Source organism: Strix uralensis, chromosome 13 (genome assembly GCF_047716275.1).
Source record: "Strix uralensis isolate ZFMK-TIS-50842 chromosome 13, bStrUra1, whole genome shotgun sequence".
In the NCBI taxonomy this organism is placed as follows: domain Eukaryota; kingdom Metazoa; phylum Chordata; class Aves; order Strigiformes; family Strigidae; genus Strix; species Strix uralensis.
In genome coordinates, this window is record NC_133984.1 from 413,692 (window position 1) to 694,727 (window position 281,036).

Below are 281,036 nucleotides of genomic sequence, written 5' to 3' on the forward strand. Positions count from 1 at the left end.
TGCCTCTGACTGAAACCTGATGTTGGCCTCAAATTGCAGCAGAGTCTCTGGGTGAAGTTCACTTTCATCCTTCTTCTGACCCAAGACCTGGAAGTGTGGCCTCCTCCTCCTCCTCCTTGGAGTCTATCAGCCTATGCCGTATATTTTCAGATGTGCCTGTGTGGCAGTTTCCTCAGCCATGGGGAAATTCAGAAGCAAAACTTGCTGGGGAGATCTCTTCTGTGACTCATCTGTGCTAGGGAGGGGAGAGTTTCTTTTTCATTTCTGCAGCTTGGAGACGTACCTCCTCTAGTGCCTCAGCAGGCCAAGTTTCTGACTTGTGTCTGGGCTGCTGTGCTAACACGGTGTGTGTGGGGCCAGGGGCGGGGGGGAGATTGTGCTCTGTGTGAGTGATACGAGGGGAATCATCCTCTTAAAATATGCCTTTCTCTCTCCCTCCCCCACTTTCCTTTTTCCTCTGTCAGTGTTGTCACCTTGTAGTATTTTAATCAGAGGAAGCAGATATATCAAGGAAGTCAATGGCAGGGGTGAGGTGGGCAGGGGGGTGGAGAGGAAGAGGAGGAAAATCACATCACAGCCCAGTCTGCCAGTGTAAACACTTGATGATTTCCTGTTATTGTAGCCTAAAATGTACCATGACATCATTTGTGGGCCTCCCAGAATCACCCAGGAGGAGGAAAAGCCAGCATTCCCAGCCCGCCCTCAGTGTGAATCCAGGGGATTCAGACCCTATAAGGCAGTGAAGCTCTGCAAGCAGCAAAGACAGAGTTTCGAAAGCTTTCTTGTTCTTGGCAACGCAGAGATTTCACAAACAGGAAAAACTGCTTTTTCTTTTCCTAAAGGGGAACCGTTTATGCCTCATGAAATATTGATGCCTTGAACCATGGTTACTTTAGGAGCAGAGCTGAAATACAAGAAATGCTCTTAGCTGAGGACAAGCATAGGGGAGCCCCTCACCAAGATCACGTCAGTTCATCATTCCCAGACATCCACTTTTTTATAGTACCCACTTTTATTCCTAATCACTCTACAAACAAGGTAGTTAAGCCAAAAGCTGTGGATTATATAAAACAGTCCAATATGGAATTCATTTGATAATTTTGAAAGGTGAAGCTAGCCCTCAATATCGCAGAGATTGTGAGTGAAATGTTCTTCCTCCTTTCCTGAGCATTAAGTCAATGGACACATTTACCCAGAAAGTTTAGAGCCGAGCTCTTCTGAGCCTGGATACACGAACTATCCTGGAATTTGACCCAACGGGTCAGATTAGTGTCTCAGTTACAGTTAATCCTGAATCACTGCACACAGTCTGTGCCACCACCTCTCTGTTCACAGAGATGGGCTCTCATAACTTTTCTGAGAGGGATAATAACTAGGCTGATTCCACACCAAACCCTTCAGCTACGATCTCTTTGGGCAGCCTTTCAGATAGACCACAGTGGGGTATCTGCAATTTTTTTTTTCCCAAAGCAAGGAAAGAAACTTCATAAATACAGTGCTGCATTTGTAATAATATGGACTCATACCCTCCCTTGCACACCTACCAACTGCTTGGCAAACATCAGTAATTATAGTGTAAATTTTTGTTCTTGAAACAGGAGAAATTAGTGTTTTCATGTCATATGTAAGGAAACTGAGGCACTGAGATTAAATGAACTACCACCTTACAGAATAGAATGTATTCTCTTAATGTGGGTTTAAACCAATTCTGTACCTCCAAATAGTATCAGAAAATTAGATTTGTCTTACCATAAAGTAGACTTGAAATGTCTGAAGAAAGTCAGCCTAGAGAAGGCAAGTCTAGTAAATAAAGCACGCTTGGGATTGACATTAAAAAGAAACTGAATGGTCTTGCAGTTTACTGGACAAAAAATAACAATCATGTTTAGGCTTTGCTGTTACTACTCCCACTTGGACTTACTGGAATATGAAAGTGGGTTGTTCCCTGTGAGCTATTTTTGGATAGGAGAACCGAGCCATTCAATTCTTCATCATGCTGAGCTCTTTTCAAAGCTAATATACAAGATGACTATCACCCATTAAGCAGTTTGCTCTTCATTCCCAATTCTGCAGGGTGCAGCACTGGGAACTGAAGTGAACTCAAATTTATGCACAACTATGTCAGGACCCTGCATCCAATGAAACCAGGGGCCAGGTTCTGATGACAGCATCAGGAACCTGCATATTTATGCCCAGCTCTGCTGTGAGCAAGGCACCAGGAGAGCGATAGCTGTGAGGTGTCGAGGCCTTGAATTAATTTCTATGATTTTGTGTCTCACCAGAGTGCTGAGGTTATCACGTGGGCTTGGCAATGGAGCGGAGGAGTTCCTCTTTCTAAGCACTGAATTTGCCAGATCTAGGTGCAGTTACTCTGTCTCTGGGATTTCTGCTGAGTCATACGGGAACACATGTGCTCCTCAGTGATGGGGAGCCGGCAGCAGGACTGGGCCCCTGGCCATAGGTGGGTGGTTGACGTTCGGGGGGGGGTAACTGCAGAGTTTTGTGTGCTGTGAATGCCCAGCTAAGAGGCTGTCTTGCATGTTTCTAGGATATTGATCCTTGTCTGTGCAGGAGAAGGTTTGGGTCGTGTGCTGAGTCTCTCCCATCGCATTCCCACAGCGCAGGAATCACCCGCCTCCACAAGACGGCTCGTCACTTCACGCTTACGCACGGCAGGCCGCTCCAACTCTGCAAAGGGCAGGTGAGTGTCACATGATTTTTTGACATAGCTAGCCTTTGGTGGCAAGTATTTCCCATTCTGCTTTTATGGTATGACATGATTCCGTGTTTCCTGGATATGACAAAGATAAAAACAGCGCAGGACTGTGATGTAGTATGATTGAGGTTTATGAGAATCTCTATGACTAATATGAAGTGGTGTAGCAAGAAGATTAGTAAAGATGACAAAGTAGAAATGATAGCAGTTTAAGTTATGATGATGAGTTTGGGAGAACATCAAAGTGTGCTTGACTCCCACTGATTTGTACAGGATTATCTCTGCTTATAGCCAGGGTGAATCATCCTGGAAAGTTTGACTCCATTTATTGTGAAAAGCTAGGCAAAAGCAAAATGGAAGAGAATCTGGAAAAGCACTCATTCATCGGGGCAGTAAACCCAGGTTTAAGACTCCAAGTATCAGACCAGAAACACATTGGTCTGGTGATACAAGGAGACAGTCCAGAGGTGGCTCTTTCTTCTGGTTCAAATTTATTAAAAAAAATTGCTGAACTTGTTTGTCCCAGGAAGATGGATCAAACATCGCCTGTCCATGCCCCTATAGATTTATGCCAGATCAAATCTCATCTCTGCTGAAGTGTGCTAGCATTAAAGCATGAGGTCAGCAAAACTCAAAATGACCTAGCTAATCAGACTGAAATGTCCTTGCCTGCTCCAGATGAAAAGTTTACTGTCAGCGATCCAGAACTGTGTGGATCCAGTATTAGTGTTCACAGAAACACAGCCTGTGTGAAAGGAAATATCTAAAAAGAAATAAATACCTTATTTGTGTTTTGTTGGTCTACTTCCTCTGAAGAATGTAAAATGGAAAATGCAAGAAAATGCAACTGGAGGAAAACTGATATGCTTTACATACGTGGTTTGGCAAACTGGAAAGTACTAGACAGTATTTAATGTACTTTTTTCCCCAAAGGGTTAAGGCTCCTGGTGAAAGACATTACCCCGGTGTTGCAGATGTAGTGACGGAGACATGGAAAGGACGGATGGCTTCTTCGGCTTGGGGCAGAGTTTGGCTCAATACCCTGAGTGATGCTCAGCGCCTGGAATATGCTACCATTCAGGGAGGGCCACGTAGCTAACAATGAGGAAAGGGAATGTGGCTCTGAAAATGATGACTAAAAATCTGTTCGACTGAACGTCACACAAACCAGAGGATTTAGACAGTGTTTAAGAAGCTAGCCAAGATTGCTTGGGTTCAACTTCTCCAGACATCATCATTAACGCTGGATTGACCTTATTAAAGGCCACAATAGGGAACTACAAAACATTCCTAAGCTCTTTCATCATCTATCTGCCAACTCAGAAGGAGAAAAAAATTGCCAAAGGAGCATCCCACCTAAGCCTGTTCCATAATTTTATAGCTCTCTATTGTATATTCACTAAGAGAGTCCACTAGGCTGGGTTCTTGAGTCTCTGTTTTTCACATTTGTTAGCAGGTAATAGGAATGATAGAAAACATGAACGGACTCTCAAGATGCCACCTAGTACACAATCCTGTCTTTAAAGCAAAGTTCTTCATCCTTGCCAACAGTGCTGATCACGCTGCAGGAAATGAAATACTGAAGTCAGCCAGTGCACAGCGGAAGCCCTTGGAGCTCCATGGCAAAGCGAGTTCCGTTTCTAATGCTGTCCTCTACTGTCTTTGGTGGTAGTGACAGCATCTGCATGCCAAGTCCAGGACAGGGGCATGCCCGATGTTCATTCAGTAGGGCTGAAAACCTCTCCGGAGCAGATTGGCTGTGTTCGCACACTGTGCTGAGGCCTTACCTTCAGGTGTGGTGCATTCCCTGCACTTCCCTCCTCTCTCCTCATGTCCAGCTTTCCTCACTAAACAGAATGGTGCATTTGGATATATTCCAGTGCACGTCTGAGAGAGAGAGAGAGACCGTGTCTAAGGCCAAATGTGGAGTGCTCTAGCACCTCCTCAGTGACCAGCCTACCTTTGACTGCAGAATGGCCCTTCTCACTATGCTTCACTTTCCTCTCCTTGAACTGAAACTATTCAAACCCAAAATCCTTTATAACTTTCCTGCATGCTCAGAGCTTTCTGCAAGATGAATGCAGAACTGGCTCTGTTGCCTGTGTGTCAAGCAATGTGTGCATGTATGTTCTGCAGCCTACCAGTAGTCCACACAATGTGGATTAGATGATGCTGCATGATATCTGGAGGCCCCTCATAAACCTACTTTCTCTGTTCCCATGACTCTGCAAGAGGGAACAAGAAAGCTACTTCCTGCAGGTAGGGAAAGGAAATAAGGTTATTTACTTCTGTAATATACGGCTCTTCTATGCAACAGAGCAGGTAAATTTGTACGTCTGTGCGGTGCTGTGGAGCAGCCCACTGTGCACCCACCTGTACTGTCAGCAGTTCCCGCTGCAGAATAATCTATGGCAAACACACCCGTGTGGGGGAATGCCAGTAAACAAAGAAAAATCTAATGAGTTGTGCTTTCTGTTCTCCTTACTATTGATTTTTCCTAACTACAGCCAAGTGAAAAGGAAAAAATGGTTCTTGTATGGTTCAGCTGTGCAATTTTAACCTTGCTGCTGTGAATCCCCTGAGGAAACAGGCAGGATGGGTGTGAACTGAGGGAAACCCTATAATTACAGCGGCATTAGGGTTTTGCTGTGGCCAAAGGCAATAAGGCCTAGGAAAGTTTCTTAGCTCTTCATGTTTCAACTCAAGCAGAAGATGGAAATTTGTCACAGAGGAGGATCAACCCAACAAGCTTCTATTATTCATTATTCAACTCCTAGAGAACACAGTGGAAAACTTATGATTAACATCTTGGAGAGGTGAAGGTAAATTGCTCACTTTTCCGCTTTTATTATCTGAAATAAAAACCTTAAACACCCACCTGATGGACTCCCATGACCAGATCAGAATCTCAGCCTCAGTTTTGAAAAAACATAGCTTTTCATCTTTGTAGTGCTGATACACGTCTCATACTAAGGTGAAAGAGCCACCTAGCAAATGACAGAATGATGAAACAAGCCAAACCTCATGATTTATGAAACGCATAATGGTTGACTGGAGAGGCTTGTAGTTTTGGAGTACTAAATACAGCCAATAGTGTGGACCAGTCCTTCAGGGAGTATATCTAATATAGCATGAAGCTTAAAACTAAATCTTCTTCCAAAGGAGTGGTAGTTTAATCACATTCAGAGATATGGAGCCAAAATTTCTGTTACTGTAACTCTGGAGCTGTATCAGGAGACAATTTGGCATCCATTGGGTTAAAGTGAAGCAATATTGCCAGCTTTCATGATTTAATCTTGAGTTTTTAATATCCTTAGCATTTTTTACGAACCTGAGCACCTGGAATTGGATGTGAGCGGGTATCTCTTTTTTTTTTTAAAGTAAATTCTCTAATAATAACAATAATCATGCAAACATACTCATTAAGCATGAAAATGGATGCAGCTAGGAAACAATGAAGCTCAAATTCCGCTCTAGTTCTCAGTCCACTTCAAAACAGGTAGACTGTTCCCTGACTTTGGAGGTCCCGTCATGAGCAACATGACGAGAAAGAAGGGAATGCAGCAAGAAGCAGATGAAACTCCTCCGAGAGCAGCAAGTGCCTGCTGCCTGACTGAGGTGAGGCGCTCATCTCATGGGGCCTGGCCGCAGGCAGCAGAGGACAGCCAGCCAGTCTCCACAGTCCTCCTGGGAGCTCTGTGAGGGGCAGGTCGCTCCTGCCTAGAGAGGGACAGACACTCAGAGCCACGGACCCTGGGGCTTCACCGACATGGCCAGTAACTGGTGCAGCGGGGAACTGCTGCGCTCCGTTACCCCACGCCCCTTGGACGGGACGGGGCGCGCTAGGCCCAGGGGACCTGCGGACCCATTTGGGGACCCTGGCCCTGGCCCTGCGGCTTCTTCCCAGACCATCGCAGAAAGCCAGAAGGCACATGCACAAACACACACGCTCAGGGTGCTGCAGCTTGGCCCTGGGACTCTTGGAAGGACACTTTTCTCCTTGGCTTCAGTGAGGACTTCTGATACCTCCTGTGCTCTTGAGGAGCCATACTTTTTCCTTAACGATTATTTTAAGCTGTACACTAGCCTTTCACTGAGAGGGACTTTGGTATCTTGATGGCTATGTGGTTTCTAAAAGAGAACCACCCAGACACCTTTTGTGTTTTCAAAGCAGTGTATAAACATCCCTAAGCTAATCCTCCCTGCCTCCAGGATTGCTTAGGATGGAGGTTTCTGGTGGGGAAGGGGAAAGGCTCCTGGTCTTGGGGATCTTCTCAAAATGTGTGTTTGGGCTTGAAAATCTAGTTTTGACATTGGGGGCTTTTTTCCTTGTCATTTTAACTCAGGGGATTTTCTTTTCTTAAACAAACAAACAGAACAGGTTGAGTGAGAGAAAGAGATTGTAAAACAAAGGAAAAAAGTTGTGGCTGTGTTTTAAAAGCGGAAGTCTGTGTTCCCTATGAAGATAGAAAAATTCTCCTGAAACAGAACAGGCATAATTGGGACTGAGTGTCTGCTTCTCTGCGTCTGTTGCTGAAGGCTGCCATTTCTGGGACAGAAAACAGCAAAGAAGACAGTATGTATGTATATATCTACCTACCTATCTACCTGTTATCTATCTATCTATCTATCTGTCTACCCACCTATCCATTCCTTTTTTATAACATACTCGCTCTGCTGGTACAAATATCCTAAATGCCTGAATTCTCTGCATTTTAGGATCAGAGATGCCATGTGTTTAGTAAAAACCTAGGAAAAATAAATTATGCCATCTGTCATGCCTGTGTCTAACTGGGCAGGGGGACGGTGTGTGCTGTGTGGTGCATCATCATGTTTTGCTGTGGGGAAAAGAAGAATTGGATGCAGAGTGTGTGGGGGAGTTAGGGTTGCCCTGGGGTTCTTGTCTCTCCCAGTCATGCAACCCTGACGGCAGATCACGCTGTGTAGTGTTAACAGTGTGGGAGGGAATCCCCTTCTCCTGTGAGTGAATCAGCTGGGTGGGAGAGGTGACATGAACATTCCCAGATTAGACTCCAGCTGTAGGCATCTCCCATACAGTAACGTTCTGGGGTTTTTTTGAGTCTACTTCATGTTCTAGCCCAAAACCAGCTGCAATACTTACCTAGACAACATTGTCATGGGTCAGGGTTTGGTGTGCACCTGGAAAAAAACTGCCATCTGAGCAGGAGCCAAGAGTAGTGTCTTCAGTATATAATGTTCCCGCATTGGACTAAAAATGAGTGGCAACTCCCTGTATATTTTTAAGGTTTCCAAAAATAGGTCTAAGTCTCAGGCAAAATGAATGGAGCCAAGACTTAGATGGAAAGAACTGGTAAAGTTTGTCTGTAACGGTTAGTGCTGAGATCATTGTACGCCACTACCTGGAAACAGGGGCCAGTTTTCTTTTCCCTCCTCGTGGCTGTTTGAGCCCTTTGTGCCAGTGCATTGACTGACCTGACCAAGGTTCAGAGCAGTGGGGAGAACTGACTTAATGTTAGTGCGAGACTGAGAGTGTTCTCCCTGCTCTGGTCCTGCTCTGTAGGAGCTGGAATGCCTGGAGCCCAGAGGCAGCCTTGGAGCCCCAGAGAAGGGGCAGAGCGAAGTTAGATTATAAGCAGCTGCTCTGTGTAGGAGGGAGAGGAGGCTTTCTAATCACACTGGCAGGTGAGAGAGGTGGTCAGGGAGAGGTGAGTGGGAGTAGGGGCTAACCGGAGGGTAAAACCTCTGGGGAGGTGCACACTTATGTTCCAGGAGGAATTTGATGTCAATCAGTGAATCCTTGCTTCAAAGTCAATTGCAAGTAACTTTTAATAACCACTCTGTAGCCAAAACAGTGAGAGTCTGAACTATGCTGAGTCCGTAGATCTTCCCTGCCTTAGACCAGCATCAACTATGGCATGTAGACGACTGGGCACTTGAATTCAATTCGAACCTTTTTGACTTCTCCAGGAGCCGTTTGTGAGGAAGGCACCTGGCGATTCGCTCATCTATGTGTATCAGGTCCCTGGCTGGTGTTAGAGCTAGATCCAGTTTAACCTCATCAACTACTCATACAGCAAAAGGTGCATGTGTATACATGTGTCTGTGAAGAGGGGATAGGCAGAAAAAGGAATTTATAAAAGGTGAAGAGAAACATGAGATGTCTTTCCAGAGGCTTCTCTAAATCTAAGTCTACAGCCCTTGTAACCAACACAGACGACACATCACTGTTTCACCCATCACTAAAAGGGAAGTTCATGCAGGATTTCCTTAAGCCCTTGAAAAAGTTAAGAAATTGGTCACTACTTGGTGAAGATCTGGTCTTGATCTGCATGTCCTGTGAGGAGTAGCTGAGGACTCCGAGTCTGCCTCGTTCGGAGAAAAGGAAGCTGAGGGGCGACCTCATCGCTCTCTGCGGCTTCCTGAGGAGGGGATGGGGAGAGGGAGGTGCTGAGCTCTGCTCCCTGGGATACAGGGGCAGGATGCCTGGGAATGGCTCAGAGCTTCGTCAGGGGAGGTTCAGACTTGGCATGAGGAGACATTTCTTTACCCAGAGGGTGGTCAAACCCTGGAACAGGCTTCCCGGAGAGGTGGTCGGTGCCCCCAGCCTGTCAGGGTTTAAGAGGCATTTGGACAATGCCCTTAATAACACGCTTCAACTTTTGGTCAGCCCTGAAGTGGTCAGGCAGTGGGACTAGATGGTTGTTGTAGGTCCCATCCAACTGAAATGAAATATTGTATTGTACTGTATTGTATTGTATTGTATTGTATTGTATTGTATTGTATTTATCTGCTCGAGGGTAGGGAGGCTCTGCAGAGAGATCTGGACAGGCTGGAGCGATGGGCCAAGGCCAACTGTATGAAGTTCAATAAGGCCAAATGCCGGGTGCTGCACTTGGGTCACAACAACCCCCAGCAGCGCTACAGGCTTGGGGAGGAGTGGCTGGAGAGCTGCCAGTCAGAGAGGGACCTGGGGGTGTTGACTGACAGCCGGCTGAACATGAGCCAGCAGTGTGCCCAGGTGGCCAAGAAGGCCAATGGCATCCTGGCCTGTATCAGAAATAGTGTGGCCAGCAGGGACAGGGAAGTGATCTTACCCCTGGACTCGGCACTGGTGAGGCCACACCTCGATTACATCAGTTTTGGGCCCCTCACTACAAAAAGGACATTGAATTACTCGAGCGTGTCCAGAGAAGGGCAACGAAGCTGGTGAAGGGTCTGGAGCACAGGTGTGATGGGGAGCGGCTGAGGGAACTGGGGGGGTTTAGTCTGGAGAAGAGGAGGCTGAGGGGAGACCTCATCGCCCTCTACAACTACCTGCAAGGAGGTTGCAGAGAGCTGGGGATGAGTCTCTTTAACCAAGTAACAAGCGATAGGACAAGAGGGAATGGCCTCAAGTTGCGCCAGGGAAGGTTTAGACTAGATGTCAGGAAGTATTTCTTTACAGAACAGGTTATTAGGCAGTGGAATGGATTGCCCAGGGAGGTGGTGGAGTCCCCATCCCTGGAGGTGTTTAAGAGTAGGGTCGACATGGCGCTGAGAGATATGGTGTAGATGGGAACTGGCAGTGCTAGGTTAATGGTTGGACTAGATGATCTTCAAGGTCCTTTCCAACCTAATTGATTCTGTGATTCTGTATTGTATTGTATTGTATTCATTTCATGCACAGGCAAGCTGTACAGCTCTGGAGGACTGGACTCCTGTTGTGAAGTCTGAGGACTGCAAACACAGCAGCCCAAGAATATGTTCTGAATGATCACCCAGAAGATAAAGCCTGAGGCATGAAGAACTGAAGGGGGCAGGATGTACATAGGGAGAATGAAATACTTCACTGAATACTGCTGCTTTGAGATCCCTCAGCTGATGATGACAAATTTGAAGTTAAACAGACTCGCTTTAATTATAGATCAGCAGAATGGTGGGATAAACATTGAGCAAATACCTGTGACAGCTTCCCTTGGTGACAAGTAGTGAATTGTTTACAGCTAGAAAGATCATTGACATACTGTCACAGAAATTCTTGTGCCCCTAATGAAAGCTCAGCAAAGACTATCAGTTTCTGGTTGTAATCAGTAAGTTTCTTCCCCTGAAGCAGGGCTGGCGAACTACTGGCACTTGTGCAAAGAACTGGTATTTCTAATAAATTTGGAACCAGCTGCCAGAATAATTTGCTGTAATTTCATTATTCTCAGTGGGTTAAATTCAGCCCTAGTACAATTCTGCTGATTCCACTGAAGATACAAGATAAAGGATGAATGTATTTTGCAAGGTCTTCTTCCTCCCTGATTGCAGAGATCCTCCTTTGTCACCCCATGAATGAAACACAAAGCCCTGCCAGTGGACTAGAACCTTTGTGAGTGAACAGTAAAACCCACCATGCTCTGCCCAGTGTGTCACAGCACCACTGGCCTGCCCCCACGACCTCTTGTCATGACCGGGCTCTGTTTGCAGCTACAGACTCCTGCTGTGACATTTCATTGTGGGTGTTGGTGATACACATGCCTTTGGGAGGTATTTCATTTTAAACAGCCAAACCATATTGACCTAAAAATCCCTTTCAGAACTGGCTTCTCCCTGGTTCCTGTTCAGTGATGCTCAGTTTGGTCCTTCTATGGCCCTTTTTCACTGTCTCGGACTGACCCTGTATACAATTACTCCTGGTTATTACACGTTTAAGCGTTCAGAAAACCCCAGTGTAAGTAAATGCCTTCCCGATGGACTCCTCTCTAGTGGTTAACTCTATCAGAGCCACCTGGAGCCCTGTGGTAACAATTTCATTTTGTGCCTCCTTTTGCCTATGTGAATCAAACTAAATTTCTTTCAGCCCTCTGAAATACACCTTCTAGTATGGGACACCTTTGCTTTGCTTGTTTTTTTTTTTTTAATTACATTGAGGCAGGCTGGATGGAATAAGGACTCTATCTTTTATCAAAGCTACACGAAGGGCTGTTCAAGTCACCCAGCATTAGTCCAAAACAACTATATGCTGACAAAATGGCCCCTTGTTTAAGTGCTCATGCTAAATAATTCTGGTATTTCAGACCAAATAATTTATGTGCTTTTTCTGCTTAAAAGGTACTCCAAAAGCTTTGATGTAAATGAAACCAAGACAATAAATCCCCACTGAAATACCAGACCTCCTCCCAGGAGAACGTTTAATGTCATCCTGGTCTAATCTAATTCTGAAATACTTTAATGTTATTTGGGCTCTGAGCAGTCTGGAAAAAACAGCATTTTTGAGGCCCGGGTAATGTTACTCATCTCTACAGACTCCTGCAGGGAGGATCTGCAGTCAGCTGACACTTTTCCCCTTGGAATCTCATCCTGCAGTTGGGGAAGAGAGATAACCCCTGCCTGCGGCTCTCCAGGAATCCACGGCTGTGCTTGTTCTCACACAGGGCCAGGCAGGGAGGGCTCAGTGAAGCGGCTGCTTGGCACCATCTCTCCTCAGCAGCTGGCAAAGGAGAGTCTGTGGAGGAGGTGAGATCTTGGTGCAGCACCTCCGCAGCAGGAATTCTGCTGGAGCACCATGTTCAAATGCTTCAGATGTCTCATCCTTCTCCTCAACAGGGAAGGGGAAGAGGGAAGGAAGAAGGAGGAAAGGAAGTAAAGTGTAGAGCCTTATGTGTCTGTCACAGGAACCCTTGTCTTTCAAAGTGGCATGAATGGTATTTTGTTTGGCTGTTGCTACCCGTAATAGAGAAGAAGGACAAGAGAAGTGGCTGGGGTGAGAAAGAAGTGTCTGTCACGCTGTAGAATTCACTTCGCTTTGCCTCAGCCCTTCAGAATGTTCGCAGACTGTTTGCTAGGCGTTTGTGACTCTCTGTGCGCAGGCCCATGCCTGGCACGCTGTGGGTGTGAATGCAGTCGCTTTGGACCTGATCATTTCACTAGCACCGGGCTTCGCTTGCGTCACAGCTCCTGTCCTCAGCACTAGGGAGAAAACAGTTCCCTGGATGCTAAACTACGGCTCCTTAGATTTGGCAAAGAAACAGCTAAACTTTTATCATCTGAAGTTTCATCATCTTTGTGAAGAAGAATGATTGAATCCTCCAAACAGATACCTCAGTGTTAGAAGTCCCAACAGAAGCAGAATCAGGCTGTCCCCATCATGTACAGTAATGAAGAACTCCCTACAGAGCCACTTGGATTCAGTGAGAAAGCTCACACCTAACATTCCTGGATCCAAACCTGGCAAAAATCATGAGCACGTGCCTTTATTATTCTGAATCTCTTCTGTCAATATTGATTTCTGTGGGAAACAAGTGGAACTCTTTCATGGAGCAGTCTTATTTGACCTAGTCTAAGAAAGTCTCAATGTAAAAATGGGTCAGAAAAGGAAGAAAACTTGTAAAATAGGCTCTTAGGGACCCTGTGACTTTTTGTGTAGAAAAGTTACACCAATTTACATCGATCCAGTTACACTGATGTTTCTTCCTGTGTAGACACAGCACAGAGATTCTAGTTTAGGTGAAACCTGCATATTCAGATGAAGCAAACAAAGCTTATGGAAACAAACGTTTCCACCTCCTGCCAGGTGGGCACAGGAATAATTTTATTACTCGCTGTAGTATTACTCCTGGTTTACTCTGGGGTGAGGCAAGGCCTTGTCTCTTACAAACTTCACTTTTCTTTTTTATAGGGCAAGAACTATTCTGGATTTTCTCTTCCTCACATAATGCTGCATGGTGAGGAAACATCACATTGAAAAGCAAATCAACCCACTTTATAAGCCTCTAGTTTAAAAATTATTTGTGTTATATTACATATACATTTACAACAGTATTATTCCTTGGGGAAAAAAAGAGAAACTTCCTTTCTGCAGACCCTGAGGATTTAATTATGGGTATTTATAAGGCACTTTGAGATCTTTTGAATGAACTGCAATTTTTAAAGACATACAAAGTGTTATTATGAATCTGATGTCAATTCCCAACAAGCCTCAGTTTGCTATTAATCCCAGCAGAATCCTGTAATCAAATTAAAGAAAACAGTTTACTCACCAGGAGTCTGTGCTGAACTGCCTAGTAGAGCTTGGCTTGCTCGCTTCCTATTTTATATCTGAATTTATGTGTTCTCATATTAATACAATCTTCATTTAGTCAATATACTGGGAAAAAAGTAGGTATGAAGTACAGCTAGTCTGCATGGTCCTTCCATCGACCAATATGTCTTAAAGATCGACAATGTTTAGCAGATTTGACAGGGCAACACAAATTCAAGAAGAACAGGAAGACAGGTTTCTACTTTCCTTAGAAAATAAGACATTAGATTTACTGAGAACATTTCATTTTCTTCTTCCGGACACAAGTTGTTAACTTTAAAATGAATGACTTTTTTTTTTTTTTTTCTTGGAGGAAACAGGACTTGGGCCGCCATTTGACAGTCCTGTTCAAGGTCCCAAAGGAGATGAGGTGGCTTCTTTTCACTCCCCATGACAATGCTGGGCCTTGGTTCCCTCACACCATGGCACGGGAAGCTTTGGCGAGCGGCCTGCAGCCGGCCCTCGCGCCATTTCCACCAGCAAGTCTGCTCACTGACACGCGCGGCTGTGGCGTGCCCCGCGAAGGCCTGAGGGCCAGCGGCGCTCTGGGTTGCCAGCCCAGCTCCGTGGACCGCCGCCTGGCCGGGATCTGTGCTCGGCAGAGACGTGACGAACCCCTGGGCCGAGGCGGCCGCGGCCGAGCACCGTCCCCGAGCTGGGCCCGGGCATGGCCAGAGCCCCCTCACGTCAGCGCTGCTCTCAACAGGGCAATCGCCCATCAAACAGCACGGTTTATTCAAAATAATGCTTTCAGCAAGGACCAGAAGTTCCAGTGACACCTGATACACAAATAAAGGCCGGCGTTCAGGGCTTTCACGGAGTTTCGGGGGCCGGCAGCCCCCCCCCCGGCGCTGGGCCTTCGCCGCTGCCCCAAGGCCGCCCCTTCCCAGGCCGCCGGGCAGGGCCGGGCCGCGCCGCTTGGCGGCCGCGAACGCTTCGCCCTCCCCCGCGCCGAGCCCTCCCGGAGTCTTGGCGGCGACACGGGCGCGGGTTCCCCGCGCCAGGCCCGGGCCGCGCCGGGCCGGGCCGGGCCGGGCCCCTCCGCACGGCCGGGGCGGAGTCGCCGCAGCTCCAGCCCCGGGCGGAGGCGGCCGGGGGCGGGCCCGGAGGCGGGCCCGGGGCTTGCGGCGGGGCGGGCGGGCCGAGGGCGCGGCGCCGCGTCCCGTTAGAAGCAGCGCGGAGCCCGCCAGAGCAGCGACCTGCCGTGTCCAGTCCGCCGGGAAGATGCCGAAAACGGTGGGTGCCGCCGCGGGCGGGCGGGCAGCTCTGGGGGTGGCGGCGCCCTGGGGGGTTCTTCCCGCCGGCGACCCCGCCTGGGAGCGGCTGCGGCCGGCGGTGGGGCCCGTGAGGCGGGCGAGCGAGCGGAGGAAGGGGGGAGCCGTGGGGGGCGCGGCGGGCGGGAGCGGCGCCGCCCGCCCCTCCATCTTGTGCTCCCCCGCCCGGGGCCGGGCCCCGCCTGGGCCGCGGCTGGTAACGGCGCGACGGGCAGCGCCCTGCACCCCCCCCCCGGGACTGATCCGCGCTGGGCGAAGCCTCCTGGAGCCTGGTGGGAAATTAATTAATTCTGTGGCCGCCCCTCATGTGCCGTGCAAAGAGGAGAAGTTGGGGTTTTCGCAACTTGTAATTAGTCAGCATGAGTTGCCGGGGAGCCTTGTCCCGGCTTGACTCGAAGTATTTCTTGGCTGGAGAGATCTCGGTACTTCAGAAAGTCTGGTCAAGTCCCGGCTTGACTCTCCTTCTCACAGCAGGAGTTCGGTGGCTAATGAGCAGCGCGGGGTTTTTCCATTTCATTTCTCCTGGTTGGGGTAAGAGAATTGGTCCTAGTTCATTGATAGAACAGGAAGGAGCTGGCTGGAAGGCTCTGGATGTTTCCTCACTGGGAGTGATCTGAAGGCCTAAGAACATCTGATGTTTAAGCTAAGAGCCTGTGGTTTACGTAAAGGAGAGACAAAAAAAAACCCCAAACCCTAAATAAAAAGCCACCCCCATGCAAGTGGACGTTGAAAGGGAATCCACCCTGATTTTTTTTTTTTTACAGATAACTTTATTACTTTAAAATAGGTATTAAATGCTTGTTGACTGACTTGTGCTTTTCCTGCTGTCTTAAATGCCAGCTCTCTTGAGACAATAGCTGGATTATTTTTTTTCTAAACAGCAACATCTGAAAGGGTACCAAACTCAAGCCACTTAAAGGTTAAGACAGTATTTTCTGAAGCTTTTGAAAGGCCTTTCTTCAAACATCAGCAATGATTAGTGAAGTTTTACTTCAAAAAAAAACCGGCAACAAGTTCAGTCAGATTAACAGAAGTAGTTCAGGTTAGGGAACTTGTGTGTAAAATGCAGTTGAGACCTTCTAGGCAGAGATATTACAGTTGTGATGAGTGACTTCTTTTAGTGTGAATCAGCCCAGAAATCCTGGACGTGTCGCAGAGGCGCTTGCGAGGCTGAGTTGCCACTAATAGGCCGAATCTAGATGTGCGGACACAGTGCTCACTGCAAGGTGCTCACCGCAGCCTGTCTCTGCAGACACGCCCTGGGCTGGATTCATGTTCTCAGCCTGCTGCTTTCTGGTTCTGACAGAGCAGTTCTGCTTTCGGAGCTTTTAAAAACTGGAAGAGATAAAGAAATGCAAGTGCTTTGCTGTGACACTGTGTATTGCACACCGCAGATTCTGCAGAAAGTGGTTCAGATGTCTGTGCCTGTTGAGGTACAGAGCTGCTGGCCGCCTGCTCTATCAGCCTTTGGTTTCCTGCCCCATCTGCCCTAGTTGCAGACCCAACTGAAATAATATTTTAAACATTATTTCTTGAGCTGTGGTTTGCAGGAACAGGATATGCTGGCATAACTGTGTAATTAGTTCTTCATGTTAAAGAAACATGACTACTAGTGTGCTAGTTTAAGATTTGTTAATAGCCACTTAATTAACAAAACGTTAAAATGCAAGTGACTCTTCAATGAAGGTCAAACGTGGGTGAAACTTGAGCAGTTAGGTGTAGCTATATGTGGGCTTCATCACAAAAATAAATCCATTGTGAAGAAGACAGATGGAGGAAATGTTCCTGGGAACAGTTCTGGCTGGGCAGGAAAAACACTTGTGCCTAGAGTGTTTGGTAGCTCTTATCATTCATCTCACCAGGCTTACAGAACATGCTGCTGCGTGGTTTGAGCAGCAGAACCTGTTGAGTTCGGAGTCCCTACTCCTCCTTAAGCTAGGCTAAATGTTAACACATCTAGCTAGAGATTGCCATTTTGTTACACAAGGTTTGCTACAAGTGGCACTGTGCTTTGGTGCACTGTTAATAGGAATCCAAGATTAACTCCAGTAACCTTTGAACTACTGGCACGTGATTTGCCATTGTGAAGTGAAATGTCTGCACAATTGTGGGGTTTGGTTGCTGGAAGCCTTGTAGGCTGCCTAGAAAGTCTATCCTGGGCCGGCCTGCTGATCCTGCCATGCTTGCCACAGGAAAGCTTCACTGTTTTTTCTAGAGTGATTTTTATAGTTAAGCGACCAACTCTGGTTTGTAAATTTTTTTTTTTTTTGCTCTGAAAGGCTTGCAAGATGTAAACAGTTAAAGATACACACACCAAAGAGGGCATATAATTCCCCTCACACTTTGTATGGCAGAGGAGTGGAAGTCGTTGAGTGCCAAAAGGCCTCTTGCAAGCCATTGTCAGGCTCTGAAAAGTCTCTCCCCTGGTTTCAGTTTATTGGCCATGAGTAGGCTCTGATCTCATGCTAACTGAGTCTGCTCTGGTCTCTCGCTGAGTCATTTCAGGCTGGGCAGAGCTGGAAGTCACAGTTCCAAATCCTGGTAGAAGTGACTGAACTGTCATGGTGATGGCTATTCCAAGCCCCATAGTTAATCACTTGAACTTTAGTATTACAAAAACCATCCTAGTTGGGGGAGTGGGAGGGAAAGAGACCTTTTTTGTACTGTCTTTACTCATCGGGGAGAAATGCGTTTAATCAGAACTAATCTCATGAATACAGAAAGCTTCAAACTAAGGTATAATAAAGTTTGGACTCCCCTTATTGTATTAGCAGAACTAAGTGTTTCCCTCTGTTCAGAACATAAGTGTCCAGGTTTCTAGGGCAAAGTGTTACTACAGGGAAAATCAATTTGGACAAGCATGAAGTCTTCAGCACAAAAGAATAGTAAGATTCCTAAGTCTCAGCTCTATGATGCTATTTAAGATTTTTAAAATGTCTTTTCTGCTGTTGCCTTTTCCCCTAATACTTTCTAAAACTCAGTTTAGCAATAGCCATTGAGGCCTTCAGTGAATCTGTCTGTAGGTTAAATTGATGGTCTTAATTCTCAGCTGGACTCCAAAGGTCCTTGAAGCATATATCCCATTGTTCTTTGGAACAGCAGAGGTCTGATTAGAAAGGTAACTGAGAAACTGAGGTAGGTATCAGGAGGTTCCTCTAGATGTTTCTGGATGTGTAGCTACTTCCTACCAAGTGCTGCAACAAGATGGCAGCTATGAGCAGAGTGCTACACTTGTTTGGATGATACTTTTTTTTTTTCCCCTGGGGAATTTGCTAGGGGTCTTGAAAGCTGAGGGGTAAGGGTAGGCAGTGATAAAAACCATGACTTGTAATGGATGGACACTTTTCTCTTGATGCCCTGGGTTTGGATCCTGCTGTGCTATGAAGGAACACCAGAAGCATTCCAGATGCCTTCTGTCATATCTGAGGACCAACCCTTTGGTGTTCTATCTCCTCCTCTCCCTCGCTCAGTATAGCTTGGGAAGCACTGATCAAAGTTAGACAGGCTTTGGTGTGATGTGAGTGCTAGCTTCTTAGGCAGACTCAATCCATTGTACCTTTCTTCTAGCAGTATAAGATGCATGGAGTTGCTGTAAAAAGGTGAGAGCTCCCAAAGACCTTGCTGTACACAGACGTCTCTGTTGTCCCTGTTGATGAATTTCAGATGACTTTGTACTTAAGAAGCAATGACAGCTAAAACATGTTGAGTGTACAGTGGGACCAGGTAAACTATTGGACTGGTGTACAATGAGTTAGCTGTAGCTTTATACCTACCATGGGATTTTACAAATCAGGAAAGGCCTTTACATCCTGGCTTGTATTGTATTCATCAGCTTGGTTCCTAGATTCTGCAGGAATAGCAAGGTTCTAGCTCTTGTGCAGATGAAGCAGTGAAGCCTGGTGGTGAGCAAAAGCTTCTATCTGGTACTTCTGGGTCTTCTATGTTAAAGTTAAACAGAATTAAAGAATACCATTGATAAACTAGCGTTCACTTTGTTTTTACATACTGGTAAAATCTTGCTTCCTCTTCTTACGGCAAGCCTTGCACCTAACTGGCAGTGTTGTGCAGAAAACATGAGTTATAGCAGCTTCAGACTGTAGTGAGCAAGAACTATTCTGAGTGCCTGGTCTGAATTGGTAGTCATGATCCAGTTATTAAAACTTTAACGTGACAGTGTTAGGCCTAAGAGTGCTTATCATACCAGAGGGTCTAGAAGATTAAAAGTGGTAGTTGAGTCCTTCTGTTTTTGACCTCTTGATTTCTTGCTTGAGGCAGATAAGCAAGAAGTGGGTTGGTGAGGTGCACACAGTAAAAGGAGCCTGAGGAAAGCTTTAGATCTGCTGCCTCTGCTGTAAGAATCCTGTGGGGAGAAGAGTGCCTAATGCCAGGGGCTGGTCATCGCTCACTTCTTGCAAACATCCTGTCCTCTTAACATCTACAGGCAGCCCCTTTTTTGGATCTGCAGGGGGTTGCAGCACTTTCCTTGGGGTGACTCTGCCTCTTCTGATTAATCACCCATGAAGGTTAATTACAATTCTTGCTTTTCTTGTGACAATAGTTCGTAAGATGTCTTAATATGGACTCCTTTTTTTGACAGGAAATGGCATCACTGCCTCTAGAGGAAACTGGTTTCAGTTGTTTTATGTGTAGTGTCTGGTCTGAAGTGAAATCCTCCTGCACAGAGCTCCCTGAAGTCCCTCGGTGGCTGCATGAAAGACCGCTGATGAACTGAAACTGGGGGCGTTGGAAGACCTTCTGCCCTTGCTCCTTGTGCCGCTGGGTGTGCGGGGGGCAGGACCCTTCCCGAGCCACTGGGCTGGGTAGGTCCCTGTGGACAGACCGAGGGTGTTCCCAGAGGCTCCCCTGGAAGAGGTGGCCCAGGCCCTGGCCCTGGCCCTGCTCCAGGTTAGGGGAGGAAGCTGACTAAAAGCTTCCTCCAGCTACGTCACCTCCTGGACGCTTTCCTGGCCTCTGCAGCTCAAACAGCCTTATTTGGCTGACTTATTTTTTGCTTTTTTTTTTCCCCTTCTGCGCAGCGAGAGGGCCTCCCTGAATTTGCACAATAAAGCTGTTATCTGTGCTTAATCGCTGTTCTGAGGGCTACAATGGGGTCTGCTTGAAAAAGAGTTCCAAGATCTCAGCAGAACTCCTCGGCCTCCCTCCCTCCCGGTATCTTGTTTGTCTGTCTGCTAAATGATTGTACTAGAAATCAACATCACCCTGTGAGGAGTCTCTCTGCTGTTGCAGACACTCTGTTGGAAAAGAGGAAATACCTCCCTGTGCAGGAATAATCCAGGGCAATTAACTGATGTAAATTAAGAGCACTAGTAAGCAGCCAGTTAATTGCTTGCTCTTCCCTAGGGGTGTTTGGGAACAGCAGGAATTCGCATAGTGCAGCCAATAAACTGCATCAAAGGGGGTTGTCTTTTATCCCATCTGAAACTTCTAAATCAGGCTGAAGTATTTAGATTCATGGAAGGCTACTCTTTTGGGCAGATGTCTTTGTAACGCTTCTGTAGCTGTTTCTAGGTGGAGTATTCAAGTGTTTTGGAAGTTGAGGGCATAAAACCCACCCTTCTGACTCCAGTAGCTAATGCTGACTTGCTGTAATGTTTAAAAGATTGTGCAGCCAATACTTGGCAGTGTTGTAGGAAGAGACAGTTACTGGCAAGCTTGGTGGTTATAAAGCCACAGGATCCGCCACAGCTGTTTGGAGGTTTAAAACCTGAATTTGCAAAGGGCTGGGCCTTATGTTGGCAAGAGACAGTTATGGCTGCTGTGGATAGGGTAAGCAGGTGGTCTAGTGCCGCTCCCCTCCTGTGCAGCTATGAAAGGGTGTCTTCACTTGTGCAAATATGTGATCCTCCAGTGGAGTACCCGGGCGGTCAGAAACTCCTGGCCTTTGTATAGCAGCTTGTTGAACTTGTATTAAATGGGGAGAAAACACTCTTTGAAGAGGTTTTTAATGGTATGACTCCTAAAAAATGCTTTTTCCTAGTTCTTCCAACATCTCTGAAGCTGTAGTTGTTCTGAGGAACCTATTCAAAAATACAGACTTGGGATGAAGGAATGATGTTGGGTTCTTATCCCATTCCCAGGGTAAGAAATGGGAGTGTTTGGCCATGCTAGGCTTTTCCCTTTGGCTGTTGCTGGTTGACCAATAGCTACAGACACAGGCACGGGGGGGTTGCTCCTAAAGGAGGAATGAATGAAAAAGCTCGAAATATGATCCACTCTGTAGAGAAATGTGCAATTGGGCACAAATGAGACTAGGCGGGGAAGAGACAGACTCCTTTCTCTGCCAGCAGTGATTCTGTGTAGAGAAAAATAAAATCTCAGATCAGAAAGAGGATAACTGAAGTAATGAGTAAGAATGGCATGATACACATGGTCCAGACTAAGCTATAATCTCTTGCAAGTTTCTAGCTCTGTTGGTGAACTCATTTGTTTTGTAGAGGGAGGCTACTCAGGAGAACAGGCTTCACTGCACTTGAGTGTAAATACTGTAAAACCTGGGTATTTTTTTCTTTTTTTGGCGGGGGAGGAGGGGATTAAGTTGATGTCGGAGAACCTTGCATGCAGCATATTGGAGAACTGCTATTCTGCGATTGTATACCTTCCTGTGTTCTCCAGGTATTTTCTTTTTAAAGCAAAACTGATGGCTTACTGCAGCCATGAGCCATTCTTGCCTGTCTGTATATCACTGATTTGGCCTCTTCTCCCCGGTAAGTTCTAATGACTCACAGTTTTTTTTGTCTCTGGATTGGGAGACCTAGTTATGGTGGGGAAGTGACTAAGTACAGGAAAAATCTGCCATTGCAGTCTGATCAATCACTTAGTCACACCACTTAATAAATGTATTTGGTTTTATGTAACACAGGGTAATAAATCATGGAATTCTGGGCTAAATCTTTCCTTGCCATAGTGTTTAAACTGTACTGAACTTAACTCTCTGATACTAATTCTATGCTTGTTTACAGTGCAAAAAATGAGTTGCTGGACAAATAATTAGGGTGAAGTTTCAGGGCTCTCAAATTCCCCACCCCCTGGAGGTGTGGCTTTTGGTTCATAATGTCACTAAGAATAACAAGGTATTTTTTTTTCTCTTTACCTTCTGAATAGGCTATTCTGGAATAGTGAATTAAAAAGAATATATATCTATTTCCTCAATACACTGAATGTCTTTTCAAGCTGACTGCTGGATGGACAAGAGGGTTGTCATTGTGTGTGTTTTTCTCTATTAAAATCCAGAACTTGATATCATCCTAAAATTATCATAATCCACAGGACTTGCAGAATTGCAGCAAATGGTTTGGAAGGCACTCTGTGAGGAAGTAAGGCCGTTCTACTCATGACAAAGTCAAGTGGAATCAAGTTGACCAATAAAAAACCGGTGATACAAAACCCACACAATACTTTGTGGTCCAATATATCCTTTTACATGAAAACAATCCTATTAATGCTATTAGTATGACAATTTACTGGCAACCTTGGAGTTTCAGTTAGAAATGGTAGAGAAGGATGGACTTGTACGTATGTATTAAAAGTAAGGGTTTACTTTCTGATCCATTAAGCAGACACTTTAATGAATGGTTGACCTGTTCATTTGCAAGTTAGCAAGAAGCATATGGCATAGAAGTCTTTGTATAGACATCTTCAGAAATGCTTCCTCCCTGCGTGCAAGAGATGGTTCTTGCAGAAGTTGGCCAATGGTGTATATGTGCAGGAAAACTAAGAACTGTTGCTCTAGATACCTTCTTTTTTTTCTAGCATTATCAAAGTCATGCTGACCATTGGTCAAGAAAGGGTCAGTAGATGAAAATTTTTTATAAAAGGGTAATAATAAATATACTTGTATGAAGATGTTCAAAATTGAACTTAAGCTAAGAGAAAACTTCCACTCTCATCCTTCTCCTCCCTTTGTTTTAGCAAGAACTTTAATCTGCCAGCATGTTGGATATGGGAGGCATGGATATCATTTCAGATATGCTCACTTTCTTGGTGAGTTTCTTGCTTTCATCTTGTATCTTGAACATACAACTTCAAGGTTGTTAGAGTAGCTTTCTAACAGTGGAAACTGAAAAGTTAAAGGTTCTAGTGAACTTGGTTTCTGTAGCTTCATCCAAAGTAGATAGTGTTTTTCTGTCTTAGGATGGGTAAGAGCTTTTAACTTTTGAGGGATTTTGTCCTGTAATGAAACCACTGTCTGTTCAACATGCCTGCAATATAGAAATAGCATTTTTTATCTTTTTGTTGGGCTATAAAAGAAGTAGATGGGACTGTCCATCACAACCTATACTTAGAATAGTATATTTCAGTTGGATGGGACCTACAACAACCATCTAGTCTCACTGCCTGACCACTTCAGGGCTGACCAAAAGTTGAAATGTGTTAAGGGCATTGTCCAAATGCCTCTTAAACCCTGACAGGCTGGGGGCACCGACCACCTCTCCGGGAAGCTGTTCCAGGGTTTGACCACCCTCTGGGTAAAGAAATGTCTCCTCATGCCAAGTCTGAACCTCCCCTGACACAGCTCTGAGCCATTCCCAGGCATCCTGCCCCTGTATCCCAGGGAGCAGAGCTCAGCACCTCCCTCTCCCCATCCCCTCCTCAGGAAGCTGCAGAGAGCGATGAGGTCGCCCCTCACCCTCCTTTTCTCCAAACGAGCCAAACCCTCTGGAGTCCTCAGCTGCTCCTCACAGGACCTGCCTTCCAGCCCTCCACCAGCTGCTCTGCCCTCCCCTGAACGCCTTCAAGCACCTTCACATCTTTGAATGGTGGGGCCCGGAACCGCACTCAGTGCTTGAGGTGAGGCTGCACCATTGCTGGATGCAGTGGGACAGTCCCCACTCTTGGCCACTGCGGGATTGGATGCCCCTGGGTTGCCCTCCTGGAGCCAGGGCACACTGCTAGCTCCTGTGGAGTTGCTGCCCACCAGCACCCCCAGACCTGATTGCATTGTCCTTTCAATAGTGCCCAATTTCTTGGTTAATGCAGTTAATATCTGACCACTGAAACAGATCTTCTAGTAACTACATGTCAAGAAAGCAAAATTACCTGAAAAGTTGGATGGATTGAAAGAAACTTGCTTGTGTTGTACCTTATAGTGCAGCTGAGACAATAGAATACTCGGTGTCTAAGCAATAACAACATGTGAAATCGTGACAGGGTTTGGTGTTTGTGCCTTGTTTGTGTGTGCATTCTTAGTTTTTTTAAAACCAAAGTTGTCATTTAGGGATGATATTAGATTATATTACTCATTATATTCTTATGTTCCACTAAGTTCTGTTTGGCAGCATTCATTCATGGAGATGCTGCACAGCACGTGTAAGCAAGGTGTTGCTTTTTTAGTTTGCTGTTTGTAACTACTAGATACTACATACCAAATGTTAAGATAACTGCTCTGTGAGATGAGATCAAAAGCTTAACCATCAGTAACTATTTTACCAACATCTGGTTATTTCATTTGCCCTTACATGTAGCTATGTATTAAGGAAACTTAAAATCACTTTTGGAAAAATGGACTTGTTCACTTTATTTGTTTTATTGGGTAGATAATGAGAACTTTAGCTGAAATGTATTGAATTCAGTGTCTGGCTGTATTCAGCACTCTGTGTCTACAGTTATCCTCAGTGGAAAGTCCAAATCTGAGCTCACCTCAAGCTGAGAAACCTTTCTTCTATTTCTGAAAATGTCTTGTTTGAGCAGTTGGATTTTTGTTGCCGTATCTGTATTTCTCACCAAGGAGCATTCAACATGTGAATTTGTTTGCATTGGTGAAACACAGGAAGCAGAGAGCAGTAAAATGATTATGTTCTAGGCAATATCCACAATCTCCTAGAGAGCCAGAAGCTGCTGTATGAATGAACTGTTTGTTACATGTGACTGCTCATTTTGTGAGCAGCCTCAAAAACGTTAAGGTTACTAGTAGCTTGAATAATGGGGTCAGGACAGGCTAGTATTACCTATAATACCTGAAAGTTCTGAGTCCATAGTTGGGAAGGTGTTAGACTTTGTGAGTGTTCTTATTCAGCACCATAAAACACTTTATCACTAAACCAAGAAAATACTTGAATAAGCAAATGTGTTTTAGTCCTCCAGCCTGCAGCTCCGTTGTGCTGCCTTTGTGATGGGAGCTGGACTGTAACTTATTCCTTCCTGGAGTATTGAGATGACATGCTTTCCTTGCTGCTATAATCACAGAATCACAGACTGGTTTGGGTTGGACGGAACCTTAAAGCCCATCCAGTCCCACCCCCTGCCCTGGGCAGGGACACCTTCCACTAGCCCAGGTTGCCCAAAGCCCCGTCCAACCTGGCCTTGAACCCTTCCAGGGAGGGGGCAGCCACAGCTTCTCTGGGCAACCTGTGCCAGGGCCTCACCCCCCTCACAGGGAGGAATTTCTTCCTTAGATCTCATCTAAATCTCCCCTCTTTCAGTTTAAAACTGCTACCCCTCATCCTATCCCTACCTCCCTGATGCAGAGTCCCTCCCTCCTTTCCTGTAGCCCCTTTCAGTCCTGAGAGGCCACTCTAAGGTCTCCCTGGAGCCTTCTCCTCTCCATCTGAACCCCCCCCAACTCTCTCAGCCTGTCCTCACAGGGGGGTGCTCCAGCCTCCTGAGCATCTTCATGGCCTCCTCTTCTGCACTGATGGGCACAGTGTATGCTTAGGGTGTTGTGGTGACAGCTATACATGCAGAAGTGAGTTAAAGCTCAAAACCCCCCAAGCTGATGGTGTTTTTTGCTTTATCTTGCTCTATGGTTTGTTACTAACTTCTGAAGTTGAAGGTTGACAGCAAGCTGCAATGCAGCGTATTGTGCTCAGTCTGAATACCCCTTTGCACATCCAACAGAATAGAGATGTTTTTTGAATGAGGATATGTGTCAGCATCTTCAGCTGTAAGAACGTATTGCTGTAGTGTCTGTCTTGAATCTCCTGTGAAAAGATAGAGCAAATAGAACTAAAACTTACAAATTTCTGAAAGATCAGAGCAACCAACTGAAGATGAGATGTCTGGAACAATACTTGCTTCAGCATCATACACAGGAAATACACTATCTTAGCATTTTTTCTGACAAATGCTAAATAATCAAGTAGAAATCTGTCAAAGACTGTCCTGCTTCTCCTTTGCTGCTTCACTTCTTACAAATTTAATACACAGGCTTTGTTGCTTGCTCCATACTTGATTCACCTCTGTGCAGTCTCTTCTGCCACTAAGCACCAAGTGTAGCTTAGTCAGAGGAGGTGACCAGCCACTTCTCCCATGGCGAAGCTTTGAAAGTGTCTTTCTTTCATACTGCAAAAAAGGATGGTTGGTGGGTGTCTCTTCTTTTTATATAGAACCCCTCAAATTCCTATAAGGTATTTTAAATTTAAGATTGACTGCATCGTAAGCTTGCTTCTCAGTAAGCTGCTTCCCTCGGTTTAGAGGAGGGGTGCTCGTCATGTGACTCTTTGTATCTTGGGACTGCATTACTCTGTCCTTCCAAGATTTTCCTCATGTCTCTGCAAATGCTTTGGTTCTTGAAAAGTTTGGCAGAGAGGACTTTCCAGTGAAATGCTTTTACAATATTCTAATGGTTTTGATTTGGCAGTGTTTGGAAGGATTTGAAAATAATTTGGATCTGAGGGGATTCAGACAGTCTTGTAAACAAAGTGATTTCGTTGGTCTGCCATTCCCTTAGAGAAAGATGGGTTATTAGATGCGTTAGCGTGGATCTGTCTGTCTCACAACAAGCCTGAGTGAGAGCAGTTAGCTGCTCTTGCTGCTCCCGGTGTTCTGGAGATGTGCAGTTGGGGGTGAGGTATCTGCATGCAGGAATGTTGAGGGAGCCTCAGGCTTTGATCAAAGTTGAATTAATGCCTGCAAATCCTATGCTGCTGCTCTTCCTTAATGTATGGAAAAAACCTGAAAACATAAAAAAAGCGCAACCATATGCAGCAGGTCTGAATAAGAGCTAAGCTCTCAAGCTGACTTATGAACGCTCCTTGCAGAGAGTTGCTTTGCAGACTCCCTGCCTCTGGTTAGTCTAGTAAGTTTTACTGTTTGCTTTTGTATGTTATATTTGCCTGAATATTGACTTACACAGGAGATGTACTCAGCATCTGACTACTTCTCTTCTTGCTACTCAGTTGTGTTTCTCAGTTTTGACCTTCAGCTTCCAGAAGATCACTAACAGTTTAGCTTATCTGGATGCTTGGCTGCATGAAGGTAGTTCATAACATCTCTGTTTGCAGAGGAGTTTTAAAGGATCTAAATATCGAAACTGCAGATCATGTAAGGAAATCGCTCCTGCCTTCTTGATACAAGAAGTCAGTTTCCGCCATATTATAAATGTTTAAGCTAATGTAGGGTAGCTTCCCAACAGCCTTTGCAGTCTTGTAGAATTATTGAAAAAGTTAAGCTGAGAGAGAAACCTAGAAATCATCTGGTCCAACCCCATGCTCAGAGCAAGGCCAATTTCAAAGTTGGATCACTTTCTAAGTTAAATTGGATTGTTCAAGGTCTTGCTTTTGTTACAGTGGGACAGTAGTTCTTGACAAAGACAACTTGGAAAGTACTGGAACTTGCAGAGTATTGTGTAGGTTCCTGGAAGTTCTTAAGCTCATCCTCTGGAGCGTAGAAGCATGGAAAAAGTAAGATCTAGTTGAGTATAATGATTAAAACCGATCAAAAGTGAACCCTTTAAGGAATACTTAATATAAGCCCAGTTACTTGCGAGTACAGTTATCTTAATCCGCTGTGTTTGCTGGTACAGTTGAGCTATGCAGGGTGTCTCTGGTTATGGCCAGGCAGTATTCTAAAAACACTTCCCCCCACGAAGCTGGTGCAGGCCAGAAGATGATATTAAGCTGTGAGAGTCCTGAGGCAGTGTGTTACTGATGCATTTGATAGTTGCTTCTTAGCAGTGCTTACAGCTGTGTTTCAGAACAGGCAGCCCTGTAGCAAACTGGGAATAGCTTGACTCTGTAGCAGTCACTGGAAGTCTAAGGTTTTTATTCTGTTCTTTAAATTGTGAGTTTGTCTTTCTGTAAAACTGTAGACAGCTATAGCCTTTAACTCAAGTCTGCCGCATATGAATTATGATTAGGTAGCTATAACATCTTTTTAGTAGACTTTGAGAACACCCTGAAAGATCAAAGCAGCAGTACTCTGGAGTTGAAGGGATAATTGTTTTCTTATATTTTAAAAAAATATATATCTGTGCCTTTTTTTCAGTTTAGTCAGGCCTTCTGTGAAAGGCTACACGATGCAGAATGTTTATTTTTGCATCTGAAACGGTCTAAGTGATACCCTCTACTATGGCTGGGTTTTGACTACTTGGTCCCATGGTGTCTGCCTGATCTATAGGATGTCCAACTATCATCTACCCTTAATTTCATGGGCAGTAAGGGTGGTATGTACTGGACCTGTATTTAAAAGGAAGACATGTTAATAAATCTTCCTCGACCACTGTGGTTCCTGGGCATTTAGCAATGTCTTTGTGCATGCATCCAGGTCTCAAGTGGTAACTGAAGTTTATCAAGCATTCTTTTCAAATAGCCCAATTTCAAACAATGTATTTCAAGAGGTGTATGAGTGTGAACTTGAGACTATGCATTTAATTGCAGCCTTTAGTGGGCTAGATCAAATTGGTTGCATGTTTGTGAGCTTTGATGGTTTGCTGCCACTGTAAAGTCTTGCTCCCACCTGTGTGTTCCTGCGTTGCACTGCTTTGGATAGTCCAACTTGACAGTGCCTCAGCTCTGTTCTGCTGGCTCAGCAGCACACTGGGTTAACGGCATGTGCACGTGTGGCTCGAGGGATAAATCTCACCGAGGGGTTGTGTCTCAGAGCTACTGCAAAAGATAAAGCAGGAGTGCCTGGGAGCAAGGAATAAGTGGTTTGGTAGCTTGACCCATCTTGTCCAATTGTACCCAAAAAGCCATCTTGGCCTTCCCACTTCCCGTAACCTGTAGCAGTGCCTCTCTAAATGTAGTGAACAGGACCAGTGGAATGGTTCTGCTGGAAAAAATAGCAGATGAGTTATTCTCAGCCTGATTCACTCTTTGGTCCTGCTTGTGGGGTGGCTGTGGAGTGCTGATGTGAACCTGGGGAAGGCGGTGGGATCACACCCTGCCTGTGCTGGCACTGCTGCCTGCGGCTCCCCGCACAGCTCTGGGCCTCTTTGGGAGCCTGTGGGGACACAGGTGTAGATACTGGTGATGTAGATACTCCTCTGTGTTAGGAAAGCTCAAGTGCTTGAACTAGATAGAGCTTAAAATAACAAAAGGTACTTCAGCAATCACAAGCTGGTCTCTTATAAATTATGTACAGTCCCCACAGAGCTCTTTAAAGCCTTAAAGAAGTTGGTGGTGAGGGAAGTAAATGTGGGTGGGGAAGCTGAATATTAAAAAGAAGTGTAGAACTGAGCCATTTCAGGGAAATCCTGCATTTCAGGGAGCCGTGACCTAAACAGATATGAAAAGGCAGCCAGCCAGCCTAAATGAGACCCTGTACTGAAAGGAAGTTGCAGGATTTGTTTAGCATGCTGGAAATGATAAAATTGAAAATCACAGGATGATGAAACATCTTTACCTCACACTTGACTGTGCCTGCAGTTAAATTTGGAGGGATGGCTCACAGTCTGGGCAGTCAGATCCCACAGTAAGGCTGTGTTCTAACTCCTGCAAGTCTGGCTATTGTTCAGATATTCAGTGAGTGCTGTGAGCTGGCCAAGAACTTGATGTGCCACACCCAGGCAGTGCTCTGGATGTCTGAAACAGGCAGCCCTGTGTTCAGCTGCCCCTCTCGTTACCAGTGAGCTGAAGTGCTGGGTGACTCTTGGTTGAAGAACATAGGAGCATGTGAAACAGATAAGCACGCTTCTGACTTGCTCGTCCAAACACAAAAATCCTTTGGAAGGAAGAGCTCAGAGCGGTCATCTTCATGCTGTCTTCCCTGTGGAAGGTCTCTGGAATGATAAGCAGAGTATCTCAGCATAGCTTTTTTAATTTGCCCTCCATTCCAAGTTATGTCTAAAACAATTCTTAACTGCAGGTGAATTTAGAGACCTTTACCTGGGGAATGCGTATTTAGTCTATTAACCTCAAGTACTTACTGTATGTGTGGTGCCTTTACGCAGCTCACACTTGTCTTTAGCATCCTGTCTTGATCTTGTTTTGAGTCCCTTCCAGCAAAATAGCTGCTTGTAATTTTGGCAGACATCCACTGGATGCTAGGTTTGGAAAGCTTATTGGCTGTCTGCAAATGCGTCTTGGCTACCGGGTTTGTCTGCTTAACCCCTTGAACTGGGTCTTTGCAGCTGTTAAACGGTACTGGGAAATCCCCAGACTTTAGAATGAGGCTTGGGAGGGAAGAACTAGACTAAGGCTAGTTTAGGGGTGGGGTAAAAGCTGCCCTCTAAGCATCTTCTCAGAAAAGCTGAAATGCTTCTGGTGGTGGTGGGGAGTGCTGGAATTGTTTTGCTGATAAAGTTACTGCAGTAGCAGCCAGGATGGTAACACCAGTGCACGGTGTACAATTTGGGGAGGGGGGGGTGTACAAAATACTTGTTTGTAACCTATGAATAGGATTGCCTAGGAGGGGCATACAATAGCTGTGAGGAATGTCACCCGTACCACTGCTGGCATTTCAAACACACCCACGGCCCTGCTGACTGCCTTTAGGTTGAAGAGCTTTAGCTAGGGATGTGGTTAAGCTCAGACATGTGAAGTACAACTGCCAACCCTGCTATTAGTGTGCAGAGGCCATAAGAGGCATATACTATTTCTCCAGAGAATAGCACCTTCTAACAGGCACAAGACAGATGGGTGTTTACAAAACAAAACCTAAAGCTACCCAGAGTGTAGAAGTTGAATGATGGCAACTGCATATGGTTAGATTTTGCTTCGAGTTTTACCTCCTGATCCAGATATTGTGGAAAAAGGGGTCAGAGTTTTTCCCCATGATTTTTTTTAATCTTCTGGGTTTTGACTAGTAAAGGATGTTCTCTCCAAATAGCTCAAACAGGTACAAAAACAGTTATTCTATGGACCTCTTCAAACTAGCTCGAAAGAAATAGCAAATGGCAACATTAATGGCTTGGAACAGCTACAGGAAAGCAAAGGGAGGTGTGCGAGGAATCTATTTATGAGAAAGGAAATGGCAAAAATAGAGGAATTAATCCATTGCACAAGGTTGTGACTAAGTTGTGTAATAAGTGGCATACAAGTATCTGGACTTGTCTGTAAATGTGCGGATCCACCCATGGCTTCATTTACTAGCTTAGTACTCTCATCTTGCAACTCCTTTTGTCAAACTGAAACTTGTTTGCCCGTTGGACAGGGTGGCAAGCTGCTAGCAGCCATGGTGTTGAAGCACCACTGGTAGGATGTGGCTTACTATCTGCTGGTTGAAAAGGAGGGAATTATGTTACATGAATTATGTTACATGAAACATGTCCTTAGTGATTTTGGAAGCCATGCTGTGTAGGGGGTAGGAGAATTCCCTGGGGTTTTTTGTGTTTTTTTTATAATTTTGAATTAATAATTTTGTAGTAATCTTATAAAGTAGAACTTTTATTTCTGGAAAAGTTGCCTGCCCAAATCAGATCACTCATTAAATTGGGTGAATGATGCCTCCAGAGTTCTAAAATGCTGAGTTCTCCAACCTATGAGGAAGCTTTGGGATAGCCCTGGCTTTGCGAGGCTCTGTGTTCTTGCATTACTACCATGTGCTCACTAGTACTTATTGAGGACAGGGCTGAACCTCTGGAGTGTTGATGATGAGAACTGAAGCTGGGACAGGGTGGGTGAGTGAAGACCTCTAAGGCAAACATCAGCCGCTTTGCTGAAGCCTCTGGTGATCTCTGTGAATGGTTTGAAAGAGACTTTATTACTGAGAGAGGCTGTCCTTGGGGGTAATAAATCTGATTCTCCACTACTTGAAAAAAAAAAAGCCCTGGTTTATATAAGGATGGTGAAAGTAGACTCCCTGACTAGATATGAGTAACTGATCTCTGGACTGGTGGACATGTCCTGTGAGGAGGATCCCCTCATTCCTCTTGGTTACCGGTACTCAGGCCCCTCTCAATACTGTGTATTGATCAGTTGCAAGGGGGAACTTGAACATGAGGGTAGTTGTGGCTTCTCACACTTGATCTTGAGAACCAGAAAAGCAACAAAATATTGCTGTGTTGCTCTGTTCTGCAGGCATTACCTTTTCAATGGCAGAAGTGTCTTCAAGGAAACGGATTTTTTTTTTCTCATGAGAACATTCCTGTTTACTACAGGCTGTATGGAAGAATTTTATTTTCTTTATCACTGGGAGATGATCAGTCCAAATTCATCTCAATAGTCTTGTGTTAACAGCCAAACAAATACATATTTGGAGCTCTGACACTGTAGTATGACAGGGTTTATATTAGGATAAATCTGTTGGTTTACTCTTTGAAACTGACTGCTTTAGCATTGTATTTTGTACACGATTTTTAGAGGCACCTCAGTCACTTCTCTTTACCCTTTCCAAGAATAGGGATTGGCTCTTTCAACCACTGGTTACAATGCCTTGCTATAAACCCTGTCAGAAAACTTGTCTAGAAAATGCTGTTGGAGTGGACACAGAATCAGCTTATGTTGAACCCCTTTCTTAAAGCAGAAATCTTCTGCTCTTCCAAGATCTGTGTGAGGCAGAGGTACTTCTGAAAACCTCCGTGTTAGTCACCAAGTGCTACAAGAGTGGGTGACCTGCAGCGTAGCTTTTTAATGGCCAGTGTGCTGTAACTAGCTTCCCCCCTGCCCTGTGCTAGTAAACCAGTGCCATAAAGGTGAGTTTTGCTGGAAGCTGTGGCCAGAGTGCTTTCTGCCCTGGCAGCCCCCTCGGTGTCTCTGCCGTCAGTGTCAGATGTAGGTTTGTGTCGCAGGGCATGTCTGGCTTCCTGCAGCCCCGGTGCTCCCTCCTCCACCCTTTCTCACTTCAGTTTCTGCAGGCAGGCTCTTCAAAGCTGTGAACCTTCTCAGTCTTGCCTGCTGTTGCTGTGGCTCGCTTCCTGTGGCAGCGTTTTCCTCTTGCTGTCCTCAGCAGCTTGGCTCCTGAGCTGTGCGAAAGCCGCAGCTCGCTGCCTGCGCACTGTCCCGCCGAGCTGGCACTGAGGCTGGTGGTGGAGGGGACGCAGCTCCAGCGTGGCCACGTTAAGGTGTGGCTCTGCAGTGGTTTCTGACTCTAAGCTGGCTTGTTGCTGTGCTTCTTCACAGGGAAGGCATAAGACCCCATGAGCACAAATCTAGTTAGATGTAGCCTGATGGCTTCCCAGGGCCCCAGTGAGAGCAGGGCTGAGCGGTGGGGTGGTGCTGCAGAAGCTGCCTCTTCCCACATGCAGCGGCGTGGGCACAGCTCAGCACCTTCTGCGGCTTCAGAGGGCACTGGCGCCCACAGAACGGTCTGTCCTTCTGTGGTGTCAGCCAGCGTGCCATCTCCCAGCTCCTCCTCAATTTACCATTTACAGTTTACCATTGAGCCAACTGGCTCATATATGATAATCATGCTGCAATTCAAGTGATTTGCTCTTTTATCATTTTTAGTTCAAAGGCTGACCTGAGGTTTTATTGATGGGGCGCTGCTCAGCCCTATCTGCCACTTGATTTTAAACAAAGGAAGTTTGTTGGGTTTGGGTTTTTTGAAATGAATTTATTAATACATGTGGTATACTTAAGGTAAAGCAATATACTGCATATGTGACTACAGGGCTCTGCACATAAACCCAGTGGTTATGGACTCTCCTTGAGGACTCGGATCACGTTTGTGATCTCTAGGTCAGCCAGCAGCAATATGCACTTTCCAGTGGAATCTGGAGGATGCTACCAGTTCCTTGTGGTTTTGGTCTAGAGCCTGGTGATGTGTGTTTCATAGCACACTAGATGTATGATCTCCTCCATCCTTCTGCAAGAGGGGTGGTGGTGGGGATAAGAAAACAGGCCAGAAAAAGTATTTGTTGCTGAAGCTAGTAAGTGGAGCTTCTTTCTGTGCTTCCAGACTATAGTTCTTGATGTCTCTGCCAAGCTGAACTCCGTGGTTGAGCCCATTAATTGAGATTAGGGTATCCAGTTCCTTGTTCGTCACCAGCAGCTTACAGAGAAGTCTGTCCACAATCTATAGCTGACTGTCCTGTGTTATGTCTTAATACACAGCAGGTGCAATCGATTGGGATATGTTTATAAGTAGTGTGTTGCTGAAAGGTGCAGTCAATTCCCTGTCTGGCTTTGTCGGAAGTGACATTAAGAATAGCCCCAACTGAATAACTGGCAGCTACTTCTGCAAAACGAGTTGAGATGCTGTTCTGTCAAATGTGCAAAGAGAACAGGGGATAGGTGGGGAAAGTGCAATTTTTTTTTCCCCTCTTAGAGCAATCATGGGGGTGTCTTATATCTGGTGAAATGTTTTCAGATAATGATCTTGTGTCCATTTTTAGTCAGCATAAGATACTAAAAGATGTATGTGCAAAAAAGCTCAATTTTTCTCTAACATCAGCTCTTTGTCTTTAGGCTCTGCACTAAGATCGTTAGGGATTCTTTAAAGGGTGAGTTCCTGCTACAGGCTGTAGTTAGGTACCAGAACAAAGCCAAGGCACAATCAGTGCCTGTAAGGGTGATGTTAGAACCACATGCATGTAAGTCGTACTTGTGGCTCACTGGTACTGAGCCCATCAAAGGTGGGCAAGCTTCCTCCTCCACTGTATTATGGTGACTTTCTTCCTGTTATCATAGCAGGTGGAATGGGATGCCTTCCCTGGCCCTGCTGGCCCTGCTATGGCTCCAGCCAAAGGAGGAGTGTCATGTCCGTGTTGGTGGGGAGGGCTGGGGAGCTTCAGGGAGCCATGGGGAGGGTTAAGGCACTCGGGGGGGGGGGGGGGGGGGCTGCAGTGTGGCAGGGCCAGGGCTGGTGCCTGGGCTGTGCTGCTGCTGTTCTGTTCTCTGATAGGCTTAGGGGTATGAAAAGGCCCTTTAAGATGGCTGGAAGGGGGCTTGGTTTAATTAAGAGTAATCCCTTTAGAAATTGCAAGCGCTTTCACATGACCCGATTGGAGCCTCATCCTGACACAGGAGCCAGGGCTGTTTCGGCAGGGTGCTGGCATTCGGGAAGGAGACAGATGTCTGTGAGTATTGCTGGTGCTGCAGGGGGGGCATTTCTGATGACGCTGTCCAAGGCAGCGTGAAGCGTGATGCCCTGGTAGGCTCTGCGGGTCGGCGTGTGGCTCCTGTCCTTGCAGCCGGGCTGGCCAGCACGGCCCTGGACAGCATATGTCCTCCAGAAAACAGCTGTGCATTTTAAGGGACAGGGAACAATTCTTGTTATACTTATTGTATTGTTGCTAATCTTGCTGAAAGCCAAAACTGGGAAGGTTTTTAGATTATTAGGGTGCCTTATGAGATCTTGAGTTCAGAGTTCATGCAACTCTAGCTGCATTGGATGTGCTGCTCTGGTCAGAGCTCTTGGAACTGATGCATGGTGTTAGGCTGGTATCATGAACTGCTGCCCCATAGCAGTGTCCATAAAGGATGCCCTGGAATTTCTTTTTAACTGAACTTACTTCTGTAACTGTCAAATGAGCAATAAAATAGGACTTTTCCCTATGCCATTTTCTCCAGAAATAGTCCACTTGATAGCTTGAGCCTGGGAACGCATGAATATCTGAAGCTTGAAGCCTACAGACCAGCGGGGTATAACGGCTTCCTTGCATTCAGGAAATCCAGGGAGGAAAGAAGCTTTAGCTCAGGGTCAGGGTTTTGTAGAGGTTGATATTCTGTTGTGCTGACTCTATCTGTTGTTCTGACATGAATTTCCTAGTACTCTGTTCCTGTCTCAACTTACAACAAACAGAATTGTCTCTTCTACCTCTTGCACCGCTCAACGCGCTGGGGCATTAGTACAAGTAATACATCCGTTACTCAGTGTGACAGTATCAGTCTTTCCTGTTTGTCCTGCCACATGCAGCTACAAATTTTCATCTTAGGAAGTAGTTAGAGCAGGTTATTAGTAGGGCTCACTCGGAGACCTGGAAGATAACTGATAATCATTGCTGCTACTAACACTTAGTGGGAATCTCAATGGGGCAGAAAATAAGACTTGAAGGTATATGGGCAATGTTAAAATTTTTGAAAAGATGTTGCAGATAGACAGTTGTACCAGGCACCTATTACGTTTGTCTCCTGCTAAACACCACGGGAGGAGGGTGGTGGTATCCTGTAGCCTGTGAAAGCTTTTGCCTGTCAAAAGGAGCTTTCTTTGTCTGGAGCTGCTCTGGGGGCTGGAACATGCAAGAGGTTCTGTCTGTGCAGGAGGTCTCGTCCTCACCACAACACTGCCCTTGGCATCCCGAAGCTCTTTGATGTGCTCTGGTAGTGGCAGTCTTTAGCTGTGCTTAAACTGGTAGAACAATGGTCGTTCCTCAAGCAGAAGAGGAAGACTTGCTAGGTTTCTAGTGCTTTCCTGTAGGTGTTACGAAATGAATCAGTTAAATGTGGGCTTTTTTTCTTGAGTATTTACTAGCTTGGTAAGTGTAAATTTGCCTGTTGAAATGTAATACTTGAATTTTCTTGTAATGTGCAAGATGGCCTCTGGAAGCTTTTCATATAATGTTGTTAGCTGTTTGTATGCAAAATATTATACTAAATTATGATGGAAAGACAGAAGAAGGCTATTTAGAGGCCACCTACTGGGGAAAGACTTCTGCTAGTTTAAGATTTAAGCACTGTTGAGAGGGTTGCAGACACTTGGATGCAGCAGTTGAGTGCATTGTAAATGCTATGATGAAAAAATTCAGTTGCTTTAAATAGAATTTCAGTATAAATTACTGCCTTAGGATAGTATGTTTGGTAAATCTGTTGATGATGAAATCCAGTAAATCCTCTTAAAACACCTCCTGAGTGTTGAAAGTTTTAAGACAAAAGTTTACTAGCAATAAATTTTGGAAAAGGGGTGTAGTGTACTTGCATGAGTGCTGCCACTGTGGACCTTGTGATCTGATCGCTGGTGGACAACGTCTTTTTCTTACTGTATTTACTCATATTCCTTGCATCTCAGCAGCGTGCACCTTGCCTGTCTGGACTGACAGAGCTAGATTTGTATATCCTCTGCAGTCCAAGTTGGTTATTTTATTGAGGAGCATTTTATTCTGTTTGCAACCCAAATGGTAAGCATGCTGATGATTATGCTAGCCCTGAAACCTAGGAAGTCCTCATTAGATGGTTTAGAAATACAAAGTATAAAAGCTTAATGCTGATGAATCTTGAGGCTTTTCTTAGAATAAGTGTTGATGGTAAACTAGATAAATGGTGTAAAAGTGCTTTGGCAGGGTAATTCTCAAGGGACAAGGCAAATGAGTCTAAATTATGATGGGACTTGATCATGCTGGCTTTCTTCTCCTATAGCACTTCTGTGTAACCCTTGTGTAACATCTGTGCTGGGCAGCACTCGCCTGTGAATGCCTCGGTAAAGTGGCTTTACTAAAAGTAAGACTTCACCTGAATGAGGAGGATGAGGGTAAACGTGCAGTGACTGGCACTTGTCAGGTAGAGATTATAGCAGTCGGTAGATCTCTTGTAGCTTATCTGAGCTGCAGGCAGAGCACACTAAGGTCAGTGAAACTCCCTTGCCAGTTGTGAGGTGGCCCCCGGCTATCTTTCAGAATGGACCTCCCTTGTGCTTGGTTTTTCAGCCTTTTTACATGCTAGGAGAAACAATTTGTATTTCTGTGCCAGTATGCAGACTCTCAAAATGAAACAAAACACTTGGTAAAGCTGCATCTGCTCTTATCTATGGTTGGCCTCTTATCTGCTAACTGGGCAGGGACAGCAGTGCCTCCCACCACCTGAAATGGTAGAAGCCTTGCTTTGTTTTTCCAGGTCACAACAACTGGCTCAAAAAAACCTGGCATGGTAGCATATGGGAAAAAGTTCTTTGTGTGTTGTTTCCACACCAGTGAGGTTTAACAAAGCTCAATTTCACAGCAAACTAACTTCTCAGACAAGTATTAAATTACTATGAAACTAGTTGTTAAAATGTCCCTGGTACAGCCCAGGACATGGTTTCCCCAGCTCAGCCCGCTGACAGTTAACAGCAGTGGGCTGTCGCATGTGTTAAAACTTTGTTCAGATCAGGGAAGCTAAGCGTTACCGGGGTGTGGTTCTCTAAAGCACAAGTCTGTTTCCTGTGGTATCTTAGCTTACGCTGTCTTCTAAAATAGCATAGACTGAAGAGGCAAGTGCAGACCCCATTCAGAGCTTTGCTACTACCAAGCCTTAGGTTGCTACTCATCTTGAGCACAGGGGGCTTCTGTGAGGGAGGGGAAAAAAGTATATCTGTTCCTGTGGAACATACTAATTGAAGGATGCTAACTGGTCAGATAGTTTAGGTGTGTTTGAGTGACAGTGAAGGGGTTTTGGTTCCAGCTTGGGACCTTACTTTACTGTGCTAACAAAGATGTGACTTACAACTAAGTCTTCTGCATGAACTATGAGGATGCTTACTGAAGCAGCTTTATTTTAAATTTTAAGTCTGATTTGCTCCAAATAGCTTAAATTAGTTGGGCACAGGTGGCAAAGAGCTGCTGCAAATGTTTTGGTTCTGTTTTCTGGTGCTTCTCTGCTCAGATACTTCAGTGTTCAATCACCTATGCAGATGATACCAGATAAGAGTAGGTACTGTGTTTTATCCATAAACTGGAGGAAAAAGACGTTTTCTTTCATGGTAGCTGGCACACTTTGTGTGTTAGTTGAACAGGAAAGTCTTTAAAACAAACAAAAAGCAACCTGTTGCTTAATAGCTCATTTAATGTAACCCCTCTTATACTTAAATGTGGCTTATGGACATCTTTGCCCTCGCTGGTAGGTGTGCTGGGCAGGTCAGGCTTACAAGCCAGCACTCCTCCTGGTAGAAGAGACTGCTTCCAAATATAAGTAGCAAAGCTGTTTTAGGGAGTGTTCAGCCCTTCCAGCAAGCAACTGGATTCCTGGTTCACCAAAGCACCATGAAATTAGCCACTCATCAACATCTAGGATCTGAGGAGAATAATTTTGTGAAGGTATAACAAGAGGACTTAAAACAACTCCATGCTCTTGAAAGGTGCTAATTTTAAACAATGCATGATTGCTTATGAGTTTAGGTCATTTGCTCTTTCCGTGTTACTTCTATGGGATGTTTCTTCCTCAGTTTGACTTCACTGTGTCAGAAGATTCAGAGGGTTTCAAACCCAACTTATTCCTGGTCTGCTTGTTCATGATCTCTTTGCTTCAGTAATGTTTAAATGGCATTTCTTAAGCACGCAGCAATTAGAACTGCAACTCCTCTTGACTTGAGCTTTACTGTGCTAAGCCTGCCTTTAACCTCTTACAGAATACACTTTAATTTTAACTAAATTTAAAACAAGAAAACCTTCAGGTTCATCATGAGGGGATATCAGGTACAAAATAGTGGTGTGCCTAGGCTTAAGTGGGCTTTTTGAGAAACTTCAAAATGTATTTGGCTGTAATGGTCTCTCCCAGCACTTGACTTAAACTTAACAGGCAGAATGCTTCTTGCTTATGGGAAAAAAACCTGTCTGTAGCTCTTGCAGTCTGCTACTGCTTTCTTAGTGAACAAGATGTGAAATATATCCATATAGTTGTTAGAAATACAGGGGTCAGAACTGACTACGATCATATCGGCATTGGTTCCTCAAACCTTCTCTGCTTACTCTGGCTTTTTTGGTCTCTGGTCTCATGTGGTTAGCTTACAGTCTAAATGTGAGTTTGAGTTATTCTTACTAAAACTGTTTGCAGCACAATTCTCCTCATCCCAGAAGGCTGATGGAGTATGCTAAGAGGATCGATTGCACTGAAGAGCAAATAAATTAGGGTTTGCTGATGCCAACATCCATCTACCCCGCAAGGAGAACTATGAATGTGAGACCTGTATGCTGAGGTTTGCACTGTGAATATCTTATTTGTACAACTTAGGTTTTGAACCTTTGCTTTGATGGAAAAGCATTAAAATGGTTTGATATCAAATATTTGCAGCTTGTGTTCATAAATTGTGAAATATCTTCACCACCTTTTTCAGCTGATACGTATGCAAATAGAAATGAATTCTCAGACAGCTTGGTGTACCTGCAGGCCTTACCTTGCCTGGTCAAAAGTTAAGGTGTCTGTCCTGGTTTAACCAGGATAGGGTTAAGTTTCCCCAGCAGTAGGGGGGGAGCTCTAGCCGGGTTATTCAGATACCATGCGAACCTGGCCGGTCACACTTTTTCCTGTAGCGGGAGCTTGGTGCACTCGTGGTTTTGTACATCGTGCTTCTCACTGCTGTATTTGGTAGCTATTTTGCTCTGTTCATTGCTATCACTATTACTGTTATTGTTGTTGTTTGTTGTGTTGCTATTGCACTGTTGTATTAAACCTTTCCTTATTTCAGTCTTGGGGCTTTGTATTTCACTCCCTCTGTGGGGGAGGGGTAGCGGCCGCGTGGTCTCAGACCCTGGCAGGGGCTAAACCACCACAGTGTCTATGCTCAGGCATGAGCATTCCTCTCTACCTTTGAGAATCTATGTGAAGTTTTCCAGTAATGATCAGGAGTTGTGAATGGAATTGGCTATGTTTTACACTAATCTTTGAGGAGAAATGCCTCTGCTGTTTAACTTGCTTCATGAGAACTATTGGTGAAAGATATACAGATGTCTTCCTGCTTCTGTGGGATGGAACTGCTGTAATCCCTTGCTGCTTTCATTTCACGTGTGAAAACGTGGTGGTGAGACTTTTCTGTCAAGATAAGAGTATGTCACACAGTGTTTCTTCTGGAAGACCATTCATGATCTTACTACTTGCATCTAAGGCTAATATTGTCATGAAAACTTGACTGTAATATTAAATTACACCTACACCACTTCTGCAGTGTTTAGAGATCTTTCACTTCCCCAAAAGAATTAGAAAGCCGTAGGCAAGCAAATAGAGGTAATTCTACCGCTTTTTGAAGTATCTGCACATACTAGTGCCTGTGTTAGTTCAGCATGCATCTTTTTTTGCCTTAGCACATGAGATCCTTCTTGTATCCAGTCTGCTTTGTACCCACAGCCCTTGGAGCATGTCAGGGATTGTGTCTTAATTTCTCCAAATACCCATGGAGACTGGAACACTATTGTTAGTATCGACCAGTCTTCTGTAGCAGGCTGAGTTGTTAATGCTTCCAGGGACCTGCTTGACATTCGTCCTTCAGGAGGAAGGGGTGGATGTCTGGTGGTGTGTGCTGAGGCTTGGAACATCTCCGCTTTTGTGAAAGATGCCAGAGCATTCTACACTAGAAATTCAGTTTCGTAAGTGTAAATGGCTCTCAAGCGTGTCAGTATATAGATGGGAATATTAGTAGGAACAGAGAGGATAAACTCTTACACTGTGAAACAAGGAAGTTCTATTCTATGGGGAAACTGGGAACACTGTGCTAGCAGGGCAAATGACTTTGTAACTGCTGGTAGTGAAGTTCCTGGAGGCCTAGGAGCTGGTCCTGGCTCTAGGCAGATGTTGGTTTTCATTATTGGGTATCACTTAGAGCATGGGTCGTAATGATGGATTTTCTGTCTTGCAGATCAGTGTGCGTGTTACCACCATGGATGCTGAGCTGGAGTTTGCCATCCAGCCCAACACTACAGGGAAGCAACTCTTTGATCAAGTAAGTGATGGACCTGCAGAAGATCTGAAGTTGATACAGATGTTGTGATTCTATTAAGGCAACAGCAAACAATTTCTAAAGGACTTCAAAGATTAAGTGGCAGTATGTATAATAACTCCAGGAGAACTCAGCAGAGTAAGAAATTACACTTTTCAAAGCTACTGCATTTTTTTATCTCCAAGAATGTGTTAGGAGCTATTATTACCTCTAATGAACTGAATTGGTGCTATAGCTAATAATAATAATGATTGCCAAGCAGTAGATGTCTGCAGTCATAATTCATGAAGTCTTATGAGGGAGCTAGTAAGCTACCTTTGGTTGGCTTACTTGCAAGCATTGTGTAATTAATTTCAAAGAGTAGTTGGTCTCTAAAATGGGAGAGGCTTAGCTGGGTTTCAAATGTTGCTACAACCCTTAAGTGCAGGGGAAGTGATATTCTATACTCTCATCGTGCCCTGAGGGAAATCTTAAGAGAAGTTACGAACTGCACTATATTGCACTGTCTTCCTCTGGGTGCTTCAGCCTTCCTCTGAGTTCACTGGCTTGGCGAATTTCCTCCTACTTTGGTCCAAACAGAAGCAGGGAGGCATGTACAGCCTGAAGTTGGAGCAGCTGAAGACAGACATTTTCAATTGCAGCAGCTGAAACTCTGACAGGCTCCACTGTGTTTCTGTGCTGTAATCCTGAAGGCCATCATTTGCTACTTGGAGGAAAATCTGAACAGTGAATTCATAGTTTAAAAGTAAAATAAATCCTGGATTAATGACAAGATGAAGCAACTGCCAGACCAGATATGGGTGTGGTTCAGTAGTGCTAAGTGTTCTGGGGCCAGCTCTGCATAGTACCTATCTTAATGAAGAGAGAAACGTAAGGGCTGACCCACCCATAGAAGTCAGCCATTTCATTTGGGGGTAGCAAACATAATTTAAATTTTTTTTTAGATGTTTAACCACAAAGTACTACTTCCTCTCATACTCAACTGGATGATTCAACACTAGATATTATATTGCTCTTTGCAGCCCAGCCCTGAAATGGAGGGAATGGAGTGAGATCCGAAGCTTTACTGAACGAGCATCCTTTCATAATGGGAAAAGCAGGAAGGCTTTCAGGAAAGCTCTGAGTTGCAGTGTAGTTCTCAGCTGCCTGTGTGTTACTACATAGTAGGTCCTACTACATAGTAGGCCCTGTGTGGTCTCAGATATGACCGGTTTTGATTCATAGAAGTGAGAGCTGGATTCTGTCCAGAATGTGTGCAACATGGAACTCTACCACAGTTAGTTCCTGGGAGCATATGCCGATGAAGCTGAGGTGACATACCCGCAAATTCATCAAAAGGTGAACTGTTTTCATGGAGAGGATGTTCTTCACATGGATACTTCCCATCATTATTTTTCAATATCTAGTTTCTGACATTATCCAATCAAAGCACCAGGTGCAAAGAATTTGTGCATGATTTTTTTAGTCATCTCTAGACCATCTGCAGCTTCTGCTGCAAACTGTCATTGTGGTGGCAGACTTGGGCTTCAACAAGTTGTCTCTGAGAAGCATCTGATCATGTTTCCAGTATGTGAACTCATCATGTCTTAGTAATTGATTTCACTCCTTTGTGTCATGTTCTCCAACAGCTGCATGTTCTCCTCCCTGCAGTGTTTCACACAGCACCTGTCTAAACAGTTTTGTTTTTTCCATAGTAAACACTTTTTGAAGGCAGAAAACAAATGCTGTTGCAGAACTAAGTTTCTAAGTTGTTAATGTAAATGAGACAGTGTTTACTTCAGCTAAATTGGATTGTAGGTGGAGTTGGAAGAGGAAATACAGTGGGGAAGAAAGTGTCTGAAGCTCATATGTTAACAGCTTAAAATCTTAAGCATTTGCTATTTTGAAAAGGCCTGGTGGACACCATGTCTTTACACTGTCCATATATCACACTTGCTGGAATAAGAATTAAACTTTTCTAGTGCACACAAGATTTCCTTGTGGAGGTAGTGATATTGATTCCAGACAGGGCTGATACTGCAATGAATGTCCTAGACCCTCACCAGTGGCAGATGTCCAGGCTTTGGCTGACTTTGACAGGCCAAAGACCTAGCACAGCAGTGCTGGGTGGTGTTAGTGTGGTGGTAGAAAGACTGACCCTCTGCCAGGGCTTGGGGATGTTGTGAGCAGTAAGGTGGGGAGTTGGCAGTAGATGTGGGGCTGTCAAAAGTCTTCCACCTCTGGCTTTAATAAGGAGTTTTGGAGGCTACTGATATGTGAGCGGTTGAGGAGCCTAATCCCAGCTTCTGTTGCTGCCCTGCAATCTAATAATTTGCCCTTCACAGTTAAGGAATCTAATTGCAAAGAAGGTAGCTATTCAGCTCCTGCCACAATGGGAAATGTTTCATCTTGGTCTCTTAATGCAGGTACACAACAGACTGTTGTCTGTCCAGCTTTTTTTTTTTAATTGAAAAATCCGAGGCTCTCTTGTATTGTGAAAGAGACTTTATGGTCAGACAAGCAAAGTGAAGGAAAGCAAGTACTTCTTGTACATGGACATGCTCAAACAGATTATTGATCTTTGCATAAAGAACTAACTGAACACCAAACCAAAACATGAGAGTCTCTAGTGAGCTGATAGTGAATACTTAACTTACTCCCTTTAGTATGGGGATGGGGCTTTGAATGTGTTGTCAGCTGGCATACATCCAGTATGTTTCAAATGGCTGAGCTGTTTGTCTGGATTAGTTCCTGTAAAGGGATGGTCCGGAGCTGTTCTCCCCACTGATACTGCTAACAGGACTATCAGGGGCTGCTGTCTGACTGATCAGTTCACTCCATCGCAGTTTCTATCCTGAGGTGGTCTTGGGTCCCATGATGGGGTGTGTAAGAACAAAGTTACGGCTGTTCATTTTCTAGATCCCTTAAACTATGTTGTGCTCTTGGAATTGTTAATCTAGTATTTTCTGCATGATGCTGGTTCTGAAGAAAGCTGCTTTCATCGACGCTTTTTTGAGGGAAGGGAGAGTTTCCCTACAAAGCAAATTTATGGCTTTGCTGTTGCAGCACATTGACCTTCTGGTGTGAAACCTGACTTTTGACTGTTTTGCAGAAAAATTTCAAGATATCCTGCATGTTTTTGCCCTAGAGTGCCCTTTCACTTTGAGCTGTTGGTTCTGAGTTAAGCAAAAAGGAAGCTGCTGAGCATTACCAAGGTTTCTTGGTAATTAATAATAATTTCTCAGCTACCTTGGTGCATGCTGCTGGCTTTGCTCAGTAACATTTAGGCAGTATTTGTTTCCACCTGTTGTGTATATCAGTAGATAAATATACTCATTATGCCACACATAATTCTGACCTACTCTGAATAGGATTCAGAAGACTTTTGGAAAGCTTGTATCTGGGTAGTAACTTCATGAGGAGGAACAGTTTGAGTCTAAAGTTCTATAGTAATAATAGGTGAATGGGTTTGAGGTAGAAGTGTTCCTGTCTCCCTCTTTTTTTTTTTTCCTGCTTGGTTAAATTCCAAAGTGAATTTTTGTAGTGATAGAATAATGCCTGCTTCACTGCTTTGTTGGAAATTGTATTGTGCCCCAAAGTAGCTGGCTGTAGAAATAGCATTGAGCTGATACACTGTGCAGTAACATCATGATCTTCTTACAACACCCCATCCCATGGCTTGTAGCTGTACAGCTTAAGTTTAAGTAGTTTAAGCTTGTGTGCATGGACAAAACCTGGATTAACTGAGACAGGAGGATTGTACTGTCTGTCTTGTGCAGCTTTGCTTATGTACTGCTTAGCATCAGCTGCTGAACTCCAGTGCTTACTGACTCAGAAGCAAAACCAGTAACTCTGCTCCCTTTCCTCAGCTGCTAGTGATGGATTGAAAGAGCAGCTGAGGCTGGGCTGTGCCTGTCAGGTGCTGCTTATCCCACAGGCCTGGTCACTTCGGAGGTACCTTGAAATTCTGCTTTCCTGGGGATGCAGGGCACAGGCTGCAACAGTGATAGCTGCTTGTCTTCCTCCTTTGACCTGCTCCTGTATCAGGCTGAAGTGCCATTGGACTGGAGACTAGTGTGTAAAACAAAGTGTTGCTTTGCATATCTCCTACATGTCAAAGATGAACCGTTTCTCTGGTAAAACTGCTTAGCTGCTTATTGAGGTGGATAGCTTTGAAGTTGTGTCCCTCCAATCTTTTTTTCTGCTCAAACTTCCTTTTTTTGGGTAAATTGAATCTAACTTGAATTAGTGAGATTTTGGGCTGTTGGGGAGGCAAGGGGGCCTAGCCTATACCTTGGGCAGGGAGAGAGGAAACTACCCCTCCTAAGTGCTCCCCAGCTGGCTGGCAAGCTGTCGCGGAAGTGCCGCAGTGTGGTGGACGCTGCATCTTCCAGGCTTCTCAGGCAGCCTGCGTACAGCTAGTCACAAAATCCTCGGCAGCTCTGACTCCTGCAATAGGAAAACATACTCCCTTCCTCTGTGTCCCCCATGTGCTGTATGAGGCAGCTTCTCAAATGCTGTTTATGATTGCTTCTGACCTTGGATCCTGCTGGCACCTTGTTCTTTCATTCCCCTCCAGAGCCCCTTGTTCCTCCTGGTCTCTGGTGGAGCAGGTGCAGCTCCCTGCTAGGCTAGGTCTGGTGGTGCATGGTGCAGTTGATGGGTGGGGATCTCCACCCATTTGATGATAGCCTTACATCAGGATCTCTTGAACAATGCGTTGTGGTTACTAAACTGTTCAGTCAGTACTTCCTTCCCCAACCAAAAATGAACTTTATTTCTCCAACTTCAGGACAGATTTGCTTCTCAGTGATGTGCTTAGTGCTTTCTGAGCCTATAGCTGACCATGTAAACTTCAGTCCTCCCAGTGTCAGCTTTTGGACATTGCAAAAGGAATGAGGAAGGCTTTCCTCAGTTTCCTGAGCTTTTGGGGTCAAAACTAAGCTTGTAAACATCTCTCTACTCACTCTAAACCTAGTCACTGATGCTGTATTTTATGTTCAGCATGGATCCTAATATGTAGTGGAGTGTAGGAGTATCTCTTTTTTTTCTTTTTTAAGTATTGTACAGGTTTCATTAAGAGCCAGAGCTCCTAAGATTCTGAGTTCATGTACCTTGCCCTGGCTTGCTTTTCTGCTGCCGCGATGTTAATGGTTTTGTAGAGTACCAGTTTGAGTCTCTTCTTTCATGGTTGCTAAAGCTTACAACACAGGCTGCCCAAATCCCTCTTGACTTTTGAGTAACTCCAGCTGAGTTGAGCTGTACTTGGAATAAAAGTGGCTCGTCTCTCATGGACTGTAAACTAAACTCTGAGGAGGGAGACTGTAGAGAAGACTTCAGCCTTGGTAAGGTCCTACCTACTAGTGTTTAAATACATAGGAAACTGGTCTGGAGCACTTGATCCAGTAGATGAAAGCACTGAACTGAAAACTTACTATGGCAGTTTCAGTGGTGGAAAGCAGTGAGTCTCAGGACAGTGGCTGGTTCCTCCAGCAAACCCCAGAACTCTTGTTTGTGTGATGAGGGCTTGTGGTTGGGTGGTATGGAAATGCGTCTCGGATTTCACAGGAACATGTGGAAACTTACTGGCTTTTTATAAAAGCAGTAGTCCAAACAAAAATGGGCTGCTTGTTGCTAAGGAGGTCAATGGCAAACTGTAAGCTTGAAAACTCAAAGATCTGTCATTTAGCACTTTGGCATTTTAGCACTTTGGAAGGGAAAGTTAGAAATATATCCATCAACCAAATGGAAAGGGAACAGTCGAGTATTTATGGCTGTAGAGGGAGCCCATCTTGGGTGTTAAGTTAGGGTACCTGGAAGACCATGTTCTAAGTCATTTTTGGCTATGGCATATGAAACTGCAGGTGTGGCACCAGTTCAGAGCTCCTCCAGCACGAAGGTTTGCTAGCAGTTTTCTCTCAGAAGTACTTGACGTGCTTGTCATAGAAAGGGAGAGAGGCCCACTTCATCTTTAACTAGGACAGCAGGTGAGATTCAAGACAGATTTGTGCTGCAGTATAGCCTCGGATGCTTTGACCTTTGTCACAGGACCTTGGTCTGAGTGGAATGTCTTCTCTGCTTTCAGGCTTTGGTCTTGCCCATAGGTAGATAGTGCTTTCATGCAGGATCTGCACTTGTTTGCCAGTGGGGTGATGTATTTCCCCGGGCTGAGAATGAAGGCAATCTTCAATAATCATCTTGATGCTAAAATCTACATTTAAGAGGCTGCTTATGGCTCTCCTGCAGTGGGGCAGCACTCAGTGACAAGAATGTAGTTTGGAGAGGGATGTGTGAGTGCTTGAGGGGAAGGATGGGAGTTGTCATGCAGGCCTGGAAAGTGTGGAGTAAGGAGAAATGAGAGAAAAGGTTACCTGGAAAACCTCGTGTTTCTTCTCCGAACATAAGTAAAAAAATGTACTACTGTGTGCTTGGACTGTCTTCAGAAAGTGAAGTGAGAGTCACCAGAAATGCACCTTTTCCCCCGAGGCAGTAGTGCTTTACGAAGTGGGATTTTAAGCAACTGTACTTGAAGAGCTTTGTCGTGGCTGGTCACAGCACTGTGGGACAGCTGGATTCTAAGGCTGCCAGTTGTAGACGAAGCCTTGTACTTCAGGCTAAACAAAACCCAGGGACTGGCTTAATGTTCTCCCTGGCATGAAGAAAAGATGTCACTCTCCAGCTGAGAGTGTAAACTTTAGGTATTTAAATATAGTGGTCTGTGTTAAACAGTAGTCTGTATTCCCCTGTCCTGCCTGCCAGCCCTCTTCCATCCTCGGCCGCTGCCAGTAACCACTCGCTTTTTGGAACATCTTGCAGTTCATCAGGGCTCTGAGTGCTGTACACCCCCAAACACAACTGAGCTGCCAACTGCCAGCCAGACTCCTTGCAGCTTCTACAGCTTTCTACAAGCTGTTTCTTCTTCGTGCTTTTTCCCTTGCTAGAGGAACTAAATAGCTTGCTAAAGCTGAGGTGGGAGGGAGGAGGACTATCTGCCCCCCAGTTCAGTAGCAGCTTGGGGCTGTGATGTGTGCTGTGCTGTCTCCCCTCTCTTCTGTCCAGTCCCGTTGTCACTGCTATTGCTGTGCAGGCTTCTGCTGTGGAATAAAAGCCCTTTTGTGCAGGGCCTCAGTGTGAGGCCTTTCAGTTCCTCACTGGCAGTCCAGCTTGTTGCATTGCCAGGCCTAAGCTGCTGACAAATGGAAGGGAGGCAGGCAGACACATGCAGCAGAGTGGGAGCTTCCATCCCATTCAGATGCTAATGCTGCTGAGAACTGAGCTTTCCTTAGGCTCAGCCTTTCTCCCTCCCCTCATACCACGGGCTTTCAGTGCTTGCAGCAAACTCTGATTAGCGGTGTGCATCCTACTGTGTGACAAGCACAAGGGGAGGCTTCTGCCCCACATTCCCCTGTGTTTACAGGGGCTTTAGGCAATCTCTCAAGCTCATATTCACGCAAGAACAGGCTGAATAATTTCATGGACTCCAGTGGGATGAAGTATATAGACTATGTGACCTTGTGTAGGTTCTGCCTCTGTGTGTGCTGCTAATAGCATGCCTCTGCTGAACGCTCCCTTTGGTTTTTGGGCCTGAAAGGAACTAGGGCCCTAATGCTGCTTTTGTAAGGCCAGAAATGGCTGACCCAAGCCCTAAAGAATCTAACTAGTAATGTGTTTGCAGGGAACCTACATCCTTGGTGTTGTATCTTGCCAAAGCTAGAGACCACATCAGAAGGGGACAGTGCATCCTTAGGATTCATCAAGGAAGTAATTTAAAAGGAATCAGGCATTTAGGGAGAAATCATGAAACATGAGACAAGGCAATACAGAATTACCTCAGCTTACTTGGCAGGGGAGACACCATGATCCGGGCAGCTGGTTTTCCCAGGGCAAGGCTCATCCCTGCTGTCTGGCTGTCAGCCTGGCTGAGGGAGGGGAGCTGTGAGCCAGCCTGAGGGGCCGGTGGTGTGTGAAGGCAGCTGCTGTGTCCTCCTTCGGGTACAGTGTTGACATAAAGACAAGTGTCCTCTTCCTTGTCTAGTAGTGGAGGTGAAGGTAGGTGCCTCGTTTGCTGATAGGAGAACAGCTCCTGGGCATTCAGGAACGATGTGGGGGAACTTCAGTTTCCAGGCTTGCTGTGCCCTGTCATGTGTCTCAGACTTGCCAGGGCACAAAGCTGTGGCCTCGTGCTAGTGAACAGGCTTTACCAAGAAACTTCCCCCTCCTTTTTACCGGCAGTAGCGTGATACTGCAGTAGTTTTGCCTCTCCATGAGGCTCTTGTCTCTTGTTACAGTATGTTTGTAAAGCCTTCTTAACTCTTATTTACATAGCACCCGTGGCATGCTGGGGAAATGACTAATGGGAGAGCTTACATAGCAGTGTAGTTAACTTCTGCGGTGTCTCTTTGTCCTGGCACAAGGGATAGCATATCGATTTACCCACTGCAGTACCTCTTAATGCTGCCACTCAGATGTGTGAAAGGCCTGTCCACAGCTATGGGTGGAATAGAATACAATCTTAAAATAGCACAGCCCAGCAGGACACGACCTAGCAGGGTGATTCGTAGCTTGCCCAGGAGTAAGTACATTTGCATGATAAGCGAGGGGTGCTTATGGAGCTGTGTTGTTGATTTCTGGCAGCTATTCCATCTGTCAGACCTGTTGCATTGTATTTTGTCTCTACATGTTGGCTTATAAGTAGCTAAAGAAAAGTGTCCTAGCTGTTGCTTATAAATAGCAACAAGCCTTAAAGATGAGGGAGAAGGAAGAATACCTCTCTCACTTAAGACCCTTGGACACCCTATCACCGTAGCAGGGGAGGCAGAAGGCTAGGGCACTGGCTGTCTTTGTGTTAGTCTGAACTTACCACTCACACATTCTCCGCCACCAGTGAGATCACCCCATCTGGCTGGGGCTCTTGCTAATTGTCTTTTTTTCAGGTCGTCAAGACAATTGGTCTAAGAGAGGTCTGGTTTTTTGGACTTCAGTATCAAGACACCAAGGGCTTCTCAACATGGCTGAAATTGAACAAAAAGGTATGTTTGCTCCAAGCTTTCACTTGTCCTGGGTTCCCTTCTCTTGGCGGGTAGGGGCAAATTCAGTCTCTGTACTTCTGTTGGGGATCTGTCCTTGCCTCTACACACACCCGAAGTACCACAAGATTACCAAGTTGGTGTTGCTTTCCTTCAGTCCACACACACCCTCCCTAAGGTACAAGGAGTCCTGGTGTCTGACCTGGGCCTCCTGCATCTAGTACTGTTTGTTTGTTACCCTTCCTGGTAACACACTAGTGTGGTGCTCATGTGAGCATCTCAGTTGGAGAGAAACCTGGAAAGTAACTTACCTGCCACTGATTGTAACTAGCGGCTTAAGTCCTGTGGGGAGAGGTGGTGAGGTATTTAGCAGCAAGGAATTGAAAATCCTCGCTTTTCTGCACACTCCGCCTGCATTGGAAAGGAGAATTTTTTGTTTTCTAATGTGTGCTCATCTTCCTGTTTGTAAACCTGCTCCCCTTCACTTGGTCTGTAGGCTGTGAGATCTGATGCCTCTGTTCCAGGTAACTGCACAGGATGTACGCAAGGAAAGCCCCCTGCTTTTCAAATTCCGTGCCAAGTTCTACCCAGAGGATGTGGCTGAAGAGCTGATCCAGGACATCACGCAGCGCCTCTTCTTCCTCCAAGTGAAGGAGGCAATTCTGAATGATGACATTTATTGCCCTCCAGAAACAGCTGTCCTTCTGGCTTCTTATGCTGTCCAGTCAAAATATGGAGACTTCAATAAAGAGGTGCACAAGTCTGGCTACCTCGCTAGTGACAAACTGCTCCCACAGAGGTGAGTGAACCTGGCTAGTCTTAGACCTTCTTTGCCTCAAAGGGCTTGGGATTTTTTTTTGAGGGGTGGGGGGGTATGTGTGTGTGTCTTGATTGGAATCTTCAGAATAAAATACAGCTTGGTGCCTCTCCGAGGATTGGGGTTAGTATTCATTTAATTAAGAGCTTTGATCTTAAACATCCTATTGCTACTGAAGAAACTCTGATCAGAATTAGTGAGAGAAGCTCTGAACAAAAAAAAATGTAATGGTACAAGAAGCACAACTGAATACAACTTGTTATTTGTCAGAAGTCTGAATGCTGACCAATGCGTCTGTAGTTAGCCTTATAATAAAACTGTATTTCCTGGAATATTTTCTGGGGGGTAACTGTGATGCCAGTGGAGTATTTAATGAAGCGTTATTCAAGAGTTACGTGACTGTGTGCGCATAAATGCGGTGGCTGGTCTCAAACATCCCATGTTCTCTTTCCAGAGTTCTGGAGCAGCACAAGCTTAACAAGGACCAGTGGGAGGAGAGGATCCAGGTGTGGCATGAGGAACATCGAGGAATGATTAGGTAACTGATGCAGTGTGAAACTGCTGTATTTAAAGTAGTGTGATATATGCTAGTTCTGTAATGCATACAGAATTCTGTAGCTTGCTTCAGAATAAGTTAACATTTTTCAGCTTATTCTGCTCAGAGTAACTAGGCTCATGTGCCTCTGTTGTTTCTAGTTGCCATCAGCTGTCTGTTCTTAGTAAAACAAAACTGAGTTTGCAGAGTTTGTTGTTGTCTACTAGGGTGATGCTTGGAATCTTTGCCAGTTTGTTACTCCTTTGCCCATGTAGGAAGAGAGCACCTTCTTGCTCTAATGGCTTATGGACTCAAAAAGGAATATCTGCTTTCTTTTTGCACTCTGCAGAGAAGATGCTGTCTTGGAGTACCTGAAAATTGCACAAGATCTGGAAATGTATGGTGTGAACTACTTCAGCATTAAGAACAAGAAGGGCTCTGAACTCTGGCTGGGTGTAGATGCTCTTGGACTCAATATTTATGAGCAGAATGACAGGTAATAAACCCCCTCTCCTCATCATTGCCTTCAGCTTCTTTCTAGTATGAAAGCATTCAAAACTAATCTTTTCTGGAGTTCAACTTTTTAACTAAATGCTGCAGTCTCTATATCATTCTTGGCTGTGTTTTTGACACTGCTAGAATGATCCATAAAATGTACTGCTTTGGACCCAACAATACAAGAAATTGGCAGATCTTATCAAGCTATTTTTACTGTATCCCTACTCTTCCTGCCACAGATACATTCCTATTTTCCATTTTAAAAAAGTGGGATTGAAAAACTGCTTCTTATGTTTGTAGTTCATTGCATGACTAACTTTGTTTGCTGGTTCCAGTCACCATAAGAGTACTGAAATATGAGGGCAGATTTGGTAGAATTTACAGCTTTATATTGTTAGTCAAGAATTTGGAATGACTTGGGGCTCTTATTTCCTTTTGCTTTCCATTTCTGCAGGTTAACACCGAAAATTGGATTCCCTTGGAGTGAGATCAGAAATATCTCATTCAATGACAAGAAATTTGTTATCAAGCCTATTGACAAGAAAGCACCAGTAAGAAGCAACATTCAGATTATACTTTTGACTTCTTAGCTCAATTCTTTTTAATTGCACACAGTCTTTTCATCAATAATGTCAATGCTGACTTAAGCAGTAGAAATTTGTTCAGTATAACCTTGAGCTGTTCAAAGGCAGTGGCAGGGAGAAGCTCCTTGCTTAGGGTTTCTGATTCTCCTAAGGCTGTTCAGATTCTCTGATAATACAATTAGGGATCTGAGGCACCTGTGTTAACTGAATGCTGCCTTTGCAGCCTGTTGGCTTTAGTGGTGTGTGGGATGGTCTTTTGCAGTTTTTCACCTTACTTGAAGCTGAAGCTTCAGCTCATTTTGTAGGGTATGCTGGGAGGCTTTTTTCTTGCAAATTTATAATGAATGTAATTGGTTTCATCTTGTAAGGTTTATTGACTTTCTGTGTCAGCTGACACCTTCTGTTCTTCATGTAATTCTTGTTGTGTTGTTCCTTGGAAGCATTTCACTGCTGTTGCTCCTTTTTAACAGAACAAAGTTATTTACCCATTGAACATACTGTTTATCACCCTTTCTGGCATACGACAAAACGTGACACTTGCTGTGGCTGGCCACACTATTGCATTAAATAACTGAGTGGGAAGACAGGGGGGAGAAGTCACAGTCTCGGTGTGCCTAGTAAACCAGCCCCTGATGGTGTTCCTGATGAAACAGCAAAGCGTAGTGGCTGTGCACTCTGTGCTCGGGATGCTCTGCAGTGAAACCCAGCACGCTGTAACGATGAGTTGGGGCACTTCTGCCCTGTGCCTATTTGTCAGGTTGAAGTTCATTCCTGAAAGGCAGGTGTCTGACTACCACCACCAATGAATTAGACACCGATAAGAAAAGCTAGCTAGCAGTTCTAGAAAGTTTAGGGTCTTGAGCGTGTTGCATATGGAGGGGGCTGCTTATGCTGAAAGAATGAGTCTAATTCTGCCTTCTTTTTGTCCCAAGGACTTTGTATTCTATGCCCCTCGGTTACGGATTAACAAACGGATCTTGGCACTTTGCATGGGGAACCATGAGCTCTACATGCGCAGACGTAAACCAGACACCATTGAGGTGCAGCAGATGAAAGCACAGGCTCGGGAAGAGAAGCATCAGAAACAGATGGAGAGGTTGGTAGGGTTCTGAGGAACCTGGACTTTGTCAGTCACTGTGCAGTAGCATCAGGTGCTGGATAAATTGCTGGCAGCACCGTAATCTGCTTGAGCAAAAAACACAGCAGATTGCTTTTCTGCTTCAGTAGATCTAATGGGATGATGGAAATGGCACTCATCACAAATGTGACCCGCCATTACTTTCTTAGAGTTAAAAATTTGTCTGTCTCTTTGATGGGACTAGTATGGATCTTGATAAAAGGAGACTTCCCTTAAACATTCCTGTTATGAACTCACCATTGAGATGAATGCCAGCAGAGCTTTTTCCTTCTGCACTTCTAAAAAGGGGCATGTCTGGGCTAAAACTCATCAGCTGAGTGCTGTAGTGCACATCTCTCGTGTGCTCATGGCTTCACCAAGAAGCGCTCCAATCAGAGTAGTTGTTAATTTGAAATTGCATTATGACTTCCCCCTCATCAGAGCCCTGCTGGAGAATGAGAAGAAGAAGAGGGAGCTGGCAGAAAAGGAGAAGGAGAAGATTGAACGTGAGAAGGAGGAGCTAATGGAGAGACTCAAGCAAATTGAGGAGCAAACCAAGAAAGCTCAGCAAGGTAATATGAAGTGTACGAGTATTTCCTTAAATGCTTAGTCTGAGTGAGAAGGGCTCAAGCAGTAAAGCTGTGAGCACCTCTGAGCCGTTTGGCTCTCCTGTATTCTGTGCTAACTGGTGTTAGGGCCCTGGTTTAGCCTTCTGAAACTGGATGTTGAACCCCCTATGTCAGCAGCTGCCTATGGGACTCACATAAAGAGATGGGTGGCAGCCAAGATGCCTCTCTGCAGCAGGAGGACCTTGCAGTTGCTCGTGTGCTGGCTGGAAGCTTTATCCCAGCACGTCTGTAGAGGAAGGAGTTGAAGTGTAGCAGGGGTCATGTAGCCAGTACTCTGGTGTGATTACTCATTGGTTGGCCAGTCTTACAGTGTGCTGTTGCCCAAGCAAAATGCTGTAAGGATGCCTCTGCCTTTAAGGATGTCACTTTGGGATAAGTGCTTCCCCACAAATCAATCAGGCAAGTAGTCTGTTGGCTTGGAACAGGCCTGGCTCTGTCTTCCAGCTCCAGTTACAATGTGAAAGAGAGGAAAGGGGACAGTGGCTTGCATCTCTCCTTTACCTGTCCCTCTGAAGGAAAACCCTCATCCGGGATATAGGTGTAAGGGCACCTTCCTCCTCTACTGCTGTTCTTTACTTGATCTCTCTTCAAATGCACTCCCCTATTCTTTCAGAACTGGAAGAACAGACCCGCAGAGCTATGGAGCTGGAACAGGAGAGAAAACGAGCTCAGGAGGAGGCAGAGAAACTGGCTAAAGAACGTAGAGAAGCAGAAGAGGCAAAGGAAGCCCTATTGAAAGCATCCCACGATCAACAAAAGACCCAGGAACAGCTGGTAAGTGGGTGGCTGAAAACTGGGTAGGAAAATAGTGACAGGGTAGGCATGTAAGCTCTTGAAGCAAACAAGGTTATGAATATAGTGAGGAAGTATAGTTTGGTTCTTTAATTTTTAGCCTTTTATACCTGAATACAAGTGTATTTGTACAGTAGATCTGGATTGTTGTGCTTTCTGCTCTTTCTTTTTGGTATGTGATACTGAGAACAGTGTAGAGCTCACTAATTGCTTTCCCTGGTTTGGATTCAAGAATTGAGTTCTGTAGCTTGCTTTGGAGGAGAAGGAAAAAAAAAAAAAAACCACAAAAAAACCCAAACCAACACCACACAAAGCTCCAAACTCTTTTGGCTTCCTTTTCCCTTGCATCATGGAGATATCAGTGGGACTGAAGTTTACAGGAAAGCCTTCTCCTTACCAAAAAGATGTTAAACATACCGTGTTTGTTCAGGACTTGGACTAAATGCTTCATTTAGCAAGTACTTTGGTTTTGTCCCCACTAAAAGCCTTTCTTTTGCAGGCTGTTGAGATGGCAGAACTCACAGCTAGGATCACGCAGCTGGAGCTGGCCAGGCAGAAGAAAGAGAGCGAGGCCCAGGAGTGGCAACAGAAGGTAAAGCAGAATCTGAGCAAACAGCAGTACTTTCTGTGAAGTTGTTCTTCATTCTGTGTTGTGATCTAAACTACTGCACTAGATACCTCACTAGATTTGAGTGTCTGCGAGCTTGAGGCTGTTGTAAATACCCAGCTTAGTTTTCTTGCTGGAATGAGTGCCGTATTCTAACTCCATGTAGAAATATTTTTGACTTACTAGGCCTATAGCCCATTTTCTGCGAATTACAACCATTCTTCAAATCTCTGAAGTGTTATCCAGCAGAAAGTTTTGCAAATGATTGTGGAGGAGTAGCTTTGGAATGTACCACTTCAGCATGCAATAGGTGCAATGTTTCCTGTAATAAGCATTGAGTAGTGCTTCTGCCAGAAGTCTCACACACTCAGGTTTACACTGACTTACTGTGGCATGCCCTACTACAGGCACAGATGGTGCAGGAGGATCTGGAAAAGACCAAAGAGGAGCTGAAGACAGCCATGAGCACCCCTCACGTCACTGAGCCCATGCACTCTGAGAATGAGCACGATGACGAGCAGGACGAGAACGCAGCAGAAGCCAGTGCTGACCTACGATCAGAGGCCACCATCAAGGACCGCAGTGAGGAGCAGCGCACCACTGAGGCAGAGAAGAATGAACGGGTCCAGAAACACTTGAAGGTAAGAGCTTGGCAGCAGAGAAGGTACTGCTTCTATTCTTCTCACCATTAATTGCAGCTGGGAGGTATTACTGGTATTTAAAAGAAAAAGGCAGGGGGGAAGAGGGGGGCGTCATGATCTTGCCAGATAGCTGCTTAACCACTGAGCAGAGGGGCAGATCTTGTCTCCTGGCACTTCCATTTTGCTGGAAGTAGTGAAGTATTTTCTAGCAGTGCCAAAAAGCAGCATCTGTCAGACGTAGTGTGCTTTTGTGAGTCTGGCTGTCTGTCTGACAGCTGTCCATAGCCCTGGCTGCAGTGAATCAGAGAGCTTGGTGAGCTCCTATCAAGCAGCTGTCTTGTCTGACTGCGTTGCGTGGCAAAACCCTGAGAGCAGCACACCAGGGCTCAGCGTGGAGGGAGCAGTGCTGCACCACCACCTCACAAGGAATGACAGTGTCCTGGTGTTGACTCTTTCCAAGCATTTTGTTATGCTGCCTGCTAGCTGACTGACTCGCATCGTCCTGTGGTGGTTGTGCACAGGCAGAGTGACAGAGGTGCACTTTATCTTCTGCAGCAAGTTTCTTTTGTGGTAGAAGGCTAGTAATTGCTCAAATTCTGCAAGATGCTCCTGTTTTCCTTAGGGATCCCTCCACTTGATTCTTCATAAGTACATTGGAGATGGTCTCTCTTAGTGTGCTAGACAAAGGTAAATAGGGTGACAGACTGCCTGATGTTTTCTACCTTCAAATGTTAGGGGAAAACATTAACAACTTCTACAGAATCACAGAATTGTTTAGGTTGGAAGGGACCTCTTAAGATCATCTAGTCCCACTTCCTTGCTCAAGTAGGGTCAGCTAGAGCAGGTTGCCCAGAACTGTAAACATTTGGGCTTATCTGTTTCCTGTCTCAGTGATACTGAATCTTTGGGAGGATCAGCAAGGAACCTCCTTGTCCAGCTTTGAGTCTGGCATGTGCTAACCCACTGCTGTCTGTTTCCCCTTCTCTGAAGGCTCTTTCCTCAGAGCTGGCAAATGCTCGGGATGAAACCAAGAAGACAACCAATGATATGATCCACGCTGAGAACATGCGTCTAGGCCGAGACAAGTACAAGACCCTCCGTCAGATTCGGCAGGGCAACACCAAGCAGCGCATTGACGAGTTTGAGTCCATGTAAACTCTCCCCTGCACCTGCTGCCCTGCACTCTCTTCTCCCCTCTTTCCCATCCTCTCCCGTCATTCACTCGTAATCATGCTATGCTGGAACCACTACAGAAGAGTGACCATGGTCTTATTTATCAAGTTTTGGGCAAATGCTGGAGTTAAGCGACAGAAGAAGGAATAGTAGTCATCTTCCTAGGGTGGCTTGGGAAAACAAACATTTACTGGGGCAAATCTGAGATTGTTTGGCTTTGGGTAAAGTCTCACTGCATTTAGTTTTGTGTTGCTTACTGAAGTGGCTGTGTTGCTGTCCTCCCCCATTGGGTGGGGAGGCCAGCAGATACTTTTATTGAATTACATAAAGCGCTAACAGTTTGACACTGTGCCTTCCTACTAACTTGTGCAAGCTTCAGTATTAAGCTTAGTAGCCAGGGTCTGAATTTCTGATTTAAATACAGGGTCTGAACCATGTAGTTGAGAAGGGGAGGCTGGAGCTTAGGAAGAGGTGTTGGAAGTAGAATGTGAACTTCCTAAAAGACCAAAGCTTTTGTCCTTCAAACATAAACAGACCAAACAGATTCTGTGGTGTTCCTGCTGGTGTTACCTTTTGTTGTTTAATGATGGAACTTTGAATTTCCTAATCATGAGGAGGTCTTTGAAATATGTCCACTGATGCAGTGTAGTTTGGAGCCTTGACTTCCCTGCTTTCCAGAAGTGTTGTCTCTGGTAAATGGCTTTGTTCACTGTCATTTGTTTGACTTGAGTGGTAACCAGTGAGGCAGAGATAGCTAAAGAATGCTGCCTTCCTTTTTGGGTTTGCCAATGGAGACCTAAAGGGGTGAGTAGAAATGTAAAAGACTAAAAATTCTTGTAGCTGTGTATTCCCTTGCTGAACCAATACATTTCTAGTCATGTGAATAGGATTTCAGGGTTTTTTCCATAAGAGGCCTTTTTAGCACATAGTCATTGGTGCCTTATGACTGTGTATAGATCTACTGTAACTGTCTTTAGTTTAAACTAGATGCAATCATAAAAAGTGATCAGCAGCTGGGGACCAAAAACTATTCTTGTATCTGGGACATGTACAAGACTGCATCTGTCTTCCTGGCTTCAAGCAGCATTTGAGGGGAGAGGATCCTGAGATATTTGTCCAATTGCTGCCTTAATCCTCACTGATGTTCTGCCAGATCCCTGGCTGAAGTGCTTTTCCTTCCCCAGAAGGATGCTTTGCCCCTCTGTGTCTTTGAGAACAGAAGGCTCTGTCTCAGCAGTGGGACACGAGTGGTTGGGAGGCTGGTCCCGAGAGCTGTTGTACCAGCTGTTGTAATACCCATCACCTCCTGTCTTCCAAGCTATCCATGCTGTAGCTGCCCAGAATCCTTCCTGCCATTTCTGGGGAGGAATCAGCTATGTATGCTCAGGGTTGACTTGGATTTTGCCTTGATCCTTTGTAGAAGGACATGTTAACCTTCAGAAGAGGCCTCTTAAAAATGTATTCCACCTGCAATGGAGTCCTCCTTTGCTTTGCCCTCCTTGGATTGGCCTGTCCCTGTAGGAAGGCATCAGGCTAGCCTGGGATTTATTTTCTTGCCTAGCATGATGCTAAATCTTGTGACTTTCTCAGCTTTGTGGATTCCCCCTTCGTATGGTATCACTGCTAGTGGTGATAGAAGGAGAACATCTAAATGCTAGAGCATTTTCAGCTCCCTGATCTACAGGAAAGGTAAAGGGGGACTGTGCCAAAAAGAAATGTTCATGATAGTGTTAATAAACTGCAGTATTTCCCCAAGAATTTCTTGGGCTTCTAGAAACAACCGTACCAGTGCTGTATTATATTTTTTTTGGAAGCAATAGAAGTCTGTGTGGAGATCCACACAAATACCAACTGACCAACCTCCGTTAGGAGCACGAGCTTAGCATGCTGCTTCTAAACATCCAGGTGGATCACGTGGGAGGCCCCTTCTCTCCCCTGGATACAGCATGCTTTTGGGAGACGCATGACATGGAAAGCTTTTGGTTGGCCAAAAACACATGCCTCAGTACTTTGAAAGTCACAAATGAAAGATTGCAGTTAAATTTGTCAGAATTGATTGGTGTATTTCTATACTGAAGGGTTATTGGCACTGGCTCTATGTGAGTCTCGTTACTGAGGGAACAGACAACCTTTGCACTTGTGTTTTGGTGCTTTAAAGCTGGTTCTCAGCACTTCTGCTCTGTCTGTGGCAACTATTGATGCATTTGGGGGGAGAAAAGCCTTTATTACATTTTAAGTTTCCTAACAAGCTGATGTATGGTGCCTGGAATACGTGTTCAAATAATAAACCAGTAAACCTTTTCTGCTTTGATGGGTCACACAACACTGCTGAGCTCATGTATTATGATGCTGGCATGACTTCTGTTTATAGGGTTTTTTAATCATTCTAATTCCAGATGGTCCAATATAGGAATAGAACAGCTTGTGCCAGTGAGTCCACCTAACTCTTTGTAGTTGTTTCAGCCCTGCCTTCTTCTTAACCAGTATTATATTCAAGTGGTATCTAATGATATTTGATTTCAATACTTCTAGCTATGCACAATTAGAAAATATTAGTCATGGGATAGAGGATGTTTTTATTGTCCTCCTTCCCTTGGAAATGTATACTGTATTGTAAAGAAATGATATTTTGCAAGAGAACTAATGTTAAGAAGCTTTCAGTATTACAATGAGATTTGTAGACACATTTTTTATTTGTTAGAATACAGTGAGTTGTTCTTCCTCTCCATGTTCCAGTTTAATTGGATAACTACTCCTCTTGGGGGTCGGGGAAGTACTTTGTCAAATGTTTGCCTGGCTTATTTTTTCTTGTTTTATTTTTTGTTGCTGTAAATTATGTTGGAAGTTTTTGACCAGTCTTTTTACTGGTTTATAATAAAACATCAGTTCCTTAAAGTTGTGGAGTAATTCATGGGTCCATGTACTTATCTGCAGAGAGAACCTTGATATTCAGGCATTTTTTTTTTTCCTGTTTCGAGGAGTTGTTAAAATCCATACCCTGTTCTTCCTAAAGTGCCAATAAAGTTCAGAGAAATTCAGCAGATGGTGTCTGGCTGGTTACTTAAGGTTGCTTTGAGTCTAGTGCTGTGTCTCCAAGCTAAATGGGTCTGCTGTGGGGCTCCCCAGAGGTTTAGCCTTGAAGCACTCTCATCAATAAGGACATCTCTTACTTGCATCCTGAAAAGCAACTGCTTGAATAACCTCCCTTTCCCCCTCCCCAGCCCTCCAAGCTGACTGGAGCCAGTGCTGGAATTCACATTTCTTTGTGGAGACACTGAGTATAAATTTGTATCGGACGGGTGAAATGGAGGAGGATGAGGAGCTGCTGTTGGATCTTGCTGCGGGTGAGCACCTGCTGTGCCGTGCCCAGGTGAGGGTGCCGGGGGTGTGGGGCCTCGATGCTGAGCCTGGCCCTGACCCTGTACTGGGGATTTCAGCCCACCTTGCGGAGCGGTTACCTTGCTGTGGCTGCGTTCCTGTGGTTCCTGAGGGCCGGGGACTGGGACTGGTGATGGAGGAGCGTGGCTGCTGCCACCTTCCTGCTAATTAACTGTGTGGTCTCTGTTTGTAGCCGTTCTCCGTGTGGTTGAGAAGAGGGGCTTTGCAGAACCGCAGTCTCGTGGTTGCTGCCCTGCAGAATAAGGCAGAGATTCCATCGGAGTGTGTTAGTGCGCAGAGTTCTGGTGCTAGGGGAGAAACCTGAACTTGTCCGTAAGCAAAACGTGAAGTGTGGAGCAGCGGAGACTTCTGCAATCCCCGCCAGGCCTGGCACAGAGCCAGTTTCCATAGGTGGGTCTTTCTCGTTTCTTCCTTCCAGGATTCCAAAAACTCGAACCCCACTGGAGGAATTGTGCGTCTGCTCCAGTACTACCACAGCCTTCAGGTGAAGGTTGTGCTGCTCTGGGAAGGCTGCTCTCACAAATGGGGTTCTTGCTGATTTTATTGCCCTTGCTTCTCAATGCCCAATAATTTTTGGAGTCTCCGAGGACTCTGCGCTTGCAGCCAGATTACTCTTCTGCATGCGTGGCCTAGCTTTCATGGATTCCCTTGCCTGTAACCGTGGAGATTTAAGAGGCTTAGTAATTCTCCAGTTATAGGTATATCTATATTCAGTTTGTCTTTGAAAAAATGAAGTGCAAAGCATTAATGGCAGAAGGCTGCTTCCACAGGACCACATAGTGTAAAAAAACCCACAACCCAACCTAAATACAAACCAAAAACAAACACCTGATTCTTCTGATCTGTTGGAAGGCATTTTGTAGTTTAGAATCAGAAACTTGTATTTGACCTCTAGTTTGTGTAGACAGCTGCTGCGGGATTTGTTATAGTCTGTCATACATTTCAGATCCAGTTTAGGCTATACCTACAAGTGCTGGGGGCCCAGATGATTTTTTTTTTTCTGTAGGATAGGGACAGGCTGGAGCATAAAAGGCTCTCAGAAGAGCTGGGGATCAGAAACACTGTCTTTTTGCAGGTTCTGGAATGTGGTTTTATTAAGCAGTGCAACTTACTGAGAACTTAAAAGCCAAAGTAACTGTAGAGTCAAGTTTTTATTGAGATAAATCTGTCCAGTGGACTAATCCATTTGGCCTAGGATACTTTGTCCTCCTACTTGGAGTCAGTGCAACTGTAGAAATAAGGCTGTGATTGCTTTTTCCTTCTCTTGTTTTCACTTTTTAAGGCAGGGAATTGCAAGGGATTGGTCTCCAAATTCTGATTTTGTTTTGATGTAGACAGGTCCTGTAGGGACTTCTCGAAGTAGGTGACAAGCTTGTTGGTTGCTTGCTCAGGCTAAGACATTTGGAGGGCAGCATGGGCATTTTTAGGTTTGAAGTGGCCTGGTGTGAGATTCTCAGTGAACAGATGAGCAGGCTTGGGAGCTTCCCAGCCACTTCTTTTTTTTTTTTTTCTGTGATGAACAATAATAGAATGTTGTTGTGGCAGTTCAGGTCAATTTGTGTAGGATACTGTTAGTAACTATGGCAGTAAGGGAACTGTGTTAGTAACTATGTTAGTAACTACGGCAGTAAGAACTAGATTAGATTTTGCTCTCTACTTATCAGGGTAGGACTCTGCCTTTTGACAGCACTATCTTCTTGAAATCTGTTTGGGGTTGATAGTCTCTGAGATACCAAACAAGACTTGTTCCCTCTTTCTCATGTTAGCTGGTCCTAGAAGCTGCTACTTCTGTCTGTAACCTGTCTTCAGACTTGGTGCTTCATGCTGCAGTAGCTCTCCATTCAGTAGTTGCATCTAATAGCTGTTTTCCAACACCTTGCAAAGCCTGGTAATGCGATATACAGGACAAGGTATGATAATTGTAGACTGTTGCACGGCAGCTGCTTGCACACCTGTGAACAGACCATCTCAATGAGAAAGCAGAGAGTAACTGAGGAGTGGCTGCTTTGTCCTGTCCAATCAGTGTGACCTCTGCTGAGTGCCAGCTTTGCAGCTGTACATAACCCAGTCTTGGGCAGACAGTCGAATTGTCTTACACCAGTGTGTAATGGGAGCATGTGACAACTGGCAGAGAGCAGTGCAATCATCTGTGGCTGATGTCAACCCATAACTGCTGCATACCCTTATGCAAGTTGACTCCACTTGTGATGTTAATGTCTCCCTTACAGAAAAATTATCTGTAAGAAAAAGAATCTGGGCCTCAATGCATTGAATGTTAGGCTGAGGCTGGCCTTTGTCTTGGATGTCTGCAGCTCTAATTTAAGTGCAGTTTGTAGACAAGGGTGCAGGTCCTTATGACTGCAAGTGATGGGTCTCTGGAAGTTACTAGTAACTTTAAGATGGAGTCTCTCAGGATAGATGGCAGTGTGAAGTGGGTATGGGGAAAAGTGGAGAAAAGAACAAGGAGGCGACATTAAGGAAAGAATAGTGCTGAGACTGCAAAAAGGAATACTGGGAGCTCCTGGCAGGGACCGATCTTCTGACTTCTGTTGAGAATGCACTTGCTCTGAGCAGGTGTTAATACCATTGACGCAGCTTTCAAGTGAGCAGAGCTAGCTGGAAAATTACAAGCACTCGTGACTGCTGTTGCCTCCAGCTGTGGATCATCTTCTAAAGAAATACCAGACAGGGTTGATCTTCAATCAACAAGACTGACTGAAGGGTCAAGGTGATGTGGAATATACTGTTCTTGAGCTGGGAGGTTACAGTGAAGGCTGTCTATACCCCACATGTGCTCTCATCTATCTTTAGAGCATCCCTGACTAAAGGAGAAGCATCTGCAAGGCCTTGGCTGGGGCACTGTAACTTTTCAGTGGCCTTCACCCAGCTGGGCAGCAGCTGCATTGCAGAGGTGGCTGCTGTCAAGAAGCCCTGTTTTGAATTTGTTCTGTTTCCTTGTTGCCGTGTTGGCCCATCTCCGATGACTGCGTCACTGCCCTCTTGCTTCCAGTGGTGAAAATTTGGCCCTTGTTCCTGTTGGCAGTGATTCTCAGAAGGCTGCGGAACATCTAGAGAAAGGCTGGAGCGGACAAACGGTAGTCTTGTTTGAGAGATGTAGAAACTGAGACAGGTTGACAGTCTTCCCCCTAAGCCTCCAGCCTCCGTGGCAGTGTCTGAGGCTTGAGCACACCTGATGTGAGCACTTGGTCTGCAGGTTTGTATCAGTGCATTTGCTTTGGGGCAGCACTTTGTACCTGGTCCTGTGGGCTTGGAGAAAGCAGAACAAGCACAACTTGTCCTATTTGCTTTTATTAGCAGCTTGTTCTGGAACAGGAAGGGTGGGTGATGGGTTTTCATAGTGACAACGGGGAAGGGGAATTTTAGTTTAGTTCAGTGGCTTTAGTTCTGTGTACATAAGCAGCCTGTATCTGCTTCCTCGCAGGACTCTGAGGCAGTGGGCTTGGCAGGAGGTGGGGGGTGGTCTGTTCTTGCTGTTCAAGTTAAGTACGAAGGCTGTGTTCTGGAAACCTTTATTATTCTTGGGTCTGTGTGCCTGCTGCTCTGACTGCAGTCCCCGAGACTTCACCTGTGGGAACAGCACGGGTTTGCCTCTGGCTGCCTCTTGGCAGTGACTGAGCCAGTGCAGCTCTGGCAAGAGCACTTCTCTGTCTCATCCATCATCCTTCATCCACGCTCCTCAGAGGCCAACCAAGAATCCTTTCTCCCACTTCTTTAGAGGTAAAACAAGGCACAGAGGACAATGTGTTTCTTCAAAGGCAGAAGAGTTGTGGCTGAACCTGGTGGCTCATTTCCTAGACCTCAGCTCAGGCCGCCAGCTCCATGCCCTTTCCGTGCCCAGACCACCGGCCTTCCACAAACCTGAGGAGAGCGCGGGCCGCTCCTGCCTGCTCCAGACGGTAACGGGGCGCTGACTTCTGTGCTGGGGCTCAGTGCTGGCCTTCAGCGTTGTCATGACTTGTTGAACTGCTTGTTCAGTTCCTCCCTCCACTCTGGACGCTTTTCCTTTGGGAGTTCCACTGTCGAGCACCTGGGATTTTATCAAGTACTGATTTGATGAAATCCTCCAGTACTGGAGCAAACAGGTGTTACTTTGCTTGCCTGGATGACACCTGTAATCTTTCTGTGTATGTTGTAGCTTGCCCATGGGTAGGAGCCAGGTGGTTTCTGACTCGTGTGAGATTTCTGTCTCTTCCCTCTCCTGCTCTCGTGGCTGCTCTGCTGCAGGACAGGCTGCCTCTCCTGGTGCTTCCTGCTCCTTCTGATTCTTCTGCTCCTTTGCAGAGGAACTTCTTCCTCCCTTAATTTATCAAATGTATCAAGTGTTGATTCAAATGGTAGTGGAGTTACTCTCACAACCCCAGAACTGCAGGATCGCTAAAACTATATTAATGTGTATATTAATAACTACGGGATTACACAGTGGTTTCCATCTGCTTTCAGAGAGCCAGCAGACTAATATGGTAATTTTAAACCTTCCATCTAGGATCTCTTGTAAGCCACAAAGTTTATGGAAGATCTCTTCTGGTCAGAGCTGTTTGCCAGGAGTATCTCCTGCCCAAAGGAACTGATGCAAGTCGGCCTCGTGCTGACGATCCCTACGTGTTTGCTGAACTGGCCCACGGAAGGATCGAAACTCTGACGGTGGGCAGCAGATCTGGGTCTGGTATCTCGGAAGTCTGAGTGTGCTTCTGTCTGTGGAGAGCTGCAGTGGTATTGTATAACTTTTTGCTAGATCAGTGCAGTGCTGACTTCAGTCTGTTTACTTCTTGTGCAGAAATCAGGGACAAGGTGGAGTTAATGGCACCTCTTGGCTATTTTGGGCATTAGCATGAGAGTCCCTAGACTGGGGCAGGGGCAAATTGTCCTTTGCATGGTACGGAAGAAATCGGACAACATGTTTTGAGCTAGAAAACCACTTCCTTCCTAGCATATGCTAACACATCGCTAGAGGTGTAGGCACAGCCACCGCACCGACAGCGAAGTGTGACCTGCTGGTAGGCAGGCTGGGGGCTGGGGGGGTGTGTGCCTGTGTGCACACCCGTGGAAACTTGCCTTCTGCCAGACCTCTGTGAAACAGAGTTAAAGATTCACTTTAGCAGTGTCTTTCCTGCACATAAAGTGTGTGCTGACCTCCAAAGCAACATTTTGAGAGTGTTTTTTCAAAGCAAGGATATTTTTGCTTAGTTTGTTTTCTTTTTTGTTGGTTTGTTTTTTGTGGGAGGGGTGGTTATTTGCAAAGTTTTCTATTTCTGTGTCCGGTGCTAAATGAACACCGGTTTACTCTGGAAAGGCTGTGTTTACTTCTAGGCTTGCTGCTAGATGGAGTTGGGGAAGAGGAGGGAAAAGAAGATCTTAGTTCTGCCCTTTTCCCCCTATTTCAAAGACCCTAAAACAGGCTATCCGAACTTGGTACAGGGTGTGATTCTCTCCTACTCCAGCAGGCCATTGCTGCCCCCCTCCCTGCAGGGCTGGGTGTGCTCAGACCCCACACCCCTCTCTGCGTTGCCCCTCTCCCGTCGGGTGGCACTGACCCGTCAGTCTGAGCTGTGGCACGGAGAGGGGTCAGTGCTGGGCAAACACACAAGTGTCCTTGCTGTGAAAAACTGCTGCACATATATCCGATGTATTTCTCAATTCAAGGTTTGCTGGAGAGATAAGATGCTTTGTGGTTTGTTTGGATGTGCTGTGGCCCCTTTCCTTGCATCTCTCATGGCAAGCCTTGCTTTCCTGCTACGGAAATGACTGAGACACTGAACTGCTGCCTCCCTGTAGGGCCTGAAAAGCAGGCAGGGCTGGGCAGAGCCTCTCGGCTGCAGAGTCTGCACAGGGGGATTTTAAATTCAGGGGTGAGCTGCAGCCCAAGAACTTGGGTTTGAAGGCTGAGGCATTCAGGGCAGCTTGCAAGAGAGAGCAAACCATCTGGAAAGGCTGACCTGAGTGAGGGGCCACAGAGCAGGACGCTGGCCAGAGCTGCGTCCAGGTAAAGCAAACCGCTCACCCCCCTGCCAGCTCTCCTCTGATACAAGTGAGGGTGGGGAGGGAAGCCTTCCAAGGACATTCTACAGATGATTGGAAGTAAGGAATTTTTGTGTTAGCTGGGGTCAAGGGGTGGAATTACAGAGCAGTCCCAGTGACCCTGGGCAGTCTGACATTTCTGCTTCCGCACCGTGCCCGACCCTGCTGCTCTGCGGGACACGCACCACGGCTCTCGCCCACTCTGGGCTCGGGGGTAGCACTCGCCCTGGATCAAAACCCTGGTGATACTCAGTGGTTTGTCCCACCCTCCCTGCGCTCACAGAGCTGTTGGCCTGAACAAACCTGAGGGGCAAATCCTGCAGTAGAAAAAACGCATTTGTGTGACGAGCAGGGGCTGGTGCGAGGCTGCTGCAGGGCTGTGACTGCCGGTGGCCAAGGCCATCACATACTGAGCTGGGATGTGTCACCCGTGTTTGGCACAAGGGGTGAGGAGACTGGTCAGTGATGCCCTGCAAACATGACTCCCTTACCTCAGATCACGTCCCTCTGTAGAGCACTGCCTTCTCTTGCCTGTGCCCTGTCACGGGAGCAGTCATGCCCAGCCTGCACTTGGCAAACGGGAGTGAGGTGTGGAATGAAATATTCCTCTGTGCTCTACCAGGTGCAGAGTGAACAGAGGGAACTGGACAGGTGACTTTAGAAACTGGATTTCCCCCTAAGAAATAAATTTTTTTTTCTTTTTTAATCCTTTATGCATTGCCCATGAGTTTCTCTCCCCTGAAGCTATCTTGGTGGTATGTTTGAATGCTTGGACACTGGCCTTTAAAACTTTATTGAACTGAAGAATAGGATTCCCTTCCCCACTCCTTATGGAAAATTCTTGCACTCAATGTCTTTGATGCTTTTCTCCAAAGGTTTAAGGATCTCCTTCTAACCTGAAAGCTTTGGGTAGGAAACTTTCATTTTGGGGTGGAAAACCAAAATTTTCCAATTATCTTCAAAACAGTGTCTGTGTGTGTGTGTGTGTCTGTGTGTGTGTGTGTGTCTGTGTGTGTGTGTGTGTCTGTGTGTGTGTGTGTGTCTGTGTGTGTGTGTGTGTCTGTGTGTGTGTGTGTGTCTGTGTGTGTGTGTGTGTCTGTGTGTGTGTGTGTGTCTGTGTGTGTGTGTGTGTCTGTGTCTGTGTGTGTCTGTGTGTGTCTGTGTGTGTGTGTGTGTCTGTGTCTGTGTGTGTCTGTGTGTGTCTGTGTGTGTCTGTGTGTGTCTGTGTGTGTGTGTGTGTCTGTGTGTGTGTGTGTGTCTGTGTGTGTCTGTGTGTGTGTGTGTGTCTGTGTGTGTGTGTGTGTCTGTGTGTGTGTGTGTCTGTGTGTGTGTGTGTCTGTGTGTGTGTCTGTGTGTGTGTCTGTGTGTGTGTGTCTGTGTGTGTGTGTCTGTGTGTGTGTGTCTGTGTGTGTGTGTCTGTGTGTGTGTGTCTGTGTGTGTGTGTCTGTGTGTGTGTGTCTGTGTGTGTGTGTCTGTGTCTGTGTGTGTGTGTGTGTCTGTGTCTGTGTGTGTCTGTGTGTGTGTGTGTGTCTGTGTGTGTGTGTGTGTCTGTGTGTGTGTGTGTCTGTGTGTGTGTGTGTCTGTGTGTGTGTGTCTGTGTGTGTGTGTGTGTCTGTGTGTGTGTGTGTGTGTCTGTGTGTGTGTGTGTGTGTCTGTGTGTGTGTGTGTGTGTCTGTGTGTGTGTGTGTCTGTGTGTGTGTGTGTGTGTCTGTGTGTGTGTGTGTGTCTGTGTGTGTGTGTTGAGGATTTGTTTTCTGAACACTTTCTAGCTAGTTCTTGTTCTTATGCTGTAGTTTCTCTCCCCTGTATGGATTGATTAGAGAGTCCAGTTTCAGAGGTTTTTGCTTATACTGACTACTGATACATTACTGCATTACAAAACTTGACTAAAGCAAACATCCCACCGAATGGTGAACTGTTAATTTGGTATTAGGGACAATTCAGGTTCCTGAGATGAGAGCTGTTCTTAAACTCCACAAAACCCAGGAACTGAAACTCTGTCCACTGTTGCATTTTGGTCCTCGGGGGCAATTGATTTACCCTGGAGAGGAGAGTAGACTAAATTAATGACAGTGTTTCTGGGAATACATTTAAGAGTTTTCTTCTTAGAGAAGTCTCACTAGCATGGAGTATCAGTGTGAAATGAATGATCCTTATCTGTGCCTTTATGGCACTTTTCAGCAGAGAATTTAACAAATGAGCAAAGTGTGGCTGCTTCCTCACCACTGTCCTGTGAAGTGAATATTCACATTTTAGAGCTGGGAGCTGCAGCACTGGGGCAGGCGGTGATGTGGCTCGATGACAATCCACATCAAGAGCAGGACCTGTCGGCCCTACTCATGCCCCATGGCTGTAAGAGCTGGCGTGCCCCTCTCCCTGAGGCAGCAGCTCTCTGTGCTCCTGTCTGCTGGTCCAGCCCTCAGCTTGCAACCTCTTGTATGATCAGACACTGCAGTGAGTATCGCGCCTGTAACTGGAGGTAGGTCTGGTTCCTAAAAGGGAGGTTGGTGAGGCAGGATGAGGTGAGCATCGCTGGGGGACTGGTATGTGGAGATGCTGCTCATCTCACCGTGCTTCACCTAGTTCCCGTGCCCTGATGGGCTAGATTGCAGTAAGATCCAAGCATGATCCTTCTGTCCATCCTTCCCTCCGCCTTCCCCTCCCTCCTCCACCCCCAGGGAGGCTGTCCTAGCTTTTCCTCTTTTTTTTTCTTTCTTTTCCCCCCTCCCCACCCCCCAGCTGTACTTATAACTCTTAATCTAGCTGGCCTTGCAACAAACAACAGCCCAGGAGACAGAGCATGATGGCTCATGGCATCTCGGGGCTCATGCGACCCTTGCGAAGTGGACTGAATGTGAGCAAAATTCGCTTTATTTATCTGGGTGGGGTGACTGAGCAGCATCACACACCAGTGAAGCAGTGGTCGAGAAGAGGCTTCAGCTCCACGCACAAGCTCCAGGACACACCTGGGGAGACGAGGTGAGTGAAATGCTGAACCTGACCTTGCTGCATCCGGGAGGGACGAGCTTACCTCTGCCTTGCCCCGCAGAAGGGAGAAAAGAGAGCCCAGCACAGAGCATGGCCGGCGGGGGGGAGGTGGACGAGGCAGCGCAGGCCGAGCAGGTGCTGACAGGAGGAAGGTGGAGCGGGGAGCTGTTCCATGAGAGGAGCTGCTCCCTGCTTCTGGAGACAGGGGCCTGGGCCCAGCGTGTGAAGGTGGCGGCGTGGCACCAGAGTCCATTGGGGCCCAGTCACCAGCCTTCGAGGAACAGGGATGGTGGGCGAGGGGTGTTGGGCAGCTGGGCTGCGAGCCTGCTGTGTTCCTGCGGTGGGGAGGCTGCGGTGACTGCTGGGCTGGTCTGGAAAGTGCAGGCCTGGCTGCTGTAAAGGCAGAATGGGGAGCTGATGGTGTCTGCAGCCCCAGGGAGCCAAACGCTCTCTGGGTTACGGGAGGCCACGCTGCGAGCTCTGGTGCCTCGCTGCTGCGCTGCCCATGGCAGGGAGACAGGAGCTGGCTCACGCGCTCGGCGGTGGTGGCTCTTGGGGCAAGGGGCTGTCGGAGCCCGCAGCGCTGGTGTCTGCCGGGCTCCTGAGGCCCCCAGCTTCTGCTGGGCTTTGCTGATGCTGCTCACCGAGGACAGGACGCACAGCTGGTTATGGTGCCTGGGTTTGTGAGTTGAACGCGGGTGGAAATCAGTTTGACACTTGTCTTTAGAAATGCATCTAAATGCATTTGGTCCCTGCCAGGGTGGAGGGCTCCCGGCTCATCATCTAGAAGGGGCAGGCCCTGGCCTGTTTAGGGGCCTGGCTGACAGATCCCTTGGCAGTCCTGGAGGGCAGAGGAGTCTAGGAAGACTGGACGTTCCTCCCGAAGGAAATCTTACAGACATAGGAGCAGGCCCTGCGTACAGGCTGAAAAGATGGGGCTGGCAAGAGAGGGAGCCTGGCACAGAGCACCCATCTGTATTCCTACAGCAGGCACTACTGCAGACGCCCTGCCAGTCTTTCCTCTGTCTGTTCCTGAAGGATAATTCAAAAGGAGATTGCACTTGTCTTAGCAAAATAAAGGGAATTCACAGATCGCCTAGTTCAGTATGATCTGGGTCAGATGGCAATCTGCTAGACATTGAGAAAAAGAGCCAACCAACATCACAGAAAATGCAATAAAACATTTTGCTATCTGACCTTAGAGAAAAGTTATACGATAACCCTGCTTAATGGGATTTATGAAGGCTTGTTATCAGTGGGGTTTCTTTCTAATTGGTTTGTTGCTCATGAAGTTATCTCTGGCAGTACTTGTAGGCATCTTGCTGGTTTGTATGGCCTTGGAAAGTATCTTTTAGGGAAAAACACAGACAGGGAGAAGAACCTTCTTGAAACTCCCTTCACTAGTTCCATGTGTCATAGAAAGTTTGAGATTTTTTTTTTTGAAAGGGGATACTCAGTTGACAAGTGTTGAACTTGCAGTGCTGAGTTTGTCACATCCTGATCTTTCCGAAGCTCTGACTGTGTGTCCTGTGACAGTAATGCCATTGTAAAATAGTTCAGCCTAAATGAAGCAAAATGTAGTTTAATCCATTTTGAATTGTTTTTAAAATCCTGGTTCAAAATAATTTTCTTAACAAAATGTGAAAGGAATTTTTTCAGTTTCAAAAACATGTGTAAACAAATTCAGAAGTAAATAGAAAATGAAAGCTCCAGGTTTTCTTTCCAAGCTCTCCTGAAGCCTTGGGTACCCCAAGCAGGTGTCCTCCAGAGGAGACTGGAGCGTGGGACTGTTTTGGGGGATGTGAAGACAACTAGGCCAGTACGCGAGCAGGTCTGTGGGAGGGGACTGAACTGAACAGTGAAAATGGGGACTAATCAGGCTGGGTTTATGCCCCCAACAGAGACACCTCTACTAAGAACACAGACGAACAGCTTAAATTTCCCCTACAGCCAGTGAAGAGAGAGAAGCTGCTCACGTGTGCTCTGTGTGGTGGTCAGGAGTGCTCGGCAGCATCCCCGCTCCCAAGGAGGGTGAGCTGCTGCACCCAGGCACTCCAGAGTCCTGCAGGTGGTCTGTGGCCACAGCATCTGCGCTCCCCTCTCTCCATCCCGATCTCCCTGTGCTGTCCCTGGCTGCAGCTCAGCTGTCTTGGGGCTCGTTTAACTGGCAGGGCTGTGGGCAGGAGGGGCTGCAGGGAACTGACCCCCCCAGCACTCCTGGGAGCCTGGTGCGGGGATCTTCCTGGGTGATGTTGGCTCTAGGTGCCTCAGAGACAACATGAATTAAGTCTTCTGTCAGTAAACATGTGTGCAGCCCTGGGATTGTTGGATCCAGCACGCTCTGCCTGCGGGCAGGCAGCTCGCATTATCCTGTTGAAGAATGCATTGACTTGCAGCATTAAGTGAAGTCCTGTGACTTTACTATTGCTATTGCGTAACAAATGATTTCACCCATAACTGTAAAACCAACATTGCCGGGAAACATGCCTATTTGCCATAAAAATGGAATAAATGGGTCTAATCCATCAAAATATAGAGGGGGTTGTTTTGTTTTCTTTTGACACTTGAGAATTAGTCTTTAAATTGCTTATTTACAAAGAAAAGTCTGTGGGTGTCTCTCTGAAGGAGACTGAAATGTCTTAAAGATGTTCTTTGGCTGTTTGCTTTGGGAGGTAGGGTGGTTGCGCGTGACTGCAGTGTGATCCTTCCATTCTGCATGTAGGAAAGTCTTCCCTTTGCAGCGTGGTCTCAGTGCTAACTTCACAGCTGTTTTCATAACCAGGGGACCCTGTTATAGACTAATGACCCAGGCATTGTTTTCTGCTGAAGCTTTCTGAAAAACAGGAAGCCAGCCTCCTCAGATGAAGGTACAGTGGCCCCTGGGTTCTGCTCCTGCTAGCTGAATCAAGACGCAACTAAAACCAAAAGAGCAGAAAAGGCAAACGACACTGTTTTACTCTTTTCTCCGCTTCCAAGTTTTGATGGAATATGGGGATTGGCTTTCCAAAGAGATAATTGTTTGGAATTTTCTGCTTCTGGAGTTTTGCTGATGAAGCCCACGTGGCATTTTAAAAACCAGCATCCTTAATCACTTAGAGATGTACTGCAATGGTTTGTCAGCAGGTAAATGGGATCAGATCTAGATGGTGATTGTGACTTATGTGAAGCAGAATGAACAAGACCTGAAAACTTGAAAGAGAACATTTCTTCTCCCTTTTCCATTACATTTTTACAGGAATTCTTTCCTGTCTCCTATTCAGCTGGATACTTCCCCCATATCCCACCTCTGCCTCTTGTGAGTTAAAAAAGAGCAAAGAAAATTGTTTAAGCTTGATCCTCATATGTTTCTGTGCTTAATGTTCAAAGGAAATCAGCAGAGATCTCCACATACTTCATTTTCATCTGCCACAGAGCAGAGAGGGATGAGCAGGCAGGGTAAATCCTTCCAGCTGCTGGTGCTGCTATCCCAGGGACAATTCCCACTTAACCAATTCCTCCTCCCAACTTCTGTGACTGTCCAAGAGGATGCCTGGCACAGAGGGGTGTAGGTGCTACAGCCCTTCCTTGCTGGCAGGTTTGCTGTAACGTGCAACTCTGGGGCTGTGGCAGTTTGTATCAGTGTATATTGCAATTACATTGCAAGAAATTGGCAGATTGGAAATTCTCAGAGCTCTGAGCTGTACTTGCTGTTTGTTCCACTGGCCCCAGGGCTTCCCAGAGAAGTGTTAGCAAGCTTTGTACCAAACAGCACTTTTATTGGAAGGAGCTAGATGCAGCTTCGCTCAGTCTTGTGTAAGTGGAGAAAAATCAGGGGACTGTGAGCTTGGGCAGTTCTCACTGAAATCCAATCTATCTCCAAGGCTGTGGTTTGTTCTTCCTGTGCCAGACATGTCAGCACCAAGGCCATGGGCAGTGCTGGCACTGCTAGTGCTCGGGAGCTGGTCAGAGCTCTGGGGACAGAGGTGGATCTTTCCAGGGCCCTGGGAGTGGTGCATGGTGTCAGCCTGACAGACGAGAAGAGGGTGGGGGCAGCTCCTGCCACTGGAGAAGGTCCTGGGCTTTGAGCTGACGGGCATGGGGGCAGTGCCACAGCAAGGGGTACTGGGCAAAACCCCCACTGCCCTGCTTCAGCACAGAGGCTGGGACCTCTGGGTCACTGGTACCTCCTGCTTCCAAGTAGCCATTTGGGTGCACTAAGAAAACCCCCTGCTCGTGTGCTCCCTGCCCAGTATGACAGATGGTCTCGGAATATGCTGTCTTGGTGAGAAACCCCTGACACTGCTGCTGAGGGTGGCAGCCTTCTCCACACTGGTGGGGAGCAGAGCCTGCTCTGGAGGGGATGAAGTGGGTGCTGTTTCCATCTTATTTGGAGATGCGGCTTCTGCAAGTCAGCGCTAAGAGATGCTGATGGCCTTGTTCTTAACTCTCTACCAGATTAAATCTCACAGGCTGTCAAAATAACTATCAGCTTCTCCTGAGCGAGGCTAACATCAGCTCAGGGGTTACTCAGCACGGTTGCTCTGTAAGCTGGGGCTGAGCATGTCTCATCACAACAAGGCTCCTTGTGACTGAGTTCAGGGAAGGAGCAGGCACTTCATGAACGAACAAGCAGCAGAAAAGGAACAGTCATAGAGTAATCCCCTTGGGAAGGGGAAACAAAATGTGAATGACAACAGCTCTTATTGCGTGATTAGCGTCTGAACCTGAGCGCTGTTCTTGTTATTACATCACTCTGTTTAAGATTAACATCCCAGGCCCAGGACTTGCAAATGCTTTGCCTGCCAGCCAGCCCAAGCAGAGGCAGCAGGTGCAGAGCATCTGCACTTGTTCATGTGCAGCTAAACATTTATTCCGGGGGATGTTTGATAAAGTGGGAAATATTTTGGGTCAAGTCGGATTTGCCTGTCACTGAGAACTGATAATCTGAACCTCTTCTGACATGAGTGGTGTAATCCCTCTAGAAAGTGTTTGTATGCACGTTTCCCTCCAAGTGTCATGTCTCTAGTGCTCATCCGAAAGACCTCAGCGGTGGGCGTGCAGGCGGGGTGGGCTCCTCTGATTTCTGCAAACTTGTTTTACAGCTCTGCGGACCAGGTGACAGTGCATTTTGTAAATCGGGATGGAGAGCGATTTACAGCCATAGCCAAAGAAGGGGAGAGTTTGCTGGAAGTGGTAGTCAATCAGAACTTGGCCATTGATGGATTTGGTAGGTGTTGCACAAGGGTGTGTGCTCTTAGGATTTATGTGCCTGCGCTGTGACCAGCGGTACACACGCTGCTGTGTTCTGGCGAGACCATGAAGCAAACTTGGGCTTGCTGGGCTGCTTTGCCACACCGAGGTGACAGTGTGACTCCCACGCTGTCACGGCTGGGATTCCAGCGCCTGTGCCAATGCATTTGGCTGGTTAGAGCTGACGTACAATTTTGGAAACTGGTTGGGATCCTCCCAGAGAAGAGGCAGGCTGGAATCTGCATCATCTGTTGAGTTTTCTGGCATCTCTTTTGACATGCTCCCGGTCTGTTAAAGGACCTTCTCTCACACTGTTCCCCAAGATGAGCTCTCTCACCTCCTTGTTTTTTCTGATTTGCTGTCACCCCCTCGTTTCTCTGCCAGGTGCATGTGAAGGGACATTAGCCTGCTCCACCTGTCACCTCATCTTTGAGAAGGACACATTCCAGAAGCTGGATGCCATCTCAGATGAAGAGCTGGACATGCTGGACTTGGCGTACGGGCTCACGGAGACGTAAGCCTCCCCGCTGACCACAGCGGGTTCTGAAACCTCCCAGGCAGATTCTCCTGGCACCTGTTTCCAAGGGGACAGGACTTACTCTGTGGTACAGTTGTGCCTCTAGAGCTGCTTTCTCTTGGGGCACATGAGACCTTTAACAGGAGCTTTATCAAAAACCCAGCCTGGACCAGACATCCAGATGCGGGTGGGGAATTTCTTGCTTTACTGTGGGAGCGGATGAGCCTCACTTAATGTTGTTTTCTCAGATCTCGCCTTGGCTGCCAGGTGTGCATAAAGAAGTCAATGGATGGTCTGACGGTGCGGGTCCCCGTGGATGTATCAGACATCAGGAGGCAGATGGAGGTTGGAAAGCAAAGCAAACAGTAGCTGGAAACGACTCCTGCACAACTCACATCCTCGGTTTAGGTGTGGCAGGGTACTTTGCTTTCGGTTAACACTATTGCTTTTTGTGGCTGGCTTGCAGTACACCGTAGAGGTCTGATTCAGTATAAATGCCTGTTCAGCAAATCTCTTATTTAAACAAAGCTTAATACTGTGGTTTTTGGTACATGTTTTAAGTGCCTAAGTGCTCTGAACACAACTGGACTAAAGCGTATGGCTTTATGTTTCCCTGGGCGGGTGACAGTAAACATCTGTGCTGTATGACTCACCCTCTCCTTTGAAATTTAAGGAATTCTGCTATTCTGAGTAACTGCTGGGCATTTTGCAAGGCTTGGCTCTTTAACTGTAGAGCAGATTTTTCCCCATTTGGGAAGCTTAAGAAGAGAGAGCTGTTCCGAGCACAAGATGGTATGCTATTGGCTTGATGGTACAGGCTGAGTTTGGTTAGTGCCTGAACACCGACAGCTCCTCTGAGAGGGAACCACTTTCTGTGAATTCAAGACGTTACACGTCACTGAATTGTTATGTGCCATAATCTGCTACTTTCTCCAAATATTAAATTTTCCTGTTGGTGTACTACCACATGAAATAAAATTCTAATAATCAGGCTTTTAGACCTATGAGATGCACTTTTCTGGTAACATGAGTCTGCTTGGAATAGAATGAATTTGATGGAAATTTAGGTATAATATCCTGTTTCCCAGTTGACTCGACTGGATTTTTCCCCTCGTGTATGAATGAATATGTCAGACTTGCCATTTCAATGTCATAGAGAACCCATGACCTGTAACTGATTTTTCCAAACAGAGTTCTGCACAGAAACCTTTCCTATGGATTTAGTTAAAACCTAGGCTATCTTTAGCAACCAATTTAAACCAACAGTAGATGAGTAAGAAGCCAGGACTGGCAGAACGAAACTGTTACACACATATCCTGACCTCCTCTGCCACCTCTTCCCTCATGGGAGGGGTTGGGAGGGGCTGGTAAAGGGATGTTTAGACAATGACTGAGGTTGAGCTTGTGGAAGAGTGAGGAAAAATGTGTCCCTGTTTGTTTAATTGTTTGTGATCTGACAGTCTGTTGTGTTGTCCCCTGCCCCCCCAATCAGTACTTAAAAGTTTATGCTAATTGGTAATAAATTAAGTAAAATGCCTCAAGTTGAGGAGTTTCAGCCTGTGGCAATAGCACCTGGTAAGATGTGTTTTGTATAGAGAGAGAGGTAATATCTTTCATTAGAGCAAATGGCAGAGGAGGGTGGACGGTTTCAGACCTATGAGTCGTCCTCTAGGTCTGAGATAAGAGCTGGAACCTCCGAGCTGAAGCATCCTGGTGTGGAGTGAGTGGAGGGGATCTAATGGTCAGGACCTCTGCAGGTGTGTGAAGCGATTCTGTCTGGGACCACCCTGTACCCCTGCCACCTCTTGCAGTTAGTTTTCCCCCGTTACCTACTGCGTTTTGGCTGGGACACCCTGGGAAAGTCCAGTGAGATGAGGGCTGGGTGACCTCTGGGATGGCCGTGGCAGTGTGACACGATCCAGTCCCTCCCAGGGCACTCCAGGGGCCCTGGGCATGGGAGAGGGACGCCCCGTGAAGCCCCTCTGTAGTCTTTGTCTTCCTCTCTGGTTCATGATGTGAAAATCAGTACAAAATTGTATCCAGGGAGCTGGACAGAAGGTGTCTGCTGGGGGAGTTCTCCAGCGTGAGCCAGAACCACTTGCTGTAGGAGGGGAAGGCAGCCAGGGTAGATCTCGCAGGGTCCCCGCCCTGCTTTGGGCCCCTGGATGTGGTGGTGTATGGGGGCTTCAGAGGCTCTTGACTGGCATTTCTCATGAGCCAGAGCAAGGCCAAGCCTTCTGCAGGGTGGCCCTTTGCTGCCAAGCCTTCTGCAGGGTGGCCCTTTGCTGTGTTGTACCTCAGAAAACTCCAAGGTGTGCCTGTTTCTCTCCGGCTCAGCTCCGGCCCAGCCCTTCTCAGACCCTGTTTCGGCTGGGCTGGAGCTGAGCTGGGGCTGGGCCGTCCTGCTCCTCAGCTCCCTCCTCTCCGTGGCTTTGGGGCTGGGTCCCAGGTTGCTGCTAGCAGTTCTCCACGTGCAGATGTGACACCGTGTGCTGGCGGGAGGGTGAGGGAGGGAGGGAATAGCTGCTGACGTGAAGGGGTTGAGTGACTGTCACCTTCCTCTTCAGTGTGTGGGTGACCTTTGAAGAAAGGTTCTAAGGGGAGCTGTTTTGATATGCAGGCAGCCAGAACAGCCCACCTGTCCCTCAACAGTGCCGTGGTGCAGAGGACTCTGCACAAAGCAGCCTCCTGCAGAGCAGGTCTTCCTGACTCTGTTGGGATGTCAGAGAAGAGAGTGGGATGGTTGAAATAAACTACAGCTGCCCCAGGCGCTTCCATAAGGGTCTCCGTCAGCCTGCGGGCAAGGGAACAAATCCTACATGCCAAGCAGAAACGAGAAGAGGCTGAAGCGTGTGAGTCCTTGTCTCAAGACAAATGTGCTAGACTTGTCTGGCCTTGATCTATACCGGGAGCAGGTCGTGACGGCTCCTCGCTTCCTGGATGGCAACCGCACGATGAGTCTTCCTGAGTGACTGTGTCCGGTGGGGCACCCCTTTTGGTATGTGTCAGGCCAACTTGGACTAAATCTCTCCTTTTGGGCTGAAAAAGGGCAGAGGGAGAAGGGAAACCTCTTTGTGTCAGGGCTGTACATAAAGGGGAAAATGTAGCCTTTCTGGGGCAGAAAGCCACCTGTCTGTGTGTTTGGTATTTCCTCTTATCAGCAAGCTGGGTGCTGTGAAATTTTTTCAAGACTGCTTGGTGATTTCCAGATACCTCTGTGTCTCAGGGAGGGGCACATCCCACTTGGGAGACTTGAGAAAGGAATTTTGGTAGCAGTTGGATGTAATATGTGACAGGAAAATGACATCAAGCAGCACCCTAAGGCATCACTGATCACATCCTCCTGTGAGGATGGGGTACTCTCCTGTTGAGGGAAGGGGCCCTTAGTTGTAGGTTTTGCAATTGCCTTCCTTGGGCTTTCCAGGAGTGCAGGTCCAGAGACTCCACCACTTCTCAGCACAGTTCAGTGTTTTGCTGTGTTTCTCAGCACAGTTTGGCGTTTTGCAAATGCCATGGCCCAAGCACAGGAGGGAGGGAAGTAACAGCAAGGGAACAAAAGGTGATGATGGCACCATGATGACAAACTTGTGTGTCTTTTATTAAAATAGTTAAAACTGTAGCTCTGGAAAAAGGCTGTGAATGCCTTGTCAGTGTTCATGTGTGAGGGAAATGAGGGCAGGGGGTTGTATTATGATTACATACACCTTTCATCATACAAGGGCCACTGAGGTGATCTGAGACAGGGAGTGTTCAACACCCTCCATATAACAAATCAAACTCTGTATACCTTGGAATGGGGGCTCTGGGCTTCCCCCCTCTCTCCCTTGCCCTGGTATTTCATGGTGGGGATCTGGAGTACTGGGGCAGATCCTGTTACAGAGGTGGCTTCCCCACTGTGCAAGGACTGAACCACAACGGGTTTCTGGCAGCTCCAGGTATGGCCATTTACAGCCACCCTGCAGCAGGCAGGGGCTTGTGCTCCACCAGGACAGTCCCTGTCAGTCATTAGGGTTCAGGTATTCCTCTGGTCCTTCACCCATTCACTGATAATTACGTAAAAGGAGCGTCTCTGAGAGAAACCACCTTAGAAAACTCTCCCATCACTTTCAAATGAAACATCCTGAACCTTTTAACCTCTCAGCCTTTTCCCATCATTTTCTTAATGCCTGTCAGACTAATGTGGTGTTCTCAGCCTCTTTCAGAGCTCAGCTGGCAGCATCACAACCCTCTAAGCAAGTCCCACGGTGGCTACAGTGCTTCCCAGCATTGCTCTGAGAGGCAGGGCGTGGACACCCCCAGAGTCCACTGGCCGCACTTCTGTAGCGGTGCAACCCCAGCAGCCTGTGCCCGCCTGGCACTTCCCCAGGCTTCATTCTGCTGCAGCACCTGGGCCAGGTCCTGCGCTGAGTGGGAACCCCATGTGTCCCCGAGATGCCGCCAGTGCTGCTGAAGCCGGGAGAGTCTCAGCTCATGGACTGTCTGACAACTGCCTGACCAGATGGGGCTTTGCTTCAGCATCCACTTGACAACATTCCTGACAACTTCCACAACTCCTTGACCTCGTGCTAAAGCCAAATCCTGCTTCAGTCCCTCTCAGCATGACTAGGAATTTGATTAGTTGCCCCATCCACAGTGCCTCTGGAAAAGGGCCTTCTGAAATGTCACAGTCATTTACAGAAATATAATGTCACCTTTTACTAGGACTAAAAGGACCAGCTACTCCCAGAGGACACCGAAGAAGACAAATGTTCATAGCCCTGCCATAGTGACAGTGTTAAAATCCTTTATAGTAGCTGTGGCTCTGTCAAATGCTAGCTTTGGGGGAGGTAGGAGAAGAGAATTAATGCACAAATACTTGGGGGGAAAAAAGCGCAATATCTCAGGGTTAAAATGTCACATATGCGGTCTGGCAGTGAAAGCTGGGCTTTGGGCTCTGGGGTCTGCTTGGTGTTTCTGGCAGCTGGCCTCAGCCAGTGATGAACATGGACTGTGACCAAGGTGAGCAGAGAGGAGCAGCAGCAGCGGTTTCTGGGATGGAGGTGAAGGGTCTTCCTCTGGATGAATGGTGGTGGTGAACAGTGGAGGATTTTGTGCAAGCGTAAAGATTTTTAACTAATTCTGATGGAGCATTAGCTGTCCCAGCTCTCCAGACATCCACACACAGCAGCAGCAACTGACTGGAGAAAATAAATCAGAGTTTCTCCTTCACTGCTTTAAAAAAAAAAAAGTTGGACCCTGTACAGGTCAGCTCATTCACAGGCAGGGAGAGTCTGGTGGTGTTCAGCCCACTAGACACCAGCCAGTGAAGTCTCTTCTGTAGAAAAATGGTGTAAAGAAAAAAACAAAATGAGAACCACCCTCTGCCCACCACCCCGTCCTGGCCAAAATGAATGTTAAACCCCAACATTACGTACACATTGGTGTCACTTTACACTTATTGCCCCATGCAGCCTACTAGATTCTTCACACCCTGATCATATCTTACAAAATACGTTTTGCTGCACATCATACACAAAAAAATACTCAGTTCTTCCACACCCCTCTCCCCTAGACAAACGTCTCTTCTGCAAACGCCACTGCATCACGCTCCTCTGTGGCCGCTTCTGCTGGAGGCTGGCCCCTGAGCCACTCCACCCTGCTCCGAAGGAGTTCGTTCTCCACCGCTTCGGCCTCGGCCATGGGACAGGTCTGGGTTTCATCGTGCTTGAAATACTCCCTGACGGTGTTTCGAATGGAGGCGGGGAGGATGATGCGGATGGTGTGGCTGAAGGTGCTGAAGCCCTCGCTAGGGGTTGGCGCCTGCGCCGTTTCCACTGGCTGGCTCTGCGGCTCCTGGGGGGTGGGGGCACGCGGGGGGCTCTCCTTGCACTCTGCCTGCGGGGACGGGATCACCGGCTCGTGGTGGTAGCGCCTGGAGACAGACTGCAGGACGAGGGGGGTGTTCTGCCCGTAGAAAACTGTCTGGGGGATGTGGACTCGGACAGTCTGCAAGCCCTTGGGCAGGTTTTGCCCGCTGCTGCTGCTGTTTGCCATGGGGCTCTCCTCTTCCTCTGGCAGCCCCCAAGAGCTTTCTTTATTTGGGGCCATGTAAAACGTTATCTTGGTGCGCTTCAGGCCTTCCTGGCTTGGCGGGCAGGCATCGACACTTCTGATTTCTACGTTCTTCACTGCCTTCTCTCGGTGCTGCTGGGGGCTGACCTGTGGGGGTTTCTTGCTGGCTGGGCTGGCAGTTGGGAGCTCTGGGGTTTGTTCAAACTCTTTGGCATAATCCTGGCTCCTGAGCCCTGGGCCAGGGCCCCCCGCACAACTCAGCTGTCCCTCCTCTTCTTCCCAGTCACTGCCAGTTTGTGGGCTCCCCACAGCAACGCTGCTGACTGACGGAAACCTCCTCCCCTCTCCAAGGCAGTGACTGCTCTCCACAGACTTGGGTTCATACCCCTGGAAACCTTCCAGGTCACACGGGTGTAAAGGCACAGGAGAGTTGAAGGACTTGTGCCATTCTTTCGTGGACCTCTTGGCAATCTTGGGGGACACAGCGTGAAGCCTGGCAGAGGTGCCGAACATGAAGGGCAGGGCCGAGATGTCTGTGGGACTGACGGCTGACGACTCGGAGCAGTAGGAGAAGGCACTGTCTAAGGAGCTGAGCGAGGAGGCGGACGGGGAGGTGGTGGTAGAGGACAGGCTGGAGAAGCTGGACCTGTTGGACAGGCTGGATTTCTGAAGGCTGAGCTGCTTCACCCTAGAGCTGGTCTGAGGCGACTGCCACAAGTTCTGCCTGGCCTTACTAACCCCAGGGCTTAGGCCTTCGTCGATCAGCTTCTGGCTCTCGGCCTGCAGCTGCCGCAGCCGGTGGATACAGTCCGTGTGGCTGCGCATGATGGTGGCGTCACAGCTGGACTGGCGGGCCACCGGCTCGTGGCTCGGAGCGGGCTGGGAGCTGAGGCAGACGCTGGGCTCCGAGGAGCACCGGTCCCTGGCTGGGCTGAGGGAGCGGATGGAGCTGAGGGAGCAGAAAGAGCCCTCCTCTTCCAGGAGGTCATAGCTGTCCGCACGGGTGTTCTTCCGGGCTTTGCTTTGGTAGCAGGCTGTGATCTCGCTGAACAAGTCCCAGTCTTCCTGGTCCTCATCGAGTAACAGGCCGCTGGATGGGCCAAAAATGGCATCTGTTTCAGGTACCAGGTGGTGCTTTGGTCCTTCTGGGTCACAAGCAGAGAATTCCAGCTCATCAGAGGAATCATCATGCTGAGCCAAGCCTACACCTGGGGCAGAGAATGCAAATTAGTTTGTTGCTAAGATACCATAGGGTATCTTACAACCAAGGCAGGGAAATATTATCAAGTCCATGGAAAAGCAAAGACGATCCATTATTTTCACAGGGACCAGAGCAGGACTGGGAACAATATCAAAAATTCTGGCTTGATGACCTGAACTTTCACCAGGTGTATTCACAGGATAGTTAACAGAGTTAGCTAACAGATAGTTAACAGAGACCACTCGATCTCTTTCCATTCAACCATTTGGTTTAGCTTAATCTGGAAGAAAAGCCGGCTGGGACATGGCATTGCCAAGGCTACACTAAACCCTTGTGACAGCGGAGCGGGTTGAACAGCGGCCACAGAGAAAGAGCCATCTTCAGGGACACGTCTCAAGTGCTGTACCTCAGCCTTCTGCTTTGCCCTTGCCTCTGCCTGACAGGCAAAGGGAAAACCAAACCCAACTGTTTTTCCATGCTTTTCCTTGGAAGAGACATGAAGGGAAAGCAAACTCTTCTGCACAAGGAGTTTACCTGTTCAAAGATGTTAAACATTTCTGGAAGATACAGCACCACTGACTTACCCAGAGATTCCTCTGAGTTTTTGGACTTCTTTTTGTCTGGTCTTTGAAACAAGGAAGCAATGTCACCTCCAAAAATCTCTCCTGAGTTTTCAATCAGGAACTGCACTAATAAGGCCACCTGGCAAAGACATGAATTTACACAGTCGGTTTCATGAGAATGTAGCCAGCTGTACAAAGCAAGTCAAATCAGTCCCAGAATGGTCCCTTTCCTTTGACAAAGGTGTAATTTCCTACAGAACATTTTGCTGAAGGAGCTGTTAAGAACGTGGCAATGCGACTCTATGAACTACACCTGGGGCAAGAATATGAGCTACATGAACTGGTACAATGAGCCAGGTACAGCACGTTCTACAATTTTCCTTACTATTGGTGACACTTCATAAGCTACAAGCAAGTATTCCTCCCTATGATGCACTGTCATGTTTGTTCCTCACTTTGCCTCTGCAAGTTGGCTTTAGACCCGGCTGAAGTGGCAGTGTCTAACTTCAGCTGCTCCTGTGCTTGCCTGACCACACAGGACGTCCCTCTGGTGAAGCAGCCACAGCTTCCCTTTCCACCCTGGACACACTGAGTAGCTGAATTCCCCTTCCAGCACGGGCACAGCTGCACGGGGGAAAGGATGAAGCCTGGATGCCACTCAGCCAGCGCTGTCACCGGCCCTGTGCCTTCCTCTACGAGTGCCCGTAAGAAGCAGTAGGAGGGGAAGGCGGCGTGAGGCCAAACCCATGAGCAATTACCTTCTTTGTAGACCTGCTCTCCTCTTCAGGCCCAGTGGGACTTGGCAGCCACAGCATATTGGGTGCTATGCAAAGAGCCAGGTTAAGGGCATTCATCTGATTCACGCCGGAGTTCTGCTCAATATGGTGGAGGACTCCAAAGAGATGTCTGAGTAAGATGAAGTTGGCCTCCGGAAGCTGGTTGACCAGACTGTTCAGAGAGTGGGAACAAAGGAAAACAGTGCTGTTCACAAAAATCCGCTCTTCAGATACCAGAAGGTGCTTCCCAATGCTTTTGCCCCCTTTTGCAACCAGTCTGAGACATTCACATTCGATAATAAAGTTAAGACTGTGTCACTCCCCTGAACCAACTTCTGAGAGAGCCACAACTTCACATCCATACTGCCTGCTTGTTCGGTCAGAGCTGGAGGGACCGAGGGATGTGAGTCCAGAGCACGTGGGTAGAGCCCGTGAGGCGCTAACAAAGTGATCTCCCGCAGGGGAGGCACAGAGCTCTGGGCCAGCAGCAGCCAGGCAACGCTGCTGCCCGCGCCCCGTGCTGCAGGACAGCGCAGGGAGCAGGCCCAGGTGAATGGCAGGGCTCAAAAACTCAGCTGAGCCACAGACAAGAAGAGGTCTGATATACTGCACAGGACAGTCCTGCTCAGGGCAGCACCTTCAAGGCAGTAAAGCTGTTTTTAAGGTCCCAGTCACCATCCTGACAGGGCCATTTCTTCTAACTGCCAATATGATGATCAGCTTCATTTTGTGCACATAAGAGAAAAGTTACCATTGTTAAGGCTCTAATTCCCCTAACACTTGTACTACTGGTGGCTTAATTACTGTGCTTTTTCAGTTTGCTGGTTCTGGTAACCTGAACTGGTCGTCAGAAAGGAATTTTCGAATGACATTTTCTGGGGTCGAAATGTTAACAATGTTCATAAAAGACCACCGAAAGGAAAATGTTCTGACCAGTGACTCTGCCATCAGCAATAGCTGTACTGTGGCCTGGAGCATCGCCAGGAGTCTCCCAGAAGATGACGTCTATGCGTAGGGCCATATGATCCCCCGTCTCCCACCAAAAGAAGCTTTTACAAAGGCTTTTACGAACCTTTTGATAGCTTCAATCTTATGTGCCCGATTTTCTGTGTCCACAGCTTCCATCCACAGTCCGTGCATGTCTGAGGATAGAACACTGTCAGGTATATTTCGGAGAAAATCCTGAATTAAATATATATATGCAGAGCAGTCTGGTCAGTTTTGAATTCCTTGTTGTGGTTTCACGATGCATATAGTTACTGTTTATTCATATTAAGCACAAGATAAAACAAGACATGGCACAAACACATTTCTCCTCCCTCCCCACCTCCTCTGGGCTCTCCCCTGGCAGTGCAGTGCCGGCCCGCGGGCCCTGCCGCTCCTCCGCAGCCGGCTGAGCTCTGCTGAGCAGGTAAAGGACTTGCCCCTGAGGCTGTGCATAGTTCTGTTTGAAACATTTCTTAGCTATGAAGACTGATGTTTTTTTTTCTCGGGGGACTGTCCTGGTTTAGCCAGGATAGGGTTAAGTTTCCCCAGCAGTGGGGGGAAGCTCTAGCCGGGTTATTCATATATCATGCTGACGTCACATCCTGGCGCCAGCATGGGAAGAATCGGTGATCACATGGGTTGGCGCAGCCGGTTCTCTCTTTGCTGTATGGGTATATACTTTGCTCTGTTCATTGGTATCACTGTTATTCTTATTGTTATTGTTTGTTGTGTTGCTATTGCACTGTTGTATTAAACCTTTCCTTATATCTCAGTCTTGGGGCTTTGTATTTCACTCCTTTTGTGGGGGAGGAGCAGCGACCGCGTGGTCTCAGACCCGGGCAGGGGCTAAACCACCACAGGGACTATCTAACAACTTAATATATATGTCTTGCATTGGAAAGTGCCTGAATATCCTCCCAGTCAACAGCCTTTTGCATTTGGCCAACAAGAGCAAGAGACGGGGATGTTTTTTGATACTTTAGGTACGTAAATTGTTTTGACGAGATTTAATTGCCAATGCAAAAGACAGGCTTTTTCTTACTAAAACTTGGTCTTATCGCAAGCTGCATCCCCACCCACCACAACCCCTCTACTTGGATTTGGCAGCTGTTCTCCCCCTTGCATGCTGGCCGATTAAAGGTGAAGGCTCAGGGTCTAGATAGCCCGGGCCAGCTCCTCTGAGCACGGCCTGTCTGGGGGCGATGCAGAGCACTTAAATGTCCTCCCACATCTCCCCCAGTCTCCCCTGTGTCCAGAAAGGACACAGAGCATCTGTGCTGCTGCCACCAAAGGGCTTCACGCTACAGCAGTGCAGCATCTGACCTGCTGACTCCAGACTCTGGCACTGTATAGATACTGTGGTTATCCTGGAGGCAGACATCACGATATTGCCTGCTGGAGGCTGTTTTGTACAGGGAGGTGAAAATAACACACTGGCCTCAGGGCCACTACATGTATCTGCAAGTGAAACCGAGCACCACGGGGCCCAGCAGATGCCTCTGTGCACACAGATGGACCAAGTGAGAATGTGCCTTGCTGGAAAATGCTTTCTGCTCCCCCCACAATCTTCCCTACCCATAAAGACTCATTAAAGTTGCTTCCTTAAAGAAGGAAGGTACCCTTAGCCCTGACAGCCGAGTTACTTGGCCAAACATACCGTGATGACAGCAGCAGCCACAAAGACTGACTCTCCATCCACCTGCACATCATCTCCAGAATTCAGCTTCTCTTTCAACTCCTTGCAAGTCTTGGCATTGGCAGAACGTCTGAAAATGCCCCTAGTATAGGGCCCTTTGTGGTACAGCAGGAGCAGCATATCCTAAGAGAAAGTCCAGTTGTACTTAAGAGCCTAACAGTTTACCCTGTTGTCCATGCATATTATACCTCACCCATTATAACATAATTTGTGTAAGACCTAGCCAGTACCAGGAAGAGGACAGACACACAAGAGTTTTATCATGATTTAACCAGAGACAAGAGCCTGTCAGCTAAGCTGCAGGTACAGTTCATGTGGGTATTCTTATCCCGTGACAACTGTGAGCCCAGTGGACTCTTGCAGTGAAGGAGATCCAGGCTGTGTAGCGCGGTCCAGTCCACTGACACTGCCCCTTGTCAGCATGTGATGACCTGACTGGAGACACCCACTGAGACAGGATGGACATAAAGTGGTAAGATTACAGAGGAGAGGGGTGCCCTCACTGCTGTTACTGAGCTAGATCTGATCACAAGCAAATGATGGCCTTCTTCCCCATCCAATCCTCATAAATACCACAAGTGGCTTTAAATCCTGGGCTAAACACATCAAGTTGATGTCAGGATGAACAGTCCAGGCTGCTCCTTACCATGATGGGCTTGGGAAGGATCCCGTCAGGACAGACAGAGGACAGAGACAGGCCGAAGAGCTTCCGTGGGGTGGTGGGCGACTGCGAAGGAGGGCTACCTGTGGGGGTGCTGGTGCTGCGGCGCAGGGCCCAGTCAATCAAGGACTTCTTCCTCTTGGTATGTTTCTGCAGTGACTCTGAAAGAAAAGACAGACCTTCGTTACACACCTGTCTGTGCTTCCTACTGGCCAGTCAGTGATCCACAGTGGAGGCAGAGCTCCCAGCAAAGCCAGGACCTTCTGTCATCGTGTGCTTAGTAACTACCCTGAACAGGGACGGTCAGATAACATACAGCAGTGAAACCACTCGTTCCTCTCAAAACCATCAGCAAAACTCTTATTCAGTCACTGTTCTTCAGGTAAACCTTGCTGTCTGAGCAATGTACGAATGGCTTGCAACTGAAAGCTAATCAAGGACTGAAAGCTAATTCTGAACATTTGCACAGACAAATTTAGCCCCTCTGCAATCTCCTCCTCTTTGCATACGCTCAGGTCAGTGACTCTGGGACACGTGTAGGATGCCAGGAGAAGTTTGTCACTGCCATGGAAAGCAGCACAGTCTCTGCCTGGCTGTAAGGCTCCCCTGCAGCCCCTACCTCTCCTCAGCTGCATGGGAGCTTGGAGCCTGGGCTTCAGGACAAACTGGCACTGCTTTTCCTTTGGGAGCTGATGGAGCAAGGAAGCCTCTGTCCCGTCAGCCAGGAGGGTGTTATTGTTGGTGCCTTGTTGCTGGTCAGCAGAGTCCCGGAGACAGTTCAATGCGATGCTGAAAGGATGTTCGTGCCCTGTTGAGCAAACGGTTGTGTAAGGAGCAAGCAAGGATGCAGAGCTGTGTGAAAACAGCTCCAAACCTGGGCAGGAGGAAGTGCCCAGGCCACATCCAACGGCTCCAACTGCAGCTGGGCCCCTCAGCGATGCTGCTGAAAGCCTCTACTCTGGACTAACAGGGGCCACATCTATGCATATATATGATCATTGCTTTACAAATAAGTTCATCCAATTCAGCCTGGCCGGCCACTCTTCATTAGCAGCTCCCCAGAAGATCATGCAACAAAGCAATATTAACTGTGTTTAAGCCCTCATTAACAGGCTCACGGGCCCCGCTGCACTAACGAAGTGCAGCGAGCGTGGCTCTGTGTAGGAGTCAGTTCACTCTGACAGTCTGGTGTGTACTGGACGAATGCAAAAAGCAAGCATGTGCCATGACGACTTGGAAAACACCAATAAACACCCACAAATAAACAACGGCAGTCGAAAAAGCCCCAGAATAAATAGTCTTACTACAACAACATGGTCTTTGGAGCAAGATCTCTTTAATAAGCCAACATGCATAAACTTCCTTGGAGAGCCTGGGAATGTATTTATTGGGTTATCACTGAAAACACAATGCAGAGTTAATGCAGAGATTACTCGTTCAGTGTAACTAAGCAGTGTTCTATAGGGTCTGAGCAGTGGCTGCATCACTGATACATCTGTCAGAGAAGCAAGCAGCAGTTTAAATGCATCTAACAGCTTTGGTTTAGATGCTGGGTAAATCAGTGTATTTCCTTGCTTCCTCTCTGTCAGACTGTACATTTAATCTTGTATTTTGCTGTCTTGGTTTAGCCAACAATCCACAACTAAATATTATTACTGGAAAATTCCACCTTTGGTGATCTCTGTGATGAATGCTTAACAGACAAAATTCAGTGGTTTATTTGAAAATGCTTCTTGTATTTCTGAATCATCTCCTACAGATCTCCAGCACTCTCCTCCGTTGTGACTGTCCTCAAATCCCTTTACATACATACCTACTTTCCCTCAAGCCTTAGGAGTTTCTAAGACCTAAACACAAATTGTTAAAAAGGAAAGTTTTCAAATAAACAGCCTGCAAAGGCATTGCCTCAAGTGGCCCACGTGTGCTTGTGAGATCAGATCATCACGGGATTAAGGTGGCAATTCAGAGGACAGTAACGTTAAGGTGCCGTATGCAACAAATTTGGTTTTTAATATGACATGACATCTTATGTGGAAAACAGTTTCCTTATTTGTGAACTGAAACGCAATGAAAACTAAATAAATACCAAAAAAGTAGGATAAACATGTTAGCTTCCTAACTAGGGGCTTAAAAGTCACCAATGATCCATCTAAAAGTTCTGCTTCTTTCAGCTGCCAGAGTGTTTTCCTCTAGACCCAGCATGTTCTTGCTGAATGACCACCGAGCTGCAGCGACTTGTTTTGCTTCTGATGGAGCCCGAAGGCAAAGAGCTCAAGAGGTGTCAGGGGCTGCTTTGTGTGAGGGACATCCCTGGACGTCTCCACCATGGCAGCGAAGTTGGGCTGAGGCTGCTCCAGACCGCAGGTGCTGGCTGTGAGGAGAAGCCTGCACAGCTGAGCAGGAGGCTGAGCAGCCTTCACATACGCAGCCCTGCAAGCTCATACCAGCAGCCCTGGGCATGGGACTGGGCTTCGAGGCGTGTCCTACCCTTGCATCACACCCACTGCATAGGCCAGCCTAAAAATCTCCCTTTCATTTGGAGCATGTGGTGAAAAATGTCACAGGCTCCCATCCAGAAATGCAGAGATTTGCTTGGGAAAGGGAGGTGTGTGTGAAGATGTTCAAAGACGCCACCATCCGCTGGTTAAACATGGATTCTGAGACCATAAAAGCCAAGTGACATCTCACATCAGCTTGATGTGACATCTCACACCAGCAACAGTCCCCCGACCATTGCTTTTTTAAGTGGAGAGTGCAATGTTTGAGGTGTTTCTCTGCCACACACACCAGTACCATTTATCACTAGTTCCTGTGGTGCCAGGATTGAGGGAAAATGGAAGAGCTCTTACCAATAAGAGGGTAAGCAGGGTCATCTTTTCCCGAGATCACCCAGAGGTGGTGTTCACTTGTCCTGCCCTGGTGGTTGAGGAACAGAGAAGAGAAAAATATGAGGTGAAGGGGGCCAGGGTGAGGGTCCACAAGGTTGTACTCCACTCAGACAGCAAGAGACAGCAACAAGCGTCCGGAGAGGCTGAGGAGCCCGACACGCACAGCTGTCTCCAGGACAGCCAGCAGGCCGGGAAGGATGGCGCTCAGGGTCATCCTGCCCGATACGGAGTGGAGGGGGAAAGGTTCAGGAGAGAAAAAGGCTGAGAGCCAGCAGGATGTAAACCAACATGACGGTGGTTTCCCAGACTATTTTAGCACTGTGTTCCACAACCTTCCTTGGTATTAAACTACAGGAACATTGTCAAAGCTACCTGTCAAAGACTGGGATGGGAAAGGCTGGGCCACTGCAATGGGCAAGGCCCATCTGATAACACCACTGATTCATTCAGTATTTCATGGCTACATTAATAATCCTTTGACAAGCTTGGCTAATGCTGGATCGCAAGCACTGAAGTCCTCTGAAATCCAAAGGACTTTATTATACAAGGATTGAATTTAATGTAGGCATCTAAGCACGTCTGTGTTTCTAATTCTTGGCACCCACACAAATAGATTCATCTTGCAGGCCACAGAGTATTAATGCCTTACTGGTTAGGTTCAGCACATCTAGACTTCTCCACAGCTGCACTGTCCTGTAAACCAGACGTTGCCAGCTTCCTTAGCTAAGATCGGGCAGACTATGCAACTGCCACTTACAGGAAGTCCAAGCTGCAGAAGGGCCTTCTTCATCACACTCTCTGCGGTTTCCACATTGGAGACACTGACTGCAGCAGTCTGGAAAGGAAAACAGAGAAAATACAGGAAGCTAATAAGGAGGCATGAAGTTTGGTTGTAGTTTCTTGTAGCTTGAAAATCTGGATAAAATGTCACTCATCTGTCTGTTGACTGTCTTCACTAAATGTTCACGGTTAGAAAAGTTGTACTAATTTGAACTACGCTGGCATCATTGTTAAGGGTGATGGCTATACATTGTGAAAACTGTTCCATCACGGGGTTATTATACCATCCAAACATTTCATCTGGTAGAAATCACAGGAAGTGGGTGATGTTCAGATGCTGTATTTGATCCCATCAGTATTTGACTGATAGTGGTGCCACTGCCACTCCAAGGGTGCACATGGCACAATGTTAATAAACCACGAGTGTTTGGGGTCGCTCCCTGAGAGAAGAGTCCCCAGGAGCTCAATGTGACCCACCAAGCTTGGCACGAAGCCTAGGAATATACGCTATGAATATGAAGAGACTGGGACACATTCCAGGAAATTAATTCGGGAGAACACACCGGTGACTCTTTCATGATCAATATCCTCAACTTATTGCACTGAAAATGGGAATGACTGGGCACTCAACCACAAACCATCACCAATTATGAAGTGATGCAGAAGGAAAAGAGAAAAGAAGCCAGAGGCCAAGAATAATCTTAAGAATTAACTGCTCTTTGGTAAGGGTCTGGCTACCTCCTGATTTCCCAAACCAAAACTCTCTGAGTGGGCTTCCAGTGGGAAGGATGCAGCTGCTCAGATGCACACCCTCTAAAACCTTTACAGCTGGGACTTGAATTTTAAACAGCGATAGCAGCAGCAGCACAGCCCTCCATTCCCACCCCTACCCCATAGACCTCCACGTAACATTGGTCTGATGAGCAGGTTCTTAGCTTTACTTACAGAAGAACTGTTGTCAGCACCCAGCACAAAGATCTGAAGGGTTAGATTCTTCAGATATTCATTCTGTTTGACCTCATTGATATGCCTGAAAGTCAAAGAAAGGGAGAGGGAATATAATTTCCCAACCAAACTTGAGAAGGACTCTAAGATTTCGATCCAAGAGGTCCAAGGGACCTGCTCCTTGGCACTATAATAAATACGGATTCATTACGACAGTTACAATAGCATGCAATGTTCATAGTGTGGTCATGTGCTCTTACTGGCTTCTTTATCTTTCCTGAGGCCCCAGACTAGCGAAACCCCACATGGCACTACTTTAACACAGATAGATGCATCTGACATAACACCTTCCAGCATCCTTAGGATTATTACTGTTCTCCACAAATGAGAATTCTTCCCCTCTCTGTAGCTATATAAACACTTCTGCCTGTCAGTGGAAACAACATATAAAAACATAACATGAAAAAGAAACAACTGTAGCCTCTAGATGCCACAAAATACAAACTTTAGTTTGAATCAGAAAACATCTGAAGAATCAGTAACACCTGTGACATTTTCACAGTGGTTAGCAATGTCAGCCTCCAGCTCCAAAGGAAAAATGGTGCTCCAACAATGTTATCTTCTAGTGGATTTCATCTTTTCTGGACTGTTAACACCAATGTTGCTTTCACCCAGGGGCTTCTACATTCAGGTTTCAAAGGTGGATTTTTCAAACAGTAGCTAGACAATGTGCTGAAAATCAGACGGCAATTTGACACCTAGCATGACAAATTTCTCTGAGGACTGTACAGGAACCACCCAGGAGGAGGATGAAAGGAGGGTCACTTACCACAGTAATGCTGACAGCCATCGTTCCTTCACGTCAGCTGAGCTGAAGATAAAAAGGGAGGCAGATCATCAAACAAGTGCTGAGTGGGTAACAGCCTTTGGAAACTCTACCCAGTTTTATTTATATATAGCTGTAAGTCAAAGTTCCTTCCTGCAAAGCCCTGGAACAAAAGCACAGTCCTTTCCTGCTTCTGTCCTATTTTAACAAATAACAAAAATAATAGTAACAAAAAAATCCCAGAAACAAACTGGACTACATTTCCTGCCCAGGATGGTGAGCGTTCAGATAAGGGACAAATATCTTTCTGTGATGCTGGAGTTAACTCATCTTCTGAGCCCTTATTATCTTTGCAGTGACCTTTAATTGCTATTTTCTTTCTCCTATTATTTCCTTCCCAGTGTCTGCTGTTCCTAGAAGCTTCTGCTGCCAACATGGGTTACCCAGGTCTCAGCAATGTGAAGGGAATGGAACGGCCGTTGAGTTTGGACTAAGACACAATCAGCAGCTGCATGTCGGAGCACGAATCCTGACCAAGGATGTATCACCCAGGACAGACCATCCTGACCCTTGGAAATGATGACACAGTGTGCATGAAACCACGGTATGGTTCCTGTTTCTTTTTCCACCAAGGCAGCTGTCCCCAGAGGGAAAAGCTTCAGGCCAGCTCAGCCCCTCCTAGCTGTGCCAGCAGAGCCCCCGAGGACAGAGCGACCCTGGAAGACTGCTGACCTCTCTGCTCTGCAAGAGAGTATGAGGCAGAGGTGCCTAAGCCAGCAGTGGCCTGAGCTCCCTGTGGACATACCAGCTCCAGACTCAATCTACCCAGGCTAGACTGAGCTCCAGGTAACAAAAAGCTCACCTCCTTTTTGGTGAACCTTATTAGCTCAGGCACAACGTTGGGACAGCCTTCGAGATGGCGTTTGGACACGAATGGGCTACTCTCTAGCCTGCTCCATACTCCCCTGCATTTCTGCTTTTGGGGTTAGCAAGGGCTAAGCAAGCTCTGGACTGTGCTGCTTGTGCAGACCCATCTTGAAGAACCTTTCCATTTTACAGCCTGTTGCTGTGGGCTTGGGACACCTGCAGACAAATGCAGGAGGAAGGTTTGCCCACACGGGGTGGATAAAGGACTTAATCCTGGCACAAGGCCATCTGGCACTTTTCACTGACATAACTAACCTGTCCTCTGTAATGAGAAATTCTCAAACTAGGGCTAATCCCTGACAGAAATGGCTGCTGACAGGTGCGGAAACAACACGCTCGTAGGTTACGTGATGGCACGAGCTGGTTTGCTACAGCAGATTTGGTTGTGATGTTCCAGGATGCTCTGCAGCAGGGTTAGCCCTTGCTATAACAATGCTCACAAGGGTTGGTCCTCTGAAAGGCTCTCAGGGACCAGACGGCAGATATCTGTCTAAGGTGACTGTCTCCCAACATCTAAGTTTTTACCACACTGCCTGAGTGGAAGTGCTCTACTCAATGGGGACAAGGGTTGTGGTAGAGTTCAGGGCTCTAGCCTCAGTCCTTGTTTTGCTTGACACAGGGGAGACTCAGGCAGCTGCCAGGCTGCAGAGGGAGGTCTGGTGTCTGACGAGATACCTGAAGGTGACAACATAGTTGGTGGTAGGCCAGCCGATGACAAACGAATTCTCAGGACCCATCTTTTTCTCTGTCACTTCGCTGAGACAGGTGCCAGTCCACACTTCACTCAGATGCACCTGCTTTTTCAGCTTCAGGCTGGAGGAGGATCTGCAATTCAAATTACAGATTTCTTAGGCCAGATACTAACATCTAGACCTTCAGAGTCTGGTCGTGCTACCTTCCAGTCACGTGGATGCAGTGACAGCAACAAGTCCCCCAAAACTAGATGTCTAGGCATGTGAACGCACTACCAGGGAGTTTTGGGGGTGGTGCCTGCAGTGGGACAGCTGTGGCTTAGGGCAATGTGATCCACTAGAGCCCCATGCAGGTAATGGTGATTTAGGCTAATTACTGTCTGTGCATTAGACTGAAGTCACCTAAGCTGTTAATTTATGTGTGGCAGAAGTAGCCAGACCAGGAGTCAGTCTTCTGTCCTTACTGCCTCCTGTCCTCATGCTATTTCTCCAAGAAGCCGCATAAGTGAAAGGGCAAAACAAATTAGACAGCCTTTTCCTTGAGGAAAATGGTGCGAAACATTAATACCAAGAAGAATTTCTGGAGGTGGAAGGGGGAGATGCCACATTTTAGATCCACATTTGTAAAGAAGAGTTGTTTTGATGCCTTCTCCACAAACAGCTTCAACAGCACATACCAGGGAGAAGGAGTGAGTGCGAATTCCTCTTACTTGGACTTGGCAATGACCAGCACATCACTGAACAAGATCAGATGTCTTTCCTGGGTCTGCAGGCCCACGGTTAGCTGTACTCGCTCGTCCAGGATGAAAGTGGAGCCTGGGCTGCTGAACACCCCACTTGGCAGCCCATTGTCCGAATGGGAAGAGGAAAGGGTAGTTTCCCTGCAGGAGGAAGAAAAATCGCAAGACTTTGTCAGAAGCTTTTCTCACAGGGGTTTGTGACTGGACACAGGCTCTTTCGGAACAGCCCGACAGCCCCCTGCTGCTCCCAGCACTGCCCCTATTGCTCTCAATTATGAACTGCAACTGCCTGCCTCTGCCCAATCAATTTTACCAGCCTCAGACAGATGGAAAATGCCCACCCCAAATCTGGGGAGGTTAAGCTGCTGAAATATTAGTTTCTGAGTAATCTCTCACTCAGGTAAAACACTTACTTCCTGCACATGGGTGTGAGCTGTTACTCGAGTTGAACACAGAAACCCATGGCACTGCTCAGCCTGGCATGGAGAGGGACTGCCATTTCTGTGCATGTCTTCCACCCGTACTGAACTGCTTGTCAATGCAGGGGCTGTAGCACAAAGAAAATGGACTGCACGCACTCATCCAGTTCCAGCCATCTGTTTCTGGCTTGTCTGGCTGCAATCCAGCATTTGTTTCTACTGAGATTGATACAGGTGCTTGCCATTTCCAAAAAAACCTGGTGGTTTTTGCATGTTGACTGCAGTCAACAAACCAGATCCCTTCTCTATGCTCTCCCCAGCTGGAAAAGCTCTGCCAAGTGCTAATCTCCCCTCCTGCCTCTCAGCACCCTCCCAGAACACTGTCTCAGCACTGCCCCTGGCTCTGGTCAGCAGTGCTGGCAGTACGGTGGGTCCCACCCTCATTGCCTGGGTCTGCCCCTGCTCTGCAGGTGGCCTGTGCTGAAGGAACAAGCGATCGTTCTTTGCTGAGCCTTGTTCAGAGACCGTGTTCACGTGCCCGACCCTGACTGCGTTAACTAACATCTGAGACATGGCCTTAGATTTATGCAGAAAGGAGAAAACCAGAAATCCTCCTGTCTCTACGAACAGACAAAAATGTGTTTCTTGCCTGCAGGCAAGGATGCATGCGGAGGAGCTTTACCTTCCATCTACCCCTCAGCAATACTACTCTAGTCTGAAGGAAGTCTCTACGCAAACAAATGGAAAACCACATGAGCTTTAAGGGTAGTATTTTTGACGTTGTTAGTCGTAACTCAGTTTCCACTGGCCTCATAACTGAGCTCTGTGGATTTCACGGGAGTGAGGTTAAAGCTAACCAGTAGCTGCTTTTCTAAAATCATCCCCCAGTCACAGGAACACCCGCACTCCTGCAAGCAGAAATTCCTTCTTCCCTCCTTTCCACTCCACAGCCACCAACAAGCGAATTCTTGGCTTATGCATCTGTTGCCTCTACAAGTGAGAAGCTAAATCACCTTTAAACTTGATTTTAAAAGCTCTCCATGTGCGTCAGTTGAGCAGTGGGAGCCACACCATCTCACAATCTCAGCAGTGGATTTCCTAAAGCTGGAGGAGTTACACAGCTTTGTAAACACAACACAGGATAGCAAAAAAATCTCATCAATACTCTGGTGGCCTAAGCAAAGATGGCATTGTACCAGCTCCAGCCAGAGCAATCCATCACGAGAAATGTTTAAAGCTTCCCTCCCTCACGGGATATTCTCCAGCCAAATAAAGTCAAGAATTTGTTTCTCTTTACTTTTTTTTAGTGCAATTTAGAAGGGGGTGGGTGGGAATGACAAATAAGCCACATAACTTGGTCAGAAGACAACCAAATGAAAATCAGTCCTGCACTTTATTTTAAATGATCCTACAACACTGACCCCACACACTTGTTTCAGAAAAGCAGGAACTTAAACACCGTTTCTTGTACCTGATTTTACTTGGGTGTCTGCACTGTGTGATATTGTCCAGATGTATTTATACTTGGATATAACAGGCATCAGATGTCTAGTCCTAGTATAGAATCACAGAATCATTCAGGTTGGAAAAGACCCTCAGGATCATCAAGTCCAACCCTCAGCCCGACTCTACAAAGTTCTCCCTTACACCACATCCCCCAACATCTCATCTAAACAACCCTTAAACACATCCAGGGATGGTGACTCCACCCCCTCCCTGGGCAGCCTATTCCACTCTCTGACCACTCTTTCTGTGAAACATTTTTTCTTAATGTCCAGTCTGAACCTCCCCTGTTGCATTTTAAAGCCGTTCCCTCTTGTTCTGTCACTAATCACCTGTGAGAAGAGACCAGCACCAACCTCTCTACAACGTCCTTTCAGGGAGCTGTAGAGAGTGATGAGGTCTCCCCTCAGACTTCTCTTCCTCAAACGGAACAGTCCCAGCTCCCTCAACCTCTCTCTATATTATCTGCATTGAAAATAACCAGCCAGCCTTGCATGGTGGGTTGATCTGAGCTGGCTGCCAGACCCCCAGCCAGCTGCTCTCTCACTCCCTCCCAACAGGACAGGGGGAGAAAATAAGATGGGAAAAAAAGAGGAATTCATGCACTACTTCCCATCAGCAGGCAGATGCCCGGCCTCTGCATGGGAAGCTGGGCCTCAGCACACATAGTGGTTACTTGGGAAGACAAATGCCATAATGCTAATGTCCCCTCCTCATCATCCTTTCCCTCAGCTTGTATTGCTCAGCACCATGCCATTCCAGTAACAAAGAAACTCTTCCTTAACTGTCCACAAACAAATTGCCTTCAACACCGTTAAATGAATCTGAAAACCAGTTTGATTTTAGTCCGTATAGGCAGAAAGGCAGAAAAAGGAGTCAGAAAGGTACTTCCCCTACCTGGAATGGTACTTTGACTTGCCGAGAGCTTTAGTAATGGCAGAAGGGGTAGATCGTCGTCTTTGGACTATGGGCTTCATCTTCTGCAAGACAAAAAGATGTTCCAGTTAGCCGCCTTGGAAGCAGCTCTTCTCACTGCACTCTACAAGTTCTCTTTTTATCTAGTTAACACTCATGAAACCTCCACACCAAGAGCCATGATCTGTGCTTTCAGACACCTCCATCCCCTTCCTTATTGTTAAAACACTTGTCAACTCTCACATTTATGTGGGATGCTTAAAACTTTCCTAACTTGAAAAGCTTCCAGTTTTCACAGCCAAAATGCAGAGAAAAAAACCCACAGGCTGAAGGTCAGGAAAAACTTCCTAACACTCATGCTATGGAAGAGTTTGTTAAGGAAAGGTATAGAAAACCAATTTAAAACTCTAGTGGACAAAGCTATGAACAGCATATAATACTGTAGGGAGCCCTATTTTATGGGCTGAAGAAATGGATGAGGTTATTTAGCAGATTTTTCTCTATCTTCATTTTCTATGACTCACAGATTCAGCAAATAGACTGTTATTAGGCCCCTCTCCAGGCAGTGTAACCTCAGGACACCTGTATCTTTGTCAATGGCTCTTGCTTAATAAGCATGGAGAAATCTGTCCCATGGCTCATTTCTAATTTCAGCATTTGCCTGTATTAGAGCTTTAAGTGAAGATTAGATTTTGCTGAGAATTATTGATCTTTTGACTTCTGAACGTATCAAAATATGGAATATCATAAGAATAAAAGAAACCAGGATTGCTGGTTGAGGAGAGGTCCTACGGAGAAAGCGTGTCCCTTTTATTGACCATATACTTTTCAAACTCTGTGCCGAATGCAGAACTATTTGTTGGATGTGAGCTCATTAGTCCCATCTCTGAGTACACGATGCTATTACAGCTCAGTACCTTACAACCACATTATCGCGACATTCTTACAATGTTAGAGGAAGGTATTGTCCTCATTTCACTGATGGAAAGGCCAAGAACAAAGCGATTACAGTGAATTTGGGTGCCTGGTGTTCAGCACATTGGACTGGGCTTTTCTGAGCAGACAAAGGTTGGCTGCGGGGTTGGTTTGAAACACTCTTCCTGCTCGCTCTCGCTGGAGCTACAGGTGCTCGGCATGGCTGTAAGTCTGTCTCCAGGAACCCCAGAAATTAAGAACAAGGGATTAGTGACCACTTCAAAAGCTGGTGAAAGTGATTTACCACACTTCAGAAAGGAGATCTGTGGCAGAGGCTGGGGTGGAGTCCAGCTGCCAGGGAAGGCACACTCCTCCTCACGTCCCGTTTCATTTAAAATACACCTTTGAATTCTGTGACAAAAGACCAGGGAATTCTAAAGGCAAGAGCTCTCTACAACACAGACTCCTGATTCATTGCCTGATCAGGTCCAGCCCTCCAAAGCACAGATGACCTCGTGAAAAAGAGTGCATGATCATGTAACTCAAAGTGGGAGTGGGACTGCAAGTGCAATAAAGCAATTTCCTAACTCATGAATACTCAGCTTTGCAACATCCATAGTGCTCTCTAAGTAGACTCCCTGAGTACGTGTGCATATATATGTAGACAGTGACAGATAGATGGCAATTTCTCCCTCATTCCCTGATACAACCTTGCCAAGCAAAGATCTGTCTTCGCAAGTTTCACAGAGAGGACTACATAAAAATAACATCAGCTCAAAAATGCTTGTTTTAAAAAAAGAGGGTCCCTACCAAAACAGAACATCCGGCTTTCAGAGGTGCCTTAATAGGGTAAAATGTTCCTACAAAACACAGCACAGCAAAGCCTCAGTCATGCGGTATCTCAGGAGAGGATGGGTGCGGTTGCCTGGTGGCAAGGTCACAGCAGCACGCAGGGCGATCGGATACATCTTTGTGCCAGGGCATTGTAGTAACATCTTGAGCGGCACTGTACGAAAGCCTTGCACATGATAGTATCTTCTGTGCCAAAGAATCCTACAGCACATAATAACCTTACTGTACGTAAAGCACTATTTTAGCCACCCCAAAACTAGTCTCCTCTGTGGTACAATGTGGTAAGGAGTGCCAATGACACACATGATGTGAGTGTGGTGTAGAAGGACATTTTACTCAGAGTAAATTTCAGGGTGGATATCAGACAGTCCGCACCGGTGGATTTCTTCTCCCGACCGTTCGGAATGGTTTCAAGGCTGTATCTGAACGGTGCAGCAGTGCCTTCCGAGAAGCCTCGTCTTTGCCCACCCATTGCACTTCTCCAGCGGAGTCTGAGGACCTGTTCACTGGCACTGCTTCCAGCAGGCACTGGGCTACCTGTGGGAATCTCACAAAGACATAACTCTGGGTTTCCAGTGAGACGCTGTGACTACAGGACACAAGGTAATCCCCACACGTGCTATCTCCAAATCAAATACGGGTATCATCCGTTGCCCAGAGGTCCAGTTGCCTGATGCCAAACAGACTCCAGGCAAACCAGAAAACTGCCTTCCAAGCCCTCAGCCAAAGTCTCTTTGTCCCTAGCCAGTCAGGAGTCCTTGGCAGGACATCACTGAGGTGATGGCCACAAGATCACAGGAGTGGCATCTTACTGAGGGAATGGGACACAACTAATTGGCATCATTTCACAGTTAACATACTAATTTGCATATTTAATAGAGCAATAATAAATTGTTCTGCCTTTGGTTTCAGTAGCCTTGCGAGGTAAAACAGTTCCCTGCGTGGGAGACCCTCGCTGTATACCTCATTTTAAACAATTCTGGTCTGCAGGGGCTCACCCATGTAAATGATGTTTCCTTAAGAGGCTGCTGGACAAGGAGAGTCTCCGAACACCTTGAGTGTTCTTCCAGTGCCACTAAAATGTGCTCTAAATCCTGCATGCTTCTAAGGTCTACAGTTTTATGGTTTTCTTGCAAAACACCCCTTTCATCTCCCTACACAGCAGGAACACCACAAGGCCTCTGTCTCACGCCGGAGCTCTCCGGAGCAGCCGCAGCGCCTGGGCCCTGCCACCCCTCAGCAGCAGAGCTGGCAGGGCTCGTCAGCGTCGCCCAGCCCTTCCCACGAGCACTGCCTGGGGATGGAGGGGGCCTTCGCTCTGCCCCTCCATCTCAGAGCCAGGAAGAGCCTCAGCTGGGAGTCCAGCTCACGTTAACCAGGCACTGGAATCAGAGAACTGCCAACGGGACGCGTGTAATCTCTGTGCTGTTTTGATGCCATGGAAACAGATACTCGTTTACCCAACATACTCTGAAAGGGCTTGAGCACTTGCAACTCTCTGGACCGTTTTTGTGCATTACTCATCTCTGAGCTGCCAATTTTAGCTGTGTATTTCTTGGCACCGGGAAGGTTGTGAGTCTAATACCCCTCATTCCAAACCCATGTATGGCCTACACTATCGGCTCGGCTGGCCAGCATGAGCGGGTTTTTTTTCCCCCCACTGACCTCTGCAGTTGAATGTTATTCTTCAGATAGTTAAGGTGGGATGGAGCCGAAAAATGACGACACCTGCTTAGAAGAGGGTGGATTTTCCTCCTGTCAAGAGCTGGTCAAAGCTTGCAATGACTGGTGCTGGAATGCTGCCATTTGGTTAAGTTCACATTCAGAAATGAAAGCAACATTTTTTTTAATAGTGTAATTTTCCTGCAAAACATAAATTGAAATATTTGTTTCAGAAACATTGATGCACTGTGTCTTCAAAACCTCCATGTGTTTTCTTCGACTCTAGCAGCTGCTGCAAGTTGACAGGAGCCAAGGGGCTGGCTGGCTCGGCCACCTGTAAGGGCCAGGTTGCAGGACCACCTGCACAGAAAGACGTGGCAGATCCACAGGACTTTGAGTTTCTGGGTTAATCCATATGATAGAGCTGCTGCAAAGCTGCAGACCATGGGGCTGGGTGGGTAAGCTGGCATGAATCCAGGATGTGTTCCAGTGGAAAATTGCCTGGCAGGAAGCTTTAAGATCCTGTGTGGCAGGAAGAGTTCCTACAGAGCCCGCCCTCCATTTTACTGGAAGACTCTTTCAAAGCAATTCAGACTTCAGACCTGACACTGGACTGGCTTCCAAGTACCCAGGGGGGTTAAAAGCAGGAAGATCAAATATAGGGAGAGGGTTAATTTAGATCTACCCTTATTCTCAGAATCCTGACATTTCACCATGAGTTCTCTGCATGATACTGAGTGGAGCGACCCTACCAACGCGCCACTAGCATGGCTGCAGGCACCAGCTCACACATCCAAGAGAAATTTACTTCTCCCAATGCTCTTAACTCCACGTTCTGTTACTCATTTATGTGAAACATTTGGCTGTCAGTGTCATTCTCCCCATGTTAGACAAACAGTCCACTTTCTAGCTGTGAAGGTGGTGAAAGGGTAACATTCTTTAAAAAAAAACCCCTGTATTTTTATAAACATGGGCTCTGAATCAATTCCATGCTGACATTCAGATCAGTTAGGGAGGCTTATGTTGCTAAAGGCCCAGTCAGAGAGCGCAAAACATGGGCCGCAATGTCTTTGATTAGTTGGAGCATCAGATTGTTCAGAGCTAATAACACTGATGTTATTCTCATTCTTGGATGAATCTTGTGAAACACTCTCTTCCTACGAATGCTCTCATCACAGTACTGGTATGTTGTGTCAGAGCAGGTAGCAATCACTGCTATTAATCAACTGAACCCAGTAAGGGCACATTTTTCAGTGGTCTACTGCAACAGAGCAAAAGTTACTGTATAAATGTAGAACGTGGTTATTTAACTCTCAGACAACATTCAAAAAAATACTTAAGAATCCAGTTAAGAGTACAGAAACAATTAACCGATCGCCTGGGCTTGGATCCACCCACGTGAAAACAACTGCTGTTGCTCTTCCATCCAGTAATGAGTATTTATGTTAGCAGTGGCATTCCTACAGAAGTATCTTAATGAGATAATGTGAGACACTTCAGTCTCCTGATCTGGTACATCTCTTGTTTATGTGAGCAAAGGATGCTCTTACAAAGGGCCTCTACAAGACTGCGGTTGCATTTCTAGTTAGAAAACCCAATTAGAGAGAGACAAAGAAAGAGAAGGGGAAATTGTTCACTGCATAAAAAGAAATGGGGCATGTGGTGGTTTAGCCTCTGCCGGGGTCTGAGACCACGCGGCCGCTGCCCCTCCCCCACAAAGGGAGTGAAATACAAAGCCCCAAGACTGAAATAAGGAAAGGTTTAATACAACAGTGCAATAGCAACACAACCAACAACAACAATAACAGTAATAGTGATAGCAATGAACAGAGCAAAATAGCTACCAAATACAGCAGTGAGAAGCACGATGTACAAAACCACGAGTGCACCAAGCTCCCGCTACAGGAAAAAGTGTGACCGGCCAGGTTCGCATGGTATCTGAATAACCCGGCTAGAGCTCCCCCCCTACTGCTGGGGAAACTTAACCCTATCCTGGTTAAACCAGGACAGGGCATTAAGCTACACAAACTGAAAACAACTGGGCTTGCCATTTTATATTGATTTGCACTTAAAATGAGTTTAGGGAAAGAGCACTTGCTGTCTCCTTCTCCTCTTGTTCCCAGTCTTCATCTGCCACTCGAGAAACTACAAATTTGAATGTGGCCCCATGACCAGGAGCAGTTTTAGCGGGGGTTCCAAAGGCTGCTGTCCTGCAGGCATTCCCCCCTGGCCCGAATGGGAAATCCACTGCAGGAGCCTCAGTGCCACCTCGCTGGGAGGCAGCCTCAGCTGTGCCTGCCTGCCCTGCCTCTCACCCAGATGTGCTGTGCCACTCTGCCAGCCTGATCCTGGGTGATACTGCCCTGAAAAGCTACACTCCATCCTACATTGAGCCACCAGCTACTAGAGTAACAGGAATAATTACTGGTGGAGCACTAGTGTGAAACGTTTGCTGAGTAACAGAGCTGTTCAAGCATTAGATGTCTTTAGGAGACATCCAGAAATCGTGCTATGCCTAAAAGTGTAATCTCCATTAGTGCAGTGCCTACTGACTTTTGACACCAGGAACGCTGTGAGCAGACGCGCTAGCAGGGCCTGTGCTGCATGCTGGAAGGCAGGTAACTGAGGGAGTGAGTCTGCAGATGCACACTCGGGAGATGACAATAGTCTTGACAGATGGATTAGAGAAAGGGGGAGCAGGTTTCCCAAGGGATCTCCCACGTCTGTCCCGTGCTTAGTTTCCCCCAAGTCAGAGTGCATAAGAATACTGCGAGTGTAAGCACTGCAGGAGCTGGCTTGGCCAGAAGGCACACAAAGTCTCAGGGTGGAGGGCTGGACACGTTGCTTTTCCTGTGCAATTCGGAATATTTCCTGTAACAACTTCACCTCCCAGTCCTTATGGTGACAGCGAGGGCCTCATTTTGAGAGAAAGCCAGAGCAAAAAGTGTACCGTGTCTGTTTTGATGCCTGGCCCGCTGCACCTCTAGCAGTGCTACTCACAGACACAGGCTCCACGCTCTCTGCCTCTCAGCAGTGCGGCTGTATAGGCAAACTCACACCTCTGTCAGATATTCCACCCCGAGGCACCAGACGGGCCTCCTCCCGCTACGCGGAACAGGCAAGAGAAGATGAAGCAGGCTACGGCATCCAGCTCAGGTGCTGGCCCGCCAGCTGCGCTGCCAGGTCTCCCACCCCAGCCCCAGGAATGTTTGCAGCAGCTGCAGGAGCAGATCCACACGCTGTGCTGTGACACCACCCCGCTCCCAGGTCCCTGGCAGCTGCCACGCCAGCACCCCTGAGGGATGCGAGGCCTTCGTGGCTGCTCTAGAGACATTTCGGCGCAGGTGAATAAGGGAAGAGAAGCCAACTCCACGTGTCTAGAGGAATGCCCAGCACTGTACATGCCCCTGAGCAGCTGGCCAGCTGGGAAGCTCTATCGATTGGGACCACGATTACCCACCAGCGGACTGGCACGGGCTGCTTCTGAGACAGCGGTGGCCTTACCAAAGTGACACTCTGCATCTCCCTCCATATAACTATTGTGCTTTCCAGCTGATGGGCTCTAAACCACATTACAGTCATTATTCAACTAAGCCCTTCCTTACTTTTATATCATACATCTCTACTCCAGATTCGAAGTGACTTCTTGGGAAATGGAGAAACTGAGGCTCAGAATGAAGATTTAAGTAACATGCCCCTGGCAGTGCAGAAAAGTAGTGGCAGAAGCCAGGCCTTTGTTCTGGAGAGGGCTAAGCTAGGTGTTCTTTCTCCTCCAAACACAAGGTATAACCTCCTGGAGTCATTATTGTGACATTTTCATTGCAAAAACAAGACCTCCAGTTCTTTCCCCAGAATGTTATCCAAAAGCACAGACAGACCCAACGACATCTGTCAGCAGACAGAATCAGAGCAGATCAAATCTCATGGAATATTATCAGGAATTCCTGATATCTAAACATTTGCCATCATCTACCTGTCCAAAGAAACAGGTCTGTTTGCTACCACTGGGGCTACAAGAAGCTTTTCCACAACAGGGATGACTCATCCCACCTAATAAGGAGCAGTATTAACTGCTCACGCAGCCCAATTAACACTACGCTAACTGCCCTGTGCCTCCTGCCACCCTGAGACTGGCAGTCCATTCTGTTTTCTGGCTAATGCAACCCTGTTTCCATCCATCCAGCCTCATTTTTCCATATTCCTTCATGTTAGGCAAGGACATGTGTGTGTGTCCATCTATATTTTAATAGCTCGCGCTACTTCACCTTCCACCGGGTGAAAATTCAGTGCCCAGAACAGAGGAAAAGAAGTGCAGCTGTTTTAGGAGCTCTTTGGGGTGAATTTTGCCAGCAGAGGCATATGGTGAAGCATTAACATTTCCTTGCAAATGCTAGGGAGAATCTTTAACTCTCCTGTCACTACTTTAACCCTTTGAATTCCTTAAGAGCCATGATTAGCCTAATTGATCAGAGGAGGAAGTGTAAAATAATGTTGGGTGGCCACAGCCCCGTATTTTATTTGTGGATGCAAATCCTCTCAGAGAGACTGGGCAGGGTTTAATGTGACTCAGAGCTAAGAAACTTGAGTGTAAATATTTATCTGAGCCGTTTTACACAAATTCATCTTCCCTTGTTGTTTCACTAATTGCTTCCCTCTTCTGCTAAAACACAGATCCAACCAAACTCAAACATTTCTTAAAATATGCAGAGCCTGATGGCAGTAAATCAGTTTGCAAGGACACACTTTGAAACATTTCCTTTTCCTTCCAAGAAACGGAGCCCTGCTGGTTTATTTTAAAATGGCCCATATAAGGGGGACTGGGAGAAGCAATTCTCGGCTGCCAAAGGCCGAGTGGGTTTTCCACTTGGAGGTGGCTGGGGATTAGTTTGACTCACACTAATCTGTTCCATGCCACTTTTTTTCCCTGCTCCCATGGATTACTTGTGCCTGCAGGGCCTGCCTGGGAGTCTGGAACAACACCAGCAGCAGATGGCAATGAGAGAGGATGTCCTGCGAAGCACAGAGGGGACTGCTGTCTCATGGAGCACCAGAGGCCTTCCTGACTGGAGTGGGTCTCTCTGAACAGCTGATGTAACGGTCCACGCTCTTAAATGACACCAGGCTGGACCCCAAATCAGGACACTTGGAATTTGTCAAGGCTTGGGTCAGTTGGACACAGCCTTGCCCGCACTCCTCTGGGAGCGTCCATGCCTGGGGATGAGTGCAAGGGTCTGGTCCCTGACAGCACCAGGGTCCTCAACCACAGTGAAACTCTCAACTGTCACTCAAACAGCAGGAGAGGTACCTAAAAAAGCGCCCAAAAACTTGAAATACAAAGACAAGGCCACAGCTCCCGTTCATCAGCTGTGCCTCAATAAACAGGCGTGGCACCTGGAGCTCTGTGCATCCTCACTGTGGCAGCCGGTAGTGGACAGAGAGGTGAAAACTGATGAATACAAGAATTAAAAAAAAAATCCTGCTATTTCTAAGCCTCAGCCTGCTGATACAGTGTTGGTGGACAGAATGTATGAAAATTATGGGCAACTGCTGCTGAAAACACCCATGGATGGTCTTTTCTCTGCCAGTCTGAAGGTTCAGGAGGAGGGGGGACATCTATGTATTCTGGAGCAACAACAAAAAAAAACACTGCAAGAAAAACACTTACTGCTGGTGAGGATGATTATTGGCTATCACCTTCAACGGGATCAGGCTCTGAACATCTGAATGGTGCACTCGGACAAAGTCTTTTTTGCATCGATATCAATTTGAAAAACTCTGAATAACACAAATGCAAGTCTTCTCTGTAGCTAGCACAGCACAGCAAATTGTTAATTGATGGAAACTTCAGAGATCAATACATGTTGATGTCGATTTAGAAATATTTCTTTCTGTACTTGGTGCTTCTGGCCTGGCAAGAAACCAACAGCTGCCAGAGAAAGCGTTTTCCCCTTCTAGTACCAGCATAGGAGACCAAAAGCAGTGGGAAAAGTAAAACCTTGTTTTGTAAAATTAATTCACCTTTTCTTGGAGGTCCCAATGGCTTGGCTGCAATTCTGATGTCCAGGGCTGAGTAAATTTAACTATTTGCTGACAATGGATTAGACCAAACAGCTGCTGCCTATTGGGATTTTCCTGCAATGCTTATTCCCATGGTGAAAACCCACTGCAACAGATTCCCCCTGTATGTTTTGATAGAACTTTCATCACCCTTTTCCTTCCTTTGAACCAATGCTGAAAGCTACCCCAGGAACTTCTCACAAGGAATTCTTGTGTCTAGAGCTCTAAAGAAAACCTCTACATAGCTCTACACACACGTACGGTCTCCAGCATCAAGATGTGGCATGCTCTGGTTATGAGTGTAGCACCAAACAATTATGGGGTGACTACTGATAAGACTCGTGGGAAATCAGTGGGGGCACACTTTTACAAAGCCCTTTAAACCATTTAATTCAGGCTGGTACTTTGTGGTTGAAGTTTCTGCTGTAAAGTTGGATGTATATATAGCACTGGAAGGGAACTTGCTGGGTTTCACAGTATAAGAATTCATCACCGAGGCCAAAGTAAATTAAGAATCATGCTCTTTCTTCAAAAATGCAAATAAATAGTTCACTGAATTGAACTTTGGCAAAATGAAAAACTTGCAGAGCAGCCAAACCTGAGGAACAGAAAAATGTAACGCATTCCTTCATGTCTTTAAAATATCCCCCCCCTCTTCCCCTCTCTTGGTTCAAAACTCCCCCTCCTGCCATATTAAAAATTAAGAACTCATAGCTGGGTCTCCTCGGCTACAGAATTACTCCAGCCTTTCCAAAGCAGGGCCTCTGAGCTCGAGTGTGCTGGTCCAGCCCTAGCCAGGGCCCAGGTTAACTACCAGTGCATGAAATGCACAGCACCCACGCTTGGTATGAGACACAGGATGATATAAACTGCACAAGGAAGAGAAAGTGTAAACTACAGACACTTTAGGAGGCAGCAACGCTGCAAGTCCCCTGAGCAGACAGCGCATGAATGCTGTGGTGTGACTCCTCAGCCCTCCCTGGATGCGTGTCCTGTGCCAGCTGCCACGTTGCAGCGGGGCACCAACACCCTGACAGACCGACCAGACTCACCAAGCCCTCTCCGCCTGCCTTGGCTTTCTCTCTTCGGGACAGAAGCAGGCCTGCCTCCCCGCTAGCTTCCCCCAGCCCCAGCGCAAACGTGCACGAACTGTGCTCCCGGGAAAGGTCCCAAGGTCCCACCTTCCGAATGAGGTTGCTGCAGGCAGAGGGTCTGCGGCTTGACCCCATCCTCCCCCCAGTAACTGCCAGAGCTCTTGGTGCCCCTGAGTTTAAGAACCTAGTGCACGTTGCAAGTCTAGTATTCCTTGTCTATTTACAATGGCTCAATCATTTTATTTGCAGCTCAGTCATGGAAAAGACCTTGAAAAGAGTCAGCTCTGTGCATCTGGATTTCATTAGAGCTGAACATTAATGCCTTATAAGCATCCTGTTAGCATTACACAGACTTGGGGTTCTTAAATGGCACTCTCAGAGCTGCCTGGCTGAAAAACGGGTTAATGAAGAGCACCTCTGCTAGCACACACACTATGAAAGGCATTTTCCTCTTTCTGTTGCTTGCTCATCTGCCTGTCAGCATCAGGATGGGTAACACACTTATTAGTAACATTCACTGTCGAACTCCTCAAAACTCATGATAGGTTTGTGCTAAATTGCAGGATTTAATCCCACAGCATTTTGCAGTTGATGCAAATGAAAAACTGGCATCCCAGCCTCAAACGAGGATCCAAACATCCTGAATTTCAGTGGAGCTGCAAGTCTAAAGTTACACAAGCTGGGCAAATAAAAGTAGACTTTGGCTTAAACAACTGGACTTTTTGCCAGTTTTTGGAGTTGCAGGAAGACACTAAGGGTTGAACAGTGACAGAGGCCAAGGGAGAGGCATGGCTCAGCAGCTGGGCAACGGTCAAGAGTGGAAAGGCAGGCAGGAGCAGCATTCCGTGAGCTGAGCCCACGTAAAAAAGAAGGTGCGAAGGAGGGGCGTGAAGAGCTGCCAGTGGACAGAGACAGGGAAGGGGAGAGGCGAACCGTGGAGGATGAATAGCTCAGAGATCAAATAGCCTGGAAGCAACAGGACAGTTTGCCAAGTGAGGCTAACAAAGAAATACGCACAATTCTTATAGTAAAAAGCTATGAACCAATGCGAGTTAAGTTGTGTGGCCTTAAAGAACGTGTCCCAGTTCTTTGATGACATGAGAGGTGGAAAAAGCAATGAAATCAAACTATTCACATTAAGTTCCCTACATGTTCCCTACATTATTCCATACACATTATTCCCTAGGAGCAACTGGTGCAAGCTACTGCAGAAATTCACAGATGAGGTAAGGCGAAGGAAGGATTAAGGCAGAAAATGTCTTGTTCCACTGAAGTCAATGATAAAATGCCAGTGTCCTGCAGCACGAAGGATTTATAAGAGCAGGCAGACATCTCCAGCGAATCAGGCAACCGCGAGAGAGCACAGTGACTCCTCACATCCCACGGGAGGGTACAGGCTGAGGTCAGGCGGCGGTTTTGCTCTGGGACAGAGGGGCACAGAGCTTGCACCTTCTCCTGGGAGCACCCAGCCTGCGTGGCTGAGGGGCTCCTTGGGATGTCACTCCCTGTGCCTCTATTTCTGGCGCAGCCTGAAGGGCAGGCAGTGGAAAACTCCGAGAAACATTCTGTTTAAAGACACGTATTCTGATTCATATATTATTCCACGCCTTCACTTCTCCTGGTATTTCTTTTTTACTTTTGCCTTAACCTCTACAGGAACTAGTGTGAAAACTGTATCAGCTGAAACTAGGCCAAATATAGGACACATTATGGGGTACAGATGACCCCAAAGGCTTCCTAATCTGCCCCTTATGCCTCACTTCCCATTACTTGGGTTTAAAACATCTGTGTGTAAATTAATACCTCCAGGCATGAGCATTTTTGTGGATCTTTGATAAATACTTTGTAATTTGAAAGAAACTTTCCAATTTTGAGGTGTTTGGAGCAGAAAACAATTGTCCAGCAAGGTTTACAGAAGAGCTACATGGAATTTATATTTTCCACCACTTAGTGGTCAGTCCCTACTGGTTTTATTAATTTTCAGGTAGAAAACTGTCCTGAGGCTGAATAGTAGCCTCTTCATTTGCTCCCCCTACGCAAGCACATGTGCACATACACGTCTGCACACACACACCTACACAAAGCTCTCTGGCTCATAAACTTCCCAATAAAGATGGCAGGCAACTTCAAAACCAAATCAAAACAAGCCTTTCAACAGGAATTATGAAAAATAAGTATTAAATCACAAAAACATCCTGTTTTGCTTCAGTTTCTCTCTCACATGCCCCAAGCTGGACTCCACCCTAGCTGTTTTCAGAGGGGCTAACTATGGGCTCCGGGTTTTGGAAACTTTCATGTCCTTATCTACCCTGCCATGTGCTCTCAGGGGAACGTGAGGAGGGCAGCACTGTGGAGCCAAGAAAAGAGGGGTTGATCCCCTGCACACCCATCCCTGAGCCAGTCCTTTTTCCCACAGCTCTAAGATCCATCAGGAGAAAACGTGGAGAAGTGGAAGATGAACAGAAGTGGGGTTTACTGTTTTTTGTTTTGTTTTGTTTTTTTTAATCACAGTGACTGCCACAGTCTCCACCTCTGAAATGGAGAAGGTGCTGTTAAGCAGACTTGCTATTCGCTCTACTAGGCCTAAGTGCTCATATTGACGATGCTTTCACGGATGAGCCAAAGAGAACATCCTGAGGAGGTGCCCGGACCCCAGGCAGAGCACGCAGAGAGGTGGGGATCTGGCGAGGCAGATTTCCTGCCTTAGCTGAGAACCTGACCGCGCAGACCAGGTGTGTCCCAGCTCTCGATGCGGATCGGATGTGCACCACCTCCAGTACCACCTCCCAACCACCTCTGCTCGCCAGCTTCCTGCCGGAGGATGGGGGCTCACCCAGACCAGAGCCACACTGAGCAATCCACCTGTGGGTTCATCCAACACCTAAAGTGCAGCGGCACTTAAAGACAGGTCAAGAGAAAGGAACTGTGCCCAGTGCTGATGAAGGAAGGACCTTCACTGAGCTCACTGAGAGACTGCACGGGAGGCAGAGACTATCATTACACCTCCATGGCTAGGGACACCTATCCAAAAGTAGGTTTTGCACCAATCCAGATAACGTGCTTGACAGGCATTCTCTGAAGCAGCTGACTCTCAGAAAATGTAAATCTTTTTAAACCAATAAACTTTAGTATTTGTTTTCCTCTTGAAAGGAATGTGTGTTCGTTTTAAAAACATCACTAGAGGGCGTTAAATAAATGGGCTTCCCAATCAAGCTAACTGCCTGTACAGGCAGTGAGATCTTTGAGAAAACTGTTTCGTTGCAAACCTTGGAGGGGAAGATTTAAAAGGTCTGTGCATATCAAAACGGCCTCCTGATCAATTCCTCTCTGGCTCACAAGCTGAATGCTTTATTTCTCTTTAGGTGTGTCCTGGAGAGCACCAGCCCGCGGGCCCGGGAAATGCACCCAGGAACTTCCCTGCAGCTGGGCACGAGCTGTGCCAGGTCTCAGCAAGTCACGCAGCTGTCCCGTGGCCAGGAACACGGCCCGTTATACAGAACCCATCAGGTACCAGGGGCTTAATTAGCTCTGTCATGCTGGACAAACCAGTGACCCGGTCCTTAAAGAAAACACTGGGAAGACTGAGGCAGTGCCTGGCAGCGCTCTACGCATCCCAGGGAATAGAGTTGGCGTCGGAGCGCCGTGCTCCCGCAGAGGCAGGTGCCTGTGGCCTTGCTGCTCTGCCTGCGCGAGCCGGTGGCCGGCTGTGATGCCGAGGCAAGGAACGTGCCGTTAAAGGCCCCATTTTCCACATCTGCGGGTGTGCAGAGCTGGCACATTACAGCAACACTCTGGGTTACACCAAGGCATCAGCAGACAGAGGTCTGGTTAGGAAAAAGAACGCCGAGGAATGTTCGAAATGTCGAAGATGGGAAGGTAAAGGGAAAAACAGACACCTCTGTCTTAGGCAGGGCCCACAGGTAAAAACTGCAAGTGCCTCTAAAGACCTGGCAGCAAAAGCTGCAATGAACCATCACCCTGGGTCAGGGTGCCTCTGGCTGCGGGCACCCTCCAGCCCCTGGCAAGCACTGTTAAGTATTACAACTAGTTGCGGATTTATTTTTTTTTTGAATAAAACTTGCTATTTATTCCAGTGGAAACTCCCTGAAAAGAAAATAGTTCCACTCAGCTACTGTTTGTTTTGGATGATTCGTTTGAGCATTTCAAACTGGCGCTTTGAATAATGTTTACAGATTTCCCCTCTTATTTTCCATTCTTACGGGCTAACCTCATGCTAATACGAGATTCTATTGTTTGCTCTGTTGCGGGTACAGAGCGAGCATCCCTTCCCCACCGCCCGCTCCAGAGCACGCTCTGGCTTCCCCCGGCGGCGGCAGCGGGGGCGGCTCTGCTCGTCACCGTGTCCGGGCACGGCGCTCCCGAGGGCTCTGCCGGAACGGCACCGGGATGCCCCGAACCGCCGCGCTGGGAGAGCGGCCCCGTGAAGGCGCCTCAAGCCGAGCGGCCCCCAGCCCCCCGCCCACCCCAACGTCCCCCGGGCCCCCGGCTCGGCGTACACCATCGCCGCCCCGGGGCTGGGGACACCAGACATCCCCCGCCTCCGGCCCCGGCTCCGCGGGCGCGGCGCCCCCGGCTGAGCGCGCACTCCCCCCCCGGCACCCCCCCCCGGCACCCCCCCCCCGGCACTCGCCTGGCTCCACACGGAGCTGGGGCCGCGGCCGCGGTCATGGCCGGCGCGCGGGACTCATGGCGGCCGCTCGGTCCCGGGGCGGCGGCGGCCGCTGCTGAGGGCGACCGACCCCGCGCGCGGCGGGGGCGGGGCCGGGGGCGGAGGTGCCGCCCCCGCCGCGGGTCCCTCCGGCCATTGGCTGGGCGCGGGGATGGGCGGGGCCGGGGGCGGGCGTCCCCTGTCGGGGGGGTGCCGGGGGATGCCGGGGGCACCTGTATTGTTCCGCTTTGCGTCCCTCTTCTCTTATTAAATATCTGCTCTGAACATTTTGTCACTTATTTACTATGAGTTTTTTACCTTACTCTCTTTTTAAGTTTTATTTTTTTAAATTTTAGGCAGCTCTTCCTCCATGCTGGAAGGCAGCAGGCATGGCCCTGCGAGGGAGCGTGCGGGCACCCCCAGGGCGGGTGGGGCACGGGGGCCTCTCCTCTGTCACCCCCGTTAGTGCCTGACCCTGGGAGGAGGGTCGACACCTCATCTTGGGAAAGGCTTCTTTACCATCCTTTGCTACATTTGTTTGACCTCTTCCTTGATCTTCCTGCAAGGAAGCCAGTTAGTGGCAATCGTGCTAATAGATTTTATCATTAAGTTATTTGTTAGTGTTACCGTAATGTACAGGGAAATTTTTTGAAAGAGCCCCCGAAGTGGGGGGGGGGGGGTCAAGGCCCACTGAACGTTCAGAGTAACCACGCAGCTAAAGCCAGGAGGCACTCTGTGAAGCTCTCACACCAAGACTTTTAAAGCTCCTGCCATGGGAATGTTTTGCCATCATAAACCAAGCGGAGAGGTATGTAAGTGCCCTCAGAGACTGGCCCAAACTCCTCGCTGTCCTCCATTACTGGCGCTGCTTGAAGTGGGACCTGCCCGGGTGGCTGTCACGCGGGCTGGAGTGTCTGGGACCGTTTATCACTGAGAGGACAGGAAAAGCAAAAGGTGTATTCCCTCCCTGCCCCTCCTCCTTTTTTTTTGGTTTGTTGTTTTTGTTTTGTTTTGTTGTTGTGTAGGAAGTTTCCTTTAGAAAGTTTTCTATCTGCATGGCAGGGAAATTTTGTCTCTGTGGGGAAGTCTGTTTGTGTTGAGGAAGAAGCCACTTGGGAAACTCTTCCAAGGTAAATGTGTACCAAGGGCGGATACTTTCACAGTTCTGTCACTTTGAGAAATATCTGTGCTATAAAGTTCTCTCTGGAGATGTGCTAAAAAGAATACATTGCATGGGGAGAACATAACTGATCTAGGCTGAGGTGTTTTGATCTCTTTCGCATTATAGCTTCAGTCCTGCAAACAAGTACTTAAAGCAGTAAATAAACTGAAGCATTTAAAAAACAAAAGCGCACCACATCTCAGTCACACAGACTGCCAAGTGATTTTTGAAAGCTATGAAGAAATAGGAGGGATGCTTTATTTGCCACCTGGTACACTGTGGTCTGATCTTTGTTTTCTCTATGCATACAAGATTTGAAAAGCTGTGATTTTTCAGTAATGACATCTCCTCTGTCTCTAAACAACCCTTACAAATATTTCTGAACACAAGATACATAAGAGATACTTTTGAAAAATGCAATGATAGCGCCCCCCCAATGTGATGTGTTTTGTCTTTAAAAAGACAAAATAAAGCAGCCAGCCTTCCCCCAGCATACACTGATGGAGCGTTACTAACCGTGCAGTCCCTCCATCAGCTCTTACTCTCCTGAGAAATACCTCAGGAGGCATTTCCTGTAAGCGAAAAGGTACAAATGGGCCAGACAAATTTAAGATTGCAAACAATACTAGAGCTTATTAGTGCTTTTCATTCGTGTTTTTCTGTGTTTGGTGAAGTGGATCCACAATCTGATATGGCTCTGCCCACTGTCTTGTTATAGCAACAATGCTGCAAGTAAAACAGCACAGCCTTTTCCAAAGGAGCTCTCCAGATAAGATTTCTTGAGCTTTTCTTTCCAAAATACCTCTTTCCTAATCTAGCAAGCAGAGAAAAGTTTCCTTTGCAGTGGCAAGTTTTTGTGAATTCTGAGTTTAGCAACACTTGTTACATTAATTAAAAATGCTTTAGAGCCTCTAAGCTTATTACACTCCCACTGGTAGCTTGATGTTTCTTTATTTCCATCGCATGGGCATAGGGTTTCAGGATATCTGTGTTTTCTAGATCAGCAAATGCATCAATAACCAAGAGAACATTTCTCCTAAATTTATGAGCAAACTTAGACAGAGGATCCTCTTCCCTCCCCTTTGCCTCCTGCCCAGGAAACATCCATGAATGATCATTTTCTGAAGAGCAGTTAATCTTGGTAAGAAAGAGCTCAGAAACAGCCTGCTGTTTTCTCAAACTAGTTTGTTTTGCAGTATCACAGCAGCCATGTAGAGGATCAGATATGGAGAAAGGAAATAGTTGTATCATGCTAGGGTGCAAATGCTGAGGCACTCTCTCCAAGGAGCAGAATTAGTGATATGGAATTTGGGAAGCTCATCTCTGCTTGTGTTGTCTTTGCTTGTGACTTTGTTGCTCTGCTCCATCATCTGCCTATCTTTCTGAATCGCTCAGCAATGTTGTGGTGGGTTTTTTTTCCTTTTTGAAGTGTGAATACACATCAAACATTTTTTAAAGATACAACTGCTCCAAGCCAGCCAAATTGGCTGCAAGCCTGGATATTATAGGGAGGAATTCAGTCTTGGAAATATGACATCATCAGTGGTCTCTAGGTCCCTGGTGTCTTTTGCAGGGGTGCTGAATGTCAATGCTCCACTGAAACAGCCTTTTCCAGCAGGGAAGCCCATGTGCAACCAGATCAAACCCAGCTTGTTCCAACTGTAGCTGTTAGAGTAAGTTTTTTAAGAGTCCTTAAAAAAAAAAAAAAGAACCCCACACCTCCCCAGAAACAAAACCCCAACAGTTGGGGATTTGTTTTCAGAAGGACGTTCAAGATAAATTCCTTGAGAACTGTTATTTCAAATCATTGTGCTTTGGAAAAAATGCAAACTGCATTATCACATCTCAGACAGACCCAATTCCACAACTCTGGCCCCATCTACATTAGAAAATAAAGAATCAGCCAAGGGTTTCTGCTCCAATGCAGTTGTTTCCTTTGCTGGTTATGGATTTGTTTCAAAACATAGTGCAGTCCAGTCCTCATCTTCCTGTGCAGGCAGGGAAGGGCTTGGAATACTTCCCTTGTTTATGGGACACGGCTGAAAACTTTGCTGCTGCCAGATCTCCTTCACCCTGTTGCATGAGCATCAAGTGATGAGGCCTCTGTCTGACGGGAGTGACTCAGAGACAGGCCAGCCCTGAACAGAAGTAAATTTCTCAACAGATAGGAATATTTTGCTTTAATTTTTCTGAGTTGTTATTTGATAGTGCAGAGGAACTATTTGAAAGAATCTGCCAACATACAGGATCAACAAGTAAATTCATTGTGCTCCAGAGTTTGCTTTCCATACTAGAGTGCTGCAGAAATACCACATGGCTGGCGATTTGTCACGCTGCTGACACTGCTACCTACAGTCCTAATGCACTGATGTTCAGCGGTCCTAATTAGATGTTTGCTGAACAAACGTAGGGATCAGTGAGGAAGCTCTTCCATGTCTAGCACTGTGCTGTCAGTGAGCTGAAACCCAAGGAAGTTCCTCCTTCCCTTCAAGCATGAAGTCATAGGCTGTGGCTGAGAGCAGGAAATTGGGTTAGCCAGGGCATGGATCAGAGCTGTGCAAAAATCTGTTCCTGTGCCATGAATTCTGATGATAACCTTTGATGTGTGAGGGCTAGCCCATCACATCCTCTCTACACAATGTCATTTAACATGGCTGCCTGGGCTGGATCTTGTTCTCAAGCCAAAGGTTGAGCTGGCCCCTGCTATAGAAAGAATACATCCTATAGGCATTGTGTGCTCCTCTCCCTGATTTACATCGTGTTTCCTTTAGCTGGGCTCGCTGGCGTCCTGTTTGCCTGGTTCCTTTGTCTGCTGTAGCTTCATTCTGGGCTGAAAATACCATAAGGATGTCTGTACAATGATTTGGCATGTCTGAAGAGCATGAAGGCTACTAAAAGGAGTATGTTTCCAAATGGCAGATACTCCTTTTTCTTTCCTTCCTCAGGGCAAAAAGTCAGTTTTATAACAGCCCTTCTTGCTACAGTCCTTTTAACCACCACTTCAGGTATGCATTTCCCAGGTGGTTTCCAGTCAGTGCCCTTTCTTGCCCTCAGCCTGCTGAGCCTCACCTCTCATGACTGACTCGCTGCTTTGTGAAAGGTTTTGCCCAATTAGCAACAGGTTCCTTCACTGCTTGGCTAGTATTCATCAGAGTGGGGTGTCACATAGTTTTGCTGCTAGGCCAGGAGAAAAATGTGTTTACAACATATGTAATGTTCTCCCACAGGTACCCCACCCCTACACCTTCCTAGCGTGAACACAATCAGACAATACAAAGATCTTTTAAAACCACCTCTGACTTGGAGTTGTGCTCCTGTTTGCAGTATAAACACGCAGTGTGTCTTGCTACGCCATTAATCAAGCAAGCAGGACTAAAAAACACCTCACTTGTGCTATTTGGCCAAGGTGTTGTTGCTTTTGGAATCTTATCTTTTGCATTTCCATGCACACTAGACAAGCCAGTTTCAGTGTGGTTAAACCTTCATTTAGCTGTAAGAGCAGCTGGAAATACCATGCAAAAATCCACGACCTGCTGAAATCAGTGGGGTAACTCATCAGTTACCCCTGTTCCTGTGTTTCAATGAAATATCACTCACATGGATAAACCTGGTGAGATTTGGGCCATGATTTTAAACAATGTGATTAATTAGGTCTTGCCTTGCTTCTGTTTCATACTTATAGTCCTGCAGACTCAGAGGAGAAAGCCACCAGCTTAGAAAAGCTGTATTTTCTGAACAGTTTTGCAGATATGTGGAAGAGACCAGAAAGGGAAGGAACTGGAGAATGGGTCTTTAGATCTTTAATAGTGACAGCATGGTGAAGGCTCTCTTCCCATGCCTATTCTTGTTATTGCCAGTCTGGAAATAGCATGACACAAAGGTGGTTTGAAAGGGCAGGAATATGTCTATTTACATTGTGACTGCTTTATCTCAGGTAGAGTAAAAGATGAGAACTCAGGGCTTGATTCCCAGCTGAAAGGAACATCTCTCCAGCACTCTGTTCTCACACACTGTTTCTTGTTGAGTGCAACTGAAATGCAGGAGGTCCCTACGTGTTGGGAGAGCTGTGACTTTCTTTGATTCCTGAATAAAGGACGGGCCTTCTGAGGATTCTGCTCTGTGAAGCTGATGCTGAAGTTTTCTCTGTGCAAACTATCCCAGCAGAAACCCTGAAGCAGCAATGACTTGGCCCGTAAGACAGACAAGAGTCAGCTATGTCAAGGTCCATTACAAAACTCTATCAGATGCCCCAAAGCACACTCAGGGTGAATCTTCAAACACTGGTAATAATTTCATTTCAGGTTCCACCCTCCTCCTGTCTAAATGTAATGTAACATACATTGCAGTCAGAGATTTAGTGGCCTTGGCTAAAGTCCTGTTTCCAGACCTGGTCCTGAGCACTGCTTTTCATCTCTCCTTGCTAGAGGCCTGCTGAAAAAAGTACAGCCGCAATATTTTTACAGAGGGGAGGATTGCACACTGGGGGTTCAGGTTTGTTTCTTTTCACTTTCCTTGAACTTGAAAATACCAACCGGGATTTTGTGCCCAGTTTCAAAATAAAAAAACCTGCTCTTAAAAGAGACGAAGGATGGGAAATGTGAGGTCAAATACTCAGTGGAAGTGTCCTAAACAAACTTAGGAAGACAGTGGATGTTGTTGTGCAACCTCACCTTGGTGGTGGCTGATATCTGCCATAACAGCATGCTGAAATACGTGTCACTTTGAGAGAAAATACGCTGAATGTTAGAAGGCTAAGGGAGCCTTTTCAACACTCACTTTGTGCCAGAGCTTTTGAAAAATAGTTTAGACAGGTGATTAAAGCTATGCATTTTCTCAAATAGTTTAGAAAGGAGTTGCTATGGCTGTTAAAGTATGCTATTTCTTATTCTATTACTTAAAGGGGGTTTGTTTAATCCAGGGGATACCGTCGCGCTGTCAGGGCTCAAGAGAGGCTGGAGTCAGAGGAGTGCGCTGCTCGGGCCGGACATTGAGGGACTCGCTGCAAACCTACGTGTGCTAAAAAGGATCTCTAAATTGGCCACCTGTGAATTACTCCCTGACACCTTCCCAGGCTGTTCTCAGCCCATGGTGGGTCCCTGGAGAGGGTGGTTAACCGTGCCTGGGTAGAGCAGTGCTGGCGGCAGCTGTGCCTGGGGTTTGGTTGCTGCGTGTCCTCGGAGGGACTGGGGCAGGTGGAAGTCTTGAGCCCTGCCTGCGGGGCACCGAGCACCCTCTGTCTGCACTTTGGCGGCTGTGGAGCCACCTGCAATTTTATCCTGCGGCCCAGAGCTGCTCCCTGATCGTGAATGGATATTAGAGCTCCTCCCTATGCCCATATCAGTTCATCGTGACTGGCTCTTAGTGACTGGCCATTTATGGGAAAATATGTGCTTTTGGGAGTATGAGCTTTTGCCATGGTAGCACTCTGCCCACGCAGACAGGGCTGTTCTTCTTGCCAGCTTCCAGCCTTGGCCCTGTGTGCATGATTTAGCCTTCGGAAAAGAAGAGGCGATCAGCGCATCCTGTGTGTGTTTGGAGAGGAATGCACAGCAGCCTGTGAAAATGATTTATTGCACATGTTGAGCACCAAGAACGTCAGGCAGGCTCAGCACTGAGGGCTCCCCGGGGGATCAACCTGTGCTTTCCTTGCCATTGTTGCTGGGAGCAGTTCTGAGCAACCACCATCAAATAGCTATGGCTGCGAGGAGCACAATGTTCAGAAAAAAACTAGGCTTTCCATTCTTTTCCTTCCACTCTTTGTCAGCTTCTAGGATCATATGCTTCTGACACTCTGATTACCTTCTTTCCAGCTCCTCTCTTTGCTGTTTTCACACTGCTGCAGTTTCAGTTCCATATTTTGTCACCTATAGGGCAGAACTGCCTCAATGTTATGGTATCTAAGGAGAGGGTATAGAGAAGGCAGTCAGGCTGTTCTCAGAGATGTAGAGTGGTAGGATGCTGTGCAACAGATTCGAGCTGCCAAACATGAAACTGATTAGATAGAAAGAATTTTTTTTTCACTGTGAGGGTAAGTCAGACACAGACAAGGTTACCCAAAGAGGTTGTGGAGTCTCCATCCTTGGAGATACTCAGATCTTGACTGAACAAGGCCCTCAGCAACCTGATCTAGCTGCACCTACTCTGAGAGGCAAACTGGACTAGATGACCTCCAGAGGTCCCCCACAACCTAAATTATTCTGTGGTTCTGTGACACTGTGCCAATATTTCACACTGAATCTACAGAGTCAACTCCTTGTGTTCATCCAGAGATTTAGCTTCTGTTGAGTGCTGCATTTTCTGAGCCTCACCATTTGTCCTGTTTCTCCCATTGGTACTAGATGACAGCTTGGGCTCCTGTAGGATTGTTTGCTCTTAAGTCTGTGGCCGTTTCAGTCTTGCTGAGCTACAAACACAGAAGTCAGATGGGGAATGCAGCTGTGGATATCTGCATTCCTCACAATTTTGGGGGTGCACGAAGCAAGCATTTTGGTTCATGTTCATGCTTAGAAGTATGTAAATGTGACCTTGGAAATATGTGAACATAGCTGCCACTAGTCCCTGTGTCTACCATGCTTGGCACAACAGGGACAAAGCAGTGAATAGAGTCAGCGATCTTGATAACGAGCAACGGCAGGTTGCCTACGGCTGCAGACCCCACATTTTCTGTAAGGAGCGTATGTGCGTTTACGTGAGACACATGGTGCGTATTTGCGATGTATGCGGTACGCAGTTTTGGACGGGTGTGTTTACAGATGTTTTTGGCCCACTTAAAATATCTTTGGCAAGAGGCAGTTCTATGAATTTGAACCAAGCCAAACACACCTCTGAGGTCATTGCTGCCATGAGATCACCACCTAGGCATAATGTTCAGGACCTTTGAAGACTCCTTTTGTGTTTTTCTAACATTTTCCCTCCTATTTGAAGGTGATCCAGGGCAATTACAATCCACCAAGGGAACAAACAGAAACCCTTTGCAAACCAGAGCCATAACAGCTAGGCATGGAGATCGCATGCAGGGGCTAAGACAAAGTGTGTGTTGCTGTCATCTGATTTTTCAGAAGGACTGCAAACTCATGAAATCACTGTAAATACCAGATTACCATGTTCCTCTGGAATTTTGAGTACAGCCTCCTACTAGGTCACTATTTCTATGTTTTCACTCTCTGCAGAATATTTATGAACAAGCTTGACTTTTTTTCTCTATTCTGGCTTCAAATGAGTTAATTTTATTCATCAATGTACTTGGCACATGCCAACTGTTGTTCAGGAACTGGGCTTACAGAGGGCAGTCTCCAAACCAAGCTGATTTTTTTTTTTTGAAACCAGAAGAAACAAAGCTTTGGACTGCAAAGTGTCAAAGTCATACATGGAAGAGTGTGATTGGAAGGCTATTGCAGTGGAGGAGTGTGGGAGTGTCAGCTCTGTGCAGCTGTGGGAGATTCAATATGTTAAGAGTCAAATCATGTGTTACTGGTAAATGATTAAGAGGCAAGTTGGCATTGGCCTGTCAGCCCTGTACAGCTGTGGGAGATTCAATACTTAAGAGCCAAATCAACATTGGCTGATCAGCTCAGCCCAGCCAGAGAGTGCAGCTCAGCTGGGGAGCTCAGTTTGGCGAGCTTGGTGAAGGTGGAGAGCTCTGCCCGGAAGAACTCGGCTTGGTGAGCCAGGCAGGAGCTCTGTCCTGCGCTGGCTTGGAGAAGCACCAGCTCTGCTCTATGCTGGCCCAGAGAAGCAGCAAGGCTTGGAGGAGAAACAGGCCTTGGAAGAGAGATACCAGGCTGTGCTAGTGTGGTGAAGAAAATGGCAGCACCGAGACTGCCTGTGTGGTATGGAACTGTTTCTGGAAGAGAGGGTTGATGACTGTCTAGTTGCTGATTTGCTTATTATGGAGATTCAATACTTAAGAGCCAAATCGCCATTGGCTGGTGGAGCTTTTGTGCAGGCTCTGAGAAGCGTTGGTCAGTCCTGCGCAGGCCTGGAGAAGTGTCAACTCTGTTTGAGGGAGCTCTGGGGAGCTCGGTGAAGGTGGAGAGCTCTAGCCAGAAGAACTCTGCATGGCGAGCCAGGCAGGAGCTCTGTCCTGCGCAGGCTTGGAGAAGCAGCAAGGCTTGGAGAAGAAGCAGGCCTTAGAAGAAAGATAAGTCAGCTTGGGGAAACTACAGATTGATGACTGTCTAGTTGCTGATTTCTTCATTATGAAGTAAGAGCTTGGATGAGAGCAAAAGTATGTATTATTGTATGAGTATGTATTAATGTAAGAAGAAAAAGAGAGATTAAAGAAAACAAACAGCCCCTGCCCTGCAGAAAGAAAGAAGAACAGTGTGATGTGTGAATTATTTTGGCCGCTACAATTTAGTACAATTTAATGCAACTTACTAAAATTTAATACAGAGGAGGAAGCTTTTGTCTTCCCTGTGGTAACACTGATACCTGTGAATACATTTGGTAAGAAGATGGCTCACTGACTCAAAAATAAGGAGAAACATTTCTGGAGATGTTGTTCCATAATGATCCTCAAGCCACCAGCACTACAGTAACTCTGAAGTCTCTTTGTTTGCTCAAGGCAGATTTGAAAAGATGCAACGTTTGTTTGAAGGGATGGACAGCTCTTGCTGAACCTTGGCACTCTCCCCAGGCTCTAATACCACAATTTTTCTGCTTCAGAAAAGGACACTGGGAAAGGTGGTCAGAGCATCTGTGATGGAGTGTTCTGTTTGGCAGTGTGGTGCAGGCTCTGCATCCATCCCTGTGCCACCCACAGACATGCTGCCTCACATCTCTTTGCAATCCTCTCACCCCCCCCCCTCCCCGCTCCCCATCCTTTTCAAGCAGACTCTCTCTTCACAGCCATACACCGCTGCTTTCGTCCTGTTCCCGCTCCCTCGCCACCACCCACGCTCTCTCAGATACTTTATTCTCCTCTGCTTTCATGCAGATGCCTCCCCTCCATACCCTGTCTCGCACAACATCCCCTCTTGCCCAACACGCGGACACCCTCCCTCTCCAGAGCATATGTGGAGCAGACGCATTTCCTTTTATTGTTCCTGCAGCCCCGCCCGTCTCCCGTTTATTCACTGCAATAACACATTTGGAGTGGAAGTAGTCCTGCTGAGAGCAGCCACACAGACCGCACAGGAGAGCCAAGTGTTTGCCCAAAATTGCTCCTACGTGTGGACTATGGCTTCCTGCCCGTGCACCCAGAGGAAGATGCTGCACAGGGTCCAAGGACCCGCTGAAATCGATGCTGTTACAGTTAGTGAACCCCAGTCCCTCCCCCAGGGAGTTCAGGCTTGGGCATGGTAAGGCCAAGAGATGCCCTGGTAGCACAGTCACGGCGAGCTGACTTACACAGCCACTGACAGGCCTGATCTCAGGGTTAAATATATATGCTTTTTGGCTGGGTTGAGCTGGGGTAAGATCCCCCACTGGGACCACCACACAAACCCTGTCTCAGGACTGATGCTTCTGGCGATGAAGCCAGTTTACACCAGTTTAAAGAGACTATGAATATACAGGCAAAGGGTAGGATGGGAGCCAAAACCCTCTGGTGGTCAGTGCCAAGGCTGGGAGCATAACAGCCCTCAATGCTAACTCCTCATCCGGGGCCACAGTTGCTCACTCAGGCTGTAGAAGTACAGAAGAAAAATAAATGCAGCAGGGAACCCGCAGAATGCGAAGACACCACATGTCCGTCTCACCAGCCTCTTCCCCTCTTCATCTGGCAAGGGATTAACTGCCAGATGAGATAAAGAAAGATGCATCCCCCCCCCTTCATCTTCCCTTCATTGTTTACAGCCCTTCTTGAACCTGGGGATGGCAGCAGCAGGAGCAAAAGGCATGGAATGAAACCAGCCCTCATCCTTGATACACTGTGACTGCCGGAGAGTGACGAGGACAATAGACGTGTGACAAACCTGATTGTTGCCTGGAGATGGTTTTAATAGAGAAACTTGGCATCAGGATCACTTTGGGACATTAACATCTCTGTGAGCTGCCTACAGCAATGAAAGATGAGCAGGGGCTGGTGGGTGGCGGGAGGGCAGAAGGCGCAGCAGTGGCCATGAACTTTGAGAGATGCTCGCTGCTGTTTTCTGGAAACGCCTGACAGCCCCAGTCCAGTTAGCGCTGCTGACTCTTTGCCAGGGACTGTCATTGCCAGAACTTCATTCAAAGTTTAATTAATTAGGAGCTTAATTAATTTTGGGTTACATGTGAAAAGAAACCTTGTTAGCAAGGACTCTTCCCACACAGACAGATGAGAGGCCAACATTTGTCCAGTCAAAGCTAATGAATCTGATGAAAATTTGAAGAAAATTTTCAAGCACTCAGATGTAAAACCCCCCAGCGCCTAGACCTCATTTCAGCTTATGGCTTGCCAGACTTGGTCTGCAACACTTTCCTTCCCACTCCATTATTTGAGGGGTGAATAAACGTAGCCCTGAACAAAGAAAGTGTTAAGAAAAGTTGCTCTTGCAGCATTTCCGCCCATAGTAACAGCAGGAAGACTTCAAGAACTCGTGGCAGAGCTTCTGACTCTTATGAGCTTTTTTGACCAGTTCTTCACAGTCACATCTTTGTGAAGGTCTGGAGTCAGCCATGAAGTATCTTCGTTTTCAGATAAAGCTCCCTCTGGCCCCAGGATTCAACTCAGGCCTCAAAAGCCCTCTCTGGGGCTACTGGTTTGTCCCTTATTTAGGAGGACTTCTCAGGCTTGCTGAGAACTGTTCCACTTTGAATAAATAATTAAATGCTTATTAAAGTGGGGACTCGTGTCCATTTTTTAAATATTAACTTTAGTATTAAAAATGCAACTGAAAAAGCTCATAGGAACTCTCTTTTTAGGTGTGAAGACATGCAAGTCCACTGGCCTTGGAGTCTGACTGGGTGTAATTCCATTAGAATTCATTAAAAGCACCATTTCCGGGTGAATTAGAGATTTCTGTTTTGTGTTGTAATGGAATTGTGTGTTTTTCATGCTCAAAGTAAGCAAAGCCATCTCTTTACAGCCCCTCTCATCTCATATAAAGATATATTTAGGCTTTATTGTAAAGTGCTTTGCAATTCTTGGGTGAAAAGTTCGAAGTACCAAGTACCACACTGCTACTATAATCAGTCTGGTCCCCTAACAAGGGTGATGTCATATGCAGATTTGAGTGGGTAATCTTATCATAAGGATGAACTGGTCTCAATCTTTTCTTTTGGCGTGTTCGACTCCAGACTTCCCTTCAACATCTGACATGTGGGTTTTATTGTTCAACTGACTTTCTTCTTGTACAAACATCCTGACTGAAGCACATGCAAAGGGAGGAGGGAAGACATTCCTCTGCATGTATGTTTGAGTTTCTCTGTCTTCTTGCTATGTGGTCCCAGGAACATATGGAGGTCCCTGCATATTTATAAGCTCTTTGTTTCCCAGCTTCCAAGGCCAGATGGCACACTCTGATGCTTTGGGGCATTTTCACCTCTAGGCCCTGAGCTCGTTCCAAGCTGGGGTGAGAGGTCCACGCCATAGCAGTGCGCAGCTAAGGAACGTCTGGTTAGTTACCACTTTGGTCATAGGACAAGTTGCGCCAGAAACAAAGGAAGAACAGGTTCTGGCAAGGCACTTCTCTTGCGCTAGTCTGTCACAGAGTGCTGTTCTAGTCATCTCTGCGTTAGATCTGGCAACGTGCATCCTGGTTACAGCTATGGCAAAGCTACTGGGTTTGTTGGTTAAGGTCAAGTTCATTGGACTGCATATAGGTTCACAGCTGCCGTCTGCTGGACACTGGGCTTGGTCCTTTGTGCCACTGTGAGCTAAACAGACTGTCAGATGATCCCATCTGGTTTTGACATCACTTTTGTTATTAATCAGTTTATTACTAATTGGATTGCTGTAATACCACAGTGTTAAATTTTACATAAGCACAAAGCAAGAGGTGGTCCCTCATAAGCTCATGCAAGACGAAGAGGAGGAGTAGAAAAGGCAGAGCTCATTCAGTTCATGGACAATCCTTTTTTCTTAGTCTTTTTGGAAAAATTGCTGCAAACTGCGTATGGTCAAGAACATGAATTTGGCTGGAGTATATAAAGTGGATTAGGTTTCTGCTAATGTGAAGGAAGTAGGAGAAGGTATCCACTTGTCAGCATGTCAGCACAAGGTCTTGTCTGAGATTGCAAAGTATTGTTAGAAATACTTTTTTTTTTTAGAGGACAATAAGATCCATGATCCACAGGGCAAGAGAATCCTTGTTTCTCTTTCAGTCATAATCTGCTATGTTTTCTATTATGTCAAATAAGAGATTAACTAGATTATATCCTTTTCTGAAATGAAAACAGCATTAAGATCTCCCTGTTCAACCCATGTCCTCATGTTTTTAAAACCTGTAGAAACTTCATTACCTTAAAATGACAAAACTCCAGAAAAGGCTGGCTGAAACTTTTCCAAAGCTTAAGAAGAAATTAACATATTTGGGTTTATAGTAAAAGCTTTGTTTTACTCCAAAACAAAGCTAAGAATACATTTGGGATCTCTAAGGAACAATGGACTAGATCCCTTTACCACTCAAAAAAGACAGACTCTGTGGGATGTCTGTTAGGTGTCTCTGCATGAAATAGTTCTCTGCTGGTTTCTTTCATCTGGGTCTTATTGAAGTTTCCCTGGGAGTAAGACCCATGGAGAGAAAATATTTGTTTTATAGGTTTTGGCCATGTTTTATGATGTACTACAATTTCAGAGCATTTCATCTCCATGAGAAGCCTATTCTTTTCTGCCTTAGGCTCCAAGAGTAGATACTCTACAGGCTACCCTGCGGTATGTTGCTGGCCTGGGGAAACTGGTGCGTCCTGGCAAGTGCAGTTGTTCCCCAGTCACTGCCGACGTGGCTCTGTCAGTCAGAGCCTGTATTCCTGCCCGTCACAGCTGAGCTGCCACAAAAAGCCCAAGCCCAAGAACTGGAAACCACTCCAACCCTGGTGGGAAGTCAGCGTATGCAGGCCTAAGCCACCTTCCTCCTGGCATCCAGTTCTTGCTGCTGCCGTGAGACACAGGCCTACATAAACTGGTGTGGTGTAGGAGTCGGGTGGGAAGGCCAGTGGCGACACTGGTGTCAGGTATTGAGAAAAGGCTTTATAGTCCTTGAACCCGGACCAGGTGTGGACACGCTACTGTAGATAAGCAAACTGCTTTGAAATGTCAGACAGCTAGTGAGCTTATTTAGACAGCAAATGGTGTTTTTCCATATTCACATTCAGGGAAAGATAAAGATCATGAAGTTCTGTTCACCAGGCAGATATAAAGGCAGCACTTCCTAGAGAACCCTACTTGTCCTGTACCCATGGTACAGGTAGCGCGACATTTAACTGAAATGATCTGGATTATCTTTCCAATTTTTCAAAGGGAATTTTTACTTGCAATGTATTACTCTGAAGATGCTAAGGCCCTTCCTGGCACTCATGCAGAAATTACAGTGGAAGAATATGTCAGGACCTGTCATGTGTTGAAGACTGAAAATGTGGACTATGGAATAAATCTGACTGAGATTAACGATCATGCCCATATCTACCACAGGGCTAAGGTCTTGGGATATATTTTTTCCTTTTGAGTTCTTCTGTCCCCCATGAAAGTGCACAGTGAGATTCAATGCTATTTGTTTAGAACCTAAAGAAACAAAATTAAAAGAAGACAGAACTGCCAAAAATTAATTGTTAAAAATGTTCAAAGTCTAAATGTTTTAGCAAAAGCCCTTCTTACTACTCATTTGCCATTCAAGGTGTTGAAAAAGTTGTCCTAGAAGTGAACATGTTTAGTATTAGCAGCAATAACTGCTTAGTAGGCATCCTTCATCTCTCCCAATAGCCAGTGGGCTTTTTTCCAACTGGGAAAGCTGACACTGCTGGTGGGTGATGCTCAGAATAGAGCTGCAGCACTCTGGTGTACTCTTGGAGTGACACCACTGATGCTGTCTGCTCTTCATGTGGTCCAAATGTTTTGTGACACCAGAATGCTTCTAGTAATGATGGGGCACTGCAGGAGTTTCTCCAGGAAGCATTTTAAGAGCTAGTACCTAATGACTCGCAACACGTGTGCTGCAATGCCTGTAACACCTCACAGAAACAATCACCAGGATGGTCTCTGAAGCCCAACTCCACTACCAAACGCTTTCCAGTGCCAGCAATGTTCTGCCTGTGCATGTGCAGAGTCATCCCGCGGCCCTGCTGACCAAGACATCTCTACCCAGCACACTCGTTATAAACTCATCAAGCCTGAATTTCAGCCAGTAACAACCACCATTGTGGAACATCAGGCAAGTGGTGATGCTAGTTTGCAAGCTTTGTACAAGCCTACAACAAATTTTCTAATCAAGCATAGCCTGCAAGACAGACATACAGGTCCCTCTGGGTCACTAAATGACTCAGGTGATTCCTTATTCAAGCAAGGACACTCCTGTACCTCCCAAGCCTCCCACATACTAAAAGCCCTGATTATTCCTTGCTCAACAGCCACCATCTCATCCTCTTGGATAATTTCTGAAATGGCACAGAGATGGACAATTTCTGCTCTGCACCTGCAGAACAAAATGTGAACATTTGGGGAGACTGTGGGAAGTGCATGGATGCAAGAGGTATGTGGTGTGGTGGTTGTCTCTGTTGTTTTCTAGCTCAGAACTGGGCTGTGTTTCCTGATCCTCTTGCTCTAAGCAGTCAGCAATTTATTTCCAAGCTTTGTCATTGATTCCAGATGGAAACCTGCTGTCAGGGCAGCCCATGAAAAAGTAATTTCACAGATGTCCAGCAGCCTCTTCCAGGAGAGAGAGGTAAGTGATGGCTGGGATAAAAAAGCATCCTTTAGGTCTCTAAACTCTGTGAATTCAGCCAGCTTACATTCTAGGGGGTTAATGAGTTGAGAAGGCTAAAATGATCTTTTTATGGGCATGTCAAATGGCTGGAATGTGACAATATTCTAGTGGAAAATAGCACTGTTGAAGCAGAAAGCATAAGCACAGCAGGTCAGGAAGAAATCAATCATTTGAGTGACATTGGTGATGCAGGCCTTTGGTCCACGCCGATCCCACGATACCTTTGCAAGTCCTAGGGCAGCAACATCAGTGCCAGCGGTGACAGCTTGTTGGGACAGACTTTGGCCCCGCAGTCCTTGCCTGGGAATTTGACCCAGCACAGAACAGCTCTTCCTCCTGAAGTTGAGCTGGGGCGTGAAGTCACTGCACGCTTAACACATCTGTCCCTCCCAGCTCAGCGCCTTTTACTGGAGGGTAAAAGGGGTCCTGAACAGGTTTTTTTTCCCAGCTGCTGGAAGAATTACTGAGTTGGCACTGCAAAGGCTTGCTAGGATCAAACCAGGAGGCCTGAGTACTCCTGCACTGTACATTTTTGGACAGTTTAAGTCTTGAGATAGATTTGTATTTCTAAGTATTTCCAAGTTTTTTGAGATGACAAGGAAGCAACATGAAAAAAGCATCATGAAAGCTTAAAGGCAGAGAGGGGAAATAATTTGGTCCTGTGCTGTTTCAGTATGATTAATGGATTCTTCTAGAACGGCTTTCCAAGACCGGTTTTGCTACAGGGGTGGTGGGGACAGATTCTTGCACAAATAGATGCTACGTAATTATCAAAATGTTGCTAGTTGTAAGTTTTAGGCACTGCTTGTAACACCTGGGCCCCAGACAGTGCCTTTCACCAAATGCTTGAGAAGGAGGCAAGAGCTGTTACCCGCTTCACAGGGCAGGACACACACACATGCGCGGACACATGCCTGGCACCCCGACACGGGCTCAGCACGGACAGACACACGCCTGGCACCCCGACACGGGCTCAGCATGGACAGACACATGCCTGGCACCCTGACACGGGCTCAGCACGGACACATGCCTGTGCCCGTGCCCGCTGCTCCCTGCGAGTGACCCAGGTGCCCAGTCCTCCCTGAAAGAGCTTATTGAACGTCCAGGCGGGAGAGTACTGAGGAGGCGTGGAAGGGAACATGGCAAAGCCAGGCTTTCAGCTTTCCACCCTTTAAAGGATGAAAACATGAGGGAAGGTGTCAGAAGTCAGTTTGCTTTGGCAGAGAGAGGGGGAAAAAAACCCCTGTGGCCTGGCCAGGAGCCAGAGGGTTTGTGCTGGCCACAGCTGGGGCGATGTCATGGACCGAGGAACAGAGAAGTGTTTGTGCTGGTCCCGGTGACGGGGTCTTGTGTCTCCGGGGGGGGCTGATGGCAGTGCTGGCGCGGGGGCACTGTGGGAGGAGGGAGCACCGGCCTGTGGTGTCACCAGAGGTCCTGGCCCACGTCCCACCATCCCTCCTGGCTGCACAGGGAATTCCTTTCCTCTTGCTTCGGGATGTGTATGTGTGGGAGACTCTGGGGAGGGGGTGGGGGGTGGAATGGGGGGTGGAGGAGAAAAAAAGGTACCATTCAGCTAAATAACCTCGTTGGCATTGACCCTTACCTGCCTGGCTTTTTTTGCCCAGCTGGATAAAGGAGCTCTCTGAGGGGTGGGTAAGGGAAAATCCCATTCCTTCATGCGGGGAAACAGGCAGACCTCTTTGGATGAAGTTCTTCATGAGCCTTCAGTCCCACTTTCTTCGTTTGTGCCTGCCCCCTGGTTTCACTCTGTTTATAAATTTCCACATTCTGGACAGTCCTGGAAAAGCCTGAACACCAAACTCGCCATCCTGGAGGAGACAGTCCAGGTTTTCACCTAAACTGGAAGTGAAAGGTGCATCTGTCCAGGCTCCTTAATCAGTAAAATAAGATTGTGGTGTTAAGAGTCCAGTCCATGCCAACCCCTCCCCACCCCAAACCTCTAGCAAAAATTCCAGCTCTGCTCACTCACATACCTGTCCTCAGTTGATTTTATTTTGGTGGGGCAATGGAGACCAGAATAGAAAACAGGATAGGTCTTATTTTAGAGGAGATGGAAATCCTGCTTTCATCTAACAAGCTGGAGAAGGCATCTCCTGACCTGTAGTTCTTGTTTTTGGGTCTTACATATGGAAATTGTTACTCTGAGTTATTACAAATAATTACTTAGTGACACTGGAATTCTTCGGCAGGGTATCACGCCCATGTTAACACTCCTTCGACTGTGCTGCGCTGAGCTGGTTGTATCGAGGACATCCCTCGGACATGACCAGTCTCCCGTCGGAAGGTTTTGTCTGCTGTCTGCATCCCGTGATTGCTGTTGTGAGGAAATGGGCTGCATGCAGGAGAGTTAGTCACAGAGCTTTGAATTGGGTGGAGGAGTTTTGTCTAACCCTCAGAAGCATCAGTGGGGACTGGATTGGCCAAAGTGTGATCAAAGCATTTCCCTCAGCTGGCTCCAGCCTTGGACAGTCACTTATTGGGGTGGTAAAAACCCCTCACAGGAAAATGACACATGTTCAGAAACAGTTCTGATCTCCTTCCAACAACCTGCTAATTTGCCTGTGACCTCACTCACTCTGTAAAAGAGCACAGAAGAGTTCCAAGATTTTAATCTTGCTCTCTAACACCATTGTCCTGGTGCTTCCAAAGGTGGAGCAGCTTTGAGAGGTCTCCAGGAAGCCAGAAATCCCCAGAAGATTTCTAAATGCCCACATACAAACGACTGCCGTTGTCCCTCCTTGAACTGTGTGGCCCATCCACTATTAGGGAATAAAAGTCCTGGGGCACTGAGGCACCGTGAGGCACCGAGCATGCTTATCAGGCAGGTAAGAGCACCAGGGCTAACGAGCAAGGCAACCAGTCTGTGATGAGATGGTCAAGTTGACGCCCTTCTCATCTCATCAGCATTTGGGTAGAATGAGCAGTTCTTCTGCCCATATTCCCAAGGATTTTATGGGATCACTGTGGGACACTGTAGAGTTAATAGCCATTAGTCAGGAATAAAACAATAATCTCAGCAATGGATTTTTGTGGCTCCCATGACAAACTAACAAAAAGAATAACGTACTTGTTTCTGTTTTCTTACTTTTTTTGCATGAAGGCCAAATCATTTCAGAAATGAAACAAAATGAAATGAAACCAAACCAAACCAAATTTCTTTTTCTTCTGGTTTGTTTACAGTTAAAAACAAACAAACCCCCTCTATTGTATGTTTCTATTTTTTTCAAATTAAGCTTAAATAGCTTGAAATTAAGCTATTAAAAAATAAAAAATGACCATCTTCTGACTTCTCACAGTTTTCAGGTTTTCTGGATAAATAAATAAATTGGATACCGATGGCTTTGGTTGCTGGAAATATTGGGGGGCATTTGGTCTGAGCAAGAGTTCCTAGTTTGCTCAGGATTGCTGATTCCTTCTGCCTGACTTCACTGATGTTTGCTGATAAAGGAGGAAAACAAAGGAGAAGAGAGAAAAAAACTCCAAGGACTTTGGCTTCCATTTGGCCTTTAGGACTTTGGCTGGAGATGCTCAGCACCTTGGCAAATACTGGATATTCTGGAAACAAATGGTGAGGAAGGGGACAGGAGCCTGGGAGCTCAGCACCGAGCTGGGCTGCGCTGGCAGCTCTACGAGCATGTCTGTTCAAGGGACGAGATGACACCAGAATCTCCCTGAAACGCTCCCACCCTCCATCCCCGAGTCGATGGGCGTGAGAGGAGACATCTGACTGCAGCCTGTGCATGGGTGTGCGGGCACTGGGGGGGAACTTCTGAGGAGAAGCAAATGTTTATTCTGTTCTGTTGTTTAAAGCCCATCCATCAGTTCACACTGGAGGGCCAAGCCTTCCTACGAGGCTGAGAAGGGAGATGGTATTGCCCAAGGAGTTGCTGGGGAACAATGGAAGGAAATATGGACTTGGAGAAGGAGATGGACCGGGGTTGTGGGGAGAGGATGTGAGCAGGATGGTGTTGGGGGAGCGGATGTGAGAAACTGCACCCCGCTGCTGGACTCGACTTTCTGCCTCCTGGCTTTGCTCTCTCAACAACCTCCAGGAAGCCTGTGAGGGCCATACCCAGGGCCTCTCCCAGCAGAGAGCTCCTGGAGAGGCTTATTCACAGCGGGTCAGTGGGATCCGTCCCTGCTGAGCCATCCCGCATCGATACGCCTCTGAGGATGAGGTACCCACTCTGTGACAGAGAGCAGCTTCTCACACACTCCAAAATACGCGTGAGAAACGTGTTTTGCTGGAGCCAGTTTTGCACAGCCCTCCTGAAGAAACCCTCCATTTCCAGGCTGACAATGCGTTCACGTTACCGGTGGCACACAGCTGAGGGGGGAAGGCTCCAGGCAGTGAAGGCAGGAGGTGCACATCCTGCTGCCTTGTCCTCACTGCTTGTCTGAGAGACACAAGCGTCCTAGGGCTTCTCCAGCTCCTGCCTGGGGTTTGCACCTGACCTTGGGGAATGCACCTGGCTGCCCATTTCCTCACCCGCCACCTGGAGGAAATGGCACTCACCTCCTGCTCAGAGGAGGACTCACATTGATGGGTCTCAAAACATGAGACAGGAGGTTGTTCACTGCTCCATCTGGAGGGAGGAACCATGGCCACAGTCTGTGGGCAGCCAGCGCAACCATCCTCTACCGTTTACCCTGCAGACTCTGCTACTGGCAGGCATCCAGTGCTGATCTCTTCTGTGAAAGCCCCAGCAAGGTTTCCTGAGCTTGGAGTGTGGTGGGAGCATCTCTAGGAGTGACAGGAAAAGATGCAGTCTGCAGAGGCCTACAGTTTCTTCTCCAGCCGAATCAATCATTTTCCACTAGGATTCCATTCATCAAAAACATTAATAAACAGAAAAGGATAATAAAAACTGCTCAGAAATGAGGGAGTGCAACAGCAGCCATGATTTTGGACTGTCCTCCTGATGGAAAGGCTTATGTTAACAGATCAAGGTAGTAGTTGAGCATATGGGTTTCCAGCTTAGGGTTGATCCAGTTTTAATATCTCTGTGAAAGAGAAAAACTGTTCCAGAGCCCAAAGCAATCTGTCCAGATTAGGAATTGCTACTGCATTTCTAGGAAGTGCAAAGGAGAATGAATAAATCTTTAGCACTTGAAAGTATGTACAAGTGTGGTTCACTGTATAAAAATTGTATGAAAACTGTCAAAATGTTTATAAACTTCTAGTGAAGTGACATGAATGCTACTGGAGAAGCCTCAGATTCTCCTGTACACATAATAAAGATATGTTAGGCTAAACAAATCAGTAAAGAGGGCACAGAAAATGTTAAACAGACTCAATATATGTGTTCTTGGCTTCGGTCAGTCTTGGGCTTGCTTATCTCTTCTCACGTACCTGAACTGCAGTCCCAGGAGTCCTGCTTTAAACTGCCCACGGAAGGGGATGCCAGACATGAAGAATTTGGGAGAGGACAAAGTTCATTCTCAGAAGATATAAAAACTGCCCCCATCAGGCAAATCCATCTGACTTCACCGTACAGTATTTTAGCACCCGTCATCAGACGCAGCAGCAGCAGCCCCGAGTGGAACGGAAAAACCCCTTTCACTGTTCCACTCGTGTTCGGTGAGGAAGCAAAAGGCAACAAACTTCCTTTAGCGGTGTTTTTAATCTTAAAATGATTTTCTCAGCAATAGAATTTTTGCATTTTATTTACATACATGCAAATAGTATTTGATTTTCCAAATTCAATAGCACTTTTCATTTGCAGATCACAGCACTTAACAAAGAACGAGTACATCTCAGTTCACGTTGTTCATGTGAGAAGCTGGACCAGTGCCCTGTCTTGAGAAAAACGAAGAATGAGAGTGTCTTTGAGATCTCAGAAAGTCTTCCCCTGAAAGGTAAAAATTTCCAGGTGCTCTCCACCCGAGCCACTCTTAACTCATTCATGCACACAGCTCACACAGCCCTGTTTGTTCAGTCGGTGCCAGGCTCCCTCGGCTCTGACCCCCGCAGTGACCCTGGTCCTGCTCAGCAGGACCGTGTGAGCTCAGCTCCCGGTCACCTGCTCGGAGCTGTGGCACTGCACTGCTGCTCCCCTTCGAGATCCAGTCCCAGCTTTTGGCCAGCACACCTGGGTTCCAGAGCTACACCCTACTGCTATCCACCCTGCCAGATTAAAGAGCGGCTAAACGCCATGAGTGAGCTTTCCACAAACACCCAGAGGAGACCCACATTATGCATTGAACTTGAACAAAGCGAGCACTGAAGAGGAGCTTGTGCTCTGGTTGCTAAACCTTGGCATAATTTCTAATACTAAAAACTGTGCTTGTGGTGGAAGATAAAACAAATGCCAAAACGACTCACAGCTCAGGAACATATAGAGTGTTACAGCCCATGAAAAACTACAACACACTCATTCTAAGGAAGGCAAAACACTGAATAGTGCATGCTGTGTCCTGTGCTTGTGAGATTTTCATCCATCCACTTCACCATTTTGCTGAAAAAGCAGTGATCTAACCAGCAAAGGTCTAGAATATAAAAATTTGCTGACTGGGGATTTTAAGCGAAAAGCTTATGTGAGGGAATAAAAAAGAATTGAACTGAGAGATCACAATATGTATAATCCTGTCCTCTGTCTAGTTCATGCAGCACACCAGAAAAATTCGAAAGTGTAAGCACTCAGGTAGAAGGGAAATTATTTGTAACACTCTAGTAGGACATAGCTAGGAGGTGTATGTTGCAAAAATAAATTAGGAAGAATCTCAGAAAAATTTCTTGACACTGAAATGTGTTAGGCTGTTAATTGTTTCCTGAAAAGAATGGTGGAAGCTTCCTCACCTAGGAAATTTTAAACTTTTCTCAAGCAAACAATGCAAAGTGTCCCACAGGAACCAACGCTGTGCTGGCTAAGCAAAATGGATTAGACCTATCAGCAGGTCTTGTCTATATTTAATTTCTGTGATGCATTTATGGAATGCTGCCCACGTGCCAAACCACAGGAAAGTCTTTACACATTCCTAATTTAAAGGGTCCTTGCTGCAAAGCCCCAAAGCCTCATGCTGTCCAATTTAGATTTCAGCAGCAACATAGGCTTTGCTCAGTGTTGAAAACTGTTGGCTCCATGATTATTTTCCATTCAGCTGAATCATTGCTTGAGTAAAAAAACCCATGTAGAGGTACAGTTTGGAGAGAAAATGGGTGTTGGCCTTGTTGGATGGACTTCCACAGGGGCAGATGAAACCTGGTTAAAGGCTGAGAAGCAAATTGACAGGTACTTCATGCACACATAGAAAATATGTAGCTCAGTTTCCCTTCTGGGACTGTCTTCCTTTATTACTCAAGAAGTACTGCAGTTGTTCATGAAAATGCCTGTGAATAAGCCAGAACCTGAAAATTACAAAGGGCTAAGGCATTCCAAGAAAATCAAAGTCTCATCATGGGCAATTAACTCATCATTAAAATAGGCTGAAAGAGGGTGATGATTAGAGCGGTCTAATTTTCTCAAATTCCCTGAGCATATTAAAGTTGATAATCTGCTTCAAGAGAAGGTGGAGTGGAGCCCTGTGGCCATCCTAGACCAATCTAAAGCCTTTTGCACTATTTTTGTCTTTTTATGTGTTTTCCCTTCATGTTAGGCACATCTGTGTGGGTAGGCACAAGCACTTCTCTAAGGCCATTGTTTCCAATCCTGAAAAAAATTCTCCACTACACTTGCATTTTCAGCCTTCTGCCTCCGTTGGTGTTTTAATCAGTTTTAGTACAGGTACAGTATCCTCTAAGAATATGCTGCAGGGACTTATCTAGCACAGGGTTGAAGGGCCTGAGAGATGGATTTAGAGTTGATTAGGGGCTGCACAGGTAAAACACAAAGGCTTTTGCTATTTCTCTTGGGAGCTTATATCTCCCTATAAGGATGCTAGGTTACTAGTTAGTTTAATGTACCCTTTGCACAGTTTTCATATTTCTCTCAGCTGTAGACTTCCAACCAAAATATGTAATTTCTCCCCAGTCTTCAAATCTTCAAGAGTGTGCCTGTGCTGTCTTTGTGCTCCTCTGATTACTCTTTGCCTGGTGTGCAAGGGCTGCATGGTGTGTATCTCAGTGTAGGACTCAGCCACGTCATTTTATTTCCTCGATGATGATCTATAAAAAGTCACATTCCTGCAATCAGAAACCTCCCAGGCCCATCCTGTGCCCAGTGTGACACAGATGCCTTGCTGCAAGGAAACCCCCCCGCCCTCCTTTTGTAAGATCAGTAACAACAGTGCCTGAGTCCAAGAGCCCACGTTAAAAATAAATGACGAGTCCTAAATGGAGCGATTTCCCTGTCCCAGAGCAGGGGAATTCACCGCTGGGAATATCTCCCGTTTCCACTGCTCATCTCCTTCCCCCTCGCAGGGTCCCGGCGCACAGCCCCGCAGCAGAGTGGTCTGAAACCTGCTGTGGCTGCCGGGGACCATCCGGCCTCCCAGCCTCTGCCTCCTTCCTCTTCCCTTTACCCTCCTCATCCCGGCAGAGGTGGTGCTCAGGGGCCTCCAAGAGACAAACCCCTCCTCGCTTTGCTCCCTTCCACCCTGCTGCGGTCTCCAGCGCCTCGCTGGCCTGGCCCTGCCTGGGCACCCTAGCAGGAGGAGGAGGTGGCCGCTGTCTCTGTCACCCTCTCCGTTTGCTGGAATCACCATGATTACCTTGGGAGCTCTCATGGCTCCAGGCTTGCCAGCATTACCTTCTGTGACCACTCCACAGTGGCTCTGTCGATCTGCACAGTGCAAACCCTTTCCTGGGTGGCTGACGCATGTACACCACTTGCTGGCATGGTTTTCTTCTTAAAAGGCCTTGTTTTGAAATGCCATTGAAAATTATCTTGATTCTTGCAGAAGTTGGAGGACCCCCACCCTGAGCCACTGGCTGTTTGGGGAGGAAAGAAGAAAAACAACAGCTCAGAGTATTTGTTTTCTCTTGAGAAGCCCTGCAGAGAAGCCCTTTGCAGATCTTCGGGCCTTGGTGTGTGTCAGAGCTATGGAGGAAGTCCTCAGGGCCTAGAAACGTGGCTTGGCAAAATGCAGCTCTTCATTTTCATGCCCTGCTCCATCCAAACACATTCAACACCTTGTTCTGCCCTGGTCAAGACTCATGTCTCATGCAGAAAGCCAGTCATATACAAAAAAGTAAACCAGTACATCTCTCTCAGAAAGCAGAGCTGTAATACAGCTCTTCATAAATTATCTTTTATTCTAAACAATGAAATAGTTCCCACTGTTTGCTGAGATGAGCAACTGCACTTACCTAACTTGCTCTGAATTCACTCAGTATCAAAGGGTCAGAGGACCTGCTTATCTTTCAAGCTTTTAGAATCCCTTGACGAAGGTGACCTGAGCCACTCTCTTGCTTTACTGCATCCCAGTAAATAGTAGCAGCGAGTTCTGAAGTATGGCTGTGGCCTGAAATTATTCTTTCATGTTGAAGGCTGAATGGGTCACAGTCTAGCCTCAGTGGGTGTGTTCAGTGCCAGTAAAAAGGGTCTCCACAAACTGCGGAAGGTGATGGTTTCCACTTCACTGCGGTACACGGTTATACCTGTGCAGTGAGGAGGACCTGACAAACACTCATCTATTTTATATAATCAGTCAAGCAGATATTGGCTGATTATGCTGACCTCGACTTGGCTTGAGCAGGTGATGGACTGCATCAAAGCTGTAGCTGCAGCCAAAAGTCTTATGGAGAAAGTAAAATATCACTAATTGGTATGCTGATCCCAGCACAGGATGGCAAGCGATACAGCTGCTCAATAAGCACAGCTTTGGCAGTTATGTCACACCCCTGGCGAGCAGCTCCCTGTATCCCCGCGGCGGTATGGCCGGTCTCCCCTCCCGGAGGGGGCACTCGGCTGGGTGCAGGGAGAGGCGGTGGAGGACAGGGACAAGCCAGCAAGAGGAGGGGTGCTAACATCCACCACGGGGTGCAGACAAGCAGCCACAGAGCTATCAGGGTGGTTTAGTGAGGGGGTGTGTGGAGCTGGTTCCAAAAGACAAAACGTACTGAGCTTTGTGCTCCCTTTTTATGGGCTAGTTTAATCCACTGGGGACTCACTGAAGGGGGCATAAATCAGATGGAATCTGATCCTCTCAAGGAATTAAGAAAGCAGAATTCCTCCCGAGCTTCACCCAGTACTTCAGTGGCCTCCTGCTCTAACACATCCCTCATTAAGATTGCTCATCTTGGGTCAAAGGCCTTGGCGCTGGCGACAAACTCTGGACCGACAGTGTCCTACTCCCTGCAGGACGGGGGCTCAACTTTGCAAAGTCTGTGAGATGACATTTCTGCGAACTGCTGGACTGCTGACGCTCCCTGTTCTGTGAAACGGGAGTTGAGAGACATTGTGTAACATCTGCCCTTTGATTTCCATGAAATATTCACTGCAGGCAGGTTCCCACCCGACCCGGAGGTTCAGGCGCACCCCTCCAGGCATAACCCGGCCTACAGTGCTTGATTAAGAATTCATGTCCCAAGGCTTTTTACATGTTTTTATTTTTTGTGGGTTTTTCCCCTCCTCTCTTTGCACTAGCGCTTCCTAGGACAGGAATTAATAGGAGAATAAAATGATGATGGAGACAGATGAGCAGAAACATCTGTCAGCCAAATGCTCTCTCAAGACCGAAGCTCCAATTTTTGGTCTATGAACGGCACTTTTTGTCTCCTGCCAGAGGGTTAGTCTGGATGGGTGCCCAGGAGTCAAACAAGAACTGAGGAGAGAAAGCATCAGCACAGCCAGTAATACAGGAAAAGGAGGAATTTTTGCGGAATCTTCACTCTTCCCTGCTGGTTTCCTGCTTACTACATGTGACCAACAGAGGCAGCTTTTGTATGGGAAACTGTAGCACAGCGGCTATTCTGGGATAGCCAGATTGAGAAAAATAGCCAGTGGGTAAACCACTGCCACTAACCTGACTTCAACCTGCATCATGATGCGCGACTCAGCTAACAAGTGCTCTGATTTCCAGGAGCTTGGTCAAGGCTCTCGTTCTCTTTCTTTTTCTTTCTCTCATTCCTCCTGTCAGCCTGTCAGCCATCCCGCAGCAGGCAGAGTGCTGGAAGTCAGCGCCGCTACCAGACCGACCCACCTCACACACATGCACACCAGCAGCCTCATGGGTTTTCCCTCTCATTGTCATAAGAGTTTCTGCTCATTGATATATGTTCATCTTATGGACTATTAGTTCAGGAAAACCTTTATCTGGAGATCTCACACGCTTTTTTTGGTGTGAGGACTAATAGAAAACTTTCACTTGAGTTTCCTGCTGTTGAAGAACAAAAATTAAGAGGGACATTCACCAAGATGTTTCTTTCATTGTGTTTTAGACTTGGTATGGCAGTGAGGTGGTGTGATTTATGGCAAACTACATCCAGCACCAGGCTGCTGTAAGCTATGTAAGTGTGTGTTTTTATAAAGCGATTACATTTATCTCAAAGCCAGAAGCCTGGTGGGGGAACTTTCCCAGGGTTCTGACAGTATTTTGCATAGAAAGAAGGAAAAGAAACCCAACACAAAATCTTACAAAAATATATCATACTGCAGTTTTGGAATGGCTTACACTACAAAAGCCTGACCTACCTGAGAGTAAACCTCAATCAGACTAAATAAGTCTGCTTCTTTTGAAAGAAAAGCTTGCTTTCTTTTGAAAGAAAACAGTCCATGCCCCATCCCAAGAAACTGGCCTACAAGCGAGTGCCAGAGGGATGGGAGGCTTGAGAGATAATGTGCTAACCAACACTCTGTTATCATTATGGCTCAAAGTGATCAATTCCTGTGGAATTTTTTGTAATAATATTAGTCCTGGTGACCTCATTTGTTATACATGTTACTCCCGTGAGGACTCCAATGTGTTACCTAGAAGATATGGAGCTCAGCCATCTGTGCTGTACCTGCTGTGAGGATATCTGGATCCTCATCTGCAACGGCTGCCCAGTTCCTCCCCCGTGGCAGCTGAAGCTGTCAAAGGAAAACCTCTGGCAGCGCCCCAGATGGTTTGAGGTTTGGGACTGGTCCGATGTTCCAGCATGTTTAGACTTTGCTTTGCTGCTCTCCACTCACTGAGAAATCCCTGCTCTGTTTAATTTGTCTTTGTTCAGTTTTGGCATTCACTTTTTTGTCATCTTTCATCACCCTGGTCAAATCTCTCCTCTTTAACCATCTTCTTACTTCTCTCTCCTGACGGATACTGGGGCCTGCTGACCTGGACTGTTCCTTCCATCCGCAGCATGACTCTCATCTGAACTTGATTATTACAAAAAGCAGGAAAGATTAAATCAGTTTAAAGCTCTCTTTTTTTTGCGAAATGTATGTGGGACAATCACAGCCACTGTCAGGGGTTGCTGGACCCCAGAACCTCTGGATCTTCTGCCCAGGGTTCAGAATAGCAATACAATTCCACTGGAGTGACCACTGCGATTCCCCCTGTACTGTTTAACTCCCATACAATTAAACAATGTTTGTCAGATACTTAGATCAATGTGCCCTGCTCCTAAAAGTTACCCCCTCGCTGTGTGCATCCAGCAAGCCAGCAGGCCCAGAAGATTCCCACGTGGGTGCCCGGCGCTGGAGGAGACCTTCCGACTGCGTTGAGACTCGGGGCTGCTCGGTGCCTCCCAGGATCTACACGCGCACCTGTAACCTCATGCCTTGAGCCACCTCGATCCCTGCGATCACTTCACAGGTCTGCACTGTAAGGTTACACACGCTGACTTCACAGCCCTTGTAAAACTTCTTTGGTGTCTGCACCATGAGATAAATTATTAACCATCAATTTCTTTGTCCTCCCAAGGACATTTTGTCCTGTTCTCTCGATGTGCTCTGCAAACATAACTTAATGCATTTCCCTTGGCTTCATTTCAGGTCGTTCTTTTTAATTTTAGCTTCTATCTGAAACCAATGGGATGAAACTGTGCAAAAGGACATTTAAGATTGAAACCCAGTTAGAAAAATGTCCTAGCAGCAAGATCTGTAAAACCCTGGCAGCAGTTCCCAAGGTGAGGAGATGGAAGCCCGGCCACTTAAATCATGTTCATCTGGGTTCGGTGTGCAGCTCGGGAATGTGCTGCAGGGAACCAACTTATGCTGGGCCAAAGTGCCCTTCCACTCGTACGAATCTTCCCACCCCAGATGTGAGGCTTGAGACAGATGCCACGGAGGACAGACATCTCTTTGTAGTCTCCCTTTTTGAAAATAAAATAGAATTTGATTTGCTTCTGCCCTCACTTTCCACAAACAGTCCCTGGAAGAACTGACTGGTAGAAGTATCTAAGAAAACTTAGAAGTATCTAAGTATGTTCTGGGGAGTTTGGAATCTTTTAAAGAGGAATCAGAAGGACAGTAGTTATGCTGTGTAATGCAGGCGTCTCTAACAGAGCCAAAGCTGGAAGCCTTGACTCCCTCTGTGGCCCATGCAGGAGGGAAGGACTTTCCAGAGGCCACCTCAGGGTAGGCAGCAGTTATGGGCATCTTCTGGAGGCACTTCTAGGCAAAATGGGATCTACATTTCTACATCAATGATGTACCGAGCAAGGGAATAAGGCTTTTAGCTTGGGAAGTTAAATTAGGTGCCTGGCATCAGACTATGGCAACAGTAGGGGTAATAAGTTTTAGGTGTGTTAATTAGGAGACGAGCAATTTAAAATCATCACTGTATTTAAGATGCACTTTGCCACAGAGGCCTGGGGCTGTCATCAGCAGTTCAGGGGTTAAACTTGAGGATCACTCCTGTGATCCTGCCCTGGTACTTCAATCACGGTGATTGCTGTCTTCTCAGTTTTGTCTGTGTTCCACAGTCTGTGAGTCTGCTGGGGCAGAGGTTGCTTCCCCTGTCCGATTATCGGCCCTGACCTCTCATGCAAATACAATATAAATATGATTGCATTGCGTTAAGTTCAACAGAGGGACTGTGATGAGTACTGCCCCTGCCTGGAAGAGTTTGAAACACAAGAGGGATGAACTGCTGAGAGGAAGGGGAGGGCATTGCTGCCGAGGTATAAAGTCTGACATGACAATGAATCGCATTGTGGGTCTGTCCAGGGACAGCTCAGTTACAACCGGCTGCCTCCAGTCAGGGAGCAAACAGACGGAGCCTGGGACGAGCGATGTGCAGGAGAGGCTGCTGCAGTCCTGTTCAGGGCAGGTATTCCAAATATTTGGGGTAAGACAGGCAGCTGTAGGTTTCAGAGAAAGATTATCACTTATGAGCGGCAATAAGAACAGACATGGCTGAAAACAGGGCTGGAGAATGAGCCCGAAAGCCCTGACCTCCCAGTATCTGTGTGCTCCCTGTTGGAGCTCTCCCACTGGCCTCTGCCATCAGGGACAGCAAAGGTGGCAGCACGGAGGGGTTTAAGCAAGAAGCTGATGAGGCAACACCACCTTTGGTTACTTTCCCTGGAAGCAGTGCCTGCATTTACCTCTTCTCCAGAAGAAGCAGAAATGTTTCTGTTTCCTGCCCTCCTGGTTTCTCTGTCTCCAGGCCCTAAAGCAAGCAATCCATTACTCCTGCCCCCGCGAGCCAGAGACAGTGCCTGCACAGAAAGAACAGACAGTTCTCTCCTGCAAGTTTGCTTTCTTGGTGTCCCTACTTTTCCGCCAAGGGAGGCGGCTGCTCAGTGAGGTGACGGTACGTGGTCCCACGCAGAGGTGCAGCGTGTCCAGGGACAGGGCACAGACCATCACTGGGGCTGCCAGCACCTTGTGCTGACACTCGCGGGGAGGTGGTGGCCTCTGACAGCACAGGGTGCTTTTGGGAGAAGGCTGGGATGAGGAGGGACGAGGCAGGCAGCAGCTGTGACGGTTTTGATCATTGCTTGTTTTGGAGGTTGACAAGAACCAGGTTCTTGTGATTACTGTAATTAGCAGACCCTTGTTTTCTTTTCTCAGTCGGGCCCAGCAGAATGCTGTAGCTGATACTGTGATACCAGAGGTCACGTTTTAGCTGGCAAGGCGGCGATTCCCAGGACAAAGAATTCAGTAGTGCTGCTCTTACTTCAGCCGCAGCTATTCGGCAGGGCTGCTTGAGGCTGCCTGAGAAAATGTCCCAGCTCCTGCTCACCCCTCTGCCTTCTGGGCCTGCAAGCAGGCACAAATCTTTATGTGCATTATTTTTACATGGGCTTTAAAAATAAAACCCAGCCCCCAGACTGAAAAGTCCTCCTTGTCTTTTTCTGACCAGCAGCTCTTTCCCTGGAGAGGCTGCGCGCCAAAGATCGCCAAGAATGTTCCCATGTCGCTGCCCCGGCACCGCCCGCCGCGGCCGGGGGGGTCTGGGGGGGCGCCGGGACCCCTCCGGGGCGGACACCGGCTCCCCGGGTCCGGGCCCGGCCGCTGCGCTCCGGGTAGGGGGTCAGGACCTTCCCCCCAGCCGGGAAACGCCGCCGCAGCCCGGCCCGAGCGCCGGGACCCCCGCACCGGCGGCGGGAGCGGGGCGGCGGGGACAGCCGGCGGCGGGAGGGGGGATGGAGCCCGGGGGGGGCGGCGGGAGGGAGGGGGACGGAGCCCGGGGGGGCCCGGCCCGGCCCCTGAGCCCCGTCCGCCGCCTCCCCCCGCAGGTTCCGGCCTCCCCCTGGTGTGACCCGGCCCCCCCACACGCTCGGGGGGGACTGCGCGTTTCAAACTCTTCCTCCGGCTCTCGGGGTCCGCGCTCGCCTGGACCCGGCCCCCCCGGCGGCGGCGGGGGCTCCGGTCGGGTCTGGCCGCCTCCCCCCGGCTCTAGGCCCGGCTAAAGCGCGGCTCAGCGAGCGCGGGCCCGGCTGGGGCCGGGCTGCGAGGAGCCGGTTCCCGGGAGCGCGGGGAGCACCACGGCAGCGCGGGCCTGGGGGGGCCGAGCCCGGAGCAGCGGGTACCGGGCGCGCAGAGCAGTGCCTGTGCGTGCACTGCACGTTCCCTGCCGCGTTTCTCTCCCCTCCCTTGCATCAGTCACCCTAGATTTGGCTTTGCATCTACTAAGCAGCAGCAAATCCTTAGGTAAAACCTTCATAGAACACACACAACTGATACACAGCAGAACAGATCTTACAGCTCGCGGGCCCGTCCCTGGGCCCTGCTGAGCCCCGCGCCAGGGCTTCCCCCGTGCGACACCGCTGGAGCAGCTCTGTCCTTGCTCGAGGGCGTCCCAGAAGCTGCTTTGAAAGATGTTGGTTTATGTATTTGAACTCTTCAGGCTGAAGGTTTTCAGAGAATTGGCATTCACATCCTGGGTTAAGATGAAGCTGTCAGGTTCAGTAAAACCTCTTCCCTTTCTTTTTTCTGCACTCTTGCCTAAAGAAGTCTCTGCTTCATATATGAGTGAGTAAAGGAAGCAACTCAGCTGCTCTGGGAAAGGGGGAGGAATCCCCAGTTACCCCATGCTGACATTTCAGCCTGCGTCCCTGCTCTAGGCAGTGTCACGTGAAGCGTTGCCGTGGGAAGAGGTGTGCTGATGGAATTTCACTGGAGTGGAAAATGCCCTGGAATGCCTCAAGAGCTCCATCACGAGGGAGGATGTGCTGAAGTGTTGGAGATATTCTGGACGGTTTGGTGGGCCTGTCCCGGTTCAGTTGTAGCGCGGAGGCACGTGAATTAATGAACACTCAATCTTGAGAGTCTCTGAATAAGAGAAAGGGCTGCCCAGGTTATGAGGACTGCGATCTTCTTTCAAAGTTACAGTTTTTCACTTGGGAAGGGTGAAAAACATTGCAGGCAGTCAGGGCAATGCTTATGAAGAACAGGGCTCCCACTTTACAAAACCTGTTGGCAGTTGTACCAACCCCCACAGTTTTGGGCTTTTCTTGTCCCACTGTGAGGGGCTGATGAAGCGGGTGATCCTGCTCCGAGAGGTGGGTTTTGGGCTACAAAGAGGGTCTGTGTGCAAACAGGAGGGGTTTGATGCAGTGGTTACAGGAGGCCCAGCAGCGTGATAACTCCTGGTCTAGAGACAGCTGTATGTTGTGCAGCAAAAGCCCCTTTTGTTCTGTTACAATGGTTTCTGCAGCTGAAGAGCTGCTCTGGCCTTGGGGAAGCACTTCATTGCCACAGAGGGTGATGGCTGATGTAAACCCAACTGTCACTGTTGAGCAACACAGCACTGGCTGCGAGCTGGAGCCTCGTGGTCACACACTTCCCTATGACAATGACTCTGCAAGCAGGGGCTGCAGTGTTGAAATGCCCTCTGCGTGCTAGAAGTGGGGCGAGCGATAAGCTCCACATCTGCCTCCTCCCGGAAGCGCAAAGCGAAGGGTCCGAGAAGGGCAAACGCCAACATCTTGGCGATGCTGCGGTGGCTGCCTGCGGGAGCGCGGGGCCGATAAACACACCATGTTGGTATTGTAGGTATTCCTGGTCCCATGTTGTTTCTGCAGTTGTTTCTGAGGCTTAACCGAAGAGCAGAACATCTGCCCAGGGTCCGACAAGGGGCCAGCCAGCCCAGCTCCCTATCGCTTGGGGCTCGCCAGCAGCAGATGCCAAGGGAAGAATGGAAGAGCAGGGCAGCTGGTATCTCTGTAGTGCAGCCCTGGTTTCCAGTTATCTGTGACGCAGGAGCCTTTCAGAAGGGGTATCTCTGAGTGTGAAAGACCCGATGTGTTTTTCTTCCCTGACCTTGGCAAGTGCTTTTGCCAGCAGTGGCCCTGTGAGCGGTCCGAGCCCACCACCGTGGAAGGCCGCTTGGCAAAGCTGCTTTTCCTGACGCATTCCCATGCAGGGGAGAGCCTGGTGTAGTTCAGAGACTGTAGCTGCAGAGCAGGAGCGTGTGAGTTTAACATAGGCCTTTGCTTGCTATGCCAGGTAGTAATCAGCAGGGCTTTGTACCCAGGATGTTCATGTGATAAGATCTCCAGAAACTGGCAGCAGAGAAGCTTGGCTAATACGTGGTTTCTGAGAGTAATTTGCAGAGAAAAGTAATTTAGCATGTTCAGTAAAAGAGAATGATTAGCATCAGAAGCACAGTCACTCTCTGCCTTCATTGTCTATGGAAAAGAATCAGCACAATCCTGTCTTTGACAACTTAAATGTCTGTCAAAAATTTCTGATGTTAAAGAAACAAACAAACAAAAGAGATGTGAATGCATGGCTGTCTTTCTAGTGGTCCAGGGCTGGATTATGTTCTCAGGTATAATGTGTATGGAGTGACTGTATTGACATCAGCAGTGACTAAAGTGCAGCTCCATAGCTCCTGATTTCTTTAAGTGATAGAGTCTATCAATCTCTCACACCCAGAGTGAGACTTTACTCTTTGCCTAGCCACATAACAAGATTACTGCAAGAGAAAAAGATAGTCCTTTGAGGCAGTAAATATGGAAAAATATGGCTTTATTTTTCAATGATGTGCTGGAATGAAGGAGATAGGTGGCTGCAATATGAGCTTATTCTGAGGTAAAACCTCTGGGCAAGGTTGTGATTCTTACGTGGCACCTGTGAACAGAGAACTGGTCTCAGCTGAACAGGGATGGCAGATTTGGGGAAAACAAAACGAAGTCTGGTTTTTCCTCCACTCATGTATAAAAATCTAGATGTACTAATTAAGATAGAATAAGAATGAACCCAAGCTACCTGAACACACTTGACCTCTGGCTGGTGCTATTTTTCTGCTTCTTTAGAATGACTTGTGTTATTCATTGTATACTATTATTATTAATCGTGTGTGCTGTACAGGATGTCTTTTGGGTCATTCAATGGCTGTGACGGTTAGTGGGGTTTTCTTATCTCTCACTGTCCATCTGAAAAACAGCTTTGAACCTTCTGGTTTGTGTCTTTTTCTCTTGCTCTCTTTTTTTCTTCACCAGAGGTCTAAAATAAAAGTGACAAATGCATAATCAACCATGAACAGAAGCATCGTCTGTTTGCTGGAGTCTAGCCTCTGACTCTCACCACTGTGCGCCTGCCTGAGACAGGGGCAGGAAGGCTGGGGGGGGTAGCACTTACAGCAGAACTAGAAGGTCCGTGTGGTGTGTTGATTAGGTTTCTCTTTTCTGAACGAGGCAAAGAAAGTAAATGGACCCAAGGTGTTCAGGTGGCTGGAGGCCGGGTTAGGCAGCGAGGCGGGGTTCAGGCGAGCGTGCACCTTGCTGCAGGAGCTGGCGGGCAGGCAGAGTGATGGGGAGGTGCAGAGTCTCCGACCCAGCTTGCTGGCTGAAGAGATTCCTCCCAGAGCCCAGCTGCAGGGTTGCGGGACGCTCTCCCTGGTGAGTTCCTCCATCACGCACAGCTCAGTCTTCAAGGAATAGTTGTCATTTTTCCCGCATCGTTGTAGGTTTTTGTAGTGCCTGGAGCTAAGCTGTGGCTTCATCAACCATATTCTGGAGGGAAGGAGCTGTGACAACACCCACCCCATCTTGCTCCCTGGAGAACCCAGCACCACAAGTGCTTCCAGATGTGGGGCTCAGAACTGCTCCTGCTCTCCTCTTTCCTCCTCCCCTCACTCCGCGGTGGTCACTCGTGTGAAAGACCCTCTTTGTACTGGTTTTCTCCTGAGTGCATTCATGCTAGGCTCACACTGGACCCCTCAATTTTGCCCAAACACCACCTATAATGCTGAGAAGTGTTAGAGTTCAGCAACCTCTGGACAAATTGCCAAGGGTGTTTAGAGCTGACTGCTGGAAGACTCACTGCTGGCTTCTTTAGAGCCCAGGGCACTGACACCGTGCTGCAGGGCCAGTCAGCGACTGCTGTTCACAGAGACAGCTCAGGAGAAAGTCTGATAGCAAGTAGCTCTGAGATTTAATCTGGAAGCTCTCCAAGACCCAAGGATTGAGGGAAATAATTTGAAAATTATACTTAAAACAGTTAGCCAATGCAGGAGTAAATAGTATTCTTCACCTGGGAGGTGAAGAACCTGAGGGAGAGTGGTTTGGCATTTTTGAGTTTGATGTATGAATAGTTTGTATTTACATCTCTTCATATGGTGGCTTCAAAACGGTGGCCTCAACTCTGGGTGCTGCTGGGTGGCAGAACTGGGTCATCTGAGCAAAGTGAAATGAAAGACAGTCACTGATGGCTGGGATCAGGCCTGACGTGGTAACACAGCTTTAGTTCCTTCATCAAGACGGATGTGTTGGCTTTTAAGAGATTTGTGCAATGAACTGTCCCAAGGAAAAATCTCCTGGCATCCGTGAAGGTAAGCTGACTGATGGACCAAACTGCGCTCAGCTGGCCTTGGCTAAGCCCGTATGGATTGATCTGTGCAGAGCAGCACCAGTGCAGAATGAGCCCCAGTTTGTCTGTGACCAGTACAACCTGAGGATCCTTTGTGCCTTACTCTGTGGCAGGTAAAAAGTACAAGAACTTCAAACTGCAATGTGAGAGAACTTGCTGCATGCTAATCAAATGGACTCATTTTAGCCACTTTTTTAAAGTTGTTTCCAAGAAAATTCTGTGGTTTGGGGAACAGTGTGCAGAAACCTCTGGGACAGTATTTGCTGGCGGTCTGTAACCCCCAGCTTCTCTACCTCTTTTCTTCCTCCTCCCAGAGCAAGCCGCAGAGCTGCATGCTGCAAATGTGCTGAAAAAACCGGCTTGATTAGGAAATGCTGAGTGCAATTTCAAGGCTATTGCACAGAGTGGAGTGGTGTGGTGACATCTGCAAACTACAGAGGAAAGCAGCGTGGCTGTGAAACATCCACCTCGCCCATCAGCCCACAGGACTGGGCAGCAGTTCGGTGCGGTGCAAAGCAGATGTGTCCTGGCTGAGGGAGACGCTTCATCTCCCGCTGTCCCAGTTAATGAGGCTCAGGTTTGTGGTGGCACCTTGGCTGGAAAGTCTCTGTTGCCTGAAGCTCCTGCTGGTGTGCATAAATAAGCTTTAAGCTGGCTGGTTTGGGTAGAGCCATGGTATGCAGGCAAGGGATTCCATACAGGTTGACCGTGAAGAACCTCAGCCTCTACGAGGAGGGTGGCAGACGTGCCCTTAGGCCTTTTTGTTGTGTGCAAGGCTCTTGCTTCTTTTCACACTGATTCAGTTTCATTGCTTTTTTGTGGGGGTTAATTAGTCTGTTTCTTGCCCTGAATATATAAAGTCAATAATAATTTGTGTGACCACCCAATGGGAGCATGAAATATCCAAAGAACCTTCTTCCACGTGGCTCGGAGCCCAGATTCACAAGGCTTGCTACCAGGTGTGGCCAGATGCCACAAAAATGAGCAGGACAAAAGCACCAAACTTGTAAAGACTCTCCTAAACTTCTGAGATCCAAAGGACCTGATCTGCAGGATTCTGCAGCTTGGAGGCCAGGGATCCACATCCTTTGCCAGGGGGCTGTTTTTACCTACCAGCCTGTCTACAGATTTAATAGCCTATGTTTGGGCATCCAAGTTTGATGCTTTTCACAATTAATTTTTGAGATACAGTGGCTGGAAAAGATCATTTTGATTAACTGCTCTGACCTCCTGAGTAACAAATGCAGAGCGTTTTGACAGTTAACTTCAGAGCAGGATGGGGATGTTTGCCATGAAGATGAAGTCAGTCTTGCTCTGAGTGTTGCAGTTTGTTCAGGGCAACTTAATTTGTGGAGGGATATGTCAGCACTGCTCTTGTTCTCCCAATGAAAGCGTTTGAATCGTCTATACATTTTGCATACATATAAGTAGTCCTGAGTTTGTTTCTTTGCCTGGGGGCCTGAATCAATTCTGATCCACACTGTTGTACATTGGCACCAGTCCCAGTCAAGTGCAGGGAGTCCCATAGATGTAAAGGACATGTGAGCAAGATCAGAAATAAGCTGTGGTATTTTATCAATCATGTTCCAAACTTGGTGTAGAAACTAGCAAAAAGGAATAATTAGTTCAAATATTCTGTTTGCGTAGCAGAAAATGAAGGGAGATGCATAGTTAACTGCTGCTGTTTGAGAACATAAGTGGGAAGATCTCAGCTAGAACTGCGTGTGGACTGAGGATTTTGGATCTGAATTTAGGTCTGGACTTTTAGAAATTACAAAATGTAGTGGTATTTGCTTTGGGTGTTCTTAGTCACTCATGGTTTTTTTTAAATTCAGCACTGACTTATGTTCCAATGACAGTGACCAAACATTTTGTTTTTCAGCACCTTCTTTGTGCTGCATCCCCACAAGGAATGGAATTAAAGCATCTGCCCTTTTTTCTTTCCATAGACCTTGACCTGGAAGTTCACCCATTTCAAAGCCTTTTGGGTGCAAGTAGAAGAGAGTGAAAAAGCAAGCCCAGAAAAAAACTGCACAGACTACATGAACAAACCTACTTCTTTTCCCCAACTAAAACCAAAGTAAAAACAAAACCAAACCACCCAGACCTTTCCATTCCTCTTTTATTATATATTTTAAAACACAGGCAGATGAAAGAGGAACTGGACAGTAACTGTATTCCTCATTATCTAACTATCTCTGGGCAGAAGCGCCAGGTTTTACTTTTAGCAGGCAGGTTGGCCTGGCTAGTGTGCAGGCTCAGGAGCACTCCCGGGGAGCTCAGTGCACATAGTTACTTGGAGGCATGAGTAGGTGTTTTCCAGATCAGGGGTTTGGACAGAGCTGCAGGAACATAATAAAATACGTGGCTGCAGCCCAAGCGTGCTGATAAAGTAACTGAAAGCTGCTGGATTCATGCAGGCCCTGGCCGCAAGCACTAGAGTATCTCTGTGTGGTTTGGCTGCAGAGCCGGACAGCAGTGGGGAGGCAAGGAAAGGAAGAACTGAAAGGCAGAAACGGGAAAGGAAGGGTAGCAGCCAAGTGCTGGGGGCGTGAAAATTGATCCTGTGAGAAGGATCCCAAAGTCTCCATCACTCTGGCACGGCTAGCTGATGGCAAATGTGCTTGGGATAACACAGACACAGAGCGACATATTTTTAATGAGTCCTGGCTTTACAAAACAGGCCTAGAGAGACTAGGAATGTCTCTCTAAAAGTCGTGGGTTTGCTTGAATCAATTTGGCTTTTGCATTGCTAGTTGTGGTGCTGCTTGGGCACAGACAGCTCGTTGGCCTCGTTGGTGCTTCCAGAGCTGCGTTGACTGGTTGGGTTAGATGGAAATAGCACGGAGAGATGGCGGGGTGTGTACCTTAGAGCACCTCGTATCGCAGGCAGGCCAGGGGAAGATAGGGGGTGAGAAAGAGTGGGACTTGCTTTGGTTATAACTCCAAACGAAACGCTGGTGTTCACTCTCCTGCGCGGGCGCGGTGGACGTCGAGCTGCTCCGGAGCCAGGGAGCTGGGCTGACGCCGGCGGGCGCGCGGAGGCCCCGACAGCAGCAGGGGTGGAGGACGGGCGCCAGTTCCTTGGGGAAGCGAAGCCCGTCTGCCCCGCGAGCGCTGGGGAATGAGGGAACAGGGAACAGAGGCATTGCAGCCCACACCCCTGCCTTCAAAAGGGAGATGAGCCCTGACGGGAGCCTTTCGGAGCAAACCTGCCAGCAATGCCTGGAGAGGCAGCGCTCCCCTGCCCCCAGAGCCCTGCCGCCCTGCTCCTCATGCAGCCCGAGGGGTCAGAGATCCCTCTGGGCAGAGCAGGGACATGGCCCTGTCTCCTGACCCATGGCCTTCCTGGCAGCCTCTGCCTCCACGTCCCTCTGCCACGGCCCGACCCGCGGCTCTTCCGGTCCCCCGCAGCTGGGGCGCGGGGCCTGACGGCTGTGGGCTGGGCAGACATGGGGCACCGGTGCGACCTCCCCAGCGACCTGCTGGGGCAACATGGCTGCACGGGGCGAAGGCGCGAGGGGCTCGCCCTCCCCCAGCTGCCGCTGGCCCTGCTCATGAGCCCTGTATGCCGGTGGCAGGATGGGGAGAGCTGCTTTCACAACCTGGACGTGTTGTCACTCACATCCAGACATTTCCTGTTATCTAACCTCAGCCTTATCTTCCCCATTCACAGCTTCCGCTCGAAGGAGGAGCGGCCCCTTCAAAAACGAGCTGTGTGCCCGGGCTGTGCCCCCACTGGGCTCCTCCTGCATGGCCACCAGCCCCACGCCGCCGGCTCTGCTGCCTGGGGCCAGGCTGGCCCAGCACGGTAGGTGCCAGCTCCCTGCCAGACAGGACGGCTGCGGACGGGGACGATCGGTCCTTCGGGGGTGACCTCCCCTTTCTCCTCCAGGAGGTCCCCGAGGGCCACAGGGGTTGGGACACTGAAACCCGCGGGTGTCCACATTCCTGGCGATGCAGAAAGCTGTCCTCCTACCCCACGTTACACCTCGAGCTTCAGGGGGACTGAAGCCAGCTCAGGTTTGGACTCCCTTGGTGCTGGGAGTCCATCTGCCTGAGCCAGAAGAGTGTTCTGGTATCTCCCTTCTGGGGAGCAGCGGTGGTGTGGGGCTGGGTGTCCTTTGGTAAGGGTAGGCTGGGGGATGTGAGTGCTGCGGGTCCCAGCCAGGGAGCGTTGCCCTCCAGACTGGGACTCGTTTATGAGGATGAATTCCAATTAACAGTGATAGCGATGCATGCGGAGCCCTGCTTGGTACCGGGAGGCACGTGTGTGTGCTCCCTCCGGCTTGCTCTCACACACATGCTGCAGATGAGTTGCTGGCAGGAGGGAGATTTTGATCTCAATTAGTCATAGATGAGACAGCGCACAAAAGAGCCGGGGAAGTTGTGGGATGGAGGAGGGTTTATCAGGAAGAGACGGTGTCCTGGCCGGGTGCAGGCGCGCTCTTCAGCAACTTTTCTCTCTGTCCCGATGGCTTCAGAACAGTGGAGGAAGGTTCACCATGCACCCCTCTTCCCTCCCCTCAGCGCCGGGGGTGCGAGCAGCCGTGGGGGCAGAGTCTGGCACTGGGGTGGGGACCGCAGTGCTGGGGTGAGTGCGGGGCCTGCGGGAGGGCATGCAGCCGGGGGTTTATCGGGCCCTTCCCTTTTGGGTGAGCCATGAGGCACCAGCTGCAGCATTTCTGGTTCCCAGCATCGCCGAAAACCACAACCTCCTCGCTAAGGTGGAGCGAGGCTGAAGTGGAGCTGTTGGAATGGCACCTTGTGCGTGTGATGGGCTCTGTGCCCCCGCCACGGGGCCGCCGCGATCACAGCCAGCACCTTTAGCCCTGCTGCCCCGCACAGCCAGCCTGGGCCTGGAGTCTGGAGCTGCCCTTTGAACGTCCCCGGCCTCAGCACCGCGTCTGCCACCGCGGTGGGGGTACCCGCTCCCGGAGGCACTCCTGGCAGGCTTGGCCATCCCCAGACTCTTCCGCGGGGCAGGCTTTGCCTGCCAGGAGGGTTTGGTTTGCTCCTGGGTGCTCTGGGAAAATCTTCCCGGGATTCGGGGCCAAGCCCCCAGGAGCGGGGTGGCCCCATGTACCTCTGGAGACTGCGGGAAGGGAGGGCACTGGCACGGCGTCGGTGTTTCCCAGTGTTGGGCTGCTGCTGGGAGCGGGGCCACGGTCGGCGGTGCCGGGGGACCACGCCGAGGTGCCGGCGGTGGGAGGGCACAGCAGGGGGTGTCAAGGTGTGAGGTATGAAACCATGTGGTTTCTTGTTAGAAACGGGGCATATTTCTCTGTGAAGCAGAGTGCTGAATTATGCTTTTTGTTTTTAGAGTCAATTTGAAGAGGTAATTGGGACTCGTAGGACAAGGTGGAGTAGTTTATCATGAAGGAAGGCTAGGCAGAGGGGATGTCGGCTTGGGCTGAGCGAGGAGGGGTTTCTTTTAGTCTTATGACAAAAGCAAGGAGAAGATTCAGCTCACACAGGGCTGCGGGGTTGTTGGGGTGATGGGGTAGCACGGATGGTGGCGGTGGGAACATGTGGCTGGGTTTATGCTTCCCGTGGTTGCTTGGGGACAGTCCTCACTGCAGCCCTTCAGGGTTTTTCTCGCCTAGAACCTCTCCAAAGCTGGGACAACCGCTGTACTTGCCGGATCACAGTTTCCAGGAGCTTTCCTTAGGATGGGGCAGCTGCTCATCGCACCACCTGGTAAACTGCAGCCCAAAGGCAGCTGGAAGCCTGGGGTGAGGTGGCAAGGGACCTCCCAGTTGCTCTAGAGCCGGAGGGAGAGGGCATCACCTCCTGCCTGACACCTCCTGGTTTTAATGAGGACAGGGACAAGGGTGTCACAAAAGCTGCTGCCCTGCACTGCTGCTGCACAGCTCGTGCTTTGTGTGCTGCTGGGAAGGCTCCCTCTTTGCCCACACCAGCCCTCTCGGGAAGTGGAGCGTGGCCTCATAGGCAGCACTAGCATCCTTAGCCTGGAGTTGCTCCCCTCAGCGGAGCAGGCAGCCATGGGGCTGCTTTGGCACCTGCCAGCGAAGGAGCAGGAGTTATTAATTAACTGGCTGCAGCGTTTGGCCTCGCGCTCTGTTTCGGTATTGTTAACTGTCTCATCCAAGTCAGCAGATGTGCTGTGCTTGGGTATATGGCCCAGCTTGCCCTGTGGGCTGCAGCTGCAGGCTTTGCTGGAGCCTGCCTAGTAGTTGAGATCGACCTTACAGAGCCAAATATTCCCCCGTTTGTCAGGCAGAGCCCCCAGCAGTGTCGGCTGCAGGGCTGGGCGCGCAGGAAGGCCCTGCGTGGGGCAGGAGGGCATCCAGTGGAGCAAAGCCTCATCACAGTTCGGCATGGTTGTACCGAGGGCTTCCAGCTCCCTGGAGAGGCAGCCCCAAGGCTACTGACGGCCAGGGGCTCCGCAGACCCTGTTGCCCACAGATCTGTGGGGATTCTTGCTTTCAGTCCAGGCTGTGAATTCCACTAAGTGGAAAACAGAAATGACCTTGATTCCAGTTCCAATCCTGTATAATAAGTGCATGCCTTGAAACGGCTGCGGCCTGCGTCGGGGCGCTGCTGCTCAGCAGGTGAAAACCACGTAGCCACACTGTTATTAGGTTATAGGGTCAAGTCTATCCCATTATTTTACTTTTCATTTACTTTCATCGCAAGTTGCAGAGCAGTCTGACAGCCCTGTAAAAATACCTGAGAGATGACATGCAGCTTGGAGGGGGACTTTTTGTGACTTCGATAAGGGACTGACTGAAGAATGCAGGAGGGAGAACTCTTTCTGTTTTCCCCTCAGAGTATGCAGTTGATTGCTCAGTCTGTTTTATAACACTGAGCTTTTACTTGGAAATACCCACTTCAGCTTGAAAGCAGAATCTCTGACAATAACAAATCCATTCAGATCAGATACTATCATTATGGGGTGGGGTAGCAAGCTCCATTCCCATCTGCTGATAGAATTATCTCCACTGTGACCCTCCTCTTATCTGTGCCTCACAGCAACATTTTAAGTGGCTGTTTTTCCCCTCAGAAAGCCACAGTGGGGGATTATTTTAAGATGCAATTGCAGAAGCAGTTTCTTCTTCTTGTTTTTTTTTTTTTTTTTTTCCCCCTCAAGGCCAGATCTTCCAATGTTAGAAATGAAGTTGCAGGAAGCCTGGTCACAGATACCTACTGAAGACCCCACTCAGTCTTTCTTCGTGTGGCCTCCCCGTCACTCTTTGATATGGCTGAGAGTCCTTTTGGGCATGACACGTTCATTTTTATTTTACTCCTGTGCTGTCATTAGTGTGTGGTGTTGAGCTCTCACTGAAAATCGTTTTCAGGCAGATAGTCTGGATCCCTGCTTTATCAACATCAACATCTGTGCAAACCATTCAGAGCTGGTTAAAATAACTTTTACTTTTCCTGGTACAGCAGAGTTTGATGTGGAAGGAGAGTGATTTGACCAACCACGCTGACAGACAGATTCGAGACAAGGACCCAGGTGTCCTTGTGACTGGTCTGTTGCCAAAACCCACAGATCAGAGCATTTTGGATGAAGAAATGCTAACCCAGAGCCTTGGCTACGTTAAAATATTTGCACAAGGGTGACAGAGTGCTGGGAAGGTGCAGGTCCCTGAGGGCAGCTTGGCACCCCTCTGCGGCCGGGCTGCTGCGTGCTGCAGAGTCACTGCAGTGCTGCAGGGGCTTGAGAGGGGTAACAGAAATCAGTTCTGATTGTGCTTAAACCAGCATGTCTTTTGCTAGGCTGATCTTAAATTGGCTTATTAACACTGTTTTCTAACGCTCAGGAAATGCACATGCTTCTCTTATCCATTGCAACATACTTTTATCTACCATGGTTGAAATTCATTCTGAATTAGGAGCCAGAACAAAGGACTGTTGGTTCCCTATCTACATCTCACCAAAGGCCTAGTGTGGAGTGCAGGGGGAATGTCAGAGCTGCAAAGCCTTTGTAGTAACCCTGTCTAGAAACCGATTTTATCTTTAAAGCTGTAGTTGTTCCCTTGCTGTTAAATCTTATTTCACTCTCTGCTGGTTTCAGAGCACGTATAAAGAATACGTATTTGACATTACCATTTTTTATTTTGTGCTTTCACATGAAAAAAACTTGCCCTTTCCAGGTATAGTTCTATGTGTGTAGTATTAGATCATACCCTATGATCATCTGTATAAAATAGGGTCCCAGAAGTTAGAGATAGAAAGGGGTTAATAGATTTCCCACTGTATGATGCTGTTAATGTACTGCAGCTGAATTCTACTTTTGTGTCTTTAATGGTCTACCTTCCAAAATATAATTAACATACCGATTTTAGTTTTTAATTTTGATACTAAAAATGACGCAGCTGCTTTCTCACAAACTGGTGCTGCTGGTCATGTGAAATTAAAATCAGGGGACTGGGAAGGAAGCTAAAAGTGCCATGCTTAAAACTCAGCTATGTCTGGGCCTGGCCGCAGAGAATATGGATGACATTAAAATAGTGTGATGCAGAATGGATGGGGTTTAGGAGCCATGATGAATTTTTCCAGAAGAGTTGCATGGTATCAGAATTTCAAATCTGGTTTTAGACTGAAATTCTGAACGGTCAACATCCAAGGAGGACACAGAGCACAGTAATACTTGGCAATATCTTCTTTTGTGTATGTTTTCTTTAAGTGCATTCTGCATTTAATGCACACTCCTGTTAAAAAATAGGGGAACCAACAGCATCTTTTGGTCTTTGTGCAAAAGAATAGCGGGGGGGGGGGGGGGGGGTATATGTTCTCCCTTAAAGGCTGGATTATGTCAGCATACAGGGGTGGAAAGCTCCGTTTCTTGCAGGAGAGGCTTTTTCTGTCTGCTGGAAATGAAGCAGAAAGGGGCAGTTTAACAAGGGAAGAGAAAGTTTCACTTAATTCCTGAAGAAGTTCGTTGTTTCCCTGTGTGGAGTTTGGTTTTCATTCAGCATCACGATCCTTACAGTGATTCTGCCCTAACAGTGGAGCTTGCTGCTGGCAGGCAGAGGTGGGCACTGAAGTCTGCGGGGACAAGAGGCTGCTATGGCTTCTTTTTTTTTTTGCAAAAGTGAACACATATGGCACTGCACTTCGAGCCAGTGCTGGTGGCCGACCTTGCCTCCAACGGAGTCCACGACGAACCCCTACATGTATGCCCAGGGCCAGAGTTGTACCTCTTTTTCAGAGAGACTTGAAGAGGTACCGCTTCAGCTCTTAGGGCTAGGTAAAAAAAATTGATTTTAGCTACTGGTGGTACAGCAAGAGATAAAACCCTGAGCCTCTTCCTGCCAATAGACATTTTGTCTTTGGTGTGCATGGAGCCAGCACCCTGTGTTAAATCCAGAGGCCCCATCCCCTGTCCTTTGTCAGACTGGTTACAACTGAAATATTCACATATCTAGAATCAAGCATTTAGCTGAAGTACCTTATGATACAAGGACACTTGGGCATACATGGCCACTTAAATGCAAAATTACCACAGGGATCCAGATAGAAGGAATTAAATGTGAGAAGCCTGAACAACTCGTTTAAATTTAGGAGGTTAAAAATGAAAGCTGTGAAAAGTCTGTTAAATTATCATACCTTTATCTCTGTCCAATGCAAAATTGCTCCCCTGCAATATGTTCTCTGGGTCTTTGTCTAGACTTTGTGTGTCCAGAGAGACATTGCTGTTCGTGATGTTCTACCCAAATGGGGTGGCTGAGTGTTTGCATGGACGTTTTGTCAATATTTCAAGCTACCAATGTAGCTGTGTAGCTAAGGTAGAAGGTTAGTCCGGAGCTCTCAGCATCATTTTCAGCTCCACAGAGCTTCGGCCTTTGAATTAATATGGTGGGTATTTTCCTCAGCAGAAGGCAGAGGCTGCTTGCGTGTTCTCTCACCCGAAGAAAAGCATTAGAGGGGGAAATATAGGAAGGATAATGACATTTTTTGCTAACTGGAGAAAGCCTCTGATGTTAACAGCTGCTTCAGCCCTTCTTCTCCCTCTTCGTTCGCGCAGGCTGGCAGCCCAGCGAGGACCCCGCAGCCCCGGGAGCTGCAGTGCGGCACTGCGTGTATTTGACAAGCTGAGTTGGACACTCAGTCTGCAGAGTGTCAGTTTGTCAAATACCCCAAGTGAGGCACCTGCCAAGCGACGCAGCGGCACGCCGAGGGACAGGCTCCTTCCTCCCCGTGTTCTGCTCCTCTCCGAAACCCCACGAGGTATTGAACAACCTGTCCCATGGTCACCGAGGCCTGAAGGATCCTGCGGCCCCCCGGCCCCAGCACCGGGCTGCCCCTGCTCATGGCAGAGCTGGTACCGTCCGTCTGCGCTGGGAAGGCAGAGACTGGACCCTGGCTCTGTACCCTTTGCGGCCAAAGACAGTGCCGTTCTCTTCCACAGCATTAACTAGACACCTGTTAATTAATAATTGTGCTCAGTTAACAAGGGTTCTGGCAGCTGTAATCACAACATCATGGGTAAGGACAGCGTTATCCATAATACAGAATCTTTTCTTTGGACATGTAGGAATATTTTTATTTGAAGTTCGAGTACAAACTAATGAGGCTGCTAATTAGCCAGTGAAAAATGCCTGTTTGCTCACTCTGTTTTTAAATTAGGCCATGGAGTCCATGCTTCTCCTTGAAGCCTTGTTGTTTGGAGAAGACTCTTTGTTTTCAGCTGGCTATTCCTTGTCAGCACTTGCAGCAAGGTTGCCTATTCCTTTTCTTGCATTTCTGCTATTTAGTTAAAGTAATTCCCTCTACATCATCCCACCTGAAGATCCAATGATTGGTAAGCATTTTTAATAACTGACTTGGGGCATATCAGATCTGCAGCTTGAAATATCTTGGGGTGGGGGGGTATGTGGGATGACAGAGAGGGAGTGCCCAGCCCAGTTTGACAAATCAAACTCTCTGAAAGCATTTAATACTGGAAACTCAGAAACTAAGAAAAAAACCCCCAAGATGCTACTGACTTGTTTTAGGACAGTACCACCAGCAAATTTTGCAACATTTGAGAGTATTGATAAACTTTAATACTAAGCTTCTGGGCTTTTTGTTGCAACCATTTCTTGCTAAATATTTTGAAGAAGTTGGAGTCTGTACAAAGCTGGGACCAATAAATGTATGTCATTGCCTAAGCAAATGGTTTGTGTTCTGCTTTTTGAAGAGGTAGGGCTTGTGGTGCACTTCTGGACAAACAGGGTCCTGCTCGTTATGACTCACACTCCCGTGGTCTCTCTCCAGCACCTACTCATGACTCACAGACATCACCCTGATCTTTATCACTGAGGTCAGCTTCGAAAGAGAACAAAGTCTATTATTTTAGGGTTTGTTTTGTCCTCAGTGGATCCTTAATGTAGCAGGCAGCTGTGTCGACACCAACCCTTTCTGCCATCACCGACCTCAAGGTTTCAACAGACCTAAACCCTTCCACACCACAGCTAGCCAAGTGCTCATTTATGCTTTTCATCACTGTTTTCCCATCCATTTCCAGTTTTTACTTTTAGAAGATCTTGCCCCTCTGCTTTTTAAGTAACACCTCCCCCACTCCCCAGTTCCTTCTAGATGGCTGGGAGGAAGAGGAAGAAAGTTAACCCCTTCCTCTCTTATAAGAACAAAATACCAAATTACAGTGGGACAAGTTTCTCTGAGACTTCCTCTCCCTTCTCCCTGTGGAGGAGGGCAGGCTCAGCAGGGGTCTGGAGGCCAGGGCAAACCCAGCAAGTGTCAAAGCCAAGAGGTCCCCCATCTTGAACATGCACTTCGGTTGCTCTGGAGCATGGGGAGCTGCAAGTCTCATGACATTGTGCTGGCCACTAGAAATAGTGCATTTTTTGGAGGCAGTGTAGTTTTGGAGCGGAAGCTGAGGTTTCCCTTCTGTGTTGGAGCAGAGCTGGGGCTCAGCAGATGAGTCACATCACCGGGTGAGTGACCAGCGTGGGGAAAGGAGAAGTTCTCTTGTCTGATGGTGATACAACACAGCAAAGCCCTCCATGGCTGTCAGAAGAGAAATGCTCTGTTTCCAACACGTTTTACTACCAAATGTACCAAAAATATAAATAATAAAATAGTCACACACTTGGTGCATAGGGAGAAACAACAACCTTGGCACTGGAGAGAGGCTTTTTGTGTTTCCACTGTTCTGCTGCTCATGACCAGAGCAGTTTTGCTGCCCGAGCTAGAGGCAGCGCCAACCCCAGGTACACAGCATCTGCTCTAGCTGGGGCAGCTGCTGCTCCCATCTTAACTCCTGCTGCTTCCTTCCTCGGCAGCTGCTCCCAGGCCTCAGGTCTTCTGAGGAAGTTGCCTGGACCTCCTCAGAGCTGGTCAGTGCTGGGAGGAATCAAAGGTTGGAAAAATCATGGTGTTACATAGTCAATGAGGGAACTTGGAGCTGGGAGCTTATAATGGCTGCAAATCTTGCATAAAACACTAGGCTAATTGAAAACTAACGAGGATGGCACTTGTGGGGTAAAGGAAAGTGCCATGTCCTGTGTTTTGGGCCCGGATCTGCTGAGGGGAGGATGGGGAAGCTGAGAAGTTTTCAGTTCCCTTCCCACAGAGCACGGACCTCGCACCGCCTGCGTCTGCCCTGCGTGAGCGTGGCCGCAGCTCCCCATTCTCCTCATTTCTTTTGTTCTGCACCCCCTCTGAGACCGCGGACACCAGCGTGGTCTCCACGGGCAGCTTCCACGGGCCTGCTCGCGAACTGCAGCCAACATGCTGCCCTGGGGGTGAGTTACCTCCCCTGGCTGTGAAGCACCAGAGACCCTCACGCAGCGTTCTAACGGTCCCCACACCTGCCTGCCAGGTCTGAGAGCCAAGACCAGCGCTTGAAGTGGGGCCTGGCACTGCCACGGCCCCTGCCAGGACAGGCAGACCCTGCCCGCTGCTGCCTGCCTGCCCCGGGCGCACAGCAGCTTGACACCGCAGCACGACCGGCCCTGCACGGCCTTTGCCGTGTCCGTGAACCCGTCATCATGCAGGCGGGGGGCTTCCTCGCTGATCTTGCCTGATAATCACCAACTGTCCTGAAGAAGAAATGTCATTGTAATTCGGAGCACTAAAGGTAAACACGAGGCTCTTCTTCCCAGCACTCAGGCCATAAAAGGCTGCGTGAACCTGCTGTTAGGCTGCTGACCTGGGAAGGGCAGGTCCATGGCAGCAGAGAAAAGCTGTGCTGGGCCAAGTCAGGGCCAAGGAGGGGGGCTTGTGTGAGCCAGAGCTCATCTGCTTCCCCATGCTCCCCCAGCTGCACTGGCTGATTTAATAAAAGCCAGTAACTCTTCCTACAAATTGCTTTGCTAAAGCCAGGTGCCCCCCCGCCTGCCAAGCCTGTAGGACAGAGGGATGCTGCCAGGAGGTCTCTGACAGACGGGGAGGGCAGAGCGCCCCAGCAGCACCCAAGTAGTGCCCCAGCAGCACCCCAGCACACGTAAGATGCAAATGATTAACAATGAGGAAGCAAAGCAGGCTGCTGAGTAACAGAGCCTATCGCAGGAAACGCACTTCAGCTGGAGGCAGGAACAGCTAAGCACGCAGCCCTGCTGCTTTTATAAAAGGAACAGTTCTTCTGTTTTATTTTTGCCAGAGATCCAGGGATGCCCTGGGGTGGGTTTAAGCAGCAGTTGCAGACCTAAATGTGCCAGCTCAGGGAGATGAGAGCTCTCCCAGGCCTCAGTCTGATGTTGTCGTGTCTGGAGCACCATGGCTCGCTGGGCTCTCGTGTCTGGGGCACCGTGGCTCGCTGGGCTCTCCCTGCGGTAGCCGGCAGCTGCAGTTTGTGGAGGCAGCACCATGACCCGGACCCCTGGGGCGTGCAGTGAGGTGGGGTCATGCCAGGAGCCTGGTGAGGGTTGACTTGATGCCCCCTCCTGTCCTCTCCTCTTTCAAAGGGAAACCCAAGTCACACTTCCAAGTCCAACCGTGGCCTGGACTGTATCCCTGCCTGTTCCATAGAATTAAATCAGAAGACCGAGAAAAAGCACAAATTTGCAAGCAACAGAAAAATGACGGTGCTGGATGGTGAAATACCAAGGAAGTCAGAATTCTTATGCAACAAAATCCTTTGAGGGAAAGAAAATACGTTGCGCTAATCAAGCGCATTTCAAGGCATTTTACAAACATGAGCACTCCCAGTATCCCTGTAACACAGGTCAGCATTTACATCTCTGCTGTAACCAGACAGATTGATTGTGTCCCACAGTCACATGTCCCTCAGCGTCAGTCTCTTGTATCCAGGGAGGTCCCTTGCTCGACTGTTAGTCCAAATGCCTCAAATTTCCCTCTGTTTTATAATGCCTTTGCCCCCACACTGTAAAAAAAAAACGCTAGCATTTCCATCAATACCAATTCTGCTTTTCCAGGAGAAAAACCAGAGGGTGGCAGTTAGGAGGCTCGTCAGCTACAGGGCCATTCCCTCTTCCTCTAAGCAACGAGCTCCAGTCTGGTAGCAAAAATTACATTCCTGGGACATCAACCCCCCCCTGTGGTCCCTTTAGCATGCTCTAACAAAAAAGACTCGAGGAGAAGCAGGATGTACAACCACTATTTGTTGAGCTGTAGAAGCCAGAGGACATCCATTTCCAGCACAACCCTTGGTTTCTGGCAGTCGGGATGTCCTAACGGGGAACACCTTGCTGGTGTTACTGGCTAGCAGCTTTGCACCCAGCTGCACCTTGATTTGCAGGGCAAAGACATTCATGTTTCTGCTCCTTCAGATCCTCTCTTCCTCACCTCGGTCCTGCAGGCTGCTCAGAAATTATTCACTCTATAAAAGAAGGTAGGGAACCACCTGGCTGAGGGTTTCTGCGCCGATGGGCAGGGCCTCATTTGCCAAAGCCCACGAAGGTTGTGCAGTTCCCCTGGGTTAAAGAAAACAGTGAGACTGGTATATTTATCAGAGCAGAAGGCAGACAGGAAGAAGTTTCCTTTGGTAAAGTTTACTATTCAGTATCTGCAGCCCTGCGTGGCTGCTGGTGTGGAAAAGCTGGTACTCTACTAAATTCTTTCTATTTCATATTCTGATTCCATTGCTGTGACAAGGTTCTCATACTCAGGATTTTTCTTGGTGCATATGCTGTCGTGGCCGTTGTCTCTCATGGTGAAAGTGTCATTGGATGCTTTAGTCTTAGAATTTGTCTCCTTGAGTAGGCACTTAACAGGGACTTCCACATCAGTCTCCACTCTCGCGACATCTGCAGTGCTATGGCTGGAAGGAATAGAGACATTATTGAGAAGGACAGCTCGATCACAAGCATTTGATTTACATCTTGGTCAGAGACAAGATCCACCACATAATCTGTAGAACAGCAAAATTTCTATTAATCTAGTGAGGGCCTGGGAGACTCTGAAAGGCACTAGAAAGTAAGATTAAAAGAATTACACACACAAAAAGAAGCAGTAAACAGTTAAGATCTCATGGCATGCCCATATTATACTCAAGAGTTACCAGCAGATAGTCTAGCCTTTAGAAAGTAACTACCAGTAGTAACTGGGGCAAATGGCAATGTGTCAGGCTGCAGATGGCTGAGGGATGTCTCTGAAGAGTAGTATGAAGGGATTAAAGGCTGAGATTAGGACGGGGTGAAAGATACGTTCATATGATTGTGAGCAAATAGGAATTGCACAAAGTAATACTTGGATAAGCACCAGGACGTGTTTCTTAAAGAGAAGGGCATGCACAGGAGGAACTTATCGTGAGGGAAGAGCTGAGAGCTCCTGTCCTTTGCTTTGTGAAATAATGGCAGGAATTCAAAACAGAGAAGGGTTTTCCCATGGCATCTGCAGGGCAGAGCGAGGGACCCAGGGTGTCTGTCTCATTCTAACATGGTAAAGGACAGACTCTTGCTACCTCCTGCACTGAAACTTTCATGTCCTCATGCTGCTAAACGGACTGTCAAGGTATTCAGAACCTCCCCCTGCAAGTCAAAGAACTCTTTGCTTTTTCGCTGAGCAAAGAGGCTTTTCGGATACAGGCATCGATCAGTATGTGCCCTCAGAGTCTTCTTGACATCCCAGATGAACAATTATACTCACAAAGCAACTTCATAGACAGGTTCTGGAAAAAAAACCAAACAAGAAGAATCGAAGATGTGGATCAACATGTTTTATGTGCCACGGGAAAAAAAAACCCAGCTGCTTCCAGGGATTCCCACCTTCAGGAATAACCCTCCCACCCTGCCTCTCCCTGGAAGGGACCGGCCGGGGCATGGAGCGGGGGCCGGGGCTGATGAGGGGGCTGATGGGGATGGGGGGGGTGGGGATGTCGGGGATGTCGGGGAGGGGGATGTCGGGGAGGGGGATGGAGCCGTCCCGCCCTGTCCCCGCGGCCCGGGGCTGCCCTCTGCCGCCCGCGGGCCGGGTTTCTCGCCGCTCCCGTCCCCTCCCGCCCCGTCCCCGCCGCTCACCCGCCCGGTTCCGCCGCCGGCACAGCACCGCGGCCAGGAGCGCCCCGAGCGCGGCCCCCCCCAGCGCGGCCGCCAGCGCGGGGAGGAGCGGAGCGGGTGCGTCCCGCGGGGGACCTGCGGGCGGAAGTGGGAGCGCTGTGACAGCGGCGGGGGGCGGTCCGGGGCGGGGGGGTGTGTGTGTGTGTGTCTGTGTCTGTGTGTCTGTGTGTGGGTGCGCCCCCCCCCCGCCGTTAGCCGAGCCGCGGTGCTGCGCCTTCCAACGCGCTTATGAAGCGCTTAAAAACCGCGGGGGCTTGCAGCCATTCCCCCCACCCCCCCCAATCCACGTTTCCGCAGGACTTCCATCTCTTCTGCAGTGACTCCCTGGCTGCTCTGGGGGTTTCACCCACGCCAGGTTCCTTGCCCGGGGTTCCCTCCCGCTGACAACCCCCGGTTTCCCAGGCCGGGTCCCTCAGCACTGGCTCTGCTGCTGTCCCGGGGGCCTCCGACCCAGCTACCCCCAGCCAAGCCCCAGCACCCGGGGGACAGGGCGAACCGTTTCCATCCTGCCCGTGAAGAGGCTCGGCAGCCCAAAAGGACCCTCAGGTGGATTCGTCCCACTGGCCTTCCCCGTCGCCCACAGCACACCAGGGTTCCGCGGCCCCGGTCACTTACCTGTGGGCGCTGGCGGGGCCGCACGGCCGGGGGGGGTGGCCGGGGGGCTGCTGCGCCGGCCGGACCCCGGGCTGGGCCGCTGCGTCACGGGGGACCCTGCGGGAGAGACAGAGCGTCCGTCAGGCCCATTCCCCCGCTCCCCGGCTGCGCTGCGAGCCAGGTAAGAGCAGGATGTGCCGAGGGCGGGGGTCAGGTTCCTGCCCCGCACAGCCCCGGAGGGACACCGGGGACTTCCCTGAACCCTGCCGCCATCAGGCGCGCTCTGAAGCAGTGGGGTGCCAGCCCCCGTGGTCCCCTCTCTGGGTGGCAATCAAGACACCATTCATATTCCGCATCAGGTGTCCATGAGAGAGGAAACTCCCTGCCCCAGCCCCGTGCAGCGGCGACGAGTCGCTCCGGGCTGGGCACTCACCTCTGACCGTCAGCTCGACGGCGTCGCTCCGCTGCACGGCCCCGGCCCCGACCCTGTTCTCCGCCTCGCAGTAGTACTCCCCAGTGTCGGAGGGCTGCAGGCTGTCCCAGGCCAGCTCGGCCTGGCTGCTCAGCAGCCGGGCTTTCCCCCCCGGGGCACCCCGGAACCAGCGGTAGCTGATGGGGGGGGACCCGCTGGCCACACAGGTCAGGCTGGTGCTGGCTCCGGCCGGGAAGGTCAGCCCCGGCTCGCTGGCCCTGACCACGGGCTTGGTGGCTGCCACTGGGAGACAAAGCAGACGGGCCCAGGTCATGCTGGCTCTGGCTGTGGTGGGGAAGGTCCCCCCCGCCCCCATGGCCGTGCTTGCTCCAGTTCTCAGGGCTTTCCCAGGAGGAAGAGGGGCCCCGCTCCCATAGCACCACTCTGCACAGGGTCAGCTCAGTTCACCCGTGCCTAAAGCTGGGTTTACACCATCTATGCCGCCATCACTACTGCCGTATCACACAGTCTGGCTGTTTCGAGTGGGTGCCCCCCTGGCAGAAAGATGGGTCCCTCTAGCACACACCGAGGATGCTCAGGAAGGATGAAAGGCAGATGTGGGTGGTGCAACACCCCTGTGCTGTCGCCCTTGCTACAAGAACCACAGGGGTGCTGCCCACCTGCACAAAACCAAAACCAGACCTGGATGTGACCTCAAGCACTGTGGGTCCAAGTGGGCCACTGGTAGATCCAGACTGGGGTGTACATGGAGTGATCCCCCTTCCCCAGCCCACCCCTGCACCTGCACTGGGGGGGCGAAGGATAACTCAGCAGGGGAGGAGGACGCCTCAAGGCCCAGCCTGGACGCAGGTGGCAGGTGTGGTGTGACAGACTGTTCCCACCAGCTGCTCCTCCTCCATGCTCTGTGGGTTAGACTGGCTGCACGAGATCAGGGCTTTACTGCTGGTTTACCTTTGACAATTTTAACCGTAGTGGTCACCTCCTTTGTTATCAAGCTGTTATTTTTAGACCTCCAGACGACTTGACAGGTGTAGTGTCCACTGTCGGGGATTTCAAGGTTCTCAATTAGGAGGGAGGCATTCCCTGGGCTGTGCTTCGGGACGCTGACCCGGTCCCGGAACCGAGACAGCAAGACGTGGTCACCAGAATCGTCCCTCCGAAAGACGGTTGCGGTGCTGTCGTCTCGCTCCACGCTCCACCTGAGCGTTTGCTCTGTGAAACCTTCTGAGGGCACGTAGATGCAGGGTAAAGTGGTGGATCCCATCCACGTGCCCTTGACCTGGTGGACACCAGACAGATCCAGGAGGGATCCTGCAGGGAACAACAGTTGCAGGGAAGAGATGAGAAACAGAGAGAAGACAGGAATCACCAGGCGGTGGCAGCCAGCACGCGGCCCCGTCTTAGATGTGCTGTAGACTGCGACCAGCCAAACCAGGGCCTGTCCCCACCTCACTGAGCACAGGGAAGTGAATGGTTGTGTCGGCCTCATGGCTATTTTTATTGTTTCTCTCTGGACACTTGCCAGTTCTCGATTCCTTCTTGGTACAGAGAGGCTCCTGTGGCAGCATCACAGCCACAGTGTTCACAGGACGTTAAGGAGCAAGCCTTATTCCTGCTGTCTAGCCCCAGCCTTTACACCCTGCTTCTGCTGCCCGGCTTTCTGCTCACACTTGCACATGATGAGTCAAACAGCAACAGCCTCCCCCCACCGACACAGGATGCTCTGACAACACCACTTGCAGTGGTGGCTGCTAAGTTCTAGATGGGAGGAAGGATGAACAAAGTTTGCAGCTTCACTGCAGCTGACAATGGATGCAACATATTTACATTCATTAGCATCACTATTTTTTTATGCAACTTCCCTGGTGCTCACAGGACTCAGCGGTACTGCTGCGCGGGGAGAAGCACTTCTGTGTGCAACAGCCTGTCCCAGAGGGAGCAGGAGGTGCCGGCTGGGGAAGTGTCCGTGGGTCTGTCTCCACGAGGACAGCGAGGGGCTGCTGGGGCTGAGCACAGTGGAAGCTTGTTTCTGACACGGAGCTTTGGTTTTCCTTTACGGGATGACTTTGAGAGGGCAAGCACAGCTCCATTCTTCAAATCTCACATCCCAGTCAAATGCAGCTCCTTGATGCATCAGTTTTAAAAGGTTTTCCATTTATCTTCTTTCTCTTTTCACAGACTCCCACCAAGAAAAGCTAAGAAGGGTGGAAGCTATTTAGAAAACTGCTCAGAAATAACCTCAAGGCATTTGGTGCACTCAAGTTCAACTATGTTTGCTATCCAGTGTATTTGTCTGACACAATTCTGTTTAAACATCTCTCCTGTATTGTTCTGCATTGCTGTGTGCCATGAAAGAGCTGCTAGCAGCCACTGATTCCCTGCGGAGCAGCTGCACTCTCTCTGTGACCAATTTCAACATTAGCAGGGATGATTCCAAAGGAGAGCTGATTGGAAGGAATGGGAGAAACTCAGCAAAATAAAACCCTCTGAGACAGCATTTTTAAAAGAAGTATTTCCTCCTAGTGACACTTCTTAAATGGGGATGTAGTCTTCCAGACAAACTGGAGGGAAATAGAGCTGGACCAGTCAAAAACCTGAAGGGCTGTGTTAGAGATCAGAAGGCTGATCAGAGGGATTTGTATTATCCATAATGCATGGTAATGGAAAAAAAATTGAGCTCTTCTATTCTGGCCCATTTTCTAAAATGGTTGAGCATCTTCCTTCCTAACCTGCCAGCACCAGCTCTCCTGGTGTCCTGCAGGCAGGAGCATTTAGGGATCTGAAGTACTGGACCTGGGACAGGAATGGTGGAGCAAAACCCATCTTTCTGCTTTAGCCTTAGAGAACTTCAGATCTGACCTAGATTTCTTGGATCATACCAGCTTCAACCAGAGGAGCACCCTGCCAAGCACTCAAGTGGGCACAGGAGAAGAGGGGGTGGATTTTGTGGCACCCGGCTCATTCTCCCTGTGTCTCCAGCTGGCTGCCCACTGAGACCACAGCTCCTCTGGAAAGTGCCTTTTGTAAGCAGCACATTATTTGAATTTAGCTGGGCTTGGCTCACCTCTACCCCTACCCTCTTATCCCGCTCCCCCTTTCCCCTCCTCCCCAGAAAGGCACTGGTTATGTTCCGCTGCATTAACGCACAGTAAGTGCTTGAGAGGCAGATCCCAGATACCTGCAAAGCTGTTTTTTTAAATGAGAAAATGGGGAACATACTTCAACCCATTTTTCTAAATGTCAGGAGAAATTCTGTGCTTCTGTGTACAACTTGTTCAAGCACCTTTCTCCTGTTTCCCAAAACCTTCCTCTGCCAGTGCCAGTGCTGTATGAGCCCTGGGAGTGGCATATCTGCCTCATGGGCACATGAATCGAGGTGAAGATTCCAGTATCACCCTTCCCAATGCACCATGAGAGTCGGCAGATCAGGAGAGACCAAGGGGAATCCTGAGTGCCCGCACCTAGTCTCACAATTACAGGTCCTCTGCTTCCCAGGCCCATGCTAGCAGAACAACCGTGATGCATTATTAAATTCTAGACGAATGCATATTCCAGCTTCACAAAGACTCGTCTGGAACTAACACACCGGAGCAGGGTCCTCTCCAAGGGTGCCAAACAATCCTGTTTTGTTCTTGCTTTGGGATATGGGAGCTGAGCTTTTGCCCAATACCACCCTGCTTGCTCCACTCTTGAAAGCACCTTCTTGTATCTGATACCAAAGCAGACTCTTGTGAATTCTCGGGCTCTGTTTTTCATACAAGAAACTAAAGACTTTCCAAACCTGACAACTTTTTAAAAATAAGATACTATAATTCAAAAGATTTTCCCTACTCTCTTAGTACGCCGATTTTTGTTCTTATACATTGAGGCGTTTACTCACCGTTGCAGCTGCTGAGAGCCATCGCAAACACCGCTGTCCGCACAACTGCCCCCATTCTCCCAGGACTGCAGGTCCGTCCTCCTTCCCCTGTACTTGGTGAGAGACCCCCACACTCCTGGGACCAGAATGCGAGTGAAGAACACTTCCCTTTCTTCTGCCCTTTGTCATCTAGGATCCTCTTTCTGAAACATCACGAGTCCATTTCACTGCTGACTTAGGTGGAGGAGAAAGGATGGACAAAGACTGTAAAGATCCTTCCAGTTCCATTTCACATTCCCCTGTCCCCACCCACTTCTCTTACCATTCTCTTGACTTTTCTGACTAGTGGTCTTTTTTAGTATTCTTCATAATTGTGTGTTTCTTTTTTCCTTCTTTTTTCTTTCTTTTATTCCACATTTGCATTCACTTCACAGTGGAAGAAGGAGCTTTATGATGCCTACACAGTCAGGCACTCGGTAGCAAGGGAAAGCAAACCTGAGGATGCCCGTGAAGCAGGAATTCTGTTCCCCTGACTCATGTGTGAGGATATTGCTCAGCAGAGTGCTCAGCATCTCTCTCGTTTGTACCATGAGGGCCCAAAACTGGGCATCCAGAAATGGAGAAGCACAGGCCCGAGTGCACCGACTCCCCTAACGCCAGGCAGGAGCCCGGGGCAAAGACCAACTGGCCGATGCTCAGTTCCGTTTCCTTGGTGTTGCCCCTCGCTGACGGGGCTCCGCACACGCCTGTACCACCCTCTGATGCAACAGGCTGTCCCAGGGCAACCCCCTTCACCTTCGAGTAGGTCAGCCTGTGACCTGAGTGAGGGCGACAGCCAGCCCTCGTTTCTTTGCCAAACAGTCTGAGCCTTTTAGATCAGAAAACCTGGGATGCCACTTCTACTGCTTTTTTCCGTTTTAACGAAAAATGTGCAGAGAAGAAGTATTAAAAAACCCCAACATCCTGCTCTTTACTGTGATAAGAATTTCCCTTCAAAAACTCCATGTTCTACCAGCAGAAGCTGTGGCCTGTTGCAGTGCAGCTGCAGTTACACCTACCAGGGCCACGGAGACAGCGCATGCGGGAGCGGAAGGTTAAACCAGAGTCATCTGCGTTGAATGTTACACAGGCTTTTACCGTCTGCTGGGGATTGGAGGGTCACTGCCTGGTGCTCTCGTTTTCACAGCATCACAGACTATCTTGGTACAAATTTCTGCTGCAATAGTCCAGTTCATGGGCAAAAGTCATCGTGTTTCGTGCTCTGCAAGCACACATGGTGTTTTCTAAGGAGGTGACTTATCTCTGATGGCAGAGGGGCTTTAATTCTGGGTATGCTCTGCAGGGTACCTTTAGAAGGACATCCAAAAGTTGTCAGTAGGTTATGCACAGGATTAATATGTGCCTGTTAATTATTACCAAAAGCAGAAGGAATTACAAAAGATAAGAAATATATAAAAGCAAATCTACTGACCTAGTGAATTCTGTTACAGGCTTTTAATCATTCACGAAAACAATTTTTGGACATTTATTCAATAGACATGCCTTAACATATAGTTTTAATAACAGCACCAGGAGAATGGTGTCTTTGAGCTGATGTGTCTGAAATACAGGGAGCCATTTTCTGCTGGAGCTGGGAGGGAAGGATAGTTGGTGTAGTTTTGCCACAGCTATGCCCCATCACGAGAGACACCTGTTTGCTTTAATTGAACTGCTGACAGTGCAGCTGAGCTCAGACCCTTCTCTGGAAGTGCTGCCATTCGTCAGGGATGGCTTGTGCCCTTTCTACGCAGGGCAATGAAAACTGGAGACTATCTTCCTTTTCCCGAAGTCAGTAAACTGATGAGAACTGTGCAGGTCTCCTCTCAGCCTTCAGGTGGAGGCATGTCCACACTTGGACGGCTTGCTGAAGGGGATTTCAGCTGAGCTCTGCTGATTGCTGCAGTGAAACCTGCCTGTGGCAAGTGTGGGCAGCCTGGAACAAAAAGCTGAATGTGGCGTGGCCAGACCAATTCATACGAGGTTCCCGGCTAAGAGCTACCCCGGCTGTCATCCTGCCGAGGAAGACAATGGAGGCAGCAGCACCACCCATTCTTGCAGAGCATTTCCTTGCTGCTGTGGTGGAAACTTGATTTTTGCTGCCTTTTCTTCTTGACTTGTTTTCTGGAGCTACCTGTGTGGTACCAGGTCATACTGCCTGTACCCCGTCTGCTCCCTCTGCCACCAAGAAGCCATGAGCTATGTTTGAATCCTGCCTGAAAGCAAACAAGCAAACAAACAAACAAACAGAAAAGCACTTGTTAAAATTCAGGCAATGTCATGGAAAGAATGAATATGAGCCAGTTTCCAGAGAGATGATTTAAAACCAACCTTTTGCACACCCTGGCCCGTGACTGGCGATAGAACCTTGTCCCAGTAAACTATCTCCTACACAGAAGACTTTAAAAGAAGCTGGATTTTGGGGAACAAGCCCCAGAGCAAGCTGAAACCCGAGCTAAAACTGCTGATATGACAACTTTCTGAACCGGACATGCAAGACTTCCTGAAGCTGTAATTATACAGGATAAAAAAATGACTATTTAGCTAAACCAAACATGAATAACTGTAGTTCCTCAAATGTGATGTACATGACATCTTTCTTCCCTGAGACAGGGATGTAGCTGCTAGTTTCCCCCTCCCTGAGTCACATTTCTTTCTGACCAGAGGGACTCCTCATAGTTTTGCCTCTGAACACAGGAAGGAAAAGCTTTCAATGTCTCAGACATTATGGCTAGTTACCTGGTTTATCATAACGAAGCATATTTATTTCATGTCTCTTCTCTGGCTTGAATCTGTTGCTTTCTCCCTTGCAGTGCCAGGCGGGTAAGGCACCCTGCAGCCTTTTCTTCCACATACCAGACACAACACGCTTTCAAGCACCATTTCTTCAGGTGTTGCAGCTTAGACAAAGTGACCAGGAATGACTCTTCATTCTGCAGTTTCTGCCACTCCATGCCAGGCTAATTAGAGGTGGCACAGTAAAGTCCCTATTTCCCTGAAAATGAGTGCAGATGGGACCTCAGACCCTACTCACAGGGACCAGCTCTGCAGAGCCTGCATCTTACACCCATGTCTTGACATAGTCTGCCAGGGGCTAGAGAAGTTTGCTACAATTTTCCTGGTGATAAAATAAGATTTTTAGCCTGCAAGGGAGTGAAATTCAGCACCAAGCTTTGAGCAAACCACCAAAAAGTAGGTAACTGAAGAAAGGTCTCAAAGTGCTCTTTTTGAATCATCTGCACTCAGAAAAAAAGGCAATTTTTACTGCAGGACTTGAGACATTCTTATTTGGTGCAGCCATAGTCAACTCACAGATCTGACTAAACAGGCTGTGGTTTACTAAGTACTTTTTGGATGCCCCACAGGAGCTAATAGTATGAGCCTCTACAGGTGTGTACACCACAGTTCTCTCCCATGCACTAGACAGTTGTGCAGACAGTCATGAAAACATGATCTTTGTTCACCTAAAGAAACAGAAACTTAGTGTAAACAAGCATCTCCTTCAAGGCCCGTGTGACAGAAACATGATATACATGTGCTCTTTCTGAAAATTAACTTCCCTTCCCAGGAATTCCCAGGGCAATGACATCAGTTCTGGGTCACCCATGAGCTCAGCCAAATCCTTGTAAATACCTCCTAGCACTAAAAAAGGGGCCTGTATATATACGATGGCCTCTGAGCTTTCATCTCCTACTTGGTGCTGCAGATGGGCTTCGCAGACTCAGCTATTAGAGCAATACAGGATTTACCTTCCCCGCAGCTCTCACAGCGCCAGCTCCTCACGGCAACCCCAGCGCTTGCTCCTGGCTCCGGGGTACCCCCCCTTTCCAGCGGCTCCCATGGCAGTAAGTTTATTCTGGGATGGAGCTCAGATGGGGGGGGGGGGGGGGGGGGCGGGGGGCAGCTTTCCAGTGACGGTGACATTCCCTTCACACCCCCTCCCCACCAAACACGTACACACGTACACGTACACACACACACACACTTACTTTTTTAAAAACCCCTTTTGAAAGAATGAGAACATTACCGCAGGGCTTCAAAAACTGCAACCTCATCTAGAATAGAAAGATTAAGAAAACATGACAGTTTCCCAGAAAATTTCAACACTGTGGATTTGTCATCACATTAACACACTATCCAGCCATGATTTTTCTGTTGTTCTCTAAAAAACCCTTTTAGTGATAATTGTGTGCCTTGCAATACTATTGCAACAGTTTTTCTCCCCTACTCACCTTCCTGCTTAGGAAAAAAGACTGTCAGGCTTCACTGGCTTTTCACACTCTTCATAACAGAACTCATTTTCTTTCACACCTTAAACATCTCATTAGCTCTGAACCTCTAATTAGACTGGCAGCAACTCCTGCATCTTCTGTTCCCTAGACTGCGGCTGACTACAGCCCACAAACAGCACATCACGCAACAGCCAGAACTATCCCAAACTCCAGCAGATTCACAACAATTCCTCTGCTTTCGAGTAAAGGCACCTAATATGCTCCTAGGAGTGTAACTCCTGAGCACACACAGACATTCACACACACACACTTTCATAGGAAAAATAAGAAAAGTGTAACAAAACCACTAACTTTGCAGTCCTGAAGTTTAATGATTTTTGTTTGTTTCTCCACATTTGCAATAAGCTGCATGTACATGCTGAGAATTTTTTCCAAGACATCATCACCTACAAAAGCTGCTGTTTGTCCCCTTTCCATTTTGAAATCAAGGTTTCCCAGCCCTTGATTTTTGAGTACATTCTTAACGAACAGAAATAAAACTAGTGGTAGAGGAAATTCAGGGAGAAAGTATGAGGTCACTGATAGGTAACTTATGTGTAAGGTAAAGTAAAGTGTAAAGTGTGCCTGGCAGTTTGTGAATTTTGATGAACTTTTATGTCATTCATTCCTCTAATTTCTCGTTGAACCTCTGTGTATTTTGGATTTTTATAACACTGGATGAGTAGTATTGCGTTCCACACTTATTTCTGTATTGCATAAAAGAAGCACTTCTCTCCCTTTAAAAGTTCTAACAGATAATTTTAGCTAAGTGTCTGCTTCCTTTTCAGAGAATTTGTAAACAAATAGTCTCGTTCATCCGCTCCACACTGGTACACTTCACTCATTTTGCCTCATTCTCTTTTTTCCAAGCTGAGAAAGTATAATGCATTTGCACAGAAGTGGTTTCATGCCACTAATCATCCTTCATTATTGTTCTCAGTAACTTTTCTAGATTTGTTACACCCTTTCAAGAGGAGAACTACACACATACACAAGGTGGAACATTCCATGGGTGTTTACAGTATCACAATCCTGTTCTCTATTGCACTGTAATGACTTTCCTAATGACACCAAACACCCTTTTTGAACGCTGTGACTTCTGAGCTGATGCTTGCAGAGAACTGCAGGTGCAGATCTTTCCTGAGTGTGAACAGCAAATCTGGAGGCCCACTAATCCTGTATCCGTGCCACTGATACCCCCCTCACCCCTCAGACCCCCCGTTTTGTTTTACACCTCTCTGCGTGGCTCTCGATTGGACGTGGTAGTGTCCTACCACTCATTATAAAAAGGTTCTTCCACACCTCTGCAGTATCCATGTTATAGATTTACTCAGGGTAGTAGAAATTATGAATAACAAAGCTTTTTGACTCCCTGCTTGGCCTTCAGGCCTTCTAAGCCAGGAGGAAATTACTTCTTGAGTATCTGCTGAGGAGCTGTAGCTGTGAGTGCTTGCTAGCATTTTAAAAATGAGTCGGTCGTGCAAAAATATATCAAATTAATTTAGGCATGTGTAAGCAATCCTATCCACAAACTTATGGAAAAGTATCTAATTTTTTTCCAATATTAACCATGCATTAAGAGACAACAGAGAAGGTGAACTCAGGAAGAACGTGCCTTGTTGCAGTGTCAGAATCGCCCAAGCTCTCCAGTGCCAGAACTATAAACCGTGGGCGCTGCAGGAGGGCACATTGAGTGCAGCACAGGACGTTTCGTCTTTTTGTACTGCTCGTGTGGTAAAGTTCTTGGCTGTATCCTGGCTTTAATCTGTCTTACAGTGTTTCTTTAAGGGCTATCTCACATTTAAGGGACACTCTACCATCTGCGCAGCACTTCAGGCGGGTGGGAGGAGAAACGCCAATTCTCAGCCCAGCCTCTGCTGCGCTGCTTGCCCAGAGATGAGGGGGATGCTGAGCAGCCCTTGGCGCTGGTCCTGCTCCCGCCACACGAAGGCTGTGACCGCAGATCCTTTTGGCCATCTAAAACAGGAAGTTTGGTACAGTGCTCTTGGCCTGGGGTCTGCACACCCAGAAAGGTCTTAGAAAGGGCTTTCTGCTACAGAGGTGGTGAAAGGGAACCAGGAAAAGCAAAACCAGAAGATCTATACAGCAGCCTGTAATTGAAGTTCCTACAGAGGTTTGCATTTTCACTGCAGAGATGAAGGCTCCACAAATTGTGGAGGAGCAAAAACTGCTTGTCCAACCTATTTTTCAGAGGCAAAGGTGAATAGGAAAATAAATATTGCCTGGATGAAGGTAGTCTTCAGGACTGCTACCTGTAGAGCAGTGCTGGTTCTCATACAGTGTCCCCTACTTCATATACAGATTCCTGGGTGTTTCCAACACACTCGTATTCATCCTTTCTCGTATTTATTTCTTCAGAACTTTTGTTTTTCACAGGCTCCGTCACGTAGTTGTTTTCAGTGAGGGAGATGGGTTCCTCATAATGACCAGTACTTTCACACCTTGAAGAAGCTGCTCTTGAGTTATGGCTGAAATCAAAATACGAGATGAAAGGAGCGTTGCAGCTGGACTAGACAAAGCATCTCCCAACCATCAAGATTTTGAGCAAGACTGTGGTCTGATTCAAACCCATGTAAACCTGGGGCATTGGATTATGACTGTTCTGAAGGAGAGGATCTTGTCCTCTGCTTCCAGGTGGCAGGAGAACCTCGGGCATTGTAGCAGCATTGCCTCCAACCCAGGGTGAGCTCCAGAGGCAGCAAAACATATGTAAGCAACACAAGGATTATCACCATTTCTTGGACTGGCACACCCACACAACTGCTCTTTGCAAGATAAATATAAAAATATATATATATATATATATTAAAAGAAGTGGTGGAGGAGTGGTAAATGGTGAACTGAATGCAGTCCACATCCACCATGTGGCTTATGATATCTGATATCTTTAGAATGAAGGTGAATCCTCTGAGGAGAAATGCCATCACACCATTTGTTTATTTGCTCAGGGTTCAATTGTTACTTAAAATGCTGCTTTATAAACTGCTTGGGAGGCACAGCACCTGGGCAAATGCTGCTAGCGTGTTCTACCATGGCACTCAAGTCATCAGCACTTTAATTTATACCTAGATAAGTGGTTCTCCTTGTATGTTTTGACTAGAATATTAGTCTTTTCAGTATACCTTCCATAGATTAAAGTCGATCAGGATGCTGAAACCAGAATTTAGAAATAGCTATTACTTACTGCCATAGTTATGATTAAAAGAGGCAAGGTCAGCCAAGGATATTTCAGGGATAAATCAGAGTCTAATCTGTGCATCAGGAGACTTAGCTCTCTAGAAGAGGAATTCCTGTTCTTTGCATTTGAAAAAACACTGGGAATTTATCCTTGGCAATGATCTTCAATAGGCCTCATCATTGGACTGAGGAGTTAATAAACAGCTCTTGCTCATTTTTATAATTCTAGTATTGCAAAGGAAAAGGTCTTTCTTCCTACATTATGTGTTGATGTAGAAAGCCCACAGATCATCAGTGCAATGTACTACTGAGCTAACTTTGAACCTCTTCATCCATACTGCTTAAGAGGCTTTTCATCCTGACAGCTAAGTAGCACTGGGTTTGTTTTTTTTTTCCTGCTCTGATACAGTCCCCAAAGACTCATCAGTATGTTAGGTAAAGGGTTATACTCACAATTTTACTTCATAGACTTGAGCTGGAAAAGAATAATCAGAAAAGTGTGTCAATAATTTGCATTTATATTCTCAAAAAAGAATTTCTACTATGTCTCTTCTTGATATAAGAAAATGACCTCTGAAGACAGAATAAAAATAGGAACCTTAGAGATCATGTTAGGTGGATGATGACTCCTATTCCCAGAGTTCAGTCCAAGAACCCAGCTGTAGTCAACTGGGTCAAAATAACTCACCCAGGGTCAAAGGTAAAGTTGAATTTAGAAACTAGAAGTTCCCAGTTCCCACAGTTTTCCTATTCATTAGAAGTTTGATAAAGAACAATTTAGAAAGAGGTTATTCTGGATTCCTTTAAAAAAAAAGAAGAAAAAAAAAAGGCAAAAAGGAGTGTTTGATAATAATTATTATTAATTGGTAGCACAGAGTTGTAGAAAGGTAATTAAAGAAGCAAAGGGACAAGGAGAAAACTATGGCCACCGGTATTAAAAAGCCCCAAACCAACAGCCCCGGGTATTCTCTGTACACTGCCGAGTGCTGTTAGGGGGAAAAGGCGGCTCTGAGAAAGCCTTTGGTCAGGGGTTTTCTACTATCAGGGCAGGAAAGACAAAAGCATTCAGTAAATATATCCTACATGTGAAGACTGGGAAGGAAATGAATCTGAGTTGAGTAGGGAGAATTGACGGTGACCTCTTTTCCTCCAGGTACTAAGAGCAATATTGAACAGCAGCTGGTGCAAATAGGTTTTTATTTTAAAGTAGCATGACAAGATTAAGTTGCTACCAGATAATTTAAAAGATCTGATCAAGCAGGAAAGTTTGGGAGCCACGGGGTGCCCGTGAGGACTGGTGGGGGGTGGCCATCCCTAAGGAATGTCACGGCTGTGACGGGTCTTCCCTGAGGAAAAGGGGCTTCTCTGCCTCTTTAGGTCTTCCACCACCTATTCAGATCTGTGCACATTTGGATCGGCTGCCTGTACGATGCCAGAGCTGCTACCGGTAGCTGTGAGCACAGGACCAGCCCCAGCCCCAAAAACCCTTAAAGCTAAAACCAAGCTGGGCGTGCACAACACATTCGAGTCTTCCAGAACAATCTACTCACCGTCTTTGGGCTTTCTAATGCAAATGATAAGAAAGACGGCAAGGAAAACCACAGCACCGCAAGCCACAGCAATCAGGATGACCATGTACAGGGGCAGGTGAGTCCGCTGGAGATCTAGAACGATACAGGAGCCCTCCCCGGTCACAGCAGCAGTTACATGATGCTGACCACTTCCCTGAGGACAAGACCAGCCAGCCCTGTCGTGGGCACACAGGGTTGTACTGCATGTGCCTGGCCCTGCTCGTTTTTTCCCCATAAAAACATCCAGAGTCTTTTAAAGAGTCACCATGAATCATCTAGGTCCCTTGAGAACAGCCATTAATACAATTAGCAGCCAGAAGGCAGAACACTAATTCTGAGGCTGAAGGTCCTGACTACTGTCCTCTTCTTGGCTTTGTTTTGCTCTCCACTTACTCTGAGTTGTATAGTTCTTTTCTGGATATCCCACACCATTCTCAGAAGTCGCTACTGTTATGGGCAGATCTGCAAAACAAACAGGAGTGAAAGGCTCACGGTCCATTTCTAGTCCTCACTTTAGCACCAGGAAATCCAGGATTAAAGCTGTAGGATCAAACCAGAATGTCCCCATCACCTTTATGAGGCAGTAAAAATAGGCAAACACTAGAAATGAGTACTACATATACACTATAATATAGAGAGAGTATATATAGTACTACATATACACACTAGAGAGATACTATATGTAGTATATATACACTATATATCCTATATCTACACAAACTATATATATATATATACACACGATATACATGTATATATGTATGTCTATATACACACACACACATGTAATAGTGGTGGAGCCCCATGAGGTCCAAGAGATTACCGAGGTACCCCTGAACACCAGCTCTGTTTGGGTTTTTTCTGTAAGAATAGTCAACAATTGTCAACAGCTTCCCTTGGCTTCTGGTCACTGACGCCGATTCCCACAACCTGCTGTGTGATTGCTAGGGCACTGTAAATTCAAATGAAACATAACCCCAAAATACAAAGTTTCCACAAGCAGAGCTACTCTAGCGCAGGTCTGAATTCCCACATCCCACAGAAACAAACTGGAAATCTCAAGCCCTCCTTCAAAACACCTGTCCTTGGTCAGGTTAAATGCTTCCAGCCAGGTCTGGAGCAGCTTTTGTGTCACTTGTATCTGCCATTAGAGATACTCGCTCTGTCTCCCACTTCAGCAGCTTTCATTCAAGATCAGAAAACAAGCAAAAAAAAAAGCCCTTTAAAAAAAGAACAGAACCCAGAACATCCTATATGATCTACAAGTCAGGAAATGGTATTTCTAGGAGCCCTGAGACACATGCAGAGCCTCTCATCAGAGACACAACCTTCCTAGGAGCAAGCTAAAAACCCCCTGTGGACTGGGGGCTGAGGAAAGGAGGATATTCTACGTTCAGAAACACCTGGATCAAAACCTGAGGCACGTGGACTAAGATACAATATTGTCAAGGCTGTATTCCCCAGCAACAAAACCCTCTGCTAAGCCCTGGTGTCAAACCCTCCACCTGACTCCTTGCCGTGCTGTCAGCTGTAACCGCTGCTGCCCTGACCTGTGGTTGGGTGGTGTCTCCCCGAGGTCCCCACATCCCTCCGGGAGGCCACTGTTGTTGTGGGCAGATCTGCAAGAGGAACAGGAGAGGCTCACACAGGAGTTGGACCATGTTCGTGACGCCGCTGCAATACAGAACTTCTCCACGGGCGATAAGACCACAAGGAACCAGTCACCATCCAGAGGACAGGTCGGAGACTGCATGTAGCAGCGTTAACGAGCATGGCCATCATTAATTCCTGTTCCCTTGCTGTACGCTCTTACATGCAACTGCTATGAAAAATGAGGCGCTGTTTCAGCCATAACCCTCGTTCGGCTGGGAGCTCAGCAGGCTTTGCCACTCCCAAAGGTCACCGTGTGGTACCTGTGCTTGGCCCTGCGGTCTCAGCCGTCATGGCTCTGACGGCCGAGCTACCAGCCAAGGAAAGCAGCAAGTCTTCCACAGGGCATCCACCATGCAGAGCCTGGATAATCAGAGCGTGCATAAAGTGCAGCGTGTTCTCCTGAAACACACAGGCAAGCATAAGGAGCAAGGGCCAGTTGGATTTTTTCCACCTACTGAATTACCACTCAGATGTTCCTCATACTCAAAATGAAATCCCGATCCCTTGTCCAAACTTGCTAAACTGCAATAGGCAGCATTACACAGCCAGCAAGAATTTCAAAAAAGCCAAAGAGGAACAAGTATGTGCTTTAAACATAAAACCTTGCCGGCATCAGAAAATAGTGGTTCCTCCAAAGAGGAGGTAATTGAATACAGGAAATAAAAAAGGATAGAAAGTCAGAGCCAGTGGTGAGAAGTGCTTCAGAGTGCAGAAGACATGAGGCTTTTTGCCTTTTCTTCTTTCGGGGAAGGGATGTAGAACGCTGTTCCACTCCGGTGTGGAAGGACTCGGCGTGTTCTGCACCCAGCAGCAGCGCTGGGCACTCACCTCTGACCGTCAGCTCGACGGCGTCGCTCCGCTGCACGGCCCCGGCCCTGACCCTGTTCTCCGCCTCGCAGTAGTACTCCCCAGTGTCGGAGGGCTGCAGGCTGTCCCAGGCCAGCTGGGCCTGGCTGCTCAGCAGCAGGGCTTTCCCCCCCGGGGCACCTCGGAACCAGCGGTAGCTGATGGGGGGGGACCCGCTGGCCACACAGGTCAGGCTGGTGCTGGCTCCGGCCGGGAAGGTCAGCCCCGGCTCGCTGGCCCTGACCACGGGCTTGGTGGCTGCCACTGGGAGACAAAGCAGACGGGCCCAGGTCATGCTGGCTCTGGCTGTGGTGGGGAAGGTCCCCCCCGCCCCCACGGCCGTGCTTGCTCCAGTTCTCAGGGCTTTCCCAGGAGGAAGAGGGGCCCCGCTCCCATAGCACCGCTCTGCGCAGGGTCAGCTGGGCTCAGCCATGCCACCCGCTGCTCCTCCTGCCTGAAGACCTGCTCTGCTGGGCTGATGCCATCTCTGTTCCTCTAGAGATCACCACTGCCCAGGCCCAGGGAGATTGGGCACATCCCGATGACATGTGGTCAGAGAAAAGCAGTGCAGTAGCCCAGGGACTTCCCCTCTGGTGCGTGTCCCTGGGAAACACTGAGCCAGTAGATAAAGGTGGAGCCAGGGACCAACTGTTGAGAGGCCACAAATCCCCCCAGCCCCTGAGCCGCAAGGTGCAGTGTCGTGGGCAGAATTCCTCTCTCTGAGCTATTTGCTGCTTCTCCCCAGAGTCTGACACCACTCAGCAAAATGCTCTGGCATCGGAAGCGGGTGGTCGCTGCCTGCCCAGTCTAGTCAGTTCCTAAAAGCCTTCCCAAGCCAACCCTCCCACTCCTGCGCAGCTTCCTTCTGGGGTTTACCTTTAACAACCTCCACTTTAGTGGTGACGTCTTTTGTGATCAGGCTGTTGTTGCTGGCTCTCCAGGTGACCTGACAGGTGTAGGTTCCCCTGTCAGAGATCTCCAGGTTCAGGATGTGGAGGGACACGTTCCCTGGGGTGTCCTTCGGGACGCTGACCCTGTCCCTGTACTCGGACAGGAGGACGTGGTCGCCAGAGACATCCCTCCAAAAAACGGTGCCAGAGCTCTGGTCGTGTACCACGGTCCACCTGAGCGTTTGCTGCACGACGTCCTCCACGGGCAGGTAGGCACAGGGCAAGGTGGTGGATCCCTTCCACACGCCTTTGATCTCGCTGGGGCCAGTCAGGTCCAGAAAAGCTGCTAGAAGAACGGAGAAAGAAAATTTTAAAAGAAACATTGACAGTGAGGGCAGCTGAAGGGGTGGTGAGAGCATCAGCGAGTGGGACCCGCCAAATCAAAACCACGGGCAGTCGGCGCAGGTGACGAGGGACAGTCTGCGCAGGCAGGGGGTGATGCCAAAGGAACGCGGTGTGAGGGAGACGAGAGCCGAGTGCTGGGACACCAACGCGTGCCCCTGTGCCCACCGGCTCCCACGCTCACTGGTGCCACCTCTGAGCGGGCAAACACCAGGCAGAGCCGGGGCTCGGAGTCAGCGGATGGCTGAGGCCCGAGGAGAGGATCCCGCCGAAGCCGGGGTCACGCAGCGGCCCGGTCACAGCTGGCGCCCGCCGCTGGCAGGGCTCTCCTCGGAAGCGCCGCATGCCAGCGGCAAACCACAGCGTTTAGGGGTTCCTCCACTGCCTGCCTGTTCTGAAAGGCATTGCTTTTTCAGACTAAGCTGAATTTAAGCAACGGGTCAAATAAGTGTAAAACTCTCTACATTTTCCTGTAAAAATGAGGCCTGTTGCCTTTGTCCCTGTACATTTTTGTCACTCTTAAGGCTGAACCTCTGCTTCCATAGACACTTCTTTATCCTTTTGTCCTGGTTTCCAAACCTCCCCCATTCTGGGAACACAAGAACTAACCAGACGTTCCACGTGTGCCCTGTGAAATAACCATCACAAACTGTGTGGGACCTCTGTACCCTGAGAATGTGGGCAGCGTTTCCACGGCCTTTGCGTACCGCTGCACTCAACAGCCGCTGCATTAAAAACAACTGAACACCAAACCAGCAGCGTGCAAAGGCCTTTTCCCACATTTCTGATCCTGAAACAGAAGCAGCCCTGCACAAACACACACAGACACATCAGTGCTAGGGAAGGAGCTTCCCCGAGCAGAAGACCTTCCCGCAAACTCACCGTTGCAGAAGAGAAGAGGACTCATGAGCACGATGGCTCTCACCAGCACCCCCATCCCTCCAGGGCTGCAGCGTCTCCCTCTCAAGTAGAGCAGACCTGCCGTCTCCAAGGCAGGGGGTAAATCAGGAACATCTCCTTTCTTCACTCACTTCGTCATCAAGAACCCAGGACAGCTGCTGATGGTTTTTCCTTCCTCTTTTTCAGAAAAAAAAGTACCTTAGTGATGACTGTCAGAGGTGTGGGCAGAACAGAAGCCCTAGGGAGAGTGAAAAGAGGAAAGTTTAAGAATTACTTCTACTCTATTTCATATTTACTGCTGACTATGCTTTTTTTCCCCCTTCTGTTTTTTAATTCCACTTTTTAAAAAAAGTTTCCTTTGTTTCTTTTTATTCCTAAGCGGCTGTTCTTCCTCTTTCCCTCCGGGCATTGCTTTCTAAATAGTAAGTTTTAACATGCACATTACATACAGAATCCCAGAATCATCTCGGCTGGAAAAGCCCTTGAAGCTCCTCCAGTCCAACCATGAACCTCACACTGACCGTTCTCAACTCCACCAGATCCCTCAGCGCTGGGTCAACCCGACTCTTCAACCCCTCCAGGGATGGGGACTCCCCCCCTGCCCTGGGCAGCCCATTCCAACGCCCAACAACCTGCAAAGAAATACTTCCTAAGAGCCAGTCTGACCCTGCCCTGGCGCAGCTTGAGGCCATTCCCTCTTGGCCTGGCGCTTGTTCCTTGGCTCAAGAGACTCATCCCCCCTCTCTGCACCCTCCTGTCAGGGAGTTGTAGAGGGCCATGAGGTCTCCCCTCAGCCTCCTCTTCTCCAGACTAAACCCCCCCAGTTCCCTCAGCCGCTCCCCATCAGACCTGTGCTCCAGACCCTGCACCAGCTCCGTTGCCCTTCTCTGGACACGCTCGAGTCATTCAATGGCCTTTTTGGAGTGAGGGGCCCAAAACTGAACCCACTCATCGAGGTGCGGCCTCACCAGTGCCGAGCACAGGGGTGAGATCCCTTCCCTGTCCCTGCTGGCCACGCTAGTGCTGATACAAGCCAGGATACCATTGGCCTTCTTGGCCACCTGGGCACACTGCTGGCTCCTGTTCAGCCAGCTGTCAATCAACACCCCCAGGTCCCTCTCTGAAGCTGGTGCTTTTACTACACACAATTTTCATGTATACATAAAACAAACATATACATAAACACCCAAAGCCAACCCGGCCCTACGCCATCAGTCCCATTCCCAAAAGCTTTGACTCCGTGGTGTGTTTAAACCTCCTTTTTCCACAGGCTGAAAGTTCTGAAAACTGGAGCCAGGCTAACCTTGGCATTTCAGTTATTTTTGAACCAGCAGCAGCTGTGTAATGAGATCCCCCAGCACACATCTCCTTTTTAGAAAATTCAGTAAACAGGTTTGGGAAGTATTGGCACACACAGGAACACACACAAAAAGAATGTACATGAAACAGAGTAATGGTTTTGCAATTCTTGGGTTTAATTACTTCAGTATGTGGGTTTGTCTTACTATTCAGCCTTCCCCTTTCCAGTGCAATCTTTCTTAGGAAACCTGCATAAACACTTTTCCTAGACCAGTACATAAACCAGACACAGATGTACATGTTTTTATTTGCAGTTTTCTTAAGCCTTGGTTTCTTAATTTCTTAAGAGAGAAAGCATTTTAAAAAACTATTATGCAATCAGATCAAATATCTGATGGTGAGATGCACTGAGATCAGAGGGCTCCACGATGGAAGAACATGACTAATCCATAACAGGAACTACCCTTCAGTCTAACCTGTTCAGGAAGTGAGTTACAGAAGATCAGCCTCAGAACGCTGCTGTCCACACCGTGCTGTCAAAACAGCAGAAGAAAAGTCTGGTTTTTTTACTGATTTACTCTTGGCAAAATTGAGGCCTTTGGGAAGAAATTTAAAAAAAAAAAACAGAACCCAAGACAGATACACAATTCATTCATTTCCCCCTCTCCCTTTAGCTCATGAAAACTTGAGACTATTCAGCCCTTTGTCTCAAGAAGTAAGCAAAAGAAAGACTAGAAAAGGGTAGAGTAAGACGTACTGGACAAAAGGCAATTCAAAAGATACAAACACAAAGGGTCATGAGGTGAAGAGCAGTTACAGAAGCACGGGAATAAAATGACACTGTGAAGGCACTACACGTATACACACACTCAGTAGCAAGATCCTCCTCTGCAACTCAAAAGATTTGACAATGAAGCACAAATCCAATTAAGTAACACCAGCACAGACAACATGCATTACCTAGTAGGCTTCAGAATATCAAATTACCTTGGATTCTTGAATATAAAAGAAGTAAAATCTTACTACTTCAGAAACTTTGGAGAGAACAAAGCCTGTAGGTAGACTGAATTCCTAAAACTGAAAAAAATTTTCAAGAAATTGTGCTGGTAGGAAATATCCCATGACATTATATAACGGGTTTTCTACCCGCCTCCAGGCCTCCTCTTCAGTTCTGTACTGCTACAGCAAATTTCAAGTTTGTGTGGGTTAGTGGCAGACGGCTACAAACTTGGTATCAGCGAAGGAGAACTTGCTATTGCGCTCGCACCAGGGGCTGCTCAAAGACGTCAGGAAAACAGCACAGAAAGGAATTCTGGGGAGAGATTTTTTGAGTAAGCAGACACTAGTTTTTGTAATCTGCTGTCAAAGGACTCAAACGCATCTAGCTAATTTAGCTTTAAGATTCCAAAAGCAGCAAATGCAGCACGAAGTCCAGTGCTCGTACAGGGTTTGGTGAACAAGCAGCTACCGCAAGCAGAAGAGAAACGTTAACATCATGTCCTACGTCAGTGCAGGTTACCCCATGGCTCCTGTTTTTCCCGCCCCTCTCATTTTAAGGGCAGCTGCTGGACTTTGCTAGACATGAATCAGTTCTTCTCAAAATTTCTGAGGACACGTGAGCTGTGAGCGAGGTGCAAGTTACCCGAGAAGAGCTGCCATGCAATGTGCATGAGAAAGCAGCGTTACACAGGGTGGCGAGCACTTCCTACCACAATATCAACAGCCCGTGGCAATGGATGCGTGTTAGCATGTTAAAAACTAACATTCCACAGTTAAAATGTAATTTTCCATAGGAAAAATGTTGCCTGTACCTAGGAGCAAATCTAGGAGTAGAGCGCAGATGCAAACAATTGTAGCCACAAGCTATCAAAAAAGAAATCTCAAATTAAAAACAAAATTTTAAAAAAATCTTAAATTCCAAACAGCAGACAAGCCACCTATTGAACAGGCTCTCAAAGAGTAAAACCCACGTTTAAAATATTACACACATTACTATCCGGTCAACCAAAAAAAAAACCCCAACCAAAACCAAACCAACAAATACACCCAGCTAAACTTTACAAACAGGATACAAACAGATTTCCTCTTGCAATAAGGATATCAGATAAAAAGTCATGGAATACACTGCAGTATGTTTACAGGGATGTTGCTCTTCCCCTCCACCCAGTGCCTTCACTCCCACCAGCTCTTTTGAGCTCGTTTTCAGTTTTTCCAGACGTGCTCTTTGCTTGCAGAAAGAGAACTTTTGCCTACACGGAACACGACACCCAGGAAGCAGGTGAGGAGAGAGGTCAAACTTCTCGCCGATCCATTCCTTCGTTGTCTGTCTCACATCACTAAGCCAGTCGCAGGTGTCATGTGAGCTCAAGAAGTTTCTATCTCAGAGGCCTCTTCTATGAAGTTAGCAACAGGACTGAGGAGGAGGAGTGGAAACAGTTTATACTCTCCATTGCCATCTTCCGAGAGCAGAGGGGGATCCCCCACGCCCAGAGCATCCAGAGGCTCGGCCTGGCTTGCTGGAGCTGCTCCTGGCAGGACAGATCCACTGCCTGACGGAGGATGAAGAGCAGGTTTCTCCTCCAGGGAGGGCAGTAGAAGGTCTTTCGGATCCTCCATCTTCCCTGCAGCTTCGCTTGAAGGCAATTCTTCAAATAATGAAAGCAGAGGGTTGGCCCTGTACTGTATCAGCTGCATATCTGAGGGAAAACAAACAGTTTAAACACCAGGCACCCGTGTCACGTAAGTCTTAAAGACAGAGAAAACTGGAGAGGCTGCTTCAAAACCTGGTTCACTACGGCAAACCACACAGCTGGGCTCTGACAGACTACAGGCACAGCTGGGGAGGGGAGCTCAGGCTCAGCGCAAGCCCCGGGACAGGCGGCAGCACGAGGGGGTGACACGGGCAGCGCTGCACCAGCGGGGCCACAGCCCATGGGGAGATACCCCCCGAGGACACCTGCAGCTCTGCTCCCCGCTGCCACACTGCCATGTGTCAGAGAAAGGGAAGGTAACACCAACACGGGGCACAGGATGGGGCCTCTTCGGATTGAGGCACAGCTTCATCCAGATCAGTGAAACATTCCAACCTTCACAAAAATGTTAAGCCCAGACCAAAGGAGGAGATAAACTGTATTACAGGCTACTAAAATTCCATTTCAACACAGTTTTGGAAGAGTCTGGAACTGCCACAGCTCTCAGTTCTCCTTCCTGCTCACCTTTGCTTCCTGCTGTTTCTCTCTCACTCGCTCCCAGATCTTCAGTGCTCTCTGCCAAGTTTGCAATCTGAAGCAAAATGGACAGAGAGAAGACAGAAAGCTTAACAACATCAAAAGCAGCAAAACCCAAGCCTTCATCAACTGGTTAGCAAAATTAAAGGGGAAAGGAGGAGGGAAGAGAAATGAAACAGTTGACCAATGAGGCCATTGTTGCACATGAGGGCCAGCAAACAGGAGCTCAGAAGAAGACATGGTGAAACACAGACTAAACTTACTAAAGCCAAACAAGCTTCTGACTAGCAAATATTTATTTTACCTTCTAAACTAGAAGCTTTATTATATTCTTATTGGAATATTATATTCTTATTGGAATGACACTGCTAAACATGATTTCGTCAATATAATTATACTTTGCAAGCACTGCTTGAACACAGCTTCATTTTACCTCAGTTGTGGTCTAAGCTCTTATGACTGGGAAGTCCTTGTTTAAATATAATTTCAGGACTACAAAATAAATGACAGTTGCAAGGGTTTGTTTTTTCTTTTTTTTTTTTTAAACAGGAGTCAGTTTTAGGAACTGGACCAAGAGAAGTAAATTTGCACTGAACTTTTGTATATCCTCTGAGGAAATTCCATACAGCATGTTCAGAATAAATACAGTGTATTGCATTATAATCTTCATTTAGTACTTCAGCCTTCAGACAGACTGAAGACACACAGTCTCATCCGAACTATAACCCCAGACCTAGTTACTACTTGGCTAAAAGACATCCTGGGAATCCCTGAGGCTATTTGAAGCCAAGAAACTGTTCTCACACACTTAGACCAGAAAAAGACAAGATTTTCTACCCTCCTCATTCTAAACAGAAGGTACAGAAGAGATAGGAAAAAAAAAAAATTCCTCAGTACAGACAGCTGATTCAACTGACACCAGTTTGATTCCCTCTTCCTTCTGTTCTCAGGTGTATTCAGGAAGCAAACATTCACAGCAAACTGACAGTTCAAATCAGCCCATGAGTGTATTACTGCAGCTAGGAACGCAAGACTTGAAATTATCTTGAGAACCCTCTTAAATTCATATATGCTAACAGTGATAGCTGAGACACTGTCAGCAGTAGCAGATAAAACGGCAGTTCCATCCTGTGCTGTCAGTCCAGCCCCCACCCTCCAACTGCATCAGTCAGAGTTCAGCTCTCAACATCGCGTTAACCCTCCCCATCATAGGAGCAACTCTTACTCTTACATTTTCCATACCAGGGCAAGTTTCCATCAAGCTCATATCCAGGGCTAGCAGCTCAGGATTAAGTGTCTGAAAACAAAACCAGACGATATGTCATATAACATGGTTCTTAAAACTCCAGAGAGCTCCTGAAAGGACAGCAGGATCCAGCACACGGCTCCATCCACTGAAGCCAATGGAAGGTGGCTCCTCGCAGGCCCCCAGCAGGGTACCCACCTGCAGCCTCGGGCAGGACAGGAGGAGAAAAGGACACCCTATTTCCCAGTGATTCCAGGTCTATGGCTGAGTTTCATTCCATATCATAAAGCATAATCAAACACATAATCAGGATGTGATGGTATGTGACAAAGACTTGAGAAGGAGAAAGTTGAATTTTTTCCCTTTTTTTTCTCCCCCTTGAGTTATGTGTAACAGAAATACTATATGAACTGAAAAAGGCTCTCAATGTTACCTTGTACATTGTTAGGCTCCTACAATGACTATGTATTATTCTATCCATAACAATTTGCTTTCCAGGATTTTCTCCCCTCTTGACCATTACAACATGGAATAAATCAGTAAAATTTTGTAATGCAACCTAAGCAGTAGTTTTCAGAAATCAGAAAAAGTGGAAAGACACTCACATCACTGAAAGCTTCAGAACCAAAGTTATACTGCTTCCCAGATAGCATTGCTTGAAGCTCTTCAAGGCTGGCATCAATGCAATTAAGAAAATCCTGAATTTCTTCTCTAAAAAGACAAAATGATACAGTACTGTAAGAAACAGTTGGCAGTTAGGGCCGCCTTTTACACGACAAGGCAGAAAAAAACCTCTTAGAAATGATCTGCTGACCTCTCAGTTCTCACAGCTGTGGGGCAAGATGAGAGCCAGACTAGGTCACATGTACTGACAGGACAAGGGGTAGCGGCTTCAAACTGAGAGACTAGATCTAAGGCAGAAATTCTTCCCTGTGAGGGGGGTGAGGCCCTGGCACAGGTTGCCCAGAGAAGCTGTGGCTGCCCCCTGCCTGGAAGGGTTCAAGGCCAGGTTGGACGGGGCTTTGGGCAACCTGGGCTAGTGGAAGGTGTCCCTGCCTGGGGCAGGGGGTGGGACTGGATGGGCTTTAAGGTCCCTTCCCACCCAAAGCCTCCTCTGATTCTGTGATATTACAGGGCCTTCAGACCACACTGAGTGCTGTGACGCATCCTCTCAGTACTTCATACCAGGTTAACCACAGCAGAAGAGCTGTCAGGACAAAGAACTAGAGTTTGTTCCCTGCTGCAGCTCACGCTGTGGCAGCGGCAGAGCCGAGGGGCAGCGTAGAGCTGGGAGCTGCCCGAGCAGCAGAGCTGCTGAGCGAGACCACAGCCTGCGTGGTTCTGATCCCAGCGTGAATCTAGTCTGACCACGCGAAGGGAAGCGAACCCTTGCAGAAACAAGGGGCAAAGGAAGCAACAGCATCAGACTGCCACTGACAGAAACCCTCATCCAGTGCTCAGAAGCAGAGCAGCCGTGGTGCCCTCCTGAGATCACCGCCCCCCTCCCTCTGCTGTTCAGCGGCACTGGCAGCGCCCGCAGCTCTGGGACGTGACAGTGATCCTGCCAAGCCCCGGCCTGAGGCGTCGGGCAGCAGACAGCCCAGTGCCACAGCTCTGACAGACAAGCTTGCCCCGCTCTTCCCGTATGATGCTAACGACCTTTTCCAGACCTACTAACAAAGGGGCAGAAACTGCAGTTCATCAACGACATTTGAAAAGCTAATTCACTACGTTCTGCTGAACACAGCCTCTAAAACTTTGATAAGATCCCACAAGATGATGACAGCGTAACAGTTTCCAGAAGCAAGTTAATACCTGTCCAGTAAAGGATCATTTTGGTTTCCAGAGTTGTTCTCATTCAAGATGGAGTCAATCACAGACACGGGGTCTTCTGGAGCATTAGGCTGCGCAGTATGGAGTTCCACAGCAACATTGCCTGTGTCACTGCACTTGCTGACATCGTTTCTATGAACTGGTGGGTTAGGTTCTGCACAGTTTAACTCATTTGGCTGCGCTACTTGACAAAGAGGTAAGCCAGGATCCAGAGCTGCCTGTGTCTCCCTAAAACATGACCCAAAGAGAAACAGCACACAGGAGAATTCACCACTTGTATTACTACTCATTCCAAGTTTATCTCAAATCTTAATATCTAATAAGGTCAAGGCAGTCAAGGGTTCAGCCAACCAACTGGTCTTTAGAAAAGGAAGAAAAGTGCCTTCCTAAAGGCAGATGAAGAATCTCTTATTACAGCTTATACAGATAGCACGTATCAGAGCAAAACACCCCATTTTGCCAGGCTAAAAGCAGCAAAATAGCATATGGAAATTAGGCAGGATAGAAACTCCAAACATTGCGTCTCTAGAAATAAAAGATTCCAAATTGGTCCATAATTCACTCTGGAATGTTAACAACTAAATGGGTTTTCACAGGAATCTGATGCCACACAAAAGAATGCCTTCCCTTCAGTTGTGCTTAGCACAACATTGGCGAGAGTAGGACTGAAACTGGAGATAAAACTATACATCTTGGTTTGTTTCTTGGTAACCTATCTACATTTTGGATCGTTTATTAGTAACCTATATATGCATTCAGGTCCCTGTTCAGTTGAAAAGTTAAGTACGTGCTTATTTGTTGAACAGACAGAGAAGCCTCAGCAAATTAAACTCCAAGTGCCAATCAGCCTGACAGGGCTGTGGGCACTCCTGACGCGACAGGAGCTCTCAAAAGGCTTTGCTGGCCATGCCCAGGGCTACAGGCTGTAGAAAAGACAGCCTACAAACTGGCCTGTCATGCACTAACAGAGCTAAAATTCAGAGAGGCTGCTGCCCAGAATTCATGTGGATCACTTACACTGACATAACTACCTAGTTAACAACCTAAGCATAACTGCATCCTTCCAGCGTACCTGGCTCTGCCACTCGTGTGTGCCACGGCAAGGAGGCCGTCGGTGGCACTTTCCAGGGTGTCAGTGATATCTCGAATGATGAGACCTGTGCCATTTCCACCCTCGCCATCTGCGTCGTGTTCAGAAAAAGACATCTGCAGGGTACAGCAAACAGAATGAGTGTACCAAAAGGTCCGACTTTTTGACGTTGAAGCTCCATTCTTCTTGCAGCTTCTATCTCCTGTTCAGATTTCATCTGTGACCAGTTGTGCCGATTTGCACGATTTTACAGAGCAATACTTTAAAGATGCCCGCTTCAACATGGAGTGCACGTGACTGTCAGATTAGGGTATTAGCAGTTATAAGGAAGACTGAGACCCCTGCCTGTCACCCTGCCCAGCCCACGGTCTCCCTCCCTGGGAACACTTACCGCCTGGCCGCTCTCCACGGGGATGCGAACATACTGTCGGCTGTACTTGGAGGGTGAAGCACCTGCAGCATCCGTTAGAGACCTGAGACAAAATATGGCTTTAGCCAATAGCTCTGCAGTGAAAGGCTGCAGCAATGCCAAATACATGCAGCGAGAGCAAGAACAACCATTCCTCCACTTCTAAGAAAACTGGCTTTTTAGAAATGTTTTTAGTAAGTGTACTGTAGACAGGCAGCATTCTAAACCTGCTTTTTGTTTTGAGTCAGTCACATTTGCACATTTTGAAAGAGTTACCATTTCTGATGACTGTGCCCTTCGAAATTTAAAAGGTATAATATATTCTCTTCCCACCCATTTTTTTATTAATAAGAGGAAACCTTTATTCCATGCTTTTTTCAACTTCCATCAGCTTTCTCAAGTTTGAATATACAAGTGATAAACACATTCTTCATACACTTTAAGAAAAGTATCTTGTTTCTAGCAGCTGATTTATCCCTATAATTCACATCTGACACTGATTTGTGACCTATCCAGTAATTACCTTTTTCTTTTGACCCCAAGAATGTAATTTCCTCGCATCAAACTTAGGATAAATTGAAGAATCTAAAAAGGAAAAACAAAAAAACAAAACAAGTGGTCAACATAGCAATCCTAGCAAATTATTAATTCAGATTTTACTACAAAATGATGTAGTTATGCAATAGAAATTAATAGGTACATTAAAAATTCATTTGCGTTCACATCTTAAAAAGCAAAATTATAGTTACAAATGGCATTGAAAAATTATCCCACTTGGACAGGTTTGTTTTTTTTAAAATGTAACACCACAGGTCACTAGAGGATTCCAGACCAGAAACAGCTGAGGGATAAACCAAAGAAAATTTGTTCCAGTGCAGAAGCTCCTACAGTTTCTGGGCTCCAAGATGACTTCTTGAGTGGTCTAAGTCTGTCTTGGTCCAAGATCCTTCACAGACTCCATCCATGTGCCTGCAATCTCTCGTTTAGGCTCCTGTTACCATGCACTACCATGCACCACGTTTACCCCAGGTCCGCTTGATTTACTGATTTCTCTCCAAATAAGATTCACTGATATTTCAAACACAATGAAATCCTTTTTACTATGACTTTTCCTTAGTCTTTTGCTCGTGGTTCTTTGCTGTGCTACTTCTGGGACACTCAGGAACTCTGAACATTTTCTTTATGCTGTATTAATATAGCCTGTTCAGCTCTGTGTCATTTGTCATTCTACATAAGCAAAGAATGCCATCAGGTGTCACCGAGGCAGGAGCAAGGGTGGTGGCACTGAAGAGGCTGCAAGGGTACCTTAGACAGCAGCTTCTGTTGTTGACTGTGCTTCTGCCTTAGAACTGCCACTTCTTTCCACAGGGCCTTATTTTCTCTGCAATGCAGAATAAATCAGAAGACAGAGGATGAACAGAGTTTACTTTATATGCTTTAGTTTTACAGCTTTCAAGCTTTCACAGTACCTTGCAGGACCAATGGCAACATTCTTCTGTGGATAACTAACAACCAGTTAAGCCAATCCACTAGTATAAACTCTGGGTTAAATTAACTCCATTTTCCATCAGGCAGGCCCAAACACTCACTAATAAGGATATTCTCATCCTCTGCTGCTCCAGCAATAATCTCGATCTGAAGTATTCCTTCAAAGCCTCAAAGCCTTAGAATAAAGACTTGGTTTTTGGAAACAGGCGTAACACAGACCATCTCAGAACAGTTTCAGAGTTTGTGTTTGAGGGTTTTTTGTTTTGTTTGTTTGTTTTTTTTAAAAGGAACAGAGGGAGTGGAGTGAAGGTACCTCCTGAACTCTGGTTGATACCTGCTTGCATACCAGTGATCTCAATGAATCACCAGTGCCCACATGAAAAGGATCTGAGGGAACAGAGATGAGGACGTGCGAAGTACACTTCCAATTAGAAAAAAAACCGAAGACTAACTCTCCCTCACTGCATCTAACCGTGTTTTGTGTTTAGGAAAGGAAACGCTTTCATTGCCCTAAAAAACTACTACAGGTGATGGCACCCAAAATGAAATCTCAAGATAGTCAACAAACTCCCAGTCTTAATCTCTGGTCTGCAACTGAATTATAAAAACAAACAAGATTCAGAATGTTGTGTGGGGTGGAATGGGCATTCTTAGAAAAAATTATAGCTTCACTTGTTTCCAGTTCAAACAAAACCCACATTTAGAGTCAAGTTCCATTAGATATAGCAACACTCAGCGTAAAGTGCCTCTGAAAGGGACAGAGTCTACCTCTTCATGTTAGCCAGCCTGACATCCATGTTGTTCTGCTGCTCTCTCATCTCCTGGACTTCAGAGAGCACTTTGTGCAAATCCTCCGTACAGACCTTGAGATCCTCAGTCCTTACTGCAGACACCTGAAAGAGGAGCAGGTTACACATGCTTTACTAACAGTGCCTTGCATACTCCCCGCCACAGGAACAGCGTAGTTAGTCTGTAGAAGAACTGGTATAAACTCCATTAAAAGCTTAGGTAATACTATAATTCTTACGTATCACAAAACACCACAACTGCCAGACAACAGTCCTTAGGACAGCCTACACTGTGTGAAAAAAACCAGCTGACAGTGCAAACCTGAGATTGGCACTTTGTAGGTGTAGACAGTAGATTCACCGTTGTAATTCACGATAAAACCCCACCGCTGACTGAAAAGGGCCTTTCCCAGGGGTCCCCTCGGACAGGACTGGTGACAGCTTGCCCTCTAGTGTCAAAGGGCAAGACATGGGCCAGAACCGAAACACAGAACTGGTAGTGGAGTGAGAACAAGACAATCGTGTTCCTCTTAGGTGTGCGTGAATCTGCCAGTGCAGGAGTAACACATTTCTGTAAGTTACTTGGGGGGCGGCAGAAGGAAGGTTGATGAATCCTATGCAATTTGAAATTTTGTCCCACACCAGCTGCATTGCAGGTTCCCATATTGGTTCTCCCACTACTACCTCTGCTCAGCGACATTCCAAAGTTATGGAGACCTTCCTCCAGAAGTCAGAGTCCAGACTGCTCTTCTGCCCACAGCAGAATCCGTGAATGCCACCTCTTCAAACGATGGTGGAAGAATCATCAGAAAGCAAAAAGCTCACTCACTCTCCTCCCCACGCTTCCACATTCAAAATTTTCCAATCCCTTCACCAACTCCCTCTGCGGCGGTGGCACTGACAGCTAACATACAAGGCAGGGTTTTGAAAGAGACAGGTCTGGTGCATCACACCTCTGAACGACACAACCAGGTTTTATGGGCATAATTTTAAGAATCCTTCAGCCAAATACTGACCATAACTGAACCAAAGGGACTTGCACTAGATCACCACCAGATGTCCCTCCCCACCTGCAGCACACTGTGATTTTTCTTCCTCTACTGAATTCCAAGGGGGAGGTGAAAGCATCTGGGGCTGGCCCACTGAAGCGCTAGGAAACTTCTATGCAGGCTGGCTCACAGATCCTTTTCTTTTCAAAGGGATGGTCAGAAATGGACCTACAGTGTTATAAAATAACATCCCATCACTTCCTGATGGAACAGAACGTACTGTTATGTGATCACTCCACAGAAATAACTTTCTTCAGCATGCCACCTCTCCACAGGGAAGATACCCAAAAAATGCAGATGGCAGGTGGAAACTTCAAATGCAGTCAGACTGCCTCGGAAAAAAGGGCCAAACTAAAATACTCTGCCCAAGTGCAAGGAATTGCTCTCTTCAGAGTCTCTAAGCAGATAAGGGTGTCAAGACTGAAGCACACCAGCAGAGCTGACACTACCAGGGAGAGAATAAAGGAAGTCCCACATTCAAACCTGCATTCCTGTTAGAGGCTTGAAATCCAGTTTATAGCAAGTACTGAAATAGGACTCTGTTCCAGACAGCAAAAGAACAAGAAAAATAGGGGACATTTGGAAAAAATCACTAACATTTCCTGTGCAACAAAGAATATTCAACAGTTTCATGTGAACATCCCTGGCACTCACTAGAGCTTCTGTCTTTCTGTGGGGAACACTCCGCCCATCGCAGCGCTCCTGGAAAACTCAGTGCCACACACAACGCCAGTGGCCCGCGGCCAACACCCCGGCAAGCAGGTGTGCAAGCCAGGTGTGCAAGCTGTTACGGTGCCTGGGAGGGGCATAGGCCTGGCTCGGGAAGCAGCTGCATGACTACACTTATCAGCTGTGATTGGGAGCAGAGACGGCTCGGTGAAGAATCAATCAAAACACAATTGTGACTCTCAAGCCTGCCCTGCGCTTTTATGAACTCGGGCAATAGAGCTACCACATTATGGCATGCTAAAGAAAAGATTCTGCAGTTCAGGTGTCAACATGATGGATCACAATAGTCTCTTTCTCTGGCAGCCAGGATATTATGGGCTGTAATGTGCCAACAGAGGATAAATATCTGTGCAGAAACAGGTCAGACAAGACCCGAATGTACAACAGAAAACTGGAAAGCACTAATAAAGATGTAGCTTAGTGGCAACACCGTTTTGGAGGAGCAATGTAATTTATGCAAACATATGCAATGTAATTTATGCAATGTAATTTATGCATGTATGCCCAAGTCAACCGATTACTGATGCCTTCGCTAATTTTCAGTGAGCACCAACTGGGAATGTATTTTCTTTTACTTCTTTCACCTTGTGACTCTTTCCAACTCTGCTACGCTGGCAGAATTGAAGACCGTGCCAAGCTGTAGGTGGGTATATGAACTCTCTGTGGAAAAGGGGCTCCAGTCTGACAGCTACGAAGAGCATGGTCCGACTGCCGGGCACTGTTAAACAGCAGCAAGGCGTGTTTGTCTAAGAGCTGGCATGGGGAGGCCAAGCCGAGCATCAGCATGGCATTCAGGAGGGAGTTAGTGGTGTGCATCATGATGCACAACCTTGGTTCCCATGGAATTTGTTGGCTGCAAAGGGTCTGAAACCCCCAGACATGCTCTTGATAAACTCCTTTTCGTAACCAAGCAAACACATTCCTAGACCGTACCTTGCGCTTGATGTTCTCCAGTAAGTGTGCCTTCCCTTGCTTGAAGAAAGGGTGCTGGAACTCAATGACTGAGCTTTTCTCTGCTGTGATCATACCATTCTCCAGAGCAATCACCTTCCTGAAGCCATCTGTGGAGAGGCAGTAACAAGGTCAATTCTTTCAGTGCAAAGCTGACTGTTACAACACACAGCTAAAGAAAACCCCACGGCTACTGCAATACCTACAGCTCTACAGTGGCTGGGAGCAGAAGCCATGAGAAACAGCCAAAGCAGCTTCTCTTTGGTGCTCAATGATCTGACTGCTCTGATCTTCACAGCTGGAGAACACATCCAGAACACTATCTAATGACCTTGCAGGCTGTGCGAACAGCTTGCACGGCAGAGGCCAGCTAGTGTCCGCAAGCGAGACAGCGATGTCCAAATAATCACAGAAGTCAGTTAAATGAGATTTATTAGGACATCTTGAATATAGCCTTGTCTCCGTGGAAGCCGTGGAACGGCGCACCATCCCTTTCATGCCTATAATCCCAGACAACTACATATCAAAACACGTGCTGTCGTGTACCACCAGGGTCTCCAGAATAAAGTAAGGAAGAGAAGTTAAGTCTCAGCCTATGCTAACACACACACAGTACTTTCTCCATACCAGGCTGCCTGTATGAAATAAGACATTGCCAGCTGTTCCATCACCACTTCAAGTACTGCAGGGTACAGATGCAAAATACAGTGAACAGACCAATCTATACCTCTCCTGGTTCCAGTTTTTAACATAGTTACCATATTCCAGTTTCACTGCACCCCAACAGCGCTATCACTAGAAAACTTTACTTGGAGCTAGGAGAGACGCGTCTGGTGGGAAAAGGCGGCTGCCACCGCACTGCCTGTCTCTACAGGAATATCTGCATTGTAGCATTCACCCTCGCTTCAAGGCAACTGGCAGTGGTTTGTTTGTGTTATCCTTTGACACTCAGGTGAATGGAGTCTCAACACTCCACACAAACAGCAGCATCCACCTCATTTCAAGAGGCTAAACATGCCTTCTTGCTCATGTCTGACAGAATCTGAACAGGCATCAGCTCGAGAGCCCGGGCAAACCTACTGGGCCAGGCCAGAGAGTTCCTCCCCCGCACCCTAATGGATAGTCTCACCAAGGTGGTTTGCACCTTCGCTCAGCCCATAAGCTCTCTGCTGCAAAACAACCGTTTCTGCTGTGTGCTGCAGCCCCGCCAATGGTACAACACCTCTGAATTACCCCCTCACTCCAGCTGCTTTGCCTGTACAAGCTGTACACGTGCTCCGCAATGGACGCTACGTGCTGCTCACAAGTCGAGTGCAGAAAACACAATGAGAAACTTAGTCCAGCTTCACCCCTCAGCGTGACTAATCTTGTTTCAACACAGCAGTGCAGGCAGCAGCATGATCTCGGCATTTTTTCCCATGTACTAGATGCAGGGGTGTAGATGCAGCCTTTGTTCTGGGTAGGACAGATTTGCTGTTACCATTACCACTACCACTGGGGCCCAGAGGACTCCACCCACGCTTCAGGTACCACAACATGGAACAATATTTTTATGGTCGTTACTCAAAAGGACTCAGAGCTGAAACACAAAACAAGGACTAAGCCAAACTCTACTGTTATTCTTCTCTTTTGCAAAGTGAACTCAAGACCAGAATTCAGGTTTTCATGGATGAAAGACCTGCCAAGTCAATCAGTTTGTTTAAAGAAATTCAGATGGATGCCAAGTAGCGATGAACTTGGCAGAAAGAACACATAACAGCTGATGCTTACACATGTTAAGCTGTCGTATGAAGCTGGAGATGTTGTTGTGTTTGAAGTACTTGGGGAGCAGCTCCTTGGCAAACCTCTGCTCATCCAGAATGCAGAAGTTCTCACCATTCTAGGAAACAAGCAGAAACAACAGTCAGAGAACAAGCATAATTTTTCTAAGGGGTTGCTCCTAAGTCGAGCCCATAAAGCAACAGAGACAGTTCCAACAGTGGGGAAGGGCAGAGCACTTAGAGAAGGGAATTGTCTGTGTGAGCAATTCTGAGCACTTGGGACTGCACTAAAAAGTTTGAATCCAAAAAGGTGGTCATGTGGAACACTTCTATTGAACGGGGGATTTTTTTAAAGCCGTGAAGTTTTGATCTCAATCCAAAGAAAAATAGTTCTAAAAACACACGTATCCGCTGCTCTCTTTGTGCGCAGGAAACAAATATTGCTCGAGCACCCTGAATCCGTGCCACCGGAGGGCTTTTATCGCCCAGACGGGAGCTGCCCCGCTCTGACGAGATTCTTCCATTGTACGTATTGTGTCACCACTAAAAATAACCGAGTAACATCGCGGAGTTACTGGCAGTCCGGACAACACAGCCCAGCGGCGAGGCGGGGTAACGATGACACGCGTAGTTCCAGATTTATCACACTCTCAAGTTCAAATTTCCCGAAACCGCGCAGATCTCGGTGTCATTTTTAGGCTGTTCGCAACGCGAACGAAGATGCTGCGTTCCTCTGCGCGTTTGCCTTGGTGAAGGCCAAACCTCTGAAAAAAGGGGCGAAAGTCCCACGGATTTCAAAGTGACGGGGACAAAAACAAACGCCGCGTTGTGGCGGATGCGGTGTGCTCCGGGTGGGTTGGCCGTGCCCTGCGCCTCCGGGCGCGCGGGACCAAGGCCTGGCCTCCGCCTCGGGGAGCGAAAATTAACATTTCATGACTCCTTAAAGCGCCTTTTTCTGCTGAGCGCCTCCACTCCCACCTAACGACGCGTAATGTGAGGCTTGAACACCGGGACGCGCTCCGCCGTGCCACGCCAGGCCCCTGCCAGCCCTCGCGCGCGGTCGCGGGCGACCCCCGCAACCGGCGGGCGACCCCCGCAACCGGCGGGCGACCCCCCACCGCCCCCTCCCGCCCCGGGGCTCCGCACGCGAACCCCCGCCCGGGGGCTGCCGCCACCGGGGGCCGGGCGGGGCGGGGGGTGTCTCGGGGCGCCCCGGGGGAGACAAGGGCCCCCCACCGCCGCCTGTCACGGCCGGCCCCGACCCCCCGCGGGCCCCCCTCACCCTGCTCCAGCAGATGACGTCGTCGCTCTGCGGGTCCTCTACCAGCGCCCAGAGCTTGGCCAGGAACCCCGGCACGGCGGCGCCCGAGGCGCCGGGGGCTGCGGGCAGCGCCAGCCCCTCCCGCATCCTGGGGCCGCGCCGGGCCGGGCCGGGCCGGGCCGCGCTCCCGAGCGACGGGCTGGGGGGGCGGGCGGGGCCTGCGCGGCCGCCGTGACGCTGCGCGGGGCGGGGCCTCCGGCGCGCGGAAGCCCGCTCATTGGTGCGTGCTGTCTGGCCACGCCCCCGCGCCCGGCCCGCGCGGTGACCGCGAGCGTGACTCGTGTTGTGCTCCCGAGGGAGCGCGGCGCGCGGCCCCGTGACATCACTGGGCGCCCTTAAAGGGGCCGCGCCCGGCGCCTCCCCGGGGAGGGGCCGCCGGTGGGGCCGGGCCAGGCCGCCGGGACCGGGCGGGGCGGGCAGGTGCGTCCTGGCGGGCGGCCCGCAGGTGCGCGGCGGGGCGGGGGGGCCTGCGGGGTCCGGGGGTCCGGGCCGGGCCGGGCCGGGCCGGGCCGGGGCTCGGGCAGGCAGCGCCCCGGTTTAGGGCCCAGACTTTGTCCCCGCGGGCGCGGCCTGGGCGTGGGGGTGTCTCCCGGCTGCGCGCTCCCCTTCCACAGCGCCCGCGCCCAGCCCCGCTCCGCTGAAGGGCTGAAGCGGTTCCCGCGCTCCAGTGACACTGTTTCCCCTCTGCAGGGGGCCGGGCAGGAGGCCCGCGGCCGGCCGCTCCGCCTGGCCCCGGCCGGAGGGGCAGGTCGGGGCTGCTGTGCCTTGCGGTTCCGTCCGGCCGGTGAAAGGGAAGGCCGGGGAGAAGGGATTCAAGGGATTCTGCTGCAAAGTATCAAGGTGCAGGGACGAATGTAATACAAAGTTTGGGTTGGGCTTTTTTTTTTTTTTTTCCAATCAAGGCATATATTTCAAAGAAAAATTGACTTTTTTGAAAAGAATTTACGGTTGTTGGTTTTCTTCACCTTGCACTGAAGTAACTACACGGTGCTTAGTCGCCATCAAGAGACTGTGAGCACAGAATCAGTCTGGCCTGCCGAATCTTCCCCGGGTGACGCTGTTTTGCTGTTTTTTGATGTTCTAGCCCGCCGAATCTTCTCCAGGTGACGCTGTTTTGCTGTTTCCTAAAACCTCCCCAGAGGTGTGCACGATGCTGTGATCCAGCTCCAGCCTGAGATCCAGACGGACTGTTGCAAAGCCTGGGTAAGGGTCCCAAAGTCCCAAAGACTTTGTCCTTGATTTCTAGGATGCTGGAGCACGTCCGCAAGACATTCAGATTGCCACGACTCCTGGTCGGAGCTGATTTATCTGATAAGCTTTCTGGTGCTGCAGTGCGGAGCTTTGGTGTGGTGAGCAGGGACTCTGCCACACAGAAGCAGTGGCTGACGCAGCGGGGATTTGTCTCGGTAGGCGGTTTTCACAACCAATTTTAAGAGTCACTGTTTGCTCTTGGTATAAAGTCTAAGCTTTGCCCTTTCCTAGGATTTGATATTGCTTGCAAAAACCATTAATGTAAGAGGACATAAAGATTAGCCCGCGCTGACTCCCCAGGCTCAGCGGCTCCCGGTCCTTGTGGACAGCTGCCCCACGCCCTGGGCACTCTTTCCCTGGAATACTTTGACCTGCAGTGACAAGGCCACTTCCTCAGCTGAGCCGAAGGCATCCCCTTGCCCTTCCCAGCGGGGTGTGTGCCGACAGGATGGGAGGTTTCGAGCTGACGCCGGGTTTGTCTTTCCTCATTGCTGTCACTGCTGCCATTTGCTGCCATGGCGTGTGTGAAGTGGCACAGGTCCAGCTTTCCCAACCCCTTGCTTTGAACCTCTTTCTTGGCACAGAGTGAGTGGGTCAGCGCAGGTGTTCCAGCTCCCCGTGAAGGGCAGCGGTGACCAGAGCAGCAGTAGCAGGGAAGAAGGTCAGTGAGGTTGGTGGGCAGCGCGGGGCAGCGGTTCTGAGCTCTGCCATAGTCCTGCTCTGCCAGGGCCGTGGGGAAGGGGCTGTTCTGTGTCCCAGTTTCTTCAGGTATATGACTGGGACCTTGGGAAGGGCTTGCTGCTGGAGCAGAGCTGTCCTGTGTGGATGGACCAAAACCATCTTGGATTTAGAGAGATCCCTACAGCTCCCTTTTGAGAAAGGAGGGAAAGAAGGTTTTTCCAAGTTGAGAGTTGCTTTCCCTCAACTTCTCAACTTAATGACTGTTTGGAATCGGTAATACTTGATCATCATTAGCTTCTGAGGATAGCACAGCATGTCTGGAAATCAGAAATACAGGACTGGAGGTGATACATGAGTAGGGATCTAGTCCATTGCCATGCGCTGGGCTTCAGTCCCGTATGTTGGGTATCGGATGCAGGAAGAGGTTTAACAGCTCCTCTGGGAAAGCTGCTCTAGTGTGATGCCGTGCTAGCTGAGAGCTTACAGAATGTTCAGCTTTGCTACAAATAAACCTGATGTATTCATGTTGCTGTTACCAAAGGCAGGAGAGAATAAATAGGGAGAATAAATAATGACAACAACTTTATAAAAAAACCTTTCTGTGTTTGACATGGTGTCACCATCCCCTTCTTTTTGAAGTTAAAGAAAACTGATTCCTTTAAGCTTTCTTGCTAGGTCACATTCTTCTAATTCTGCTTTCTGTTTCTCTCTGCTGAATGTTTTCTAAGTTGCTGTTATGTGTCTCCAGAGCTGGATGTCTGTTTTAGATGGCAGTTTGATTATCAGTTACATCCAGCTTTGTTAATTATGTCACTGGCTGACATCTCTCTTAAGCATTTTCATGTGGGTTTTTATTTAGTTTGTCATCCATTTTAACCATAAGCTATTTTCTTATCCTTTGGTATAATTCTGCTGCCCCATATTACATCATTTTCTCCTTCATACAGGTAGTTCTTTGAAATTGTATTCACAGAATTGTATTTTGATGATTTCAGACAATTTCTGTAACTTGCCCTGGATCTCTCTTCAGAGTATTTCTGGTGCTTATTCACACCAAGCTCAGTGTCGATTGGAATTTTATGAATAAGCTCCTTACTTCGTGATCTAAATCATGGGGACAATATTTAATGGAACTAGACTAAGCAGAAAGCCTTGTGCAGCTCATTTGAGATGCACTCCCTGATTACAGAGAACCACTCTTCAGGAGCAATCTTTAAAGAAGATAAAATTTAAAATTACTTCCTAGTGACTAAATCATACTTCCTCAGGTGGCTTAGTGGAATAGAGATCTTGGCAACATTTTAAAATATAAAGACACTTGCTTGGGATTATTTCCCCGAGCTTTGTATGTGGTGCTGTAAGATGATCTGGGACATCAGAGGTGGTAAAAAACCAGTCACTTGAAATCCCAGAGCGCGTGGCACTTCCTGCTCAGGACCCGCTGCCCTAAGCAGGCAGTTACCTGGCACGGGGGGTTTGCAGGTGCCTCTTCTGCTGCCGCAGTGCTCGCTGTGTGCCTGCTCACCTCCTCTCCTCTCTGAAAGCTTACAGCACGAGCAGTGCTTTCGCAACGCTGTGGAACAAAGTGTGTGGAAGAGAACTACAGACCAGAAAAAATCCTGGTTAATCAAACTGTTATGAGAGAAGCACGTTTGATATTGGGGGCTGGTTAGCAAGGCATAATCTCCATCCACCTTGTGCATTAATTCTGTTATGGGAGTGTTTTCCTTCTTGGATATTTGAATAACGATCCCAACAGGATTTCTACCTGATTTCTTCATACCCTCTCAAAACGCCCAGTACCTTCAAACCATGGGGTCATATTCTGCTTCTGTTTCATTACCTTTGTTTTTCTTTTCTCCCAAATAGGTGCAACCCCCAAAAGTGCCCTCACTTCAGGCTATGATGGGATTGTTTTGGCTGCTGCTGCTTTACATCCCCATGCTGTCACCCGCGTTTGCTGGAGGTGTCACCCGCGTCTATTACCTGGGGATCCGCGAGGTGGACTGGGACTATGCTCCGACAGGAAGGAATGTGCTCGCTGGCCAGAGCATTGCACGTAACCTGTATGTTGGGTTCTGTAAGAATTTAGTCTGGTACTGGCTTAAAATAGTAATTTTATGAGTACTTTCATGGAGCTATTCTGGGGCATCTAAGCAAGCAAGAGACATGATCTGATAGATGTCTGATCTTTATGGGCTTAATGTTTAACGTGCTTTATCAGAGGAACTTAGAAACCATATCAGTGGGAGAAGGAAGGGTCAGTTTAATGGAGCATGCGATGACCAGAGCCCGACGGAACAGATTGTGCAATGCTCTGCCCCAGGGTTTCATTTTCCTTCGTTCCAGCTGGTGATGGACTTGTGTATCCCCAGGCACAGTGACTTTTCACCTTCATGTGAATGACTTCACAGAGCCGGCTGGGCTTTGTTTAAATGGAATTTCAAGCCTTTGACTTAATGGAACTTCCTGTGTGAAATTTTAGGGGTTGTTTGAAAAATGTTTTTGTTGCAAAACTCAATCTGGAAACTGCAATAATTACTGTGAGTCACTACAAAAACAGGTTTTGGTTTTAGTTTTCAAAACACCAAACTTTTTTCTTTTATTTTTGTTTGTTTTGGAGGTTTTTTTGGCATAGCTTTCCACAGCTTTTTAAAGGCATTTGTGCTTTTTTTTCCTACCCCCTCATTTGCTATGGCAAATAACCTGTATTTCTCAATTGCAGTCATTTACCCCTCCATAATAACTAACACTTGGGTTTATACATATCTTTCAGAAACAGCACAGCAGGAATAGGAGGGGGTCACAGAAAAACATCAAGGTCTGTCAGTTTAGCATGGAAGAGTCTCTGTTCTCCCTGGAGATGCTGAATAGACTTAAATTAGTTCGCAGAAAAGGAAGCCACTCAAATTCAGGATTAATAAAGATGTTATCACTGACTCCTGCAGTGATAATGAATGTAGTGGTTTTTGTTTGCTTTCTCTCATAATACACGAAGAGAAGGAAATTAAATTCAGGGCCATTAAACTTAAAAGCAATTTGAAAACTGTTCTGTCACTGCAAACAATTAGCTAATGGGACTTACTTGTACAATGATTGCAGAAACGAAATTTCTAGCAATTAAAGGATATGATATTGATATGAATAGTGGAGGTAGTAAAATGCTTGAAGAATTTTTTTTGTTGGGAAGAAATGGACTCTGGAGGGGGGGAAAAAAGAGGCAGATCTGTAAAATGAAGTATGAATTATCTGTAAACTCTTGGCTAATAGTGCCTGCAGGGATGACTTGGCAAAGGGGTGAGTCTGAATACAAGGGCAGTGCTTGCTGTTTTGGTCTCAACTGTCCATCTTCTGGCCATACGCAGCAGTTTGCCTGTATTTTGGGGCTACTTATATTACTGCAGGATGATTGATAGGGGCTATGCTGGGAGTAACCTCAGCTCTCATGTAGGCCTCTCCCACTAATACCGGGACCATAATTCATCTCTTATCTACTAAGAATTGACCATAAAGAGCAAATATACTCATGAGTTGAACTTTAGTACTTGTATGAGGTTTTAACTCTGGAAGCTGGTTACGTGCTGGGTACGTACCTGCCTGACTTGTCAGCCATCCTACAAGCAGTTCAGAATCTGTTAAGTAGAAAATCATCTTTTAGACTGTGAATTTTGGCCAGAAAGCTCAGGATGTTGTGGGGTTTTTTTTAATTCGCCTCTTGTGATTTAGCTGCGAATGCCACGAAGGCATGGGAGATGAAGGCTGAAGCAGGCATGAAAAGGGCTTTGGACTTCCCTGTGTCACCCACACGTGACTGTCAGGGAAGCACCATCCTTCCCGTTCCTCGCTGGCTCTGCATAGTTCGGGGGCACTTTGTGCCTGTTGGTGAAGGACTGGGGCCGGGGCCGTGGCCATGCACGGCACAGGGGGCTCTGGGCTCGCTGAGCTGTTGACGTGCTGACGTCCCCACGGGGTTTCAGGTGCTGGGGAAGCAGAGGGACCTGACGCCACGCCGCTGGTTCTTGAGCGGGCTGCGCTTCCTGTGTCATGGCAGCCAGGGGTGGGCAAGGAGGACTTTCACGGAGGGCTCGGAGTGTGCTGGTGTCCCCTGTAAAGCTTTTGGGCTTGGGGAAGCTGTGTGTCGTCATCACTCTGCTGTGTTACCGACCAGCTGGTTTGTGTAATGCACGACTCATGGTGCCTTTCCTTTTTCTGAATTTAACAGCAGGGCCTCAACATACCTCCAGCCCAGCAAAGACAGGGTGGGAAGCATGTACAAGAAATCTGTCTATAAGCAATACACGGACTCCACGTATGCCACTGAGATCCCCAAACCAGGCTGGCTGGGTTTCCTTGGGCCTGTCATCCGCGCAGAAGTGGGGGATACCATTAAAGTACACCTAAAAAATTTTGCTGGTCGACCGTATACAATCCATCCTCACGGTGTTTTCTACGAGAAGGACTCTGAAGGTAAATGAGCCGCTGCCATGACCGATTTTTCTCACTGGGAGCTTAGGTGTACACGCGGAGGAGAGGTGTCTGTAACATGTCTTGGTCAGCCCAAAGCTGTATTGCTGGGCAGCAACTGTACTTGGTGCTTAGTGATGTTGCCTGATGTTGGGTTGGCGGGTTCACCGGTCTAGGAGTAGTTTCCTGACCTGCATTGCAGTACACAGCCCAGATTTCTTGGTTTTAGAAGAACCTCTGAGGCTTGCTAGTGGGAGAGTGGTGCAGAAGGAGAAGAGCTGTATTCGTTCTTTGAAGTGCTGTAGTTTGAGTCATGAGTGTGATGAGGCCGAGGAGCTCACAGGAATGGTGAGGTGCCAGGCCAAAGGGCTGCTCTGTGCTGTGGCCCTGGAGGTCGCCAGAAGCTGCCTGCGGCACCCAGCAGAGCTGGAGGCAAAGGAGCAATAGCCAGAATGGGAATCATCTTTTTGACTGTGCTGACCCCTTTACTGGGCAAGTTGCCTTACAGTGGCTCTGTGCCTCAGTTTCTCCCTGAGGGAATGATGATTAAACACTATTTCAGCCTCGGGGTGGTGAGTCTTTCTTTGAAATCTGCTCCCGAGGATATAGGTGTATCTCTGCTGAGGGAGCACGGCGCAGTGTAAGCTTACGTGTGTGGATTTAAGGTTACGTGTGTGCACATCTCTGCTCTTCTTGAATGGATGCTGTGATTGCTCAATTGTTCTAGGATCCCTGTATCCTGATATGTCCCTTCAGGATCAGAAGAAGGATGATGCTGTTTTCCCGGGAGGGAATTACACCTACACTTGGACTGTCCCTGAAGATCACAGCCCAACTGCTGATGACCCAAACTGCTTGACCTGGATCTACCACTCTCATATTGATGCACCAAAGGACATTGCATCTGGATTAATCGGGCCATTACTTACATGCAAAAAAGGTAAAAACTCCAAGAGGAAGCAGCTGAGGGCTGCCGTTTCATACTGTGAAGATTTGGTGGTGACTTGAACAAGAATAGGATGGTGGGGATACTCCCAGCTTCAGGGGAAAGTGCAGTATGACTGGGGAAGATGGTACCCGTGTGGTAGCTGGGCTCTAGCCGTTACCTTGTCTTTATCCCATGGTGTCCAGGCAGGTGAGCTTGTAGGCCTCTTGATCCCAGAGAGCTGGGAATCTTGTCCAAGACCTAGTTTGTCTATTACAAAAAATGGGGACTGTTTGATTTCAGCAGGAGTAAGAATGCTGAAGGTGTTGCAGTTCAGCCATGCAGTGGCAGAGCTGCTTGGGAGTGAGAAACGTTTTAGCAGGGATATATTAGAAAAGAGTGAGCTTGCTAGGACTCTGCAATGAGCTGTGCTAGGATGGGGGGGGAAGCATCTGTCTCTAATTTGTGTGGTAGGAGTTACTCTTCTATTGGTGTTTTAATCCCTTGACTGAAGTCTGCTTTTCTGCATGGGTGGGTATTCATTCGCCTTTCCTTTCACCGCAGGAATACTGACTGGCAGGTCTCAGAAACGTCAGGACGTGGACATTGATTACTTTCTGATGTTCAGTGTGGTGGATGAGAACCTAAGCTGGTACCTGGATGAGAACATAGTGTCCTTCTGCACGGATCCAGGCTCCGTAGACAAAGAAGATGAAGAATTCCAAGAGAGCAACAAAATGCACGGTCAGTGTCACCTCTGTGAAGCCACTGACTCTGCCCAGACACTCTGGGGGTGTCCGTGCTGCTGCTGTGTGCCAGGGTGTGGGTAGGGGGTGAAGAGAGACAGCGAGCTCTGAGATCATGTGTGAACAACATCACAGGGACAGTGCAACACCCCCAGAAGAAAGAAGGGTTTGATTTAATCTTTGGCTTGAGTGAGTCTTTGAGTTGTTTGGAGGTTTTGGAGACGCTTCACTTTAGGAGTGAGTTGTGGAGCTGGGCTCTCCAGAACGAGAGGAGGGGGATGAGTTCTGGTTAGGTCCATCTCCCAAACGTGCCTGTACTGGGACCTGCCAGCAGACGCTCTGAAGGCCCCTTTTCTACTCTCTGATTCTGGCTTGCTTGGTTTTGCAGCTATTAATGGTTATGTGTTTGGGAACCTCCCTGACGTGACCATGTGTGCTGGGGATTACGTTTCATGGCACCTCTTCGGGATGGGCAATGAAATCGATGTTCATACAGCCTACTTCCATGGAGAAATGCTCAATATTCGAGGCCATAGGACGGATGTGGCCAGCCTCTTCCCAGCCACTTTTGTTACGGCAGACATGGTCCCCAGTAACCCCGGGAGGTGGCTGCTGAGCTGTCAGATCAATGACCACATACAAGGTAAGGCAGAGGCTGGAATTTGACCTGCACTCTGCAGCCTCCCATTTTCCTCCCAGTGTGGGCCTGTGACCTGCAGTGTGGCAGGGGACGGTGCCTTGGGCAGCATTCCCGCTAAAAATGGCCCTAGATGAATGAGGTGATTCCTTGTCTTGTATAAATTGGGATGGATTGATGATTAATATGCAGGCCAGGCTTACTGGGGGCACCTTGTACCACTGTGTGGTGTTCCACGTTGATCAGTGCTGAAGACAATAAGTTTGGTATGGCTGAGAGCTGAGGTGGGGCAGTGCCTTCAGAGCTGCAGTCCCTGCAAGGGGCAGGTGCCGGCTGCATCCGAGGACAGCAGAAGACTCCATTCGCTCTCTGTCTGTACTTCCATAGCGTCCAATATCTAAGGTTAGAAGCTCTGCTCACTGACAGAAAAACTCCTTGCTCTGGGAACCACCTTATCGCCTTCTCCCAGCTGTGTGCCCTTCGGGAGAACAGAGGAAAATGGCCAGTTTGTGGCATGAGGTTGGGATAGAGGAAAATGGCCAGTTTGTAGCAGGAGGTTGGGATGTTTTCCTTGCCTGCTCAGACTGGCCGAGAGGGCTTAAGCGTGTGTCTCCTCCACCATGTCTTGGACAGCGGGGATGGGGGCACTCTACGAGGTCCGGCCCTGTTCTCGGCAAGCTCCGGCGTCCGTCCTGGGAGGGAGAGTCCGGAAATACTACATAGCTGCGAAGGAGGTGCAGTGGGACTACGGACCTTCGGGGCTCGACCAGCGCAGTGGGCACCGGCTGAGCGAGGCAGGCAGGTAAGCAGGAGGCTGGTGGGCTAGGCCAGGGTTTGGGGGCTCTGGTCTGTGTCGGGGAGGTTGTGAAGGAAAATGTGGGATTTCTTTCTCATCAAAACGCATGCCTGCAGTTCACGTGGAGTACACTTCCTGGGGAGGCAGGTGACCCCAGCTGGAAAGGTAGGCTGCTGTAGCAAGCCTGTGCTGAGGGCAGTGCTCGGGACCGTAGGAACGTACGTGGAGGCGTGCTGGGTTCCACAGCCTTGCCCACAGACGTCAGCAGTCCCAGCTTATGTAGGACGTGAGCTGCCACATTTGTCTGTGGACTTTGTTTCTGCTTGCCGTGCCTGAGCTAGGAACAGACCCATATATTGAATGAACTATTAAGAAAGCGCATCCTGCAGCAGACACGGGGTGGCAGAGCTAGCCTGCTTCTGTGCAGCCTTGCTCTGCAGCAAGTGATTTCCAGGAAATCAAATGCAGTGGCCTCTGACAGCCTTCATCCCAATGTGTCAGATGGTTGTGAGAGCAGCTGGTGAGTGGTTTCCCGTTCAGACTTCAGCTAACTGAAACAAAGACATTCCTCCCCCTCCATTCCCTTCCCTGAGAAGCTGTTGGAGAGGATCTCTCAGATGGAGAAGCAGAAATGCAGAGCGGTTAATGATTTACCCAGAGCCATCAGCAACTCTCTTGCAGACCTTAGAACTGAAAGCTCCTTAGACCTGTGAACTGGCCTTGTGACTAAGCTGCCTCCTGCAAGGCATGTTAAGTCTGTGTTTGGCGAGGGTGGTGGTGGAGGAAATAGCGCTCTCTTTCCAGCTGTTGTGTGGGGTTTTTTCAGTTAGGATTGCAGCTGTCCCCTGGCCTCTGAAGAACTGGGTGTTTTAGCACTGCCTTTCCCTTACAGCACTGCAGTTCTGTTCGCTGCCCCGTCTTGCACACTTTGTGTAGAGATGCTGTTCAGACCTGTGCCATCACACCCGGCCATTCGGCTGGGCGAGGGCTGCCTGCCAGAGGTGCTCCCTGAACACAGTGGGTAGACGAGTCTGTAGGACGAAAAAGCTTCACAGAGACAAGCTGTGCTTGTTCCAGACCAGAGATGCTGTCCTTGCCTGAAAAGCGGCTTGGTTTGGAGATGCTGCTGGCATTGCAGAGAGATGTGGGGAGGGAGCGGGACAAGAACGGGACTGATTTTCATAGAATTGACCTGACATTTGCTTTTTGCCTTTAGCACTGCTGAGCAGTTTTTCAAGCGTAGCCCCTACCGAATTGGGGGAGTCTATTGGAAGGCAAAGTATGTGGAATACACCGATGAGAGCTTCCGTGAGGAAAAGCAGCAATCGGAAGAAGAGAAACACCTTGGGATACTCGGTAGGAATCACCCAGCAATGCAAATCTCTTTCAGTGTCAGTGGGGACGGTGCTGATGTCAGGAGTACCAGCTGGCCGTGACTGTCCTCGTTTTGTGGTGCAGGGAGCGGCACGGGGGGTGTTCCACAGTGGTTACATCTGAGGGCGAGGGGACAGGCTGAGGGTGTGGAATGTAGAATAGACAGAATCGCTTCTCTGCCAGGGCAGTCTTCAGAGGTTAGTAGTAAGGACTGAGGGACACAGGATGGTATTTGTAACTAGAGCTAAACTGGTCACAGTAATAGCCCCCAGTTATGTGGTTTTGAGTGAGAATCTTCAAGGCATGCTACAAACCCCACTTTCTCACAGATATCTTCCTCTCCCGTGTGGGTGCTCTCTCTGTTATAGCCAGGTAACAGGGAGGGTGGTGAAGAAAGATGAGAGTAGAAAATAGGGAGTCTGCAGTGGCAAAGGGATTGCATGTGAAGGCTGTGATGTCCATGGTAGAAGCATATAGGTGTGGTCCAATTTCCTGTGTCAGCAGTGACTAATGATCTAATGACACCAGAAATTAGCAACAGCAATCCCAGCAGAGGCCACAGAAGGAGGCAGCACATGTAGTGAAATACAGACTGGGACAGGGGGAGAGAATAGTGGAGAGAGGCAAAAAAGAAGCATAAGCAGCTGAATAAAAGTTAAATATTGGAGTTGTGCATAGGAGAGATGCAGTGTAACTGTCAGGAGCCGACAGCATCTTGCTGGACCTTGGAACCAGGGGGAAAAAAAAGGGTTAGCATTACCTATATTCCTATAGAAAGAGAAGTGACTGAGGGAAAACTCAGATATGACCTTATAGAAAGAAATTACTGGTATTTTCTATGGGTAAACTAAAACCACTGAAAGATTAATTGATGAAAATCCCAAGTCAAATAAACAAGTGACTCATTTGAACTGGCTCGTTAAAGCAGACTTGATGAAGTGGTTGGGATGTGTGGAAGAGATACGGAGCTCCGCAACAGGGAGCTGCTGAGTGCGGTGTGGTGCAGCGGGGCCAACCCACACTGCATGGGCACATCCTCGCCCTAAAATACAGCAAGCTGTGCTGTGGGGATGGCTGGGTGGTGGGCTGCTGGCGCTGTGCTTTCTCTCTGTGGGGCTGTTAGGCCCCAGCCGTGGACACCTGACAGCTCATCACCCCACAGCTTGCTCCTGCCCCCTCATGCTTCCCCTGGCAGCACCTGGCTGTCCTGCCTCGCGGTGGCCTGTCCAGGTCACTAACTGTGCAGCAGGTTGCTTGCTTTTTGTTCCAAGTCTGCCTGAGATGTTTGATGAACAATGGGGATGGAGTCTGGGCCATCTAGGAAGGGAGGGGGTGGCTCGCAGGGACAGCGGTGGGCTTAGAGCATCTTGCACCCCTCTTTCCACACCTGCCTGAGGCACACAGGAGGCCTTAGGTAGGTGGGGAGAGACACAGGCCTTTCCCGAGGGCATTCAGCACTTCAGGCTGTTTTGTTACTCCTTCTGTGAAGGCCTGAAGCCTTTCCGGGTTCTCCTGCAGACCCGAAACGCTTTCAGATAATTCTTGTCACCCCTCTGCTCCCGCTGTCAGGGCTGAAGAGCCTTAGGTGCTGCCAAGGGGCATCCACCTTCCTTCTGCATCTTCTGCTCCCCTCAGCCTGGGTGAAAGGTGGCCCTGGCTTGTCTGGTCATCCAGCAGTTGCTCTGTTGCTGACTTGCTCTCTTTGCTATTTGTGTAGGTCCAGTGATCAAAGCTGAAGTTGGAGACACCATCCTGGTGACGTTTGTTAACAAAGCCTCCTGGCCTTTCAGCATCCAGCCTCACGGAGTGTCCTATGGGAAGGCCTGGGAAGGAATGCGGTACCATGATGGTTTGTGGCTCCTTTTTCCTGAGTAACTCAGTGCTAGTGCTGGGGGTGAATCGCCACAGCCCATACCCCTCCTGTGCTGGGGAGCTTCTGCAGCCAGGAGGGGCTGGGTGTCCTGCTGGTCAGAGTCACCACACTCCTCTGAGCCTGATGAGGCCTCACCGATATTCCTTCCACTGAGCTGGTGCCCAGGGAGGCTGCCAGGGGGAGTATGATTCCAGAGGTGCTATGTTTCAGATGAAAACTTTAAACCAGAGCTCAGACTGTTTGAGAGCCTGTGAGCAGAGAAACCCAGCATGCTCCAGCTTAGATAACCACGAGCTTCTAGTGTTCATCTCCCCAGATGCAACTGGATCCCCTTTACCTCCCATCGCCATGCCTGTCTCTGCCATGGCACCGGAGGGGGGATTCACGTGGTGCTGAGAGCAGCTCCCTTCTTGAGTGTGCCCTATAAATGTGCTCACGTCACACCTCAGAGACACCAGATGCTCTAGGGACATGAACGAAGCCCAGCCCAGTACGAATGTAGCTGGTGAGAAGATGTAACCGAGTTTGTGCATTTGGGAATAACCGTGCCAAACTCTGTTTTAAAGGTCTGTCCCAGAGCGGGGTTTCTGTGGCGCCGCTGCACAACTTCACGTACCAGTGGACCGTGCCGAAGCAGGTCGGGCCCACGGCCAGCGACCCTCCCTGCCTGACCTGGCTGTACAGCTCGGCAGTGAACCCCAGCAGAGACGCCAGCTCGGGCTTAGTGGGGCCTCTGGTCATCTGCAAGCCGGGCACTCTGGATGACAACAACAAACAGGTGAAAGGGCTTTTCCTGCCATGCTCTTACCAGCTTCTTTGCTTTCTGGTAGAGAAAGGAAGTGTCAGCAAAACATTAGGGAACATAATGAAAACAAACGTACAGTAGTGTGAGCCCAGGAGAGCCTGATCAAAGCCACAAGGTGGGGTAACATCAGGACAGCTGGTGGCCAGGTCTCACGTGGGAACGGCTGGGCTGGCACTCTGGGCTCTGCCCTTGGGATGGCTTCTGGGCTCTGCTTTAAAACTCGTAGACAGACTTGGCTCAACAACTGTACCTTGGTGTGACTTTATAGGTGACTTTTGTCCTGAGGCTTGTGTATCAGGCTGCTTTCAGAGGCATGGGGAGCATTCATTGCAGTCTCAGAAACATTGAAAAGACATTTTCACTTACAGGTAGTTTGCTTGAGTGATACAATGCTTTGAGGTTTGGGTGAGCCTCTTTTCTTTTGCAAGATCAGTTCATTTTCAACCAGAGCTGACTACAAAAAAGCACGTGAAAATCCATGTCAGTCTTTGTGCTTTTGATGAAAGAGAGGTGAAATCTGAAGAGCGACCAGTACTACTTCTTGACATTTCACTCAGGAATAGTCTGGTCATGGCAGCAAGTCTAGGGAAGACAGTAAATGAATATACTGGGGAGATGCAAGACAGATTAGCAGAGCCCTGTTGTAAATAACAGTAGGTGGCAGAGACCCAAGCTGCTGCCATCCTGCCTACCTTGTGGGGTAGCTCAGGGAGTGGCTGGCGAGTCCGAAAACAGCTGCCGTGAGACAGTGATGGCACAACGTGGCTGAACTAGAAGAGATCAGCCCCTTACACAGGGTGGAAATGTGAATCTGCTGAGCAGAGAGCATCGTGAACATACACAGCCCGCTGTGTGAGGGAGCTGTGATCATTGAGGGGATATTTGCAGGGATTGAAAGGCTGTAAACACAATAGACAGACTTGTTTGTAAACGTAGGGCAGGGAAAATCAGCTGGGGCAGCAATTCTGGCTCCACAATCTTAGGCAACCCTTTAATGAACATGTAATTGGGGAGCACGGCCACTCCTTGTGCGCCCGCCTGCCGCAGGCTGGGAATTGCTCGGCCCTCTCGGGGGAGGAGCAGCTGGGGAAGCTGGTGTCAGGGTGAGAATCTGGACAACGCAGGGGGTGTTTGTAGTGGAGAAACGCACCATGCTTTGGAAGGTATTTCTCAGGAGAATTAACATTTTCAAGGATTTGGGGTAATAAAATAATCCCCAATCTAGGCCTGTGGTAGGAGAGAGGAGGGGTGGAACATAGTCATCAGCCTGTCTTGTGGGCTGGGCTCTGATCTCGGCTCTGATTTGGACAGACAGTGAAACCTATGCCTAAACGTGGGGATGGTGGGGGAAGGAAGCAATGATTTCATATCCTTGGCTGAATTTTGTCATTTTACTCATGTGAAATATCATGGAAAATCCACAAGTGGTGTCTCTCTTGGAACAAAAGAGGAACATTCAACGTGAGTAAAGGGACAGAGCTCTGGCCCATAATGAGCCAGGTTTTAAGATAAAGGGGAACATGAGAGCCAGGCAAACAGCTTTAACTGTAACGATAATTAATTGATGCATTTTAAAAATTAACAGCCATCATTGTAATTGTAGAAAGGGATCGACAAAGAATTTTACCTTCTCTTCAGCGTGTTTGACGAGAACCTCAGCTGGTATTTAAACGCAAACATAAAGTACTATTTGAGGATGGAAGAGACTTCTGTGAAAAAGGATGATGGCTTCGAGGAATCAAACAGGATGCATGGTAGGGCCTGATGCTGTTCTGGGTGCAGGAGGAACGAACCTGCAAAACATGGGGCGGTGCTGCCCCCGAGACTGAGCTGGGAGCTGGGGTGGCTGTGGGTTGTGTTGGTCTGGAATCAAGTGAGGCAGCGGGTGGGACGTGGGACAAGAAGCTTTCAGGAGTGTGCTCAGGGCTGAATTACAAGCGAGTTATGCTTCCTCTGGCAGGCCTGCCCTGGCAGGGTCTGTGCACAAAATGAATCTCTTGGCTGGGATCTACTTGCAGAGAATTAATTGTTTTCTCCTTTGCAGCCATCAACGGGTTTATGTTTGGTAACTTGCCTGGGCTGACTGTGTGTGAAGGAGACAATGTGTCCTGGCACCTTCTGGGCTTGGGTAGTGAAGCAGATGTACACGGAGCTGTGTTTCAGGGAAACACCCTGCAGATGAACGGGATGCGGAGAGATTCAACCAATCTCTTCCCCCATACGTTTGCCACTGCCTTCATGCAGCCTGATAACAGCGGTAAGCGCCTGCACATCTGACTTGGCAGCAGGAAACGTCTCCCATTGCAGTCTTTGATCCTGTGGCTGATTCTTTAGCACAGTGTAAGCTCTTACAGGGTGAGCTGTGCTCTAGATCATTTTTGGTCCCATTTATGAGACCACAGTTCTGTCATTGCATCTGATTCTGGAGAGAGAGAGGAGCTCATCCCATACTGTCCTAGACTGATTCTGTAGGCTCTCACTTCCCATTAAATATTTGCAGTAACAGCCCCGATGGACGTTGCTGCCTGTGACCCATGGGATCATGCACACACGTCTTTCAGAATAAAGTAGCAGGCAGTTGCCAGAGCTTAACTCCCCTGCCCATGGCTTGCTGAGATTCACGTTTATGACAGCCCCCACTCCTCCAGTTTGCGGGTGGGCACACAGTACCGTGTTTCACCCACACGGTGCGATGGCCTCCTCCCCTTCAGCATTTGCAGGCTAGATCTCCTACTCACCCAGTGTCTCAGCAGTGCTAGCTGTTATGCCACTGCATTGGTTTCTTCACATCTAATAAGCTGGTTATGCATAAAAAAGCCTCCTGAATTGATTTTTGTGTAGGACTTTGTTGTGCCATTCCTCCTTGGTTTCTCTAACAACCCCTTTTGATCTCTGCCTGTGGCAACCAAACACAGACACACACAACTCACATACCGATGGCAGCCGCGCCACAAGCCCTGCATGGGAAGCATCTGCTTCCTGGGACCTTTAAAAGCTGATTTCCTTGTTGGTGCTGCCTCCCTCAGGGATTTTTGAGATCTACTGCCAGACGAGCAATCACTATCAGGCTGGGATGAGGGAACGCTACTTCGTTTCCAAGTGTGGAAAAAGGGCTCCTGCTGCTGCCCGGCGGTACAGAGGGGTGCGGACGTACTACCTCATGGCGGAGGAGGTGCTGTGGGACTACATGCCTGACCGAAGCTGGGAGAGGGAACGGCACAACCACTCTGTGGAGAGGTAGAGCCCTTCTTCTGGGGAAGCCTCTGGCAGAGTTTCTCAGTAGACCTTGGCGAAGGCCATTGGGTGTCTTGGCCATCGCACGACACGGTGTGGCTGTGGGGGGAGCTGCGGCCCCCGCCTCACTGCGCCCACCTTGGCAGCCAAATGGGAGACCCGTTCGGCTAGTGAACCCCCTGCCACCAGCTAGCTGCTCATCCCTGTGAGCTTTTGGGTATCTCAGCACTCCTTCTGCATTTCTCAGCTACGCCGATGTATTTTTGAGCAACGAGCATGGACGGCTCGGCTCCAGGTACAAGAAGGTGGTGTACAGGGAGTACAGCGATGGGACTTTCCAGACCCCCAGGGCCAGGACCAACGGTGACGAGCACCTGGGGATACTGGGTAAGACCATGTGCAGAGGGTACGTCTTCCACTCACACAGCAATGGGGCTTGACCCTAGAGCTGCTGTGGCGAAGGGCTGTGGTCTGAAGGCCTCCTAGATATTTAGGCGTCTGCTGTGTATGCAAGTGAGGAGAAATCCAGACTGTCTCTTACCCAGGTCTGCCAGCTTTGGAGAAAGAGGGACCTGAACACAGCTCCTGGTAGAGGACATTGGGTTCTCCTGCCTGCCTTTGCGCCAGCTTTCTTTCATGTCTCAGGCAAAGCATTTTTCACACCTGCATTTCTCTGACTGTAGAACAGAAACAAATGCTGACTTCTAGAGAGCAGTCTGAGAGATGTAGGTGAAAATCTGTAGCTGTGAGAGAAATGCTGTTGGGGCAGGAGCAGGCAGGCCTTGGGGCGTGGAGGAGCATGTTGGTGACTGACTAAGTCTGAAGAGACACAGCTCTGTGCTATGAACCCAGGACTGCAAGTGGTGCCGGAACCACAAGGCTGGGGCAGTATGTGCTGTTCAGAATAGGCTGCAGCTCTGATCTGTGACACTGGCAAAATTGAATGTTACCATATTTTCTGAAACCAACAGCAAGACATGATCAAGACACGGTGAAATTTAGCATAGCACTATTCAGAAATCAAGCCTTGGTTGTACTGGGCACAGTTAAAATGCGTAACAAGCTTCATTTCCCCCGTTGTGAAACTCAGTCTGGTTTTCTAAGACTGACTTGAATTGGGACTGACCTCCAATTCTCTTTTTGGGAGGTAGAGCTAAGTAGAGAAGAGGGAGGGGACCATCATAAATATTATAAGGGAATATGTCTGGGGAGAAGATGATGAGACAGAGGTGGGAATATTCTTAGGAGATATGTTGACAGTTTTTGCCGCTCTCAGAGTACATTCTTCCCATCTCAAGGTCCTTTTCTGTGGGCGGAAGTGGGAGATATCCTCAACATCGTGTTTAAGAACAACGCCAGCCGGCCCTACTCCGTTCACGCGCACGGGGTGCTGGAGAGGGAGACGGGGCAGCCGCAAGTGGCAAACCCTGGTAAGTCGCTGTGGTCTCCAGGCTGTGGGCTTACAGAGCTGATCTTAGCCTACAGCTAGACTGGCTTCCTTAAGTAGGCTTCGATGTGCTTGTTTTCTTGTGCTAGAGAACCGGAGCTGAACAGTAATTGGTCTTTGGGGTTTACCGCAGTCTCAGTGGTATCGCTTTCGTGGGGATGCCAGCCCTGGGAGTTCGTGTTCTGTCTGACTTCTGCGTCCAGCAGAGCACAAACTTCCCTGTGTGCAGCCTCTTCTCCCCCGCTGAGCATGGCCTGTCTGTAGGAAGGAGAGGAACGATGGCAGTTCACAGCTCAGTCCTTGGAAGCCCTGGGCTGACGGCCCGTGGTGGGGGAAGCCTGCCCCTCTTTGGGACCTACACTTTTTGTGATAGGCACCGTGGTATGAAATAGGAGAAATGCACAATTGCTTGCCAGGACACTGACTGAAATCACCCATTTGTTTCACAGTCCAGATGCCAATTTGTATAATTTTTGGTCCCCTTCAACTTGCACAGGCTGTCTAAGCAACAGGTTTTCAGTTGGGCCCTGTCTTTCTGAAATGTATTGCTAACACGTGAAATAATAATTTTAAAAATGAATTTGAATGAGCATCATAAATACACTTCAAAGAGATGAAAGATCATCTCAAGCTCCATCTGTACTGAGGAGAGGTGGAATTTCCTCGGCCAGGTCCAGTCTGAAAGGCAGCAGATAAAGCAGAGCTGTGCTGGTAGCAGACAGTGTGCGCATGCTGTGGCCCCTCTGCCTTGCTTGTGAGAGGGAGCTTCCATCCTGCTTTTCAGTGTTTGGGGAAGGAACATGCAGTGTCCAACAAAATCAGAAAATTTGCACTTTGGAGACAGGATCTCTGTTTTCTGTTCCATTTTGCGTGCCGCTCGCATGCGGGTGCCTCGCACTGCTGTTAACGGCGCTTCTCTGCCGCCCAGGAGACATTGTGACCTACCGGTGGGAAGTTCCTGAGAGATCTGGTCCAGGGCCAAATGACTCAGCCTGTGTTCCTTGGATCTACTACTCCACGGTGGACCCCGTAAAGGTAAAATAGAAGTTAGAACCAGAAAAGCCCAGTTAGACCAGTTTTTCACCCCCTCTAGAAAACAACGTGAGCTGGGTACAATTTAGAGATTGGCCCAGCCGAGAGGTGGAACCACCACCTGGTGACATGTCCAGCAGCCTCCTGGCAGAGGAAATCCTCCAGATTTGTCCTGATGTTTGTCCTTTGTTTTTTCCTAACGCAAACCTTCATAAAACAATTCTACTGTTTCCTTGTCACTAACCTTCCTTCAGTTATTTGCAGGATATGAGAACATCTCCCAGTAAGTCACAGTTTCTATTAGTGACAGCCATAGGGCTAATCAAGAAAGACAGAAATTGTCCAAAATTAGGCCCCATGGACAAAGCAGGAAGATTTTGAGCATTGCTAGGATCAATTGTCATAGCACTGATTTCACAGAGAAACAACCCAGAGGATCCTGCAATAAACCATCACATTCAACCCAGAGATCATTACCTGTTTATCTCAAGTTGCAGATGTTTTTGCAGCCACAGAGTGGAGAATATTTTGATATCATTCATATTTATGACTTTTGGATTTGCATTCATAAGAACATGTATAGTCTCTGTTCGTGTGCTTTGGTAGCTGATTTTCACCAGTGAGAGTACTTAAATGGTAGAACTGTTTTAAGTGGGATGATGCAGGGAACAGAAAATATGGTTGCTGAAAGGCAGAGAATTGCCTACAAAAGATCCTTGTCTCAGAGGTTTTTCTCCTTCGTTCTGATCAGGATATGTACAGCGGTCTGGTCGGGCCCCTGAAGATCTGCCGGAGAGGGGCACTGCAATCTGATGGGGTCAGGAAGGATGTGAAGAGGGAGTTTGCTCTACTGTTCCTGGTTTTTGATGAAAATCAGTCCTGGTACTTGGAGGAAAACATGGAACGTTACAGCAAGGGAAATCACAAGGCGATCAACCTGCTGGATGACAAATTTGTGGAAAGCAACAAAATGCATGGTAATGTCTGCTAGGCACCGCAGTGCCCGTTACTGCCTGCGCACAGTTGGTGCTGATTCTGTGGCCCCTGTAAGTAGTCAGACACCCAAAACCCAAGAGCCTGGCTCCTAGTGAACACCCTCATCCTTTTCCGTTGTCGGTGGCACAAACAGAATTAAACTGTCTGTTGTTCTCAATATTGCAGCACACACACACACACAGATCTCTGGCCTACAATGAAGGCTAATCGTTATGGCTGTCCCTGTTGGGAGGAATAGCAAGATGTGGGCCAGAGAGGTTAATCTCTGTGTCTGAGAGACTCAGGACAGGAAATAAAATCAAATGTGAGATGAACATGTCAGACTAATTTCATCCTGTTCATCTCGGGACTGTGAGGATGTGTGAGATTTCAGATTGATCGACCGAGCTCGGTGGCTGCAGTACATGGCTCAGGTGGTTTAGCTGATCACCAGAAAGCGATTTCTGCCATGGTAGGGTGAACATGTTCTTCTAAATTAACGTGTTATTTATGATAGTTTTTCTCCATGTTATATCTGGATCTATCTAAAGTATTCTCAGCAAAACCAGTCCCTTGGCATTTGTGGAGATAATAGGGGAGAGTTGTGTTCTGTGTACTGTCATTACTGCTGGCTTTGTACAGGTGATTTAACTTTGTACAGGTCTAACTTGCCCTGTGTGTTCTTCCTCCAAGATGGTTCAGCATCTTTACCATTTCAATAACAGCCTTTTCTGCTCTCTCTGGTTGTTGTTTACGGCACAGCAATCAACGGGAGGCTCTATGCAAACTTGCCTGGGCTGACCATGTTCCAGGGAGAGTGGGTGAACTGGTACCTGCTGGGTCTGGGTCAGGAGATCGACATCCACACAGTCCATTTTCATGCTGAGACCTTCATCTACAAGGTAAGAATATCCTGCTGATGATAAAGCAGAGACTGACCACTGATAGCATCACTTTTGCTTGACTCTGATGGACTTGAACTTCTTCAATGACTTCACAGCAACATCACCCAACCAGGAAAGGGATGTGGTTTTACACATCCAAATCTGACTCCCTGGGCCTCTGTATTGTGCTGATGTGTCCATCTTAACCCTTTTTAGGATTAGATATTACCAGATTGTGTTTTCTTTCCCACCTACAGCCCTGGAGCTGCTCTTTGAAATCTTTTTTTTTTGAGCTTTTAAAAACTGTAGCAGCACTGAGTGGTCTCCAGTGACATCAACAGAATTTTCTTTCTGAGAAGATGCAGAGAGCTGCTCGCTAACGGCCTCCCTTCCCTTTGGCAGAATGGCAAAAGCTACAGAGCAGATGTTGTGGATCTGTTCCCTGGGACCTTTGAAATGGTGGAGATGTTGGTTGGGAACCCTGGGACGTGGCTGCTTCACTGTCACGTGTCTGATCACATTCACGCTGGCATGGAGATACTCTTCACAGTCTTGCCCAGACCAGGTAGGGAGCTACTGCTAATTGTTACTGTAAAACATCCAACAGCACTCTGATACTGCTGCTAAATTCTGAGTGTTTGCATCACACTTGCAACTCTTTTATATACCACAAAAAGCCAGTTAATTGAGCAGGTTATTGCTTAAGTGCTATTAATTTAAGATGTTCCCTTTGAATATGGTGATACCTGCAGCTGGAATTAATAATAAATTGGTTTCTGGGGTTTATGTTGCCGACGTTATTATCATGAGTTTTATTTTAGCTGGTGTCTGAAAAACAATGTTCAGCCATCAGCTAGTAATTGTCCTTAGTAAGAATATACCCGTAATCTAAACGCACATCCCAAGGCTTCTCATTTCACCAGGGAACACTGGCAGGTGCTCAGAGGTGAGTGGCACTGCCCTGGGCTGGGCTGCGATGGAGTTCATTCTCTGCACAGGAGCCTCCGGGGTGCTGGGTTTTGGATCTGCTGCCAAAGCAGAGCTGGTACACCCCGAGTGTCAGCTGTGGGTGAGCAGTGCTGGCGCAGCATCGGGGGCTCTGCTGCTCACGCAGGGGGTTCAGGTGGGGACACAGTGGGGACTGTGACCCAAGCTGACCAGGGCTGGTCCATGCCACCTAATGTCACACCCAGCAACAGAAATGGGGAGAGTGGGGGGAGTTTTTCCAGCGTAGCGGGTGCTCAGGGACTGGCTGGGCATCCGTCTGCTGCTGGTGAGTGATTGCTTTTGCATCACTTGTGGTTTTTTTGGTTTAGGAGTTTTTTTCCCCCCTTCACTTATTAAATTTTCTTTATTTTGACCCACAAGTTTGTTTTTTTTTTTTTCTGCTTTTGCCCTCCCGCATCCCACTGGGGAGCGAGTGAGTGACTCTGCCAGCCAGGGTCAGCCCCCCCCACACTCACAGACTTTGAGTCGCTTTTCTTTCAAGGGCCACAGAGGGTTGTGTGGCAGGAGCGGGTCTGCTTTGGGAGCAGGTGACACAGAAACACTCTTGGTGTGATGTGGAGTGAGAAAACACTGACAGGAGAAAAGAAAACCTGCAACCCTGTAAATCCACGCTGCCTCTGGATCTGATCCTCGCCAGCCGTGCCGTGTTCTGGACTCTCCCTGTTCGGCCCAGCACACTCTCACCCTCCTTTTGTTTCCTTTCAGAGCCAGCTCTTGAAGTCGTAAACTACAGTGCAGGTACGGTGTATGTCGCTCTGCTAAATACTGCCTCTGGGTGAGGCAGAGGAGGGGGATCTCTGATCAGGGGAGGTTTAGGTCCATATGAGGAGAAGGGAGAAGCACGGGTGCCCCTTGCAGCCGCTCCTCTGTCAGGCTGGCCAGCCTGTTAGTCTGAGGCCTGGCTGCCCATGGGTAACAGGGAGGGTTTGTGTTTATCTGTCTGCCAAATGTCTGTGCTCTGATGATAAAAATAAGGAAGTTGGGCTCGTTAGGCTTGTTTGACCATGTTAGGTGAAAAAGTTTAGTGGCCTTACATCCTGTTGCTGTGTGCGGATTCATCTTCAGAGGAGAGTGCAGGCTGAGAAACTGGCAGAGATTCAAAGGGTTTTAGAGGAGGTGTTGCCAAGGACTGAAAGGGATAAGAGAAATCAAGCAGCACCTTAGATTAGTTGTCCTCCCTTCTTGGACTGTCAATGACCTTGTGGTTTAGGGAACTTGCATCCTCACCACTACTAGCTGAAGGGACCGAGTCAGCTTGCAGACCAGTACATCTGCCTTCTGGTCTGCTCTTCCCCCAAGAGCCCGAGCACGTGCCCTGGGTCCTTCAGGCATCTTAAAGAACAGATGTGAGAAGGCGTTTGGCTGAGCAGCAGCAGGGAGAAGGGGAGTAGTAGATAAGATCACTTTGACATTTTCTGGGGTAAAAGTCTGAATAGTTTACGGGGCTGATATATTTCTCTGATTTTTCATCTTTCTCCACGACTCCATTTTTCAGCTGCTGTGAATAAATCCAGCTGAGCTGATCTCAGAGCCAGCTTAGACCAGCTGAGAACACAGCCATCTACCTACCACTCTTCAGTCTTTCTCTACTGATATCTCAGTCATTTCCTTCCCAACAATGTCTTCCTCACTCAAAATGGGTTTAAAGGAGTAGGAAACATGTCAGAGCAGTAGTGACAATATTAAGTAACTCAGTTTATACCATACTCAGGCATCAGCCTCACCAGGCAAAAGTGTTGATCAGCAGTTGTTACCTGTGCAAAGAGCCACGTTTCTCAAAAGGTCACTGCTGCGCCTGTGTGGAAGCAAGAGAGCTGAGGATCTGAAGTGACTGGCCCCAGCATGACCGAGCCAGCGCAGGCTGGGCAGTGGTGGTTGGGCAGAGCCGAGTGCCTGGGGAGCGGGGGGGAACGCGCAGCGGCCCTGCTCCGGCCCCGCATTCTCATCCCCGTTCTCTGTCCCCGCCCAGCCGCTGGGTCCCCACACAGCCCCTGGTTGCCTTCCTCGTGAGGGGCACAGCAGTGGTTAGAGGAGGGGGCTGAAGAGCTGTGGGACATGGCGGGGTCCTGTTGTGGAGTGGGGTAGGGCAAGAACCATTCCTCCTCGAATTTCTGTGTGACCTCAGGGATGTGAGGGTCTGTTAGAGCGACGGCAACTGGGTATCCTTTAACTTGCTTTGATTGCGTTGGGTCTTTTACTCCTTTTTTTGTACTTCCTGGAACCTTTCAGTTGTGGTATTTCTGGCTCTCATTGGAACTATCTCTTTGTGTCCCAGAGTTGCCACCTGAGGATAAGGATGAGTCCCAGAAGATCACACTTTTTGGAGCAAAGTTGGCTCAAGGGCAGATAGAGGCCACAGTCATCGCTCTGGCCATTGTGGGAATGGTGCTTTTCCTGGTCGCCTGCTCCCTCCTGGGAGTGGTCATCTATCTCGAGAGACAGAAGCGGCTGAGACGCAATCGGAGGTCCATCCTGGATGATGGATTCAAACTCATGTCGCAAAAGAATCCGAGGCTATAAAAGCCATATACAAGCTCTGAGCTGTGTGCTTGGAGCAGAGGCTGGATCCTTGTCCACAGCAAAGATTTTGGGCATCATTTCAATTGTACACTGTACTTTTAGAAGCTGAGGAGGGAAAGCTGGAGCACTGACCTCTTCATCTATCCTCCTCAGCACTCTGTAAAGGAAAAGTCTGTCCAGGAAGGATCTGAGGACCCTTTGAACTGACTGAAGACAAGTAACAAGAGTAAAAAGGTCCTTCTAAAATACTTCTCTTCCCCAAGGAAGAGGGGAGACATTTCCCCTGTTTTCTTCTCTCCAGAACAACTCCACTTGGTCTTTCTCAGCAGGCTAGCTTAGGCCAGGTTCCAGTCTTGCTCCCTTGCCAGAGCTGAGCTGGGAATTGTGTCCCAAGAAACTGTGAGCCTTTAAAGTAATTAATCTGCAGGGGGAAGACAATATTTTCATTTTGTGAATCAATTAAGAATACAGAAGATAAAATGTTAATTTTGATTTGGATTTTTGTTTCTTGATGAGTCATTCGACAGATGCAAGCTCAGGGCAGTCCGTGTCACGGCGTGAGAGCTCCGTCAAGGGCCATGGCAACCTCCGTGGGTCACCACCAGCCGTGCTGTGACACGTCCTGCTGCTCCTGGCACCCGAGGCAACGTGCTTTGATATGAGGCATCCCGTATCTTGTGCTGGGAGGAGAAGCTTCTCCAGGTGCTGCGTTGGGGTCTCCTGAACCCTCTGTGGCTCACAGGGAGAGGTGCTGGGTCTGAGGGGAGCCTGCTTGGAGCCAGGAGGGACAGGGACACGGTGCCTTTGGGCGCCTGCTGTCCCCGCTACAGCTGACTGCAGGAGCCAAGCTGGGGGGTCGGTGGGACTAACCCCAGAGCTCTGTAGCCACCCCACAGGCTGTGGTAGCCACCCTCCAGTGGCAGCTGTGCCCACACATGTCGCAGCTGCGTGGCCCAGTGTGTCAAGTACCAAGCAGTTCCCTATAAAACATGCATCTTCCTGGCTCACCCGCTGAATCCCCGCCGTCTAAATGGGTGCAGGTTAGTGCTTAAATATTTCTGTCCCTGGTTTTAAATTGGAAAGGCTGTAAAATAAAACCTTTCTGGGTGGCTTTCAGAGGCAATTAGTGCAGAGGCAGCTAAATGGCTGTAATGACAAGGAACTGCTGTAGGCTTGTAGGTACAACAGCGCCATTTTATTCAGAACAATAGTTATAACGTACTTAATCATGCTCAGTTCATATTGGGTCCCTGCATGTTTCCAGCTGCCCTTTCCTTTGGCGATGGGCACAAAGCTCATTACTTTCCTCTCATTACCCTTTGTTAAGCCCGGTGAGGAGCTGGAGGGCTGCTGAGTGCTCTGAACATGGGTACTCTGCTCGTTGTCAACCCTGGTTCAGCTGCTGCTGCAAACCAGAGGTTTACAAGCCCACCAGTCCTGGGTGAATTTTAGAACCTATGTCGTCAGAAGTAAGAACCAAGCAGGAAACCTTTATTTTTATTTTTCCCCCGGCTCATGAAAAAACAGATCAAAAAGTATTCTCAGCCCACACTGCGGCGAAGGACTTATTGTGAAGGTATTTACTTTCTTCAAGAAAGCAGAAAGTGGGCAGTCGCCCGCCCTTCAGTCCTGCAGCCGGTGGCCAGGGCATGTGGCTGGGGAGCAGCAGCCCTGGGTTTCAGTGCAGGGCTGGAGCTGGGCCTCCAGATCTGCGCACATTCCGTGAACAGCAGGCTGCCAAAATTCCTCCAGCGTCATGTTTTTTGGGCCAAGTGGAGCATCAGCGGTGGAGGTCTCTTCTCCAGCCTTGGTAGCTGGGACACTCGAGCCTGCGGCTTGGAGGAGGCCACGGCCGAGTGGCTGTTTTGGAGAGGTCTGTGTCTTCTGATAAGCGATTCCACCCCGGCTGAGAAAACTCAAGGGGAAGCTTTGGACAAAACAGATAATTTTGCTAAAACTTTCTGTTGCAACAAACTGTGACGAAGAACAGTTTATCGGCAGCTTCACAAGTGCCTCTAATCAGAAGCTGGCTCTCGCAGCTGGTGGGCGTATGAGGAGGAGGAGGAGAGATGTTTCACAGTTCTGGGGACTCTGAGCTGGAGCCTGCCAACAGCTGTGTGTTTGCTTTGGCAGCAAAGCTCCTGTCTGAGCATCCCACAGCGTCCTGTTTGTGCTTATCCCTGGGGCCTGCAGGGTGGGCAGGATCAAGGTCCTGGCAGCAGCTCCCACGCACAGCTGAGGCAGTGGGTCACGCGAGTGCCCCCATGGCTTTCCCCGGTGCAAAGTAAACTAGCTGAGGTAGGACTCCTGTGGTGGTTCAGGATAAATGGTTCACAATAATAATGCACTGAAAAGGATTAGAAGCGCTCAGGCAATCGATGGGCAGGGCTCAGCTCATGGGGACAGGACAGAAACACGTGTGTACATGCTTTCAGATAGTTAGCTATAGGAAACCTAAAAAAACCTCCACAAAAAACCCCACCTCACTTTAATACACACTGCCAGGATGAGTCCAGAACAGGTTTATCCTCATGGAGGGTCTCTTGGGTTCTGTATGGGATAAACATAAGAAGCAGCTAATATTTCCTATTGTATTCATTTTAGGTAGTGCTGTTTGTCCGCAGTTCTATATTATCCTTCCTAGGCCCCAATCAGATGTGATAAAACTTTTTGGAAGTTTACCTAGATGATTGCTCACCTAGTTAAAGTTACCCACACTCTTCCAGGCTGTCTTAGGTGACTGCAGAGCTGAGTTATTTACTCGGCAGCAGCTGGATGTTTGCAGCAGGGCTGGGATGAGAATCCCTTTATCAGTGGTGTCATCTGGCTCAGTCACAGCCCCCATCACCGCGTTGCCTCCATGGGCGGCAGTTGTGTCCCGAGGCCGGGTCAGTGCCAGGCCAGTGTTCTGCTGACGCTCCGTTGTGCTCCCACGCACGCCACGGGCGGGAGAGGTGTGCGAGTCAGAAGCAGGGTGCCTTTTGGTTGTGCGCATGAAAGTATAAAATGCTTGATTTTTTTACTTAAAGCACAAAAGTTAATGTCAAATTAACCTGGGGCACACCATAAAAAAAGACTAACACTGGTAATTGTCGGTGACAGGATTTGAATGTTTTTCAGGTGTAATGCAGCCTTTTGGTTCTGAATTAAATGTGGGGCTTAACACGCAGCTCACTTTGCAGTGTGTATTGCCACCTGGACTGTTGACAGTGGCTGTAATTTTGTTGGCACAGCAAATTGTAGGAGTAAGTCTGGAGCTATGTGCATCCATCCACATATGCTGTGTGTACACAGACGTGTTCAACATCATGTCTATAAACCTGGGTACAGATGCTTATGGGCACACGCACATTTTTGCACTGGCCCAAGGCACAACTTCTTATTAAAATGGTTTTGTAGCCCCACAGGAGGGTCCTCATCATCCTCTGCCGGCCCCACGGCCAGTGGGAGGCTCCTGTCCTGCATGAAGGTCAGACTGTGCTCTTACATGTGCAGCTCTGTGTCAAGCTGAGTGGGTGGGACCATTCTCCATTTCTTGAGGCATGTCATGCTTTTAAGTTGTAATTTCTTTTTGTTTCACAAAAAAAGCCAATGCACATTTCCTGACTGAAAGGTTTTGCTTCAATAGAACTGAAACAGGCATTCCAGCTCTGATTTCTAAAATCCCGAGGGAGATTTATGTCAAGACTATGAACTCTCTTTCAAAAGGTGTTCATAATGGAAAATGGAAATTAGTCCTTTGGTTTACAAAGATGTTTTGATGCTACTGGAATGTTTCATTTGATTTTTACAAGATATGACAAATTATTCAAAAAACCAGATATGAATAAGTCTTGACACAAGTTCCTCCCACCATCTCTTACCTTTATGCATTTCAGGAGATTTGCCCAATCCCCCCTGTTGTTTGGAACTTAGGGAGTAAGCATATCCATTATTAAACATGCTACCCATCTAAATAAACCATCAGGTGGGAGACAGAGTTGTCTGTTTTCATACCTGAAAATTACTTAAAGAACAAATACGTGACTTGCTCAAGGTCAAAGAGGTGGTAAACTGGTTAGGCTGCAGCTAGAGCTTACAGTGACTTGATTTTGAGTCTGGCCCTTTCTGCAGCCATTGGCACAACACCAAGGCAGCCTCCTGGGAGGTGCCAAGGAACACTTGAAGCGAAGCTGCCTTCTGAGCACAACGGCTGCCCCCTCCCCATGAGCCCACGCTCCTCCCACCACCTCCCTCTCTGTCCACACTCTGCCTAGAGATTTGGCTGCCAGTCTCGTGTCAGAATAGCTCGTGGCTCTTGGTTTCCCTCTGCAGCCTTTAGAGATCCTCAGCTTGGAGGTGTTTGATGAATGAGGCTGGAGGAACCAGCCAGGACCCCTCGGTGTTGCTAATTATCAGCTGGAGAAGCCCAGCGTGTGGTTGTAGTCATGACTTGCACCGTTGTTAATGTTGCAGATGCACGGCTCAGAAATGCTTCCTCATGGCTGCTGTTCTCTTCCTAGAACAAACGGGACCCGCAGGCTGGGGCATTCGCTGCGAAATTGCAAATTGTAGATGTAATAAATACCAGGTTTTACTGTTGCTTTATAAGGAACCTTCTGGGAAATCTGCTGCTGGTGTCGTGGCTGAGTTATGTGATTTCCCTTGGGTGAAGCTGTACAAAGGTTTGATAAAACTGATTGCAGTGTTTCATTAGCCAGCACATTCCCAAAAGGCCGATCATCCATCACAGCATCTAGTCACTGTCAGCAACGATTCAGGATGTGAGACAAGGCCACGTCTTTTACCTCTTTGAGAAACTCAGATAAATCACTGTCACGGTAAGTCATTGTGTTCGGTCACGTTAAAGGCCTGCAGACGGGTGACAAGGCTCACAGCAGAGGTGGAGGGTCGAGGGGAAAGGAGTCGAATGGTTCAGCTCAGCCGTGGTGGTGCAACGGGTGGGAATGCCCAGGGACACCAGTTTAGCTAAAATACTGGTTAATGCCTACATGCTATAACCGAAGGGACTGTGAGGAAGCAGCTGGCATCTTCAGAGCTTGCACAGGGCTTCAGGAATAAATTGCTGCCAGCTGCTTTATTTTCTAAGAATTTAAACAGAAATAGGTGGTGCTGGGATTTTGTGCTGTGTTACAGGCAGCAATTTCATTCTTACCCAGGGGAACACCAGTACTGCTGATACAAAAACCATACCATAACTTGGTGGGTTTCAAATAGTCGGGTGAAATGGAACCAAGATTTAAAATTCTTCTCATTCCGTTTTGCCCAAATAAAACCTGACCAAACCAAACCTCCTCAGATTTTGCCTGTATTCAGTCAGTCTTGCAAACAGTAATTCAGGAATTATCAAATACCTGTGTCCTGAGCCGCTGCAGTTGGTCTGTGACCCCTGTCAGCTCTTTAGTTGTGCAAGCACGGTCCATTGTGACTTTCCTGTTAATCCTTTTCTCCTGCTTTATTTATCCGTCTGTCTGTGCCCTCCCTGCCTCAGTGCTGCTTCGTGCAGCGGCTGCTTTGTGGGTTCCGTCCCTGCATCCCCACCAGGCTCTGTCGCACGACCACCTCACCCAGGGTCTCCCGAGGCTCTGAATGCTCCCGTCGAACTGGTGCTTTGGGTCATTTCTAATGTCAGGCTTTACTGCCTCTTCTCCCTAAATTGTGAATCTTAGAAAAATAGCATGTTTCTTTTAAAAGTGTGTTGCCATGACAATGCCACATCTGGATCTTGTCAATGTTTCGGAAGCGTCTATTGTTGATCAGGGGAAAAGGAGACTGGCCTCAGTGGGGTGCCTGTTCGTAACTGGGTGCCTCCCTCTAACTGGGAGAGTCTGGGCTCAGGAGCGGGGAGGATGATTTTGGTGGAACGTGCACGTGTGTGCTCGTGGTGTCCAGTAAGTTACTAAAGCACAAGTTCAGAGAAACCAGGGTTGGTGATTTATGCCGTGAACATCGCCCAGCTCTTGAGGAATCAAGTAAATTCTGTCAAAAAGAACCACTTTCTGCCTACAGACTAACTCCTCTAACAGCTCTGAAACAACTGCTGATATGGGTTCTCTCCCGTGTCTGAAAAGGAAACAATTTGTTGCCTCGATGGCGAAGCTCTCAGACCTTATCTAGCTGTCACTTAAATTGAAAGTTCTAAATCTAGATTGGACTGATGAAGCCGCAGGTTCATTCACTTGCCCATTTTTTATCTCTATCCCACAGTACAGTGTGGATAATCAGGCATTTTTCTCACATGTTCCTCACTGCTTTGCAAACACAGTGAGAGTTCGCTTGGCTCACCTGGAAGCCATATTTATTCTGGCACTTGCTTTTAGATTACTTTCACTTCATGCAGAAACCAGTGTAATTCATAAACGTTCAGAGAAGCCTGGGAACCTGCAATTTGTTCTCAGCTGTTTCAGCCCATGGGTGCCTGCAAATGAGCATGTCAAAAATAATTGTTTTTGCAAAGAGCTATGTAACAAGCTATGAACTTTCTTTGCTGGTAAGAAGTGTTTTAAAAGTTCCACAAGCCATGGCTTCTGAGGGTCTCTCCTGCCCTCTCAGCCCGTGACATCTCCAGGTGCTGCCGGGGTGCTGCTGCGTAACGGGGCCGTGACTGCAGTGCTCATGTTCTAACAAGCCCCACGCAGACCCCCAGGCTCTGGCAGTGCCTCAGATTTCATGCTGCTCGACAGTAAGGCTGTAAGTGTACAAAATACTTGCTACAAAAAAGGTAACCATGGAGTTGGAATTTTCTGTTCCATTACATGAAAAACAATCCTACCCGGATACATCTTACCTGCACAGAGCAGCCTGTACACACCTCCCAGGAAACCAGCTACGGACCCGAACGCTCCACCCCGAATAATGGCTGAAGGCTCACTCGGGAGGTTATGCCTTGAGACACGGCTGGGTGAGCAGCTCAGGGGAGATGGAAATAAGGGAATTTAAAGTCTGATGACCCCCCCCGAGGGTTTACATACGTGCACCTTTCTGGGGTCTCGCCTTAGACTGCCAGATGAAGGTGATTGCCCAGCTTTCTGTAGGCTGAAGATACATAAATTACTACATTGAATGGAGGAGAGTCAGCAGATTCCTGTACGCTTTGTCTTAATGGAAAATAAATTTCACCCCATGGAATGAGAAGGCAGCAAACGTTAACCAGGTTCATTGCACTGGGGCTTCCAGCACAACAAACTCCCTCCCGCCAGGCTCAGTCCCACGAGTACCAGAGCTCAGCTGAGCTCCTGGGAGATTCTTGTTTGCTTTATGTGATAATAAAGAATCTTTTCAGTAGGTCATCTACCTGTTGCATGTGGCATTTTGATGCTAAAACACTATGAAGACACAGAAATAATTTATTTCATTACTGCTGAGTAAGCTCCTCCCTGGCGTTCCCTAGGTATGTGTTGCAGCAGTAGTCAGTTGGCTGTGGCAAAACCTGATTAGGTAAGTGTGCAGAGCACTGTTCAGAGGGGCAGAGTGTGGAGAATTAACTGAGGGAAAGTCTGCAGGGGCTTTGGAAGGAAAGGAGGCTCCTGGAGGAGCCTTAGTCAGAAATATGAATTACAGTTTGTCTGCGTGGCTTCCAAGTAGACTTCTCTTAAGGAGTGATTTTAATTTATCTCGTGCCTCCATGAGAGACCTGTGTGATGACCTGCTCCATTGTCTACTGGCAAGATGTCCTGAGCTACCAGATGCAGGTACCCAAAACTTCTAACAAGCCACGTGCAGAGAGAGCCAAGGATTCCCCTCCTAAACATAAAGACAAGACTCCTAGAAAGTGATCAGACACCAGTGAGTGGCTTGGGAAAGCCGGGTTCCTCACCTACCATCACGGCTCAGTGTTTGACCTACTCCTGAGGAGCCTTCTAGGCCTGGCAGGGGGGAAACAACTGATTCCTTATACTTGTTAAGAGTAGACTGCTGCTACTTAAGGAAGATCATGTTTTAAGAGAGAAAGCCAGAGTTTTGCAGCTAGCCAAAGCATGCCATCAGTTTACAAATAGAGGTTTTGTTTCTAGTCAAGGAACAGAATCAAATTTAGCATCATATTAACTAAAATAATGAGGAATGTGCTCTAGAAGAACTCTTTTATCCCTTTTCTGGGCTCCAGGCAGCTGTGTCAGAGCAGAGATAAGGGAGATGATGGATGAACTCCCGGACTTGTGTTTCTTGTGGCATTGAGTGAAATGCAGGCACTGACTCCCCATGTGCTGACGGGTGGCTGAATCTCGACAAAGATGAGCCAAGAAGCAAAAGCGCAGCTTAGATACGGTATAAACCTTCTGACATATCCATAGTCTTACAGGCTGCTTTTTTATCTCCTTCCTACATGTACTTCTCTAACATTTAAATAAAAATCAAGGCAGGCAGAGATAAGATGTTTCACATGGGCAAGTGCAAGATACTCTCTGGCATGTGTGTGTTATTAGGCACCATCATATCTCGGTGAGGAGGGAGCCCAGCTGCTGGAAGGGAGGCTTGGAAGGGAAAGATCCCCATCCCAGATGAACCTGGACAGTGTTAATTTGTTGTTTACAATGAAGTTTTTCTCATTTCTAGTGTGCTTGGTCCAGGTCAGCTCTTGGTTTCGGCAGCATTCCCTCCACTCGTGTTCCCAGCATCGATGTGGCTCCCCAGTGACCCCAAGGCTCCTCACTCCTGACTTTCTGCACCCAGAGCCAATATCTGCCGGCCTGGAAGCATTAACTTCCTCCCGAATTGTCTGAAATTTGTACAGATCAGCTCAGCCTGGTGCTACAGGTTCCAGTCCTGGGTAACCCCTCTCCAGACCTTGCCAATCCACTATCAAAACATCTTGGTCTGCGCTGATATTCCTCACTAACACTCCAAGACATGTTTTTCATCGCTGTCAGAGCACTCAGCACAGATGTCAGCACATCTCCTGAGCCCTGTGCTTCAGCTCTGAGAAGCTGGCTGCACAGAAAACAGAGAAAAAAATGATTATTGTCTGAGATGCTAATTAGTAACAGACTGGCCAAGGTGGAGACTAGAAATTCAGGGCTGGTTTTGTCTTCACTTGGCCTGCTTTCTCTATAGCAGAAATGCACTAAAACAAATAAAAATCCCAAACCAAATGTTTATGCAGAAGTACTTTCTTTGATTTTTGTTTCACATGCAGAGGGATCTTTTCAATGTTCTTGAGAATTTGGCCAACTGCTTATGATGATTACAGCTTTACCTTCCAGCAACTCTAGCTGCTCAGCCTTCACTCCAGGAGCACACTGCCCAGCACATGTCAAGGCACAACCACGGCTCATGGGATAAAAAGGCATCCTTTGTTTGCAGGGCTTGTTGTTTTGCTTCGGGTTGACTCACAGCAAATGTTCCAATATGACTCAGAAAGAGCTGATATTTAGTTATGGAGACATTCTGTACCAGCATATGAGGTTCAGCAACTTAAGGTGCTGTTGTTGATAATAATAACTTTGCACTAACAGCCACTTCCATTCAAGACTCTCAAGGTTGTTTGAGCCTTATCCTGTTAAATTGGCTGAAGGGGTTTAAAAACCTGCCAGGTGCAGAGCCCTCTGCCCAGCTTGGGGGAAGTTTGAATGTAACCCAGGACTACTTTGCCTCAGATTGTCTATACTTCAAAATTCATAATACCTCTGGAGGGGAGATTTATGTGCAAATCAGGTACACCCTGGCGACCAGCCTCATAAAACCTTTTTTTGGGCAGCGTTAGAGATGCTGTTGTTTTGAGCATATGAGACATCCTGTTCCCAAACAGATTATTATTTTTGATCTTTCATGAGGCTAACTTCTGGGAAATTTTAGGAAAACACAGACAATAAGAATACCATTCATTTCAAAGGGACGAGGATTAGAGCTAAAGACAGGGATAACAGCTTTCACCTGTAAGCCACTTTAGTGAAATTAGGTGCGTCTATCTCTATTTTGGATTGGTCTTTGGTCTTTTGAGCTGCTTAGGTATCATTTAAACTAGACTTGTGCTTCCAAACAGTCTTTGACTCAGCCAAGCTAGAGAAAGCAATACAGGACAGCAAGTAGGTAAATCACCTTCCTCCAGGTGATCCTCCTCCTCCTCCCAGTCACCGTCCCCTTGGTGCCGGCGGCCGTGGACCCCGAAGCCCTGGTGCTGCGGTGGCACCCTGACAGCACCCACCGAGGCAGACCCGGGCCACTGGAATGAGCGGCTCCAAGGCTGGGGGCAGAGCATTGTGCTTTTCAAACCCATCTATTTGTTGTTAGGACTGCCACTGCTGCTATTGTTAACGTGGTCACAGCTGTTCTTGGCTAAGACATTAAAGGGAGTCCCAGGTGCTCGTTTTATGGAGATGACTAATCAACTGGCAATTTTATAAAAGAAGCCTTGCTTGATGGCAAGCAGTTCCACAAGTGCCCAGGCTGCAGGAGAGCTCCTTTGGAGTAAAATTACATGGTTCCTGTTTGTTTGAAAGCAAATTCTTCTCTCTTCCATGAGCTTAAAGTGACCTGGAGCCTGGGAGCTTCTCAGGAAGGTGAGTGGCTTTTGACCGCGGCAGCTCTGCTCTTGTTCCTCACTTTTCCCCTCATGTACAGACTCCAAAGTCGCCGCAGACCTGCAAAGTAAAGTTGTAACGAGTCAAACCAAGTAACTAAAAAGTGAATGGGAAGAAATATTTCTAACTTAGATTATTTGACTACCCAAAATTGTGCTTTCAATTTCAGGACAGATGCAATTGCTGTATAATCTGTTGATGAACAAAGGAAATATAAACCTTCAAAGAAATTGTCTGCATTTGTTTAATGCTTGAGTCTGTCCAAACTGAAGGGAAATTTTTTAATCTAAGTAACCAGCAGCAGGAAAGAAAAAATGTAGGAGGTTGTAGCCTGTGTTGGAAACCTCCCACAGAGGAACTCTCCCATAGATTTTTGTATTTCTTTTCAAATTCTGACCATCAGAAAAGAGGTAATACAATCTCAGACTTCATTTCTTTCTCTTCTGCAGTTCCCTCCTTTCAAGCATTTCTTCCAAGCTGAGATCCTCCTAAATTCCTAGACACAATTGTAGTCTTTGTAGGAAATTAGTTACGATGATGACTGCAGCCCCAGCGGCATCATTCCTGTTTGAGATTGACCAGTCTTAAAGAAATGAATCACACTATCTTAAAAAACATTTTCTGGAGGCATATGACTGCATCACAAAGCAAAATGTTTAGGATAGTTTGACTCAGTCACTTTTTTCTGTCCCTAACATGTGCTTCCCTGCACCAATGGGCGCATCTTTTCAGTGACTCAATCCTTCATCTTTTAAAACAGCCCAATAAAGAAAAAGAATGGCTTTATCTTTCAGAACATTTTTGCCGTTATCATTATATTAGTTACTTCCAGGATAGCAAATAGTTCAGAGCTTGCTAATGGGTCATGCTGAGCTGTCTTCCTTCTGATTCATAAGGAACACAACAGGAAAATGTTCTTCTTGTCCCTTACTTATTTTAGCTGGATAAGGTACAAGGGAGCCTCTTTGAATTTATTTTTTTCACTCTTGTAGATCATGTTGCAGAGAAAGAGCTAAGCACAGGTACTCACCTGTTACTCTTCCACTCAATTCCAAGTAACTCTTCTCAAATACTTGTGTGCTGGCGAGAAAAAGATGACTAAATAATTTCTACTCTGCTGATCACTGGTAATTTACAGTATCGCCAAGAACTTTAAAATGTAAGCCACTTGGAATTTGAAAAGTTTCAAGAAAGGTTTTAAAGGGAAAAGTGATTTACTGGGGAAGAGTCTGAGATAGATGGAGGTGACGGTGGAGGGGCCTGTGCCGGCACGGCGAGGCATCACCTGTGCTGAAGGGGCTGCCTGCAGCAGCCCTGCCTGCGTCCCCCTGCCTGCATCCCCCCCTCCCACGGGGTCCAGCAAATCACAACTGCGAGTCTGACTGCCCGGGGGCTCGTGCCGTTAAACCCAGCACCGCTGTGTCAGGGAAGATGAACTCATCTGTTAGCAGAGAGAGGAGCACATGGGGGAGAATTTGTTTTCACAAAGGTGTTATATAGTTCAAAGTTGTTGGCAACACACCAGCCCATTATCTAGAAGAAAACCTCCTTGTAGCTCTCTGGAAAGGGGACAATTTCCCAAGTGTGCCGTGGTCTGGCAGAAATACCCTACAGGGTGAAACTGAGGGAAGGCTTCCACCAGCGTGGAACCAGCATGACAGAGCTGGATCAGGCCTGTCTCACACTCTTCTCTTAAAAATACTTTAAAGCAGTGATTTCTACAAACACACTGTGCGTTCACCCTGTAGTCGTGCCTGCACCAAGTCACCACATCAAATTCCTGGTTGTACGTTGAAAATAGAGCTGTTCCTCCCTTTTGGCTGGCAGGGATGTGCCCGTCTGTGGTGTCTGGGCTCCAGCTTTGCTTCTCCTGCTGCCGAGCGGCTCGGTTTGGCTGCAGGGTCCCACATCTGTAGGAAAATCGTGCTGGCAGGAGCAGAGCTGACGGCACAGGCCGAGGCACGGCTGCTCCTTCGGGGTGAAGGTGGCACTTCTAGGTCCATGGTTTGTTCCACCCACTCTGTGTCCTGCCTGGGATTTGTGCTCTTGCCTAGAGCAAGGAAGAAGTGGATTCAAGGCTGGCTATGAATGTTGGTCTGGCTGTGAAGTTCCTCCTGCAGCCTGAGTCGCTGCTTCCCCAGCCCTTCTGCTTGAGCTGCCCTGTTTGGGGCAGCACCGAAGCATCTCCTGCCTTTGGTGGGCAGGACGGGACCGCTGTGTTCAGAATTTGTAAGTAATCAGTGATAAACAGAGAGGCTAATCTATGCAAATGTACTTTATAAGTTATCACTTAGCATTTAATCAAGATTATTGAAAACAGTGATGAAATCATCCAGCCCAGTTAATCAGAATTGACACTGCTAACGAGCTGAGGCATGTCCCTCCTGTGGCTCTGCGGGTGACAGCTGCTGTTGGGGTGTGGGGGTCTTGGACTGGGGCCCCTCTCAGCACGGGGTTTGGTTTGTCCTGCCTGCGTGAGTGGGCTCAGGGGATGAGGAGTGAGCAGGGCCGCTGGAATAACCTGCCTGTTAAAGAGCGGGGACTGCAGCTGAGAAAATGTCTGAAGAGAAGCTCCTGGGGCTCACTTACACAAAACCAATTCGGTCAGTGGAACCAAAGCTCAGGACTCGCTGGTGAAAAAGACTTCACAGCTTTGTGCATGCTGTGAAAATACTCCTATTTTTTAAGAGCAGTCTTAGCTCAGTCACTACCCTTGAAAATCCTGTCTTATCAGTTTTGGGCTAACTCCAGCTTTGGCCTTCCCTATGGCCAGCAGGCAGGGCTGGGGGGGCTGTCACCGGGCTGTGCCAGGCCAGGGGACAGTGCCACAGCCCCGGGTCCTGGTGCCACGCGCTGCCGGCTTCTGCCCCCTGATATGGGTGGGAAATACCTCCTACCCGCCCTCACCCAGGGAGAACTGCTCTGGAAACACCTCCTGCGATGCCACTGAAAGCCAAAACCATGTGAACATGTTTTAGACTCTGTGTTTTAGCTTTTCCTGACCCTCTCAGTTTCTCTGAGCTGACTGCTAATGCGACCCCCCTGGCTTTCCTCCCAGAATGAGGAAAAAGAGGCAGCAGGCTCCCAGAGGCAAAGGGGAAAGCTAGGATGTTCTAGGGAGAAGGTAGCAGCTGTATAATTTTACGTATCAAAGCAATTTTGGGAGGTTTCAGCTCATTCTTGTACCATAGTAACATCTTTTTGTGCTGCTGATGCAGCTACGGCTGGGCTGAAATGGATGGGTGTGAGAAACGGGTTGTTAAAAACAATAAACCTTTGATCAGGTGCAGAAGTGAAGCCATGGATCTTGTTTTGATTCCTGCAGTTGGTTTACATCTCCACAGAGAGCTGCCTCGGCACAGGGCAGGGAGATGGTCAACAACCCCTAAACCCAGGTCCCCGCCGCAGGGGCGGGCAGAAGGGCGCTTACAGAGGGACATCCTGCCTGTTTTTTCTCCAGCTAACAGGCCTGGTTTTTGTACTCAGTTTTTGAGCACTGGGGTAAAAAGCGCTGAGGAAAAGCCTGCAGCTCGCCAAGGAGCCGTTTGGAGACGTCTCCCAGGAAGGGCTCTGCCTGCCCACGTGCCCTCGTCTCCAGACGTCAGTTTGCAGGAGAGTGAGGTTTGCCTTCGGGAGCACATGGTGTCTCTGTCCCCGAACTTCTGGGTGTTGAAAAGACATGGGGGGGTTCATAGATCATTCAGGAATGTAAACACAGCATCTAGCATTTAAAGGAAATAGTAGATGTAAATTTTTTTTTTCTTGAAAGCCAGGAATTTTAGTGAGTGCCACTGAGGATGTGGCAATCATGTTAAGGAGAGAAAATAAAGCATTGGCTAATTCTGCTTTTCTTGGAGCAGAGCTGAATGAAGTGCAGTTGAAAAGAGAGAAGGGACTGAATGCAAATGTTCTTTGTAATGTGAATGCAAACTAATCCAAGCTGGAATAGTCTATTGACTATTTCAAAAACCTAGCCCCTGAGATATTTGAAGAAATGAAAAAAAACCAAAACCACCCAAAAAACCAACCCATCCCAGAATGAGTAAGAGGGCCTGGGCTAGCAGAGAGGTAAGGGGAAGCTGTGGAGTAGATGAGTGCTGGTGGGGTGAAGGTGAGGAATGTTATCTCGGGGGGGCTTCTCCCACAGCCAACTTCCACACACCTGAGACGAGGCCATTTTCAACTTCTCGCTGTTATTCTGCTGCAACTTTCCTCCCTGGAACACGCGCTCCCTGTGTGGGGCCGTGTTCTCTGAAGGCGTTTGCCTCCTCCAGCTCCGTAGCAAGAGCCTTGTGAGTTGGCAGCAGCCAAACTCAGTAGCCGTAGGCTGGCCAGAGGGACTGAAGTTGAAAATTTCATTTTTGTAGAGAAATAGTTGCTTCCTAAGGAAAACAATATTTTTTAAAAATTATTTTTCTAATTGAATGGGGTAAAATTTATTGTCCATAGCTAAAATTTCAGTGGCATTGATTACATTTATGTCCTGGCCTTCATTCAGATTTTTCAGTGAAAACCCAGCCTTTTCAGCACACAAATATCACCTGCAGAACACCACCTATTCTCTGGTCACTTTCTGAAAAAGAAAAAAGAAAGCTGCTTTTCACAGATGGGTTTTGCAACTGTGAGTTCTAGGGCTCATGTCATCCCTGTCTTCAGGGTCTCTTCAAAAGATTTTCAAGGCTTCTTATTTCACTTTTCAAATAATAATTTATCTTCTGCATCACTTACTGAAGGAACAGGGCTCTCAGTTCCCATTTGAACATTTGTAGCTGCTAGTAAAATCAGGCTAGGGGGTGTTTTTTTGTTCAGAAATTTCAGAGCAGTTTTTAGTCTAGTGCATCTTCCCATCCTCCCAGAGGAGTTTCCTTCAAACTAAGGAAAAAACAGGCATAACAGAAGCTTCCACAGCAACTCGCCTACCTCTGCCAATGGGGCTTGGCTCCAGAACAGGCTGGCTGGCTTTTCCTCCCTGTATCAAATCTTCTGCAAAGAGAAAAAAGCCCAACGTTACCTGAACCTGGCAGGGCTCGTTTCCACCTCCTGGTGAATACGGTCCGCAGCTGCCCCATCGCTGACTACTGCCTCCCCTGTATGTCTTGTCTCTGCTACACCCATCAAACCTTCCTTGTCCAGAGCAAATCATCCAGGTTAGCATATGTCAAATTTCACATCCTGAACTGGTAGCATGTCCCTTGGTTACTTTGCCTTGTTTTTACTTTACAGCTATTTGACAGTCTCAGGAAACAGGAAATAACATGAAATTTTAGAATATAATTTTGTACTTTCTCACTGCTTAGAATTATGTGCCTATAATCCACTTGAGCATTTTGCTGTGGGTGACCTGCATGTGCTGCAGCTGATCTCTGCTGTGTCTGGCACACTGAATTAGAAATAATTGCAGATACATTAGAGAAGTCACAGAAAACCTGCCAGGTACATTTGTACTGAGCTTTGTAAAGGTGATTGGGCAGAGCTGACTCCCACTCTTGATTTGGGAAGCTCTCCCTCTCCAGGCAAGGGACACACATCTAACCGAGACTGCTCTCTAGGAAAGGAGCAAAAGGGGGGCCCTTGGAGCTGAGTTCCCTCTCAGAAATGGTGCTGGATATCTAGTGCAAAAATGCTTAATTGGCAATAAAATGTGATAACTTATACACATCCCCTTCTCCAGAGACCCTGGAATGAGTCAGCTGGTACAAATGTAAACTCCTCTGAGAAGAAATTAGACTTCTGCTTTCACAAATAGCCCCGTGAGATGAGGGAGGCTGCAAGCGACCGAGACGGTGACCAACGGGTTCAGCCTCCCTCGGCCCCTCTGAGGATGGGGAGTGGCCGTGGTCCAGCTCCGCCCGCAGAGAGGCTCCGGGTGGCAAAGGGCCACGCTCCTCTTAAATGACAAAGGGTTGTGCTGAATTGAATTGCTGTTGCAAAAAGAAAGCAGCAAGCATACTCCAATGTCCCTTAGCACAAAATATTAGAAAGATTTGCACTGGTTTCAGGCTGCAGAATGCGGTATTTTGGGTGTTTCAGGATAAACATATGGGGTGCTGTGCGTGGGTCCTTTTAGTTATGTTTGCAGAATGTGGCCCATGATAATCCAGCATTTGGATCACAAGGTGGTGTGGTTCCTCACCACACATCAGTTCACTCTGGGTGTTTTTAAAGGTTGCTTATATGTCAGTCTTCACTACAGAAAGGCTCATCCAGCCTATCCAAAGAAATCATTTCCACCTCTGAACTGAACCACCAGTGTCCTGGGTAATCCCACACAGGTCCTCTGATGATCTCTCCCTTTCTCCTCTCTGCAAAATGGGAATTGTATTTCACTGCCTCCCAGGAAAGCTGTGAGAATAAAAGCTCAAATACTATTTCAGGGGGATTTAATTAAGTACCTTGGCAACAAGATGGACAGTCTGTGCCCAGCACCGTTCTTTCCCATTTTTCCCCACAAAGAGGAATTTCTTATTCTGTGGAAAAAAAGACTTTGAAACAGCACAGTGTCTGTTTACCTCGGGGCAATCCATCCCTCTGAAAAGGAAGCGAAGGGCTTCAAGGAGGACCTGAAAGTAATTAGCCAGTTGACTTTGGCATGACTAAATAAACTGTGGTCCACCCACTCCCTTTTCAGCTGAGCATCTTCTCATCACACCATTCTTTCACCTCTCTGTTTACTGATGCTGCCCCTCCACAGAAGCAAACAGGTATAAACTGCTGTTAGGAAGCCTGGCTGCGCTCTGGCAGAAGGGCTGCAGGAGTGGCTGAGCGGGGGCTGCTGCCTGCCCCCAGAAAACTGCCCCAAACGCCCAGGAAACCACCCCAAGTTCCACCAAACTGCCCCAAATTCCAGCAAACCACCCCGCCCCTGCTGAGGGCCCCAGCTGCAGGCAGAGCTGGCAGCCTGCACTCGGACTGAAGGGAAAATGATGGTCTCTCCTCTTTGTAGGCTGAAATTGGCCCTCGGGCACAATTAGGAGCATTCAGAGCTTTAGGTGTTGTAATTCTCAGCGAGGTGGAGGCAAAACCTGGTGGCAGAGTAGGTGCAAATGAATGCGAAAGGAGAGCTTCATCGCTTCTGGGAGCTCAGCCAGGTGTGAGCGAGGACGTAATGCCCGGCTCTGCTCAGCCTCTTGTTCACCGAAGCAGAATCCCATTTCAATTCAAGATAATTGCCTGGAATAGGTTTGCCTTTCCTTCAGAGCTTGTTCCATATAACGTGTTCTCTTAATAGCGGACTCTTCCCCATCTAAAACCATCGACAAGCCTGTCTGTAGAAGGAACTGGCAATTTCACAGGCATTTAAAGGTACTGCAAAGAAATTCATCTGTCTCCACCTCAGCCCCGTTAGCTGGGGAGAAAGTTCTGCAGCAGATTTGCAGTGACTGGGCTCAAGCTCTTGCTGAGGGTGTTCTGCTGTGAGTCCCCGCCTTGGAGCGTCTTTGCCCCAGGTGGTTTGCTGGGTCTCCCAGAGGGAGCAAACAGGCATAAGGATTTCAGGAAAGGAGTTTGTGCACTCACATGCTGATCTAGGATTGGCTTCTCCTGTTCAAGAGTTCCGCAATAGGAAGAGCAGGTTAGGGGGAGCGATGCAGGGCTTTACCTCCCACTAGCTCCCTCAGAAGTGGAGGCCCAAACAGCTCAAGTGTCTTTAATTTTCCTCGATTTTGCAGACATTCAAACTTTGAGTCGTAGCCAATATCAATGGACTGTCCCTACATGTGAACTCGTGTCCTGCCCGGGTCACGTCGAAGGCAGCAGAGTGACCCCGAGCCCATGAGCGTGAAAAGGGAAGTGGGAGGACAGAACTGTAGCCATTTATTTCAGCATATTTAGGGGACAATTGGTAAAAACAATGACTAAAACACACCTTTCACTCTGAGAGGGGCGCTGAAAGAACCTGAAACAAAGAACAAATACTGTAAGGACCTGCCTACCAAAAGCCACTATTTACTGCAGACTGCTGAGGTGGGAGAACAAAGTCGTGGACGCTGCAACACTTCTTTGATTCTTAGTGGGTCCTTGATGGTGCTGGAGGTAACTGGCAGTGGGTGATGGTATGTTAGCACAGGCAACAGCAGCCCTGAAGCTCAACATTCTCTATCCCTGCCACAGGTAGTACCTTTCCCTCTCCAGAGCACCTCTCCACCGGATTCCCTGACGCTGCTGCCCAGGCTGCCCTTCTCTGGAGCAGCACTGCTCTGCCTGGAGAGGACATGGCTGTGGGGGTCAGGGCCCATCTTCTCCACCTCCCCCAGCTCCAGCCTGCCTGTCTGTAGCCCTGGAAGCCAGAGACATTGCCAGCAGCTCCCCTGGCTGCTGCTAAATGATCGGAGAGCTTTAGTGCAGTGTCCACATCATTAAATGCGGCATTAATTGGAGGCTGAGACAGATGGGCAGATGTCAGGTAGGACGTGTAATCATTTGCAGGTCACAGCTGCAGGGATCCTGCCTGGGCCTGATCGAATCACGCTGACAAAGAGGGATGGAGTGCTGCGCGGGGCAGGAGGGGCTCCCATCTTGGGGCTGCTCTGAATCACTGGAACGTTCACAATGCGAAGATCAAACTGTGGACTTGCTAGACTCCTGCTGACACCTCTGAAGGCACATGGGACAAAACCACGTATGGCAAAAGACATCCTGTGTTGCCAAACGCGTGCTGGGATGCCGAGTCTGGCACAAATGAGAAGTTGTTGACTTTTGCCTCCAATCCTGTATGCAAACTCACCTGCTCCCCGCTCAGCCCCTTCTGCCCACCCCACAGCCGCTGGACACCCCGACCCCCGGGGCCCGCTGCGGGAGGGCGGCACAGAAAGACTCTTCCCATCCAAGTTTCTGAGCTGCATGAGGCTCTGTCTGCAAAGGAAGGGGAGAAGGGATTTCCATTTCGCTGCTCGTTGCTGCTGCTCTCCCCCGCCCTGGCTCAGAGGGCCGAGCTGTGGCAGGAGTCTCCCTGGACACCCAGCAGCACCCTGACACTTCTGTTCTCATTTTCAGGTTGCATTTCACTTTTTACACTGTCCTCCACGCCACGGGAGAGTGAGGGGGGACAATGCCAGGCATGAAGCTAGGAGCTCTCTGGAGGCAGGAATCCTTGGATGTTCTCTGACTGCTGCAACTCTGGAGAGGAAGAAAGATGCTGTGAATTAGTAAAGATGCTTCACCCCATGTGGCTGCTGTGCTGGGTACCCAGGAAGGAGGAGGAGGAGGAGGGAGGAGACGGGGAACATCAGGGCACATCTACTCTCTCTGTGTTTTGCTGCTGCGCTGGATCTGCACATGTCAGACTCCCATCGACTATGTGGGGGGTTGCAGCACACCTCGGGATGGAGGAGGAAGAGATACGCTATTGGCTATTTCATGTGCGGTGTGTCATCGGGCAGGCTCTATATATCAGAGGAAAAGCAGGGACCACTCAGCCTCTGAGCAAACTGCTTCCCCGTACAGCCTGGAGACACTTTGAGGATGGAAAGAAAAGGGAAAGGCAGCCCTTGCTTTTCTGATTCTGACAAGCTCTGAGAACTCTTGGGAAACAGAGACCTGACGGATGAAGGACTCTGTGGAAAATCATTAAAGCAGATTTTCAAAGAGAAGTTGGGGGCGAGAAGCAGAACAGTGCCCAAAAGGAAATATTCACTAGGATTTCTTCCTAGGTGCAGAAAGAAAGTGTTTGGGGATCTCTGATATTTCAGCATCCGAATCAGCTTCTGTATGCAGGACATTGGGGGCTGGAAAAGGACAGCAGTGGGAGAGTCCCTGGAGCAAAGCTCACATGTATCAGCACAGGAAGAGGGACCCATTTATCAACTCTTTTATCTAGTTTGCAACCACGGGGCAGATTTTTAAAATGCAAGTGTGTGTGTTCCCTCCTGCAACCACTGAGTTCAGCCCCTGAGCTGCAGGCAGGAGGGCAGAGGAAGGGGTGGCCGCCCGGGGCCGCGGGCAGCGCTGGGGCTTTGCTCTCTGAGCCATGAGCAGGCGCATGTGGTTCCCTTTGCAGTACATCTCCAAGCCCTTCTGGAGAGCGGAGAATCACAATGCCACCAACTTCTTCTCTGCGCTGTACGGCTTCCCTAACCAGTCCTTCTTCCACAGCGATCTGGACTTGGAGGACCTGGGGGACTTTGACAGCAGGACCAGGTACGAGGGCGAGTCCCAGAGCCGGACGGTGCAGGCGCTGCTGATAGTGGCCTACTCCGTGATCATCTGCATCTCGCTCTTTGGCAACGTCCTGGTGTGCCACGTGGTGATCAAGAACAAGAGGATGCACTCCGCCACCAGCCTCTTCATTGTCAACCTGGCCGTGGCCGACGTGATGATCACCATTCTGAACACCCCCTTCACGCTGGTGAGCATCCGACTGTCCGTGTTTTGCCGGTGTCTGTGTGTGCCTGTCACCTGTGTGCTCGGGTATTCAGTGGGACAGTAATAGGCTCATACACTGAGGGTTTTTTTGCTCCCCGCCCCCCCCCCCCCCCCCTGCTCCTTTTGCTTCCCGGACAAGCTGCAGTTGCGGTCCCTCTCCTGACACCCCCCCCCCACGCAGGCAAGGCTCAGCGGGCAGAGCTGGGGTGCTCCTGCCCCCCCTCGCAATCCGGCCCGGAGCCATCGCTCCTCTGCAGCTTCTTTCCCTCCTCCAGGACGGTGGCAAGGCACCGATGTCGAAGCCCTATTTGCCTTTTGGTGGGGAAGGAAGCGGGGACAAGTTTGACACTAGAAAGTCCAATTAAGTGCCAGTTTCCTACAGAAACAATGCAAACGAGGTCAGTCCCTGTGACCATGATAACGGGGGAAACTGTGAGGTCTGTGCTGAGCCACGTCAGCCTGGCATGCCTCTTCCTCGGGTGCTACAAACGGTGCTTCTCGAGGCTGACTGACCTTTGTTTGTTTTCAGTTACTAAATAATATAAGACATTAAAAAAAATTCAAAAAATGAGGCGGGAAGAATGAAATGGATTAATTTTTTGCCTTACTGTCCCAATCTATAAGCAATGTGTCAGCAGGACTCTGTGTAGCTGAATTTGACACAGCACTCTGGGTCGAAAGCATCTCAAATACTCCTGCTTCAGTCCTTGCCCAGAGCTGTCCATACTGTTTTTCTGCCTTCCAAAAGCAGTTCCTGAATTATCAGTTTAAATTCACCTTTTCTTAAATTGATCCTGTGTCTTTGGTGGGATTTCTCTGCCTTGATCTGATGGTGGAGAATGGATTGAGAGCTGCCCCATGGAGGACTCAGGGGTGTTGGTTGACGAGAAGCACAACATGACCTGGAAATGTGCGCTCACAGCCCAGAAAGCCACCCGTGTGCTGGGCTGCACCCAGAGCAGTGTGGGCAGCAGGGTGAGGGGGGGATTGTCCCCCTCTGCTCCACTCTGGTGAGACCCCCCTGCAGTGCTGGGTCCAGCTCTGGGGGCACCGACAGCAGAAGGACACGGACCTGCTCGAGTGGGGCCAGAGGAGGCCACAAAGATGCTTGGGGGGCTGGAGAACCCCCCTGTGAGGACAGGCTGAGAGAGTTGGGGGGGGTTCAGCTGGAGAAGAGAAGGCTCCGGGGAGACCTTAGAGTGGCCTCTCAGGACTGAAAGGGGCTACAGGTAAGGAGGGAGGTCCTATCCTAGGGACAGGATGAGGGGCCACAGTTTTAAACTGACAGAGGGGACGTTTAGATGAGGTCTAAAGAAGAAATTGTTCCCTGTGAGGGGGGTGAGGCCCTGGCACAGGTTGCCCAGAGAAGCTGTGGCTGCCCCCTCCCTGGAAGGGTTCAAGGCCAGGTTGGACGGGGCTTTGGGCAACCTGGGCTAGTGGAAGGTGTCCCTGCCCAGGGCAGGGGGTGGGACTGGATGGGCTTTAAGGTTCCGTCCAACCCAAACCAGTCTGGGAAAGGATAGTGCCCTCGTGTGTGTTTGCACAACAGTCACACATTAGGCACAAGTAATTAAAGAACTGTAATCTCTCTTAGGAAAGAGCTTTACATGAACTTCAAAGAAACTGCACATTGCTACACATTCAGTGACAGGGTAATTGCTACTAGAGTTGCCTCTACAGGGAAATCAATCAGATTATTTGAAAACATATTAACTAGTCTTTACTAATTTTCTGTGTGGACAGATGTTTTGCGGTAAATGTGCTTTATTTCAAATTAGCTTAATCTGCTTCCACAATGAGCTACATTAATTTGGAATAAATATTGCAGAGTCAGGAATAACAAGGGAGGAAAGCCACAATAAGTAATAAGCTTTAAGCGTCCCCTGCCTCCCTCCCCGAGCAGCTAGATTTCAGCCCAGGTGGAGACGTCTCCGGTACCTGCAGAGGTCGGATCGATGAGGAGGGTGACCCAGGTTGTGGAGCGTGAGTTGCTTTTTCCACTGGAGGGTGGGATTTTCCTCTCTGTTTGTGTAACTTAACTGTCACCTCTGAAATTGCTGTCGGTGCCTCACAGACGACGTGGTAAGAGGAGAGTTAGGCTTAGAGATCCGGGTGCGAGCAGGACCCTGCCACCTACGCCCTGTTTCTGAGGGTGGCTGGTAGCTGCAGCCCCAGGAGGAGCAGGCACAGGGCAGGCAGGCGGGGATGCTCCACCAACAGGCAAGCCCTAACGCAGAGCTCTTCCCTTCTGTTTCAATGCCCTCAACAATTTTTTCTTCCGTGGATTTATCTCACTGAATTTTGAGCCCAACTTTCAGCATCCACAAATTCAAATGTGCAACTTTTTTTAAGGAGGCAAGCTACTGTTCTTTCCCTGCAGAGCTTCGTTAATGAGTTGAGCCAAGAGTTCTTTACCTTTTCCAGAAGGGCCGTGTCACAGGTACACGGTACACGTGCACACGCACACACACACAGAGCACGACTCAAGAGGATTTGTTTGCGCAGTGCAATAAATCTCACCTGTTTCAGAGCCTCTTGCACAGCCACTCCTTCCCCAGAAAAACTGAGTATAATGCATCTACAAAGGAAACTATATGAGAGCATTTCTTCCTCACCATAATCCTGGGAAGCCTATTTGCTACTCTGCAGATAATGCACTTTTTAATCCCCTTTTGTCCGTTCTTCAGGTGCGGTTTGTGAGCAGTACCTGGGTTTTTGGAAAGCTGATGTGTCACATAAGCCGGTTTGTTCAGTACTGCTCCGTCCATGTCTCTGTGCTGACCCTTGCTGCCATTGCTCTGGATCGGCATCAGGTAGGTGACATACACCACCCCTGTGTTTGCTAGAAAATAAGGCGCTAAGTACATAGTTTTTTCCCCTTCAAATCCCTGGAAACCTGCATTGTCTTGGAAATCAAGCAGGGAGAACTCTAGCTTTCATGACTATGGAAAAAAACCATGTTTTTTCACAGTGAGGCTGATCAAACACTGGCAGAGGCTGCCCAGAGAGGCTGTGGAGTCTCTGTCCTTGGAGATATTCAAAACTCAACCCGAAACAGTCCCAGGCAGCTCCAGCTGACCCTGCTTTGCTCAGGGCTTGGGACTGGATGCTCTCAGGGGTCCCTGTCCCCCTCAGCCACTCTGTGGAGCAGAGCCCTGAAAGCACGGTGGGAATATGTTCTGAGGTTCCAACACCAGCAAGCCAATGCGTTATCTCAGCAGGTATTTATGATGAATCTTGCTGGTTTTAGGCTTGCCCCATTATTTTGGGATACCTAAGACTGGAAGCAGTGAGAACTATGTTAGCACATTCAGTTCAAGGTGAGAAACTCTCCTCTCCTCCCCCCTGCCCCGATACTTTCTGGCACATACCAACCAGGAAAACCTGAGAGGTCAAGCAGTGAGTGCAAACCGAGGGGTTTCCTTCAGGTATATAGTTCAGTTCGTAATTTTTGCTTAAGCTGATAAATGCTGCGCACTAGGAGAGCAGATCCTGCAGGTGTGCTCTCAGGCAGACTGTATTTTTCTTGCAGTGCTGGAGTCACTGAAACTGCTGTTGCGGAAAAGCAATTTCACATGATACATGACATTGGCTCCATGAAGTTCACAACAATAATGGATTCCCCTCTGCTCATCTGGGACGTGCTCCATCTAGTGTCAGAAAATTACAGTGACTGCCAGAGTATATCCATTTCTGTCTTTTTTTACCACGAAAAGTTTGGTAGTCTGCCCATTCTATGTGCACCATTGCAGCTCCTGAAAGTGAAGCATTCTGATAATGTTTCATTTTAATCAGTAGATTCTGGGTTGATTGCAAGGCATGGCTAGGTATCGTTTGTTAATTAAGGACAAAAGCAATACCTGCCTTTAAAAGCAGTGGAGTAAGTTCCTCAGAACTGGAATCAGCTAGTATGGCCCAAGGAGATAAAAATAGAAGTAAGGAGATGTCACTGAGCAAAGAGAAATCAACACTTGCCTCTAAAAATATTGCTAGTCCTGAGAGGTACCAGAGCAGACAGATGCTCCAGGGGAGTTGTAGGAGCTTGATTAAGTAGATATTTATAATGAGACTAGAAAAGACATGCATAAAATACCAAAGACTTCATCAGCCAAGAGATCATTTGGATGACATGATAGGTCTATTTTTAATTACTGTTTCATCGCCTAATGTAATCATCCATAGTGCATGTAGCTCAACAGATATCTAACCATCGCGATCTCTGAAGCTGGGCTGATGGGTGACATGGAGCGTGTTTCTCTGCTCAGGGCACTGGGCCAGCAGTAACACTTCATCCTTGCACAGCTCTGTGCATTTTCCAGCCCTTAGACTCTCTGAAGTCCTGTAAAATGAGTCTCTTCTTTCCACCTTTTAACACTGGAGGGATGCAGAGCAGCTGCACCTCTTCGAGATGCAGTGTGAGGCTCAAAGAGTGACCACGACGTTGTCAGGTGAAGTTGCCCTCCTGAGCAGCAAACACCCGTGGAGCACACACCGTGCTGTGGCCAGTGCTGCACGGGATTAACTGGGAATATAAGCGAGACCAGCCTTCACATTCCTTAGTGCTGTGTTGGCCAAGGATTACACTCAGCTGTGGTTCTCAACATCTTGTCGCTCTCACTCTGTCTTGTGAGTCCACCAAATGCCAAACGCTGTGAGCGCTGTGGCTGCCACCTGTATTGGAGACCTTGTCTGTAGTATTTAGGAGGCTTTTTACACTCGCTGTAGGACAAACCTCTTGGCTTTCAACTTGTGCCACTCTTCATGCCCGTGCTGAGCAGTCCTTGCTGTCCTGGCAAGCGCACACGCCTGCTGCTGCCTGCCCAGTGACCAGCGTGAAACGCTTGCTCCTGGACATGGATAAAGCAAAGATGCATTCTCTTTTCCTAAAGCTGGCAGCTTGTTTTTATCAATTGAAGATGCTGTAAATCCTCAGGACTGGTTGTTCTCTGCAGGTTATCATGCACCCTCTCAAGCCGCGCATGTCCATGGTGAAAGGAGGGATTTGCATCATTATCATCTGGGTTATGGCCAGCTGCTTCTCCCTGCCTCATGCCATTTATCAGACTTTGACAAGATTTTATATTGGGTAAGACGTTTGCATGGTGCTTTTTTAAAATTATGACATACGTGGCTTAATCGAAGCCTCGCAGATTCTAAGGCACACATCTCTCCATCTGTGTTATTAAAAAAGAAAGTTTGGTGAAACAGAGGAGTCTTCCTTCTCTCTGACTAGGTGGTGTGTTTCTCATGGAAGGACCATGAAAATCCATGGAATTGCTTTCAGGCTTGTTTGTGGTTGATTTTGGCTCAGAGATTCACCTCTAATTTAAAGGCAGGCACAGAAGAGAGGGGCTTTGTCTTTAGAGGACACAGATGTCAATATGGATTATTTTTTTCTTTTCCTGGGGATGTGTTTAAAATATCTTCATTGGGGCTAAAGGTCAAACTTAAAGCAAAATCTTCCACTGAAAGTGGCACTCGCCCATGTTACTGAATGAGCTCTGCTACCTGTACCTTTACTGAAACTTGTCAGAACGCCTGAGATGTTTGTCCTCCAGGTGTTGTGTGCATCTGGCAGTGGAATTGATGGTTCTTTCTCTCTTTGATCTTCAGAAACAGAACAATACGAATGGTCTGCCTCCCCAGCTTCCCTCCTCCTGCTGATCTTTTCTGGAAGTATTTAGACTTGACTACTTTTGTTCTCTTGTATGTCCTGCCCTTGCTTGTGATCTCCATCACCTATACCATGGTGGCCAAGAAGCTCTGGCTGAGAAATGCCATTGGGGACCTCACCATGGAGCAATACTACGCCCATCAGCGGAAAAAGAAGATGACGCTGAAGATGCTGATGGTGGTGGTGGTTGTGTTTGCTGTATGCTGGTTCCCCCTGAACTGCTACGTGGTGCTGATCTCCTGCAGGGCCATCCACAGCAGCAACGCTCTGTACTTCGCTTTTCACTGGTTTGCCATGAGCAGCACTTGCTACAACCCCTTCATTTACTGTTGGCTGAATGAGAGCTTCAGGTCCGAACTGAAGTCCCTGCTGTGCGTGTGCCGGCGAAGGAGCACAGCCCAGAGTCACGCTCTGCAGTCCATCTCCCCTCCCTTCAGGCACGCCTGGGTGGAGAACTGCCGTTACAAAAGAGGCAGCGCCCGCCAGAAGGCAAGGGCATCCTCCCAGAGGAACTCTGCAAAGACAGACATATCCAGTGTTCAGCCAATTGTGGCGGAAAGCTAAACCCTTCCTCTGATGGCCAGGCAGCATCGTGCTGTAATTACGGAATCATGGGAAAAACTGAGCTGGAAAGGAGTGCTGGAGACCATCTAGTCCAACCTGCCACCCCAAGCAAGCTAACGCCAACGTTCCGCTGGGTTGTCCAGGACCTCGTCCAGTCAGGTTTTCAAAAATCTCCAGGGATGGGCTGCCCACATGGGCTCCAGAATAAGGGGTGTCAAGTGAATTCTTCATTGGAACAGTCAGTAAAAATTAGCGGAATTCTTTAACAGCACATGAAATCTTTCATAGCCTGAGCAAATAAGGGCAACCTGCACCGATTACACACACGCCAGCTGATGCGCAGTTTTAAAGTAGATAGCTGTTTATGCGTATAGAAACACTGTATTGATTCCTTCTTTTTATTTATTTGTAAATTGTTCAAGATGAATAACATCTGTAGCTATTCTCAAATTTATACCTGCAACATCTCAGCCGCCCACTCTGCTGTTACAGAACATGGCAGCTCTGCCCGCTGCGGCCTGGGCGCGTTCCTCGCAGCGCCGCAGATGGCCCCGTGCTGCCGGGGTGGGGGGAAACGTCTCAAAAATCTCAATGGGAACACAGAGTAGAAGCAGGACAGCAAAAACTCACTCCACTTTTACAGGTGTTCTTTCAGTGGCTTGTTTTGTTCTGTAGAGATTACTGGTAGTCACCGTAAAACACCGCTTACGCTGCAGTCTGTGGTCAAGAAAGAAATTATGCGAGTTTATTCTCAAGCACTAGCTAGCTGAGGAACCAACCCTTTCTTAAAACATATTCCACCTGCCATTTTGCTAAGGACTAAACTAATGCCGACTCACCAAACGCCACCAGCCACCCAATAAATAGGAATGGTTCCAGAGGAATTTTTCATTTTTACACTTTCTGCCACGTTTCTTTTCTGATGTGGTCCTATTATCTATGTAGGAGATACTAAATCGGAAGTCAGATGCTGACAGTCAAATCGTTTTATGTAGGTTGTACCAGTGGAGACACCAGTTTGAGTCTAAAAATGTGACAGTCGTGTGCACCGATCCCAGCAAGTTAAGCTGGTTGACTTCAGGGCAGGTCCCGAGGGTGGGTGACGACGGCCCGTTGGGTACATTCAGAGGAGGCCCTCAGGGACTGGTGGACTTCAGAGACCAACCTCCCTCCCTCCCCTTCCAAACCGGGGTGGTCAGTTGGCAGGACGGGGCTGGGGACTGGGCTGTGGCCAGTTTCCCCAGCACTGGGAGCGCAGGCTCAGTGTCAGCAAGGAAACTGGGGTCTCACTCCGTGTGCGAGGGAGGGTGGGCGGCAGGCTCGCGTAAGGCCTGGAAGGTCCACACAAGTATGCTGCACAAATATGGCTCCTTGGCTATTCCAGGAGAAACTTCGTGCTTAAGATGTGGAAGCACTCCGGGGCGGTGGAGCCTGCATTGCCCTGCCAGGATGTGTGTGGAGACGAGAGGACTGTTGGCCCTGATATGTGGAGGGCTTTGTGGTAGTCTCTAGGCTTTCCTGCAAGAATGTCTCACATCACTGTGTTTCCTAAGAAAACTGTATATTGTCATGTTTTAACATTGTTAATCAACACTTCTTTAGAGTAAAGTCTAAATTATTTTCAGTTTCAGTAAGAATTTATTTTTCACCGGTGTCCCTCGGGGCTTGGCTGTCAGCCTGGCAGCGCTTCCGCGGCGTGTCGGCCCGTCCGTCTGTCCCGGGGGCACCCGCCGGGCGGCAGTGGTGGGTGCTGGGCTGCTGCTGGGCACCCGCTTTGCCTGAGGTGGAGCCTCCACTGTAACTCTAAGTGTTGGGAACAGGCCTGCAGTTTTTAAAACCAAAAGTCAGGAGACGGGAAAACTTGGCACTACATTACAGAGATCATTTGCAAACCTTTATACACTCCCCCGCTCGATAAAACTGAGCATCTGGAAACGTGCCACAGCAATTGCCTCGGCTACTGATAGCTGCATTCCTGCTGCTCTCGGTGGCGGCCGGGGGCTGTCAGCAGCGTTTATCCAGTTTGGAGCGGCGGCTCCCCGTGCGTGAGGGGATAGCTGGGATTCCTCGGCACGTGGGCAAGTGGGCCGGCAGGTCCGGACAGCCGGCGCAGGCAGCTGCTGGCCCGACGGGTCGCGGTGGGAGCCGGCCCCGGCATTGCAGAGCCGGATTTGGATCAGCAGCAAGAAATGCCAAGAGGGAGCATGTGGCCAGCTTCAAACCAACGGCTGTGAAAATTCACCAGAGTTGCATTTTTCTCTGCCTCAGGAAGAGTAACCAGTTTCTTTATTTGTGTCCATTCAGCGCAAGCTCGGCCTTTGTGATTGCAAAGGATTTAGCCTCAAAAGACAGGGAAAGGAAAATGAGTTTCATCCTTCCTATGCAAAGTAACACTGACTACGCTTCTACAGCTTGGCCTTTCCACTGAAGACTGGCAGTTTGCTACAGCTGCAAACCTGAGGGGAAGACTATTTAAGTTTGGAAATCAAGATGCTTTGATAGGTACAAAAATGTTGATGTGTGACCTGAGAATGTATTTGCACCTAAAAAAGAAACTGCAAAGCTGAGGAAAGAGTAACACCAATCTTTCTTCTCTCTAAGATAACAGTGGAATGGGAGAGGCCAGAAGCACACCAGGCAAGGAACAGAGAACTCACGTGGCTTGAGGTGCTGCAGAACACTCCAGCATTTCCCGTGCTGGTGCTTCCAGTACATGCTTCCCTTTACATAGAGAGATCACTCATCCCTCCGCCCCTCTGCAGGGATTGCTCCGCAGAAGGATGCACTTAGGGGAGGAAATTGCATTAGAAAAATCTCTCTGCAGAACAAGCACCCAAGGCTCAGATGTCTTCTCTGATTCACCTGCAAGAAATGTGTTTAACAGACTTTCTCCTGTGGGCCTTCATTTTGTTTGTACCAATGAAGAAGAACAAGCGGAGATCTGACTGGAGCTGGCACAGCGGAGGCAGGCGTCTGAGCCTTTAATTTTATGTTACAAGTAAATAACAGTGTAAACATGATATCACTGCTAAGTTGGGGTTTTTTACTGTCTGGAAAGCTCGGAATTCATACCACTGCAAATGGCATTTCCATAATGTAACTGTCTGGAGGATTTCTAAAAACATGATGTCTTGTCAAAAAACCAAACAAACCACAAACCCAAATACAACATTGTAAAGGTGAGTAATTTAATGAAACATCTTCTCATTCAAGTGTTCTTCTTTTTACACTGGAAAGCAATGAAATTAAATAACACCGTTTGCACGTATAACCCAACGCACTCCCAGAGAACTGCTACAACTCTTTACTCTGGAACAAATAAACCCAACAGAGTCTGTTCTTGCTACTTATCTGTTTAGCAGGACAGCAAGCTGGGCGCGGGTCCCTTTGGCCTTTGCACGGAGGGATGCTCGGTGTACACCAAGGTCAAACCCCCACCGCCCCTGTGACCGCGGTGGGCGGGCAGAGACGTCCCTCCCCGGCCAGGTTCCTCTAAGGGACAGTTTGCTCCCAGATGGAAAACTAACTGCACACCCTATGCTCATCCTTACACAGGCAGCGCTTTCTTCGGTAGGAATCTGCAGTCTGGCAATGTTGAGCTGCCTTAAAAAAATATTATTTTCTTGAGGTGATTGTCAAAAGCTTGTGTTTTTGTAAAAGTCTGGCAAACTTTGCCATCATTACATGCAACTTTCTGCTGGATGCTCTTGCTTTAATACGAGCTCTGTTAAAATTTCCGCATGGTTGTAATGCAACAAGATTTGATTCACCAATGTTTTCTGGGGGCTGATAACAGCTGAATAAAATATCTGGTTTAGGACCCTCTCTCTCCTGTGGGTTTTGTGTAACTTTTAAGTTTTCAAAGGGAGATATTCCCTCTTACAAGAGGATTAACAAGAAAGCATAGACTGCTGCTCCTGACAGTCTCAAAACCACGTCCAAAACTTATGTCTGCATGTATTTTGACATCTTTCAGCATGAAAAGCACTTTGTAAAAAGCAGAGCTATGATTACCCAGATGAGGAGTCAGCCGTGGACGTGTGCCGACTGTCAATGCCGTTTCATTCCCGGGCGTTTCAGTGCACTCCACACAGGAACTAGTTGGTCTCTGCAGCATTCCTCCTTGTCTGGGAGCCCCTGTCCAGACAGGAGTGTGAGCACATCTAACTTTAACTTAATTCTTACTCTCCAGTCAGCACATCCTGAGCAGAAGCACAGAGTGTTTCTCCCAAGTGCTCCTGCCAGGGTCCTCAGCCAGCTCCTGGGTCCCCTTCCCTCACTGGGGACCTTGCTCTCCCCCTCACCAAGCGATCAGGGTAGGAAACGTCCGCTGCTGAGGCTGCTTTGTCTCTGTCATGCTTCTTTGAAACTGGTTAATGAGGTCATGTTTGTTTGAAAGGAGCTGCTCGGGAACGATGTGAGCAGCAGGACCTGGTCTCTCTGGGATGTCAGCGCAGTCTCGGACAGGTAGCCTGGTTACTGAAGTTGCTACATCAATTTCCAGCTCCACATCTACTGAAAAAAAGCAATATGACAAACAGAGAGCCTACATCTACATTAAAATAATGCTTTAGTGTTTAAAGTGTTAAAATTAGGCGACTATACCAAAAGAAAAGAATATCTTATTGCCATCTCTGAAGAGACATTTTTTCTACCCTTTTCAAGAAACTTTACAAGCAGAATAATGAACTTGCAGCTGCGAATCATTTACCCAGCTCAGGCAGCTCCAGAAGGGTCACAGGAGTCCCTCCCTGAGAGGGGTCTGACGTGTGTAAATACTTGATGTCACCGAATACAGTGGCATGACACTCGTCACCGAACGCTGAGGCCGGGTACCACAGGAGCCGAGCACAAGCGCGGCCGCATCACCCAGTCCCCGTGTCCTGCAGCCGGGGCTGGGCAGAGAACAGGGAACCGGCTTCCCAGCGCCGCCCCGCTGCTCTGCTCGGGCCGAGCCGGTGCGGCCAGAGAGAAGCAAATGTTCCGTGCTGAAAGTAACGGCTGCCATCCGGGGTACCGACCTGCCTGCCTGCCTTCTGGCTCAATATTTCATAGCACCTGACAGAGGTTTAATTGCATACGATGGTGTGAAATGTGCTATGAAACCAGAGAAAGACCTCTGTAAAAGCAGCTCCATGAAAATGATTTTTTTTCCTCACCTGGAAATAAAAGATACACTCTGAGGAGCACAGCTCAGAGAAGAATGAATGATCTTGTCATGTGGCATGACAGAAACACCCATCATTCTGTGTGACATAGGTAAAGCAAGTTTGACACTAAATAACTTCTTTTAATATGGAACTGGTTTTTATGTGCAAATGGTCTGTGCTGTACTACATAATGCTGCAGGAACAACCTTATTCCTTTCCTATTTAATACTTGAAAAAAAATTAGAGGTCTAAAAATGACATTGCTTCGCAGGGAGGCTTCTTCCTCCTCTAGCAAAAGCCAAAAGCATCAAACGCTGTTTCTTTTCCTTCCTCCGTAACCTGACTCAAAGCTCCTTAAATCCAATTTAATTTAAATTCAAGTCTGCAGGAGCACTGTGGCGCTCTCCCAGTCGAGACCAAACACCTTTCTTTTGAAAAATAGGGAGATGTGGAGAGAGGTACATGTCAGCGAGAGGTGTGGGGAGTTGATCCGTCCGTAGAAGGTCGTTCTTGGTTTGTCTTGAACGGTGGTAAGAAGAAATCTGAAGAGTCCCTGGTAAGGCTCTCTACACCCTGCCCCCCCCAATACCATAAACGTGTCGGACAGGTAACCTAAATTTAGACTCAGTTTAGGATTATTGCTATTACTGAATAATCCAGTGCTACTTGTGCAGGAGATAAGCTTGCCAGTGGAGTGATTATTAGCTAATTGCGTAATTATTAAGCTGGTAAAACTAATAGCAACTTTACTTCTACTGTGGACTTTGTCCATTTCTTGAATTTTTGATCACTGACTCATACTCAAGAATTGCTCCTTGTTGATGATTTTTTTCTTTACAGGAAAGGCATTAACCCTCATGATGCCATTATTTGCACAGAGGTTGGTGTCCGGTAAGGGGAGGAAGAGTGGACCCGATATTTTATATGACAAAATGAGAGGTCATTCTTTTTTTCCTAGGAGAACAAAATTCTCAGCTTTATTAATTGAAAAATCTCATCTGTGGCATCAACACGGACCCTTAAACTGTCCCTAATTCATTTTAATTTTTAATATTCTCCTGACAAGAAGTGGACAAGAGTAAATGGGATTTGAATTGACATTCATCTCATAGAAATCTGGTGTAAAGTTCCCACTGATTGTTTAAAATCCCACGGGCTGTTTCCTGGCACGGTGCCACTCCTGGGTGTGTCACCACCAAGGAAGATGTGAAAGTGCGTCCTCAAACACGGAGAGACGGCGAGGACAGGCACGATGGGGAGCTGGGAGGGGACCAAGCCACTGGCAGCTCCTGGAGGCTCTGGAGGGTGGCACACGACACGTGCTACGTTATGTCTCCTCTCTGCCTGCTGTAAATCCAAAGGCCGGGAAGATTGGAGTCTATTTTTCAGCTGGAATGTGTCCCACTGAAGTCCTGACATTATTGAAGGTCGTGTAATTCTTTATAAGATTAGCATTACCAACACTGCTCATTTATTTTACTTCTATAACTGCACTTCGGTGTTTCAGCTGACACCTCTGTTTGTTGCTCAAATGCAGTGGTTTATTTCTCTTGTGGTTTTCTTTGCTTTATTCCAGAACATGTCAATGAGGTTTGGAACAGACTTTTTCACTGAGAAAAACTGGTTCCCAGATCACTGCCAATTCAAACATTACTGACGAACCTGCAATAACTTGGAGGTTTTGGAGGTTTTGCCTTGTTGATTCAAAGCTCACTTAGCACCTTATTTCCCAAAGGAAGTTTTACATTAAATAAAATAAAACCAGGTTTCATCTACATAAGAGCTTCAGTGAAACCCAGAGCTGAGATACTAATAATGAATGACTGGTTCTGAATCAGAGCCACCGAGAAGCACAACAGCCAGCATCTTTAAACAGAATAACGAGTTTCAGGATATTCCCAGTAATACTCCTGTACATTTGCTGGAGTGCTCCTACTAAACAACCACATTAATGAAGTTTTCTTGTAGCATGTTGGGAGAGAAAGAAGCTGCTTTCTTCTTCTTCCATTATCCCTACTTCAGACAAATGTTTGTGTTGCATTTTTACTTTTCAACTTGATCCAAATGTTTTGTTTGTTTTTAGGGTGGAGAAAAATCCCTGGAGTGTCCCTGGGCCGTGAATGACTCAGCAGGGAAGAGTGTGGGTCCCTCTGGGTGTCCAGCCTCGCACTGGCACCCACCCGCTGTTGTGCTGAGCAGCGTGGCAGTGAGGAAAAGCAGAAAGTGTCAGAGGCAAGGAGGTAACAGAAATGTTGATCCATGAAATCATATTTGTGTTTAAAGTGCATAGAGTCCAAAGGGGAGGAAAAACGCTCTGAGGATCAGATCAAAGTGGCTGTTGATGAAGAAGCATCCAAGATTCTTGGCATTCCTGTAGCTTCCGGCTCGGGTTCAAGCTGTTTGTGGTAAGTGCCATTTGCTGCTCTTCCAGGAGCAACGGGAATTGGCGTCCGGCCTTGGAAGGGAACTGGGGGGGTTTAGTCTGGAGAAGAGGAGGCTGAGGGGAGACCTCATCGCCCTCTACAACTCCCTGAAAGGAGGGTGCAGAGAGGGGGGATGAGTCTCCTGACCCAAGGAACAAGCGCCAGGACAAGAGGGAATGGCCTCAAGCTGCACCAGGGCAGGGTCAGACTGGCTCTTAGGAAGTATTTCTTTGCAGAAGGGGTTGTTGTGCGTTGGAATGGGCTGCCCAGGGCAGGGGGGGAGTCCCCATCCCTGGAGGGGTTGAAGAGTTGGGTTGACCCAGCGCTGAGGGATCTGGTGGAGTTGAGAACGGTCAGTGTGAGGTTCATGGTTGGACTGGAGGATCTTCAGGGTCTTTTCCAACTGAGATGATTCTGTGATTCTGTGAAGTCTCCACAGTGGGAGCACAGGACAGGGCACTATGGTCTCCTGGCTGTGGTGGGGGGTTCACAACCTGCACCCATCCCACCCCCAGCACCCGCGGGGCCGCAGCCATGGGCTGGAGTGGAGGATGGTTTTAGACCAAAGAGCAAGGCCTGGACCCACCTTTACACCTCCAGTTCGGCGGCCACCGCTGAAGGCTCTCGGTGACCGGGGCGTGAGCCCCAACCACTGGCACCCTCTTTCCCCCATGCCCCCCCGGCCCCCTCTGGCCCCCTTCAGGTCCCGCTGCCATTCTGGGGCACGAGGGGTGCGCGTGGCACAGAGGGATGGGCCTCGCCGGGGGCGCTCCAGTACTGGCCCCACCAGGGGCTGGAGGGGGTGGGGAGTGTGAGTGTGTGTGTGTGTAACCTGGTGTCCCTGGGTGTCCATGTGTGGGTGTTTGGATGTGTCTGTGTCTGAGTGTCTGGGTGTTCCTGCACGTGTGCGTGTGTGTGTCCATGTGTGTCTGTGTGTTTCCGTGTGTCTGTGTCACCGCCGCAGCCACCGCTCCTGGGGACAGAGACCAGACCCGTTACGGCTCTGCTGCCTGTTCCGGGTGTGCTCGTCCAGGGGGGGCTGGTCGGCAGCTCCCACGCCCCTGCCCCTCACAGGGGGCCTCCTTCATCTGAAACCTGCCCGCTTCAACCTGAATCCCGCCTCCTTCATCCAAAGGCCACACACACTTTAAAATAACCTGTCACTGTAGCTCTGCCTCATGTGACTCATCGAGTGGCACTGACAGTATCACCCAGCGTCTGATCGAAATGGCATTTGATGAGGCATGGCTGGCTGGGGTTGGACGTGGGCAAGACTGAAACAGCACTGCAAAGTCAGGAGGAGTCAAAATAAATGTCAAGCATTACATCTTGCACCTGGCAGGAGAGGACGGGGCCGCTGAGATCTTCAAGGCGTTGGCTGGGTGCTGCCCCCACCCAGGAGAAGAGACGTCAGGAAGTGCCATTGCTGCCTCCTCTGAGGTGCTGGGTACAAGCAGTAGCCAGCGAGGGATGCCATACACTGGGAACAAGCCTGTCCTCCAAATCGCCACACGAGATGGGCAACGTTATTAATTTTCATGCTTCTTTGGCAATGGAAAGTAGGATGAAGGCGACTGTACACGCAGGCTTCTTGTTCAACTGCTGGTTTTCAGTAGTGGTATGGGTGGAGAGGGATTTCTCAGAGAGTTTGAAAAATCATATCAAAAGGTAATTCGAGACTTGAGAAATACAATATGAACTTGGGCACCTCCTCGGACCACTTTGGTCCCCTGTGATAGGAGATGCGATTATCAACGTACGATAAGAGATTATTTGTGTGTGTGAGTGCATGTCCCTGGACGTTCACCTGCAAGTCAAGAACCCCAAGGTCCTGGTAACCCAGACAACCATCCTTTTCCAGGGATGTGTCTCACTTTAAGTCACTCGCTGCTAATGCCACTGCTGTAATTCTGGAGCTTTGCCTACTGCCTTGGCAGAGATCTCTTGGGCCTCAGGCATAATATACATCTGAAGAGTTCTGTATCTAAGTTAAAAGCACACATTAAAATAAATAAGATAAGGTAGCCTGACCTCGAGCTTCTAATGCAGCCCAGCTGGGTGCCTGCACCGAGCCCCGAGTTCCCAGAAGTGATAGCACAGATCGGCAAAGGAAGTGGAGCAATTATGTTCAAAACACTTCACTGACAGATCTCAACCAGCCAGCCTGGCAGAGAGGAGTCTGGCAGAGGCTTTTGTACTCCCAACCATACAAAACAATCAATAGAAAAGCTCAACTTCCTGGACCTCTGCTGAATACTAAGTTAGCAAAAGAATACCTCATTATTATCCTACTTTTTACAAGGAAGCCGTGGGCAGAGGAAATGTGACTCACTACAAACACTGGGATAAAAAGGCACTGTGCAGATGAACAAATACAGCACTTGCGAGTAAGCTCCACTGAGTGCCACTATCACATTCTTGTTGAGTCTCAGGACATTTCAGGATCCACTCCAAAAGTTCTCCGTTATTCATAGGACTAAAAATAGGTCTTGACGGCTGAATTGCAGTGGTCAGCCAAAGCAGAGAGTAGCCAAATACCACTGATACGCTGAACCTAAAGCTTCGAACTCTTCCAAAAAAGACAAGGTAGGTGACAGATTTCCGGTGAAGTTGAACCAAATGTTGATGGTATCAGTTTTTGTCCTCTGACATAACGTCTCTCCTTCCCAGCTTATGATTTGTTAGTAATAATATTGCATCTAAATATACACAAAAGCCCATGATTGGAAAACACTTGCCCTGGGGAAGTTAAAACAGATGAATCCTACTGATATTTTTCCTTGTCATTAGCATGTCTTCCAGAGTTTCATCGCCACTCAGAAGGCTGTTTGGAACAACGTGCCCCCTTTTTTCTCTGTTTCTTCTCATGAGTCGTCATCCTGTCTTTTGTCCACTCTTCTGCGCTCTCTACATTAGCCTCAAAATCAGAAGACTCGGTATTTTTTATTTGGAAAACACCATATATGCCAGGTTCGTTTCCATCAGCTGACAAAAGAAAGGAGGTTAAGATCATAGTGCTGTGCAGAAAGTATAAGAAAAGGAGGTATTGGCTTAGTCTTGTGAGAATAATTTAAAAACTCTATGGAGGAATAAAAAAGTAACGTCCTTCTTTGTCATAGGAGTGAATGGGCAATGCTGTGATATGGAGGCTGGACTATTTCAGGAGATGAAAATGAAGAGAAAGGGCCTGTGGCTGTATGGGACCGCAGGAGAAAGGCTCGTGTGCCTCGTTCCAGCTTTTCTCCCAGCATTTGGGGTGCCTGAGTGAACTCATTAACGCCTGTGAAGAGGGAAAAATGAAGGCAGCAAGACTTGCCAGCCACGGCAAAAGGCATCTGGCAGCGAGACCACTGTCGCGGTGGGGTCAGCCTGCTCTGGGCCAACGACCCTCACCCCAGGGCCCCGCAGTGGCTTCCACGAGGCACCCCACACAGGCTGCTTCTCTTCAGAAACGTCGCTCTCTTGCCTTATCACATCGATCAAAATCCCATTTTCTCACCCATGTTTTAGCATCTGAAAGCTGAAGACAGAAGCTTCAGTCAGCTCTTTCGAATTAATATCTTGGTAAAGCTTTTCTGAAGGAATAGGGTAGAGCTGGACCCACACCTCGCTAACACCTACTCACCTTCAATGCTGCGAGTAATTACCTAAGATTTCCAAAAGTTCTGTGAATGCTTTGAGTGATGAATACTGCTGTTACTAGCCATTAACTTTTCTTTCTCATCTTTCTTCTACCCAAAGCTCCTGCTGTTAGCGACAGGGGTCAGATTCAACCACTCAGCCCAGGGATTAGTTCCGTGTATGGGGAACAAGGCAGGCTGGGTGTGTACAGAAAGGTGGCAGAATCCAACCAGAAACAAATTACTATAAATCATTACTAGTTTCACAGCTTTCAGGAAAGGAACACAACAGTCCTTGGCTGTGTAGCTGAATTAACAGAGCCTGTGCTGCAGCCGGTTGTACCCCAGACAGCCCCGGTCACAGTGAGGTTCTGGGGTCGCACCGAGCCCATGGTACAGCCGATCTGCCGTGGGCACCGTCGCTTCTGCCCCTCGGCTGCCCCACAGCGAGACCTGCGGGTGATAACCTTTTAGCCCAGTCTTGCAGGACATCACGTATTGGATACCAGTGGTCCTGGACTAAAGGTTGTTGTCTGTGTTCCTACCTACACCGTATTACCCAGCTCGTGCACCTCCAGGGCACGTGTTGAGTTTCCAGACGTGGGATCGGGTCTGTCTGTCCATCTTCAGGGAGAGTGCTTCCTTCTTGTTGCATCAACACAAGTGGGAAAAAGGTTTCATAGTTTCATTTTGTGTGAAAAGCTACGAAGCTTTCAACTAAAGTGTGCTGTAAGAGGAAAACACACAATTCTCATTATGTATGGTTTTTTTTTCCCCTTTTTTCTTTTAGATAGAAATAACAATCAGAAGCATTATTAAAAATGCTTTGAATCTGCCATCATCTCAAGTTTGAATGACACTCCTGACAGCTGCTTTATTGCACATTGCCACCTCCTGCTTTCAAGAATTATATAATTTACAATGTTTGTACTTACTCAGGAAGGTCATAAAAAAGTTAAAGGTTGATAAACTCAGGAAAATATCAGCCAAATGAATTACTCACAGCCACTTAGCCAGGCTGCATTCCTTGTGTTTGGAGAGATGCTTCAGGGCTCAGAGGCTAAAGCCAGGGCTTTGCAGGAAGGAACAATGTGGCCCAAATCCCAGAATTGTTCCTCTTCTCTCTCCAACACACTCCAGAGCTGATGAGAGTGCCCTGTGTGCTGCCTAAATGCATAGAAACCCTTCCTGGGGTTTAGCTGACTCAACCCTGAGCCTAGCCTGGGGAAAGCACAGCGTCATGTCAGCCGCCCCTCGATGACTGGGTTTGGTTTTGGGCCCCTCACTCCAAAAAGGCCATTGAATGACTCGAGCGTGTCCAGAGAAGGGCAACGGAGCTGGTGCAGGGTCTGGAGCACAGGTCTGATGGGGAGCGGCTGAGGGAACTGGGGGGGTTTAGTCTGGAGAAGAGGAGGCTGAGGGGAGACCTCATGGCCCTCTACAACTCCCTGACAGGAGGGTGCAGAGAGGGGGGATGAGTCTCTTGAGCCAAGGAACAAGCGCCAGGACAAGAGGGGATGGCCTCAAGCTGTGCCAGGGCAGGGTTAGACTAGATATTAGGAAGCATTTCTTTACAGAACGGGTTGTCAGGCGTTGGAATGGGCTGCCCAGGGAGGTGGTGGAGTCCCCATCCCTGGAGGTGTTTAAGAGTAGGGTTGACTTAGCGCTGAGGGATCTGGTGTAGTTGGGAACTGTCAATGTTGGGTTGATGGTTGGACTGGAGGATCTTCAAGGTCATTTCCAACCTAGACAATTCTGTGATTCTGTCATTACTGTCAGGATGGGTGGCAGTGGATGAGATGGCTAATTAGGGCTCACTGCTTTAAAAAATCAGGACTTTTTTTTCAAAGTATGTACATGCTTTTAGATTACAAAATGCTCGCAGCTGACTGAGATGCCACAGGAGGTTGTGGATGCTGTTGGATAATGTGAGAAAAAAAAACGGAAGCTTTTTGGAGACAAGGGCCCTGCCAGGTGTGGTGGTGGCGATCCCCTTCAGGTGTCGGCTGTGTGTGTCCCTCACCAAGCTGCAGCTCATCACCTCATCACCCAGGGCTTATTTCTAGGAGCCTGCATGCCAAAGGTCTTCTGGCTCTGGTTCCTCAGCACTCTGCTCTCCTCCCAGCAGATGCCTGGATACAGCACATTCAGCTCCTAGAGAAGGGTGAGCTCATTGCCACAAAGTTGGCTTATTCCATTTTATTTTCATGCCTATTCCTCAGTTTCCTGAGTTGGTCTCCTGCCCTGCAGGACAGGTTATGATGAGCTTGCCCTAAGGAACTCCATGTCTTGTGTCATGGTATGTACCAAAAGGTATTTTTGGGAAACACCCTTGATTTAGAGAGAGCCAGACACTGTGAGGTGTAAGCCCAGGTACAGCTGGGTAAACAGAAATTCAGGGACTATTTGCCTTCCCCTGTGTCTCCAAGAACAAGTTTCAGAAGCTCTTGCTGGGGCCTCTTCTTGGGATTAGGGGTGTGCTTCAGTTTCTTGCTCTCCCTGCTGAGAAGAGCCGGTTTCCACCCTGGGGCTCGCTGCCAGGGCTGGGGGTTGACGTGATAATATTTGCTTCGGTTGGGGTTCCTCTTTTGAAGAGAAAAAGAATTCTCAAATCTTGCTCCACAATGTCTATTCTCTCCTGGAAGATTTTTTTCAGTCTATATTTTACCCTTTGCTGTTTTGGATCTTGGCTGTGAACTTGGTCACCACTGTCATTAAATATGGTTTTGCCTTTCTTTAATTTGCTGAAGCCGGCTGGGCTTTCAGGCAGCAGTTCCCAAAGCAAGGTACCTAGCAACATGCACTTTGTGATACTTTCAGTTCATGAAACTCATATGATGTGTTAATGTCCCTAGTAATTAGCGTGTGTGTGTGTATAAATGTCGGTTCAATTTTCTTTGTGGTCCTAGATCTTTAGATGAACTGCATCATCTAGTTCTTTCCTATGATGACAAATGTCTGCCTCTCAAAACAGTTTTTGTCCTCATTGCCAGTGCCCTTGTGTCTGCCTGAAGAGACAAACACCCCTGGTGTCCCTCGGGCCTTCCCCCTCGGGTCTGGCAGAGCAGGAGGTTCCCATCGTGCTGGTGCTGGGCTCTGCGCCTGAGATCCCACAGCCCTGTGCTCGCCTGGGTGCTGTTATCAGCGTTGTGCAGCTCAGGGAACGCAGAGATTGGTGCTGCCCTGGGCTCGGGCAGGGCTGGGGAGTGGGGGGTGCGATCCCCACCTCGGTGCTTTGCCAGACATCCAGGAGCAGGAGGACGAGCTGGCCCTGATCCCTGCCCATGCCTCGGCTGGCGCGGGGGCTGTCATCCTCCCGCTCGCTCTGCCACTGGGGCTGTTGCCAAGGTCCAGCTGCCAGGTCTCACCCTGCGCTGCCAGGCACTTCAAAATCCAGCATTTAAAATGCAAAAAGCTCTATTTTTGTTCCCTGTATGAAAAAGATTTTTTTAAAAAAAAAGTTGAAAAGAAAGAAAAGTTAAACTCTGGCATGCATCACTTCAAGTCTAAACCATGAAAGCTTTCCTCTTTTTTCTGAAAACATGCACAGTTTTCTCAAGCAACTGTTTCTGCTATTTCTAGAAACATTAAGTGAAAAATATAAACTTCTGCCTCAGAGTAAAGAAAAGTTCTATCTATAAAATATTTTTGTGGAATCTTTACCTGCCTTAAACACAACAGAAAAAAGCCCACTAAGGCAGGGCTTTTAAAGGAAAACCTTTTACCTGTCCCCTTTAGCAGACTATTGCTTTCACCTCTTGGCTCGGGGATTAGAGGCTGTTGGGTGTGTAATATCTTGTGGGGGCTCAGGCCAGGAGGGGAGGGCAGAGAGTGGTGGGGGCGAGGGGCCCTTGGGGGGTCCGCGGGCTCACAAAGCTTCACCAGCGCTTCCCACGCAGCGAAGGCCTTGGGATGGGGAACCCTCCTCCTCGCCCGAGTGCCGGACCTGTGGGCAGCAGTGACTGGTCCCCACGCTGCGGCGGGCTCCGCGACTTCAGCATCGTCAGCTGGAGCTGGAGATGATGATCTGCGACCCTTGCGTGGGGCAAAGAGGGATCCTGGGGGTTCTGCTGTTCCGAGACTTTCTGCCAGCTTGCCAGAAATCCCTGGGATTATTCAGAGATGCGGTGAGCTCAGGAAGGAGGTGAAAGGGGGAAAAGTGAAACCAGTGTGACAGCTGTCAGTCATGCAAGACTTTCAAGGTGTTTTATGGAAAAGACTAGTTTCACAGGAGATCTAGCCAGCAAAAGGAGTTGCCAGTTGTATGGAAAAATTGATATTTTTTTAGTTTGAAATACAACCTACCACTATCAATCTTAAACTGAAAACAGTTTTGGTTGAAAAATATTTTCCTGCAACTTAAAAAATTCCTATTTTATAATATTTTCCTATTGCAGACAACTGACTTTCTGCTTGCAGATCTTTTGTATAGGAATCTACTGTTGTTCTTGGCAAAGAGCTTACTTGTGTATTTCTTTCATTAGGACACAGACGTCAAAGAGGGTGAACAAAAATGAGCCACTTTTTTCCTCCTTGTCCCCTCTCTGACTATCTGTGCTTAGGCTTCCTTCCAGGCCTCTGTAGTTTGGACTCACCTGTAGGCTCATGTAACCAGCCTCATCAATCTTAGTTTAAAAGCTTCCTCATTAAGCTAGTGAGTCTGTGATGAAAGGAACTCTTTCCCCTGCTTCAGAAGGACCTTGCTCCTGCTCACCAGTTCCCTTCCCCTGGAAAATCACCTCTGCCGGGGCTACCTGTGCAGCCAGGCAAGCGCTTGCCCCATTTTCCTCTGCAGCCTGCACAGTTTTAAAGGCTTTGGATATGCTGCAATTTGGCATTATTCATTTTAAAACATTCAAACTTTATTTTAATGCCTGTGCTAATGGGCATGACAGCCTAATAACAGTGTGATTTCCCTTCCTTCTTCAGAGCACTTGGTAATACAATGTAGGCCACAGAAAAAATAAAGATCTGGGAGGTGAAATGCAGAAACAATAGGAAGAAAGAATTGTAAGACTAATGGTGGTGTTTGGAGTTCATGGGAGGATTCCCATGGCCTTTTATTACTTGATTTTAAAGCCTATTGAGACAAATTTCAATGAGCTCTGATCAGGGCCTTAGAGGCCCTCAAAAAACTTTTCCAGGGACTATGGGGTGCAGGCAGAGGATTCACCTTCCCCTGAGTGTCAGCAGGCATCAGCTGCTCCCTTCTGACCAAGGCACACTGGAGTAATTCCATTGGTTAACGGCTCTGGGGCCTTTTCAGGGAGAGATGCTGCAGCAGTATCTCACCATCATGTAAAGTTTACAACCAAAATCCTTTCTCTGGTAGTCAGTGGTAGAACAGAGGCCAAGTGAAGATTTACTTTCTCTTGTCAATGTATTTTACTGATCTGCCAGTCATTAAATTATAGTATGAAGAAGTTAGTGGTCTGAAGCAACAATAATTGGTGCCAGAAGCAGTGTTGTCCATGGGGTCCTCAAACTTCTGAGCAAGTGGCCAAGTCTACAAGACCAGCATTGACTGTGGCTCTGTTAAATTTTGCCAGCTCCTCAAATGTCCAATCTCCAAGCAAGACTCCAGCATGGGGAACGGTCTTGGTAGAGGAGAATGCCTTCAAGAAGTTTGGAGAGACTCCTGGGAAGGCAGAAAAAAGGGTTTCCAGAAAGATGGATTTCACCTGGAAGAGCTAAGGGTTTAAAAAACTGTTCCAAATAAGCATATGCTTTAGCTTGTCTGAGCTGAGCCAGCGTTAGTGTGGCACGAAGCCTGTGAGGAATAAATAGAAATGATGCTGTGAGCATGCAGTCAGCTACAAGCCATCAGCATTCCTCTGCTACTGCATCACCAGGGGAGCGGAGCATCTGGGCAGTGTCGCTCTTGAGAAGCCCCAGCATCCGACAGTGCGGGTGAAACCCATCGTTCTGTGAGCCCTTTTACACTGGGGTGAATCCCTCCCTGTGCTCTGAATCCAGTGTGAAGCAACATCTGTCTCTAGTTCCAGTGTCAGAGCATGGCTCTCCCTCCTTTGCCCTTGAAAATGTGTGTGTATGTATACATATATATTTGTGTGCAGATGTAAATGCACAAGCCTGACCTGAAATATAATCCCCTTTGTAGATACTGAATGTGAAGGGCAGACCTCTTCTGTCTTCACAGAAACTAGTGGAATTAGACCACAAATAAATTTCATCTGAGATTTTAGGAGATTGGATCACATCTTGGCAGCTGTTGCTGTTACCACCCTTCCATGATGCCTTGCGAGTTAGAATAAATATTCACTGAACTGATATTTCTGGGATTTTTTTTCTGCTCAGCCATACCCAGAGGCTCTTCACTGGTATCACTAAACTTAGTTTAGGGATAATCACAGGTTGTCTCAGAGTCTTGAAACTGAGATATGAAATCCAAGACACGTGCAAGGAACTTGTTCCTCGGCAGCCCCATCGACTGTCATGCTCTGTTTAACCCACATTCCTCCTCAGTAAATCACAGCTTGTGGGGAACAATGAGGTGCAGACTCATGGCCAAACCACAGAGCTCACTTGAGTAGTGGGGGAGCTCAATACTGGTGAGACAGCAACTGTTAATGGAAATAGCTCATCTAAAAGCTTAGGGGGTGTGGGGCAGTTGGTAAGATGCTGTCAGATGAGGCAACCAGAGCCTACTTTGCCCAGGCTCTGAACTGCTCACAGGACCTTTCCCACTCCTTTTTCCCAAACCAGGCAAAACTTTGAGGACAGGCATATGTTTAGTTGCTTTCTGATATTTTTAGGTCTGGAAGTCTTGCAAGCACTTGTGTGCTGCTTCCCATCACCTGAGGTGACTTTCCCAAAATGGCACTTACTTCCCCATGTGTCTGGTGCCACCACATCTTTTCTGTTTCCTTCTCCCTCTTTCTCTTTTCTAGTGATGCTGAACTAGTCATCCCAGGAATAAAGCTGTCAGGGGGAGGAGGGTGCAATGTTCCTTTGCAGTGATTAATGGGCAGTGTGCTTGGAGCTAAGAAGTGAGATGAGTCTTTAAAATAACATTCATCAAAGGCAAGAGCTTGTTGGTTGTTAATTTATGAGGGAGAGTCACTATCCTCCCTCTGTAGGCTGATAATCCGGAACTGACTCACTGACTAAAATTGTTTAAACCATCATATTCCTGAAGTATTACATTTCAGACCAAGGCTTAAAGGGCCAGGAGCATAACTGGCTGACACCCTTATGCATGTGTCACCATCTATCTTGAGGGAATATTGCAGGAGCAACCTCAAAAAGTTCTAGTCATCGAGGACGCCTCTCTGGTTGCTCCTAATAACCCCAGATTCCTCTGTTTTCCTGTAAAAGCCACATGCTTTGGAAAGGGGCAGTACTCTTAGGAAGCTGGTGATTTGGATAGAACACAGAGAAGAGATTCTTCCCACCAGTGTCTTGAGGGCCTCGATCAGCCAAGCTCTCACAGAGTGTGCCAGATACATACAGGCAGAGCTGTATGATCCTCACAGCTAGGCTGGTCCTCTAACTGTGCAAAACAGCAAGGGGGAAGCCTTCCTCCTTGGCAAGAAAGTCTCCTCCTGAGCCAGAGGGGCCTTTGGCCAGTGTGCCTGCCCTCCTTGGAGAACACCCCTGCCTCCAGCAGACGCCCACACAGAAGGACTGTGTTTGAAACACAGACTTTCCTCTGGAAAGCTCTTCTACTTCATATCTCTGTGGAAATTAAAAATCATCGAAGCAAAAGAATTAGTTACTCTGTAGTCTAATGAAATCATCAACTCATTTTTCACCTAAGTAGGAAGAGATATGTCAGGTGCAAGCTGGTGGGGCTGAGCAGACATTCGTGGCCCCCTGACCATCCCCACCAGAGGCAGTGCGTGGCCCCCGCTCCCTGAGGGGCACGGGGAGCCATGAGGAACACAGGATCTTGCACAGGATGGTGTGTGGTACCATGTCCCTGGGACCTTGGCAAGGATAACTTGTTCCAAAACTTGCTTTTCTAAACCCAGCTCCAGAGTCCCTGTTCTGGTTTTCCCAGTTTGGCTGTTGGGCACTCACCCAGAAGAGAGAGACCTGGCATGTTCAGCACTGATAAGCATTTGTGTGTGATAAAACGGGACCTGAGCTCTGCCATGTACCCAGCCTTTGGTCTTTTATGTCTTTGGGCACAGCCAACTGCAGGGAAGACGGGTGGAAGGGAAGAAGGGGGTTCCAGCAGGACAGTGCTTGTCCATCTGTGTGGCCCTGTGCAGGGCTGTGTCCCTGCTGTGCCAGGGCTTGGCTGGGCTGGTGCTCCAGGTGAGTGCCGCTGTTCAAATGCAAAGAAATCCTATTAAAGCAGTCAAAGAATAATCAGAAAAGCCTTTTTTTTTTTTTTTTCCTTGGAGTCTTGCTCAGTTTTCTGCAAATTGCTTAACAAAATTTACAGCATTTGAAAATGACATCAAAATTCCTATGAATTATTTGTTTGGGTTTCTTGATAGCCTGGGAATGGAAGCCTGCTGCAACCCACTTCTACTATTTTAACTTTCACCCCTTCATGTGGAAAAAGCATTTCATGTCTTAAATACTTCCCCTTGCCCTGGTCATGCATGAGTCCCAAATGGTGGAGGAATCTTATTAATTGTGCTCAGCCTCCAGCCATCAGTCAATCAGCTAACATGATTTTTATGGTGGGGGGGTTCTTTCGGTGGTAAAGTCATACCTCAGGCTACTAAAACCAAAATCTTTTAATGAATATATTTCTTGGAAAGCTAAACACCTACCCTAAAGACCAGGGAAAATGCAGTAAAGAAATAAAATCCCTTCCAAAATATAATGAGAGAGAAACAGAAAATGAAAATTTAGTGTACAGTCAGGTAATTTTTCCCTTTGTCAAGTCTCAATAAATATCTGAGGCATTAGTAACAGGGAATTGTGTTCCCGAAGCTGCTGTGCATGCTCTGCGTTGGCTGTTGGCTCTGTGAGGAGCGCAGTGTCCTGTGGCTGTGCAACAAAATCACTCTCCTGTACAAATAGCTTCTCACAGTAATTGCACTTCACTGAGGGAGCTTGTCCAGAACTTCAAAAATATCTGTCCTGACACCTCCCCAAGCTGAGATGTAATTTTTGGCAATCCAGGCTTCTGCCAGCCGAGATAGGAGTTTCCAGTAAATGCAGCATTACAAGAGGCTGCCCAGCGAGCGCTGAGGAGGGCTCATTCTGTGCCAGTGCCCAGGAGCGTCGGCACGTTCGCTGCGGCTCAGCCCTGTGACAGCCGGGCACCGGCGAACTGCTCCCGTGTGCCAGACGTGTCACCCGGCAAAAATAAAAACAGCTAAGAAAGCCTTGGGGGAAACCAGATCCCTTTCACCTCGGTGTGGCTGTTGCCGAGGCAGCAAACTCGGGCTGAGGGCAGAGCCGTGCGGTGGGCGACGGGCCCCCGGAGACGGATGGAGCCGGGTCCCGCTGCGAGGGGCACGGCGGGGGAAAGGGGCACCCAATGCAGAGACTTTGAAGGCGTGTTGGTGCTGGTCTGCTGGAGAGGAGAGGAGGGGAAAGCAGACTTTCCTTGTTCTAATGCCTGGGAAACCCCGGTGTTTATTAAAAAGGTTATGTGGAGCAAAACAGAAGAGAAGACGCGAGCGAAGCGCGATGCAGGTCTCTGTGCTGGGTGCCCGGCACTCGGGATGCTGGGGAGAGGGATGGCTCAGAGATGGGACCTCTGAGCTCTTACTCCTCTGTTAATGCTGATTCTCCCTCTTTGCCCCCAGCATACCACTTAATTTATCCACTCTCTCCTTTCTATAAAATGAGGTTAATGATAGCAATTTCTCTGCTTCACAGGAGGGCTGGGTATGAATTAATATTTGCCAAATAATATGAGACATGAAAGACATGAAATTAATGTGGAACAAAATTGCTGCAGAGGAAATGCGGTGTTAAAATTGTTGGGATCTCAGGAGTGAAATAGCTGGGCATGATGTGTCTAGACTGAGGAATATGAATTAATGTCAAAAAGATTTGGGAGTTCATGTGGTCTGGACTGGAATGCCTATGGCTGATGCAGTGAGACTGGGCTTTAAGGAGCAGGGTGCGGGGTTTCTGCAGCGTGCAGAGAAGTGTTAGTTCTGTCACTGGAAGTGGAAAGGAGACACCAAGTGAACAGCAAGCATCCTAGTGATGGGTTTTTTTGTCTTTTTGCATTGGCAAGTTAACATTAAACATCAGGATGTTAAGATAAACGTTCATAGCAGCAGACAGGCGTGATCTCCCTTGCTCTCTACCCTCCAGCTATCGTGGAAAGCCTGGTCCAACATTTATCCACATACCAGCACTGCAGCAAGGAAGATAAGTGAGGAATTCATATTGTTGGATTAGATCCCCTGTTTGTCAATAATTCCGAAGTAGTTCCTGAATTAGTCTATTACTAATAATCTATTTTCACCATAATTGGGAGGACAAGAAATTCTGGCAGGCTGTGCATGAGACATACAGGAGAAAATTATTAAAACAGAGCCAAAAATATCACCATACTGGAGTCATGAGTCAGATCCTGACCTTTCAAATAAGCACTGCAGAGAGACTGAGCTCATGTGGATGGGATCCCAGTGATCCAGGTGAGAGGAGCAGGACAGCTCAGCAGGGCTGACTTTTAACAGAGGGGGGAAGCTGGGGACATCCCAGTGGGACACCAGCATCTGAAGGGCGCGAGGGGCTGGGGACAGCAGCACTGCCCTCCGGGGGGGTCTGTGTCTCCTGCAGGTTTCCCCATGCTGTTGCGCTTCACTGTTTTACATGCTGGTTCTCCTGATCAGCTCCCAGTAAAGAACGTGCATCCCCTGGTTAACATGATTATAAACGGTGATAAATTCCAGCTTCCTCTTGATTAACATTTTAAAAGCCCTTTAAGCTTGTGTCAAGTCAGATTTGCTCAGGAAAGAGGACTACGGTAAACTCACTTCTTATGAAATCCCCAATTCTTTGTGAAATGCTACAACTGCAAGAGACACAATTTCAAAGAAAAAGTGCCCGTTGTGAGACTCACTATAAAACTCAAAAGCTGCGACAGAGCCACGGGCGGACTGTCCTGTGGGGCAGGGAGGAGGCTACATGTCACGGGTTTTAAAATGCCAAGGTGCTCCTGTGCCCCGGGAGGAGCTGGGGCAGGGACAGGTGCTGGCTGCCCCCGGCTGCTCCGATGCCGCTCGGGAGCCACCGGTGCTCCGTGGCACCCCCGACACCCCCATCTGCGGAGCCCGGGGCTTGCACCAGCTGCTCAGCATGTCCCTCCCCAGTGCCATGGCTGGGCTGGCTGTCCCCGTGGCCAGGAGCAAGCAGAACCAAGGCAAGAGGCATGCTTGATAGGGACAAAATACTGTCAATGTCAGTGTGGGTTTCTTCCTAATTTTGGCTGGGGATCAGGCTTTCGCTGAAGTCAGAAGGCACTAGACTGGTTTATGGCTCAGGCTGTAGGGAGCGCAGTCACCTGCTCCTCAGCAAGCAAAGATGTGACCTAAGCTTAACCCTCAGGTGGCATTTGTCCCGAACTTGTACCTCTCCTTTTCCACCAAGCGCACCCCTGGGGAGGGGAGAGGTGTGTGCCGGGGGCTCTGCTGTGCTCTTCCTGCCAGCGCCGTGGGGGAGGCAGGTCCCACAGCTCAGAGCGATGGGGTGGGCTCTTCTCCGGGGCTGCCACAGACCAGGCACGAGATCCCAGGCTTGCTCATCACCTGAGCTGCTGCCCTTATCCCTTCCGCTCCAGGAAAACACCCACTTTCACCCCATCATAAATAGAACACACACAGGAGTGATCCTGGGTGCACAAGAGAGCACCCAGCTCTGGCGCCCAGGAGGGTAGAGACATCCCCCTCGAAGGGGTGGGTGACCCAGGGCCCGAAGCCGTGAGCCCTGCGGGGGTTTGTCTGACACCTTGCCTTCCTGCTGCCCAGGGAGCTGGGCACGCCGCCGCCTGCCCTGCACATGCAATGCCTGCAACACCGTACAGACAGCTGCCAAAGGAATATTTGTTTGCGTTCGTTCTCTGTTAGTAAAAATAAGTCTTTTTAAGGTCATGGGCAGAGGAGTTGTCATGTCACATCCTGCTCTTTATGCCTCCGCAGCAACTCTTAACTTCCCAAACACACAGAGCAGCGATGGACTCTGCTCGCTGTCCCGGCTTCGTAACGGCACAGGGTGCAACGACAGGGTGGTATCCAGGTGATCCTCCCTGCCTTGCTGCGGGAGACACTGCCTGTGTGCCTCAGCAGAGCCCGCAGGGTCTAATCAAAAGCTGGCAGATGGAAAAAATAATTAGAAATGTGTCTTGATATTTGGCTCCCAAGTCCAGAGTCACTCGTCTTCCCTTGGGTCTGTGGGTGTTTGACCGTGGATGTTTTATGGGATCATGGGCACAACTTTCTCCCTCCCAAGTACAAATTACTCAGCCAGATAAAACAAGCAAAAGATATTGGTTGTGCTGATTCATAAGGAAACAATTTCCCTTCTATTTTAGCACCATACCAGCAGGAAACTGCAGGGCGATTTGCTAGAGGGGCATAGAAAATGAGAATAGGTACAGATGATCCAGCATTTCCTGGGTGTCTGATAATTCCTTCACAGCCTTAAAATCTCTGAGTAGGTTTATGCTGTGCAACGTGGTGTAGAATAAAGAGATCCATCCTCATCTTTAGTAAGCTTCAACACCAGGAGGAGCATAAATAAAGCAGCCTGGAGCTCAGAGGAGTCTAATTCACATCACTGGAAAATGGTACCCAAGGGAAGCGAATCCCCACGGTGCTCCCTGCTGCACTGGCTGGCAAAGGGGACAGATCTCCCGGGGGAATCACGCCTTTGGGCAGCTTTTTTTAGCACCCGAGCCAGGGAGGTTTGTGGAAGGGCTGAGGCTGTGTCCTGGCTCTGTGGGCAGTGGAGCCGGGGGATGACAGGATGGGGGGAGTCCTCCTCGGCTGCAGGAGCTGGGGCTGGAGGGCTGTGGGGGGCAGAGCGAGGTCTGGCTGTGCTGGATGCGCGTTTCTGGATTCCTCCAGTTCAGGACCCACACCTCGGGGGTGGCTCTGGTCCCCATGGACAGGCAGCCAGAGTTTCAGTTCCTGCATCTTGAAGCACTTAAGAGTTTTAGTAGGAGTTTAGACTTCACTTTGCAACTAAAAGCCTTATTTGCTACCCATAGAAGTATAATTGCCTATTCTCATCTGCTTTTCAAAGTCATGAAGTGGTTTCTCCCTCCTGTGAATCTTTCCATAATCTCTCTCTCCTCTGCTGTTGGTAAGGCTCTTGCACAACTCTCGCTTCTCTGAGCACAGCTGCAGTACAGTCAGAATTCAGTGGTATCAGATTATCCTGCTGCAGTACGGTGAGAATTTAGTGGCATGAGACTATCCTGCTACAGCTGCTCTTTTTGCCTCTGCTAGCCTCACTCATTGCCCCAAAAATTGATCTGCAATGCCCAGAAAGATGTTATTTTGTGATGCTTGGAAATACTGATTCAGAACTCATGAAAATCCAGCCCTTCACGTTTCACCCCCAGCTCCCCTGGGTGGGGAGGAAGCACCCTGGCCCCTGGACCTGCCCTTTGTGTCTGGAGCCTCTGCCTCAGGCTTTAAACAGCAGCCACTCCAATAAGCCTGTTCCGTTCAGGAGAAAAAGAAAAAAGATTCTCTAAATGGAGCGAGCATTTTTGCTTTCTCTGAGAACTAAGCAGACTCTCAACTGCTTCTCCACTTAACAGCCCCAAAATATATTTTCCCCCTTTATCTGTCCTCGTTATTCTTTCTCTGGGCTGCTGCGTGGCCGGGAGCGCGGTGATGCGCTGAGTTAGATCATCCGTTTCCTGTTTTCTCCCGCATCAGGATCGTACTATTTTGAGCGGAGGACAGGAGAACATTGCGGCTTGGTCAGATGATGGGAGATAACGCAGGGCAGCAGAGAACCATTGGAAGGGAGAGAAATTAGTTAGACATCACCAAAAGAGCAAAATGAAAGACATCTGCTTGTCTAATTGAGTAATCCAGCACTAAAGATGTTGATCTGTGCTCAAAAAAAAAATTCAGTATAGTTGTATGTTGGTATTTCTTTTCTTGTTTCTGTGATGATCTCACTTCCGTAGTGAAACAGCCTGCAATCAGCGGTACAAATTCAACAACTTGTTGCAATCCACTGCCTACAGCCCTAAACGACAATTAAATTCTCAGAAAATAGCCTGCTTTCTAGCACCCTTTAAAAGAAATGATATATGGTCTGTCTGCAATCTTGAAAGGCATCTTGATGAACACACAGATCAGCTCATCTGCAGTTACCTCCGCTTTTGTTCTTTGAGGTTGTGCTCATCAATGTCTGTGTGCAGTCTTTAGCGCTGGAAGAGTGTTAAAACAACGCTTGTGCTCAGATCTGGAAAAATAAAAACATGGGTTATGTTAAAAGGCACGAAGCAAACAGGGAAAGGCTGGGAGGAGCAGCAGCACATCCCACCACCAGCGTCCTGCGTCCCGTCTGTGCAGGAGGTCAGCGACACTAATGATGCCTGTCCAGTCATCCTTGCAAATGGCTCGTATTTTTATACATTTTTCAAGAAAACTTGTTTCTGTCTTTCCTGGTTTGGGAAGAACTGGACAGTCCTTCTATACAGCTCAAGGCAGAAGAGTGTAAGAGCTGGAATGGTGTTTTTCTGGCATCTTAGTGAAGTAAATCCTCAGGCTACCTGGGGACATTCCCAGGAAATCGTTCCTACCCCAGTGCTAAGCTGCCTAAGCGTCCAGGAAGACTTTACCTGCAGCAACTCCAAAAGCACTTTCGCAGCCTGTGAAGAGCTGCCCTGTGTCTTCTGGTTCCCTTTTGTGTTTGATACTTGTCAGAGAGTTCAGATTAGTATTAACTGCTGAGCCTGTAGAAAAGGGAGTGTTTTGATGCAGCGTGTGAAAGGAGATCTCGCATACTTCAAATTATTTGAGAAACAGGCAAACAAAGGCCGATAATGGCATCAAAGCCAGCATTATGTTCTTCTGGTATAACGTGCGACGTTGGGTAGAGGATGCAGATTTCAAACGGTAGTCACGTTTCTGGAGCAGAACACAAACCCGCTCAGGATTTCTGAGCCCCAAGGGGCGTTGGCAGCCCTGAGCTCGGCCGATGCTCCTGAGCAGCTCCAGCAGCCTGACGCGCAGGGCGAGAGCAGGGAGGACCCACGCCTGGGCCGGGAGCGGGACCTGGCTCAGCCCATCTTCTGCACCCTGTCCGGGGGTGGGGTACTGGGAAATGCTTGCCAAGGGCTTGGGCTGACGTTTTCTTGAAATGATTTTAAAGCTCTTTGAAGTGCTATTACAGCTTTTCATTTTAATGCATTGACTTTTGGAAAGGAGGTGTGAGCTAATATGGAGAAAAACAATTGTTTAATCTAGATCTGAAGTTTTGAATATTCATTGTTCATCTCCAGACCACCCCAGAGTCTCCAGGATTGATTCAAAGCTTTTATTAGAAAACTAGATACTTCTGAATAAATATGCCTATGTAAGAAATTTGAATGTCATCCAGCAGAAAGGCTCTGCCGTGCCCTGGCATCTCATCTCCAGAAAGCAACTGCATATTGATAAAGTGCTCA

At 48.0% G+C, this 281,036-nt stretch overlaps 8 protein-coding genes and 1 long non-coding RNA gene across 27 annotated transcripts; 5 read left to right on the top strand and 4 right to left on the bottom strand.

Annotated features, from left to right (window-relative positions):
- Nucleotides 1–14,873: 14,873 nt before the first annotated feature.
- On the top strand, nt 14,874–61,122 carry MSN (moesin). The gene is made up of 13 exons (XM_074883103.1): nt 14,874–14,975; nt 41,606–41,689; nt 50,599–50,694; nt 51,216–51,490; nt 51,963–52,046; nt 52,393–52,539; nt 52,996–53,092; nt 54,058–54,221; nt 54,684–54,814; nt 55,485–55,645; nt 56,163–56,255; nt 56,678–56,911; nt 57,902–61,122. Exons 1-13 carry the CDS (start codon nt 14,964–14,966, stop codon nt 58,064–58,066), a joined length of 1,743 nt encoding a protein of 580 aa, XP_074739204.1. The 5' UTR covers nt 14,874–14,963; the 3' UTR covers nt 58,067–61,122.
- Nucleotides 61,123–61,256: 134 nt separating this feature from the next.
- On the top strand, nt 61,257–77,244 carry LOC141949460 (adrenodoxin-like). Of its 2 annotated transcripts, none has more exons than XM_074883104.1 (6): nt 61,257–61,873; nt 65,988–67,484; nt 70,283–70,498; nt 75,589–75,713; nt 76,121–76,250; nt 76,502–77,244. In XM_074883104.1, the coding sequence occupies exons 3-6, from the start codon at nt 70,320–70,322 to the stop codon at nt 76,620–76,622; spliced, it is 555 nt and encodes a 184-aa protein (XP_074739205.1). In that variant the 5' UTR covers nt 61,257–61,873; nt 65,988–67,484; nt 70,283–70,319; the 3' UTR covers nt 76,623–77,244. The 2 variants fall into 2 exon arrangements, with proteins under 2 accessions (XP_074739205.1, XP_074739206.1); XM_074883105.1 differs by having other exon boundaries at nt 65,988–66,145; nt 70,259–70,498.
- Nucleotides 77,245–79,830: 2,586 nt separating this feature from the next.
- Nucleotides 79,831–114,160, bottom strand: LOC141949222 (rho GTPase-activating protein 20-like). 3 transcript variants are annotated; one of them, XM_074882558.1, is made up of 15 exons: nt 114,055–114,160; nt 98,806–98,888; nt 95,957–96,127; nt 95,230–95,379; nt 93,631–93,672; nt 92,802–92,886; nt 91,834–91,911; nt 91,038–91,104; nt 88,808–88,996; nt 88,174–88,349; nt 87,489–87,650; nt 85,917–86,026; nt 84,827–85,016; nt 84,090–84,207; nt 79,831–83,512 (listed from the first exon to the last, which is right to left on the bottom strand). In XM_074882558.1, the coding sequence occupies exons 2-15, from the start codon at nt 98,883–98,885 to the stop codon at nt 81,801–81,803; spliced, it is 3,330 nt and encodes a 1,109-aa protein (XP_074738659.1). In that variant the 5' UTR covers nt 98,886–98,888; nt 114,055–114,160; the 3' UTR covers nt 79,831–81,800. The 3 variants fall into 3 exon arrangements, with proteins under 3 accessions (XP_074738659.1, XP_074738660.1, XP_074738661.1); XM_074882559.1 differs by lacking the exon at nt 114,055–114,160 and adding an exon at nt 102,256–102,274; XM_074882560.1 differs by lacking the exon at nt 114,055–114,160 and adding an exon at nt 100,549–100,567.
- Nucleotides 114,161–153,943: 39,783 nt separating this feature from the next.
- Nucleotides 153,944–161,349, top strand: LOC141949374 (uncharacterized). The gene is made up of 2 exons (XR_012630740.1): nt 153,944–154,032; nt 160,219–161,349. It is a non-coding gene; the product is annotated as an uncharacterized LOC141949374 (long non-coding RNA).
- Nucleotides 161,350–164,237: 2,888 nt separating this feature from the next.
- LOC141949168 (V-set and immunoglobulin domain-containing protein 4-like) lies at nt 164,238–171,684 on the bottom strand. 3 transcript variants are annotated; one of them, XM_074882426.1, is made up of 7 exons: nt 171,562–171,684; nt 168,633–168,992; nt 167,682–167,963; nt 167,270–167,365; nt 166,616–166,729; nt 166,245–166,266; nt 164,238–165,417 (listed from the first exon to the last, which is right to left on the bottom strand). In XM_074882426.1, the coding sequence occupies exons 1-7, from the start codon at nt 171,614–171,616 to the stop codon at nt 165,207–165,209; spliced, it is 1,140 nt and encodes a 379-aa protein (XP_074738527.1). In that variant the 5' UTR covers nt 171,617–171,684; the 3' UTR covers nt 164,238–165,206. The 3 variants fall into 3 exon arrangements, with proteins under 3 accessions (XP_074738527.1, XP_074738528.1, XP_074738530.1); XM_074882427.1 differs by lacking the exon at nt 166,616–166,729; XM_074882429.1 differs by lacking the exon at nt 166,245–166,266.
- A 1,367-nt stretch (nt 171,685–173,051) lies between these two features.
- LOC141949297 (V-set and immunoglobulin domain-containing protein 4-like) lies at nt 173,052–185,512 on the bottom strand. Of its 8 annotated transcripts, XR_012630725.1 has the most exons (11): nt 185,290–185,512; nt 183,992–184,351; nt 183,098–183,379; nt 182,167–182,235; nt 181,010–181,078; nt 180,596–180,709; nt 179,499–179,520; nt 178,121–178,336; nt 175,566–175,631; nt 174,316–175,040; nt 173,052–173,792 (listed from the first exon to the last, which is right to left on the bottom strand). XR_012630725.1 is itself a non-coding variant. In XM_074882733.1 (8 exons), the coding sequence occupies exons 1-8, from the start codon at nt 185,342–185,344 to the stop codon at nt 178,141–178,143; spliced, it is 1,164 nt and encodes a 387-aa protein (XP_074738834.1). In that variant the 5' UTR covers nt 185,345–185,512; the 3' UTR covers nt 176,156–178,140. The 8 variants fall into 8 exon arrangements, 6 of the variants coding, with proteins under 6 accessions (XP_074738834.1, XP_074738833.1, XP_074738835.1 ...); XM_074882733.1 differs by lacking the exons at nt 173,052–173,792; nt 174,316–175,040; nt 175,566–175,631 and having other exon boundaries at nt 176,156–178,336; nt 183,992–184,348; XM_074882732.1 differs by lacking the exons at nt 173,052–173,792; nt 174,316–175,040; nt 175,566–175,631 and having other exon boundaries at nt 176,156–178,336.
- A 1,249-nt stretch (nt 185,513–186,761) lies between these two features.
- On the bottom strand, nt 186,762–202,623 carry LOC141949162 (heat shock factor protein 3-like). Its single transcript, XM_074882417.1, has 13 exons — nt 202,459–202,623; nt 201,187–201,295; nt 199,399–199,526; nt 196,668–196,792; nt 195,717–195,792; nt 194,935–194,996; nt 194,394–194,475; nt 193,985–194,118; nt 192,895–193,140; nt 191,685–191,790; nt 191,065–191,130; nt 189,822–189,888; nt 186,762–189,302 (listed from the first exon to the last, which is right to left on the bottom strand). Exons 1-13 carry the CDS (start codon nt 202,582–202,584, stop codon nt 188,971–188,973), a joined length of 1,659 nt encoding a protein of 552 aa, XP_074738518.1. The 5' UTR covers nt 202,585–202,623; the 3' UTR covers nt 186,762–188,970.
- Nucleotides 202,624–202,839: 216 nt separating this feature from the next.
- Nucleotides 202,840–227,647, top strand: HEPH (hephaestin). Of its 7 annotated transcripts, none has more exons than XM_074883194.1 (22): nt 202,840–202,917; nt 203,582–203,700; nt 206,299–206,495; nt 208,652–208,896; nt 209,621–209,833; nt 210,383–210,562; nt 210,953–211,207; nt 211,835–212,003; nt 213,214–213,353; nt 215,089–215,220; nt 215,811–216,022; nt 217,653–217,803; nt 218,094–218,306; nt 219,076–219,286; nt 219,531–219,670; nt 220,582–220,713; nt 221,659–221,765; nt 222,514–222,739; nt 223,500–223,639; nt 224,024–224,186; nt 225,335–225,367; nt 226,905–227,647. In XM_074883194.1, exons 3-22 carry the CDS (start codon nt 206,332–206,334, stop codon nt 227,147–227,149), a joined length of 3,471 nt encoding a protein of 1,156 aa, XP_074739295.1. In that variant the 5' UTR covers nt 202,840–202,917; nt 203,582–203,700; nt 206,299–206,331; the 3' UTR covers nt 227,150–227,647. The 7 variants fall into 7 exon arrangements, with proteins under 7 accessions (XP_074739295.1, XP_074739296.1, XP_074739294.1 ...); XM_074883195.1 differs by having other exon boundaries at nt 202,878–202,942; XM_074883193.1 differs by lacking the exon at nt 202,840–202,917 and adding an exon at nt 203,208–203,337.
- Nucleotides 227,648–247,630: 19,983 nt separating this feature from the next.
- On the top strand, nt 247,631–255,887 carry LOC141949505 (G-protein coupled receptor 83-like). Its single transcript, XM_074883198.1, has 4 exons — nt 247,631–248,008; nt 250,713–250,838; nt 252,978–253,111; nt 253,639–255,887. Exons 1-4 carry the CDS (start codon nt 247,631–247,633, stop codon nt 254,261–254,263), a joined length of 1,263 nt encoding a protein of 420 aa, XP_074739299.1. The 3' UTR covers nt 254,264–255,887.
- Nucleotides 255,888–281,036: the final 25,149 nt, after the last annotated feature.

What these genes read in the sequence shown, in the direction of transcription:
- LOC141949168 (XM_074882426.1), bottom strand. Translation starts at nt 171,616, where the DNA reads ATGGGGGCAGTTGTGCGGACAGCGGTGTTTGCGATGGCTCTCAGCAGC. An exon ending in CCGGCGGCGGAACCGGGCGG is followed by an intron (nt 166,267 to 166,615) that starts GTGAGCGGCGGG and finishes TTTTTTTTCCAG; the next exon opens with AACCTGTCTATGAAGTTGCT. An exon ending in CCTGTCTATGAAGTTGCTTT is followed by an intron (nt 165,418 to 166,244) that starts GTGAGTATAATT and finishes TATTCCTTCCAG; the next exon opens with CCATAGCACTGCAGATGTCG.
- LOC141949222 (XM_074882558.1), bottom strand. Translation starts at nt 98,885, where the DNA reads ATGAAGCCCATAGTCCAAAGACGACGATCTACCCCTTCTGCCATTACT. An exon ending in CTGGTCATTGCCAAGTCCAA is followed by an intron (nt 95,380 to 95,956) that starts GTAAGAGGAATT and finishes TTTGAATTGCAG; the next exon opens with ATCCTCCTCCAGCCTGAAGC. An exon ending in TTCTGCAGCTTGGACTTCCT is followed by an intron (nt 91,105 to 91,833) that starts GTAAGTGGCAGT and finishes CTCAACCACCAG; the next exon opens with GGCAGGACAAGTGAACACCA.
- LOC141949162 (XM_074882417.1), bottom strand. Translation starts at nt 202,584, where the DNA reads ATGCGGGAGGGGCTGGCGCTGCCCGCAGCCCCCGGCGCCTCGGGCGCC. An exon ending in TGGAGAACATCAAGCGCAAG is followed by an intron (nt 196,793 to 199,398) that starts GTACGGTCTAGG and finishes CTCCTCTTTCAG; the next exon opens with GTGTCTGCAGTAAGGACTGA. An exon ending in CCGTGGAGAGCGGCCAGGCG is followed by an intron (nt 194,119 to 194,393) that starts GTAAGTGTTCCC and finishes TGTACCCTGCAG; the next exon opens with ATGTCTTTTTCTGAACACGA.
- MSN (XM_074883103.1), top strand. An exon ending in GGCTGAAATTGAACAAAAAG is followed by an intron (nt 50,695 to 51,215) that starts GTATGTTTGCTC and finishes CCTCTGTTCCAG; the next exon opens with GTAACTGCACAGGATGTACG. An exon ending in AAAAGACCCAGGAACAGCTG is followed by an intron (nt 55,646 to 56,162) that starts GTAAGTGGGTGG and finishes TTTCTTTTGCAG; the next exon opens with GCTGTTGAGATGGCAGAACT.
- HEPH (XM_074883190.1), top strand. Translation starts at nt 203,745, where the DNA reads ATGCTGGAGCACGTCCGCAAGACATTCAGATTGCCACGACTCCTGGTC. An exon ending in CAGAGCATTGCACGTAACCT is followed by an intron (nt 206,496 to 208,651) that starts GTATGTTGGGTT and finishes TGAATTTAACAG; the next exon opens with CAGGGCCTCAACATACCTCC. An exon ending in GGAAAGCAACAAAATGCATG is followed by an intron (nt 222,740 to 223,499) that starts GTAATGTCTGCT and finishes TTTACGGCACAG; the next exon opens with CAATCAACGGGAGGCTCTAT.
- LOC141949505 (XM_074883198.1), top strand. Translation starts at nt 247,631, where the DNA reads ATGAGCAGGCGCATGTGGTTCCCTTTGCAGTACATCTCCAAGCCCTTC. An exon ending in TGAACACCCCCTTCACGCTG is followed by an intron (nt 248,009 to 250,712) that starts GTGAGCATCCGA and finishes TCCGTTCTTCAG; the next exon opens with GTGCGGTTTGTGAGCAGTAC. An exon ending in TTGACAAGATTTTATATTGG is followed by an intron (nt 253,112 to 253,638) that starts GTAAGACGTTTG and finishes TTTGATCTTCAG; the next exon opens with AAACAGAACAATACGAATGG.
- LOC141949297 (XM_074882732.1), bottom strand. Translation starts at nt 185,344, where the DNA reads ATGGGGGTGCTGGTGAGAGCCATCGTGCTCATGAGTCCTCTTCTCTTC. An exon ending in TAAAGTGGAGGTTGTTAAAG is followed by an intron (nt 183,380 to 183,991) that starts GTAAACCCCAGA and finishes TTTGTCTCCCAG; the next exon opens with TGGCAGCCACCAAGCCCGTG. An exon ending in GAGACACCACCCAACCACAG is followed by an intron (nt 181,079 to 182,166) that starts GTCAGGGCAGCA and finishes TTTGTTTTGCAG; the next exon opens with ATCTGCCCATAACAGTAGCG.
- LOC141949460 (XM_074883104.1), top strand. Translation starts at nt 70,320, where the DNA reads ATGATGGCTCATGGCATCTCGGGGCTCATGCGACCCTTGCGAAGTGGA. An exon ending in CTTGGCCATTGATGGATTTG is followed by an intron (nt 75,714 to 76,120) that starts GTAGGTGTTGCA and finishes TTTCTCTGCCAG; the next exon opens with GTGCATGTGAAGGGACATTA. An exon ending in GCGTACGGGCTCACGGAGAC is followed by an intron (nt 76,251 to 76,501) that starts GTAAGCCTCCCC and finishes TTGTTTTCTCAG; the next exon opens with ATCTCGCCTTGGCTGCCAGG.